The sequence below is a fragment of the Cryptomeria japonica genome, chromosome 8 (assembly GCF_030272615.1).
Source record: "Cryptomeria japonica chromosome 8, Sugi_1.0, whole genome shotgun sequence".
Classification (NCBI taxonomy): Eukaryota; Viridiplantae; Streptophyta; class Pinopsida; order Cupressales; family Cupressaceae; genus Cryptomeria; species Cryptomeria japonica.
This window is the reverse complement of record NC_081412.1, coordinates 408,860,113-409,148,470: the sequence shown is the minus strand read 5'-3', so window position 1 is coordinate 409,148,470 and position 288,358 is coordinate 408,860,113. Positions and strand designations below refer to the sequence as shown.

General features: G+C 35.1%; 1 protein-coding gene and 1 non-coding gene across 2 annotated transcripts; both read right to left on the bottom strand.

The window, feature by feature from the left end:
- Positions 1-123,404: 123,404 nt before the first annotated feature.
- On the bottom strand, positions 123,405-245,714 carry LOC131028581 (probable CoA ligase CCL7). Its single transcript, XM_057958893.2, has 6 exons — positions 244,363-245,714; positions 206,771-206,957; positions 170,423-170,568; positions 124,043-124,110; positions 123,802-123,904; positions 123,405-123,653 (listed from the first exon to the last, which is right to left on the bottom strand). Exons 1-6 carry the CDS (start codon positions 245,386-245,388, stop codon positions 123,540-123,542), a joined length of 1,644 nt encoding a protein of 547 aa, XP_057814876.2. The 5' UTR covers positions 245,389-245,714; the 3' UTR covers positions 123,405-123,539.
- On the bottom strand, positions 192,389-192,510 carry LOC131028608 (U6atac minor spliceosomal RNA). Its single transcript, XR_009102617.1, has one exon. It is a non-coding gene; the product is annotated as a U6atac minor spliceosomal RNA (small nuclear RNA).
- Positions 245,715-288,358: the final 42,644 nt, after the last annotated feature.

The following is a 288,358-nucleotide window of genomic DNA, read 5'->3' as shown; positions in this document are numbered from 1 at the left end:
TCCGATTTATTCTTGTTCACTTCCTGACCAGAAGCTAATGCATAAATGTCAAGAATCCTTTTGAAAGCCATGGCTTCCGTCCTATTCGCACAACCCATCAGCATTGTATCATCAGCAAACTGCTGGTGAGTAATGGCCTCCATTCCATTAGTGATTTTAATACCTTTAATGATCTGATTCATACAAGCACAAGAAATGATTCTCCCAAGGCCCTCTGCCATTATGATGAATAAGAAAGGGGATAAAGGATCTCCTTGTCTAATCCCTCTAGATATCTGGAAGAAGCCAGTAGGGGAACCATTAATAAGTAATGACACCCTGGGAGATGAGATGCATTCGAATATTAAATTGATCCATTGTTTAGAAAAACCAAAGGATTCTAAACATTTACACAAAAATCTCCAATCGACTTTATCATATGCCTTTTTGATGTCTAATTTGATCATCATAGTAGCTGAACGATTTTGTTGTAACGAGTGCATGACTTCTTGGGCAACAATAATGCCATCAAAGATAGATCTACCTGGAACGAATCCGGTCTGTTCCTCTGAAATTATGCAAGGGAGAATGCCCTTCAATCTATTCGCTAAAATTTTAGTAAAAAGCTTGTAGATTGTGTTACATAAGGAAATAGGTCGGAAGTCATCAAAGTTACTTGATTCCTCCTTCTTAGGAATCAAAGTAATGAAAGTATTGTTGATCTCCCTTAAAATACTTCCTGAGTTTCTAACAGCTTCCAATGCATCCACCACCTCCTTTCCAATAATGTGCCAGCATTTTTGAAAAAAGCAAGCTGGAAAGCCATCGGGGCCGGGAGCTTTATCAGGGTTAAGTTTCCCCAAGGCTAATTTTACTTCTGATTCTGAAAATTTGTTGCTAAGTGCCTTGTTTTGGTTTTCAGTTACGATCTTTGGAATATTTCTAAGCAAAGTTAAATTGGCGTCTTTAGGGGAAGATTCCGAACTGAATAGAGATTTGAAATGGTTCACCGCTTCTGTAGTTATGTCCTTTTGATCTTCCAGAAGTATACCATTATTACTCATGATCTTGTGAATACTATTGGTGTTCCTCCTGTTTTTTGTACTGTTGTGGAAGAACTTAGTATTCCTATCCCCATTTTGAAGCCAATTCTCTCTAGATTTCTGTTTCCAGAAAATTTCTTCTTTTGTTAACGTGTCCTCATATTTCCCGAGGAACTCCTTTTCTTTGAGGAAGCTATCCTGATCCATTCCTAGTCTAAACACTTTTTCATTTAGGTCAGCGATTTCTTTTTCTAATGAAATTTTGGTTTCAAAAATGTTACCGAAGACTTCATTATTCCATTTCAGTAACTTTCTTTTAAGATGTTTTAGTTTATTAACAAGGTAAAACATTTTTGATCCTTGAAAATTAACCTTAGACCACCACTTGGCTACGAGATCATAGAAATCCGGATTTTGCATCCACATTTTTTCAAACTTAAAGGGGCAACACCTTGGTGTAGCCTCTCCCTCAATATTGAGAATGACAGGATAGTGATCAGATCCTGAAGATGGGAGTAACGAAGCTGTGAGGTTAACCGCTAGATCGCTCAGATTCCCTCTAAAAAGGAATCTATCTAGTCTCTCAGTGATTTGTGTAAAGCCTGATCTTCTATTGTACCAGGTATACACTCCATTACTAGTTGCTATATCAATCAGATTGTTATGAGCTACCCACTCTCTAAAGTCTTTTAAGGACTGCGGTTCCCTATGAATACCACCCTTTTTTTCTGATAGATTTAGGATAGCATTGAAGTCCCCTCCTAGGATAACAGGGGAATAGGGATCTAGCCCCATCATAAACGAGATTTCCGACCAAACTTTGCATTTCCCAGCATCTGGAATCGGGCCATAGATGTTAACTAGGGTAAATGAAAGCTCGCTGAGTTTGCTTCTTACCTTTCCCAATAGCCAGTTTCTGTTTCCTGCTATGGGACAAAATAATATACGACGCGGATTCCAAATGATACCTAATCCACCAGAGGCACCCCTGGCTTCCACAAATTCACAGCTAAGAAGACCTAATTTCCTTTTAAAAGCCTCAGCTTCTACCAGGGCTAATTTAGTTTCTTGAAGGAGAACGATGTCATGTTTCCATTTTATGATGTTGCGTCTAATTAGATGCTGTTTGTTAGGGGCATTCATACCCCTAACATTCCACGAAGAGATTTTCATTGGACCGTGGGAAGGCCCTTCCCCTTCCCAGCATCAAAGAAGGCAGTTAATTTGCCTTGGTCTTTTGCATTTCCATCCTGCAACCTTAACTCGCTCAAAGATTTTCTGCCTCTACTTTTAGCTTCTCTAGCACAGTCAGGAAAGTTTTTCCCGTCATATATGTTTGATATTCCTAAGGATTGCTAGGGAACTATCACTCCTTCTCTGTCATCCTCTCCCAGCTGGGACTAGGCTGCTGTGTAGTCATTGATAGGGAGAGGGGAGATATCTCCTACCCTATTTTCATTATTTTCTTCCTCTTCCATAGAGGCCAGAAGCTCCTGAATTAGAAACCTCTTCTCATCTTCCTCTTCCGAGGAAAGATTTTCAACTACATTATTATTGAATACTTCTATAACAACAGCCATTCTAGAAGACATTTCTTCTTGATCAGCCTCATTATCTTGCCCCAAGTTTTTGACTGATTTTGTTTCAGAAGGAGATTTCAATGAATCCACCGAATCGGAGATTCTTTTTGACATCTCCACTAAGGCTTCTTCTTTAATGGAATTTGCCTCATCTATTATCTTATCAAGATCATTAATATTACTGCGATTATTGTGTTTATTTTCATCTGTGTTAGCCACAGGAGGGCAGTTAGCATTTTCATGGATAGAGTTTAATGTGATTTTTTCATTCTGATCTGAAAGAGGGTTTTCCTTTTGTTCGATACTTTTAACCAGTACCGGGCTAGACTTCAGCCAAATATCAGTTTCATTTATGACCCCATCATAGAAAGTGGGATGAATGTTCCATTCCCCCCTGTTTGTTACTAGCTTGGTGGGTTCCAAGACCCGAGCATTACTGTCAAATTCAACTAAGATTTTGGTGTTCTTGTTTAAATCCATTCTTTCTAATCCTTCACAGCCCAAAAAGGACCCAAACTGTTCCCCTAAGAATTCCAAAATTTTAAAATCCAAATATTCGATTGGTAATGAGCCCAGATTAATCCATCTTGGGTATTTGTTTAAATTCTGTGCATGTGGATCAAAATTCGGCATCCATTCACATCGAAAAAAACCATAGCCTCTATACAATTTGACCTTACCATACATAATGTCATTCCTTGTATTTTGATTATCACACAAAATTGCAAGAAAATTATTTTCCAGGATAGTGATACTTACCTGTCCCGGATATAGGGCCAACCACCAGTCGACAATCCTTTTTGTATCTTCACCAATTCCAGTCCATTTTACAAAAACCCCACATTTGCTGTATTTATTGAATTGGGGTTCCATCAGATAAGCCGGAATATTGCATATACGCCTCTGCCTAATATTAGGTTTTGGCTCAAGAGTTCTAACTTTCCCGAGCGGCACCAAATTAGCCCCAGTTGCCAGAGATTGCTTTGAGGCAGTGTGTTTGAGCCTTTCAACATTTAAAGATGTATCTCTATGATTGCCCATTTTTTTCATGGTTCTTTTCAAACGAAACACTTGCCAATTTCCGTCGGAGGGTAGCGGCAGGGCATCGACATTTTTTGCCCTAATTGCATCATTTAACCCTAAATCGTCCTCTCTGAAAATCGCATCCCTCCTTTCATTTGACAGTGTTATGTTTCTAGCAGGGATTTTCTTACACGGCGGACTGAAGACTGAGATGCTCCTCGGGCATGTTGCAAACACCTACCTACACCCCCCCGCCGAAAATCTTGACAAGTTCGTTGCACGCTGCATTCGCATTTTTGCCAGATAGCAGAGCTCATTTATACTTTCTATCTTCTATTCACTATTCTTCTATTCCCCTCATCTATTCTAATTAATTACTTGATTTGTTAATAGTGTTATTAATTATTAATTTGTCATATTTTATTAATCATGGATTAATAAATGCGTATATTAATTAATAATTAATTCTGGCATTTTTCTATATGCATAAGGAAACAATTGTTAAGTTAGGAATGGACTATCTTTAATTGGATTCCTTATATGTTTATGTTTCCTTGATCCGTATAGTGTAACTGGGCTTTGAAAAAATGAAATTGGAGAGATTGTTTTTGAGCCAGTATGTGAATGATGTTTTATTTGAAGAATAAATATCATATTTAGTTGGTTAAGGTTTATTTATTTTATTTATGTGAATTGGGTTTAAGACTCATAATGATGCATTTATGTATGTTCGATGCAATTGAACCTTAGAGAATTAGAAAACCAAGAACAACCTGTACCTTAGATGAAGTAGATAACTGCAATCTAACTTAGATCATTTAGAAAACTTGATCAACATTTAATGTTTAAATCAATTTGGAAAAGATTGTATCTGTTGGTTATTGCCTATGCGAGTTTAATTTCTGTATTCTCTTTTACTTAAGTAATGGCAAGCCTTGCTTTGTTTGATTGGACCTTGTCGTATGGTTGATTTGGGTACCTGTTTCTATCCTCAGTCTCGAGTTGACTGTTATCTTGTGGTGGTGTTGTATTGGTCATATCCTTTATGTGGGTGTCAAATGATGATTCGTGGTTGACCATAGTTGGTCAGGTCTCTAGTTAGAGTACCATCAATAAGTGTACCTCTTTTGAGTCGTGTTTGACCAGATGGATGTTCCCTCCTTTTTGAACTCTGTTTTCTTGACCATGTGTATTCCTTGGTTTCTGAGGTCACTTGAGTATAGTCTAGTGTCGTATGGGAAAGTGGCTGCTGGGTAACCCATCGAAAGTGAGTTTAATAAGTGATAACCTAATAGTAGATTAGAATGTTAATCTCTAAGTAAGATAATTATGCCTCACACATGGGACGAGTGCTAACACAGACTCGACATGCTGTGAGAAGGCCTGAAATGGAAAACCATCATCCTTGTCTTCACAAGAGGATGTGTGGGTCCACATGAGGCTTGGATGGGCTGAAGGTTTGGACTAGATTGCCAGGGTAACCCAGTTTATGGGGTCAGAACCTATGAAGACCTGCCATGGTAACCATACCAGGTTGTGTGATGATACTTGTCCCTACGTTCGCTAGTGTGTGGTTGTATGGTCTTGATAGGAGCACCTTTTTGTGGAGTCGTCCTATTGCTTATGCACTTGTGAGAACCTAATTTCATGCTAGACCTTGGGTTACGATGACTCAGTTTTGTGGATGCTCTAGTGGACCCTTGTTTTAGCTTCGATTATGTTTAGCTGGATCCTTTCCTTTTCAGGGATCATTTATGTATTTATTGACAGATGTGGTCGTTTGTATATTGGTTATGTTTCGCCTTGATGGCAGGTTTGTAAATAATGAGAACCTCATGTATTCTTAACTTTATTGATTATCAGAGGGGTCTTGCAGTTGAGCAGACCCAGAGATGTAGCCCTTTAGGGGTGAACTCTGAGATCATCTTGCTGTTATGTGATGCTTTTGTTCTTATGTTTCATGTTTAGTGTTAGCATGTATGAATGACATCTTTGATAGAATGTATAAGTGGATAAGATGAAATTAATTTTAAATGCATGTATGCAGCCCTCTCTTAGATGCAATAAATTGGATCTTGAATGAATGTAGCTTAGTATAATGGAATACATTCAGTTATTGTTAAGGAAATTAAGTATGCATGGCAAGAACTCATTAGCTTATGATGAAATTTAAAGTGTGTTAGAATATTAGATGCATTGCTTATATTTTAATGTAAAGCTTGAATGCAAGGTATGAATGAATCTTAATGGATGAATCTTATCTTGTGATTTATATTTTCATCTTCTGAAAGAAATTATCCTTATTTAAGAATTATCTCGTTATTAAGATAATCAGCTTGTTGGATTAATTAGTGTGACTTAAGTTAAATGTGTAATTAAGTAATCACGTTGGGAAACTCTTTAGGTGTTAGTTGATGTCTTCTGCTATGTAATTTGAATCTTTGATATCTTGTTGTATCTTAATGTTGTGCTTATCTTTAAAAAAAAAAATTATTGCACTCCATTTGTATGTTTTAGCTTTATCCCTTCGGGGTTTCCTGGCGGGGTATTACAAATTATGAGCCAGAGATGAAGGACAAAGAGCAGAGAAAGGATTCTAATGCGGACCAAAAATTTGAGGAGGAGATTATGGGGGATGGTTTCAACCAGAGTGTAGGTGGTGATGCCAAACATAATACCGGTGGTGAAGACCTCAAAACTGATCAGGCCAAGGTTGGTGAAAAAATCCACCCTTCTAACCCTTCTGTTGAGGGTTTGAAGGGGTTTGTGGACACCCTCGACTAGTTCATAAACAGTCACAAGAAAGTTGTGGAGGAAAAAAAGAACCCGAGTCATAGGATTCAAATTTTGGAGACTATTAGCATCGGTGAAGGTAAATCCATGAGTATGTTGATGATTTGGGAAAGACTATTACCAGAGCTGAAGAGATTAGGGACGCCTTCAATCCAAGGTTTAAGCAAGTGGAGAAGGCCCTGGAGGAAATTAAAAAAAATGACACTGTTATGGACCATAAAATGGTGGATGCTAAAAATAGACTCAACAAAATCGATACCTATCTCAGAAGCATTGTTGAACAAAGTTATAACATTCTGAAGGCCTCGGCTGACAACATCAAAATCTTGATCAGTAAGCTAGAGAATGAGAAGGGATCCCTGGAGAAGAAACCAGACATGGAGGGCGTGGAAGGTGTGCAAGGACCACGAATGAGGACCAGAGGAAAGAAGAGGGAGAAAAAACCAAACAAGGAAATCGAAGAGCTCAAAGTTGCTTCGGCAAATTATGACCTGTTGGTCATCAAGGCTGCTGAACTTCTTAAGTCTCTGTAGGTGTTGCTAGTTTTCTAGGTCTTTATTTTCAGTTTTTTTCTGCTTTGTTGTTCCTAGTTTTTTGCTTTCCGTTCGGGTTGTTGTCTATCTTGCTAGTCTTTTGTATGTTGTCTTTATGCTGGTCTAGTTGATCTTCGCTGAACTATCTTTTGATCTTTATGTAAAAGGTTTCGGGTCCTTAAAACTTGTTTTTCTAATTAATCAGAACACATTGCGATATTTTTTGACACTTTCAACTACCATTTCTTGTGTTTCCTCATCCATATCATATATATCATGTCCTGCATCTTCATGGTATACATCCTCAACCATTTTCTTGGCTACTTTATATGACACAAGTTTTGGAAGAATTATCATAACTTTCATTTGACCCGTTGGATCTTTCTATAAATTTGAGGATAAGTCTATAACAATGATATCAAGAGAGTGATCGAAGTGATTGGCTTCATTACAAAGTAAGGGAAGCCTTTGTCATGTTTGTCTTCCTCAAAGTATGGTTTGTGTCTATTAAGTTGTTGTCTTGTAAGAGTGTTTTGAAGATTGAGAAGAGACTTTTGATGGGTATTAATCCCATTGTTGTCAAGTATGCCTGATTGGAATTGAGTGTTTCCAAGGTTTATGTCACTTCAATTAAATAATTAATGAAAACTTTGAATTGCTTGCTTATAAATGAATGCTTTAAATAAAAGGTTACTTTATTATAAGTATGATTTATTACTTGAGATTACTCTGAAAACACCTGATTAAATTATCTTCAAATAATAGTAGACCAGTGCCTTTACCCATGACATAATGTTGCTGTTAGTCTTACTAAATTTAACTTTTCTCTGAAAGACCAATAAGATAGAATGAAGCTTGACATCCAATCCTTCAAACTAATAATCAAACTGAAACTTAACCCAAACTATAATAACATAGGATAGCACATTGAAACAATCTAAATGGATAGATTTATCACAGGGAACTAATCAAACAATTAAAAAGATAAATAACATCAGAGATGAAAAACACTTGATCTTTGTATTGAAATAAACATAAGATAATCAACTGATTACATATAGCACAATGTCTTTTCACCAGTTTGGCATTTCCAGAAAATAAACCAAGATCATCACGTCAAAGGCATCTATATGAGTTGTAATCAAAATATAATATGCAGTTAGTCTTATTGAATTTAACTTTACTCCAATAGACCAATAAGACAATTTGAAGCTTGCCAACCAATCCTTCAAACTGATATTCAAACTGAAAATTAATCTCAATCACAATAACATAAGATAGCACATTGAAGCAATCTAATTGAATAGATTTTTCATAGGGAACTAATCAATCAATTGAAAAAGTAGATACCACCAAAGATGAAGAACACTTGATCTTTATATTGAAAATAGATAATAAAACTAGTTGATTTCAATAAATATTGTCATCCACCAACTTGATACTATCTTTCTTTAAAAACAAACTGAATAAGCACTGCATAAAAGATTGTCTTGACAGAGTTAAAAATATAGTTGAGATTCGGTTCCACAATGAAAGGGAATACGCTTTCATTTGGAATTAAACTTAACTAAGTCTAACTAAAGACTAACTACCTAAAAACTAACATTTCCTTGAGATATTTTTGAAAATCAAGTCTGATCTCCCTGCATCTTGCCACATTTTTGAATGTGCTCTAGGTATTTTTCCGACTTGTATGTATCTGTATCATGATTTATGTTCTTGATGATGATCTCTAGTGTGACAAAATTCTCCATCTGTTCTATAGTATTTTTTAATTCAATTCCATTAGTCCTGGCAATATCAAGGGCGACATTGAGAAGACTCTGGTATTATGAGTTCCATTTATCCTTATCTTTAATCTCACCTTTCTGATCAACCAATTCTGGGAAACCGTCGTGAGTTATGTGCTTCCACTCATCATAATCAATTTATAATTGTTCATCAAATTTATTGCGTCTTGCCAACAACTTCTTTATCTTTTCAATCTCCTTGTTTTCTAGTTTGGCTACTGTTCTATCATGCAATCTAGTCCCCAATCTATTTTGAATCCTATTGTGTGAGACTGCATTATCCATGTTCTTATGAAAAACTATCCATAACTCTTCCAGAAAGCCTTGCAAAGTCTCAAATCTTTTGGTTAACAATATAGAGGCAATATTTGTCCTCACACTTTGCATTTGTTTAAGCATCTTCTTGTTTTCTTGTTGTAATTTCTCACACTTTTTCTTCCACTGTGAGTTATTAGGAGAAAGAACCATTGGCACTGGTTTCCCACTTTTTCTCAGTAGTTCTTCATACAATCCTTTATATTGGTTTCTTTCTCTTACTGTCCTGACCATTTGTGCCTTGTTAAACTTTGACATATCTACTCCAATATCTACAGAAATGATGGGATCAATCTCCCCAACTTTAATCTTCATTATATGGCCAAAGGCCTTATCAACATCAATAATATTAGGTTTTTTATGAGAAGGATATAAAGCCCATAACAATAAGGCTTCCTCATCTTGATCGAACCTTGACCCAATGAACACATCATTTACACCCTGCATATCTAATATAAACTCCTTATTATCTGTATGTAATAAACTATCAAAAATAAATGAAGCACTCATATCCCATCCAGGAAATAAGATCACTCCAGCCTCTGTAAGCAGTTGTTTCCCCTTTTGAGGAGTCATTGTGGCCAATTCAACATCTATTTGTTCTTTTAACTTCCTCAACAGTTCAACTTCATTTTTTGGTGTAATGTTGGGAATAGAACCCCTCAACTTCTTTCCTTTGAAATTGTACAAAAATAATTTAAATTCTTTTGATTGTATAAAGACATCATCTACAACAAAGGCATAATATTCCTCCAACTTGGAATCAGCATGAACCTCCAATTTTGTCACAATTTACTCTTGCACATTGGGCTCTTCTTCCCTTGCTGGTACTTGATACCTAGAGATGGCTGCATTTTCATTTGATTTGCTTTCCGCTTCCTCCTACTCAGTTTCCATTTCCTGCAATCTTTGTCTCTTTTCTGCCAATTCTATGTTCAATCTATCAATTACCTCTTGGGCTTCTACATCCTCCATATTCCTAAACATATATTTAGCCTCCACACTTGAGTGCAGATAATCTCCCAAGTTTTTCTTTTTCTTGGCAGAATGAATATAACCTTCAGGATCATAATTCTTCCTAGCATAGTGCTCAAATAAGTTGTATTCTTCCATCAATTTTCTATCAATTATATCATAAGATTTAGTAGACACTATTGTAAAATCTCCAAAACTTAGTATTCCAGGTACGAAGGCTTGTTTGCGCTGATCCTTAAATTGTTTAGCATTTGACACACTCAACTGCCTTACAATCTCTAACTAGGCTATTCTATCTGGAACTAATTTAGGCAACACATAAGAGCTTCCCCTCAAATCCATATATTTTGAAACATGTGAAATCTTTATTTACAAACCACTCTCCCCAGTTATAGTCAACAATTCACCTTTCATCACAATCCTTAGGCCTTAAAAATCTCTTAATTCTATCAGAGATATATCCTTCACATGGAACCCCATATATCCTATACAGTGGTTTCACTATAATTTCTTCAAACTTAATATAATTGGATCTCATATACCGAGAATCCCAAAGAGATGTCCATAATTGCATGGGTTGTTCTTCACCTTCCCTATTCATTATATTCAATTTTAAATCTTCTAGCCCCAAACCCTTCACACGTCCATAGAACAAAACCAAATGCATGAATAAAATTTGAAGTTAGGGTTCCTATTATCTTTAAGGTTTAGAAAACCTTCATGTAACTTCTCTACCAAATATACAATATAGTCAAAAGGCTCGGGCTCATATATTTGTATGTCAAAAGCTAAAACCAATGGCGCGAAACTCGCCAAATCAAGCACCTTGACTCCTCCTACTTGCCCGCATGACATGTATGTATACTTCAAGTAGTGTCTATATAAATCAATGCTAAATGGTGGTCCATCTTCCTCAGTCAATTTCCCTGGCCGTGTTTTATGAATAACAATTTTCCAACCACTGTATGTAGTGTCCATCCTAAGATATTTTTCCTCTAACTCCCCAAAGGATAGGGGTTTGTTGGGGTTGGGATCTAAATTAAAAACTTCATTCACAGTACCCACATAAAACCTAATGAATGCATCACCATTTTGGAATTGAATGTCTCTTCATGAAATTGTAATTTCTAACCAAAACCTCCAACAACCTTATGTTCACAAAGACATTTGGGATGGTTAACTTACCCAAATTTGTCATCCAAGAATTGCAAAGCGGCATTTCTTTATTTCTTCTCAGATAATGGAACATGAACAATTTGTGTCCTCTCACCTTAGTCCAAACATCCCCGACCTCTTTGTATCTATCTTCCAACTGGTCTGTTCCAGGCAGGTGTTGCTTTGACCTTATAGAATTCGAGCTGGGTGCTTGCATTTGTTGAATCATGTCTTCATTTAGTCTTCTAACAAGAGGTACATCCTCTATCTTAGTCTTCTTTCCCTTAGATTCTGAGCTCTTTTCTTCCCTTTTCTTTCCAATTGAACTTGAAGTGTCCATCTCTGTAATCACAATTATTCACTTTGGTTTTTGGAAACTCAATGTATTCTCTTTGTGAATTATCTTTCTCTTTTGTGACACTCAGATTAGGCAATTTTAGTTTATATACCCAATGCATCTACATACAGATTTGCATTAATGAGTTTCTCATAAAATTTCCTCGTGTGAACCATAGATGTACCTACTGCAAGCATTAAATAAGAAATCACTATTTCAATTTTGAATTCAGATATGGCAATGGCTCGACGATATGTGTCTCCGATGTATACTTCCTTTTGGCATCACCTGCAAAACCCTTCTTTTATTTTGGATTTTACTCTCTTTTATCGAGATATTCTTAGCCGATAACTTATCTTCTGTTGTATCGGTGTAAGTCAACCCAATACTCCCATCGGGCATCGAGTTAGATCATTAGATGTCATAGCGATTAGCATTTTTTCCCCAATGACTTTATCCTTTGGCACAACTCTTCCCATTGTAGTCGGTTCCATCGTCATAGGTCTTCCCAATGACATCCTCGTTCCACTTAATTGACCAACTCTTCCATCGGGTATAGGGATAGCTTGGAATGAATTACAACGATAGGCAAAGATTTCCCGATGAAGTATGCTCCATCAATAAATGCTTTCTCGATGTCTTTTTCGTGCATCGGGGTAACTCAAAATAACACATCCTGATCCCTTTGGTTATGCCGATGACCTTCTTTTCATTATAACCTTTGTCGATGGATTTTCTTCATTGCCTTTATCGGTATATGATACCCTCATCAAATGTTGGTCTTTTTTGTTCAAGTGTTCTTATTGGGATAAATTAGCCCAATAATGCAATTTTCAATTAGTTGCAACTTTTACTTCTTAGGAATATAGATATTAATAATCTGCTTAATGGATTCTATATAAACTGAACAAAATCTCTAACATACATAGGAGATCTACTTTTTCTCATTATGTTCCCTAAGATGCTTTTGAAATATATATTTTTCTAAGACTTGTCAAAGTGAAAGCTCATCCATGTCAGCCATCACATCAAACCCAACAGTAACTATTCTTATGATAGAAAGTGTTCAATGTATAAAATCAAAAGAAAAAATATAAGAGAATAGCATTTTTAAGAGCATAATTAGTTTGAAAAATTATGCACTATCAGATCTTATCAGAGTGCTTTGATATTGTTGTAATATAGTTGCTTCTCTTGAGATCTGTCAATGATTGTTGTTCATGATGTTACTGTGTTGAATGTTCAATGGTTTTGGTTTATTTTGTAATTTTTCCATGTTTAAGTATTTCAATTTGGTATGTTATACTAAAACATCATTTCATAACTAACATTTCAAATTCCTTATAATTAGTTTGTGAAGGTTATAGATTGAAGTTTTCATAGACCGAAGTTTTGTAATTTGAGTATGGAATGTGAGTCTACGAAAAGACTCAGTAAGGGCCCTTTCTATCCTTTGATACTTCTCTAAATTTCTAATCCTCCAAATGTACCAAAGAATTTCACATGAAAGAAAATTCCAGAACTGATTAGTGTCTTTTTTAAGTCCTTTAATAAAACCAGATACAACATCAAGTATGCTAATATGCCAAGGAATAATAAACCCAAACAACTTCCAAACCTCCTTAGAAATATATCTAACTGTCTCTTTAACCTTGCAAATGTTACACAAATCGTCATTAGAATGTTTAGATCTGATAGGTAACTTATCAAGTAGAAGCAACCATTTAAAAGATTTCTTTTTTAGGAGCAACGAGAGAGTTCTAAATATTCTTAAACAACTTGCCCCCATTGAGCAGGGGATGAATTAGAATACCAAACAATATTAACATGCTTAACAATACTCTCATTATACTTATGTTTCAATATAATGTTCGGATTACATGAGAAGATATTAGATATACTTATCTGATTGGTGACTAATCATAGTCACTAACTAAAGTCTAATGTGAAGCCCTACATTCAGTGCCTAGTCCAACAGATGCAAATCTGACTATTGAATGAGTTATCCTCAATGAATCTGCCCGATTCACTTAAGTTGATTGCACTCAGAATAATTCTGATGCATAGTTGATGGCGCTTATAATCATCTCACTCCAACTGTTTGCCTCCTTAAGTATTTTTTTAGATGCCATGATGAGGGCAATTCTATTGATGCCATTTAGCATCTGCACTCAACATCTTTTGTTGGGAGGGAGAGAAAGAGGGAGGGAGGAATAGTTGGTGGGAGAGGAAAAAGAATTTATGTTGAACATCTAATGATTGAACATCTATCTCAAAAGAATTCGTGACCACTAGCTACATTAAATATGTTCTCTATTAATTTCAATGTTTTAAGATGAAAAAGAAGAGTTAAATGGTTTTAGTTTGATTTGCAATTTTTCCATAGCCTAATTTTTTTGCCTATGAAGAAAGACCATGTCAGATAATATCAATGAAGAACAAAATAAGGAGACAATTTCTAGATTGTGGTCTAACTTGAAAAGAAAAGGTGATGGAAAATGTTATTGTCCCTAGAAAATTTGTAAGGGCTTAAAGACTAGAAGACTTCTAATCAAAACAACTAAGAAACATTGTAGGCAACATGGTCACATTGAAGGGGGACATGATTATCATCCATTGGTAAATTGTTTATTATATCATTGTAACAATTTATATCCATAAGAAATCAATTGATGATGAGATCATGATCATGATTTATTTATGTTGATCATTTTTATATAGGTTGAGCACCCCAGGGCACATGATATGGACAAACACAACCCGAAGAATATGGTTTTCGAAGTGGAGGAACATGGAGGTGTGAATATTGAAGCTGAAGATAATCATCACATGGAAGATGACGATCATGCACCAGAAAACACAATTGAAGATGATGGTACAAATACATTGATCCATGACACATTTAATACCGGAATAGGTGATCATGATGATCAAGATGACCTTGATGTTGTTCATGATTTACCTCTACTTGAGAATGCATATGAGGCTCTTTATGAAGGCTCCCAAACAACTCTTCTCTCTGCTGTATTGTTGTTGGTGAACTTGAAGGTTATGAATGGTTTATCCAACATAAAAATCTCACATATGTTAAGGTATGTCATATATGTCATTATAGTTAATAAATGGTGAATCGTGTACCATTAATATTCTTTATATTAACAAATTATATATTTTTCTTTAGATTGATAGGTGAGTTTTTGTTCCACTATCAAATATTCTACCTCGCTCATATCGAGGATTATCTACCATTATGAAAGATATTGGAATGGAGTATCAAGCAATAGATGTTTGTCCCAATGATCATATTATATATCATAAACAACATGAATTTGGAACATAATTCCCTGAATGTCATATCGGTAGATATCGAACAGATCAAATAACAAAAAAGGTGCCTCGCAAGGTTCTTCATTATATTCCATTATTCTTCGTATGCAACGATTATTCAGGTGCACTAGCCTGGCATAATTTATGGATTACCATGCACACAATAGAAGTTGAGATGACATTATTCGAATGCCTATGGATGGTTCAACATTTATGGACATAGAGGAAAAGTGGCCACACTTTAAAGAAGAACCTCATAATCTCAGGCTTTCATTGGCAGCGGACGATGTCAATCCATTTGGAGAGTTGAGATTTGTTTACTCGGTGTGGCCTGTTTTTGTTATTAACAATAACATTCCTCCATGGATATCAATAAAGAGGGAGCAAAATTTGTTGGAAATGATTGTTCCAGGTATTTTCTCATTTAATATTCATCTATATTTAATTATAAATATTGCAGTAAAATGGTCACAATAATTATGTAATGTTTTTGTTCATTCAACTAGGTAAGTACCAAGTTAAAGATATGAATGTATATATTGAGCCTCTTATCGACTAGTTGTTGGAGTTATGGAATGGTGTCACCATGTATGATGTCTCTAGACTAATAGGACAAAGACAATTTCAATTCCATGCAATGCTTGTATGGATAATACAAGATGCCCCAGGGCTAACACATTTTTGTGGTATGTTATAGCGTTCAAGTTGCACATGATAATTATAATTATAAAAATTTACATATTTAATTGAATTATACATTATCTTCTAGGTCTTCAAACAAAGGGAAAATTTTCATGTCCATTTTGTGGTCCAAAGATGAAATCTCGTCATTCAAAAAGTTTAGGAAAGCAAGTGTTTGATGAGTATAGGCACTTCCTCCACAAAAATATAAGTATCGAAATACTGAAAAACATCTTTTCAATGGGAAAGAAGAGACTACATCAAAGGCACGAAGAATGACACCTCACCTATGGAAGTTGGAATATAATAGAATTAGTCATCAAGGTAATGTCATTCCATCTAATGGTTTATGTTTGGAATTTGTATTTTTCTATCGTGTTTTGTTTATTGATGATGTAATTGATGATCGTGAAGGTTGTCAAGGCATGGATGACCACCTTCCAAAGGGACTAAAAACTTATCTCAGATAATTTAGTAGGTTTCCCTACTACAAGAAGCTACAAATTGTGCATTTGTTTGATACTATGCATATTGGAAAGAATATAATAGAGACATTATGGAAAATATTGGATGGAAGGCGTGACAAAGAGAAATTTGTCAAAATTTGTAGTGACATTCTAGAATCCAATCGTGCAATGAAAAATGTCATTCAATCAAATAGCAGTGGAGGCCAATATAATATAAGTGCCCTTCCTTGGTTATTAACGGAAAAACAAAGCAATGCTATAAAATAAGTCATATGAAAAAATCAATTTCCCACAGGATTTGCTTCGAACATGAACAATCTCATATCAAAGAAAAGTGAATTTGGGCCAGGGATGAAAATGCATGATTGGCATACCTTCATTAAGGTAATTCATGTTCTTGTGTATCTACTATATATTTGTACACTGCGCATGTACTTTTCATTGTATTATGTTAGAAAACAATGAAAATATCATTTTATAATTGTTGCAGTACGTTCTACCTCTATCTCTCCTAGACCACTTTGACAATAATGTCAAGCAAGTCATATATGATCTTGGAAAATACATGAGGTAAGTAGTGATGTTTGTTCAATTTGTTGTATAGATATTATATTTTTGATTTGTTTTTCTTGTTATGTAATATATTATATATTATTTTGTAAAGTTTCATTTATATATTTTTGCATCTTGAATCTCTTGTAGGTAGTTGTCATCTAAAGAAATCCATAAAGAAGATATAAAATATTGGAAGAGAAAAATTCCTCATCGAATGTGTGAAATGCAAAAGCATCTACCTTCAACTTTTTTCAATGCACAAGAACACTACCTCATACACCAAGTTGAGGATATTGAATTGTGTGGAACTATACACACTAGGTCAATGTGGATGGTTGAGAGGCACTTGAAATTTTTGAAGGCTTTGGTTCGACAAAGAGCACAACCTGAGGGTTGTATGGTGGAGGGATATATGGTATACTAGACTATGGTGTACATTACTGAATATCTTCCTAAGTTTGCAACAAAGATCCACATAGATCGCATTTTGGATCCCAACCCCATTAACAAATTCGAAGGGGAGTAATTGATGGGGAAAGGTAGATTGAGGAAAGTGAGAAGTAATTATAAGATGTTATTGTAGTTAACTAATTCTTAATCTACAAAATAAATTGGTTGTAAGTCATCTATTTATTTTTTGTACAGTTGGTCGAGAGTGGGATGCACTACATTTGTATATTGCAAACAATTTGATTGCATGACAATATGGATTGAACGATATCAACATTTTGGTCACACATTAACATGGGAAGGTGTGTCTTCATTGGTTAAAGAAGCTCATCGTAATGGAGATTCCAATGTTACGAAAAGGGAAATCAATTTAGCATATAGTTTAAGAGATAAACAGGTACGCATAAATTTATTAATCACCCATATGTTTATCAACTCACGATGCAATAATTTTTACATGTTTGACATATTGCAGGTCAAACACCACAACGCTATGTGCTTCAATGGTCATAAATTTCGCATCAAAAAGTTGGATGACATGAAGAAAACTTGTGGTTCTGGGATAACTGCAGTCTTTGAGGTGACCAATATTTCATCTAGAAATAACATACATCCTCAAGAGTCTCAAAATCGATACTATAGCATTTTGGATGATATACTTAAGTGCGACTTTAATTCCTTCAAATTAGATCTGTTCATCGTGAAATGGTACAAGCTACGACTGAATAAAATTGATCCTGATAGAACTGTTATTTAACATGATAATGGATTTACAATGGTTTATACAAGGTTGTTTGAGCCAATTGGGGATGAGCCCTATGTTCTTTCAAGACAATGTGAGCAGGCATTTTACTCAGAGGTTCCACATAAACCAGGTTGGTCATTTGTTGTTAGACATGATCCAAGAGGAAGGCTGATAAAGTATCATGTGATGGAAGAAGAAGATACCCAAGAAGTAGAAGATGATGTAGATGATGATCACGATCGACTGTTAGTTGATGATGTTCCTGATGGAAATGTTCACCAAGAAGAAAAAGCTGATGATGATGATGTTGTTGTTGTTGTTGTTGTTGCTGCTGCTAATGATGATGGTGATGGTGATGGTGATGGTGATGGTGATGGTGATGACAATGAAGGTGAGGGTGATGATGATGATGATGATGATGATGATGATGATGATGATGATGATGATGATGATGACGATGATGATGATGATGGCGATGATGATCATGATGATCATGATGATGAGTTGGATGAAGAAGAAGATCAATGACATGAATGAAATGTATGATGTATGCAATTAGTATATTATCTATTTAATATTGATTTCTTGATAGAAATTTATTTGACTTATATGGTTACATAATTAATTCATTATGTGGACTATTTATTAGCTATGTGATGGATGGTGATTTATGATATATATTTGATGGATTGCATGTTTATGATGATACATATGTGATGCTTATGATACATATGCATTTATTGTTTATCAAATTATAAATGTAATGCTTATGATGCTCAATTGTTGGTGCTGATTTCATGTATATATTTTGTGTGATGCTGCCACCCTTGGTGGAAACAGGTAATTGACTATAGACATCGCCAACCCTTTACTTGAGGATCCTGCACAGTCTACATAAAGTAAAGGTAAGGAATAAAAAAATATACAATGATTATGATGACTACATATTGTTCATGTTGTGTACTATGTAATTTTTAGTATACGTATCATATAATTTTTAGCTAACATAAGATAATTGAATTACATATACAAGAACCTGAACCCCTTTGATGAGGATCTTGCACAGTCTCATGGATCGACAGGTATAAGTCAATACAACCTATAGAAACAATTTATTTTTTTTAAAATGCTAGGAAAACAAACTTCCTCAATTTTTCAAACCTTGACATTAGTAGCAAATCTAATATAGTTATCAACACTTGAGGCCCCAATTGGACTTATTCAAATTTTAATGTCAACATCAACTTTAGGGCCGACTTCTTCATCAACATTACCCTCATTTTCAAAATATCTCTCTCATTACCAGCTAAATCTCTCATTTGATGGAGTGCAAGTATCACCAAATAGGTATTTGTCAGATGTGTCTTCCTTGAGTGAGGGAAATGCAGGAATAGAAGATGAAAGTGAGACATGTAGTTGATCTAAATAGGGAGATCAACTAGAGGTTAAAAGATTAGAAGAAAATTTAATAAACGCATGAAATTTTTCCTTGCTCAAGGGGGGTCATGTTCTTATGATGATGAGACCAAAGGTGACATCGAGGTGCCCTTGAGGTACAAACATCTACAAAAACAATGGGCACCCAAGCAACTTCCTCCAATAAACACTAATTTTTGTGTTAACGAGAGGATATATCACATAACACCTTCGTCGTTACATGGTTTGGGCCTATTTTCCATGGACGGCATAAAGGTCTGTTACAACAAAGTTGCTGAATTGATGGAGTTTGTTAGACCTTGTTACAATTACAAAAAATGGATGCAGATTGTTCGATATAAAAAAAGTATGCGTAGGTATACATTGGGAGTAAATTATATACAACAAAAAGATAATGATCAAAGTAAACAAGTGGCTATATACATTGATGGAAGGCCAAAAGCAACAGGGAATATTACAGGTTTTTTAAATAGTATGCGACCTGGGTCAAGTAATAAGATACCCAATTGCATATTTGAGATGTGTGAGGGAAATTGTGTATTCGTATTGTTGGTATTTTGATGATGATTAGTTGTGATTGTCATTGATTGACACGCACTTATTTGATGTATGAGTTATTCTCAATCGGTAGTTGTTCCAACCGGTATTGTATGTCATTAAATGTATAGTCTTTGTTTATTGAAGACTATCGGTATTTTGCAGAAGATGCTTACTAGTCACAACATGATCGAAGACCCCAAGTGGTATGAAGATCTCAAGTGGAACGAAGAGCCCGAGCGATAGTTAATCTTTTGATCGGAACACTATGTTCCAATTTTCTAGTCTTCATTTGTCAACCTGTAATCGACATATTATATTAAATCGATATAATTGTAATGTGTGATGAGTTATCATCCACCAACACTTTGGTGGTTTTTCTATGTCGTGTTACCAAATGTGTCTAGATGCACTCTACCTAGGAAATTGTAGTCTAATCTTATTGGACTGACATGAATTCAGGTTCCTATATGAGGACATCATGTATAGGGTTTTAAAGTAGTTGTTGTGTGTGAACGTTGGAGAAGAAGATTAGGTTTGTGCGAGAAAAGGTATCTCACAACAAAGATAGAGAGTGGAAAATATAGAAGACTGAAGTAATGCTGGAATGCATTAACAGGGAGATGTCAAGGATCTAATCAAGCATTCTGTGCTACTGTCTAGATCATTCACTTGTTGATTACTAATATCTTTGACAAGTCTGAAACCCTTAACCGGGTAGGCCCAACCAAGCCTATTGTAAATCCTCTAACAAGGTGGTTCATAGTTGTGGACCTAAAATCCTCTAACAGGGTAGTCTTTAGCAAGACTTATCTCCTAACATAGATCTGGATTCCTAACAGGATCTATTCTAGTGAAGAACGTTGTAAGGCCTTAACCGATCTGACCTTAACCAGTCTAGTTACTATTCTGCAGATAGTTGACTTGTGAGTTTTACTCACCATGGTTTTCCCATTTGGTTTTACATGTCAAAACATCTTGTGTTATGGTGATTGTGCTTCTGTGGGTGAATGTTTTATTTTCTATTTGGCTTGTTTATGTTTTAACCAGTTTATTGTTTAACCTACTACATCGGTCTGCAGTTAAACTGCTTAAGAGTTTGTTTAAGTTTTTGGGTATACTAATTCACCCCCCCTCTTAGTATTCATCAATTGGTATCAGAGCCTACCTTTCTATAAGTCTAACCACTTGGAAGGAGATATGGGGGAATACAACATGAGGGAACTCACTCACCCTCTTAATGAGTCTGAGAGAGCCTATGATGAACTCATAGTCAAGTATAAAGCCTCTTTAGCTAAGAGAAGAGAACTTGCTTAGCAATTGATGGAATTTACTGAAAACAACTCTTCTAATGAAGCAGACATGGCGGTCCTAGTCAGAGAAGTGGAAAAACTAAATGAATCCAAAAATAACCTAAGGAGGGAGTTGGAAGGACTGATTATCAGGATGAGTCAGGAGCTAGAAAATAGAAGAAAAGATGAAGATTTGGTAAAGGACAAGGAGCATGAGATCTCTAAGTTGAATCAAGAAATCGGTACCATTACCGCCTATCTGCGGGAGGGTAAAGAAGAGAAAGAAGAAATACAAGCTGAATTGAATGCAACTATTTCTCAGAATGAAACCTTGATGGAGACCAATGTTGCACTTTCCAAGGAACTTGCTGAGACAAAGGAGATACTTGCTAAATTCAACCGGAGTGTTGCTAAGTTGGAACAAAAGTTGGAATCGGTAAAGCCATCAAAGCATACCACTAGACTTGGTTTCTCTAGATACAAGGAAGGTGAGACATCTGGAACCAAGAGTGATGCACTAAAGAATCAATCAACAACTAAGAACAACAATAGGAGTAAAGGTAAGAAAAAGTTTAAACCTATTTGCTTTAACTGTCTTAAAGAAGGACATACTACCAATGTATGTAGGAGCAAGGCTTACAATAACCTTCCTTACTTTCAAAACAATGTGGCTAGATCTGGTAGATTTAGTGGTCACTGTTATGCATGCAACAATTTTGGACATAGAGCTTTTGAGTGCAGGTCGGTTATGAACAACTCAGGAAGTTATCCACCAAGATCTAAAGGAGTTGTCCTGGAACTTCCTATGAACTGGAACCCAAACCGGTACAGAAGCTATGACCATCGATCAAATGGTTATGAAGCAGCAACTAGTTGGAGAGCAACCTATTTTATCTATCGTGGTAGCGGTCACACTGCTGCAACATGCAGAAGGAATAATGGAAATGTGAACACTGGACCATGGAGAACACCTGGAATGGTATGCTATCATTGCAACAAACCGGGACACACTGCCAGAGCAGGCAAACTGAGAAAGAATCCATTGGTAGACATATCAATCAACCCAGAAGGGAAGATTGATGTTGAAACCGTTCAGGTGGATATGGATAAAACTTGGAAAAAGAAATCTGAAGAGAAGCCACAAGATGTACCAGTTCCCAATGTGGAATTCCTTAAACCTACAAACTAAGCTTCCAAAAGATTAGGGGGAACATATCGATAAAATGTTTCGAACCCCCAGAGTATATCGGTATTTGTTACCTATCAACCGACAAAAGAAATGAAGCAGTAAAAGGTAAAATTAGGGTTTGAGCTCTAATGGTGATTCATTTATTATGGTAGGTGGGAGCGTTTAAAAGTGACTTTTGTCATCATTTTTACTCACCTATTTTCAAAGAAGAATTTTTCTAAAGCTTGAGAAGTGCAACCAGAGTGACTCATCTTGCATTCAAAAGAATTCAAAAAGGAATCTTGCACAAGATTTAACAGCCACTTCAAGCTATCAGTGTGGAAGTCAAAGTGGTAAACAAGCTTCCAAAGAAGTGTGTTGTGATCGATATCGACAAACCCTAGTTCAGAGTGTGAAGGTATTTCTTGTTGAAAAATTCTTATTGTTTGGAATCTTTTAGATATGCCTCCTACATCTAAAATACCTTCTAGCTCTACTGAACCCGAGGATGCACCTGAGTTTCTTAAAAAGAAGATGAAATATACTGCCCTATCTCAAATTCCCATAGGAGTCATTGTCGAAGGCGATGTTTCAGGACATATTGATTGCAAACTAGAAGACATAGGGTCCCCTAGTGATTCACTCCCAATTGAGTCTGTTCTGTGGAGACGATAAGAAGATTAAACCTGAATACAACATAATAGAGAAGAAGAAATTACATAATGCAGTATACTTTCTCAAAGAATTTATAGAAGAACACATCAGGATTATCCTTAGTAGGGTGCATGGTGATAAGATGTACCTTGAGCGAACCCATGATATTCCACCGAAGACAACTCATGTCATGACCGATTTTTGCAATGTTGGGGAAGTCCCCGTTCTTCGAAAGATCACCAAAACCAAAGTGACAGAGCTCACCAATTCTGTGAGTGACCAACAGGAAATGACTGTTAATACCATTAAAGATGACTTGGTGAAATATGCATGCATGGTAATCGGGTATAGAATATTCTATGCTATCAAAATGAATTTTGTTCCTATAGCTACGGTGCATGCCACTTATAGGATGATCAAGGAGAATGCAGAATGTGACTGATGTACCTGCATGTAGCAACAAATCATAGATAACCTAAAGTCGATCAAATTGGACAAAACCCTGAGGTTTGAGTTTGGTCAACTGCTTGTCAGTTTGTTTTTCTACTTTCAAGGATATTTTCCTAGAGTTGGTGATGTTCAATGGTCAACTTGTTCGCAATATAGCATTATAACAGATAATGAAAGATTGTTGGCATTTCATTAAGGATATTGAGAAGGTTGTTGATGATTATGGATATAATTGATTAAAGATGTTTACTATCTTGATATTATTATTTTGTCATTGATGTCATGAAATTGATTTTCTAATTCAGTATGATGTTGCCATATCTTGAGAAGTATAATTTAAAGAGTATAAAGATGACGGTAAAAGACATAGGAAAGAATATGATGAATAAGGGGATAAATAAGGTATTCAATGGGCAACTAGTACCAAGTCAGACAATGATGAGATCATGATGTTTTAGATTGTTTTAACATCATACATGTGGTGTAAATTGTAAAGGTTAATACTACACTATGTTATCAAGCAAAGAACCTAGTCGGTAAACCCTAAGGTTATCGCTATCAGTTAATGAAGGTCGAATGTCTACCGAGTGAATTTTAGTATTCATCGAGTTGTTACTGAGTTGTAACCGAGCTATAATAGGATGCATTAAATGTTTACATGCGATATTTAATGAAGGAAGCTGATGAGCTGGAACTGATTAAATGATTGGTGAGCCATGAATGAAGTTTGTTAATGAATCTAAGGCAAAGGAAAGTCGGCATGAAGATATACAACTCAAATTGAACCGCAATACCTTGGCACAAGTTCCAAGAAATATATGCAAGTTCCTAGGTGGGGTAAGACATTTTTAGATTGAAAGATGCATTGAACCTGGACAAGATTGAAGATCTGATGGCTATGATTGATCATGGGAAATGTGATCAAGGAGATTAAGCAGTTACCTAATTGTTTATAAATAGGAAACTGTTGATAAACAATGTATGCAGGCAAGTGTATGCACAGGGATGCTACATAGTGATTACCAAGCACAGAAGCTTGAAGACCTGTTAGAATAACAGAGTATAGAAGCCCAACAGATAGATAAGATTAGTTCTATGTCTAGATTGTATTGAACAAATAGGAATCTGCTTTAGCATTTTAGATGTGAAGTTGTAGATAGATTTTTATTACTGTTATTTTGTGAAGGTGATAGAAAATCTCTTAACCGAGTGGACTTAACAATCTTATTTGTAAAACCCTCTAGCAAGGTGACATTCTGATTGAGTGTTTGAAATCCTTTAACAGGGTCACTTCTAACAAGGTGAAGATCCTAACAGATCTGAGGGAAATCCCTTAACCAGGTCACATCTAGCAATGTGTTTGTAATCTTTAATAGGATTTGCTTTTAACCAAGCATACTCTAGAAGAGTATATTTCTTAGTGGGTCCGAAATCCCATAGTGGTTTTTCTCTATTTGGGTTTCCACATTAAATCTGGTGTTATGAGGTTTATGATGTTTATATGCTTTTGAGTTTGCATGTTTAACAGTTTTGGTTATATTACTGAAGTATATGTTACCGAGGTTGAATCTGACGTTTTTATGGATGATTAAGTTTGTATGATTCACCCCCCCCCCCCCCTCATCTTGTTGGCTATTGGATCTATATTTATATTAAGTATCAGAACTATCAATTGGTATCAGAGCTTTGGACTCCAGAAGGAAAGTTTAAAGGCACTTGAGTTAAAGATCCAAGATGTACAAGAGGGATGCACCAAAGCTGAACAAGTCAAGTTTCTCTACATGGTAGAAAAGAATGAAGTTACCTCTATCAGGAGTTGGAGAATACGTTGTATACTATCTGGAGAATGATTTTGTTACACCTAACACCTATCCATTGACTATGGAAGAGATAAAGGCAAAGAAAGAACATATTCAAGCAATGATTGAAATAACATCTACATTGACCGATTCAGAGTTTAATGATCTAGAAGGCTGCAATGATGTAAAGGCAATGTGGGATAAGCTCATATCAATGTATGGAGGAGATGAACATGTTCAAAGAGGAAAAGTAGATAGTCTAAGAGGACAACTTGAATCTATGAGGATGAATGAAGGTGAGAACATAACTCAATATAGTACAAGACTAAAGGAGATTGTCAATCAAATCAAAGGAGCAGGTGGAACTATTGAAGAAAATGATATAAAAAGTAAGTTGTTAAGAACCCTTCTACCAGCTTACGCAATCTGAGTCTCTGCAATCAATGAATTGAGGTCTGTACCTAATATGCTAGTTTCTTTAGATGCTACTATTGGCAAGCTACATGCATTTGAGTTAAGTAATTTTGATAACAGTGGATCTTCAGTAAATAAAGTTGAATATGCATTTAGTTCTTTTCATCTTGATGAATCTAATGATTACAATGAAAGAAAGTATAAGTACTCTGAAGGAGATCATAGTGGAGCAAGTGAAATATTTCATAAGAACATGGAAGAAGTACACAAACTATATGAGGAAATTAGAAAGCAAGAAGAGTTTGAAGCACTAGTAGCCAAAAGGTTATCGAGAGGCAAAGGTAGGTATAAAGGAAAACTACCTTTGAAATGTTTCAATTGTGATAAGATAGGACATATGGCTTCTAACTGTCCCGACAAAGATTTTACTGAAAAGAGAGATTACTGAGATGACAGATAGAAAGATAATCATTACAGAGGACGCTGAGACTTCAGAAGAAGAGATAGAAAGACATGCTTAATAGCTGATGAGGAATCCAATGATGATAAATCAGATGAAACTGATACAGAGGAAGTAGTTTATGTGGCTATCAAAGATGGATCAAATGAAGAAAGGTATGAAGAAAAAGCCCTAATATCTCACATAAACACTAATGATTCTTGGATCATAGATAGTGGATGCTCACATCATATGACAGGAGATAAACACAAGTTTGTTATATTAGAAGATTATGATGGAGGTTATGTTATATTTGGTAATGATGCACCATGTTTGGTAAGAGGTAAAGGATCTATAAGACTTCTTGATAATGCAAGATGCAATGATGTTTATTGGGTTGAAGGTTTGAAATATAATTTGTTGAGTGTAGCACAGCTAAACAACACAGGTTACCAAATAGAATTTCAGAAGGGAATTGTCAAAGTTCATGACAAGAATGGAAAGTTAGCTGCTACCAAGACACAAACAAAAGGTAATACATTTCACCTTGACTCAACTCGGAATAAGTGTTTGTATACAAAGATAGATGATACCTGGTTATGGCATAAAAGGTTTTGTCATGTAAATTTTGATAATTTGATCAAAATAAGCAAGAAGCACCGAGTAAGAGGTCTATCGAGTCTTGAAAAACCTGAGAATGCTATGTTCCGAGGATGCCAGATGGGTAAGATGACAAGATCAAGCTTTACAAGTAAGTCTTACACTTCTAAGGGAATTTTAGATCTAGTGCACACTGATCTTTGTGGTCCTATGAAAGTTCAAAGTTATTATGGTGATAAATACTTCATATTATTTGTGGATGACTATTCAAGGATGATGTCAGTAATGTTTTTAAAAGAAAAATCAGAAGCTTTTCAAATGTTTAAATGGTACAAGGCAAGAGTTGAAAATGAAACAGGAAGACAACTAAAATGTCTTAGATCAGATAGAGGAGGAGAGTTCACATCTGATGAGTTCAACTTATTTTGCAATGATCATGGTATTAAAAGACAAGTCTCTGCACGAGAACTCCACAATAGAATGGAATAGCTAAGAGAAGAAACAAATCTATTGTGGATTGTGCTAGAACACTGATGATTGAAAAGAAGGTGCCACAAACATTTTGGAGAGAAGCAATAAGCACAACTGTTTACACCTTGAACCGAGTTCAATTGAAGAAAGGTACTTTGAAGACACCATATGAAATTTGGTATGATAAGAAACCTAATGTAATTTATTTTAAAATCTTTGGAAGTAGATGCTATGTTCACAAAGATGATAGAAATGGCAATTTTGATCATAAAAGTGAAGAAGGAACATTTCTAGGTTATTCTTCTAGAAGCAAAGCATTTAAATGTCTGATCAAATCATCTAACAAAATAGTACAAAGTGCAAATGTGAAAACTGATGAATTTGCAGAAGGAAATGATGAAGGAAATTCCAAGGAACCAGAGGACTATGATGAATTTGTCTATGTTCAACTAAGAAGTCTTACCGAGAAGACTGTTGAAGAAAATGAAGAGAATATCCAGTTACTGAGTGATGAAGAAGATCATACAGAGCCTACTGAGCCTATATTAGCCAAGTATGTCAGAAGACATCATGCATCAAGTCAGATTATAGGAGATAAGGATGATCTAGTGATGACAAGGAACAAACTGAGACATAACACATGTTTGATATCCGAATTTGAACCGAGAATAGTAAAAGAGGCATTTAACAGTGAAGATTGGATAAATGCTATGACAGAAGAGATTGATCAAATCAAGAAGAATGACACATGGACACTAATCCCAAGACCAAAGACAAGAATGTAATTGGTACAAAGTGGATTTTCAAAAACAAGCTAAATGAAAAAGAAGAGTTCATTCGAAACAAAGCAAGACTAGTTTGCAAAGGTTATGCTCAAGAAGAAGGAATTGATTATGGTGAAACTTTTTGATACAGGGGCATCTACATATCAAAAAGCAAGTGCTCTTGAGGAGACAAACATAGATGGAGGTGTTTAGTTGGATTCATGTCTTGTTTGCATATTTGATGTTTTTCTTTATTGTAATAAACATACCCTACCTTGTAAGCCAATACCTTAGGTAGGTGTGTTATAAACCACCTTGGGTATATGGTAATTGGGGTTATTCATGCCTTGAAGGAATTTTAAGATGAATTTGAATATTTTTAAGTATCTTAGGAGTCAAATAATGTTTAGGTGTGTTTAGGAGGAAAAAGTGTCAAAAGTTGTCAAGCAAATATGACAACTTTTAATCCAAAAATGCAACTTCCTCCAACAGCCATGTTAGTTCTTAAAAGTAGTTGATAACTAATGGAAGAGTAATAAAATTTTAAATTCCAACCTTGGGAAAGGTTGTTGAAGGTGAATGCAAGTTTTGTTAACCAAGAAATCAATAAAAATTGTGTCTTTTCCTGCAAATTGCTGCTATAATTGTTATTTCATATAGTATGGCCATTTACAGATCATAAAAATTGTGGAATGTGAAAGGTGTGTGAGTTACCTTTCCAATTATTCAAATCTGAGGTCTTAACTCCTTGATATCAGAGAGAAAAGTGCATTTTACTAGAAGTAACCCGGATTTGATAGTTTTGCCTAGGTTTTGAAGGAAAAATGAAGTTTTCTTGCTGATACCTCATTGGTTTTGAATGGCCTTTGGGGTGAAGCAAGGTAAGACCATGAAAATTAATATTTTCAAGGTCTTTTTCAGGGAAGGAGCAGGAAAAGGTGAGGGTTTGCTGTGTTAGGGTGGACATCTCTATGTGGCCATCTAGTCTCATTGTGCAACCGGTTCCATGATTGAAGTTAGGGGTGTAACCAGGGTCTAAAACTTGTTGATTCATGTTAATTTAATTCCCTCTACATGTTCCAAGTATTAATTTATTGGGGAAGCACTTTTATAGTACACTTCCTTTGTTAAAGTGGCCTAATTAGGGCTCTTAGGCCTACTAGGTGAGTAGGGGTTGTGACCTTTAGATCTCAGACCAGATCAAGCCCTTTGGATATGTTTTATTCCTAATCAAAAGGAGTCAAAATAAATCTTGAGTTGTAGAGGTCCTTTGAAGGATTAAGGAGAAAACTTGAAATCTCAGTCTGGCAGGGCTACTAGGCGTGACAGGCCTATTTATAGCAGCAGCACTATATCTTCTTAATAGACCTTATCTAATGGTTAGAAAAGGTCATTTAGGCCTAGAAAATATTAAATCAAAGTGTTAGAAGTCATTTTTGCCTTGGGAAGTGTGTGCCAACCTTGTTGGGTGTTGTGGCTCAAGTGAGTCTTGAGTGGCCCTTGGAAAGCATTATAGGATTGGGCATTGTCTAGGTTGTTTGATATGGGAAGTGATATGGAACTTGTCCAACTAAATCCAAACCACCCCTTGGAGTCTTTCTAGGATTGCGAGAGTCCTTGTTTGAGTTCTTGGTTGAAGGAACCTATCTTAGTATTGACAAGGGCTTTGCATCACTTTTGCACTTGTTGCTAGACTTGAAGGAGTAAGAACATTGTTGGCCTATGCTGCTTTCAAAAACTTCAAGGTATATCAAATGGATGTTAAATCTACAATTCTGAATGGAATATTAGAAGAAGAATTTTTTATTGAACAACCTGAAGGATTTGTTGAAGACAATAATAAAGATCAGGTATGTAAATTGAACAAAGCTTTATATGATTTAAAACAAGCACCAAGAGCATGGTATGAAAGATTGCACTCTTATTTGATTAAGATTGGTTTTATAAGGACAAGTGCGAACAACAACATGTACATGAAGAATGATGAAAATGGAATACTGATCTCAGCCATATTTGTTGATGATATTATATTTTGTGGCAATGACTCTCTATGCAAGAACTTTGGAAATGAAATGAGCAAAGAATTTGAGATGTCATTAATCGGTGAGATAAAGTATTTTATAGGTTTACAGATACTGCAAATGAAAAATGAGATTTTCATTACTCAATCCAAGTACATAAAGGAAATCTTGAAGAAATTTGGAATGGAGGATTCAAAACCAGTAAGTACTCCTATGACTACCAACTGTAAATTATCAAAGAATAATGAATCTACATCTATTGATGAGACACTTTACCGATCCATGATTGGAAAACTACAATATGTTGTTCACAACAGACCAGACATAGCACATGTAGTAGGTATAGTTGCAAGATTCTCTATAGATCCTAAGGAAACAAACATGACAACAATCAAAAGAATTTTTAGATACTTGAAAGGCACTAAGGATTATGGCTTAGTATATTAGAAATGAAATAATTTTGATTTAAAAGTTTATACTGATGCTGATTGGGCAGGCAACATTGATGATAGAAAAAGCACAAGTGGAGGAGCTTTCTTTTTAGGAGAAAGACTAGTGAGTTGGCTTAGCAAGAAACAAGGATGTGTTTCACAGTCAACAACAGAAGCTGAATACGTTGCTACAACATTGCATTGTACCAACATTGCATGCATCAAACAACTATTGGAAGGTATAAATGAGAAAGTTATTGAGCTAGTAACTATATTCTGTGACAATACTAGTGCAATTAATATTTCAAAGAATCCTGTTATGCACTCTAAGACAAAGCACATATCTATCAAATATAATTATCTTAGAGAAGAAGCTCAAGAGAAGAAAGTGGTGTTGGAGTATGTTAGCACAAAGGAACAAATAGCAGATATCTTCACCAAGCCACTACCAAAGGACACTTTTGAATATCTCAGAAGTAAGTTAGGGTTCCTACCCCTATCTTCTACTCACTTACTGAGTTCGGTGAAAGCATCAATCTGATGACTCTATCGCATATCTTTAGGAGTTGATGTTGATTTATACACTTTAGGATGCTTTCTAAAGGTGTACAGGAATTATTACAGGACATATTACAGGGAACAAGAATTGAAGATAAAATGCTCTAACCAAGACTCAGTTGATACACAATAGCAGGAAATAACTTCTGACGGAAAGAAATTATGTTTTACTTCTTTACTTTTTGGCATTGTTGTCAAAGGGGGAGAAGACTGAAGACTAATATAGGGGAAGAAGACCTATCAGGGGAGAAGACTAAAAGAAAACTGAGCAGACTACAGATTGGAAAGAAGACTGAAGAAAAGAGAAGTCTAATGTATGGGGGAGAGCATTTCAGCAATTCAGAATCACAACAATCTGAATCTTTTAAGGTCAAATCAATTGGTTTTTGCCATCAATGCCAAAGGGGGAGATTGTTGGCAATATAGAATTATAACAGACAATGAAAGATTGTTGGCATTTCATTAAGGATATTGAGAAGGTTGTTGATGATTATGGATATAACTGATTAAAGATGTTTACTGTCTTGATATTATTATTTTTTCATTGATGTCAAGAAATTGATTTTCTAATTCAGTATGATATTGCCATATCTTGAGAAGTATGATTTAAAGAGTATAAAGATGTCGGTAAAAGACATAGGAAAGAATATGATGAATAAGGGGATAAATAAGGTATTCAATGGGCAACTAGTACCGAGTCAGACAATGATGAGATCATGATGTTTTAGATTGTTTTAACATCATACATATGTTGTAAATTGTAAAGGTTAATACTACACTATGTTATCAAGCAAAGAACCTAGTCGGTAAACCATAAGGTTATCGCTATCGGTTAATGAAGGCGGAATGTCTACCGAGTGAAGTTTAGAATTCATCAAGTTGTTACCGAGTTGTAACCGAGCTATAATAGAATGCATTAAATATTTACATGCGATATTTAATGAAGGAAGCTAATGAGCTGGAATTGATTAAATGATTAGTGAGCTGTGCATGAAGTTTGTTAATGAATCTAAGGCAAAGGAAAGTTGACATGAAGATCTATAGCTCAGATTGAACCGCAATACCCTAGCACAAGTTCCAAGAAATATATGCAAGTTCCTAGGCGGGGTAAAACATTTTTAGATTGAAAGATGCATTGAACCTGGACAAGATTGAAGATCTGATGGCTATGATTGATCAGGGGAAATGTGATCAAGGAGATTAAGTGGTTACCTAATTGTTTATAAATAGGAAACTGTTGATAAACAATGTATGTGGGCAAGTGTATGCATAGTGATGCTACATAGTGATTACCAAGCACAGAAGCTTGAAGACCTGTTAGAATAATAGAGTATAGAAGCCCAATAGATAGATAAGATTAGTTCTATGTCTAGATTGTATTGAACAAATAGGAATCTGCTTTAGCATTTTAGATGTGAAGTTGTAGATAGATTTTTATTACTGTTATTTTGTGAAGGTGACAGAAAATCTCTTAACCGAGTGGACTTAACAGTCTTATTTGTAAAACCCTTTAGCAAGGTGACATTCTGATTGAGTGTTTGAAATCCTTTAAGAAGGTCACTTCAAACAAGGTGAAGATCCTAACAGATCTGAGGGAAATCCCTTAACCGGGTCACATCTAGCAATGTGTTTGTAATCTTTAACAGGATTTTCTTTTAACCAAGCATACTCTAGAAGAGTATATTTCTTAGTGGGTCCGAAATCCCACAATGGTTTTTACCTATTTGGGTTTCCATGTTAAATCTGGTGTTATGAGGTTTATGATGTTTATATGCTTTTGAGTTTGCATGTTTGACAGTTTTGGTTATATTACTAAAGTATATGTTACCGAGGTTGAATCTAATGTTTTTATGGATGATTAAGTTTGTATGATTCACCCCCCCTCTCATCTTGTTGGCTATTGGATCTGTACTTATATTAAGTATCGGAACTATCAATCTGACCTACCAATTTCTAGACAAATAAAGGAGAATTTGCAAGTAGTGGGAATTGCATATTCGAAGACTCTGAACAGGTATTTTGATGAGTTCAGACTAAAGATGAACGAGAGAATGAGAATATCTGGTGATCTAGTTAATAAATATGAAGATGACATATGTTTTACAATCAAAACGGATCACTGCATAATGGAAGCAGTCGAACCCAGAGAAGATGTAGTTGAGCCTATGGGGTATGAAGTGGTAAATGATATACTGACAGGGTATGCCTCTACCCTACTTTCTTCGCCACTAGATCCCAAGAAGAAGAGGAATGGTACTTACTTAGAGAGGATCAAACCTATTGAGGTACCAAAGTAGAAAAAGAATAAAGTAGTACCATCAGCATCAGCACCGGTTACATCTACTGCCAGTCCTATTATAACCAAGAGGTCACCAGCTAAAAAGAAACCAAAGGCTATTCTGTCTAAGGTATTCAAAATGAAGAGGAAAACCAGGAATAATTCACTGGATTTAGAAGGTACTTAACCAGAGGTAGAAATGAAAAAGACAAGGCAATCAAGCAAGAAAATGAAGTCAACTGGTAATATACCAGCAACCTCTGCACCGGTAACTTCAGATATTTCCTCTTACAAACCTATGACACATTATCAAAGGACCATAACGAATATTAGAAGAAAAGTTCTTGATGATTTAAAAGAATATTTTGATGATTTCAATGATAGTGAAAAGGAGGATGTTGAACAAGAACTTATTAAATATTTATGTATTAATGATCGGTCACCTTCCGATATTAAGTTAGTTATTTCTAAATCTTTGTATGATTCTTTGGACAACAAATGGCACATTTCCATTGAAAAGGAGCAAGACATCACGGAGAAAGTTTTTGCTCAATATTTTCCAGATGCCTCTAATTCAGAATTGTTTGAAATTATTGACAAGTACAAAGGCATTTTCTTCATGCGAAGAAGAAGACTTCAGCTACTCAGAGGCAAAACTTTTGAAGTGGAAAAAGACACCCATTTGTAGGTTAAGGCAACTGTCAACATGCAAAAAGTCTCTGAAGCTAATTGACTGGCTAAGCAAGAGCCTAACCTATCCACAACCAAACCGGATGAAGTCTTTGACAGTTTGGGTGAAAGAAAAGTAGAACAAAATGACCCCATTGATGTTGATGCACTGGATATTGAGGATATCACCCCAGATATAGAAAAATATGAAAAGGAGAGAATGGAGAAAGAAAAGGATGGGAAAGCAGAGAAAGAGAAACAGGAAAAAGAGAAAGAAGAGAAAGAAAAACAAGAGAAAGAGAAAGTGGAGAAAGCAAGACAAGTGGAGAAGAGGAAGGAAGAAGAGAAGAAGAAGGAAGAAGAGAAGAAAAAGGAAGAAGAGAAGAAGGAAGAAGAGAAGAAGAAGGAGGAAGCAGAGAAGAAAAAGGATGAGGAGAAAAGGAGGGAAGAAGAGTGGAAGAAAGAAGAGGAGAAAGTGAAGGCCGCTAAGGTAGCCCAAGAAAAAGAAGAAGAGGAGGAGAAAAGACAAGCGGAGATCAAGGCAAAGGAAGGAGGACAAACTCCTAAGGAAACCAGAGATCAAGCCAAACAGGTTGATTCTACTGGTCCCACCGATCTGACTCTTTCCTGTCTAACTCAATCGGTTGATGAGACTCAGCTACTGTGGAGCATTCAACTAGCGCATGAGAGATTGGAAGAACTAAGGAAAAAGAAAGAACAGGATGTCATTCAGTTTGCTATTGACACTCTTTCTAATCTAATCCTTGGTACTAACCTCCCCAGTACCGATTCCTCACTAGCCAAGATCAAACTTCTTTGCACAGTAGTGGATGATCAGGTACAATGTTTGGAAGATGTTGCCCAGGCCACTACAAAGAAAAACCATGAAAAGGCACTCAAAGTTGCCTTATTAAAGCAAATGGATGAAGACAGGGCACAACTGCTTAAGCAAAAAGATGATATAAGTTCAACTATGGGTGAAGGTAACCTACTCTTGAGTAAAATCTGCCAACCTCACCTATTTTGTGAAGATGCTTTGAAACAGAAGACTCAACTCCAATCAGAGTTATAGAAATATACCGACAACTTCAAACTGTCCTATGATTTGTTCGCAGTATATGAACAAACTATTCATACTCACCAACATCAGATTGCAAAGCTTGACTCAGAGATTTGCAATCAGACTCAAGATCTGCAGGAGCTCCAGTTGCTCCTATTGCCAAAGTTGTAGGTTCTTCAGAAGTGCTTCCTGAACTTGGAGGCTATTACTGTGACATAGGAGATGAGAACCATCAATGAAATGAAATAATTAGCCTTCGAGATGAATACTAAGAGTGAAATTGCTGCCTCACTTCTTAAGTCACGGTCTTCAGACATGAATAATTTTATGCAAAACTTTAAATCTCTTTTGAGAAGTTTTACTCTTTATTGTCATGAATATACACTCTATTTTTATTATGCAAAAAAAGGGAATATTTTGCATTACTTTTTCATTGTTGGCAAAGGGGGAGTAGTGTATATTAAAATTTTGGCGAGTATAAAATTTTCATGCACATACTTGTAATTTTTCCAAGGGGAGTAGTATATATGCTTAGGGGGAGTAATTTTGATTATGGCATCTTTTTTTGGTCTTGTAAGCACTTAGATGTCAAAACTTTCCTAAGTGTTGCCATCAATGCCAAAGGGGGAGATTGTTGGTATTTTGATGATGATTAGTTGTGATTGTCATTGATGGACACACACTTATTTGGTGTATGAGTTATTCTCAACTGGTAGTTGTTCCGACCAGTATTGTATGTCATTAAATGTATAGTCTTTGTTTGTTGAAGACTATCGGTGTTTTGCAAAAGATACTTATCGGTCACAACATGACCAAAGACCCCTAGCGGTATGAAGATCTCAAGCGGAATGAAGACCCCGAGTAGTAGTTAATCTTTTGATCAGAACACTATGTTCCAATTTTCCAATCTTCATTTGTCAACTGATAATTGATATATTGTATTAAACCGGTATAATTGTAATGTGTGATGAGTTATCATCCACCAACACTTTGGCGGTATTTCTGTGTCGTGTTACCAAATGTGTCTAGATGCACCATACCTAGGAAATTGTAGTCTAATCTTATTGGACTGACATGAAATCAGGTTCCTATATGAGGGCATCATGTCTAGGGTTTTAAAGTAGTTTTTGTGTGCGAACATTGGAGAAGAAGATTAGGTCTGTGCAAAAAAAGGTATCTCACAACAGAGATAGGGAGTGCAAAATATAGAAGACTGAAGTAATGTTGGAATGCATTAACAGGGAGCTGTCAAGGATCTAATCAAGCATTCTATGCTACTGTCTAGATCATTCACTTGTTGATTACTAATATCTTCGACAAGTTTGAAACCCTTAACCGAGTAGGCCTAGCCAAGCCTATTGTAAATCCTCTAACAAGGTGGTTCATAGTCGTGGATCTGAAATACTCTAACAGGATAGTCTTTAGCAAGACTTATCTCCTAACATAGATTTGGATTCCTAACAAGATTTGTTTTGGTGAAGAACATTGTAAGGCCTTAACTGGTCTGACCTTAACGGGTTTGGTTACTATTCTACAGATAGTTGACTTGTGAATTTTACTCACTGTGGTTTTCCCATTTGGGTTTCCACATCAAAACATCTTGTGTTATGGTGAATGTGCTTCTGTGGGTGAGTGCTTTATTTTCTATTTGGCTTGTTTATATTTTAACCGGTTTATTGTTTAATCTGCTACACCGATCTGCAGTTAAACTGCTTAAGATTTTGTTTAAGTTTTTGTGTATACTAATTCACCCCCCCCTCTTAGTATTCATCACGTATGTGCGATAAAATCAATAAGTGCAGGGGAAGAGCTGCTAATCGATTATAATTTGAATCGCATAGATACAAACAAAGTTACTATCATGGGGGTGGTATGTACTATATACCATTTAAACCAACCTCAAATTAATGATTCCAATATACCATTTTATTATTAAGGTTTTTTTCTAAGTCTATTGGTTTCATTTCGCTAACATTTTTAATATTTTTCTTTGTCACAGGGCAACATGGATCCGTCACATAGCACAGATAGGGATGTAGGTACTGACACTTCTACCGACCAGGTAAACCTCATTGTAATTGTAGAAATTAGATAGAAGCAAACTGTTACATTATTATGTTATTTTCTTGAGTGTTTTGGAGTAATTTTGATAGTGTTAATAATATTCTTGTCACAAATGGATGTTCGGGGAAAGGGAAAGGGACTTGCAGTACCTCAACACCTCTATAGGGATGTGGACTCAACAATATTATGTGATGATGACATCACATTTACCACAAACCCTATAGAAATGATGAAAAAGTCTATTAGAAAAATTAATAGAGATATTCTTGCTTTGGCATCCATGAGCCCTCAGATCGATGAAATAAAAGAGGGGGTGCAACAATTGATGCGGACAACACATAACTTGCAAGTAAGCAATAATGAAAGCTTTAATTATAACAAAAGTTCAATAATTGTTTATACTTTATTTTGTTTTATGTTATTAACTAAAATATGTACGTGTTGTTTTTGCAAGATTTTATGCATCCTCATCAACCTAGTGGCCATGATCGGGGTATTGCAGGTAGTTCAAGTGATGACCATGTTCCATACATTAAAACTACTCCTCCTTTGGACTTTCTTTTTCAATGCTAGTGTTATTGATCATATATTTATTATGTAGTTAATGCAGAGGGATCTAGTTGATGCTCTTCATGACTGATCATTCATACCTTAGGGAAACAAACCCCCTTACATATCCCTTCACTTGTTCTCAACAAACCCCAACACATCCTTTTTCTAGATCCTTGACTTGGATCAACCTCTCACTTCATCACTTATAATTTTTGAGAGCTTCATACTGTGATTTGTTCTTCACTATCAACTCACCTCTCACTATATGATACTCTCTCCTTTTAAAGCTTGTCACATTCTACTTGAGCAACATAGTCCTATTTCAACCCATTGGACATCACTCAGCAAAACAATATGGTTTGTTGTCCTAAAACAGGGAAAACTTGGTCTCAGTCTGCTAGGGCACTAGTTTTCTTGACATTTGTACAACCATTCAACATAAGAACAATTCAATATGAAATATACTTGAGTTGAAAATAGGAATCCAAAATTTGAGAAGGTTTCAATGACTACACCAATGAATATTAACAAACCCTTGTGACTGACCCAAAACTAAGGGTTTTGGACAGTTTAGAGAAAAACAATTCAAACTCTCCTCATTTGTCATGGTCATTGCTCTAACTTGGCACAAGACAAATTTAATTCATTACACTTCACCCTCCAATCCTTGATTAGACATTTTTAATCTATTTTCTTGATGAGAAGAAACTTAAAACAGTGCATGAAACGTGACCATCATGGAAATTTGGAATTAACAAGTTCCAAAATACAAAATTTTATTGATTTTATCAAACCATAATACATTACAGCATTCTTCAAGGTGTCTCCTTCCTTCTCTCTTTACACTTCCTTCTTTTCACAAATTTACCTACCTTTGTCCTCCTTCATATTGTTCTATCATTAAAACTAGCATCAAACACTTAATAAAGGTTCATCTTTCTTTACAATTCTTAATAAAGCTTCATCCTTGTTTACAATTCTTGTAGTTTTCATATATATAATGGTTTATATATTTAATCTATTATTATTTAGGTGTTGTCAATTTTCCTGTACAAACACCACCTCATCTGAGGTTAGCCCCACCTATATTGCCGACTGCAATGTCGACAAAACACATCATGCAGACATCGTCTACTGTACGTCATGTTGACTCACCAACTGTTGGTAGATCCCTCAATTTCTCTCTCTTTCGTTATGTGTTCATTTCCCTTGAAGCATTCTTTCTTGGGGGCATTTCATAGTGGATTCATTTTCTGTAGCAGGAGATGCACATGAGGATGCACCAGAGGCAACTACTGCTGATAGCATACCATCATTTCCCGGAACTTCCCATATTGCTAGTACGGGAATGTTGCAAGCCACATTGGTGGTGAGCGATGAAGAATTGATTCCCTTAAAGATACAAAAGGTTCCAGGTACTTTAAAATTATTATTATATATAATCTAATTGTAATTTACTTACTAATCACTCGTTTTGGACTAATGATCCCATAAATTTTTTGGATGAAATGATATTTTTTATAAAAATCTTAATGACATTGCATTGTAGATATTTGGGCCCACCATACGTAAAAGGTGGAACATCATATGTGACCTAACCCTAATCCATTATTTTGATTTCATATCAATGCTAGAATAGTTTTCCTTTGATCCTTTTCTTGAACTATATCAAAGGTAGCTTTAGTTTATTTTTAAATCTAATAGGTTTGTTTTTTCTTTAAAGGTGGAATGACCAAGGAAAAAAGTTAAAAGATGAACTAACAAACCGTATGGTTGGGTTCTTCGCAAATGACACATTCGACAAAACCAAGGTCCCTGAAAAAGATAGCACATATCTAAAGTATGTGAGGGACCAATACATGTCACATTTAGAGAATAATGTAAAGTACGAGTGTCCCCCCATGATTCAAGAGAGGGAGTGGAAGGACCTGATTTTGGATGCAAGGGAGAGAATTGAAAGGAAAAAAGGAAATACACCACCAGACGCCAGAAGAAGGCATGCGATACTATTAAGAATGTAATTATGTACTAATTACTCTTTATATTTATATAATATAACATATTTCAAACTTTTCATAGACTGAGTGACACGTCAAAGGCAACCAAGGAAAGACAAGAAAAGCACGACCAACACAAACTTGGCTTTGGTGGTTATATGAAACTTGTCGCACGAATTGTAAGAATTAGTAAATGAAATATCGCATCAAAATATTTATAAATTGCAAACAATTTTTTTTTATCAAACAATACAAGCAAAATTCACGATGCTAAACAAAAATGTAGGGCAATAGAGCACCCATAGAAGATGACAAGAGAATTGCCTACCAACAAGGCTATACAGTTGTGGCTCAATGGCTATGAGAATTGACTGGGCAAACATGAGATTTTGATGCATCCGTCACAAAGGTAAATAAGCTAAATGAAAATGATTTCAAATTGAATACTTTACCAATAATCTATTTGATGTTAAGCTCTAACATAAAGTCACTATATTCTTTTTAAATAAGCAAGCAATGATAACAATGCGCATGACATTGGAATGTAGCCTGTTAATCGTGGAACACAACTTGGACATGAAGGTCCGGATGTGCATTCCGATAGTGGAGGTATTCATTTTCTATTCAATTTTTTAATGTAATTATTAATACAATTAAACATCTTAATTAAATTGTAGTTAGTGTAGTAATTAATGTTACCTTTTTTGTTAATATTTTAGAGCATGTAGTCGGTGGTGACTAGGTGGAGCATGTTCCGAGTAGACAACATCAAGAACATGATGTTCCCCAATTAGGTAAACAAGACTATTGTTATTCCATTAAACAAATTTAATTGCAATTGTTGTATTGATTAATGTAACCTTTCGTATTTGAACTCCAAAGGATCTAGAGGGTGTTCAACATGTTGAGGTTGAGGCTAGACAAAATGATGTGGAAGATTATGTCACCCCATCAGGTAAAGAGAGCCACAGTTATTTTCTTTAAATTAATGAAATACTTGTAACAATTATTAAAAATGTTTTGAATTTAACCCATTTCTTTGTTATTGCAGACGACCCCCCTTTGGTTCAGTGTCCTTGTCCTCTGTATAGGACTAGGCATACATAGAGATCACAAGCAGAGGGAAAAACAACTGAAGATGGGGAAAATGATGAAGAAAACGATGCTCCACTTAGTTTTTACATAGCTTCAAAAAAAAAAAAATGATTGTAATCTACCTTATTTGATAATGACTGGTTTTTATGTGTTAATGAATGTAATTATGTGCTAATGAATGTTCATGAATGATATGTGTTAATGAATATTGATGAATGTTGTATGTTAATGAATGTTAATGAATGCTATGTGTTAATGAACGCCATGTGATAATGAATGAATGCTATATTTTAATAATGGATGAAAGAATGAATGAATGTTAGATATTAAAGGGGAATTTAGAGTGATGTTAGGAGGGGAGGGGCCAAATGATCTTCTACCTTCATATGGTTGGCCCTGTTAAGTAGTGAATATTAAATTATTCTTGAAACAAAGCGAAGCTCAAGAAGATAACACACTTTTTAATATTTCATTATGTTGCACAGTTTTGGATTAAAGCAAAAATAGGTTTTGAAGGGGCCCTGAAACCCTTTACAAAATGATTCTAAGAGGATTAGAATCGGATAGCAACTTCCAAAACAAAATGGGCTGCAAGGATAGGCATAGAAATTGCCAGCTGAAGAGACAGCAAAAGCGCATCCAGGCACAAAAAGACAACAAAAAGAATAAACCTAGACAACAAAAAGACTAAACCTAGACAACATAAAGACTAAACCTAGACAGTAGAAAGACTAAACCTAGACACAGAAATAACTACCAACAAAAAAAAACCCACTTACATTAGGCTTCTGAGGGTCTCAGCAACCTCAACCTCTAGGGCATTCATGGTGTTAGCAATAGCCTACATAGCGTTATGATCCAAGTTTTGAAAGGCCACCTTCTTCTTCATGTTCCGTTGAGTCCTTTTGCAGGGTCCATCACCACTTTGAGTCACCTCTGCTTCCTCACCAATTATAGCAACAACCTTATCTAGTTGGTCCAGGTCCAGACTTTTCACCATGGTGTTCATAACCATTGCAGACTGTTTAACAATTTTATGACTACTAACCATAATGGTCTTGAGGGTGTCTTGCATTTTTTTGTACCCATCCTCAACCCGATTGATATGTTCCTCCATATTTTTCTTGAGCTCATCAACCCCTTCCCCTGTTTTCTTGATACCGTCCATGGTTAAATTCTTCTCATCATTAGTCCATTTACCATCATTGTATTGACCAAGAGATGAACCAACAGGGAGGGAATTCATTTTTCTACCCAGAGCTCTTTGGTTAATCTAGATCTCTTTGAGTTCATGAAATAGCCACTTGAACAAACTGAAGGTGTCAATTGTATGATCACGAGCTAAACCCAGTACATTTTCATAATCCTCCCTCTTATCATTTAGCTCATCACTTTTAGGATTAAGGTCATCAATACCAGCCACACCTCTATTACCAATCTCCTTAAAGGAAAGAGAAGAAGTCAAGACATTAGGGTTACTAGGGTTCTTATTAGCCTTCTTAGAAGAAGAGGGGGGGCCAATCTTAGCCAAAGTAGAGGAGGAGGACATAACAATATTCTTGTGACCATATGATCCTTTCCTCGATTTGGGTTTAGAGCTCGAAGGAGTTTCCACTTTAGCTTTTTTTAGGGGAAGTGTAGTCTCCTCAGACCCAGACCTAAAATCGTCATTCTTAGAGTCTCTTGTACTAGTCTCATCATTATTGAAAGAAATATGGACAAAATCCTCAAGAGGAGGAAGAGCATGAAAATGTGCATCAATAAGAACCAGCAAACCTTCATGCACAATGGGAAACTTATCAGGGTTCTTACGGTGGTCACTAAAATTAGCCCTAAGGGCAAACATGAAGTAGAATGGGAAAGACATTTATAACTCATAATTAGCTTGAGAAGCTTTTTCCAAAAAGGTTTGATGACCTTAATATCATAGAAGCTAACTATCTTCTTGACAATTTTAGCCCACTCCTCCTCCTCCTTAGGGAAGCCCTACACAACTTGCTCCACATACATCCTATCTCTATAATAATTCATACCTTCCATAGATAACCCAATAACCTAAGCAATAAGGGCTTCATCTACCAGGACCCTCCGACCATGAAGAATAATCGAGCCATCCTTCCAGTTTTTGGCAAAATACCTGATAACATCTTGATTTCGCCCTTGAAGCCTCTCAATATAATTAGTAAACCCACCTTTCTTCAAAATGCACCAAAAATTCTTTTCATTCAGAAGTTGTACACAACTAGGCGGTTCAATTCTCTTTCTGGCACCACCCATTTTCTCAGGCTCTCTATAATTATCTCTGCAACGAATTTCCAAATTTAAGGCAATACTCTAGAAAATGTATGAAATCACCCACAAAGCATGCGAAATAAATTTGCATCGATTATTATGTCCTTTCTGGCCACCAGTATCAGAATGGAAGGTATTGGCAATTCTAAAAGCACACAAAGTCATAATAGCACTAATAATCATTAAATTTACTCCCCTGACTTCACTTGTGAAGTAGATACATCACAAGTTCAGAGTCCAAGGCATGTCACCATGGGTCTAGCAAAGCTAGGTCTTACAGGTCACTCCCTTGTTGGCAAGGAAGTCAGCAATCATGTTGGCTTGTCTACAAATATGAGCGAACATACATTTATCAAAGGTTTTAATAATATCTTTGGCTTTTTTCATCCAAATATCAACATTCCAAGCTAGAGTAGGATTTCCTTTAAGGTAGTTGATAATGTTCTTAGAATCACCCTCGACCCAAACAAGCTTACAGTTGTTCTATTTTAAAAGTTTAAGACTGTGATAAGCCCCTATAGCTTCAAAAACATTATTAGTCTGTTTACCAAGAGGGATAGCAATACTAGAAATGAAGTTGCCATTGTGATCCCGTATCACTCCACCACAACCAGCTTGACCTGTGATCCATCCCCTGGGTCCACCTAAAAACCCATTTTTGGGTCCCCGCCATCTTCAGAATCCACATCACCCTGGTTATCTTTAAAGCTAGCAGATCCTGGGGATCTCGAGTCATCTCCTTGTGAAACCAAAAGGGGTCCACCAGGGACCATAGAAGCATCATGAGTGTAGATAGTTAGCAAATCACAGTGATGAAGGTTTTTTAGTGGTGAGATAATCAAAACAACATGAGAAAACACTTAGATAAGAGATCATTTTTAAAATATGACAAGGATGTCATCATACTCATTGTATGTAACAATAAGGACATTCATTATTGCAAAGATAGTTGTGAGTAAGAATTTTTGTATGAAATCAATATAAATACTATCCTATGCTTATTGCAGAAGCCATACACCTGAGCCAATATTCATGATGATAAAGGAGCCTTTCAATGTTAGCAACATAGAGGATATAGACTATCAAAGTTTCAAACAGTGTTATGCATTCAAGGTACCTCAAATAGAGGAGATTTGATAGAGCACAAGCCATGATAGAAACCTAGAGACAAATCCCTATATCGGGCATAGTTAAGAAGGATAGCTAACAAGTTCTAATGATTTGCTTGAATTGATCAAAATATTGCTGCATTATTAGCCAATAGGCTACAATTTGTGTGGGGTTTTGAACTAAAACCTGTCTTACACCGTAAAACAATAACGGGTTGACATGAAACTATTGGCTTTCAGTAGTACCATTATATGCTTTTTTGTATTATTTTAAAAATAAAATTAAATAATCATCAGAATTCTGACGCCCCCTATATTTGCACTGACAACTATATCATCGAGCATACAACATCCTCGTTGGTACAAAGTTCAAGGTTGCCATCGGACAGTGTCAACATTTTGATGGAAATCAACAAAAACATCCGACGAGGATGTTGTATGTCCGACAACATTATCTCGGCAGATGAGCAGTTGGGGTAGCACATGTCAATGAAATCCATCGGCAAGACTTACACTAGCGACGAAGGGAACATTTGGTCTTGCCGATAGCTGATGAGGATATCGGTAAGACATACACCAGGTTTCCATCAGTGTCAGCTATCAGCATGTAACTACCCTAATGGCACCTGAGACATCAGGTCTCCATCTGTGTTGGCTATTGACAAGACATACACTGATGGAGACCCAATGACTCGGGTGCCGTCAGGGTAGTTACATGTTGATGAAATCCATCGATAGGACTTACACTAGGGATGAAGGGAACATTTGGTCTTGCCGATAGCAGATGAGGATATCAATAAGACATACACCGATGGAGACCTGATGGTTTCCATCAGAATTCTGACGTTGTCGAGCACCGTCAGAGTCTCCAACAACAAGTTTTCAACGGTTGCCTTTGTCGGTAGTCCACCGAAAAAGAATCGGAATTTCGACGAGCGGCCATTGGAAATGAGCCCCAAATGTACTAGTGAACCAATGTAGCAATTGACTGTTTTAATTGCCTCCCTACTGGGATATCGAATGCCCATTTTTTCTTCCCAAAATTAGGAGTCTCATTGATGAAAAATAGCATTAAACAAACAATTAGCTTACCATATCGAAATGTCCCTTTCTTTTGTCCTTTAATCTTTCCTAGGTTAATCAATAACTCATCCAACATCCAACCACATAGATCCAACTTCTCATTCTCCCTCATCATTTTATGAGTTGTATAAATGTAGGAGCTAGAAACATAATTAAGTCGGTTTGATTGTGTTACCTTGTAACCGATGACCATGCTACTGAATTTGATGTTTGTTTTAGTGATAGTATTGATTCTCATTGATCACCTATCTGATGTTGCACCGATAATCCTATTAACCTGATCATTTGAAACTTTCTTTTCTAGACATTGTCCAACCTGTGGTAAACCAGTGATTGCCCTGATGGCCTCCTTCATGATCTTAGATAGTCTATCTAACCAGGTAAACTCTCCATGTACTCTACTCAAAACATACCTAACAATTTCATCTTTAAATTCCAGAATATCCAGAATGGCGGTAAATCCTAGATCAACAATATGCTGGTATTCAGGCTTAATATTTCTAGAATCTCCCATTAGCTCATTCATGTACATGCTCTTGATATCAGTCATTCCCAAATCCTCAATATGACAGGGAATGTAGGCTCTTACATCTTCAACATATATGACTCCTTCCGGGACACGAGGAAAAGCTACAACCGAATCGTCTAGGGTAGAAACATACGGATATCGCTTGAAAATCAGCTTGGGATGGTCCTTGACCTCAACAACAGTCAGATTTGCAACAAAGATAGGTACAGATGATGATCCTACTTCTATGATTGAAGATAAATACCTGTGAATCACTGTCGGTGAGAAATCCAAAGGACCTCTTCCAATCGCTGGTGAAATCGCTCAAGATGATATCAATCACTTTGATTCGCCTTAAACTTCTTTTGAATCACTCTGAATTTCTCAAAATGTAAAGTGATCAGAAATGAAGTGAATTCAACCTTTTATCCTCTAAGAAACCCTAATCCGTCATTGATATAAATGACTTATGGTGGAAGATACCAGATATCGATAAAACATCTCTTTGCTGGATAAGCATCTCCAATGTCTGGAACATCTTCCAGAACCTCTTCCTGGGGCATATGCAATATCTTCATGAATTTTGCCTACCCCTAAGGCATCTACCTCAGTTACCAGATGAGCTTCCTGTCGGTGGAGGAGCAACCTCCTCTGCCAGATAAGTAACTAGTGCATTCCCATCTGTTGATTGTTCTTCTGACTTCTTGACCCATCTCTGGGTATGATCTTGCTGGATTTCATTAACCTTTTCTTTCCCTTTCTCATTTGATCCTCCATTACCAATCGGTGGATTTTTGCTTCTACAGAACTTAAAAATATGTACAACCTCATTACATGCATAACATGTAACATTGTTCTTTTGAGTTGCTTTGCTAAAACCGATATAATTGCTTGACCTGCACTGATTAGCCATATGTCCAAATTTTCCACATGCATAACACTTAACATTCATTTTGCAATCTTTTATCTTATGACCATACTTATTACATTTAGAACATTGACCGAGAGCATAATCAGGGTTCTGATTTTCTCTATTTCTACATTGCCTAGCCATGTGACCAAATTTATTACAAACAAAGCATCTACCATTAAATTTATAATCATTAAAATTCCTTACCGGTGCCTTATGGTTTTGATCTTCATTTGTAGTACCGGATTTCCATCCTTGTTCAAATCCAAGTCCACTGGAATCTCCATTCTGCCTTTGTCTCTTCAATAACTCATCTAGTTGTGTTGAACTAATCTTGAATTTTTATTTATACTCACTTACAATAGCTAGATCATCTCTCAGAATTATCATTTGTCTCTCAAGCTCTTGTTCATTACTCTGGGATTGTACTAAATTAGTTCTCAACATATCATTCTCATGAACCAACCTACCACATTCTTCAAATTTGTTCTTTAGAGATACAACAATATTTTCTTCCTTTTTCTTCCGGTCTTCAATCTCTTTAGACATTCTCATAGTTTTAGCTTGCATTTTATTTCTCATGACCATTTTCTCCTAACTCAGCTTCTGACATTGTTCCTTAAATGCATCTTTCTCTTCATCATCTTGATTTTGCAAAAGTTCCTTCCTCCTAGCCTGAACAGATGACAACCTCTCCTGTAGGACAAGATTGAATTCCTTAGCAAAATTCAATTTATCTTGTAACTTCAAATTCTTCATCCTTTCAGCATCATAATCTTCAAGTGCCACCTCAAGTTTCTTTTCCAAACTCATATCCATGGATTTCAGATTTAGGATCTTCCTCAAACTATTAAACTTCCTCTGAGGCACAAGGGTCTGATACCAATTGTTGGAATCCGGGGGGGTGGGGGGGTGAATCGGTGTTCTACCAAAATAAACAATTTTACCCTTATTAAAACATGCATACACCAACCGGTATACTGTTACATATATAATTGAAAGAAGTAAAGCAACCAATAAGCCAATCACATAAATGAATACCATAACACACAGAATTATGCGTGGAAAACCCAAAGAGGAAAAACCATAGTGGGATTTGTGACCCACAATATCAACCCACTGTCCATATGAAAAGATATTACAAAATATAGGGGCATGAACTTGCAGGAAGGCTTACAGCCTAGAGCACACTGCTCATTGACAAAAGGAGTCTCACTGACTATATACAAATCCAGACTACAATCCGGAGAAATGATTGAACTACAAAGATACCATCTTCTATGCCTAAATATAGTTCTGGTTAAGCTTTGTTTGTTCTTGTCTGAAACCCTAAACCCTTACTGAAATACCCCTTACATAAATATCCTCACATACATAATCTTTCTCATATATTTCACATTACATAACATTATCATATTCTCCTATCCATCCATATTTCAGAATAATCTAACCAACTGACCTATATACCCTTTAAAATTCATCATGCCTTATGTCATCTTACAAAGATATTTACAATATGAATATACATGTCGGCTAGATAACTGTTGTCACTGAGGATTGCACCCGTGATGCTATGTTCGAAAACAAGAAGTCCTGTGAAACATGGAAACACCTTAGAGCCTGTGGGTTGCTCAAAGTGAAGGTGAATCTTTGGATTTCAAGTCGGCTTCCTCTTTGGTGAATCTCTTGTAAATACTTGATAAGAAAAGGGATAGAAAGGGATAGAAGGCTTGTGTGTAATAAAAATCTATTCTAATGAGGGTGATGCACCAAATATCTTATCTAAGATCTACAACTTGCTTAACTCACAAAAATATCTCACAACTCAATTGAACATGTAGATGCATAAATATTTTCTAGAAAGGTATGAATTTAGTGCATGTGTGAAGGAAAACAACAGGTTTTCACAACTTCAAGCAATTAAAATCAACCAACACAAACTAGAACCTGCACCTAAGATGTATTTTCTTGCACCACAAATTGACTGAATGAGACAAATTAGAGGATAAAAATCACAGGAAATCATCAAATCATTCATTCAACACTAGACAAGAAATACCAAGAAGGTGATCTGTTGCTATATTACTGAAAATAAAGGATTCTGCTGTTACAAAACTCAAATACTGCTGAGCTACAATGCTTTTTGCAAAAATGTGTATGCAAAAAAAGAAAGAACTGTCGAGAAAAAAGGAGGAAGAGAATATATAGAAATTCTAATGAATCCCCTTCAAAAACCCTAAAAAAACTACATGAGAAAAGCCTTGGGTGAATCTACCCACAAAATGGTATAAAAAATCATGCATAATATTGAAAAATAACAATCTTTATTGCTCAAAAGGATTGCCACTAATTTGGCATGAAGAGAAAATCTCTTTACTGCATATGGAGTTGCTAGTCCTGCCTAACAAAGCTTCACTAAAAAAGAAGGATCCTTTGTTTGAAAATCTACATGTCTAAGTGCGAAAAATAGCTATCCACATGTGAAATATGCATGATGAAATGAAGTGAGACTGTATTAAAAGAAATCCCATTGAAAATACAAATATATTCCCTGGCAACTGCTCTTCATGCTGAAATTTCTGGTATAAATGGTTGAAAAATATGATCTCTCTGTCTCATGAGCTTTCCAATGGTATGCAACACTTTCATTTTGGACAATCGATCAGTATCTATATTCATTTTTTTTATGCAGGAATTTAACTCTTCGCTTGGCAGGCTTTTCACCATGCAGACGATCAATTCTCTTGACCATTGAAATCAAATCCATTGGGTCAATAGTAAGTTAGTCGAGTAGCTATCTTGATCGTCCGATCCTCTTTGATCTCTGTCTACACTCTATCACATGGCACTTTCTGATTGACTCCGGGGTCTTTGCTCCTTTTACCTCAACACTGTCTCACTAATTGCCGAAACTGCTAACTCATTGCTTGTCGCCAACTCCAGATAGATATCCATCGAGCAACTTCAAGCCGTGGTATAGTGACCACCATTGGATCCATCAGGAAGTACTTTATTTTTACCTTTTTTAGTCACTAACCATTTGCCCTAACCACCTGGATTAACTGTCATATTTTCTCTTTTACTGCCGGAACTACTAGCGGCTTGTCGCCATGTCACGATGATTAATGCTCAAGCACTTTTCTATTACAGTATAACACCAACCATTGGATCTTTTTAGACTTGTTGGACCTTTAAAATCCCACCTGAGTTGCTCTTTGAAAAAAATGGGCCCACTTAGTCACTTGACCCTTGCCACGTGCTGCATTCAAATTTGTCCGCGGATCCACCTGGGCTTTACTTAAAAATTTTTTACTCTGAAGTGGGCCCAACTCTTTCTATGTTCGCCTTGTTCATCCTGGGCCCACATAAATAATGATTTTGATACATTTGAACCACTTTCAAGTATTGAACCACTGAACCATTGAACCTTTTTGAAGCATTGAACCACTGAACTTTGAAGCATTTCCAACCATTGAACCACTTTCAAGTTCAAGGTTTGTAGACTTATGCCATGTGTCAGCCTCTGATTAGCTTACGGTTCCACCTAGGCATCACTTAAATATCTTAACACTCTAGAACGAGCCCACCTCTTTCTTATCTCTGTTCGGCAAGTCTTTCGGTGAAATCTTCTCTTCGGCAAACAGTTTACAAGACTCATCGAAAGCCAAGTTTCACCGAAACCGCATCTCATCGCGTCCCAACACTTAGTCACCAAGTGGCAACTGTAATCATCGTGCATCTCTGCATCGCGACATAGCAACAACGGTCATATTATCTTTGGTTGTCGTTGATCTTTCTGACTTTCTTGCTAGTTAATCTCTCTGAGTGGGTCTCTCTTATGCCATGGTGTCGCCACGCGTCAACCACTAGTTCGCTCATGGGTCCACCTTGTCCCGCCACTTGGACCTTCCACTGGACTTGGTCTACCTTGGTTCTTCATCTACTCTCTATGACATGGCACATCCTCATTCGTTGGATGACCACCTGAACAAGTCGCCAAGTCATGGGATATAACTATCGAGCACCTTCATCATGCGATATAGCAACATGCATTGATCTTTCTCCAAAGTGATCGTGCTTTAAGTCTAGCTGATCCTCTCTCTTGGGTTGCATGTCAACATATGTCACCTCCTGATTGGCTTAGGAGACCCGCTGGACACCACCTGTCTGCCACATATTAGCCACACGTCTTGCTCTATCAGATATCCTTCTTTCAGCCAAATTTTTCCCTCGGCAAGTTGCTTATCAGTCTTATCAAACCTGATGAATAATGATGAACACTAAGTTCCAAACTGGTACTAAGAGGGGGGGAGTGAATCATTATAGACAAAAACTTTCCCTCAACCAGTTTGACTGCAAAGACTGCACTTAACTAGTAAACTGTAACACCGATCTAAATCAGGGCACTACCGGTTACACACAGTGAGAGAATGAATAACATAAACTAGTAAACACTTAAACCTCTACACAATCTAATATCTCATATCCACTTCACCCTTATGCATAAATAGGTAATATATCATCAGAAATATAATGACTTCTGGTTCAACATGATTTACCACTTTACAAAAATATTAAAGCATCACATGAAAAGCATCACCCATGACACATAGATTTTTCACATGGAAACCCAATTGGGAAAAACCACGGTGGGGATGAATACCCACAAGCTATTCTTTGAACTATTTGAAGTCCGCTCTATTAGGAGCCTAGTCTGGTTAAAGACTTTTACAATCGGTTCTGCTAGGAACTGATCCTGCTAGAGATCACTCAGTTAAGGGATGGCTAAATACTTGGTTAAAGGTTAGAACCATGTTAAAGGTTACCTCACAAGAGGATTTGAAGAACTCATTGAATTGAGTCACCCTGTTAAAGGATTTACACAAAAGCTTGTTAAAGCTACCCGGTTAAGGGATTTTACAACTACTGAAATGGTTAGAAGTCAACAGGTAATACACTGATTTGATAACAACACTTAATGCCAAGGTAGATCCACTTTAGCTCCTTCTCCACTACAATCACACTCTGCAAGTATCAACACACTTCTCTGGTCTGGCAAGAATCAAGTATCTGTTCACTTGGATACGCACATAACATTTTCCAACAACTTCAAAATGAAAAACATCAATGACCTTATAGGAAATAGATAGGTTGGTAGCATAAACCCTAAACCCTAAAAATTTAGGTTTAACAATTCAATCGGTTCAATCCTGACCGTTAATCATACTGCATTGAATACAACAGTCTTGAACATATCTCAAGACGTTCTCCAATGTTCATTCTTTGTCGCTTCAGGAAGTTGATAACCCATCACGTGCTCTCCACTGTTTACAGAGACTTCACACATTCCCGAGGTAGATAGGATCAATCTCCATGCAAGATCCTCAAGGAAATCCTTCACGCACACAAGGTTGACATGGCAACATTATCTGGTCTTCCTTATAATGCTAACCCATCACAAGATGTCATCAGTTGAATCACACAAGCTTGGAATGCATCAACCGGAAACCTTGAAGCTGAGACTACCAACCGATAGTCATGCCAAATGAAACCCCAATACAAAACTTCCATATACTGGTTCTCATTCTAACATACCGCTTCACTTTTTCACATATACCAGTTTACATCATCATATTGGTTCTATTGCCAGTTACTTTTTCACATATACTGGTTTACTTGCCAGTTAGCTTACTACAATATACCAATTCATACTTCAACGTATTGACATCAATGACAACATACAATATCATCATGTCATCATGCTTTGCACATATGCCAACAGAACCTGCAGTTTCATCGATATTATTATGTCGATGAAACTGAGCCTTCGATGAAACTCTTTCGGGACTCATCACGACCAAGATCTTCTCGATGTCGCCCATCTATGCCATGTCACTAGCCACTAGATTGCCACCTATATGCCACCTACCTTTGGTCTTATACTCTTTTCTCTTCCATGTCATTAGCTACCAAGTCACAGCAATAATCGGTGAGCATCTAATCATAGCGCATTAGCGATAACCGTTAGATCTTTTGTCTGACTGTTGGATGTGATCGATCTACTTGATCTCTACCTTCTTCTTTACGGTTTGATACAAAATTTGGGTCGCCTTGAGATGTGCACGTGCACAGGGTCCACCAGTAAATGAGCCACCTCTTGTCAAAAGCTTTCAAGCTTTGACACTTTAGTTACATGTGATCTGAGCTTTAAATGCTATACACTTTGTCTACACTGCCAATGTGGGATAATTGTTCTTCATGCCCTATCTTTTCCATTGGGTCATCAGGATGATATGAAATGGTTCATTCTAATGGTTGATACAACCTTTAGCGTTGTGCTTTCTCATTGGGGTACATCTTGCTGATTGGGGTAGGTCTTGCCGATAGGGCAAAATTCAAAAGTATGAATTTTTTGGAGTCCCAACTAGGCTTGATAAGCCACGCCTTTCTTGAAAAGGAGCATAAAGTCTCTGTGATTTATAGAATGTTGAGCTCAACCCTCATGGGAGCCCATTTTAACCCACATGCTTCATTGTTTTTTCCTGTATCTGCACATGAAGCAAACAAGTTAGAAAAAGATGTACTTCTGATTTCTTGCTTGTGATCTGGGCCTTTTTTTTTCTAATATGAATGAATGCAAGGATTCATTAGGGCACCAAATTTGGCATGTGCAAAATTTTGGTAACATTTTTTGCAACCTCTCAGGGGTGTTTTCCTTTTAAACAATAGAGTCCAGTAGCCTAGTATATCCATTGGGCATCGAGTCAATTCTGGTTTTTCCAAAAATTTGGAACTGCATCTTAACACTCAAAACAAAACTAAAAAGGAAACTACAAAGGCTCTGCATACAGCTGATCCTTCACACTATGCAATCTTCACTTAAGGGGAAAAAAAAAAAGCCCTGAAAAATCAAATTGCGATGTGCTTGAAAGCACTTATTCAATTTAAACTACTACAGCTCTGCTTATAGCTAATCATGACAACTGCTGAAAAGAAAGAACTGCAACTATTCTACTATGTACATATGCAAACTATTAGTACTGAATAGCATAATTTGAGGTGAATCCCATTGAGAGGGATTAGAAACACCTCTCCATCTAATTTAGCAAGTTGGAAACCATTATGTTGTTTGCATTATGTGATAACATACAGACCATCCCACATAGCATCAAACGTGGTATGCCCACCAGGTTTGTTCTTTAACTCATCCCACTTGAAAACAAGATCACCTTGATTAAATATGTGTGGTACAACTTTTATATCAAAGGTTCTCTTCATCTAAGCTTGGTGAATTTCTAATTTTCTATATGCTTCCCTGCGAGTTTCTTCTAACTCCATAAGCTGAGCAAGCCTAATCTGCATTGGTTGTTCTTCAAGTAACTCAAACTCTTTTACATAATTTAAAGTTGGCAATTCAACTAAAATAGGTAACTTGGCTTCTTTTCCATAAGTTAAAACATTAGGAGAGTTACCTGTTGATCTTTTTGGTGTAATCCTACCAGCCAAAAGGGGGTAACTTGAGTTTTTCATGCCAAGTTCTCTGATTCTCAATAATGGTCTTCTTAATGATGTTGCTCAAGTTTTAATTAGTTGATTCAGCTTGTCTATTACCCTGAGGGTAATAATTGGATGAAGTATTCAAATATATATTATGCTTAACTAACCAATCTGAAACTCTAAGACCAATGAAAGCTAAATAATTATCAGAAATGATTGATTCTGGGGTACCAAACCTAGACACTAAATCTTGATAGAAATTCAGGAAATAAGTTTCATTAGCTTCTTTCAATGGAACTGCTTCTGTCCACTTGGTGAAATAATCAATTGCTGTAAGAATCCATTTGTGACCTGCACTAGAAGGTGGATTAATAGGTCCTATAAAACCAAGTCCCCACTTTGCAAAGGGTTGCTCTATTTCAATTGGTTGCAAAGGCAAGGCTACCAGCCTCTGTTTGCCTACAAATAATGAGCATTTCTCACATTTTCTTACCCATGAGTGAGCATCTTTAAACATTTCAGGCCAATAATAACTAGCTCTGATAATTTTCAGAGCCATTGTTCTTGCTGCAAAGTGACCTCCTGCAGGTCCTTCATGAAATTCTTTCAGAACATTTTCAATCTGATCTGTCTCAATGCATCTTAGAACAACATTATTATAATCTCTTTTGAACAAAATACCATCTATTAAAGAATAAGGAATGGCTTGTAGCCTGAAATACCTTCGTTTTGATCTGTTTAAGCCTTTTGGACAGTCATCAGTTTGTAAAAAATGGACAATTTGTTGATTCCAAGTGACTGGTAAAGCTGGGACAGCAGGTTGTTCCTCATTAGTAAGCACTATTTCAACTTGTTTCTCCTCTTCTTTACTATTTTCTGTACTTCTAGCAAGTTGTTCACATAAACCCTTGCCTCTAACTAGCTTAATTACCTTGATAGAAATGTCATATTCCATTGCCTTAGTGATCTAACTTGCCCTTTTGTTATTTATGTCTTTGCTGAGCAAAAACTCTTTCATTGTAGGATGAGCAACCATAAGTTGAATTTTATTGTTAGAGAGCATGTGCCTAAATTTCTTAAGGTTTCTTATTACTACTAACACATGCTTTTCTACAAATGAATATCCAGTCTCATAATCATGCATAATTTGACTAAAGAAAGCAATTGGTTATTCTAAACTTGCATCATTTTGCTGACACAACATTGCAGAAATAGTATCCTCACTCACAAAAGCATATAGAATAAAATCTTTCTTAAAATCAGGATTAATGAGAGTAGAGGTTGCTGCAATTGCTTCTTTAATTTCTTCAAAACTACTTTTACCTTCCTTAGTCCACTGAAAAGGAATATTTTTCTTAAGCATGGTTGTAAGTGGTTGCATCAATGCTGCAATATTAGGAATAAATCTTCTAATAAAGTTTATCCTACCTATGAAACTTTGGAGTCCCTTTTTATGTGCTAGTAATGGCAATGCAAGTATGACTGTGATCCTCTCAGGGTCTACTGAAATTCCATGTTTTGAAACAATATATCCCAGCAACTTGCCTTCATGAACAACAAATATGCTCTTCTTAGGATTTCATGAAACTTCAAATTCTCTACATCTTTCAAATACCTATCTGAGATGGTCAAGATGTTTATTAGCCTTTTTAGAAAAAATAGTTACATCATCTAGGTAAACCAAAAAAAACTTGTTGATGAGGCCTTGAAATATCATATCCATTGCACGCTGAAATGTTGCCCCTGCATTGGTCAGTCTAAATGGCATTTTATTATAAGCCATTGTACCCCACTTGGTGGTAAATGTTGTTTTGTACTGGTCTTCTTCTTTGACCAGAATTTGGTTATATCCGTAATAACCATCAAGTAATGAAAATCTCTCTGAACCTAAGACAACTTGCAAAATTTGCTCCATTGAGGGCAGCGGTTAATGATCTTTCAGGGATGCTCTATTTAAGTCTTTAAAATCAACACATAGTCTAAGTTCACCACTCTTTTTCCTAACAGGAACTAGATTGGACACCCAAGATGTGTGCTTGATTGGAAATATGGTATTTCCTTCAATCAGCTTATTTAACTCAGTCCTCATAAGATGTTCTAATTTTGGATTAAGAGGCCTTTGTTTCTACCTTACCGGTTTTGGATTATCTACCAACTCTATAGTATGCTGAGCTAAATGAGGATAAAATCCTTTCAAATCTTCATACCTCCATGCAAATGTGTCATTAAATTCTTGACAAAGTTTTACAAAAGCGTGTTTTTCTTCAAGGGTACATACCTTGCTAGTTTTAAGTAACTTGTCCTTGAATATTTCAACAGGTTTATAATATTCTTCCTTCACACACATTCTGCCTTAATCCTTTCTTACTTGATCATCTTTATTAAAAATAGATTCAAGTGTTACCAAACCCTTAGGCAGCTTGTTAGTTTTCAATTGGAGAAACTGATTTTCATATTGCTCATTGAACTTATGCTGATTTCCAATAGAAAACTCAGCTTCTTCAATTAGGAAATTAGTAATTTGCTCATCTGAGTCAAAAAATTGCCAATTAACAGTGTTATCTGGAACTGAGGGCCTTACTACAACTTTAACATACTGTTGTCTATCAATATTTCCTACCTCATCTAGTATGTTAAATTGATCACCTAAAGCAGCAAGCCTATCTGCTTCTTTATTTTGACTTCTAGGAATGGACAACAAATTAAATGCATCAAAATATTCAATTAAATCCCAAATTCTATGCTTGTACATTTTCAAAACATCATTCTTGGTGACATGGATATTCCTTACTTGGTTCACAACTAGTTCACTATCACCAAAAACTTATAAACATTTAACTTTTTTCTGCCTAGTCCATTCTAAGTGTCACGAACCCTATTTTTCCATAATTATTTAATTAGGAAAATAATGTTTATTTTTCAATTGAAATTGAAATGAAATGAAAATAGAACTATTAATGAAATAAGAAAGGATATCGAATGTACTGATATGATTTATATACAATTCAATGATTAGTAATAATTTTTATTGTAAATTGGGATCGTCATTGCTAATGAGCGATTGAGTGCAAAGTGAATGCAAGAACAGGTGAACAATGATGAAGACGAGAACATGGCTTAGGTAGAGTTGTCTTAGCTCTTGTATTTCATTAGGATAGATGGAATCTCTCACACACCACATTAGGATTTATATTTGCATCTTGAAAGATGGATGATTTAAATGACCTTATTTGAGTGTTTGTTCAAATTGAAATGATAAATTTAGTATGAGTAGTAGATTGATTTAAATACTTATACATGTGCATTTGATTACATGATGTGAGTGGCAATTGAATTGAATTTAAGTTGCATGAGTAATGGTGAAATATTATGCTTTATTGTTAAAAGAGATGAAATGTATAAATGATTCCAAAATGAATATTGACCCTAGGTTTTATGTTCTTTTTAGATATGTATAAATATATGAAAATTGTACTATTAAGTTTACTTTTGTAAATTGGTCAAAATGTATATATATATGAGAAATCGATTTAATCATATACATGTATATCTATATAGTTATAAATATCCAATTATCATGAAATTTGACTTCGTTAAGAATTTTGTTTAGACATATACGTAATCATTTAAGATTAAATATATATACGCATTATATATATATATGTGTGTGTGTGTGTGTGTGTGTGTGTGTGTGTGTGTGTGTGTGAATTCTAATAATATTTTGATTATGTACTTGTAAAAATGTATGTAATTATTATATATGTATTTATGAAATTAAATTATGTAATGAAAATCCGATATATATATTTAATTAAAGAAAGGGTTTATTAAAGAATTTATTAAACAAAGTTTAATGTTTAATATATATATTAATGAAAAGTCATTAAATATATATATAAAATATAAATAAATTATAAAAAAAACTAAAAATTACATAACACATGGTAGTGGCGGGTTAAGTTTAAGAAAGTTAAATAATAATGAGGGTGGTCGATAGTAATATTGACCACCCCCCTTAATTAAAGGGAGGGGTCAGTATTACCACCGACCATCCCTCCTCCCTTTTTGTATACAACTGCACCATGTTGCAAAGAAACCCTCCTCGCAAATACTAAAACATACTCCACATGCAAATAGAATACGGTAGGAGGCGTAGTTTAGGGGAAGTAGACATCACTGACTACCACTCCTCCTCCATTTTAATAATGCTACAAACCACGTGCAAATACATAAACCACCAAATAAGAAATGGTTAATAGGTAATGTGGTCTAACAGTCATAAAGCCACCGATATCCACCTTGATCGACACGTATAGAATAAGTGAAATTGATTTAAACTTTGCATATTTTAGGGAAGTCATTTTTAGTAAAGTGGACTTAGTCTTGGAGTTAAAAGCCACACGGATAATCAATAATTATGAATTTAACAACTAAGTGGTGTGGTGTCATGAAATGGATAATGGATAACATTGTATGGAGAACACATAAGTGTTCAAAGCCATTTGGGATTGTTATGTTGCAATTAGATCATGAGTGGTGTCACTTAGAATCAATCCACCTCTAGGAGAGATAGCCTGAAAGTAGGAAAGGAAGGTAGACAACAACACTATATATAGACCATTGAGTTGGAAGAGAGTTGGGAGAAGAGATGCAACCAAGGATTAGAGAATGGAATGAAGAAGAGAAAAGTAGTGAGATTTAGATTTGTTTACAATCGAGTTGTAAAAGATCGACCATGATCATCTCAGATTTAGAGTCTCAGAGTAAAGTTTAGAAATAAAAGAGATAGAAAAGAGTGATAGGAAGGATGGAGTTAGTAGAAGAATCGACAAATGGAGAGCAACAAAGAGTTTGTGAACCATCTTGAAAGAGAGTGGGCAAATGTGAAGAGGGAAGCAAGTTCATCACCTCAAGCCAGTAACAAGAGCATAAGGAGGTAGGATCTACCTTAATTCTTTGATCATTATGCAAGGATAGTGAGTGAGTCATGAAGTTATATACTGTTTATTAGAATGAAGTTTGATTGAGTCAAGCCATGATTAGAACAAATTTGTTTGAACTCGCTTTTGAATAGTCTTATAGAGAAATGTATTATGAGGTACATATGATAAAATAACTAAGAACATGCATGGAAGATGTTAAAGAGTGGTAGGAATTGCATTATAGGTTGCTTTACATATTCTCTAAAGGATGATCTAGTTTTAGACCTATGCAATATACTAATGGAAGAGTTAGAGTCGAAAAAGGAATCATTGTTAATTGTTCAAAAATTACGTTCATGTAAATAAAGATACAATAGTGAAATAATTTCTTAAAGTTTGTTGATAATCTTAGTAAAACTCTCATAAATGAGATTACCCAATCCTTTAGAAATTAAGTAAGAGGATAGAGAGAGAGACTTTGAGATTGAACCACGAAGAAGATGAAATAAGAGGATAATGACTCATTAAATAATGAAGTTATTTTGATATCACAAGGAAAGACTTACACTTGGAATTTTGCATGAAATGTAAAGATGGTTATCGAGTGTCTCATGTAAAAAGCCTTATAGATAGGCGTTTATGAACTTATATCATATTAGATTGTCGATATGGTAAATTAGTAAAGTCGGTGTGTTAAGTTTTAAATCATGAAAAGTCACATATTAGTATTAAACTAAATATGATGTTTTGAGAAAAGTGGTAAATAAACCACTACACTTGGAAAGATAGAGAGAGTTTAGATGAGATAAACTTAGAATTCTAAACCATAAGAAATGGAATGCATGTTAATGATTATACTATGTCTTGATAATTGAATAAAAGAATGTGTACTTGTTTTATTCAATTTATATGTAAGATACATACATGTGTTACACCTTCTTAATATTTTAATCTTGTCTTTAAATTGCTTGAAAGATAGAAGGGAAAAATTGTCTTCTTTTAGATGTATATTTGATTATCCATAAAAGATTGTTTCCTGTTAGATAGGATTGGTTGTAATAAAAGATTTATTTTATCAATTTCTATTCAAACAAAAGATTGTCTTCTTAGCATAATATTTTTATCTTACAAGAAATAGGAAGCTAGAATTAAAAGGCGAAAGATTGTCTTCTGTATGAATTTATGTGAACAAAGCTAGATAGGCTTGTGTTTGTGGAAAGTTACCTTCCAGGATGGGTGCCGAATGTGGATTATAGAGAGTATAGTTTCTTTTCCAACTATCTATTTTTGTTGTGCATGGCATTATACTTGGCCGAGTAATCAAATTGAATTAACCATTGAAATAATGGAATTCTTTTATTTTATCCTCTCTACCATATCCTAGATTGATAATGAATGTTTGTTTCTTAAAAGAGTTAGAAAAATGAAAATGCTTGTATCATCTAGGCACGCACCAGATTCCATCTTGCCTTTCAAATTTATTTTGCTAAGCAATTCGTGCAGGGTCGGGTATTCTTGATTGACCAAGAATTCCGGGGAAGCGTAAGCTTCAAGGTTGGGCGGAAAAAGCATTTGAATCTTGTTCTCGTCTTCATGCTAAAGATTGCATTGGCGATAGCTTGGGTTGCAGATCAACGGACGCATCTCACCCTTTACTTATATTATTTTGTTATCGAACTTACAGCAACTTGAAATGCGTAAGTATTGTATGATTGAAATACTACTTATATCGATTTATCGAATAAAGAATATTTATCTTTTATAGAAATTTCGTGTGTATTATGATCTAAATGGAATGATCAAATGAAGCTATGGATGGAAAAATGGAATGAAATAGATTTATTAACTGATTTATGAGTTTATTTAAGAATAAAGAGTATTTCGGCTATTATTTGAAGTTAGCTCGATTTACGTCTTTACACTAAGCCATTTGCTAATGATTCATTCTCAGCTGTATTGTTTGTATAGTTAAAAGAAAATCTGAGAATAGTGTAGTATCTCATCCCTTCGGGTGAAACTAGCATAACACCACCTCCAGAACCGTTCTTACCTCTTGAACCATCAAAATAAAGCTGCCAAACCTAATTTTTCTATTGTTCTAACTGTTGTTCAAGTGGAATTTCCTCTTTTTCAAGCTTAGGAATAACATAATCCTCCTCATGAATCATATAAACACCAAGACTGATTTCATCCATGCTGATGAAAGGATTTTCTACCGTATTTTGGGCTGCCCACTCATCCAAATTCACATCAGGTATGCATTGAATAGGTGTATCGGGATCCTGGATAAGTGGTAACTCCTCATGGTCTCTGATGACAAGATCTGCATTTATAGGATTGGGGGTATATGGTTCTAAGTTGTAAGTGGCTTGAGGTTCTAACTTAATGGTAACCTTAGTACCATACTGGGTTCTAAAAAATAAGTGTGACCAATCGGTAGAAAGGTATTCTCCTAATTTTGCTGTGAAATATCTAGATAGGCAAATAGAAAAATGTGGAGGAAAGTCAACTATGTACATGTCCTGGGGTATTACAAAATTAGGACAATCATGCAAGGTCAATTCAAGATCTTTGACCAATCCAACTGACTTAACTATTGTTCCATCTAACTATACAACTCCTCTAGAAACAGGCTCATAATTTAAACCAAGTTTATCTGCAAGGTCTTTGGGCATAATTGAACTACTGGCTCCTGAGTCTATCAAGCAATTATGGACTAGATGGTTGTCAATAATCAATGTTACAAAAAATGGAGGAGGCTTTGGTGTTTGATTTGGCTGAATGTTTTTAACTAGGATATCATTAGCTAATGCAACTTTGGGCTGATCTTTTTGAGGCTCATTAGTTAAGGAAAGACTATCCAATTTGTCTCTTAGCAATTATTTTTGTCCGGGAATTTGCAATGCATCTATCATTGTCATGGAAACAATGTTCTTTTCCATAGATTCAACAATATTAAATGGAACACCACTAACCTTTTGTTGCTCTTTAGGTGCTGCAGGTTGTCCTCTTGGTAAAATCTGCACATTTTGAATAGGTAGAGGTGTACTAACAGCTTGCTAACTTGTACAAGTTTGTTGTTTCCCTTTATCTAGTTGTTGTCCAAACTTATTTTGCTATTGTCCATTACTTACAACTTGTTGTTGATGATTTGCAGCTTGCTGTCCAATGTCAATAGCACGCTTTTTTGACCTTATATTAGCTGCAATAGGTGAAAAAGGTATAATTTGTGCCTGTGAGTGATTAACTCCACAAAATTCCTCACCTTGCCAATTCATCATAGCTACCTCAGGACCTTTTGGTTCTTCATTTGTACCTACATCCTGATAAGTCATGTTATTTTGTACCATCAAGGCTTGCGATTGAGCATTCATTGCATTTTGACATGATGCTTGACTATGAGGTTGTTGGCAAGGAAAACACCAACCTTGTGCCATATTGTTCTGAGCAGGAACAATTTCTTTAGAATTGCTAGTAGTATTCTGATTGTACTACTGGTTTTCCCTATTATTGTACTTCCTCCTTTGATTCTAAGCATCAACTGGGTAGTTAGGCCTATTGGATTGATAAGGAGCTTGATATGGGGCTTGATACCTTTGATTTTGGTTCTAATTTTTCTTGAAGTTCACCAATTCATTGCCAAAATTTTGCATAGTCTGCTGGATTTGTTGTGTTGCTTCAACATTCTTTATAAACATTTCTTGTAGCATTTGTAGTTTCTTTGATGGGTCTGCTACAACACTATTTTGAGCATAATTTTGGAAACCTAGTGTTGGTACAACAGGTATTGCAGCTAAAGGGGGTACTTGTAAAGGCATTGATGGTTGTATATCAGGAAAAATAGGCATAGGAGGCCTAGGGGCAATTTTACCAGCTTGTATAAGGTTTTTTTCCGCTCTAATAGATATATCATAAGCTACTGGTAATGTAACCCCACCATAGATTGAATCATAATAGCAATATCACTATTTAAAGCTCTCAAATAATGCAAAAAATGCATGCTCAGGAGAAGGTTTTACTGTTGTAGTAATTCTATTCCAAGTTCGCTCAAAATGGTAATTGAAATCAATCATCTACTCTTGTGGTGCCCTCTTGATAGTGGTCATTTGCTTAACCAATGATAGGTGATCTAATTTATCTACAAATTGTGTTGTTAGCTTATCACCCAAATCATCCCAATTAGAAACTGAATTAATTTGCAAACCTCTGAACCATTGAAGGGATTTTCCTTTGAATGATGCTGCCAATAGCCTAAGTGCCACATTCTCTTGGGTTATATGGTGAACCACACATAGAGATGCTATATCTCTTATATGCTCAATGGGTGTGAGATGGTCTTCACTTGTGAAGTTAGGAAGACTTTTCAGGGCTTCTCCTGGTATTGGATCATATTGGGTCAAATTTAAAGGGCTGCCTCCATTAAAGGGTACAAAAGCATGTGCTCTTGGTATGGCCATTGCAAATACTAGAGGATTTACTGCTGGATTCTGGGTAATAGATGATTGAATTGGAGTAGTTGCAAAAAGAGGATTTATGTGGGTGGCAAAATTAGGTTGAGGATTAGGTAGAGGAAAAGAATTAGGCAGAAGATTAGAATCTGGATTTTCTAGAAAAACTTCAACTGGTGAACTTTCTGGAAGCTCAACTGCTGAATTTGTTTCTTTCTCTGCCTCTTTCATTGTCCTTGACCTTCTCTGTGATGGTGGTAACTCAATATGCTCAACCGAATCCTCGCTCTATCTAGTTTGATACTTTCTCATATGTTGTTAAGACCTGTTCTGCACATAAAACCAGAAAAATAGAGTCGCTAGGTACTTAGAAAAATACTCTCAATAGGCTGAAATATTGCTGTCAATACCAAAAATTGTTGTCACTAAGGATTGCACCCGTGATGCTATGTTTGAAAATAAGCAATCCTATGAAACATGGAAACAACTTCGAGCCTATGGGTTGCTCAAAGTGAAGGTGAATCTCCAGATATCAGGCCGAATTCCTATTTGGTGAATCTCTTGTAAATACTTGATAAGAAAAGGGATAGAGAGGGATAGAAGGCTTGTGTGTAATAAAAATCTATTCTAATGAGAGTGATGCACCAAATATCTTATCTGAGATCTACAACCTGCTTAACTCCCAAAATTTTTCCAGCAAATAACTCTGAATCTCACAACTCAATTGAACATGTAGTTGCATAAATATTTTCTAGAAAGGTATGAATTTAGTGCGTGCGTGAAGGAAAACAACAGGTTTTCACAACTTCAAGCAATTAAAATCAACTAACACAAATTAGAACCTGCAACTAAGATGTATTTTCTTGCACCACAAATTGACTGAATGAGACAAATTAGAGGATAAAAATCATAGGAAATCATCAAATCATTCATTCAACACTAGACAAGAAATATGAAGAAGGTGATCTGCTACTATATTACTAAAAATAAAGGAGTCTGCTATTACAAAACTCAAATACTGTTGAGCTACAATGCCTTTTGCAAAAATGTGTATGCAAAAAAAGAAAGAACCAAAGCGAAAAAAGGAGGAAGAGAATATATAGAAATTCTGATGAATCCCCTTCAAAAACCCTAAAAAGACTACATGAGAAAAGCCTTGGGCGAATCTGCCCACAAAATGGCATAAAAACTCATGCATAATACTACAAAATAAAAATCTTTATTGCTCAAAAGGATTGCCACTAATTCTGCATGAAGAGAAAATCTCTTTATTGCATATGGAGTTGCTAGTCTTTCCTAACAAAGCTTCACCAAAAAAGAAGGACCCTTTGTTTGAAAATCTGCATGTCTAAGTGCGAAAAACAACTACCCCCATGTGAAATCTGCATGATGAAATGAACTGAGACTATATTAAAAGAAATCCCATTGAAAATATGAAATGTATTCCCTGGCAACTACTCTTCATTCTGAAACTTCTGGTATAAATGGTTGAAAAATATGATCTCTTTGTCTCATGAGCTTTCCAATGGTATGCAACACTTACATTTTGGACAATCGATCAGTATCTGTATTAATTTTTTTTATGCAGGAATTTAAATCTTCGCTTGGCGGGCTTTTCATCGTGTAGACGACCAGTTCTCCCAACCTCTGAAATCAAATCCATTAGGTCAATGGTAAGTTATTCAAGAAACTATCTTGATTGTCCAATCCTCTTTGATCTCTATCTGCACTCTGTCATGTGGAACTTTCTGATTGACTCTGGGGTCTTTGCTCCTTTTACCTCAACACGGTCTCACTAACCGCAGAAACTACTAACATATTGCTTGTCACCAACTCGAGATAGATATCCATCGAGCAACTTCAAGCTGTGGTATAGTGACTACCATCAGATCTGTCAAGAACTGCTTGCTTTTTACCTTTTTTAGTCACTAACCATCTGCCCTAACTGCCTAGATTAACTATCAGATTTTCTCTTTAACCATCGGAACTGCTAGCGGCTTTCCACCATGTCGTGGTGATTAATGCTCGGGCACTTTTCTATTGTGGTAGAGCGATATTCATTGGATCTTTTTAGACTTGGTGGACCTTTAAAATCCTACCTGAGTTGCTCTTTGAAAAAAATGGGCCTACTTAGTCACTTGACCCTTGCCACGTGCTACATTCAGATTTGTCCGTGGATCCCCCTGGGCTTCACTTAAAAAAATTTAACACTCTAAAGTAGGGCCACGTCTTTATGAGTTCGCCTTGTTCATCCTGGGCCCACGAAAAAGATAATTTTGAAACATTTGAACCACTTTCAAGTATTGAACCATTGAACCATTGAACCTTTTTGAAGCATTTTCAACCATTGAACCTATGAACCATTGAACCACTTTTAAGTTCAAGGTTTATAGACTTCTGCCACATGTCAGCCTTTGATTAGCTTACAGTTCCACCTGGGAATCACTTAAAAATATTAACACTCTGGAATGGGCCCACCTCTTTCTTATCTCTTTTTGGCAAGTCTTTCAGTGAAATCTTCTCTTCAGCAAACAGTCTGCAAGACTCATCGAAAGCTAAGTTTCACCAAAACCACATCTCACCGGGTCTCAACGCTTAGTCGCCAAGTCATGGTCATAATCATCGTCCATCTCTGCATCGCGACATAGCGACAACGATCGAATCATCTTTGGTTGTCGTTGATCTTTCTGACTTGCTTGCTAGTTAATCTCTCTGAGTGGGTCTCTCTTATGCCACAGTGTCACCACGCATCAACCATTGCTTCGCTCACTGGTCAACCTTATCCCACCACTAGACTTGGTCTACCTTGGTTCTTCATCTACTCTCTATGACATGGCGCATCCTCATTCATTGGACAGCCACTTGGATGACCATGTCATTAGTCGCCAAGTCGCAGGGAATAACTATTGAGCACCTTCATCATGTGGTATAGCAACATGCGTTGATCTTCCTCCAAAGTGCTCGAGCTTTAACTCTAGTTGATCCTCTCTCTTGTGCCGCGCCTCAACATATGTCACCTCCTGATTGGCTTAGGAGACCCGCCTGGACACCATTGTTTGCCACGTATCAACCATGTGTCTTGCTATGTCAGCTATCCTTCTTTTGGCCAAATTACTCCCTCGGCGAGTTGCTTATCAGTCTTATGGAACCTGCAGTTTCATCAATATTATTATGTCGATGAAACTCTTTTGGGACTCATCGCGGCCAAGATCTGCTCGATGTCACCCATCCATTCCATGTCACCAGCCACTGGACCGCCACCTGTATGCCACCTGTATTTGGTCTTATACTCTTTTCTCTACCACGTCATCAGTCACCAAGTCGTGATGATAATCGGTGAGTAGCTAATCATAGCGCCTTAGCAACAACCATTAGATCTTTTGCTTGATCGTTGGATGTGATCGATCTGCTCGATCTTTACCTTCTTCTTTACAGTCTGATGCAAAATTTGGGTCACCTTGAGATGTGTGCACATGTGGGGTCCACCAGGAGATGAGCCACCTCTTGTCAAAAGCTTTCAAGCTTTAACTTTTTAGTTACATGTGATCTAAGCTTTAAATGCTATACACTCTGTCTACACTGCCAATATGGGATAATTGTTCTTCATGCCCTGGCTTTTCCATTGGGTCATCAAGATGATATGAAATGGTTCATTTTGATGGCTGATACAACCTTTAGCGTTGTGCTTGCTCATCGGGGTACATCTTGTTGATTGGGGTAGGTCTTGCCGATAGGGCAAAATTCACAAGCATGACTTTTTTGGAGTCCCAACCAAGCTTGATAAGCCATGCCTTTCTTGAAAAGGAGCATAAAGTCTCTTTGATTTATAGCATGCTGATCTCAACCCTTGTGGGAGCCCATTTTAACCCACATGCTTCATTGTTTTTTCCTGTATCCGCACATGAAGAAAACAAGTTAGAAAAAGATGTACTTCTAATTTCTTGCTCATGATTTGGGGCTTTTTTTTTAATATGAATGAATGCAAGGATTCATTAGGGCACCAAATTTGGCATGTGCAAAATTTTGGTATCAATAACATAATTACATGAATATCAAAAACAATTGTTGATGAAGGATCCAAAAGATGTTGGTCTCCAATATCAATAACCTGATTCTAAACCATGTCGGCCTTTATTGCTGGTGACCAAAGTGTTGGCATTGACAAAATTGGTTAATCCAAAGAACCGATATATGCATTGAGATTTGTCATTGATGTCTAACACTGATCGGTGGAGTGGTATCGGTGGAGTGCAGTAGTACAAGTGATAACTTGTAAACACATGGAAACAACATAAGAGACTGATGACCAAGGTTCAATTAGCTCAAGGGAAGACAAACTAATATAACTGGTTTGTCACTCAAGAAGATCGGTGTTGAGGTCAGATCTTCAGGTTGGTCATTCTTATGATGATGAAGTCATAAAAGGTGACTTAGGCAAGAAGGCTTGAGGTTGTATGCAAACTGGAACCTCATTGGAAAATAGGAAAAGAGACTTGATGTAAGCACAACAAACTGGCAATCAAAGGTTGAACCGATAATGTAGAGCATAGTGGTATACTGGTGCACCGGTGAGGTAGAAGGAAGATAGGTGATCACCATAAATCTCAAAGTGGTGATCGGTTATTTAGTTGCAGTGGAAAAATGTGAGTTGGTGAGATCATGTCTATGACAAACTAAAGGTTGGTGAAGTTAACTTTAGTCATCATACAGTTAAGGCATGATTACTTGTAGATTTTCTAGTTCGCATTTATAAGACTGAACTCAATCCAGAAGTCACTATTTTTAGGGGATGCGGTGGCAGAATTGGTTGAGTAGTTGGTAAAATTGTTGCATGGCGTGCAGTTGGTAAAATTGTTGCATGGCATGCAGAGCTAGAGCAGGAAGATTTGAATTCTAAATCTACCAAAATCTATGATTGCATTGATTAAGGAAACACCTGAAGGTGACGACAAAGAATGTATAAATTATTTTGAGTTCATTCAAAATATTCTTGATCGTAAAATTTCCAAAGTATAAATCATGTGCAAGGCGATCCAAAAAGTGCAGAGTAGAGTGTGAGGAAGTGCTAAAATATTTAAGTAGAGTAGAGAGTGTATGAGGTAGACTGACAGAGTGTAGAGCCAAGGGTAAATAGGACCGACAAAGTGTAGAGACGAGGGTAAGGGGAGCGATAGAGTGCAGAGTTGAGGGTCAGAGAACCGGGAGAGTGTTGAGCCAAAGCTACAAGCAGAAAACTGGTGTTATGTAGAGAAGACACAACTGGTATGAATAGAGTATGATTTTCATTGTGATCTGATCAAGCTATCAGTAGCTACTCCAACAGATCATTTTTTTGTTGTTGTCTAACCATTGCAACTCAGAATCCCTTAACCGGGTGGACTTTAACAGGTCCCATTGTAAAATCCCTTAACTAGGTATCATCTTAATTAATGATCCTAAGACCTTTAACAAGGCTACTTTTAATAGGGGAAAGGCACTGACAGACCTTAATCAAAATCCCTTAACCAGGTGGCACCTAATAGTGTCTTTGTAATCTCCTAACAGGGATGGCTCTTTACTGTCCAGAAGAGTACAAATTTTGTGAGTTCCTACTCACACCGTGGTTTTCTCCCATTTGGGTTTCTACGAGATAAATCTTGGTGTTACTATGTATCTTCTTATGCATGCATATTCTTCTATAGTAATTTCTTATATTGATGAATGTTAAGTTATTGCAGACTTGAGTTAAAAGTTTTTATTTGTGCAAAACTAGTAAAGTGTTGATTCACCCCTCCCCTCTCAGCACTGGTTGGGACTAACACAAATAATTCCTTCCAACCTGCTGGTGTCGGTGCCGGTGTCGGTGAAGTGTTTGTGAAGTGCCTATCGGTACACAACTAACCCAAAATATGAAGCTGGAACAAGATTCCATGTTTTCATCAATGATAACATAGTGAAACCAACCAATTGAGTGTCAACTGCCAACATGATTACCCATATAAACCACTGATCGGACCAGGTGATGATCAGAGAGTGTGTATGGGATAACTTTCACAATGTTCCCTTTATTGTTTTTCTTAAACTGCATCACATCCCTATTAGCATAAAACCTATCTAGTTTTCTATAGATCCTCTTGGTTCCTTGTTGAAAATAACATCAAGAAAACAATATATCTTTGACATCACCTCTCTTACCAGCCAATGGATCATATAGTCTCAATTTATTCACTATCCTGATCCAAAAAAATATTTCCTCTCCCTTATATTCAACCTTGTTACACCCTAACTTATCAGAAGGGCACTCAATCATATTCAAATCACCCCTAATACCTAGGGAACCTCCTCTAGTTGAGAAATACACCTCCAAAGCTCAATTATTTCTTTATGATCATTAGAAGCATATATAGATCTTATCCCAATATCCTTCTCTTTGATTCTTAAGATCACCCAAACCAGCTTGTTGTAGGGTAGACATCCCCACCTCATAACATATTTACTCCACTTATAACCGATTAAGATAGAAACACCACCCTTGCCCTTAGTATGATTGGTAGTACAATATTTTGCATCCCTCTAGATACACTTCAAATTGATATCTAGGGAAAACTCGACAGCCTTAGTTTCTTTCAAAAACAACACATCCACATTATTGTACAATCAGAGAAACCTTTTAACAACATATTTCCTATCCGTGGAATCCAATCCCCTAATATTCCAAGAAACACAATTTAATTCCATATCAAATTTAGACAGCAATGTCCATTGGAGCCCTAACTTTTTTATAACATTTAGGCAATTGGCTATTGGGCCTCTTGCTCTCAGTCATGCCACCAAAGAGTGTACTTCCTCTTTCTTCTTCCTATTATTTTTTTGGTTCACAAAATTATCCTTAGCTTTCTTAATTCTAAATTCCTTCATGGCTTCATCCAAAATCTCCTTATTAAGATTCCTTGAGAAAGTGATGATGGCCCAATTGTTATCTCTACCTTCCTCAAAGTTACAAGTCTCAATACCCTCCATCTCCTATCCTCCATAATCAATACCATTCCCCTCTCCTACAAGACCAAGCTCATCACCCTAGCTAGCAATCTCTGCAACCTTCTTAACGTCTTGGTTGTGGATGCTAGAGGAGGGAACAATATTCATATCAGGCTTAATAGAAACTTGTAGAGTCTTAAAAGATTCATGAGTCACAATAGATACTGATTGGGGCTCAACAGATTCACTTTTATGCTCATCGGTTTCTCGATCCAATTCCTCAAGTATTGGACAAAACTTCCCCCCTGTACCATCCATATCTCGACTATTATCAAGGTAAGGGAATTTTCTATTTGGGGTGGTGCCCTTAGTTCTAACAGGTATCACTACCAACTCAAAGTTGTTCAGGCCTTTACTGCATGTATTATCCCCAGGGTTTAACTGAGATTCAATTCTTTTCTTGGTATCAATTATCCTTTTGAATTTTACAATGATAATCTACTGAGCATTCATTGTGTAGATAGGAATTTGGGAAAACATCAAAGCAATAGATATTAAACTAGCTCAATCACAAAAACTAGATTGCAATGATAAGAAATCCTAATACAATCAATAAAGGCATGAAGATGAAATACTAAAATAAAATGCAAACCAAAGCATGTATCTCCTTCATTGTTCCTCCATTGTTCTTCTTTCACCTTCAAATTTGATGTGGATCTCACCTACAAGTGCAAAATGCAAGTAGAAAGCAAGTTGTTGATGAAATTTGCAATATAAGGTTACACGAAAATGTGATTGATTCTGAAAATGTGATCGATCCCTTGATTGAAGAAAATCATCCAATTTATAGACAAATTGGAGAGATGACAAGATTAGCATGAAGATATTTGAAAGGAAATTTCAAATCAAGGGTGACAAATATGACAAATTATGACAAGATTGACATTTTCTATGCAAGATTGATTGATTGACACAATTATGAAAAATTATGACAAAATTAAAATGTCATTCCCATGACAAAAGGGAAGAGAGAAAATAGCCTCCATGATTGCAACAAATGGAAGCATAATCATAGGAGAGAATTAGGGGAAAAATTAGAAAAATTGAAGAAAATAGGAGAAATAGAAATTAGGAATTAGGAGAAATTAGTAAATTGGAAAATTGAGGAAAAATATGAAATAGAAATTAGGTGAATTAATTAATAGGTTTTCATCCATTAATTAATTCATGAAAAGACCTAGGAATAAATAAATAGATTTATTTAACCCACCAAGAAGAAGAAAAGGATTTAATGATCAAATCATAAAACCTTAGAAATAAGAGGACAAGGAATTAGGTCAAGACAACAAGAAATTAATGTCGATTCGATCATGATTTTGATTGACAAAGGACCAATGCTAATAAATGATTGAGATTGATTGACAAATTGACCAAGATTGATAAAGAGATCAAATTGATAGGCGCCAATTGATGAGGAACAATGACTAATCGATCCAAATTGACATGATTGAAAAGGACAAAGATCGATGACAAATCGATCGCAAAATGATGAGATTGACGAGAACAAGGATCGATGACAAATCGATCGCAAAATGACAAGATTGACAAGGATGAGGATCGATGACAAATCGATCACAAGATGACAAGATTGACAAGGATGAGGATCGATGACGAATCGATCGCAAGGTGACAAGATTGACAAGGATGAGGATCGATGACGAATCGATCGCAAGGTGACAAGATTGACAAGGACAAGGATCGATGACGAATCGATCACAAGATGACAAGATTGACAAGGACGAGGATCGATGATGAATCGATCACAAGATGACAAGATTGACAAGAGGACAAAACCCTAATTCCATCATCGATTAGGATTGACGATGTCCAAAATGATGATAAATGAGCACGCACATTAATGCGACAGAATAAGATCGACCAAAATCATGACTGAAGATTGCTATCAACAAGACCTAATTCAAAAGTGAGAAAAATGAAGAATGCAGAAGGATTCAATGCTCGCAAACGATAAAGACCAAATACGCAACATAGAAGAAATGTTAATGCGACACAAGAACCCTAAAATAAGGCAATGCGCCAATGTTAAAGTATGACTCCACAAGCGTTGACCATTTTTAGATGTCTACATTTTGCCCCTCTTTGAGACAATGCGATTTTAAGCATTGTTTCAAAGAACAATGATGAAAATGCCCCAGACAATAACAATGACATATGCATGCCCCCTCGAGAAATTGGCAGGAAAAATCTAGAAAAGAGGCCAATTGATCGATAAGAATGACAAAAGATGATAGGTTCGAACGGACTGCCAAGACTAACGGAAGAAATGTTAGTAAGTAGAAATTAGACAAAGGACAGTTAGAGATGAAGGAAAAACTTGCTTTCACCAATGCACAGAAGTAGGTGAGAACCTTTATTTAATGTAGCAAAGTGGATGCAGAGCATCATGGCATTGAAGGCCAGAGCTAAAACGCAACCCCTTTTGCAAAAGACAGACACATCGCACACAAGGAATGAGTGAAGCATCCTAGGGTGTATACATCAAGGGTTGAGGTATGTGCGGCGTTCACAAAGCGAACGTACTTATCACAGACACCCAATGATATAGTTGCCCCAATTTGTGACAAACATTCCACAAACAACAAACAAGGAAAGGGACCATGAACCATCTCGGTCACTCTAACTCACTCAGTGACATCATCGAGCAACATAGGAACATGATCAAAGCCAAAGATAAATCAGTAAAAAGATAAGACGCACAAATTCAACCAAGTCAAACAAACATTCTGATCATCATTGTCAAAAATGGAGAACAAGAAGGATCATGCCATCTGGTTTTAGGGAATGTGGTACCCCGTCTAAGACAGGACAGTCTGGTTTCGAGTATACCACACCCTGTATAAGACCCATGATAATGTGACAAGGACAAATGATATTGATGTTGAGTGATTGACATGACAATTTTGATCAGTTTGAATGTCTAGTTTGATTGAAAAGTTCATCTGTTAATGCGTGATTTCATTAAAGTACAATGTTTGATTGATTGTTGTTGGATGTATGATCAGCGATCTGTCTATGCACAAAGGGGACCATTTATTGACAAAATGCAAAATGCCAAAGAAATTGTTTTTTGGATTTTTATGTTTTTCACTTTGTAGGAATTTCGAGTTTTTTACAATTTTTTTATTCGTTTTTCAGGACTTTATTTGACTTTTTAGGGATTTTTTTCAAGACATTATTTGAATGTTTTGTATTTTTTCAGGACATTATTTGATTTTTAGGGATTTTTTCAGGACATTATATGATTTTTAGGGATTTTTTCAGGACATTATTTGATTTTTAGAGATTTTTTCAGGACATTATTTGATTTTTAGAGATTTTTTCAGGACATTATATGATTTTTTAGGGATTTTTTCAGGGCATTATATGATTTTTTAGGGATTTTTTTCAGGACATTTTAGCTGAAAATGAACACATGATCCTTTTTTTTTGTTGATGTTTTTGAATGTTTTCAATATTTTTTTCAATTTTTTTGATTATTTCAGGACATTTTCAATTTTTATGATTTTGCCCCCAGTGTCTAGCAAGGCAAGGAATATGACAGGTGAATAAATAGGCTTGCTGAAATGATGGTGGATAGAGGGAAGACAAAGGCCTTTTATTATGGAGACAATGGGACAAGCGACTGGATATGACAATGTAAAGCAGGAACATGGCATGAGGGACATGTCAAGAGGTTTTTGAAACTATGTTTAAATTTTGCGTCCTTATGTCAGATCAAGATCAAGGGACATGAAGAGAGTATGGATGATGACAGGATATGGACAAGATAAGCAAGATCAAAAATGGATAAAGGACATGGACTGAAGGTCGGGGTAGGCTAAGGGATAGTGGCAGAAAGTTGCAATAAGCCAGGGAATATGGATGAAAGGTTGTAATAAGCAAATGGATAAAGACCAAAAGCTATGATGGACTAAAAGCTACAAACAAGATGCATGATGCTCATGATGATCCTCAGCCTTGTCAAGATCAAAGGTGGAAAGGGAAACTGGACATGAGGGACAATAGGATATGAAGGGTAATGACAGGGGTTTGATAGGATAATGGAACAATGAAGGACAAAACGATATGATAGGATAAAACATGTCCCCAAGTACAGTATGCAAGAAGTTAATAGATTATGCATGATGCCCATTTGCCAAGTTTTCATCACAGTACTTGCCGAAGGCACCTGTTTGCCAGGTTTTCACCAGTGGACAAATTATTTTTGCTTTACTTTTTTTTTCTTTTGTCTTTTATTTTTCCACTTTTATTTTTTTGGATTTTGACATTTTCAATAGAAGACGGGCACATGATAGGAGATGGAAGAAGGACTCAAACATCTTTTTGTTTGGATAGTAGCCTTGAAAAAAAAATGGGCCATGACCTTTAAAAGTATGCTCAAAGACGTTGGTAAGATAAGGACATGGAAAAAGAGATGAAATTAAGGCAAGGATTTATGCAAAGGATTGGACCAGAGGGATGGAAGGATGGAAAATATGCATTGGATAATGGATAGGGTATTGGAAGAATTGGGCTTCACTGGATGGAAATGAAGGCAAGATCAACATTGGCACACACCTTGAGGGGTGATGGACTGATGGAGGAAAAATGGATCTCAGATTATGAGATTTGGATGGAGGAATAGCTTGGGATATTGGGACATAAGGGCCCAAAATGGATGAAGAAGGTGATGGAGGAACAAATTTGAGAGGGTTGGATGGAGGAATAGAAACTCTGGATGCCAAGTTGGATGTTTCTTTAGGCTTTTGTGATTCAAAGAGTGGCTTAGGGATCCACATGGTTTTTGATTTTTCATGCTTTTATTGTTCCTTGGAGTGCATTGCCAACACAAGGGATTTAAGAACCCATATAGATTTTAACTTTTGTTTTTGAGCAATGGCCCTTTGTGACCTTTTGAATTGTTCCTTTTCTTTTTGGATCATATTTGTCTTTGCTTTGACATGTTGATCCTTGAATACATGTGGATTTTTAGACTTATGACTTTTATACTTGGCATCCAAATTGCTTGGAGGGGGAAAGGAATGCATGGATGGATATGAATGAAATGGAGTTCTTTTGGATTGATGAAATTTACTCAAGGATTTGTGCCTTTGCTGACCTTGCATAGAGGAGGAAGGGATATAAGGACCTAAGATGGATGGAAAGTATGATGGGGAAGGGATATGTTTGGATTTTGAAGGGATGCTGGATTTAGTAGGGGTACCCACGTCTTGAGGAATTTCATTGAGGCCATGACCCTTAATATTTTCTTTAACATGAAGGGATTATTGCTTATGGAGATCTACTCCTTTGCCTTTATGAATATCTTGACTTGTAGGATACTCTTTTCTTTGGGAAGAAGACGCGAGTCCATTATGAGGTGGATATGATATTGTAGCGTCCTAAAATTGTGACACTTGTAATTTCGACTGCATTTCGGTCTTCACGATGGCGACGCAACACGTAACCTGAATGGAGACCCCGAAACTTGCTCACGACACTGAAAACTGCATTTTCTAGCACCCTGGCCTGAACCTCCTTTGCACCCTGTTGTCTCGGGAGGTGGGACCAGAGCGCCCAGCGCCCTGGTCCCTGGGTCCTATTTTGGGCCCGGTCTCCTAAGGGGTCTCGGGTCTTTTTGTTTGCAAATTGGAAATTAACTTTCCTGGTCGGCCTAAGGTCGAGAAAATCAGTCTATTAGCCCTAATTGACAAGTATATAAACTACATTTTTCTCTCTCATTTGGCATAAATGGATGAGAAGGACATATGTGTACAAGCGTGGAAACTATACTCAAACATTCAAGCATTCAAACATTCAAGCATTCAAGCATTCCTTCTAAGTCTCCATTCAAGGCTAAGTGTTGTATTCAAGACAAGGATTCAACCATTGAAGAGGAGATCACATACAACATACTACAACAACATACAACATCTATACCTTCGCACATAAGGATACAAACATCCTTAGAACAAGGTATTAGTACTTGTTTTACAGTCATTTACATTTACAGCACTTGCTCATTTCTTGGTTAATTCCAAAACCGGGGTTTGACCTAAAGGCAAACCCCTAATCCCTAACCCCCCAATTGTCTTCGCTTTTCTGTGTGTAGGTTGTAGGTACACGGCTGAAATTGAAGATCTGGAATCCTTGTGCAGAGACGAACAGATCCCCCTTCGTTTCGCGGATTTTTCGGAGGACCGTGGCGCTCGGGCGCCATCGTCCTGACAACTTTTGCTCAAATTTGCAGGACAACGCCGTATCGACATTTTACTGCTAATTCCAGGTCCGTAGCTTCATACTGTATCCCTATCTCAGTTTATAAGCGAATCTTTGTCATTTTCTATGCATTCCTAGCTTAATTCTTCTATGCACATTCTTTACAAAAGAGGGTAGCCTTGCTGTCTTAACCCTTGAAACTCATTTAGCATCCAATCTTGCATTGTGTGGGATTGGATCTTGTGGGTTTCAACCCCTCTTTTGAATGTAAAGTCTCTCCCCTAAGTGAAAACCATCAACCCTAGTGAATCTCCCTTCTCTCTCCTCGGAGTTGGAAGAGGGGAGAGCAACTAGGGTTCGATCGCGATTTTCTGCTTTACATTTTGGTGAACCCGACGTGAACATCCTTTCTGATTATTCATAGTTAGATCTGAAAATTGGATTCCTTGATTACATTTCCATGTTTGATCTTTGGCAAAATTTTAGAGGTTAATTGCATAAAAACCCTAAATTTTCTTTTTAAGTAATTAAACTTGTGAAATGTTTAATTGTTGATGCTTGTTTCAGATCTGCCCTTCTATTACAAATTATCAATTCATATTTGTGCTTTAATTTTGAAAATTAAGTGGTTAAGTGTCAAAACCCTAATTTTTGAAACCCTCTTGATTCAACCTTTGTTTGACAATTTCACTGATCAAAACATCTCCAAATCAGCTGTAACTTTGGATTCCGCAATAAAATCACAATATCTTTCATCCCTGAAAATTTGGAAAAAAGTTGCGAGGACCGTGTGCACTCCGAGCGCCATCGTCCCCGACATTTTTTCTGAAATTTCGGGAGCTAGATCTTACTGTATTTTCCTGCTAAAATCCAGAATTTTGGCTGATTTTATCAATTTTAACACCTTCAAAATTACAGTCAAAGTTGGTCTTGTGATTGCTTGGATTAAGGCTTTTAAACATTCAAAAATCATCGAAACTGAAATTTTGTGTCAAAATTGTGTTCTTACTGTCCTAAATCTGAAAAGTGTGTTATCATTCATTAAAAATTTCAGTGCTTTATTCAAATTCTTGCAATTTGTGACTTTTGAAATTAAGTGCTTAATTACAACAACTTTAATTTCCGCTTTCAAAATTGAATTTTGCGTGAAATTGAGTCAATTTTTAAATTTCAAAAATTGCATTGCTTTCGGCATTCCCTCTAAAATCATAAAATTCAAAATTTCAGTTTCCCTCTCTTTTCCAAAATTCAAATTTTGCATTTTTCGACAATCTTGGTAGGGTTCAATTTCGAGATTGCAACTTTAGTTTGGCCTATCTACAGATCGTAAAATCACTCAATTTTTTCAGATTAGCTCTAAAATCATCATACCTTTCATCCCTGCAAATTTTGAAAAAAGTTGCAAGGACCGTGTTGCACTCCGAGCGCCACGGTCCCGGACATTTTCTCCAAAATTTCGGGAGACTGTTGTGATTGCATTTAACAGCTTAAATCCAGAAGATTGGCTGATTTTACTGAAAATTGCTACCTCTAAATTGAAAATCTTCTCTCTCTCTCTAGTGCATGAGTTTTACAACAATAAGCCCTACTTACACTATTCCCGTTAGACGAAGCTGTAGAATTAAGTCTGTCCGAGGTTTAACTACCGAAGAGATGGAACCTAATTTGAATAGCCTTTTTAATGAGGACATGGGTAATTCCTCTAATCCTCTTAATGATGAAGAAGCTCTCCATGAGGTTTCTGTAGAACAACTTTCAAAATTGGATAACCAATTTGACGATTTTCGACAATGGATGTCTCAAGAATACCCTGAAAGTCAAGCTCTTCCTTTAATTGAGGGTCTAAAACGTATGCTTCAAAGTGATAAGAATGGAATTGATATTTTGCGTGGTATTGCACACATTGTGGGTTCGAATGTGATGCCTATGAAGAGTTGTGCTGAAAATTTGGGTTATACACAACCTCCTACTCAAGTCAATCATTCTATTCCTTTGACAACTTCTATTGCTAGCATACCTACCTTTACATCAAACATAATGGCTACTTCTATACAAGACATTCCTCCTGTGATTACTAGTCATGGGGGCAATCCCTCTTCTTCAATTAACCCTCTTCCTTCATTCAATCTGACTTCTTCATTCATTCCTTCAATGAGTGTGCCTATTACATCTTCACAAATGAACATGACGCAAGGGGGCAATTCATTTAACCATTCTATTCCTCCTTGTAGTGTTCCTCCTGTCCAATCATCTCCTATGACTAACTATCATAGAGTCCCACCGCCTTACTCTTTACCTTCTTTCAATAACATAACACCTCCATCTCAATCTAACACATCTAATATGAATTCTTCGACTGAAGCAACCATTAACAATCTTGCACAAACTGTCTCCTCTTTACAGCAACAAATTGCCTCTATGAATCAATCTAAGTTTAGTGTGCCCACATTTGATGTTGCGAGCCCACTTTCTCTTGACATTGTTCGAGCTATCCCTCCTACACATGTTGAAATCCCGCATTTGGAGCTTTATAATGGTAAAGGTGATCCTCTAGCACATGTTAAGACCTTTCAAACAATTTGTACTGATTTTGCTTATAACCAAAGGTTGCTTGCAAAACTGTTCACTAGAACATTAAGAGACAAAGCCCTACAATGGTATTGCTCGTTGCCTTCTTATTCTATTACTTCTTTCGAACAACTTGCAAATGCTTTCATTCAACAATTTCAAAATAATATAAGTCCTAAAGTTACTTTGATTGATTTAATGCATTGTAAACAAGGTGTTAAAGAAAAAGTGACTGATTTCATTGGTAGATATAAGCATTTGTATGCTCAAATTTCTTTTCCAGTGCCTGACAATGATATTCAAAGAATCTTTATTTCTAATTTACAAAAAGATATTCGAGACAAACTTCTATTTTCTGAGTTTACTTCTTTCCAACAGTTGTGTGCAACTCTTCACAATTATCAACTGACTGTGAGTCAAATGGAACAATCACATCCTATGGCTCCGAGTGATAAGGGTGATAGCAGTCAACAACCATTTGGGAAGTTTAAACCGAACAGAGATTCCATCAAATTCAATGAAAACATCATCAACAACAATGTGAATGCAGCATCAGGTGTGCCTCCTATTTCTGAATTTTTCAAGAAAGAAAGAAAGTATACTCCTTTGAATGAATCATTGCATAGTATTATGAATAAGTTATTGGAACAAAATGTGCTTACTCTTCCTCCTATAAGACAAATTGATCCTGTAAAGATTACTTCACCTTATTTTGATAACAAAGCTTTTTGTCAATTTCATCGTCAGCCTGGACATGATACTGAAAAATGTTTTTCTTTAAAGGGTAAAATTCAAGATTTGATTGATAATAATACTATTTCTGTTTCTGGAGTGAATGATAAAGGCAATACATCTGTAGCTCCTCCTAATCAAAATCTTCAGATTTTCACTGATCCATTACCTTCTCATACCTCTAATGCAATTGAGGCTAATGATTCTTCTCTCTCATCTGATGGTCTTGTGTCTATGACTCCGAATGTGATTAACTTTGTAGAGCAGCAAGAAATCCCTAAAGAACCTTCCATCACATTTGATTCCAGTGAAACCATTAGGGCACCTGATGGTCCTTTATACATATTTGCAAAAGTCAAGAATACACCTTGCCGTGGAGTGCTTATTGATCCTTCGTGCATGGTTAATGTTATTACTGAAGAATTTCTTTTTACTTTGCAATTGAATCAAGTGATATATGACAAAACAGATGTGATTGTGAAATTATTTGATGCATTTTCTTCTCCTGCAATTGGTTCTATTACATTGCCTATTGAGGTCCATAACAAATCCCTTGATGTGAACTTTGCTATTATTCCATCTTCCGAACAATTTCGTGTGAAGCTTGGCTATCCTTGGCTATCTTCCATGAAAGCTATTGCTTCTCCTATTCACAAGTGTTTGAAATTTCCCCATAATGGTGAAGTTCTTACTGTCAATCATAGTCTCTTTAAACCAGCTGAAAGAACTTCTAGCGTTCCTATTGATTACTTTTGGCCTAAACAATTCCAATCTCTTCCTCCGCGAAGTGATCATCTTTTCAAATCTTATCAAAAGTGGAAAACAGATATGATCCTATCTCTAAGTGAACCTAGAACACCTAAACTTGATATTCCTATCATTCTTGAGAAGGAAGTTCTTCCTTTGAAAGATAAAACTAATGTCTTTCCTCAAGAAGATTCCCAACCCATTCCTATGGATGTGACTATGCCTATATCTAATAAACTTCCTAAGAGTAGACCTATACCTCCTCGTCATGATGGACTTGGTCTCCTTCCTAAACCAAATATTCCTCCCTTATATGGAGCAGTTCCTCCTCCTTCCTCTTATGGAGAGAAGAGACCTTCCTCTTCTCCTATTATCCAGCCTAAAAGACCACAACCTAAAAACCCAAGTGATAAGGATGAGAACATTTCTCCTCCTCACTCTTCGTAACTTCCTACTAAGACTAGACGAAATCGTTCGGCACGTGAACGCCGACGAAAGCGTCGTCTTAGAGCTCAGGCAGCTGCTTTTCAAACTTTGCAATCTCCAAAAACACCTTCAACAAGCATTATTCCATTTTCTCCTCAGCCGATGATTGAGCCTAAATCTCCTAAACATAAGATGCATGATGGTCTTGATCCTATGCGAGTTAAAGATCCTATTTTTATAAATCTTGATGATGATATGGATGAAAATGTTATTCATGATGAAAATGTTACTCCTCTTGCTTCTGATAGTGAATATGAACTTGTTGATATTGATAACCATTTATGTAATGAATTTTCTAAAGCACTTATCCTAGCTCCTAGACAAGAACAACGTGGCTCGGAACATGAACATAGCCCTTGTTTGGATCTTGTGATAGCTCCATCTGCTGTGTTGGATGTTCCTCCTCTAGCGTGTTCCCTGCCTTCCCGAAACACTGATCAACAAGATCGGGGGGTAGATGACGTGCTAGACTAGTTTCATTAGCATAGTAGATTCTCTCCTCCTCTCTTGTGTTACTTCTTCTATATGTTACTCTCATTCTTCTATTTGTTGTCCTTAGTGTTGTCTACTTGAGGATGATGCAAAGCATTGAGATCTCTCGATTTCTCTCATGTTGACTCAAAAGACACGTGTTCCCTTCTTCTAGGTGACCTTCCTTGATTGGGGAATGAAGAACAATTATGCATACATACATATGATATATATACATGAATTATCATACAGCATACTGACCCCGAGGAAAGCGAAGTCACCTTGTGCTTTGTGTTTTGTGTCTATTATCCTTGGGTTTATCTCACACTTGGGGGCTAAATCCTTGCGATAACGTGCTCCTTTCCTTTCTCATTTCTTATGTGTATCACTACGTTAAAACAATCACCCCCGGTGAGGCATGTGCGATCGCTTTAACGTAGGGGGGCATACATCCCGTTCATATCTTTTCAAGATACTTGAAAATTTCTTGACAAATTTAGCCTTGCCTTGAAATTTTTTTGATATCTTTCTTGCATGACTCATAGTGAGGGAACCTTACTACTGACAGTCATGGTTCTTCCTCATGATCTTCCCTTTTACTTTGTCAATCGAAGTCGTAAGATCCTTAGTCCACTGGGGGCTTGGTGTGTCTTGCCTCCTTGACGTGGTGAAAGTCTTTCAATATTGTTTCCTTGTACTTTACCGGAAGTATGAGCATACATACTCCCACTAAAGTGGGGGCTAAATGTAGCGTCCTAAAATTGTGACACTTGCAATTTCGACTGCATTTCGGTCTTCACGATGGCGACGCAACACGTAACCTGAATGGAGACCCCGAAACTTGCTCACGACACTGAAAACTGCATTTTCTAGCACCCTGGCCTGAACCTCCTTTGCACCCTGCTGTCCTGGGAGGTGGGACCAGAGCGCCCAGTGCCCTGGTCCCCAGGTCCATGGCACCCAGCACCCTGGTCCCTGGGTCCTATTTTGGGCCCGGTCTCCTAAGGGGTCTCGGGTCTTTTTGTTTGCAAATTGGAAATTAACTTTCCTGGTCGGCCTAAGGTCGGGAAAATCAGTCTATTAGCCCTAATTGACAAGTATATAAACTACATTTTTCTCTCTCATTTGGCATAAATGGATGAGAAGGACATATGTGTACAAGCGTGGAAACTATACTCAAACATTCAAGCATTCAAACATTCAAGCATTCAAGCATTCCTTCTAAGTCTCCATTCAAGGCTAAGTGTTGCATTCAAGACAAGGATTCAACCATTGAAGAGGAGATCACATACAACATACTACAACAACATACAACATCTATACCTTCGCACATAAGGATACAAACATCCTTAGAACAAGGTATTAGTACTTGTTTTACAGTCATTTACATTTACAGCACTTGCTCATTTCTTGGTTAATTCCAAAACTAGGGTTTGACCTAAAGGCAAACCCCTAATCCCTAACCCCCCAATCGTCTTCGCTTTTCTGTGTGTAGGTTGTAGGTACGCGGCTGAAATTGAAGATCTGGAATCCTTGTGCAGAGACGAACAGATCCCCCTTCGTTTCGTAGATTTTTCGGAGGACCGTGGCGCTCGGGCGTCATCGTCTCGACAACTTTTGCTCAAATTTGCAAGACAACGCCGTATCGACATTTTACCTCTAATTCCAGGTCCGTAGCTTCATACTGTATCCCTATCTCAGTTTATAAGCGAATCTTTGTCATTTTCTATGCATTCCTAGCTTAATTCTTCTATGCACATTCTTTACAAAAGAGGGTAGCCTTGCTGTCTTAACCCTTGAAACTCATTTAGCATCCAATCTTGCATTGTGTGGGATTGGATCTTGTGGGTTTCAACCCCTCTTTTGAATGTAAAGTCTCTCCCCTAAGTGAAAACCATCAACCCTAGTGAATCTCCCTTCTCTCTCCTCGGAGTTGGAAGAGGGGAGAGCAACTAGGGTTCGATCGCGATTTTTCGCTTTACAGATATGAGAGAAATAATGAGATCTTGAAGTGGATCAGATTGCACCAAAGTGGAAGAACCCATTATGCATGTTGAGGGTTCATGAACATCTTGCACTGACATGTTACAATCATGAGGGGGATTAGGATCATGAGGAGAACTAGGATTGTGTAGTGGACATGGTTCAATGATAGGCTCTTCAAGAGATGGAATGGGAGAAATAATGGGATCATCAAAAGAAATGAGACCTTGGAGTGGATATGCTAGATTAGGACGTGGAGATGGAGGAACAAGTGGATCTTGTGGAGGATCTAAAGGAATGATAGGGTCTTGTGTCGGAAATGAATTTGGAAGGATACTTTGATCTTGACAAAGAGGAAGATCATTGGATTCCTCTTTAAAGGTGCTTTGCTCTTGACTTTTAATGGGATCATTGAAAAGGATGGAAGGGATATCTTGATCTTGCTCGGGGAATGAAATGTCAATGGGATTTGAAAGGATATCATGTTCTTGGATTGAATTGACAGGAATAAGTGAATCATTGTGAGTGTCTGGGAACATGGGGTCCTGGTCAACAATTGGATGGGATGATAAGGTTTCAGGATCTTGATCTTGATCTATTTTAAGACACGTTTCTTCATGCTCTAAATTATCCTCTTGACATGGGATTGGACTTTGGATATGCATGGAGGATTCTGACAAGGGTTCAACGTTTTGGCATGAAGGAAATGCACTTTGACCATTTGTGAGGGATTCTGGCAAGGAATCAATGCTTGAACATGAGGAAGAGGGACTTCGAATGGGGTACTCTAAAACAAGTAATGGCACTAAAGTGCATGGTTACATTGGGTCTAGTATTTCTGAAACATGACAAGGATGTGCATCATGAATTGGATTATCTTGGCAATCAATTATGGATAGCCCTTGGATAATTTCATCCTTGGGTGTATTATTTGATGAGGACAATATGACAGGTTCTTGTGAAACTTCTAAAGGTGTAGGGATAGATGCCACTAGAGAGTCAATTTGTTTATGGGGGGATGAGGCATTGCTAGACGTAAGTATATTATCTGGATCTTCCTCAAAGAACTCACTTGGTAATTTCCTTAAGATCCTTGCAATAAAGCCACCTTTCTTTCGAGGTTTTGACATAGTTGTATCTGGAATTTGAACTTGTTTGGAAAGGAGTTGGTTCTAGTCTGATGTCATGTTTTGATTTCGAACTAGATGTTGATCAATTTGGTTTGACATGTTCAAAATTTGGCTTAGTGTGTGCTGCAACCTTTGTTTTTGAATGTTTGGTTGTGGTTGTTGACATTGATATGTTGATTGAACTTGTTGATATTCCACCATTGGTTGAACTTTTTGTGGACATTGTATAGTTGGTTGGACATATTGTTGAAATTGGACCATTGGTTGTGTTGGTTGTATATGTTGTTGATTCAAGATTTGATTGAATGAAATTTGACCAAATGAATTTTGATTTGGGACTTGATTGAAATTTGTGCTTGTTTTTTGAAATTGTTTCATCATCTCTATTTGAGAGATGAGAGCTGGTATGTCTGATCATTCGATAAGAGCTTTTATATCAATTGGCTCAAACTTTGGGTTTGGATCTTGAAATTTTTAAAATGTTTTGGGCATTTGTGATCTATTCTTCTCAATGTTTTTCACTTTTTGTTCCAAAATCTCCTTTTCTTTGAGCTAGTTTCTCCTCTAGTTTTTGTATTTGGACATTTACATCATCATGATAAGTTTGATCCAAGTTCTGAGACATGTAGAGATTGGATTGACATGATTGATTTCTCAATTGTGATGACATGGCTTCATAAGAAGGTTGAGACCTCATTTCAACAAACATGTCACTATGCAATGCAACTAATGGGATTGACAAATGCAACCTAAAAGGATGACAATGCAACTTAATGTTTTTTGTTGTTTTTCAAGATTTGGACAAACTTTTTAGAATACAAACCTAAAGACTCAACCTTGGGAAGTTGAAATAAAGCCAAGACCTTAAAGGACAAAGGACCAAATGACAATAGGACAAATTGACAATGTCTCACCTATATGCTTGGATACTAAGCTAGGTTTGACAAAAATGATATTAATGAAAAGGACAAATTTTAGACAAGGTCAAGACTCCCTAACAACAACTTAGGGTATCATCCAAAGTTTTGATTTTTTAAGTTTGACAAATCAAATTTTTGAGACTAAATGCAAGAAGGCAATGATTATGACAATGACTTAGGATATGACATGAAAAAGATCTAAGGATATGATATGACAAGATGAAGCTAAGACAGAATGACAATATAATGACAAGGATACGCGAAGACCAATGACTTGGAATATGCAAAATGCAACCTAGGCAAGACCTAATTTTAGCATGACAACGATAATGTACAAATGTCACCTAAATGGACATCTAGCTTGGATATGACAATGAAATGCAAACTTAGGGAAATGATTTTGAACCTAAGTGCAAAATGAGGACGGTTGCAATGAAAAGGACTAAAATGAAAGGAGATGACAATATGCCCTAGGACCTAAGTGGGACTATGCAAAACCTAGCCTAAAGTGACATGAATTTTGAAACAAAGATATTCAATGTTTTGACAAGCCATGTTCAAATGTTGGATGAATAATTGGACAAATTTGGACTTTTGTTTGGATTTTTTTTTTAATTGAAGTTTGTTGATTTTGAAAACCCAAGTTGATTATGAGCACTTTTGAAAGTTTTTTTTTTTTATTTAACCTTTGACAATCATGAAAGACAAAATGTTTGTTTGACTTTGACTCAAGACAATCAAGAACACTCACAACAAATCCTATGGTTGGGAAGGACAATATCTGTTGAATCCTCTAACCATAAAATACAACACTCAACCGGATAGCTAGATGCTTGGTAGCACTGGCTCCCCCTTACAGTGCACTCACTTCTCGGGCATACCAAGCTTTGAGTTCAAGGGGCATCACTTCCCAAGAACTTGCTATCTCTAACTAAGGAGTACATGAGAGGTGTCTTCAGCATGCGCGTATCACAACGCCTGAGCCAACAGATAGAAGGATTAGGGCATCTAAAAACAAGAGATTTTAGTAAGGGCATCCGTTCAGGTGGGTATTGATCCGGTGAATAAATCATTGCAATACCATTCCGGCACCCGTTGTCTACAACTTTCGTTGCATCCACAGTTATTTAGAGTGGTTCAGAAGAGCTTGGCTTTAGCCTGTCACCACTTTGGGTCATTCCCTCTCACCAATGCCTGTGCGAAGTGCCAAGCAAATCGGGAGGCAAGCCCAATTCTAAGGGTTAAAACATGCAATCAAGCTAAAAACAAACAAAGCATGCATGGTGTTCATTAACCTTTAAGAAATTAAATATGCAACTACTTTAAAAATCGCAAGCAAGATGTTTTAGTGAAAGTCTTTGACCACGTCCTGCATAAGATTTGTTAGTAGTTGTATTTTAGTCTTCGTCACACGTAACGCCAAGATGCTGCACAGAGAATCAGTACCAAAGAAAATCCAGAATATAAGAAACAGGATGAAAACAAGGTAATTTGCAAGTAAAAACACTGGTTTTACCTTTGTTTTTGGCCTTACACAGGCACAGAATGTCTCAACATAGGAGCAGAATGCCTTGACACAGGCATAGAATGCCTTGACATAGGTGCAAATCCCATCAACACAGGCACATAATTCCTTGACACAGGCGCAAAATTCCTTAACATAGGCACAAAATGCCTTAACACAGGCGCAGGAGTGTTTAGAAAGCTCTGAGTCGCCCTGTTTCTTGAGTTTTTCTCCTGCAAATCAGCTCAAAAGCACTCAAAAACATGGTTAAAGGGGTTAGTTCACGTCAGGTTCACCAAAAAATGTAGATAGGAATTTGGGAAAACATCAAAGCAATAGATATTAAACTAGCTCAATCACAAAAACTAGATTGCAATGATAAGAAATCCTAATACAATCAATAAAGGCATGAAGATGAAATACTAAAATAAAATGCAAACCAAAGCATGTATCTCCTTCATTGTTCCTCCATTTTTCTTCTTTCAGCTTCAAATTTGATGTGGATCTCACCTACAAGTGCAAAATGCAAGTAGAAAGCAAGTTGTTGATAAAATTTGCAGTATAAGGTTACTCGAAAATGTGATTGATTCTAAAAATGTGATTGATCCCTTGATTGAAGAAAATCATCCAATTTATAGACAAATTGGAGAGATGACAAGATTAGCATGAAGAGATTTGAAAGGAAATTTCAAATCAAGGATGACAAATATGACAAATTATGACAAGATTGACATTTTCTATGCAAGATTGATTGATTGATACAATTATGACAAATTATGACAAAATTAAAATGTCATTCCCATGACAAAAGGGAAGAGAGAAAATAGCCTCCATGATTGCAACAAATGGAAGCATAATAATAGGAGAGAATTAGGGGAAAAATTAGAAAAATTGAAGAAAATAGGAGAAATAGAAATTAGGAATTAGGAGAAATTAGTAAATTGGAAAATTGAGGAAAAATATGAAATAGAAATTAGGTGAATTAATTAATAGGTTTTCATCCATTAATTAATTCATGAAAAGACCTAGGACTAAATAAATAGATTTATTTAACCCACCAAGAAGAAGAAAAGGATTTAATGATCAAATCATAAAACCTTAGAAATAAGAGGACAAAAAATTAGGTCAAGACAACAAGAAATTAATGTCAAATCGATCATGATTTTGATTGACAAAGGACCAATGTTGATAAATGATTGAGATTGATTGACAAATTGACCAAGATTGATAAAGAGATCAAATTGATAGGTGCCAATTGACGAGGAACAATGACTAATTGATCCAAATTGACATGATTGAAAAGGACAAAGATCGATGACAAATCGATCGCAAAATGACGAGATTGACGAGAACAAGGATTGATGACGAATCGATCACAAAATGACAAGATTGACAAGGATGAGGATCGATGATGAATCGATTGCAAGATGACAAGATTGACAAGGAAGAGGATCAATGACAAATCGATCTCAAGGTGACAAGATTGACAAGGATGAGGATCGATGATGAATCGATTGCAAGGTGACAAGATTGACAAGGACAAGGATCGATGACGAATTGATTGCAAGATGACAAGATTGACAAGGATGAGGATCGATGATGAATCAATCGCAAGATGACAAGATTGACAAGAGGAAAAAACCCTAATTCCATCATCAATTAGGATTGACGATGTCCAAAATGATGATAAATGAGCACGGACATTAATGCGATAGAATAAGATCAACCAAAATCATGACTAAAGATTGCTATCGACAAGACCTAATTCGAAAGCAAGAAAAATGAAGAATGCAGAAGAAGGACTCAATGCTCGTAAATGATAAAGACCAAATGCGCAACATAGAAGAAATGTTAATGCGATGCAAGAACCCTAAAATAAGGAAATGCACCAATGTTAAAGTATGACTCTGCAAGCGTTGACCATTTTTAGATGTCTACACATTGTTCTATGTTTGTGATAGCTATCCAATTGCTCTTTTTTGTGAGTCCTGATATTAATAACACTAGAGGGAGGTGGGGGTGTTTATGGTGAAGCTTCTTTAATGGAAACATGAAGGGAATATAGATTGACAATGATGGAGACATGATGGGGGGCTTTTGCCCATTTAGGGATGGATTTGTCAGGCAAACTCTCTTGGAGTGCAGAGTCTACCTTGGATAAAAATTTGGGAGGTGGGACAGAATAAGGAGTTTTGAGTGGGCTTGAAGGACCTTGACCATCTAAATTCTTCCCACTGGGGTTACGGTTAGCAATAGAATCCTTCTTCCTTTTTGTTTTACCATTCTATTTATTGTTTCTCAATAGTAGGCAACGTTTCATTATATGCCCCTCCTTTCTATGTAAGAAGCAAGCATTAATGTTGCCCAAGAATTCGAAAGGGTACCAAAATGTTTCATCCTCTAACTCAATTATCAGTTCCTATGACATATCAATCTAGGTTTTATATAAATCAACAATCTAGCATCCATATGCGGGAGTAAGGATGGAGTTTCATCCATCCTTATAACATTACTAATCGATTCCAAGTTTTTTGGGATCCACTTCCATAAAATAGGAGGGATATTTCTTATCATCACCCATCTAGGGCATGATAGGCCCATGATTTATTCATTATTGGCCTCTGAAGACCAGGTGATGGCCCTAAAACAACAATTACCTATCGACCAGTATTCTTTCTTGAGAACCTCCTTTTGGCTTTTAGCCTCAAAAAATACAATATATGCCTTTATGAATCATTCTGTAGAATGTAAAGTGAAACCCTAACTTATTTACCCATACATTTTATAACCAATTATTCATGTAATTCCTGGAGGGAAGTTTGCTAGGGTCAAGAACTGCTAAAAAATTGCAATATCCCTAAGTCTGCTCTTCTCTACATTCAAAGATACATTCATTTCAAAATTAGGCTTAATGATGAGAGTGGCACTAGAAGAAAGCTTACCTCTTCCTACATCTTCAGTGTACTCCTCCTTTACATTCTCTTGCACGACCACAAAATAGGAACCCTTTGGGAAACTTTTCTTGTCCACCACCACCTGCAAGAAGGATTTGCTATGCCCTTTAGCCGTCATAGAAGAAACATCTTGAGATACTCCAGGGGAGTCATGTCCCATAAAACACTCACTTCTCCTATCATGGGATGCAACAATTAATGATCCCATGCTCTAGACACAAAAGGCCACCAACCTTGAAACAATTAACTGTTACAAGCAAAGAATACACAAAGAATTTTCATAAAATCGTGATTAGAATAGGCCATTCAAAGACCAAGAAAGTGAAAGTGTCCTATTACATCAATGGATTGAAGCCAAGTATCCAAAATGATACAAATATAATTAATAAGATGTTGTGAATATGAGTTCTTGTTGTCATTGATGTCAAACTTGTTGATCCAGAATGCAACTTGTTGATATCCCTAGTCCAAATGTGATTTGGAGTAGTGCAGTAACAGTGGAATAGTTTAGCTGTCATGTAGATGGTTGGTGACTAATTGCAGTCACTTCATATAGTATATTAAGTTGCCATATAGCTTTCTTGAAGCTTTGGAGATGGTCTTAGTGACCCACAATTGGTATTAGTGAAATATGACTATTTCGGTGGACAATCTATCAGAGTTCATTTAGATTTTGGTATGTATTATGGCACATATGTTTCATTAGTTCATATAGTTTGGGTATGATGTTGGTGGATATAAATGCATGATATATTCTAGTTGTCAGACTCCCATTTGGTTTGCAATTGGAGTTGTGCTGATCTAAATTCAAGTTTGCATAGTGACAAGGTGACAATGTACAAGAATGTGTTGCATTCCTCTTCCTTCAAGTATTTGGTGATTACCTAGTTGATTTATATTTATAGACATTAGTTTATTATAATTTGATTATCTACAAGTGTTTTTGATGATCTGCATTGTATCTTGAGTAAGTTGTGTTGGTATGCCTTGATCACTTTATCATTTGGAGATGATCTATAATGTTTTGCTTTGCACAGTAGTGTGTAGATCTATATGTGATGATTTGGGATGGACAAGAAGGTGTTCTAACATGGTGTGATTCCCCACACATTTTATTATTGATTTAAAACTTGTTGGTCTAGAGCAGATACTTAGCCATTCTTTGGGCCCAAAGATGGTTCTGAAATGAGTAATTAATGTAAGTTGGTGCAGAAGACATGCAATTATATGGAGTATGTGTATAGATGGTTGTAGCAGCATATTGTGGTGTACTATAGTATTTTTGAATCTCTTTTGGTGTTTTATGCATACCAATATGATATTTCAATTATGTTTGACTGTTCCAGTGAATAATTTGCAATGTAGTTTGGTCAGGTATGTGGCAGATATGCATTAGATCGTTATGTGGTTTCAAAATTGTGTTTACGGATTTACATTCTCATTAAATATCATTTTTTAGAAGGATAAGTGATCTATGATCGTGTAGAGGAATGTGTTACATTCCTCATATTATAGTTGGTGAAGTGTTGCAGATGGTTGATTCAGGTTCCCTATTGTTTAATGTTGCTTCTTTGGTAATCTGAAAGTCTTGTTGGTGGTCTGGATTGAAAGGTGATTTTTTTGTACTAGCATGAATTAACTATTTTATTTTTTTAGACCAACTTATGTGTTTTTGGTCCATGTGGTGTAGTGTCCACCCTTGATTCGACTTATTTTGACTAGAGTTGACTTTTATATTTCACTTGATAGACTTATCTAGACTATATTTGATGATTTGGATGATGATTACTCATGTGCTTTAGTGACTTATGATTGATGTTAGATACTATTGGACATATGCTATTTTGATGATCTATATGGATGTTGGTATTATCATGATTCATCATGTGATTTGATGATACATGTACTTGATGGACTTTATATGCTCACTATGTGATGGATTATTGATAAATTAGATTTATCATGGTTTTTGATGATGATTATGATTATGCTAACCCTACTTTGTGATTACATATGATGAGATGTTTATGAGATGTGTTTGACTATTGTTTGACTGTCTTCGTGATAGAGACGATTCCACATCACTCATTGCGAGCGGGATGTGTCGTCGTGATTCTCTATCACTTGCTTGTTCTATATATGTATATGTATATGTTGTGTTGTTGTTTCGTGGTTGTAGGATTTTGCAGGTACCAGACATCGACTCCACCTAGCTTCATAGGTCTGAGCATATTTTTAGTTCCAATGGCTTATGTGGTTCGGAGATGGCATGAGATTCCCCTCACATACTCTAGGTCTAAGTTGTTCACCATGTTTAGTCAGCGTCTTGGCATAATTCGCCATGTCAGTTAGTAAACTTGGTCCTTTGGTATTGTGAGTCCAGTTTATGCCAGTTGATTTACTTGATGATGTTAGAGTAATTATGTGTAGTTTTCTATTTGGAAATGTTTATTTTAATGTATTTAATTTATAAGTTTTCAATATTTAATTATTTGATATTTATATTTATTTGATAATTAACATTAATTGATTTTATAATTATTTTAATATTTGATAAGCTTTATTGTTGTTTAAAATTTATTTAATATTTGCGACTAATCTTTAATGGTATTTGACTATTTAATTATTTATTTGACTTTTTATGATTTAACATTTATTTGACATCTTTTATCTATTTGGTTCTTTAATTTATTTTATTAGCTTTTGGTTTAATTGATTTTAATTCCCTTTTTGGATTAAATTTATTTTCATCTTATATTTATTTAATAGTTTGACTTTTTATTTCTAAGTGGGGTGTATGAGCACAATAAATTATATAAAGAAATAAAAACAATCCCACTTAGTTGAATAAGTATATTTTATTTACTTTACCTACCCTTCACTCTCATTGGTTAAATTCAAAATGGGTGAATAAATTATATTATATGGTGGGTTGGTAAAATATACTCCAAAATGGAATATTTTGATTGGCCGAAATTGAGGCTAGGGTTTTTGGATTATTGTTGCTTTTAATTTTCATTTCCGTGAAGTTTTTCGGGGGGATTTTTGCTATTCTCTCTCTAGCAAGTTTTCTTCCTTGGTTTTGGATTGTTGCACTCTTCGTTTTTGGCTGGAGCTTGATTGGATTTTGGTTTGGCTTGCGGGAGCTCTTCTTCAACTACAAACCATCACACAGGTTGCAGGTTGGAGGCTTCTCCATTGGTTTCTTATTTTGCTTTCAAATTTTGAAACTTGTATACTCCGTGTTTGATTTGATTAAAAATAATAATAATAATAATAATAATTTGGTTTATATTCCATGGGATTTTAGATTCTTTGCTTGGTTTATAGTTTTGGAAATAATGCTTCTGTGCATTACCTGTGAATGTTCAACATGAGGAATATATTGCAGATTTTGTATATGTGTTGTGTGAATTATTTTAATGAGATCTCTATTGTATATTAAGGATATTTTAACCTGGTAGATGAGTTCTTATGGAGATTGTAAATCTGGGAAAGAGGAGAGTCTTTGTGAGCTCCCAATCTAGCTCTGCCGTAGAGGAAACTCACATGACTTTTTCCCCTTTTTATTTTTTTACACATCCCCTTGTGTATGGATGTTATTGGTTATGCGGAATGTCTTTTTAAATGTATTTGAGTCATATATTATTCTTTCTATATTTTAGATTCAAGGTTGTAGAATTTCCTCAGTTTTTGACAGTGCTGGAGATGTTCTTCCTCCAAAAAGTCTGCATTATGTTTTCAATTGGAGTTCCTTGGGTGAATTTTATTATTTTATTTTGTTCACATATTCTTATAGTTTATTTCGTGCCAATTCCAACGAGTATAAATATGTCATATTTGGCTATTTATATTTCGAGCAATTTTGATTTTGCACTTAAGTAGTTTTCTGCCAAAATTTACCTTTTTTATTTATGCGCTAAAATATCAGTCATATGTGCCATTATGTGTATTTTTAAAGTTTTATCTAGTTTGAAGTCTATTTCAGGTCAGTTGGATTTGGAGTTATACCAGAGGCTTTTTGAGGGCATTTATGATGTTGTTTAAAATTATTTATGATTGGTGATGTCTTCATATTATTTATTTATCTTTGTTTTGTATTCATTTTACTCCATTTGAGTTGTTTGTGCTTCCTCTCTTGTTGATGCACCAAGAGAGAGATTGAGATTCTTGTGATTATGTGCCAGTAAGTGGATAGGCCTTGCTGAGATTATGTGATGATTCATTGCATATTTGATGGCATTTCTTATGGCCTTGATATGTTTATTTGGCCAAGAGGCTCATTGATTTTTGGTTCTCATGATGTTAACTTTCTCATGTTTCATGATTATGAGATGATATTATTGCTTGCATATGGATTATTTGTGATTTCAGATTTGTGTATATTCTCAAATCCAATCATGATTCTAGAGCCTCTTGTGTTTTCATGTTTGAGACCATGTTAGGGGGGAGTGGGCTTCCTTGTGATGACCGGGGTCATGAGAGATAGACTTGCATGAGGTTCCTTGTAAGGATGCATGAAGTATAGACCACCAGGGCACATTGGAGTTTTCCATGATTTGTAAATAAGTGATAACTTAATAATTAATGGGTTGGGTAGTTAGATTAATTAATAAGATGATAAATTGATTGTGCCTCATGACTTAGTCCTAGGGAGGATGTTTTAGGATAAGCATGAGAAGGCCGTGAAGACGATAAGCTAATCTCCCTTAGTCTCTCATAGGTTGAGATGGCTCCACATGTCCATCAGGCTAGTGCCTTGTGTTATTATATTATTGTGTTATGAGGATGGCATGTGATGACACTCCACTCCTACATGTGTTTCCCCTTATTGATTTATGGTTACTCTTATTGGATGCACTTATGTCATGATGAGTTATGCCTCTGGGAGTTCATTCTTGTTATATTGTGTAAGTTCTTGCTTGAGAGTCTTTGTGTGGTTAGTCTCCTTGGTTTTAGGTGCCAGCTTAGGTTTAGAGTGTGTGTTGGGACCTTGTGTCATCTCCTAGCACAGGGGGTGGTTCCTTTGGTTCCACATGGTCGGGAGGTTGGTACTTTTTAGCCATTGGGATGTTCTTTTGGATTCTACTTGCATGGACGTGGATTCTTCTTCATGATGTACTATGGATGTACCTTATAGCAGATTTATGTAAGGGATAACATAAAATTTATGTAATGTAACACTTTTTGTATATCATAGATAGAATCTTGTAGTAGAAAGAGCTATGCTCATGATGTATTTAATGTACTTATTTTTGTAGATGAATTGTAGTTGGAAATTGGAACTAAGGCCTAGTTGTATTGTACTATTGTAGAGAGGTGATCTTATGAGTCATGGAAATGAATGGATTATAGTTGGAATAGAATGGAATTGCATTATGGATCAGTTGTATTATCTCATGGGATGATTAGAGGCTAGCTAGAATGTTAAACAATCTTGAAAGAGGAATGTTCATGGAGTAATAAATGAATATGTTATAGGATATTAAATGGATTTAGTAAACATGTATGATTCATACAGATGCATTGGTAGAAAGAAAATTATGCATATCATGGGAAGTAAGTAATGTTGTAGGTTGCATATCTCATGAGTAGATAATTATATTATGATGCAATAATGAAGGTGAAATGTATCTTTCACGTGTGTAGTATGCTATTGTGGAAATGAATTTAAGTAATGATGCTAAAGTACACTAGGGAAAGATTAATGATGTTGTGATATTTCCGCTTGCGTTAATTCATGAAATGAGTAATGATATATGTTCATATTGGTTAATTGATGAATGAATGTAAATAGATGGAGATGTTATGTGTTGCATTAATTGTTATTAGATGTTAATTAAAAAAAAAAAATCTCCATTTGTATATTTTTGTTTATTTTCTTTAGGGTATTTTGGCGGGCATTACATGTGGTAGCATTTGAGTGCATGAGATCTATATTGTGTTGGATATTGTTGCTGCTAGGATATGTTTTTGATTAAGAAAAAACAGGTTTTAAGGGACCCAAAACCCGCTTACAATACGGAAGATGAGCAAGAAAGAAACAAGACAAAACAAATGCAAAAAACTAGCACAAAAACCAGCAGCTAGGCCCAAAAGACAGCAAGGAGCCTACAAGAAATTGGCATCCAAAACCCAACTTTACATATCAAATGAAAACTTTTATAGACTCCTCGGCGTTATGAACCAAAAGCATCATATCCTTCGCAGCTTCTCTCAGATCATCGCTCTTATGTTTCAGCTGGATGTCTTTCATTTTGGTCTCCATCTCAGTGGTGTTCTACCTAGTCCTTCACCTAGAGATTTGATGAGTGAAGCTAGAGGTCAGTACATCTTCAATGATTGCCAAGTTCTTATCTTGATTTTTCATCTCTAAGTTATCCACCAAAGCATTCATGTTATGGGACGAAACTCTTAAAACCTCAAGACTGTGGTTCATGAAGCTTTTCAAAGCCTTCTCAGTTTGAGCAACCCAAGTGATGATGTTATCTTTATCCTCTTTAGCATATTGTTTTACAATTTTGATAACATCCTCCAGATGTTTCAAATCCCCTTTTATCGGGTCTTTTTCCAGCCAGTCCTCCATTTCAATTTCCTCCTCAACTTCACTGGTATCCATCTCCTCATTCTTTTTCCCCGAATTTGTTTCCTTAATAAAATTGTGTATCTTATTTTCCAGGTCCCTCTATTTGCTCTGAATGCTAGTAATGTTGTCAATAACCCATTTCTGGAAGTTGAAGGATTCCAGAGTACAATTACGGATAGTATTCAGAATAGTATTCACTGATTCCCTACCCTGCTCAGTGCCTGCAGAATTAGGGTTGTCTTCCTCCATAGAGTTCAGGGTGACATTCCTACTATCCGAACCCATAGGGTTAGAATAAGGGTTTTCAGAATTAACATCTTTTTTCCCTTCTTCCTTTTCTCCAACATTCTCATCCTTCTCACTCTCCATTTTTGTCTCACTATCCTTCCCCTTTTCCTCCTCCAAATCACAATGCACCTTCATTTCCACATTATCTGTATCAACTCTCCATTTTTTATGGGTAGGGGCATTAGACTGATCCTCATTTGACTCAGAATCTTTACAGCACTCAGAAACATGTGCATTAGTAACCAGGTGATCATCCTTGCTAGCCCTAGTTTTTTCCTTCAAGTATTCATAAATAAGTAGGATAAGCCCCTGATGGGCTATGGGGTAAGAATTAGGCTTTTTAGCATCATCAGCCAGACTCTCATTCAGAGAAGACGCTAAGTAAAAGGGCAAGGAGATTTTAACCCCATGGTGGAAGTGATTAAGAATTGTAAAATGATAGTTATAGATTTTAGTAAATCTACCATCAACCGTGAGAAACTCCATCAAAACCCTTAAAACTTTCTGCCAAAAGGACTTTACCTGTTGGGGAAGGTAGTACGAGATGTTGTATTTCTTGACAAGCTTGGCCTTCTCATCCTCAGATTTTGGGAAGTTTTTAAACGCTTCGGCAGCATAATTCCGGTCTCTATAGAATTTAGTACCCTCCTTCTGAAGACCCGTGACCTCCGCAACTAGATCCTCATCAATTTTCCATGTCTCCCCAAACAATGTGACTATGTTGTTGTTCCAGCCCCTAGTGAAGCCATGTGACATGGAATTTCTGCTTCCATGCAGCTTTTCCATATAGTCGGTGAAACCTTATCTATGAAGCCTCCTCCATGCTTTTTGTTCACTCTTCCAGTTTTCATAGCCAGGGGGCTCATTCCTATTTAAGTTACCTCCCATTTTGAACAACAAGTAGAAGTACCCAAAGGTGTATCTCACAATCCATAGGTTTAACCACAATTTCTTGTGTAAAATTCTGGAATAACATAACAGAGTCGCTTCCATAGTTTTAAAGTTAATGTTAATGGCCACACAAAACCAACATTTATTATCATAATCCCCATCACACATTTGATCATATAACCGATGCCTAAAAGCAATCATTAACTGACAGTTCATCTGCCCCCAAACTCTGTCTTTGAAATCGAGACCACAAAATATAATCATGATTTTACCTTGACCCATTGACGCGATCAAATAATAATTGTTCTCTAACATCCCTTTTACAATGGGTCTCTCTGATATATTTAACCTCCACCTCTAAATTGACCCCTTCATTAGCTAAAAGGTCTGCAACCTTATTGCTGCTAGGATATGTTGTTGTCATTGATGTCAACATATTCCTATGTTTTGGTGTTGCAGATAATTATTTTGGTGATACGGTGATTGCAGAGAATTGATTGGATTTGTGGTTTAGTATGAAGTATCTCTAGTATCTCTACTTCATTATTTATTGATTTCATGATACCTTGTGATGATTTTGTTGAGTTGTGGATTCCAGTATGGAGACAGGTTTTGTGTGTTTAGTATTGCAGTGTTTTGGTGTGCTCTGGTATGATCATATCTCGTGTTGCAAATTTGGGAGAGTGTTTGGGATGACCATGTGTATCTTCATTTCAAATGGTTCGTGATTTGGTGCTCCAGAAGCTATCTTTCTTATCCAAGTTGTTGATGTTAAGTGTTCTTGAATGTTAACATGTTAATCGATGGAGATTTGTATAAGTGGTGTAGGTGAAACTATTGTGGATGGTTCTAATGTGCTTTTTGGTGTCTCCTAGTTATTTCCTTTTTTTCTTGGTGGTCTACATTGATTATTGTGCAAGTTCTTGATGATCTTCTTGGTCTGGTGATATTCTAAGTGTTATGCGGTATTTTGGTGGTGTAACGTGTTGCAGTTGATCTTCACGTGATTTCCAGTGGTGATGAGTGTTTGGGGATTTGATTTAGGTCCATTATATGTTGTTTATGGCATTGTATTGTTTGGTGGTTGATTTATGTATCGTATGATGTAATTTTGTAATTAGGTGCTATGGGTTTGGCCAACCTTGTAGTTAAGGTTGATGATTTGTATAAATGGGTGCAATTTTCATGTACTTTGGTGTTGATGGTGGATTATACATTATCAAAGAGTGGTGTATGTGCAATCAAGTGAATTCATCTTTCGATGTGGTGTGTTGAGAAGATATTGGTGAAAGGAAGACATTTGAGCTTCATCGGAACTATCATCAAGCATTAGCAGATGCTAATTTGTAGTTCATTCTTTTTGGATTGTAGTCCAAATATTTTTGTAAGGTAGTGAACCTTCCCTAAGGGTCGGAGCCTTTTGGGTTATTGTAATTTGAGCAGTGGGCTCTAGGAAGTGTGTTTGAATGCATGTGCATTCCCCATTGTAATAATTACACATACTACTAAAGAGTATAATATTATTGTGGGTAGGTTCCCACCATGGTTTTTCCCTTAAATGAGTTTTCCACATTAAAAATATTGGTGTTATGTGTGTTGTTATTGTTGTGATCTTTCTTTTTTGTTGTAGTTGATTAGGTCTGAGATTGTGCTTAATTGTGCTTAATCCAGTGAAAACTAATTCACCCCTCCCTCTCAATTTTCCTTCTTTGTTGTTGCCAACATATTGGGAGTATTTGGAAGGTGTGTTGACATGGTGTGACCCTTCACACATTTCCTTTGCATTATGTATTTGTGTTGGAGAATGTTTTTTGGTTGATGGTTATGTATGAACATGTTACATATTATTAGTTTGACCTAATGGATGTTATTGAGCTTGAAAATAGTATATAAAGGTCATATTTATTGTGTGGATGCATGGATAAGCAGAGTGTATTGTGCGAAGTCATTGTGAAGTGGTGAAAAGGTTTGGATGAGCATCATAATGTTAAGCTCATAGTAGGACTAAGAGGGAGGATGAATAAGTCCAAAACTTCAAAACAAAATAATTATAAATAACATCTAACCATTCAATAACAATACTTAAAACACATCAACCAATAATAGATGAACACCAGAATTACATGGAAAACCAAAACTAGGAAAAACTAATGTGAGAATCAAACTCACAATATGAATAGAAATGATTACAATGTTTTAGGCTTATTGCCAAGTAGAAACAACACCTAAAGGACTTGCAAAGCTAAGGCACACTACCTTAGGGAAAGATACATGGACTTGCACAATTGAGGCACACTACTTCAGGGCAAGATACAAAATGTTGCTAAAGGACCCACTACCATTCAATAGTAGAAGAAATAGCATAACTGATATGAGAAGGATCTCCTAAACATGAAATTTTTCTTGAACATTAGTATCAAGTGACCAATATCATGGTAAACATCTTTGACCATTAACACTGTCTCAATGTACTGTCTCACAATTAATATCACCTTCAAAGCTCTTTACATGCTTTCACTCATCTACTCTCTCAAATATTCTTGCATATCATTTGCATACGCTTCTCATCAATTCACACACATTTTATTTTTCAACACATACAATCACACTTCTTAAATATAAGATAGATCATAAAAAACCTAATTGAGTGTTGACCACAATTGAAATAAACAATACTCCATAAAGTAAGCCACCCGAACCAAAATACTCAAGGTAGTCCACTCCAAGAGAAAGAGGGGACCCAAATACATCATAACACATCCTTCCAAGATGAATCTAATGATATACACATGCTAACACATCCTCCTAAGTAACCATCAAATTTAACATGTAGATAGGCAATAGAACTCATTAATTAGTTAGCCAAAAGACATCTTTTGATTCAAACTATGCCACATGAATCTCCACACATAATGGTGAGACCCATAACAAAATTATAACTCATCCTTTAATGCATATCTAGACCAAATAGAATGATCCAAAAAAGATAATCTATTTGGACAAACCGAACAAAAAACACAACTGAATATTCCAAACAAAAATCATCATATCTCTCTTGTGGAGCAGAAACACAAATAGAGAAACAAACTGAGAATACTAGATGAACCACAAAAACATGTCTACTAATTTGCAACACAAACTTTAGCATATCTGGAGGCCACCAAAGTATTTCCTAACTATTATGACAAATACTCTTACTGCTAGAGAATAGAAACAACCAACTTCTACAAACTAAAACCAAATTGTCAGAACTAACACCAAAAATATCAAATTCAACTACAACACCAAACACAACTGCAATGACATAACATATCCGAACCAAAATCCATCTAGACAACCAAGTTTGACATCAATCAAAACCATACAAACTCACATTTCCAACACATAATAGTGATGAAGCCAACTTCTAATATATACTGAATTGGCATAAACAACCAACTTCTGCAAACCAAAACCAAATTGTCACAGCCAACACCAGAAATATCAAATTCAACTACAACACCAAACACAAATGCAACGATATAACATATCTGGAACATAATCCATCTAGACAACCAAGTTTGACATCAATCATAACCATACAAAATCATATTTCCAACACATAATAGTGATGAAGAAAAATTCTAGTACATACTGAATTATGAATTGTTATGAGCATTCTGGTATATGCTTTTTCTACAACTCAATATTGTTGATATCATTATATTAGGAGAAGTGTATCTTGCCCTGAAGAAGTTATCTTTAGTTTGTTCAATTATTACTATATCTTTACCTAAGGTTGCCTGCCTTAGCTTGCAAGTCATCTTCCGGAGAAGTGAGCTCCCAGACTTTTCTCAAATTGTGTTTTCCACATAAGAATCTCGGTGTTCATGTGTGTTTGGTTTAGTGGTTTCCTGGTTATTTACTTTCATGCATATAGTTGTTGAAATAAATGATAAAGTAAAAATTTAAATCTGATCATTTTTTTAGTATACATTGATTCACCTCCCCCCTCTTAGCATCCGATAGTGTTCAACAATTGGTATTAGAGATTGTTTCATGAAGAATTAATTTAACCACTAAGGTAAATCTGGGATTTGAACACTATGATATGGATCTAAATAAGTGGGATTCTGAAGTTGTTGTTGATATGGAATGAGAATTGAGATATGCTCTAGCAGATTTAGATTAAGGCATAAAGAAATACAATAAAGTAGAAATTTTTTTTGCCTATCTAAGAAAGCTACTTGATGAAGGAAGGGAGACTATGGATGATATAGAAACAAAGTTAAATGACAAGACTGAAGAATGTACCAGACTTGGAAAGGAAGTGACTATGTCAAAGAAGGAATTGGAGGATGTAAAAGAGAATATTGATAAAGGGTTGGAGCTTAAAGGTTGAAGTTAAGTTCTTGATGTGATGTTGAGTGCTTAGAAACATAACAAAGACAAAGGTGGACTTGGTTTTGATGAAGGTTAAAATTCTAAAGTTCCAAGCAAAGAAGATAAAGGAAAGGAAAATGTCAAGGATGAATTGATGAAGAATAATGATGATCAACAAGATTTTGTTGGAATCAATGAACACTGAGAGGGGGTGAATCAGTGTTTTGTAGTTCATAAATTAATTAATATAAATCTCCAACAACCAGATGCAAATAACTGAAAGCAAAGTGCAAAAACAAAACCCAAATAAGAATACAAACATAACACCAATATTTTTACGTGGAAACCCAAAAAGGGAAAAACCATGGTGGGATTTGAACCCACAATATTATTATAATATGGCCAGTAGTAAAATAATATTACAGAGGTGGAATTCACTTGCATTCAGACATGCTGCCTAGAGCTCATTGATCAATTACAAAATAGGGATGTAATCCTGGAGGACTCACTATCCTACAAATGAGATATAGAAGTTAATACAGTGTGTGAACTAGAGTATAGCATCTACAAATGCCAAAAATCAACTCCGGTTAGGCTCAAGAATGGTTTGTTGTCACTGTTTGGATAAACTGCTCTGTTATTCTCTGCTAATGATAATAGTATCATAAACACTCAAGATGTGCACGTGAAACTGCGCTCAATTGCACCAAAAACAACTTCACACACATACATACTCCCAAAAAGATCACCCAACACCATCTTATATATTCGCACCACCAAAATAAATCTCCCAATAGTCGGATTCTCAAAATATCAAAATATGAAACGTTTAGCTTCAAGTCGGCTCAAATCTTCACAAAACCATATTCCTTATCCAAAACATATGATCACACGCTTCCCATAAGTTGGTCCAATTACCTTGTACTTACCAACAACTACCAGAATCACCTCAAGGAATCTAGTCCACATGTTACACCACCAACAATGAAGATAACCCTTTTGAGATGTAATGGTAAAGTGCATTTATGGTAGTTGGTGGATATAGCAGATTAAATGGGATGTTGAGTTCATTTTGTTTACTTGCGAACTTTCTACTTTGTGTTTTCTTTCTTGCAAAGATTATTTTATGTGCGATTAATATGATTGAAGTAAGTGTGTGCACCTAGCTTTTGTGTAGACTATGAAGTAAATTAAGATGGCTAATATATTGTTGTTGACCTCGAGCTGAAGCTACAACCAAATTTTAAACCCTATCCATATGTGGCAATGATAAAAGATAAGAAAGGTGCATTCTCACAGGTGTTGGTCAATTGTGTTTACACTGAAGACGTAAGGACATTGTCAACATGGAAGAGGTGAGTCATTCTAAGTTCTATGATATTTGGGACAAGCTTACTGGGAGTAATTTGGTGACTTTCAAAGATGAGTATAAGAACATTTCGGCATTAGGGTTAAATATTTGGAAAGAGTTCCTTGATTGCACCTATGAGACAGTGTGGGTAAGAATCATTTTGAGCCAAATTCGTGGAGACATCATGTATCTGGATAAACCCCACAAGATTACAAAAGAGGCCATTAGGGAATTAACCATTTTGTGCATCAATGAGATGGTTATGCTTAAAAATTTGGTAAAGAATGACACTATTTCTTCCCTAAATGGGTCGAGGTCAGATGGATGAGTGATGATTATTGAAGATATAAAATATCCAAGAGTCAAGTATGTGACTAAGTGTTTAGCCTGCAAAGTTTAATTTTAGAACTGAGAGGGTTTGACCACTACGATAGCAATTTATACAAAGAATCAGATGGTGGTTGTTGGTGAAAGATTTGACATTTGTGAGCTTCTAAGACAACAACTAATGGAAAAATTGGAGAAAACAAAGAAAATTATGTATGTGGTAAATATGGGTCCTTGATCATCTCTTTGGCATTTATATTTTTGAATGAACTTCCAAGAAGGGATAATCATACTTGGGATAATTCTTCTTTTGTGATGAAAATCAAACAATACATTAGAATTTTTGGAATGGATAAAAAATCATACAATACTACATTCTTTGGATGGTTCAAGAACTTTTAGGACACTATGCAGGAAAGTGAGAGATTTCCTCCTAATGTGGTTTAGAAGTACAAAGACACTTTTATATTTTTGGTTAGCAGATATAATTGTTATATTTAGTTACTTGATCCTAGAATGACATGGATTTTGGAGTTTCCTTATGAGGTAATAGGAGAAGAAGTGGAAGAAAAAATGCTACTATCATTCAGTTGTCAATTGATCCAAATGAGTACTAGTTTGGTACAGTGGAGGAGATTGCAGACAATTTGAAAAAAGAAAAGGTTGATAAGGGACATGAAAAGAGGATGGAAAGGATATACAAGGACATTGGTATGAGGACAATATCAAATACCTTTGGTGTGGCTCCTCTTTATGGGTCATTAAGAAAGGGACAAAGGAGGGAAAGGTCTATGTTTGTGTCCCCTTCGATGAATTTGGGTTCCTTTTGAACCCCTGGTTGATCCAAGATGAGTGTCATGAAGGCATGAAAGAAGAAACAAAAGGCTACAAGAAAATTAGATGATCTGGAGCTGAAAGTAGAAGAAGTTGAGAGCATTAGTTGTAACAAAGAGGTCTAGAAAGAATAATTCTTTATTGAGACTAAGCCTAAAATTATAAGGTGAAGGAAGAAGAAGAGGAGGAAGAGGACATTGTGCCTCTTGCAAAGAAGAAGAAGACTCCGGTATCTCTGGTAGAGACCCCTATAGTAAAGAAGAATGAAACAAAACCTAAGATACAAAAGAAGAAGGAAATTGAAGATGATCTGAATTATGAGCCCTTGTAGTTGAACAATTTAGTAAATGTTGTTTGTGAGCATAATTTGTTGGAGTATACAACAAGTTTGTATAAGGATTCCCCTCTGGTTGATAGAGAGAATAGAGAAATAAATCATCAGGTGTTTAATAAATTTTGATAAAAATCTCAGTAATATAGAAGATAAGATACCAAAGGAGCTTTTAGAAGTTTAACCAAGAAAAGGAAGGACACGGTAGCAAAAGAGAATGAAATGAGATCTGGAGCATTAGCCAAAGTATGTATCCTATTATCTAAGGAGGATAGGGCTCTGACTCTAGAGGCAACCAATACAAGATTTAGAATTAAGGAAAGGGTAAATATGCTCATGGGTAATGATCTAGAAGACTACAGGAGATTGGTTAGATAGGCAGATGGGATGGCTTCCAAGATTACATAAGAGGTAGTAGATACTTTGTCTTCTCCTCTGGAGAAGACAAACATAGGAACTAGTAAAGGAGAGGCAAGAAACAACATGACTATTAGAGAGAAGGAGATTGAGCTGCAAATAAGTGAAGGTGTTGGTCCAGAAACTGATTCAGATAAGTAGAATGAAGAGAAAAAAAATGAAAAAATGTTTTAGATGACAAGAAGGAAGAACAGAGTGCTGGTCTAGAGACTATTCTAGGTGATCAAGTTGATGATGGATAAAATATAGATATTATAGTAATGGAGATTCTAGATGACAAGGAGAAGGAGATGAAAGAAGGAAAGAATGATGAAGAGAAGACAAAAGAAAGAGAAAAAGAAAAGGAGAAGACAAAACAAAAAGAAGTGAGCTAGTAGATGGAGATAGAAAATGAGAATATTGTCCAAACTATATCAGGGGGGAGAATCTTCTGGGATTCTGGAATAGAAATTGTATAGCTTCAAATGAAATTTGGACCCGTGGTGACATCATAGATATTAGAAGTATCAGTGACTCAAGGAAGGTTGGATTTGGACAAACTAACACACCTTCACATGCTACACTTGGATGGTGTCCTATATCATAGAGCTAGGAAGAAGTACATAGTATCTAAAGTTGAGTGCACTAAGATGATTGTGGAGACAATGATATTTCTTCAAGAGAAACTTCCAGATGTAAATTTGGATGAATCCTTGAGTGGTGAGGGGCAATTGTAGGTTTTGTTAAAAGATCCAAAGGGTTATGCTTCTAACCTAGAAGCAACAACTTTAGCAAAAATAGAAAATAAGAATGAGGAGAAGAGACTGAGGGATTTGGTGAATAAGTGTACAACCACACATTTCCAGTTGCAAGATGGTGTGTTAGCTTTTCAGAAAAGTGTAGATGTAATTAATATCTATAAGTTTTCCTTAAATCTAGAAAGGAGATATAGAGACAAATAGGAATGTTTGAAGCAAAGATTTTACAGATGACCGAGAATGTGAATTTAAATGAAGATAAAGATGGAAAAGGGAGAATGGAAATAGAGGACTACATAAAGTTGAATCAGCTAGTGAACCAAAAGGAGAAAATTAAGAAAAAACTTTATAGACTGAGAGATATAGTAGCAATGCACCTCACCAGTATGGTGAAATCATGCAAGACTCTTAGACAGTTCTAGCTCTGGTCAATTGTGAAGAGGCAAAATATTTTATTTTGTAGATGAAAAGTCAACTGAACATTTTGATCTTTGTGGGAGTTGATTGGCATAGTTCTTTGGCTCAGCTAAAAGAAATTCATAAGGAAATCATTTTCCTTTGCTAGAAACATGCTTAGGTGGATTCCGATAAGGCAATTTTGACAATGTATATATGTGGTTGATCTAGTTTTGGTTTCATTTTTTAGGAGATGTTATAGAAAGGGGGAGCTATGTAGAATATTCGGTTTGTCTTGTATAAGAACCCTTTGTCCTTGATGTCAAACAGGGAGAATTTTTGGAGAGACAAGTGGTTGAATTGACACAAGTGTTGCCATCAATGGCAATGGGGGAGTTTGTTGTAAATATGAGTTCTAGTTGTCATTAATGTCAAACTTGTTGGTCTAGAAAAGATACTTAGTTATTCCTTAGGTCTGGAGATGGTTCTAAAATGAGCATTTAATGTAAGTTGGTGAAGAAGACACATAGTTGTATGGAGTATGTGATGAGATATTTTTAGAGCTCTATTGGTGTTCTATGCATACTGGTATGATGTTTTAGTTATGTCTAATTGTTGCAGTGAATAATTTGTCATGCAGTTTGGCCTGGTATATGATAGATATGCATCAAATAGTTATGTTGTTTCAGAGTAGTTTTTATGGATGTACATTCTCACTACATCTCAATTTTTCAGAAGGATAGGTGATCTACAGTCAGAGTTCTAGTTGATACAATTAAAATGTTGTGGTGTGGAGGAATGTGTTGCATTTCTTATCTTACAGTTGGTGACGTGTTGTAGATGGTTAATGATTCAAGTTCCTTGATGTTTTATGTTGCTTCTTTGGTCGTTTGTATGTCTTGTTGGTGGTCCCGATTGAAAGTTGAGTTTTTTGTATTGGCATGAGTTAACAATTTTATCTTTCAAGGCTGGCTTATGTTTTTGGTTCATACAGTAGCATGCAGGCGCATGAAAGCTATTTCATTTGCCTTTGGTATTTGTGTTGGAGAGTTTTGTGGTTGATGGTTATGTTTGAACACATTACATCTTATTAGGCCAACCTAATGGATGCTTTCGAGGTTGCAGATAATATATAAAGGTTAGATTTATTGTCTGGATGTATGTATAAGCAGAGTGTGTTGTGTGAAGACATTATGAAGTAGTGAAAAGGTTTAGAGGAACAACAAAATAGATATGAAGATAGTTTTTGATGTGTACTGAATTTTGAACTGTTATCAACATTTCGGTAGATGTTTTTTCTAAAATTCAATCTTGTTGATATCATTGTATTATAAGCGTATCTTGCCCTAAATAAGTGATCTTTAGTGAGTGCAAGTTTGTGCGCCTTAGCTTGCAAGTCATATTCCAGAGAAATGTATACATATATGTATATATGTATACATATATGTATATATATATATATGTATGTATATGTATATGTATACATATATGTATATATGTATACATATATGTATATATGTATACATATATGTATATATATATATATATACATATATGTATACATATATACATATATGTATACATATACATATACATACATATATATATATATATATATATATATATATGTATGTATACATATATATATATATAGATATATATATATATATACATATACATATACATACATATGTATATAAACATATGTATGTATGTTTATATACATATGTATACATATGTATGTTTGTATCTGTATACACACACACACACACACACACACATTTGTGTGTGTGTGTGTGTGTGTGTGTATAGTGAGTTTGATTCTCATTGTGGTTTTTAGTAGTTTGGGTTTTCCACGTAAAAATATTGGTGTTCATGTGTGTTTGGTTTAGTGGCTTTTGCATATAGTTGATGAAATGAATGATAAAGTAAGAAGTTAATTTGTTCAAGTTTTAAGTTAATTCCAATTCACCCCCACTCTCAACATCCGGTAGTATTCAACACATTTTTCTTTCTGCAATGCATTAAAGATTGTTTTTGGGCTGATTGCTTTCATTCTACATGTTACATCTAATTAGGTAGATCTAAATGATTTTATTTTGATTGTGAATAATATAAAAATAATGAAATCATTTTGGCTTCGATCCTAAACATTGTAACCTGTTCTTCATTTAGTGGGATATTTTTCACCATGGTTTTTTCTCGATTGAGTTTTCCACGTAAAATCTTGGTGTTCATGTGTGATTAATTTTGTGTTTTTCAGTTCTTTATTCTTGCACGTGTGGTAAATGGAATGATTGATTATTAAGTGGTTAATTTAATTAATTTTTAATACATGGTGATTCACCCCCCCTCTCAACATTCATAAGTGTTCAACAAATGGTATCAGGATGAGGTTCATGAATAAATAGTCTAATAGTTGAGGTAGATCCAGGATTTGAATGAAATTTTTTAATTTAAGAAAGATTTGGATGCTATAAAACCACATTAATTGGACACTGATGTTGTAGTGGATCTGGAAGGAGAACTAAGAGATTATCTTGATGATCTAGATGAAAAAAAAGAAAAAGAAAAAATAAAGAACAAGAATGCTTAAGTATCTAAGAAGGCATGTTGAAGATGAAAAAAAGACCATTGATGATCTAGAAACAAATCTAGATGTCAAATCCAAAGAATGTATCAAACTCGAAGTAAAAGTGAACATGTGAAAGAAACAAAAGAACAAATTTATAAGGGCTTGAAGCTTAAATATGGCAATGAAATGTGTGATGTGATGTTGAGTGCTCAAAAGAAGACTAATGATAAAGGTAGACTTGATTTTGAAAAAGTTGAAAGCTCTAAGACTCCCAACAAAGAGGATAAAGAAAAGGAAAAGGTCAAGGATGAATTTATGAAACCTACTTGAGATAAAAAAGAATTTCATTTTGGTTCGAAACAAGAAGAATTTCAAGAAGCCTCCTCCTGCTAAAACTAGGTATCCATCATCCTTTAATGGTAACTATTTTTCATGCAATAAATTTTGACATAAGGCTAGTGAATGTGGAAGTCAAATAAGATCTTAGTCATTTAATGGTTGATGCTACTCTTCAATTAAGTTTGGACATAAGGCAAATGAATGGATAAGTAGTATAGTGTGGAATGGATATACAAGCTATGGAAGAAATGTTCAATCTTTCAATGGATATTGTATTCATGCAGCAAATATGGGCACAAGACTATCGAGTGCAGGTATAATGTTATGAGTGGAAATAGTATACAATAAGGCCCGACTTGTTATAATTACAACAAATTAGGACACATTTCTAGGTTCATTAGAGAAAAGAGTGAGCAAACTTCTAGTCTAGTAGAAAAGATTGATGTAAATGAAGAAAAGGAGAAGATGAAGATGACATGGATCCACAAATTTGATGATATTGTGTAAGTAAAGGCAGTGGATGGATTTGTACCTACTAAGGGTGCAAATGCTTCGTCTAGAAACTAGACAATATCATTATTTGAGGAGGATAACTGATTGTAGATCTTATCAACCCCCTTACGGTATGGATGCTAAATTGATTTTAGCATGGCAGAGGTTGTGAAGGCATTTTCAAAGCATTCCAAATATTTTTCACAGTCCGCAAAGATGATTTGTAATTATGGGCAAAATAGAGTATCAACTTTTTGATGTGTAATGGTAAAGTGCATTTATGATGATAAACCCTAAGAAGGTGGATGCAATAGATAAATTGGATTTTTGAATTCATTTTGATCATTTATGATCTTGTCAATGCCAAAGCTATTCAATGTGAAAGAGTTTTCTAGTGTGACAGTGCGATTCAAGGATTTTTTGCAAACCCTAGGTTTTCTATTTTAGTTTGTGTGGTGCATAATGGCTACTCAAATTGTTGTTAATCCATCTTTGAGGCCATGACTGGTATTCAAGATTTATCCATTTATGGCTATGTTGACAAAATTTTAAACCCTCTAAAGTCTAATGATTTATGGAAGTAATTAATGAAAGATAATTTGGTGACATACAAACCCTACTACAAGAGCATTTTGGAGCTAGGTTTGAACATTTGGAAAGATTTCCCTAATTTCAACCATGAACATGCATGGATATAGATTATCTTAAGTTGGATTTATGAGGATGTGATGTATCTTGACATGGCTCACAAAATTATGAAGAGTTCCATTGAAGCCTTGATTGGGTTGTGCTCCACTGACACTATCCATGTGATGGAGATGGTGAAGGATGATATAGTAACACAATTGACTGGTTTGGTATCATATAAGAGATTGATGACAGTAGAGGATATAGTTAATCTGGGTATTAGGTATGTTCCAAAGGGAGTGGCATACAAGGTTTACTTTCAAAATTGGGAGGGTTTCGCTACCACCACCATGATCTATGCTACATGTCAGATGGTGATGCAGGGTGAAAAGTTTGGTCTATGTGAAATATTGAAAACAATTGATTGATATCCTTGATAATCTTACCAATATTGCAAAGTATTCATTTAGGTATGGGACTTTGATCGTATGTTTGGCTTTCAAGTTTATGAATGAGCTTTTGGGCGTGGGGAATCAAGTGTGGAACAAGTTCTATCCTATTGGAGTGCAAATCAAATAGCATATTAGGAGATTTAACAATGATATTGATGAGTATAACGAGCAATATTAGGACTGGTTTAAAAGTTTTCAAAGGAAAATGCAAGCTAGATGGAGGATCCCCAGTGAGTTGGTTATGAAATACAAAAGTGAGATTACTTTTCTGGTGAGTAGAAATAATTGTTATATATAGATTGTTGAGTCGAGGACATGATGGTTGCTTGAGTTACCTTATGAGGTATCTTTGGAAGAGGTTGAGAATAATATTAACACTAAAATTAGTGGTTGATCCAAATGAAAAGAGGTTTGGAATTACTGTAAAGATGTTGAACACAACTATCAAGGAGAAAGTGGACAAAGGACATCCAAAGAGAATGGAGGAGCTCTCTCAAAAGATTTATTTTCCTATAGTTGAAGAGGCATTTGAGAGGACTAGGTCAATCTTTGCCTCTCCTCTGGTAAAAATTGGTTCCTTTGGAACCCCAGCTAGATTTGTAACAAATGGAAAGAAAGGACCAAGACCTAAAAAAAAGGCTACTAGAGGGAAGAAATGTTTGAAACTTGTGGCTGAGGAAGTTGAGAGAAACACCGATGAGGAAGTTGAAAAAGGAAAATTTGTAATCAAGAAGAGGCTTTTAAGGAAAAATATCAAGATTAATATGATGAAAGTGAAGAGGACATGGTGCATCTTAGTGAAAGAAAATGAACTTTGGTCTCTCCGACAAAAAGCCTGGCCAAGAAGACGAAGCAAGAAAAGAAGAAAGAACCTATGAAGAAGAAGAAGACATTACACATCTATTTGATCTTAATTATCAACTAATTGACTTGGATAGTTTATTAAATGCTATTTGTGTACATGATTCTTTAGAAAATATCATAGTCATATGGTGAGTCCCCTAAGGCTAATAGGGAGAAGATAGAAATGTCTATAATCAAGTATCTAATTACTTTTGACAAGAATCTTAGTGATATTATTGATGAAGGAGTCCAATATGAGGGCAAAATCATTTGACTTGGTATATATCCCTCTATCTAAGGAGGACATAACTAATATTGTGCAAGTGCTCAATACAAGATTCGGGACTAAGGAACGAGTAAATTTTATAATGGGAGCAAATCTAGATGGCATTCAAAGGATGATTAGACAAACTAAGGATGTTCCTATTGAGGTTGCAAAATATTTAAAGATGAATTTGTCTTCTCCTCTACATAAGACAAATATTGAAAATCATTTGGGAGAGTGTTCTTATGGCACAACTAGTAGTGGAGCTAATTCAAAGAAGAAAATAGAGGAGCAAATTGGTGAATATGTTGATCCAAAGAAGAAAGGTGATGATGCAAGTTTGGGAACTAGTCTAAATGACTAGATGAACATAGATGAGAATATGGTAGAAGCATTTTAGGAGAGGGAGAAGACATAGGAGAAGATATAGGATAAGGAGATGCAAAAAGAAAAGGAGAGTTTGGAGAAGGAGAAGGATAAGGGAATAGAAGAAGGGAAAAGAAGTGTGTCTAGTGGAGAATCTCTAGACCTTTTATAGATTCTATATTAGAATTTTTTCAATTGTAGATGAAGTTTGAATTGGTTGTTACTGTAGAGGTACTTCAGGTACCCATGTCCAAAGGCTAGATGAACCTGAGTCGGTTCACACCCCTCCATACATTACATCCGGGCGACATTCTCCATCATACAACATGAAAGATATCATATCTCAATTGGACTGTATAACATTGATCAATGATACATTGAAGTTTATTCATGAGAAAAGTTTGGAGATTATGCTAGATGAATCTTTGATTGATGTGGAGAAACTATAGGTACTTCTTAAGGCTCTAAAAGATCACACTTCTAACCTAGAAGCAATAATTCTAAAGGATGTAGAAAAGAGAGTAGAGGAGAAGAGGATAAAGGAGATAGTAGATAGGTATATAGATGCATATACTTGGTTGAAGGATAATATAGGTGTATTTGAGAAGATAGTAGATGATGTGGTGGTCATGTATAGATTTTGTCATCAGTGGCTGGCATCCACTAAAGAGATTAAAGTTAAAATGGATAATGTAGTGGCACAAATTGTAGAAATTTCCAGTGCAACAAATTTGAAGAAAGATGTTGATAGTAATGGTAGAGCTAAATTGGAGAATTCATACTTAAAGCTAAATCCACTTAATAATCAAAGGGAGATAAATAAATAGTTTGGTTTTCTAAGAGATGTAGTGGATTTGAAGCTCATTAGTTTGGTGAAGTTACTTGAAGACTCTCAAAAGTTTGATAGATTAATCATGTTTTCGGTGAGCTGCAAAGAGGATGAGGAAATTTGTTCAAGATTGAATATTAATGTGTATTGTTGGCCTTTGTGGGAGAAGAAAGGAAAAATACATGGTCATAGCTTAAGATTATGCATAAGAGTATTATGCCTCTTTCTTTGCAAGGTGCCTAAGTTCCTATTGGTAAGACAATTTTGCTTTTCTATACATGCAGATATGTAGATGGTGTTTTGAGTATAGTTTAGTTGCATTTCATTTTTGAGGCGTTGTTCTAGATAGGGAGAGTTAGGTTGTAGTTTTGTAGTTCGAGTTGTGTAGAGAAGACACCCTTTATCTTTGATGTCAAAGGGGGAGTGAGTTTTTAGTTGGCACAAGTGTAGCCATCAATGAAAAAGGGGGAGATTAGTGCAAATATTAGTTTTTGTTGTCAGTGATGTCAAAATTGTTGACCTAGATATGTAACTTGTTGATATCCCTAGTTCAGATGTGATTTGGGGTAGTTTAGTAACAATGGAATAGTTCAGTGGTCATGTAGATGGTTGGTGATTGATTGTAGTCACTTCAAATAGCATATGAATTTGTAATATAGCTTTCCTGGAGCTTTGGAGACCATCTTAGTGATCCGTAGTTGGTGTTGGTGAAGTATGATTGTTTCGATGCATAGTCTATCATAGTTCATTTAGATTTTGGTTTCCACTGTGACACATATGTTTCATCAATTTGTGTAGTTGGAGTATGATGTTGGTGGATGTAAACACACGACATATTCCATTTGTTATAATCCCATTTGGTATACAAATGGATTTGTGCTAATTTGATTTTAGGCCTACATAGTGACAGGGTAACAATGTACATGTATATGTTGCATTCCTCTGCCTTCAAGTATTTGCTGATGTGGTTCATTGATTTGTGTTTATAGATATTAGGTGATGCTATTTTGAGCATCCGCAAATATTTTTGATGTTCTGCATTGTATCTTAAGTAAGTTGTGTTGGCATCCCTTGACCACTTTATTATTTGGAGCTGACCTATAATGTTTTGGTTCGTGTGGTAGCGCACAAATCTATAGGCGATGATTTAGAATGGATAGAAAGGTGTGCTGACATGGTATGATGCCTCACACGTTTCATTTTTCTTTCCTCATTTGGATTGATTTCTTTGATTCTACATGTTATATCGTATTTGGTCGACCTAATTAAAGTCTTTTGGTTGTGATTGGTATAAAAGAATGAAATCATTTTGTAGACGTGTGTGTGAGTTTTATGTATTGTGTGAAGTATATGTGAAGTTGTGCAAAGCTTCATAAGTTCATTAAAGTAGTAATGAATGCAATTTCAAATTTATTTTAACAGTGGACTGTAATCAACATACCAATGGATGCAGTTGCCTACAGTTCAATCCTATTAATGTATCTCTTTTATATGTAATGTATCTTGCCCTGAAGAAGTGATATTCAGTGTCTGCAAGTCTATTATATATTTCCTTCAGGTTGTATGCTTTAGTCTTGTAAGTCCACATCAGGGGAAGTGATCTCCTTGGCCTAGAGCCTAAACATTCTAACTTTCTCTTCATATCTAATGGGATAGTTCTTACTATGGTTTTTCTTGATTGGGTTTTTCATGTAAAATCTTGGTGTTCATGTGTGTTCTTGCTTTTGTGTTTTTCAGTTCTTTATTCCTGCACATGTGGTAAATGGAATGAATGATAATTAAGTGGTTAATTTGGCTAAGTTTTAATATATGCTAATTCACCCCCCCTCTCAACATCCAAAAGTGTTCAACGTACCATTGAAGATGCCTATAAATTTGATTTAAAGGTTGAGGAAGAGATGAATAAAATATTTGAAAGCAAGCAAAAAGGAAGAGGTCATGGGTGAAAGATTGGTGCAAGACCTTATGGAGGCTAAAAATAGATCAAATGAGAAGCCAAAACTAATTAAAACCTGAAAGGAGAAGACACCTACTAACCTTATAACCAAAATAATTTAGTGAGGAAGAAATAAATGTAGACAAGGAGGCTTTCAAGGATTTTTTAGTGTGAAGAAGGATATTGAGCATACGAGTGTCCATAACACCAATGAAGGGAAAAAAAGGACTTGAAGGTAATGCACAAGTTGTACATATAGATGAAGAAGTTAATATAAGCATTTTAAAGATGCAGATACATGAGAGAGTCTTGTTATTTGGGGAGCCTTGGTTAAAGAAGAAAAATAACCAATTTAGAGGGAAGAGTATATTCCAAACAAGGTGTAATTCATGAGGTAAATGTTGTGATGTGATTATTGATAGTGAAAGTATATATAACCTAGATTTATAAGAGATAGTTTAGGAGTTGCATTTTAAAAGGATGAAAAAACTACATCCATATAGTATTGCATGGTGGCAAAAGTACACTAGAGATTTGATTGATAAGAAATGCTTTGTAAAGTTAAAGATAGGAAACTCCTTGATGATTTATTGTGTAACATCATTTTAATGGATGCATGTCATATATTACTATAGAGGCCATGGAAGTTGGATCATTTTGTTTTCCATGATGGCCATGCTAACACCTACTCCTTGCTAAAGGATGGAATTTGTCATAAGTTGAAGCCCTAAAAGGAGGAAGAAGACGAGGTTAGTAGTGCAATAGTTTGTTTGCTAGATGACAATAAATTTTTAGATGGAATGAAGCATGAACATGCACGATTTATTGATTCCTAAAATTAACAAGGAGGAAATAGATGATGTGCCAATAGAACTTCTTAGAATTCTTAGAAGTGTTTCATGAGATTATGCCAAATAATGTACCTAAGGGTTTGCCATAGGTGAGAAAGATAAGTCACCAAATGTATTTGATATGATGAGATAGTGTTCAAACAAGTTTGCCCATAAAATGATTGCTATGGAGAATAATAAATTGAATAGATAAGTTAAATTTTTATTGACTGAATACTTGATCAAAGAGAGCCTGAGTCCTTGTACAATAGCTACATTAGTAGCACCGATGAAGGATAGAGAATGGAGAATGTGTACTAACTCATGAGCTATCGACAAGATTATGATGAAATATAAACTTTCATTGTCAAGGATGAATGACATAATGGATTTCTTGAGTGGACCAAGTACTTCATGAAAATAGATTTAAACAGCGGATATCATCAAATCCAAAATAGAGAGGGTGACAAGTGGAAGACAAACTTCAAAACCAAGGAGGGATTATACTAGTGGTTAGTCATGCCATTTAGGCTAAGCAATGCACTAAGCACATTTATGTGGCTCATGAATGAGGTATTGAAATAATTTTAGGATAAATTTGTGAGTGATTATTTGGATGACATTTTGATTTCTAGGAAGAATTTGGAGGAGCACTTGATGCATATTAATAGAGTTTTGGAGAAGCTAAGGGAAGAGAGCCTATTAATTAACTTGAAGAAATATAGTTTTGTGAAGAAGGAATTGGCATGCCTTAGATTTTTTTGTCTCATATGAGGGTATTAGAATAGATCTAGAGAAAGTGAGGGCTATCATTGGATGACCTACACCAAGGAGTATTATAGAGGGAAGATCATTTCATGGTCTAGCAAGTTTTTACAAAAAGTTTATTAATAATTTTATAATTTTTTTTGTACACATAATTGAGACAACGAGTGGGAATAGGAAGGATTTCAAATGGACTCTAGGAGAAGTTAAGATTTTTTATCTATTGAAGAAGGTCACATAGCAAACTATTTTGGTACTTCCAAATTTTAATAAGGTATTTTTAGTATATTGTGATGTTAGTGATGATGAGAGCCAATTATGCTCTATTTTATGCCACATTTTAGCCTTTTTCATATGCCTTCAATCATATTCAAATATTCCATTTTCATTCCATATCATACCATTTTGTGTTGCATATGATTAAATATAAATAAATAATATTTAATTTAGTTTTAGATAAAATAAGTGAATAATATTTAATGGATTGTATTTACTTATATTTGCTTCAACAATGTTAAGAGACTATATAATGTAGCATGTTGATTGGAGAAAAAGAATGCAAACTTATTGCGATAGACTTATTGTCGCACCTTTGAGATAGACTTCTTGTCACACCTATGATATGGTTCTTGTGACTTGTGACGCGGGTGCATTTTTCAGCAAATTATTTTCATTCGATAAATGTTGTTCACTATATTTGATAAGATTTATTATAATATTCTATTGTAATGGCCATAAATTAAACATAATATGTGCTCACCATAAATAACTCTTATGATACCTATTATTATGACCATGGGATAAAAATAAATGTTGTTAAAACTAATTTGATATATTGGTTATTTATTACCAAACAAACTTACCATGTTAGAAATATCTTGCATGGTTCTCTCATTTGAGATCTAATTTTGTGGAAAGATCATAGGGAAGCATTATGTAAATTAGTAAATGTCTTTCTTATATAATACATAAGAAATGGCATGAGAAAGGAGAATGCATTTTTCAAAAAGGAAATAATACACAACAATTGGTTTGGAGTAAAAGAGTTAGTAGTAAACCATTCTATCACCTAGTAAACCAAGGAGGTGGGTCCCACTTCTTGGGTTACTCAGTGATTTAGTTTAGTTGATTTATTTAACAATGTGTGTTAATTTTTTTGTAATGCTTTTTTCATTTAATTAGTTGTGATCTGGTTATATTGGTTGCAGTTATTGATATTCTTCTAAATATTAGTCTGTTTGTTGAAATATTTAAAGTGTGAATCTTGTTTTAAGTATACACAAATTGCTAGTATTTAATAGACTATGGATAGTTCTTGTCACTTCCTGTCACAGTTTCTGGCAACGGTTCCTATTGTTGTAACATTTTTTGCTATTGTAACAGTTTCTACTACTATTCTTACCTGTTGGACTATTCCTGTCGTAGTTCCTGTCATTTTGTTCCTATCGTAGTTCCTATCACATAATTAGAATTGAGAAACTAGACCAGATTTTCACTTAAGTAGTTTTCGTGATTTTCTTTAGCTGTATTTTCATCCCCACTCATCTCACTACCTACAACCCTTGTGCAGATAGCCATGACATCTTTCACAATTTTATGCCCCAAATTGACACCTAGACCAAGCTGAATCTAGTTATTAATTCCTTTTATTCTTTACCCCATTTTTGGCCTATCAAGTGGTAGCTCCATAGGAGATTTTTTAAGTTAAGAGATGCCTTGAATAATTTTAGGAGATTTCATGTCTATGAGGTGTGTTAGGAAGCTAGCATAGGGTGTGAAATTTGGCTAAAACTAGCTATATTTTGTCAAATAAATGTAGGCAAAGAATGGGATTTGTGGTTGCACACTATTAATTACATTTGATTTAAATTCGAAAAAGTATTTGGAACATTCTTTGTTTATTTTCCTCCATAATAGAAGATGATTAAAATTAGAGCAACTTGTCAAAGTGTTAATAATTTGGCATTCATTGAGGCCATGAATGAAAGGTCTAAATAGATCATAGGAGAGAAACAACTGAGAAATAACAATATTTAACCCTATCTTGAAAGGGACTGCTTTAACCTATGCAATAGCTAGAAAATTAGTAAAACATGTACCAAATTGATCATAGTAATAGGTATAATAGTCAGTTGTATGCTTGCTTTTTATCTTTTATTATTTTCATATTAGTGGTATATATTGTTGGTGTAATTAGGACAATTATCTAATTATTTATTAATTAGGTCATTTAATTACTCTATTTACTTAAACTAGACTTAGGTGCTTTTTAGCTTTTATTTAATTAGGATAATATTGGCTTCACTTTAGTTTAGCTGTAGTTGAGATTTGTTTAGCTCCTCATGCTTTTTCTTTAGTTCTCCTAAATTTAGTTTAGGGCATCCTTGTGCTCTCTATATAAGCACATCATTAGGTATTGTAATTTCGTCTTGTAATCTTTATTTTTGAAGAATATGACATCTTTTTTCTGCTACTCTCATTTGCGAAAGGTGTTCTAGTTTGTTGTTTGATCTTGCAGTCTTGTGTTACAAAATTCAACATGGTATCAAAACTCTCAAAATTCAATATGGTATTTGAGCATGGATTTAGCAAACCCCTTCTCAGGATTTTAGGGTTCTTTCTCAGAAGCATTACAGGGTCTCCAAGTTTACCTTCTTTTGTGGATTTGGCAGTAGGCAGTTTATTATCAGCTTTTGGAGCAAAATGGGCATCCAATTTTTTGTGGAAATTTTTCATTTTTTGAAATTTTCTATTTTTGACAACTTTCTATTCTTAGAAATTTTTTATTTTCAAAACTTTCATATTTTTAAAAGGTTTCTATTTTCAAAAAGTGACTATTTTTTGAAAGTTTCTATTTTTGGAAACCCTTCAAGCCTTACAAGCCCTAATTGACATGCAATTGGTTTTTTGGTCATAATTTTGTCATATGAAGTCGAAACCGTGCACAAGATATCGTCAAAAAGTTGGTTCTAGTGCTGATCCAGATTTGCTAGTTATTTTGTCAGATTCTGCTCTAATTTTCCATACTAGGCCTCCAAATTTAGCCTCAATTTTTGCACTTCCAAGGCCATATCTTGCACATCTAGACTCTATTTTTTGAAAACCAAGCATTGTTGGAAATCTCATTTAGTTCTCTATTCAAATCTACTACTATTTTTTCCAGATTCTACCCTAGATATATTTTATTTTGATTTCTGTTGTTGTGCATGTCTATGTTCATCTAGAGATTCATAAATATGGAGATTTGGTAAAAGACTCAATTGTTCATTTTAATGCTTAAAAATCATGGTAAAATATGAAAAGTTAATTTTCTTGCTTGACATTAAATTAACTAACTTAAAAAACATTGCAACAATTTACCTTAGAATTATACAAACATGACAAGCATGGTCCTAAGAGGATTTAGCACTATTATGTTGATATTTAAAATTTATAACTCATGCTTGACATTAATCGTTATGTTGCATGATTGAATAAGCTTAATAATATAAAATTTGTGCCTAAGATCCAAAATACATTTCACCTTTTTATTGCATTTTAGTCAGGAAATTTCTCTTTGCTTTCTATGGTTGTAATTTTGCATTGGTACTACCTATACTTTCATGAATTATTTCTAGGATATTTGTTTTAAAAAAAATAGAGGCTTGAAGTATTTTAAATCCCATTTAAAAAATTCAATAAGCTAGTGGGAAAGCATAGATTTTCTATTGTAGAAAATGCTTTCTCTTAGGAAGTATGTAAATTGGATCCCTTCTAAAGAATTATCTCCAAGTCTACAGAGTAAACAAAGCTAGATACTACTACAAAGGAAAATTAGGGTGGAAATCCATGTATGAATTTAGATAGAAAATATTAGGAAAGGGTTTTGATAAGTGATGCAGGAGAAACAAACCCTAGACAATTGGACATGGTAGAGGAATTAGGAAGACAAACATCATTTTGAAGAAAAGAGAAACTATTGGACAAACCACAAGACTAAGAGAGGGGGGTGGGGGGGGGGGGTTGAATTAGTCTTGACCAAGTATTTAAACTTATTTAAACACAAGTACTTATCAATTATCATTAACCAGCTAAACATCAATCCAAGATGAAACAATAAACGTTAAACACATGAACACCATAGTTTTATGTGGACAAACCAATGTGGGAAAACCACAATGAGAATAACACTCACACTATGAATAACTAAATACAATTTTTTAGGTTCAAGGCCAATGAAGCTCACTTCTCCTAATTTTAACTTGCAAGCTAAGGCGAACAACTTTAGGTCAAGATGCAGTGGACCTATAGACTAAAGCTCACTACTCTAGGGAAAGATACAAAGGACTTGTGATACAAAGACACATGATCCCTATGGAAGATACAAGTTGCCAAAAGGAATCATTGTCTTCCGACTAGAGTAAAGATGAATTGAACTGAGTGGAATCTCTTGATAATAAATTCATCACAAACTAATATTCACCCTTCTACTTTCACACATATGCTTTTCCATCATTCTCAATCAATCCACACATCAATTTATATCAACTTGTTCACTGAAACCTTCAATTAGGTCAATCATAGATAAAATAAGCATAAATTACATAAAGTCGGTAACCATGATCAATTGCCCTACATGCGGTCCTCTCTAGGAGGTAAAGGGGACCCAAATACATCACACCATGTCTTCCTAAGTCGATTCCAATGAACCACAATCACCAACACATTTTCAAATTCAACATCAAACATAACATGTAAATAAACAATAAAACACATTAACTAGTCCACCCACAAGTATTATCCAATGCAAATAACTCAACGCGGATCTTCACATGTCATGGTAAGACTCATAAAAATACTTTAAATCAACCTCCAATGCACATCTAAACCAAAAGAGTATGATCCAAAAAGATAACCCAACTAAGTCAGCTAGAGCTCAACACAACAGATTTAAGATTCTTGTAAGGGTCGAAACCATTGGTTGACCTTGCCTAAAATGTCTTGAGCCTTCTCCTATATAGTTGGTTAGTGTTTAAGGACTTTATTCTTTGACTTGTGCATTGTTGAGTTGTGATTAGATGTTGTATGTTCACAGTTGAGCTATTGGACTTGTGAGTGTGGTGATAGAGTTTGGGCTTGAGTTGGTTGGCCTAGTCTAATGTGGAATGGAGGTTGATGAATCCCGCATCCCATCCTGGAGTCATTTTTGAGAGGGCATTCTTGTGGTATGTGCCAATCTCCTTCGAGGAGTCATCTTTCCCCTCTCTCTTCTATTATTTCATCATGGCGTTCCGTTTCTAGTCTTCTATAGTGGTCATCTCGCTTTTGTGATGGTGTTGTCTTGCTTAGGGTGATCTTGTGTGCCATAGTTTCTCTTGCAACACTTTGGTGCACATTGTTGTGCAATTGTGACATGTAGTGTTGTATCCTTCACATTGTAGCTATTAAGTTTATCGAGAATGTTTCAAAAAAAATTATGCCAATTTTTCTTGGCTTGTTTCCTTGGGGGTTCCTTGGTGGGGTATTACATCAAGGTATTTCATCTTGCTAGAGAGGACTCGTCTCTTTACAAATGTACACCTATTAACTACTTATTTTTCAAGTTATATTCATCTTTTGAGTCGAAGACGTTCAATATTGTGTACAAATTTATATCATATATCAATGTACACTTTGACCTTTACTATTTGTAAAATATTTACATTCAATATTTGGTTAATGTTATGTTCAATTGGATCAAAATTCTTTCTTAACCTTTTTTTAAAATTCATCCCACTTAGTTATACTTGGTGGCTTTTTATCAAAAAAAAGAAAGAAAGATTTCCCACAAATTTAGAGCACATAGACTTATTTTGATATGTGCAAAGGAAATATTGTACATCTCACAAACATTATACAAACTAAATTAAACATTATTTTTTCAATCATTTCTATAGAATGTGATAATATGATTATCCTTCAAAATCCTTAGTTTTAACTTTTGAAAGGGAGATGGTTGTAGGAATTTACCTTGGTTGGAAATGAATTCTTAATGCATATTTGTAAGAAAATCATATTATAAAGGGAAATATCTTCAACTAGGATCTCAATAATTATAACTAAGATTGCCTTTACAAGATTTAAAAATTTATGAATCCAAAAGAAAATGGACCTGATTAGCTCATTGCTTTGGCAAATATACAATATTACTAAAGAAATATGGATAAAAATAATATTTTATATAAGTACATATTCTAATTATGAAAGTAAAAAAAATCAAATAATCTTCTTCTAATCACTTGACACACTTATATCTAAACAAAACCAATATATGCAACGTAGCATTTAGACATGATTTTTACCAAACATAAAAATCAATATATATGTAGCCACCTATTTGAATATACTATAGTTTTTTAAAATAATTGAATAAAGAAAAATAAAAGCATAATATAAAAATAAGTTTTTTATGTTGAGTTTACATCACATTTAAGATACAAAACTAACTATTATTAAAAACATAAGAGAACGTAGATATACTTCTAAAAGGCCACCATGAATTATAATTTAGTTGAATGGTGGTATCAATAAGAGATAAAGATTCATGCAAAAACTATTTAATTAAACTTATAATTTTATAAAATGTTAAGTGAAAATAGATAATTGGATTGGATTGAATTGCAGTATCTTGAACAAGGACTTGTGTCTAAATTTTTTAATTTTCCATGATGCATCAGAGGATACTTATAACTTTGATTTGATATTTTTAACTAGCTCTCGTCGAAGGATCTTTCCAGAAGTAGATCTAGGTATCATTTTCAAAAATGTTACATTGTGTAACCTTTTAAATGGTGCCACCTAACCAAAAAAATGAAGACATTAGAAAGATACAATAATTAATTACACATAAATGTATTGAGTAAACTATAAGGTTATAAACCATAATAATGCATCTTAAATATCAAGTAAATAGATATTTTAGTTTTAGTCTAATTTTGCCTATTACCTGCTTGGAAACAAACTCCATCACATCTTGTTTTTTCAAAGAACTTCTTGAAGAAAGGACAATGTATGCTACAGGAACCTCTCCCGCTCTTGGATCAGGCCGACTATACAAATGAACTTATGATTGAGAAAACTTGTCAACTATTCTCAACATCATAATAACTTAATTTCCTCCTAATTCCTATATGAAAATTCATTTTTTTCAAGAATAAATGTATACTTAAATAAAAAATACCACATACGGAATAACTGCTGCATCCACAATTTCTGAATGTGTAAGCAATAGTGCTTCCAACTCAGCTGGAGCTACCTAAAGACAAAATAAACATGGAATTTTTTTAGATGCATATAAATAACCAATCATGCATTTTTTTATTAAAGATATTTAGATTGATTGAAATTATTAAATAAAACATGTAGCTTACTTAGAAAGGATAATTTATAGATTTTATAAAATTCATAATAAACACTTGCACATCTACATAAAAAAACTTATTTTAGTTGTTAAAATATCTATACAACTTATACTATTTACAAATAATAACTCGCAATTATTAAATTTAAAATAAATATTTGCACATCTTCTCATTTATTTACTTAATAAAGGAAAGACTTTGGGGTGTGAGCCAATATGCCTACACATTCAAACATTCATAATTAGACTATGAGAAAACAACCTCTATATTTTCAATTTAGAATTTAGGATTTAACTCAAAATATATTCAACATTCCTAGGATATTTAGTCTAAATTTTGACTCATTTTATATGAAATAATTTAAAATAAATTAAATTTATTTTTATATATTTTTTGAAATTCCGTTGATATCATTAAATTTTTCTAATTAATTATGAGTTGAGGAAGTGATGAATTCTTACCTATATCAAAAGTAAGAGAAAACAAACACCACAATCAACAGCAACAATCAAATTTTTGTCCTCAACTAAAAAAATAATCTTACAAGTAGTCTATATAAATATTTTCAAGAATTTTTGTAGTGGTTTCCATGCAAATATTTCTAACAGTATGTTCAAAAGAAGTTAATAGTACTCTTATTTTTGCCTAAAATCAAAGGATGTGTTGGCACCTTCAAATTTTGGCAAAATTTGAAGTGCTTATATGAATATTTTGGTTGGGCACTAAGAAACACCCCTATCAAAACAACTCAAGTAACCTTCTTTGGAAGATCATAATTTGCAACCAGTTGATCATGATGTCAAAATGGCTTAGTGGATGTACTCGCATATTATAAGTAAATGAATCTGTCAAATTACAACCCCCCAGGATCAGTTTTGACAAGTTTTTAATGCATCGAGTTAGAGGGTCCTACAAAAATCAGTTGTTTGCACAATGTCAAGTTTGCCTAAGTGACCTACTTTGCAAATTAATATTTCAAAGTTAATTAATCTTCAGATGAATTGGACTGGTATTCACATTATCCTTATATTCATGAGTACTCTTGCTCATTTACAAAACCTCAAAGTGAATTTCGATATTTTTCCCATGCCCAAAGCAAACATGGTTTTGATAGATTTAGTAGCCACGTTTTCTGAAAGTTCCTAAAGGTCATCTTTCACTACTTAAACCTTGAGCCCTGTTGATAGTCATGAAGTACCCCTTGGTAGCCTTATTGTTTTCATATAGATGAATGCTTTCACTTGGTCTCATAACTCCAGAGTTAAGTTTGATATTTTTTAAGAGCTTGAAGTTTTCAAGAATTAGGAGGTTTTGAAGAATGCATTTTGGCAAAATAGCTTACAAGCCCACCTTTGAACTTTGGTATCTTGTGACCCAGAATGGATCATAATGAACCATTTGGAAATAGCAATTGTCATGTACAGTGTCATTATGGGTATTCAATCGCGTGGTCTCACAATCAATTTTGATGAGTTTCCCAAGGCGATTCCAAACACAACTTAGTAAGTTTTGGTCATAGGAAAAGTGGTCAAAAGTCAAGATTTAATGGTGTCTCACTTTATGATTTGATGCCAAATGAATATAGACTGAACCCCAATCCATTTTGATGATGATTTAAGGTAGAGTTGTTCAGAAACAATTTTTTTGTTTTAGTTGGGTCTACATTTTGATGATGATTTAAGGTAGAGTTGTTCAGAAACAATTTTTTGGTTTTAGTTGGGTCTACAAAGGGACCTAATATGCATCATGATTCTAAGGTTAATCCACACGGTTTAAAAGGGTTTTATTAATTAAATTACTTCATGATTTAATTAATAATCAGATTCACAATTGATAAGGAAGGGTACATTAACATTTTATTGGTTTCATAATTGCTCATGAAATGCATTATTTGAAAGTTGGGGGTGAAACATTTAAATTTTTTAAATGGTTTAGATACATAATTGTAGTGATCTCTAATGTTAATCCAAAATTATATTTGTCAATAACTGGTGGGACTTTTCTCAAGAATAATGTGGCAAGTGGAAACATTTTATGTTCCAATAGTGATAAGTTGTTTTAATGAGATTGCAAAGGGAAGTAATCATCAAAGTGCTCCAGTGTTGTATTGGTGCTTCAACGATGAGAAGAGATTGTGCCCTAATCTGTCGCTTTAAAGAAAGTGCATTAGGCAGGGATCCCATGAGGGGGGCTTAAGCACTATTTTTAAGGAGGTGGTTCCATGAAGAAATTATTATTTTTTGCTACAAAATTATTTGGAATCTTTTCCTAAAAAATATAGGAGCTTCTACTTTTTAGGTCTGTAAATTTAAGTAGGTGAAAATGGGGTGGGGCTAGAAATTGCCCCACCAGCTTAAGAATATTTAATGCCACTGGTCAATCATTTGAATTTTAAAAAGAAAACTAAATGCTACAAAATTCAAAATTCATGAGATTGCTAGTATCCTTAAATCTAAGAAGCTTAAACTTTTTAGCTGGACTGTACTACAAAATTCATTAAATCGGCAACTTTAAAATATTCCTAAAAATCTCAATAACTCTTGCTTTTTTTTTTTAAAATAGTCCCCTTCATGAAACCCAACCTAAACATTGCCGGTTTTCTTTCCATTTCTCTGTTATCCTGGAGTAGCGGTTTAACATTCTTACCACTACGCTACGCAACTTCTTATGATTTTAGTGCATCTGGTTTGGAGTTAATGGAAATTGAGAGGAAGGGAAATGATGCGTGGTTATTGGTTAAGCTATTTCTTGCTTAGAGCGCCTCTATTTTGCGGTGTTTATGATCAATCTGTGCAAATCTTTCATCATTATTGCAGGGTCTTTGCAGACGGAGAAGTGTGCAACTTGTAATTTGAAGCCTGACATATATGTTAATGCGATTTGTATCTCATCTTTGTTCGAATGGGCCTGGACGGAGGATTGAAATGGAGGGTTTGCTTTCACTCATGCGCTTTGGAGCTGAAATAGATAATCTTTGTTAAATTAGCAGATTTCAAAACTATCAATGAAGCAATTGGTGAAGCGATTCAGATGCTTATGATGCTAATCCTTTCAAAGCTGCAGCTGATAAAGAGAGCAAAGGGCCTTCCAATCAAAGCTCATATACGAGGGTTACAGACTTCCTTCCTTGATTCTTTCTGTAATGTGCAAAGTAGTTTTGAGAAATTTGTGCTTTATGCCTTATCAATGGTGCCCCAAGATTGATGGTTTTTTATGTGATTCTTTGTTCTTGAATTCAGATTCAACCTTGAATACTTTCCATACTATATTGTCTGGTAAATTTTGTCTTCATTATTATGTAACTCCTAAGCAACCCGTGGTTAAAGAGGCAAGAGGTATGCTATGACTATGAAATTATGAACAACCTGGCAACTGAAACTATTTTTGCCACCTCCTTCAGTGGGTATTTAGAGTTTATAAAGGAAGTATCAGCACTCTTTTGAGCATGAAAATGAAAGGGAAAATTGGATTCGATTATAAGGGAAATTGCTAACAGAGGGGAAGAGTGTGGGTTGTTCACAGGAAAATGGAACATTTTAATAAATGGATGTACATTGTAGAATGTGCAACTCTAAATTTGGCCATGGAGATCTTTCCTGGGCCAAGCTCTGGTGAAGTGCAAAAAATAAAAATGATTTCAGTTGCAAGCAAAATGGAAAATGCATATTGAGAACAAAGGGGAGAGGGGGAAAGTAAATATTTTGTTATAAATCAGATTGAAAGGATGACATGTGTCAGCTTCAGATTCAATCTGAAGGCTTCTCTTCTCTTCTACTTATTCTTCTTCTTTATCCATTGTAAGAGGGTTCTGAAATTATGTAATTAGCAAGATAGAATAGGGAAGAGTTGAATCTAGGTTATGGAATGTTATATAAGATATATTTGAATTGGTCATTCCAGTTTTCCTAATCTTGTGTTGTATGGTCTTTGCTTTCTCTCAAGGAGAGAATTAAATTGCTTTGATTAGATGACAGTAACATTGAATATGTGATTTGGATCTATAAGTAGAGTTTTGTGACAACATAAGTGGACTTTTAATATTAGGTATTAAAGAATATAAGGTTTTCAGGTATGCATAAAATTGTTTGTAGAAATCTTGTACAATTCTATGTTTGATTCGATAGCTACAGATCTATTTCAGGAGCTAATGTATTTTCAGAAACAATTTAGATATTAAAATCATTCTACTTTTCCGTCTTAGGTATAGGTCTAGAGTTAGAATCTTTGCTTCCAATTGCTGAATGAAAATTGATAAATCAAAGAGTCTAGTCAACTTTGAGGTCAATCAACATTTCCTTGGTATATTTTCATTGGAAGACATCTGCTATAATTCACAATGTCTGTATAGATTTTTTTTTAGATCTTTATGCATTGTAACATATATCCACCTTGGTTTAACAAGCTAGAAGTGTAAGAGAAATTAATGACTTCAAGATTGATTCTCATTAGTTGGCCAGATCGAGCATTAAATCAAAGTATAAGAATTGACTAATCTTTAGGATTTAACGATCTATTGATTTGAGAACCAAATGGATGTTTGCTTATTAGAAGAGCATTTCAAAATGAGAAAAAGGACAATTCTAATGAGTAGAAAATGGTTAGGAATAATGATCTCTATAGGATTTAAGAAGAAATATTGTCCTCAAAAGAAGACACTTCATTAAGTTTCATGGATAACCACAAATCTTGATTTTACAAAGCAACTAGTTCTATATAGAGGCAGGTTTGGAACTATTGGGTGGTTTGCAAACTATTGAGGTAGTTTTATAATTTTCAAGGCAAATTTTTAATCATTATTGCTATAAATTCAGTGGAACCCTAACAAAGCCAACAAGATAATTAATATGAAAAACTATTGGAGGATCCTTCAAAGAAACTATAATGTTCCAATATAAAAGGTGAAAGCCTTATTTTTTATTATTGATGGAAGAGAATTGAATAATTATGTATCTTTGAAGTAGATAGTTGGCATTGTCATAAGCTCGACAAAGGTTGTAATGTACTCCAATACAAAGCAATTGCCTCTACCAATTGGATTTTTCATACTTAATAGAGTTTTCCCAAGATAAATAATTATGTTTGTGTTGCATTTAATTTTAATTCTTTTTTTTTTTGTAACTCTTTTTTTTCACCTAATTTTTATTGTCATTTGAAAATCCAAGTAGCATAATTGATTAAGTATTTGATTCGTTAGTTTCTAACTATGGTAAAAATTATGGATGAATTGGTATCAAAGAAACACATTCCCTGAGGCTTGAAAATCTTCGAGAAAGCCTAGAGCAAGTAAATTACAAGAGAAGAGAACTCTTTGAACAATTACAAAAAGAGTTGGTAGTGAAGAATGCATTGGTATCATAACTCAAGGAAGAGGGAATGAGGGTTTTACAACGAGAAGTGGACTAGCCCCTAGTAAAGAAGAACAAATGATGGAAAAGGTATCCAAAAGCATTCATGATCAAGTTTTCTTCAAATGTCTTAAGATCTAATGATTCTAATAAAAATTCTATTGTTTATTTTGTTGTTTGCATGTTGTTTGTTATGGAACTTTGACAAGGTTTGTCTCCATTTCAATGGTTCTTTTGTAGTCTTGTTTAACATGGGCTTGCTATGTAGTTTTCTTCAATCTTGGTATGTACTAGGATTGGGACCCATGTTTCCTCCTTTACCTAATAAAAAACATACAAAGAGAGAAGCTTTGGTTTACTTTAGCAATATACAATTGGAGCACAACTACCTATTTATCATGAACAAAATTATTGGGGTCTTGACAATGTGATATTTTTAAGAACCTTTCTTGCATGCTACTTCAAGGCCTCATTTGACAGATTCACTTGTCTAGGAATGGTGACAATGTTTCCTATAATGCGACATTTACAATTTCCTTCTCCATTAGATCAACCACACTTAAAAGGGTAAAATTTATGTCTTTTGAGATAAATGAGGGATCTATTGATTCTTTGGACTTTGACCAAAGGATAATATATTATAGGTAGCCACAATCTAGTAGCATTTTCTTGTTAATTTAGATTTATTGACACATTTTAGGTACTAGAATTTTCTTGATATAATTTTGCTTGCTCTTTCATGGCTCTCCTCATTAATATAGTCAAATAATATAAGTGAACTTCAATCCTCCCCAATGTTCATTCTAATTTAATCATTGTGTAGAAGTCATTTTCTTCCCAGAAAATCACTGCCTCCTTATTAGATTCTACAATTGCAGGTTTGATGTTGTGTTCATGAAATTTGCACCATCAAAGATTATTGAGGATACCCTTCTTGAGAAATCTTTGGGACCATGAGGTGCATCACAAGGATAACACCACATATTTTGATCCTAAGCCAAGCTGTTTTATACTATTTCTAGAGACCTCTTTGGATTTGCCTTGAATATTAGTTATTGTAATGTTGTAAATTGTACTCCTTTCACACTCTATTTGGCACCTAATTTAGTGTGCTTTCCCCTAGATCATTTTAAGCCAATTTGGGCCCTATTCTACTCTAAAACTTCATTGTTAATTCCACACTTTAATCACCATCAAATACTAAAATTAGGACTAGATCTAATGTCACAAACCTCAACATTCATGTATTCCTTTTTGCAGAGGTGATTTTGGAAGGACTAAGATGCCCATCTCTTTAGTCTTGCCCAAAATATCTCAAAAAGTTTGGATTGCAGATGTCAGCCTTCACATTTTGAAATCTAATCTTAATATTTGCACTTGACAATTGTATGTCAACTTTTTATAAAAATACCTTGTGACCCCTATATAGAACACATCTTCTTGTTGACATTATTGTCATTGATGTCAACAAGTGATGCAAAGAAACAACAGAGAAACAACAAGTGTTGCAGGTTGTAGAGTTATCATGCAAAGAATTAAGGAGTTGCATGCTTGTGTTGTTGAGTTGCTTGAGTGTGTTGTTGTATGTGTTGATATCAATGCCAAAGGGGGAGATTGTTGGCATTATTGTCATTGATGTCAACAAGTGATGTAGAGAAACAACAAGTGTTGCAGATTGCAGAGTTATCATACAAAGAATTAAGTGTTATGCAGTGAATTTATCACATCGGGTAGCAATACCAATCGAGTGTTGTGTTGTTGTGAATTGCAGAGTTATCATGCAACGAATTAAGTGTTATGCAGTGAAGTTATCACATTAGGATAGCAATACTGATCAAGTGTTGTATTGTTGTGCAAGTGAAATATCATATCAGGACAGTAATACCGATCACGTATTGTGCAAGTGAATGATCATATCGGAATAGCTATGCCGACCAGAAGACCGAGGATACCTATCGGAGTAGTTTTTAAAGGCAGAATGACTAAATTCCACTAAGCCGATAGTACAAGCTATTCCGATAGAGGAAAATCATTGGAATAACATATGTTGATGAAGTTTGTTTTGATGAGTTGCGAGTTCGAAATAGATATGTCAATGAAGTTGGTCACCGTGGAGATTGCGATCAGAGTAACCTATGCTAATAAAAAGAGGCTGATAGTATGTCATCGGTTTGACTTGTTATGTCGATCTAACAAATTTTCCCTATACCGATAGTTATGACTATGTCAATAAATGGTTGTTTCGGCATGAAGGTTTTTCAATTCGGAGTAGCCTATGTCAATGAAGTTTGTCACTGTGGAGTTTAAGTATCGGGATACCTATGCCGATAAAGGTGAGTTGATAGTAAGATTATCAAAATGACTTATACTGTCAATATAACATGATTTTCTTATGCCGATAGTAATGGCTATTCCGATATGTGGTCGCTTGGCTTGGAGGTTCTTCGCTCGAGATAGCCTATGGCGACAAGTGTAAATAGAGGTGAGTTTCTCGTCGGAATAAATCATGCCGACGAAAGGAACCAAAGGCTTCACAAAGTCATTGGGATAAGTTTTGAAGGCGAAATAGAGATAAAATGTTAACTTGATAGTTAATGCTATACCGATAAAGCTTTGAGAATCCGACTTCGAGATTGCTATAGCGATGAACATGTTTGCAAACTATATAACACAAAGGTTAGTCTCAACATGGAAACCGACTGATCTGTGCAGCTCGATAGTCCATATGGATCTTGACCGACCTTGACCATCTGAACTGGATGAAGAAGAAGAGGACATGTGGCTCCTTGATGGACTGACCAAATCAGATATGAAAGTCGGTGATGATAAAGTTTGTTGTTGATTCTTCTAGGGGTAGACTGACAGAAGATGATGATCCCATTAATGGTGATCCAGTTGCAGACAAGTTCGCGGCTCAAGATGACCAACTTGAAGGAGATCGAATCTAATGGACATAACAAGTTTGCTAAAAATAACAACTCAGTGCAGAAAGTGGGCAGAACAGAGCATGGTCATTCAATGCAGGTGGTTGATTCAAGGAGGAAAATCCAATCTACTTCAGATCGTATCCTTGAAGAACAGACTAAGATTACTAAGTTTAGTAATCTATATACAGAACAATCTGAAGACAATCATAACACATTTAATGTAAGCAGCTAGTTTGAGATCATACTGAAGACAAAGAATAAAATCTCTACAGTAGAGATCTTCAAGACAACCGACTTGAATAAAATATTCAAGTTTGCAATAGAAGTAATTTTTGATGTGTGCAGTGTTGAATCAATTGAACTATAGTTGCAAATATGATTCTACAGGAGTAGTTGAGACATGGAGATAGGTGAAAATAAAGATAACTCCATTAGTCGATGAGGATTATGATGAGTAAGGAGAGTGAAATTTTGAATATGTAAGTATTATTAAAGAGAGCTAAGAGTGTGTAATCTTCAGAAATGGAGAGAGGGGAAAGAAAGACATCAACAAAGTGAGGTGAAGTGTCGAAGAGATGAGATGGTAATTAAAGAGAGTTTGAGAAAGAGAAGTTGCAGAAACAGAGGAAAGAGGGCAGTTGTAGAAGCAAAAGATTGAGAACACAACAATCTACGAAAGGTGAAGCTGAGGCAGAGAGGAGGAGACAATCAAACAAAAGGAGAAGGAAGAAAAAAAGGAAGAATACCAGATTATAAGTGTTGCAAAATGTCATTTGCAACAAGGCATGTAGCTTGTATTTGAAATCTATACTCATTGTGATCTCTAAGTGGGTGCTCAAAGCAGGGGTAGGTGCTCCTTTGAGTAGGTGCTCATAAAACTAGGGATTGGTGCTCCTTGAGTCAGTGCTCCTTGGGTTGGGGCCCTAAAACATATTGTAAACTGTTATTTATCTGTGAGGCTGGATTGCAGTAGTAGACTCCACCAGCTATTCTCACTGAGGTTTTTTCCCACATTGGGTTTTCCTCTTACATCTAGTGTTATGTGATGTGCTCTTTTGTGTGTGTGTGTGTGTGTCTATGTTTGCATTACATCCTTAGAATCTGCACACTGAACTTAAAGTTTTAAAATACACCGATTCACCCCCCCTCTCAATGTCCATTTGTGTTCTTCAATTGGTATCAGAGCATAAGGTTCCCCTGTAGTAAAAGCTTTCTCCAGCTTGGGTAGATTCTGGTTAGTGAACACATGACTAGGAATGAATCCTCTGCTAATTCATCAAAATTTGAAGGCACCAACTATGTCTTCTGGAGTAGAAGAATGGAGACCTACTTGTGTTCCCTTGGATGTGATGTCTGGTTGTTTGTGGTAAATGGATACAATGTTCCAGCAATTCCTACCGATCCAAATGCCAAAATGGAATAATAATACAACGCCAAAGCAAAGAATGCTATTCTTGGTGGTCTATAAGAAACAAAATTTGTTAAAGTTATGCACTACAAATCTGCCAAAGAAACTTGGGACAAGCTGCAAAGAATATATGAAGGCAATGTCAAAGTGAAGGAAGCTAAGCTGCAAAATCTTAGAGCTCAGTTTGAAGGTTTGAAAATGAAGGAAGAAGAGAAGATTGTAGATTATTTTCAAAGAGTAGATGAGACTGTTAATACCATAAGGGTACTTGGAGAAGAAGTCAAAGATGAAGTTATTGTCAAAAAGGTACTCAGATCTCTCAATCCAAAGTATGACACTAAGGTCTCTGCTATTGAGGAAACTAAAGATTTAAAAACCTTCTCTATGGATAAATTATTTGGTTCCTTATCAGCATATGAAATGAGAACAGTAGGCATTGAATCTTCAAAGAGAGAGGCTACATTTACTTCCACAAAGAAAGGGAAAGAACAAACTTCCAATGAGGAAGACGATGAATCAGATGTTGTTGAAGCTAACTTTGTTAGAAAACTCAAAAAGGGATTAGGCAAGTATAGAGGAAAGCTACCTTTCAAATTCTTTGACTATGGTAAAATAAGACATTTTGCTGATAAGTGTCCCTATAAGAAAAAGGAAGATAATTATGTCGAATATGTCAAGGATAAGGGTAAAAGGTTTCAAGAAGAAGAAACTTTCAAAAGAAGAAAGTTCTTTACTCAGTTGATAGTGATGTCTCTGATGATGAAAGAGAATCAATTGAGGAATATAGTGAAGATGAAGAACAAACTAAAGTCTTCATGGCTCAAGAGATCCTTAATGAGAATCATAGTGGTGGTCAATCTGAAAATTTAGATGACAGTGAGGAAGAAGATGCTGAAAATTTAGATGACAGTGTAGAAGAAGATGTAGATGTTGTGGTTGACCTTGAAGGAGAATTGGTTTGTGCTCTTGAAGAGCTTGACAAAGTAAGAAAAGAGTTCAAGAAATACAAGAAGTCTGTCATAAAAGAGCATGACTTACCAAACAAGAATATTGAAGAATAAAATAGCAATCTTGCTGCCATAACTACTCAGTTGGAAGAAACCAAAAGAATGTGTGAAGTGACAAAATTAGATTTATAAAACAAAGAGAAAGAGTATCAAAAGATGGAAAAAGAAATTGTGAATCTCGGAAAGGAACTTGAAAAGTGCAAAGATGAACTCAAAGTGAGAATCAAGTATGAAGGCAACACTGATGCGTTGGACAAAATGTTGAACAAACAAAAGCACTCAAAGGATGCAGAAGGAGTTGGATTTGATGACAATCAGTGTTCTACCAACAAGGAATCAACAAATAAATAGATACATTTTGTCTCTTCAAGTAAGAATGGAAGTAAACAAACTTTCATTGTTAGCAAGCTCACTGAGAAGAAAACATATGTTGCTGTTACAAAGAGCAGTCATGCTAATCCAAAAGGAAAAGCCAAGATGGATGATGGAGGTTTCACAGGAGTCAAGGATATGAGGAAGAGCTCAAGAAGACCGAGCTATGCTGCTCCAAGGAGACAAATGAGAAATAATTTCAACAATGATTGGTATGTATCTTAGTTCCATGGCTACTATTATAAATGCAATACTATGGTCATAGAATTACAGAATGTAGACTTATGTGTTGGTCCCCTCCTAGTTATGAAAGTAGAAATCATTTTTATGCTCTTAGAGATGCAAATATTATTTGTTACCATTGTAATGGTATTGGTCATAGAAATTATGATTATAGAAGATATAGTTTTCAGTCCTATGACAGACCCTTAAGTTCATCATTCAATAGAAATGTCCAATGTTATCATTGTCAAAATCTTGGACATATAACAAAGCATTGAAAAATTAGAACAGCTAAGCAAAAGAAGAAAGTGTCACCTTTGGAATCAAAGACAAAATCAAATCAGAATATGAAAGCAAAGAAGAGGCAAGAATCAAAACAAGTATGGGTAGAAATGGAAAAGGACAAAGACGAGTCAAGTTTGATTGTTCAAACTACCCTACACACTAAAAGGAAAAACCTATGGGTAGTAGACAGTGGCTGCTCCAACCACATGACTGGTGATAAGAAGAAGTTTATCAAGCTTGAAGGTTGGAATGGTGGCTCAGTGACGTTTGGAGACAACTCTTCAATCAAGATAAAAGGAAGGGCTGATGGGATGGGGTTAGGGATAGACTAGCCCAATCTATGCTCTTGGATCACCTGGTGTCCTCTACACAGCCTAGGGTCTCTAGGTCTTCCCTTTGCTTGAGGAATACCCTGACCATGCCCAATCCACCCACCAATGAGTTGAAATGCTGCTCCTAAGGTCTCACCTACTCATGAGACTCAAACCCCTTACTATGGCTAATAAGGGCTAATCTTGTTCCACACCTTCCAAGGTCTTAGCAAGGTTGTTTTAGGTCTATTTCAAGGTTTTTCCACCCATTCATGAGCCCCCAAGAGGTTTCAAGATTCTAACCCTTTACCGATTTCACAAATTTGGGTTTTTGCCTTCAAAAAGGGCTACAAGGATTAGGACCAATTAGGCCTCCTAACCGGTCTTCTAGGGCTCCCTCTCACAAATGATGCACAAACAACCCAATCTCCCAAAAAGGAATGCCATTCATTTGGCAAGGACTTAAGGATTTCTAGGTTCTAGGCCTCCAAGTGTCCGTACACTGTCCTAGGTGGATTTTAAGGTTCTCAAGGGTTTTTGTGAGGGTTTTTAGAGTCTGCCTGGATCACAGTGAAGGTTTTGTATTCTAGCCACCTTGTTTGGATTGGTGGAGGATCCTCCTTCACACCAATGAAGCTTCACTCACTCCTCTGCACTTCCTCCAAAGGATGCACTCTCCACTAATCAACCTTTCTCTCCAAGACCTCTACACCAACAACCATTCCTAACCGGGCACTGTCCAGTCTCGCCTAGGAATGGGTCTTTGCTTCACCTCCTTGCATTTCCAAGGGCCCTTCTTGTTTGGGACTATAGTACAGGGTCTTCACATCCATTCCCCATGGTTTCATGGTGGTTCCACAATGGGGAATGGAGTTAAGACTTCATTTACTCAAACCGGTCCAAAACTGGACAATAAGACTGCAACTTACAAATTATTTACAAACACACTCAACCGGTAAACAAAAAGCTAATCTAATCACTTACAATGAAGATATATACACCAAAGTAAACATTTCACATAGGTTTGCTCATAAATCAATCCATTAGTTTGCTTGGTAACTTCATTCAAACTGACTGGTAACCCAAAAACAGTCACAGTCAATTCAGTTTGCTTGAGCCGTACAATCTCTGACAACCAACCCTTTAACTTAGGGTTTGTAACATCTTATAATACCCATACCTCAGTCGGTGTGCCACATTTAGGGTTGTCCATGCCAACCTAAGCATTTTGACATCATGGTGGAAAAGTTGCTTGACAACTTTTAAAAGTTGTCATGCAACTTTTGAGCAACTTTCCCAATGTTGCTCTTCATGACTCCTAGACCCACAATGGGCCAACCTAAGGACACCACCATGATATGAAGGACCCCTAAACTCCCCTAGGACACACATACCCTCCATTTTCAAGAAAATCACCATCTTGACTTGTGACCCCTAAGATCTCCTCTAGGACCCTACCTAGGACCTGTGAGCACATTGCTCATTATTTTATGTATAATGGCTTCTAAAGAAGCATAACACCAACAAGACAAAGAAAGAGAAAGAGTCTGGAAGGGTGCTCCTGCACCAAGGGCACACTAAACATTGATGGAAAATTAAAGGCTCATGATGTAAACTATGTGGAAGGTCTAAAACATAATTTGTTGAGTGTAAGTCAGATGTTTGATAAATGATAAATGTTCACCCTTGACTCAAGATGATGTGAAATCAGAAAGGAAAGCACTAACAAACTAGTTGTTGAAGGCAAAAGAGCAGATGGAAATGTGTACAACTTGAAAGAATGCTTCGAGTCCCAATGCATGATGGGACAAGTTGATGAAGGTTGGTTGTGGCATAGAAGACTAGGCCACATCAACTTTGATACTCTTGTTAGGGTAAGCAAGAAAGGGTATGTAAGACACATACCTCAAATTATCAAACTAGCAAGCACCTTCTGTGATGAGTTTCAAAGAGGAAAACAAACTAAGGAGAGTTTCAAGACAAAAGAGTACTCAATTACAAAGCCTTTAGAACTAGTGCATACAGATTTGTGTGGGCCTACAATAACAAGAGCCCTAAATGGAGAAAGATACTTCATGCTTCTCATAAATGATTTCTCTAGGATGACATGGGTCACCTTTCCGCAAGACAAATCACAAGCCTTTGAAAGATTCAAAATCTTCAGGAAGATGGTTGAGAAAGAAAGTGGATACAAACTGAAGTGTTTAAGATCAGAACGTGGAGGTGAATTCACATAAAATAAATTTGAAGACTACTATGAAAGGCATGGAATCAGAAGACAATATTCATCTCCCAGGACACCACAACAAAATGGTGTTGTGGAAAGGAAAAATGGGACAGCCAAAGAAATGGCAAGGACAATGTTGAATGAAGCTAATCTGCTTGATATATACAGGAAAGAAGCATCCCATATTGTTGTATACACATTAAATAGAGTTCAACTGAGAGTGAACAACAGAATGACACCTTATGAGTTATGGTATGATAGGAAACCATCAATCAAGTATTTCAAGGTGTTTGGTAGCAAGTGCTTTATCAAAAGAGATGAAGATGGATTAGGAAGTTTTGATTCAAGAAGTGATGAAGGTATCTTCTTGGGGTATTCTACTCACAACAAGACCTACAAGTGTTTCAACAAAAGATTAAAGAAGGTAATTGAGAGTGTACATGTAAGAGTGGATGAAGATCTACATAAAGGAAAACATAGTATAATAAATTAGATTGAAGAATCACATAGTGAAGATGAAGAGAAATCTGAAAATGAACAAGAAGAAGAAACACCTAGCAAGACTCCAAATAGATATGTGAAAAAGAATCACCTTGAAGAGTAGATCATAGGCAACAAAAATGTAGGTGTACAAACTAGAAGAAGAATTGCAAGAAATAATGAACAAGTAAACTTCTGCCTCATGACTGAGATGGAACCCAAGACATATGTTGAGGCCAGCAAGAGTGAGAAGTGGATAAAGGCTATGGAAGAAGAGTTGCAGCGGATAGAGAAGAGCAAAAAATGGGAATTGGTCCCTAGACCTATAGACAAAAATGTCATTGGGACTAAATGGGTCTATAGGAACAAGATGAATGAAGAAAGGAAGGTAATAAGGAACAAGGCAAGGCTAGTATGCAAGGGGTATGCTCAAGTAGAGGGCATAGATTTTGAAGAAACATTTGCACCAATTCCAAGGCTTGAAGCTATAAGGATGTTCTTGGCATTATCAGCCTATAAAGGATATAAAGTATATCAAATGGATGTCAAATCTGCATTCTTGAATGGCAATCTTGAAGAAGAAGTCTATATTGAGAAACCTAAAGAACTTCAGCTACATGAAGATGAGAACTTTGTATGCAGATTGAGAAAAGCTTTGTATAGTCTTAAGTAGGCACCTAGAGCATGGTATTATAGGTTGGATAAGTACCTCCATCAGCAAGGTTTCAGAAAGGAAAATGCTGACAGCAACCCGCACATTAAGGTGGATGGAGATCACATGATTATAGTTGTGGTATATGTGGATGATATCATCTTTGGAGGCAACAAAGATGTTCTATGCAAAGAATTTGCTGATCAAATACAGTCAGAGTTTGAAATGTCCATGGTTGGAGAGTTATCATATTTTCTTGGTTTGCAAATATTACAACAGAATAAGGGTATATTCATCTTTCAAACCAAGTATGCAAAGAACATGTTGAAAAAGTTTCAAATGAAGGACAACAAACCGGTTGGTACTCTCATGGTGACAGGATGTAAATGAAGTAAAGATAATGAATCACCTAATGTAGATCAGACCTTGTATAGATCCATGATTGGAAGCCTATTGTATCTTACAACATCAAGGCATAATATTGTGCAAGTAGTGTGCATGGTAGAAAGATTTCAAGTAGCTCCAAAGCAATCACATGTAAATATTGTTAGAAGAATCTTCAAGTATCTGCAAGGGACACTCACTTATGGCTTATGGTATTCAAAGAAAGGAGATTTCACTTTACAAGCCTTTACTGATGTTGGTTGGGCAGGTTGCATAGATGATAGGAAGAGAACCAGTGGTGGAGCTTTCTTCCTTGGAGACATATTAGTTTCATGGCATAGCAAGAAGCAAAAGTCAATTTCACTATCAACTGCTGAAGCAGAGTATATTGTTGCTGCTACATGTTGCTCACAGGTTTTACATGGATAAAATAGACCTTAAAGGATATTCAGGTATCATTTTCAGATCCTATTGCTATTATGTGTGAGAACTCAAGTGTCATTAACATTTCCAAGAACCCTGTGATGCACTCAAGGACAAAGCATATTGCAATCAAATATCATTTTCTTAGGGAGAATGTTGTAGAGGAGGTAAAGGTTGAATATGTTCCCACAAGTGAGCAGTTTGCTGATATTTTCACAAAGCCTCTTCCATAGGATACATTTGAGTATCTAAGATACAAGTTGGGTGTTGTTCTACCATCCTTCAACACTTAAACATATTATTGAGGTCTATGGTTCAAAGGGAGCATACTGTTTTACTACTTTTCATCCTTGAACCACATGTTTGTCTCAAGGGGAGTTCTAAAAATTTTGTGACCAATAACTGCTTTTTATATTGTAATAATGGTTCATCTAGTGGACTCTCTAGAAAACATCATTTGACAGGCATTGTTGAGGCTGAACATCTTTCAAAGGAGGAGAAGAAGTGTACAGGTCAACTCCCTTTGCTATTGTTGTCAAAGGGGGAGAAAGAGTCGTCTATCTGTGCTGCTGAGTTGCTTGTGTGTGTTGTTGTTTGTGTTGACATCAATGCCAAAGGGGGAGATTGTAGGCATTATTGCCATTGATGTCATCAAGTGATGCAGAGAAACAACAAAGAAACAACAAGTGTTGCAGGTTGTAGAGTTATCATGCAAAGAAATAAGGAGTTGCCTATCTGTGTTGCTGATGCTTGTGTGTGTTGTTGTGTGTGTTGACATCAATGTCAAAGGGGGAGATTGTTGGAATTATTGTCATTGATGTCAAAAAGTGATGCAGAGAAAAAACAAGTTTTGCAAGTTGCAGAGTTATCATGCAAAAAATTAAGGAGTTGTTTGTCTGTGTTGTTGAGTTGCCTCTGTGTGTGTTGATATCAATGCCAAAGGGGGAGAATGTTGGAATTATTGTCATTGATGTCAACAAGTAATGCAGAGAAACAAGTGTTTCAGGTTGCAGAGTTATCATGCAAAGAATTAAGTGTTATGCAATGAAGTTATCACATCGGGATAGCAATACTGATCAAGTGTTCTGTTGTTGTGCATTGCAGTGTTATCATGCAAAGAATTAAGTGTTATGCAGTGAAGTTATCACATCAAGATAGCAATACCGATCAAGTGTTGTGTTGTTGTGCAAGTGAAATATCACATCGGGATAGCAATACCGATCACGTATTGTGCAGGTGAATGATCATATCGGAATAGCTATGTCGACCAGAAGACCGAGGATACCTATTAGAGTAGTTTTTGAAGGCAAAATGACTAAATTCCACTATGTCGATAGTACAAGCTATTCCAACAGAGGAAAATCATTGGAATAACATATGCCGATGAAGTTTGTTCCAATGAGTTGCGAGTTCAGAATAGATATGTCGATGAAGTTGGTCACCATGGAGATTGCGATCGGAGTAACCTATGCCGATAAAAAGAGGCTGATAGTATGCCATCGGTTTAACTTGTTATGTCAATCTAACAAATTTCCCCTATGTCGATAGTTATGACTATGCTGATAAATGGTTGTTTCGGCATGAAGTTTTTTTAGTTCGGAGTAGCCTATGCCGATGAAGTTTGTCACTATGGAGTTTGAGTATCGGGATACCTATGCCAATAAAGGTGAGTTGACAGTATGATTATTGGAATGACTTATATTGTCGATCTAACATGATTTTCTTATGTCGATAGTAATGGATATTCTGATATGTGGTCGCTTGGCTTGGAGGTTCTTCGCTTGGGATAGCCCATGGGGACAAGTGTAATCAGAGGTGAGTTTCTCGTTGGAATAACTCATGCTAGCGAAAGGAACCAAAGGCTTCACAAGGTCATCGGGATAAGTTTTGAAGGCGGAATAGAGACAAAATGTTAACCCGATAGTTAATTCTATACCGATGAAGCTGTGAGAATCAGACTTCGAGATTGCTATAACGATGAACATGTTTGCAGACCGCATAACACGAAGGTTAGTCTCATCATGGAAACCGACCGATCTGTGTATCCCGATAGTCCATATGGATCTTGACCGACCTTGACCATCTGAATTGGATGAAGAAGAAGAGGACATGTGGCTCCTTGGTGGACAAAACAAATCAGATATGTGAAAGTCGGTGATGATAAAGTTTATTGTCGATTCTTCTAGGGGTAGGTCGACAAAAGATGATGATCCCATTAATGGTGATCCAATTGTAGACAGGTTCGCGGCTCAAGATGACCAACTTGAAGGAAACCAGTTCTACTGGATAGAACGAGTTTGTTAAAAATAGCAACTCAGTATACATAAAGTGAGCAGAACAAAGCAGGGTCATTCAATGCAGGTGGTCAATTCAAGGAGGAAAATCCAATCTATTTCAGACCGTATCCTTGAAGAGCAGACTGAGATTACTAAGTTTAGTAATCTATATACAAAACATTCTGAAGATAGTCAGAACACATTTAATGTAAGAAACTAGTCTGAGATCATACTGAAGATAGAGAATAAAATCTCTACACTAGAGATCTTCAAGACAACCGACTTGAATAAAAAAATCAAGTTTGCAATAGAAGTAATTTTTGATGTGTGCAGAGTTGAATCAATCGAACTGTAGCTGCAAATATGACTCGACGGGAGTAGTTGAGACATGGAGGTAGGTAAAAATAAAGATAACTCTATTAGTCGATGAGGATTATGATGAGTAAGGAGTATGAAGTGTTGAAGTTGTAAGTATTGTTGAAGAGAGCTGAGAGTGTGTAATCTTCAGAAACAGAGAGAGGAAAGAAAGACATCAACAGAGTGAGGTGAAGTGTTGAAGAGATTAGATGGTAATTAAAAAGAGTTTGAGAGAAAGCAGTTGCAGAAACAGAGTAGAGAGGGCAGTTGTAGAAGCAAAAGATTGAGGACAAAGCAGTCTGAGAAAGGTGAAGATGAGGCAGAGAGGAGACGACAATTAGACAGAAGGAGAAGGAAGAAATAGAGGAAGAATACCATATTGTAAGTGTCGAAAAACCTCATTTGCAACAAGGCATATAACTTGTATTTGAAATCTGTACTCATTGTAATCTCTGAGTGGGTGCTCAAAGAAGGGGTCGGTGCTCCTTTGAGTAGGTGCTCATAAAACTAGAGGTTGGTACTCCTTGAGTTGGTGCTCCTTGGGTTGGGGCCCTAAAACATATTGTAAACTGTTATTTACCTGTGAGACTAGATTGAAGCAGTAGACTCCAACAACTATTCTCACCGAGGTTTTTTCCCACATTGGGTTTTCCTCATACATTTGGTGTTATGTGATGTGCTCTTGTGTGCGTGTCTATGTTTGCATTACATCCTTAGAATCTGCACACTGAAAAAAGTTTTAAAATCCACTGATTCACCCCCCCTCTTAGTGTCCATTTGTGTTCTTCACTTCTATCATTCACAAAGGTAAATCTAAGAAGCAATCAATTTGTTTTCTACTCCAATTCAATCTAGAACAATTAGGAAGCAACAAACTTTAACATTCTACATTAAGTATGATTTCATGTTTGTTATTTATATATATCATGTTATTGCATTAACACTTTTAGAAATTCCATAGAGAGAATTGCATCACCACCTTTGTGTGAAACTCCTTGATAGGGTTTCATACCTAAGGCATAATCATTTCATTTTGCATTTCCATTATTGACTTGCCTCTATCCTCCCTAGGGAATGCACTCTTTTTCATCATTATAGTTGTCAAGTGGAGGTGGAAACATCAATACGGGGTTTGACTTAGGTAAGCCCCTATACAACACAACCATTCTTCCCTAGTTTTCATGTGTGTAGGTTCAAATCCAACAATGACTGTGGTTCAAGAGCATAAAAGAAGATTGCAATAGGTTGCAACAAATTTTGAACAAATAAAGACACCTAGACTAGGGTTCCCAACACCAATGTTTGATTGTTTTAGGCTGGATTTTTGGGAGACGCACCTACATGGCCTCCTGACTACATTCTTGCTCCTCTTTGTTAGTTCTAGGCATCTCTAGACTAGGGTGTGCAACATTCATGTCCAGAATATTTTGCTCTCATTCTTAAATCTAGGTTCCTCTTTGTGGCTCTACTTCAGATTTGGTTAACTATGTTTGATATCTTTTTTGTAAATTATTGTTATTGTTGAAAACACTCATTTTACTACCAATTATCATAGATCTCAAACACACACTTCACGATCTCAATTCCATCGCAACAAAGGAACAAAGTCCCAGTATTCAGCTCTCCTATTAGGACTGTAGTTGGACCAATTCATGTTCCAATTATTATGCTATGAATATTTGGGATCTTATCCATAATTTCCATACACTATCATTTTGGTGAACCCAATGTGTCTTGCACTTCATATTAACTAATTTTAATGCATGGATCTGATTACATATATTTATGATTTAGATGCAATCATCTTTGAAAGCAATTGCTTATGTACTTGCACTTGTTAATTACTATTTCATATTGCTTAATTAATTGGTTAATTAATCATAACATTTCTATCATGATTGCAATCATTTTTTAAATCTATTGTTTATGCACTTGAAATTTGACATTTCTTATGGTTGCATATCTTTTTATTTAACTAAAAGGAAGCTAAGGTACAAAAATCACTTCCTAACATTAATCTAGTGGGGGAGATAATGTAATTTTTCTTACAAATCTTAAATTGTTACAAAATAAGAAACAAATACATAAGGAGGTGTACAACATGCAAATAGATAAACACAATAAGCACAAGATATATCGTGGGGAAAATTCTTTTGAGAAAAAAACCCTACACTTCAAAAGCACAATACTTTGTATTACTAAAACAACAATTACAATACAATAGCACTACACTGCTTCTTCAACAATGAGTCTTCAACAATCAATCTAACAACAGTTTGAATAAATTTTGACAGCATAACTATTCACTTGCAAAACATAATATACATAACGCTCTCCAAGATCGCCTTATATAGAGAAATGCAACCCAAAAGGTAGCTTCTAGATGAAGATACAAGACGGGGTCATGCAAAACACTTGGCACTATTTTTTAGTCATCTAAAAGCATAAATGACACATGCACATATCCAAATGAATCCCCAACCCCTTAAGTTTAGTGCCCAAAGTTTACTATCTTGAGCTATGGCAAATTCTCTTACACATTTTACAGCTATCATAAGAATCAATCATAAATATTGTCATAACTTACAACACTTATAGTTGTAAGAGAATTTGTCACAACCAACCATAAATAGAACTTTCTCTTCCAACTTGTCATAATTCAATTTGGGTGCCTACCTTCTCCATGCAAAAGTATCTCTTACCACTTTTTCTATTTTTTCATATACTATCATAAATAAGTGTGTCATAATAACTATCATAGATTTTGTCATACATCTGTCATAACATGACAATTGTCACCTATATATACTAAATACAAGATCCTCAAAGTGGGATGCCTACTTCCACATGTGCAACATATGTGCCGGAATTTATTTCCAAGAAGGATGGCACCAAAACTATGGGCCCCACTAGATGACTAGACATTTGTATACAATTAATTAAATAAAATAACAAATAAATATATCAAATATAGTAATAATCAATGCTACAATTTGTAAAGGTTGAGACACCTTAATTCCAACATTAATTACATACTAGAATTCGTTCTTCATTATGAGAATATAAAAAAGTTGCTTCTGCCACACCTTGCTTTCCTAAAAGTTCTCAAAGATGACAATGAGATTGATGATTATCTCTCCCAAAATCTGTTCTACTCATGAGTATATTTTGGCGCAAGAGGATGACATCATTAACACTTTCCCTAATGACACTTTACCTTATATTTACTTAAATTACATCTCCTTGAGAGATGAAGTATTGATGAATCATGATAAACCCTCTCGCAAAAATTGTCCTACTCATGAGGATATGTTGGATCAAGATGATGATATCATTAGCACTTTTCTTAATGCTCTCCCTTCTAGAGATGAACCATTAGTGAATAAAGAGCCTAATCAAAGTCTATTTAATACAATTTATATTTCTGATCATATGCATGTGAAACCTCCAATTGTTGTCCATATTCATTCCTAAACTATGCAAAAGAACTCACTCAAAATAGTAGACTTAATCAACAAGTGTCACATCAACCTCATTATAACATGGTTTCTCACACATACAACACTCGTAGCAATAAAGTAGATCCCATTGTTCTTCCTCATTCTAAACCTTTTCTTCCGCAACCTCCTTGTCTTTTATAATATGTTGGTAAGGAGTATGATCTTGTTGAGCAACTTCGTGCTACTCTAGCTAAATTATCCCTTTGGGAATTGATTCAAACTTTACCTACATAATAGGGGATACTCCAAGAAGCCTTATATAAGATAGTTGTTCCACCTTCTATAAGATTGAATGAGGTAGAATCCTTGTTTTATTGTATGCATGAAAAAAAGTCAAGTATTTTATTCTCACAACATAAATCGCCTTCTTTAGAAGTTCAAAATCAACATGATCCTCTCATGATTAGAGCTCTCATTAATAAACATGAAATTAAGTCTACCTTAATGGGTAATGGATCACATATTAATGTTTGTAGCATAAACGTGTTACATCAAATCAATGTGGATACATCTCATTCACTTGATTCTCTCTCCATTCATGTCTGTTGCCTTAATTTCTTAAAAAATTATTTTCCTACCTTGAGCTTGAAAATTTCGGTTCATATGTCACTCTTTCTCCCAACATGTTACCTAATGTTGCCAAGCCTTGTTTGCAATTGGGTCTTCATAATATTTTGTACTAGTCGGCAAGTTAACCAGTTTCTGAACCTTTCCTTCGGGTTCACAAGTTTAGAGAATCCTCAACCATCCGACTCTCCTTAGAACATTGTCAGTCCTCATGATGTATGAGTTCTCATTGTCGGTTAGTCAAGAAATTTTGGAACCCGTGCACCCTTCGTTAACCCGGTTCAACAGTTTGACATTTTTCCAACACCATGACTCAAAGCGTTTTCAACTCTCGAGGTGTTGTCTTTTTCGTGACATTAGCTAGTTCAGTTCATTTATGGCCAACAAAGGATAAAAGACATAACAAGCGTGTTAGCACAATTTTCAAAAGAAGTTGCAATACCTTAGCTGCCAAAATTAAATGCATTTAATGCTTTAATATTTAAAATGGTCACCATCTTTCTAATTTCTTTTTCGTCCTGAACATGCAATGACAAGAGCTCTGAGTTTTCTGCATCGCAAAGGAGGTTGCAAAGAAGCAAAGAGACAAGTTAGAGTCAATTTATCCAATTTCTTTACCCTTGTCTTTTAAGACATTCTTCTCAAACGAGTTATCTTGAAGATCTTAAATGTTTCCCTCATGGTCTTGTGTAATGTATTTCCTTGAGCCTCTATGAACTTGCTTGCTTAGTTTCGATGTCACAAAATTCTCTCGGTTAATTGTTTTCTATATTCGAAATTTTGATCCTTCCTAATGCCACCAAGAGTAAAAGGATAGCCTCAAAACTGTCGTCTTCAAGAAGTCGTTACCTCTAATGATAGTTATTAGAATTTGGCTATAAAGTAGAATGTAGAGGATCTTTTAAAGGGGGGGGAGGATATAACACAATTTAAGGAGGAATTAATAAAAATTGTTTGAATTGATTCTTGAGAATCATAAAATTTGAGTTATGACAATCTAATGACTTATTCTTCTTATGTGGAATACATCACCGCTTAGATGATTTCTTATTGTGCTCTAAAGTGATTAAGATTTTATATTCAAGTATCTGTGTGAATGATTCATCTTTGAATGGATATTATAACAGTCTTTAAATTAAAAAATGTTGTGATTTGACTATCTCGTGTAGAATCTTTGTATTCCATCTCATTCTAAATTTAGCTATTGATCTTTTCCCTTTTAAAGCTTTCTGGTTAAAAGCTTTGTCTTTCCCCTACTTTTTGGTTAAAAGCATGCATGGCTTTCATTTATTATTTTCTATTTGAAGGTAGTTGTACCTTGTAAATAAGCCAAGAGCAGGTGTAAAATATCATTACACTTGACTCAACTGGTGGTTTCAATTGCCATTTGTTTGGGAGTGAGAAAACAGAGTAGGTGGCAAATTTGTTAACTGATAGAAATTTGGTGATTATGTTGGGGAGAACATATATATTAAATACTCTCGCACAGTGATTTCGATGAGTTGCTTCTTTGTGATGAATTAGAATGGTGTGTCCTCACGTGGATATCTTTCCAGTCCTTCAACCAAACTTGGGCTAGCAAGATGAGCAAGAAGACCTCATTACCCAACAGAGAACTTTGGCTTGGAGGTGTAGAAGAAACTCTGACAATTACAAAAGTGTTGGTCGAGTTTTGCAAGAAAAAGAACAATTAGCCCAACTCCCTAAAATGGTGAGGTGTAAGGCAAGGTGATTTCTTGTTGTGTCTATTTTAGGAAATCCAGTTATCAGGAGCCACCCCGAGACCAGCCCCATAATCAACCAAATCCTCCCCTAAATAATTAGAGGGGATTGGCGACTCTGTACTCTTCCATTGTACTCTTCCATTGATTTAAGGGTAGATTCTAGGATCCTAATTTTGATTTGCTCAAATCCATTAACCTATTTTTGGCATTTCCACCCACTAAGAAGACTAAGTTTTTGGGCAAGCCATCTTCTCTTTGTTGTCCAAAGGTTATACTTAACTTGTATTGATTCTAGTAGAGATTGCCCTATCCTTTCAAGACAATTTCTCTTTCTTTCGTTAATCTGATCGACATGGCCCTACCGGTCCCTTGGGGAGTTGCAATCGGACCTCTTAATCTGGGGGCACAGTTACATGATTTACCTAAAGGCTCAGGAAAAATAATACCCATATTCAGAGGAGATGAAAAGATTACCTCTGAAGAGCATATTGATGCCTTCTTTTCAGCATGCTCAGTTTTGGGAGTCCAACATGAAAACGTCGCCGTTAGATTATTTGTGGAATCTCTCACTGATGATGCAGCTGGATGGTTTTACCATCTACCAAATGCAACAATCAATACTTGGGTTACTATGAGAACTAAGTTTTTAAGATAGGTTTCAGTCTGTCGAAAATGAGCATACTCTAATCGCTCAATTATCTTCAATGAAGAAAGAAATGCATGAGCCCATACCGGATTTTGTAGCTAAATTCAATAGGGTAGCTAATCGTATCCCAAATAATTTAAGACCTGAGGATCCTCTTCAAAAGTGTTTTTATCAATGCACTCCCTTCAGATGACAAAGTTTATGCAAATGATCTCAATCCACGATCAACAAGATGAATATTAGATAGAAGAAAAGCTCTCACAAGATGTTGATACTACTGTAAAAAAATTTAACATGTCTGATTCCGAAAAGGAGAAGATATATATACCCAGGCAGACGATTCCAGTGGTGTAGTATTTACCTCTGCCTATCGTTATTAATATAAATACTATAAAAACAAGTAGATAAAATTAAGATTTCAGATAGTAAATTTGAGAAGACTACAAGTAGTAACAATTATAAAAAATACTTGGTAAAGTGGAAATGTAGACGTATTGAGAATTCAACATGGATAACTACAACCAAGGTGAACTATTATATGGTTTTCCTTTGCCTATAAAATCTCTAATGAAAGTGAGAGAGCCCACATTTTAATTACTAGTTTGTGTCTAATGTATAATCATCTAAGGCTTAAAAGTAATATCTCATCAAACAATGCATACAAGCCAAAAAAAAATTGTATCTTAATGTGTTTTATTACTGGTTCATCATAAAATCTTCATGATTTAACCAAAGCATCTAAAGGGTGTCATAATCATGTCTACATGTTTAATTTGTTAACACATTATTGTGTGTCATGGCTTCTCATACCAAATTAAGGAAGGATTATTTTACTGTGTGCCATGAATTTGAATCCTATGCGCAAACATGATGTAACTTATGGGATTATTGGTTCCAATTTGAATCCCATGCACAAACATAATGTCACTTATGAGATTATTGGTTCCAATTAGGTTTATGTTTAGGGTCAAAATAAGTTATCTTGCTCAATACATGTAGGGTCCAATATTAAATAGTAATGACTATCCTTCCTATCATTATTAAATGGAGACGATTTTAAATTATACAAAGTATGTTGTAAAACGTCGCATACACATAAGATAAGGATCATAGATCCAATATTAAATTATTTCAACTTTAATTTTATCTTAGAACTATACACTTTGCTACAAAAAAATGTTTAGAACATAAAAATTTAGATTTTTCTCCTAACATGTTGGAACAACTATAAATTAGAGTTTGTAACTTCAACTACAAGCAAAGAGGGAGGCTAACTTATTGAACCTATAACTACATATTTTGTCCTCCCTCATTTTAATTATTTCTCTTCAAGTTTACTTCTAAATTTTAATAATTAAAAAAAATCTTAATACTTAAAATAAGTAAGAAAAAATAAATCTTAGATTCAATAACTCCATAAAAATTCTTGGAAAAATTGAGCACTATATACTAAAGGATTTACCTACACAAATTGCACATGGGACTCTTTAGTGTTTAAAGCAAAGGATTTCCTAAATTTTCCCAACATATGCTATGAAGTTTAAGTGTCTCCTATAGCAAATTACTTCCAACATGTATGTGGAATTTTCAAATTTCTTCTAGCTTTATAGATGAGTTGTCAAGTTTGCTCATCCTAGCTTGCTTATTTGGCTCGAATAGGTCTAGGTCCAAGTTCCTCAAGGATCCACCTTGGGCACAATTTGTATGACTTAGGTGCATCCCTAGGCCATCCAAATAATGTTGTAATCTCTCCTACCATTACAAAAATGGTTTCGAAACTCAAGCTCAACAAAAATCAAATATATTCAAATTTGACTTAGATTTAGTAACTTGCAAAATTAAAAAAATTTAACTTAGAAAAACTCACCAACATTTGTCAAAAACTTAGTTAAATAAATAAACAAATTTTTTACTTGACTACAAAAATAACTCAAACAAGTAATCACAAGTTTTCATTAAACAAATATTGGAGAGATTTTTTTAATTTATGATTCAAAAATAATAGATGACAAAAAAGTGATTGTATAAGCTATTTTTTATTTGATACTACATCCTATAGCTATTACTTAATGTGTTGTCACGAACCTTATTTTTCCATAATTATTTAATTAGAAAAATAATGTTTATTTTTTGAAAATGAATTGGAAATGAAATGAAATTGGAATTGTCAATGAAATAAGATAGGATATCGAATGTACTGAAATGATTAATATACAATTGAATGTTCAGTAATAATTTTTATTGTAAATTGGGATTGTCATTGCTAATGAGTGATTGAGAGCAAGTGAATGCAGGAACAGATGAACGAAGTCGAAGGCGAGAACATGACTCAGGTAGAGTTGTTTTTAACTATTGACTTTGGTAGACTAAGGGAATCTCACACACCAAAATAGTGAAGTTATGCCTATACATCTATGTCTGCATTGGTGAATGATTTTGAATCATAAAAATGTTATGTTTTATTTGTCTGTGAAAGGTGGAAAAATTGTTAATGATTTGAATTAAATAGTGACTCTATGATTTAACGTCCTTTGTGTGGAAATATGTGAATTATTGAAACTATAATTAATGTTTGGCTTTTGAAATTATACTATAGTTGTACGTATTTTAAATGTATATTAGGAATCGATCATATGCATATATAGATATGTAGGTAAATATGGTTCATGTTTAATTATATTGATTATTTTAATATGATTAATTGGAAGTTGAATAAATTAGAGTTTACCACATAACGTACCATATATCGAATGATTATTGTTTTTTGTACAAAAATAAATGCATCTTTATTAATGATCGTTTTTATATTGATGCAAGTTAAATATATTTGGTAGTTAATAACTTTGATTTTATCAAACACACATATATACGTATATATATTTTGAGGTGAATTTGTAAATTAAATTTATACGATCATTGTTTTACGATACAAAAATAATTATTCATACAATGTATTTATGAATATTCGCATATATGTAAAGTAGGATTATATATTATTTATTAAAATTTTAAAGATTAATATTTATTTTGAAAACTATAATATAGTCGCATGTTATATATATTTTGTTAGAAAGGTAGCAGGTTTAGTTGCTATGAGATAGCGACTATGTCACATGGCAGTTAGGGTGGTCGAATAAACAAAAAAACTATCGGCTAACTTTTAAGGATAGCGACTACGTCCCAATCTAGCTGGGAGTCGATAGGTGGCGATAGACTAACACGTAGGCTTAGACCATGAGTTAAATGCAGAATTTAGTTAGGTATCGACATTGGTGGAGATCATAATGATAAACTAGGTAAGACCATCGGTTTAATGTAGAACTTAGAGGTTTCTACGTGGAGACAATGGCTTAGACCTAGCAACATAAACAAGGAACTCGCTCATGACAACTCAAAGTGTTTGAAGACAAGTCTAACTTGCCAACCTCTCCATTTGAGCGGGTAAATTGCTATAGTCACGGTGAATGAGAGAAGAAGCCCACGTTAAACTGCAGATAACACTTCATTCCAGGTAGAAATGGAATCGACTAGTGCTGTCCACATTGAATAAAGTTTAGTAGACCTCTATCAGTGGCAAATAAAGAGTGGCTTATAACTACAGTAAGTAATGAGATAATAGGCACGTGGTGCCATGAATCTAGGAATATCAATGATAGGAGACAAATGCGTAGTTAAATCATGCACTAGAACAGTAGAAATTGCATCAAGAAATGCTATCTCTATTAGACATGGAGATGTGAGAGAAGAATTAAACTAAGACTCAAGTAATATACTTCAAATCAACAACAATAACCGAGCCTCTAAATGGGGAGAGATCGTAGGAAAAATGAGGATAAATAGAGATGTAGGATAGGAAGATACACACTCACAAGAAGAGACACGATAGACACACGAGAGAGGAAGAACGACAAGAAAAGAGTAGAAAGAATAGAGATTAGGAAGGATTGGAGATTTTGGTGTGTTTATGACCGAGTCGTAAAAGATCAAGGACGATCATCTCCGATTTAGTGTCGAACTTAGAGGTTACGTTTGGGAATGAGTGCTAATTACTTTATTATCATTAGATAATTCTCAGAGTATAGAAGGATAAGGATTAGGAATAGAGAGCTCGTGAGAAAGAAGAGCGTCGAGGAGGAAAGCATTGAAATCCAGACATATTGCAGACAATTTGAAGTTATCAAGGATTGTAATAGCCATGGATCGCGCTTCTTGAGGTAGGATCAAATCTAATATGTTTTGTTGAAGAAATTTAAGAGATTAAGAATGATCTAGATTTAGATTTATGAAATATTCTAATGAAAGAGTTAGAGTCACATTATGAATCAATTTATAATTGTTTAAATTTTGATCATGCAAATAGAGATGCATTAATGATATATTTTATGAAAGTTGGTTGATAAACTTAGTGAAACTCTAGAAACATAGTTAGAGGATAGAAAGAAAAACTACGAAATTGAACTGCGAAGAAGATGAAATAATAGGATTATGACTTATTTAATAGTGAAGTTATTTGGATATCACAGAAGAAAAAAAAGACTTACACTTTCGAATTTGATCCTTGCATGAAAAGTGAAAAGATGGTTATCAGGTGTCTCATTTAAAAAGCCATATAGAGAGGCGTTTTATGAACTTGCATCATATTAGATTGTCGCTATGGTAGATTAGTGAAATCAGTGTGTTAAGTTTTAAATCATGAAAAGTCACACATTAGTATTAAACCAAATATGATGTTTTGAGTAAAGAGGTAAATAAACCACGAAATGAGGAAAGATAGAGAGAGTTTAGACGAGATAAACTTAGAACTCTAAACCGTAAGAAATGGAATGCATGTTAATGATTATGCTATTTAATTGTTTTGATAATTGAATAAAAGAATGTGTACTCATTTTATTCAATTTATATGTAAGATATATACATGTGTTACACCTTCTTAAATATTTAATTCCTGTCTTTAAACTGCTTGAAAGATATAAGGGAAAGATTGTATTCTTTCAGATGTATATTTGTTTATCCATGAAAGACTGCTTCCTATCAGATAGGATTAGTAGTACTAAAAGATTGATTCTTTCAAATTCCATTTAACGAAAGATTGTCTTCTTTAGCATTGTATTTTATCTTACAAGAAATAGGAAGCTAGAATTGAAAGGAAAAATATTGTCTTCTTATTTTGTAGTTATTCGAATGATGTTGATGAAAATATATTTTATTTTCAAATTATGAAAGATTGTATTAATTTATGAGAAAGTAAGGAAAGAGTGTTTAATTTACGAAACTGATAGGAAAGATGTTATATTAGTTAGTTAAAAGATTCTTGTTTGTGGGAACCAAGCTATGGATAGGCTTGTGTGTAGAAAGTTACCTTTCGGGATAGGTGCCGAATATGGATTCCTAGAGAGAATAGTTGCTTTTTCCAACTATTTATTTTTGTTGTGTGTGGCATTATACTCAGCCGAGTAATTATTTGAATTATCCATAGAAATAGATGGAATTCATTATTTTATGCTCTCTACCATATCCTTTTATGATAGTGAATGCTTGTTTCTTAAATGAATTAGAAAAATGAAAATGTTTGTTTCATCTAGGCACGCACCAGATTCCCTCTTGCCTTTCGAATTCTTTGGTTAAAACAATTCGTGCAAGGTCGAGTATTCTTGATTGACCAAGAATTCCAAAGAAGCATAAGCTTCAAGGTTGGGCAGAAAAAGCGTCTGAATCTTGTTCTCGTCTTCATGCTAAAGATTGCATTGGCAATAGCTTGGGTTGCAGATCAACAAACACATCTCACCCTTTACTTTGTATTATTTTATTATTGAACTTACGACAACTTGAAATGTGTAAGTATTGTAAGATTGAGATACTACTTTTATTGATTTATGGAATAAAGAAACTTTATCTTTTATAGAAAATTTGTGTTTATTACAATTTAAATGGAATGATCAAATGAAGCTATGGAAGTAAACTAAAGAATGAAATAGACTTATTAACTGATCTATGTGTTTATTTAAGAATAAAGAGTATTTTGGCTATTATTGAAGTCAGCTCAATTTACATCTTTACATTTTGGTATCAAAGCACGGTTTATAACTCTAGGGCCTATGAGTCCGCTTCATGAATGAAGTCATTTGCTTGACAAAATTGCTATTGGATATCTAACGCATGATACTTGCAAATAAAGGAGCACAAAGCCGTTTCAAGGTGAATTGATGACAATGACCTAGAAGAAGGAGGATGGGTGATTAAGGAAGAAATATTTCCCTCCTACTATGAAATGAATTCAGGATATTCAAGAAGGAGAATGATAAGATCGAGGTAAGAAGTTGTTTACTTCTAGGATGAAAGAAGAAAGGAATCAACTCCTAAACCAAAAGAGAAGAAATAAATAATCAAGCTAAGTAGGGTATCGGAAATCTAACCTACCATTCCCTTGGGTGACAATAATAGTTGGATTAGTCTATTAAGGTGATAGATGAAGAATATCCAAATGAGTATCTCCCTATTGAGTCAACTTTGTTTAGTTTAGATGAGTCAAAAGGATGTACCCCATTGACTCCATGAGAAGAAATATAAATTTGGGTGATATCATTTATGAACAATCGATAAGTAAAGTTGCTTTTTGCAAAATCAATATGGTGTCCAGATAGATGGAGAAAGAGTATCTCCTATAATGACATACTTAATGGACACATTCATCGGAAGATAGTTATTGAGTAAAAGTTGGGTGCTTATATAGTAAGTTGTGGTTGAGATCTAATTGATAAATGATGGTTGTTATTAGAACCTATATGCTTGATATGCTTGACTGATAATTATTCTAACTTATCTCTTGCAAAAGATATTTTTCTATGTCTATAGTGTACGAGGTAGGTACTATATGGATAGGAATTATGGATGATATGAAGAAATCTGGAAAGGAATCTGTATTCTAGTTTGTGTCCTTATCTTCAAACATGAAATTGTAGGTACTATGTTTTATACTCTCTCTCGCACACTCTGGAAAAGATACTCCAAGGTGTTGTAACACTCCTTCATATGTGATTAGTCCTAGTCACTCAATACATTTGATATGTATTTAGTTTGATACTTTATTTGGTTTATTGATAAATTATTTGATCATTGATTTTTGGATTAGTTTTGACTTCTTGACTTGATTATATTTTCTATTTCATTTTTCTAAATGGACAAAGCTACCAATTTCCTATTTTGTGACCCTTGGTCACACTTGACTTAATGTTTCATTATGTGCATTTTATAATTTACTGTTGAAATTGATCACTTAACATTTATGGTGGCTTATCTAATGTTTAAATTTTTTTATTGTCTTTTGGTTGCATATTGCATTTCTTCCTTATCATGATCATAGTGAGCCCATGATGGTATGTCCAAGAGAGCAGGAGCAAAGAGTGTACCAAACATAGGTGTTGTGTCAGTTAGGGCAATAATACTATGAGTATGTGTAATTTTTAGTTTGAGTAAATTCAATGTGTGGAATAAAAGGATAGGCCTTGCAAAGGTAAATATATTTATATATATTTAGTAAATAGATAAATTCAAATTAGTTCATCAATTATATGAGATCTTACTTCCTTACCTTAGAGATCATGTGAACATGCAAGATATCTTTTGTTAAAAGTAAGTTTTGGAGTCTTAAACATCTAAGAATATATAGTCTTTGGCATAAAAACATATTTGAGATAATTGAGTATAAGATTGTACTAGTAGTTGTATAACATATGTTATGATGTTAGGAAATTTTTTGTCATCATGGTTGCCTTGTTATTTGTCGATTGAGAGCATACATAGTAATTTGGAAATCTTATGAATTGATATAAGTTTAAGTATGAAGCATATTGAGTTGGTAGGAATAGTTGGAAATAAAAAGGAAGTCAAATGATGGGTTCTCATAGATCAAGGAAATTTTATCTACCATGTTTACTATAAAGTCAAACTTGAGATAGCAATAGATGCAGAATCACTTGGAAAAAAAAACATTATTGAGGTTTTGAAATTAGATACTTTGGATCATAGATTTGATAGATTTGAGATAAGAACTTGAGGGTAATTAAGAAGGTCAACGAAGGATGTACTCACTTAGAGGAAGAAACTTGAGGAAGTAAATATTGCACCATATTTAAAACATTTGGAAATATCTAGTTAATCTAGAGATTGTTGATAAAGATGTGATGAACCTAAGAACTTTGGAAAAGGTAGTTAAGTATGTGGCACAAAGTTTAACAATCGAAAGTTGAGCAAGATCGTATAATAGGACTTTTGTATCAAACCTAAGTATAGGTGGTTGAAAATCAATATGAAATTTATTCAAGAATTGCTTTTGAGTAAGAACAAGTATGATATTATAGTTGGATAGCGTCAACGGATTGACAAAGATTGCATATTTCGTACTTGGGTATATTTAAAGATGAATCATTGAATCTTATGAAGAAATTTATTTATTCAACTTAGCAATTGCATAGAGTTTCAAAAATAGAAATATCAAATAGGAATGTTTGGATGACATTTTGGAATTGGACAATATTGAATATATCTTTGGGAACTAAATTAAATTGGCATGACATCTTTACGTAGATGACCGAATGGAAAAATAGAAAGAGTTAATCAGGTTGTGGAAAATTCATTTTTTTTATGTATCGCATGAATTAGAAATACGAATGGAAGAAATATTTGCCTTTGGACTAAGTTGGCATACAACAAAATATTTTCATACGTTTTTAAGGAATAATACCCATTATGATGCTTATTACATAAATGACAAACATTTGTCAGTTGGGATAGAATAAAGATAGGATCATCATTGGTTCTAATATGCTTAAAAGAAACGAATGAGCAAATGAAATTGATCAAGAATATATTGGAAGAGATAGTCGACGGACAAGAAAAGCAATGATAATATAAACAAGACTCTCAGATAATTGTTACTGAAGAAGAAATTCTTTTGAGGGAGAAGCCTCATAAGAGCTTTATTTTATAGAGAAAATCATCAAAGCTGGTACCAAGATATGTGGGACCCTTCGATGTGCTAGAAGTATGAATCCAGTTGCTTATCGATATAGGATCCAAAAATGGTGCTAGTGGAGCACATCCAACTTCTTGATTGGAGTAGCGTTAAGACTATTTAGCAGAGATTTCACTTAGTATTGGATCCAGTGGGACCGATATTCTGATGATAGTGCTATTTGGGAGGATGACGTGATGATGTTGAGTAAGTATGTGCTTATTGATAGAATAATAAGACATCGAGACGATGTCTCCTTTAACAGGGGAAGGATGTCACGAACCTTATTTTTCCATAATTATTTAATTAGGAAAATAATGTTTATTTTTTGCAAATGAATTGGAAATGAAATGAAATTGGAATTCTCAATGAAATAAGATAGGATATCGAATGTACTGAAATGATTAATATACAATTGAATTATCAATAATAATTTTTATTGTAAATTGGGATCGTCATTGCTAATGAGCGATTGAGTGCAAGTGAATGCAGGAACAGGTGAACGAAATTGAAGGCGAGAACATGACTCAAGTAGAGTTGTTTTTAACTATTGACTTCGGTAGACTAAAGGAATCTCACACACCACAATAGTGAAGTTATGCCTATACATTTATGTCTGCATTGGTGAATGATTTTGAGTCATAAAAATGTTATGTTTTATTTGTCTATGAAAGGTGGAAAAATTCTTAATGATTTGAATTAAATAGTGACTCTATGATTTAATGTCCTTTGTGTGGAAATATGTGAATTACCGAAACTATAATTAATGTTTGGTTTTCGAAATTATACTATAGTTGTACGTATTTTAAATGTATATTAGGACTCGATCATATGCATATATATATATATATATATATATATATATATATATATATATATATATATATATATATATATATATATATATAGGTAAATATGGTTCATGTTTAATTATATTGATTATTTTAATATGATTAATTGGAAGTTGAATAAATTAGAGTTTACGACATAACGTATCATATATCGAATTATTATTGTCTTTTGTACAAAAAGAAATGCATCTTTATTAATGATTGTTTTTATATTGATGCAAGTTAAATATATTTGGTAGTTAATAAATTTGATTTTATCGAACACACACACACACACACACACACACACACACATATATATATATATCTTGAGGTGAATTTGTAAATTAAATTTATACGATCATTGTTTTATGATACAAACATAATTATTCATAAAATGTATTTATGAATATTCGCATATATGTAAAGTAGGATTATATATTATTTATTAAATGTTTAAAGATTAATATTTATTTTGAAAACTATAATATAGTCGCATGTTATATATATTTTCTTAGAAAGGTGGTGGGTTTAGTTGCTATGAGATAGCGACTATGTCAAATGGCAATTAGGGTGGCCAAATAAACCAAAAAACTATCGGCTAACTCCTAAGGATAGCGACTACGTCCCAATCTAGCCAGGAGTCGATAGGTGGCGATAGACTAACACATAGGCTTAGACCATGAGTTAAATGCAAAATTTAGTTAGGTACCGACATTGGTGGAGATCATAACGATAAACTAGGCAAGACCATCGGTTTAATGTAGAACTTGAAGGTTTCTACATGGAGACAATGGCTTAGACCTGGCAGCATAAACAAGGAACTCGCTCATGACAACTCAAAGTGTTTGAAGACAAGTCTAACTTGCCAACCTCTCCATTTGAACGGGTAAACTGCTATAGTCACGGTGACTGAGAGAAGAAGCCCACGTTAAACTGCAGATTACACTTCATTCCAGGTAGAAATGGAATCGACTAGTGCTATCCATGTTGAATAAAGTTTAGTAGACCTCTATCAGTGGAAAATAAAGAGTGGCTTATAACTGTAGTAAGTAATGAGATAACAGGCACGTGGTTCCATGAATCTAGGAATATCAACGATAGGAGACAAATGCATAGTTAAATCATGCACTAGAACAACAGAAATTGCATCAAGAAATGCCATCTCTATTAGACGTGGAGATGTGAGAGAAGAATTAAACTAAGACTCAAGTAATATACTTCAAATCAACAACAATAATCGAGCCTCTAAATGGGGAGAGATCGTAGGAAAAATGAGGATAAATAGAGATGTAGGATAGGAAGATACACACTCACAAGAAGAGACATGATAGACACATGAGAGAGGAAGAACGACAAGAAAAGAGTAGAAAGAACAAAGATTAGGAAGGATTGGTGATTTTGGTGTGTTTACGACCAAGTCGTAAAAAATCAAGGATGATCATCCGATTTAGTGTCAAACTTAGAGGTTACATTCGGGAATGAGTGTTAATTACTTTATTATCATTAGAGAATTCTCAAAGTGTAGAAGGATAAGGATTAGGAATAGAGAGCTCGTGAGAAAGAAGAGCGCCGAGGAGGAAAGCATTGGAATCTGGACATATTGCAAACAATTTGAAGTTATCAAGGATCGTAATAGCCATGGATCGCGCTTCTTGAGGTAGGATCAAATCTAATATGCTTTTTTGAAGAAATTTAAGAGATTAAGAATGATCGAGATTTAGATTTATGAAATATTCTAATGAAAGAGTTTAAGTCACATTATGAGTCAATTTATAACTGTTTAAATTCCGATCATGCAATAGAGATGCATTAATGATATATTTTATGAAAGTTGGTTGATAAACTTTATGAAAGTTGGTTGATAAACTTAGTGAAACTCTAGAAACAGAGTTTGAGGATAGAAAGAAAAACTATGAAATTGAACTGCGAAGAAGATGAAATAATAGGGTTATGACTTATTTAATAGTGAAGTTATTTGGATATCACAGAAAAAAAAAGACTTGCACTTTCAAATTTGATCCTTGCATGAAAAGTGAAAAGATGGTTATCAGGTGTCTCATTTAAAAAGCCATATAGATAGGTGTTTTACGAACTTGCATCATATTAGATTTTCGTGATGGTAAATTAGTGAAATCAGTGTGTTAAGTTTTAAATCATGAAAAGTCACGCATTAGTATTAAACCAAATATGATGTTTTGATTAAAGAGGTAAATGAACCACGAAACGAGGAAAGATAGAGAGAGTTTAGACGAGGTAAGCTTAGAACTTTAAACCATAAGAAATGGAATGCATGTTAATGATTATGCTATTTAATTGTTTTGATAATTGAATAAAAGAATGTGTACTCATTTTATTCAATTTATATGTAAGATGCATACATGTGTTACACCTTCTTAAATATTTAATTCTTGTCTTTAAACTGCTTGAAGGATATAAGGGAAAGATTGTATTCTTTTAGATGTATATTTGTTTATCCATGAAAGAATGCTTCCTGTCAGATAGGATTGGTAGTACTAAAAGATTGATTCTTTCAAATTCGATTTAACGAAATATTGTCTTCTTTAGCATTGTATTTTATCTTACAAGAAATAGGAAGCTAGAATTGAAAGGCGAAATATTGTCTTCTTATTTTGTAGTTATTCGAATGATGTTGCTGAAAATATATTTTATTTTCAAATTATGAAAGATTGTATTAATTTATGAGAAAGTAAGGAAAGAGTGTTTAATTTACGAAAGTGATAGGAAAGTGTTGGCATTTGGCATTATAACAAACAAGGAGAGATTGCTGGCATTTCATTAAGGATATTGAGAAGGTTGTTGATGATTATGGATATAACTGATTAAGGATATTTACTGTCTTAATATTATTATTTTGTCATTGATGTCAAGAAATTGATTTTCTAATTCAGTATGATGTTGCCATATCTTGAGAAGTATGATTTGATGAGTATAAAGATGTCAGTAAAAGACACAAAAAGAATATGATGAATAAGGGGAGAAATAAGTTATTCAATGGGCAACTATTACCGAGTTAGACAATGATGAGATCATGATGTTTAGATTGTTTTGATATCATACATATGTTATTGATTGTGAGGTTAATACTATACTATGTTACCAAGCAAAGAACCTAGTCGGTAAACCCTAAGGTTATCGCTATCGGTTAATGAAGGCGGTATGTCTATCGAGTGAAATTTAGTATTTACCGAGTTACAACCGAGTAATAACAAAATGCATTGAATGAATAAAAATATTATTTAATGAAGGAAGCTGATGAGCTGGCTATGATTAAATGATTGGTATACCGTGAATGAAGTTTGTTAAAGAATCTATGGCAAAGAAAAATTGGCAGGAAGATCTACAACTTAGATTGAACCGCAATACCCTAGCACAAGTTCCAAGAAATGTATGCAAGTTCCGAGGTGGGGTAAAACATTTTTAGATCAAAGGATACATTGAACCTAGTCAAAGTTTGAAGATCTGATGGCTATGATTGATCATGGGAAATGTGATCAAGGAGATTAAGCGGTTGGCGAATTGTTTATAAATAAGGAACTGTTGATAAACAATGTATGCGGGCAAGTGTATGCACAGGGATGCTACATAGTGATTACTGAAAATAGAAGCTTGAAGACCTGTTTGAATAACAATGTATAGAGTCCAGCAAATGGACAAGATTAGTTCTATGTCTATATTGTATTGAGCAAATAAGAATCTGCTTTAGAATTTTTAGATGTGAAGTTGCAGATAGATTTTTATTACTGTTATTTTGTAAAGTGACAGAAAATCTCTTAACCGAGTGGACTTAACAGTCTTATTTGTAAAATCCTCTAGCAAGGTGACATTCTGAGTGAGTGTTTGAAATCCTTTAACAAGGTCACTTCTAACAAGGTGAAGATCCTAACAGATCTGAGGGAAATCCCTTAACCGGGTCACATCTAGCAATGTGTTTGTCATCCCTATCAGGATTTTCTTTTAACCGAGCATACTCTAGAAGAGTATATTTTTTAGTGGGTCCGAAATCCCACGATGGTTTTTCCCTATTTGGGTTTCCACGTTAAATCTGGTGTTATGACTGTTATGATGTTTATATACTTTTAAGTTTGAATGTTTAACAGTTTTGGCTATATTATTGAAGTATAAGTTACCTAGGTTGAATTTGATGTTTTTATGGAAGATTAAGTTTGTATGATTCACGCCCCCCTCTCATCTTATTAGTTTGGCATCTATACTTAACATTAAGTATCAGAACTATCAATTGGTATCAAAGTTTTGGACTCTAAAAGAAAAATTTTATAGGTACTTGAGAAAAAGACCCAAAGATGTATAAGAGGGATGCACCGAAGCTGAACAAGTCAAGTTTCTCTACATGGCAGAAAAGGATGAAGCTGCATCTATCAGGAGTTGGAGAATATGCTATATATTATCTAGAGAATGATTTCATCACACCGAGCACCTATCTATTGGCAATGGAAGATATAAAGGTAAAGCAAGAACATATTCAAGCAATGATTGAAATAACATCTGCATTGACCAATTCAGAGTTTAATGATCTAGAAGGCTACAATGATGCAAAAGCAATGTGGGACAAGCTCATATATGTGTATGGTGGAGATGAACATGTTCAAAGAGAAAAAGTGGATAGTCTAAGAGGACAACTTGAATCAATGAGGATGAATGAAGGCAAGAACATAACCCAGTATAGTACAAGACTAAAGGAGACTGTCAATCAAATCGAAGGAGCAGGTGGAACTATTGAAGAAAATGATATAACAAGTAAGTTGTTAAGAACCCTTCTACCAGCTTATGCAATCCGAGTCTCTACAATCAATGAATTGAGGTCTGTACCCAATATGCCAGTTTCTTTAGATGCTACTATTGGTAAGCTACATGCATTCGAGTTGAGTAACTTTGATAACAGTGGGTCATCAGTAAATAAAGTTGAATCTACATTTAGTTCTTTTCATATTGGTGAATCTGATGATTACAATGATAGAATGAGTAAGTACACTAAAGGGGATCATAGTGTAGCAAGTGAAATATTTTGCAAGAACGCGGAGGAAGTACACAAACTGTATGAGGAAATCAGAAAGCAAGAAGAGTTTGAAGCACTTTTAGCCAGAAGGTTACCGAGAGGCAAAGGTAAGTATAAAGGAAAACAACCTTTGAAATGTTTCAATTGTGATAAGAGAGGACATATGGCTTCTAACTGTCCTGACAAATATTCTACTAAAAAGAGAGATTACCGAGATGATAGACAGAAAGATAATCATTACAGAGGACACCGAGACTTCAGAAGAAGACATAAAAAGTCATGCTTAATAGCTGATGAGGAATCCAATGATGATAAATCAGATGAAACTGATAAAGAGGACGTAGTTTATGTGGCTATCAAAGATGGATCAGATAAAGAAAGGTATGAAGAAAAAGCCCTAATATCTCACATAAATACTAATGATTCTTGGATCATAGATAGTGGATGCTCACATCACATGACAGGTGATAAACACAAGTTTGTTATGTTAGAAGACTATGATGGAGGCTATGTAAGATTTGGTAATGATGCACCATGTCCGGTAAAAGGTAAAGGATCCATAACACTTCTTGAAAATGCAAGATGCAATGATGTTTATTGAGTTGAAGGTTTGAAATATAATTTTTTGAGTGTAGCACAGCTAAACAATACAGGATACCGAATAGAATTTCAGAAAGGAATTGTCAAAGTTCATGACAAGCCTCGAAAGTTAGCTGCTACCGGGACACAAACAAAAGGTAACATATTTCACCTTGACTCAACTCGGAATAAATGTCTGTATGTAAAGATAGATGATACCTGGTTATGGCATAAAAGGTTTTGTCATGTAAATTTTGATAATCTGATCAAAATAAGTAAGAAGCACCGAGTAAGAGGTCTACCAGGTCTTGAAAAACTTGAGACTGCTATATGCCAAGGATGCCAAATGGGTAAAATGATAATATCAAGCTTTACAAGTAAGTCCTACAATTCCAAAGGAATTTTAGATCTTATGCACACTGATCTTTGTAGTCCTATGAAAGTTCAAAGTTATTATGGTGATATATTTCATATTATTTGTGGATGATTACTCAAGGATGATGTCAGTTATGTTTTTAAAAGAAAAATCAGAAGCTTTTCAAATGTTTAAATGGTACAAGGCAAGAGTTGAAAATGAAATAGGAAGACAACTGAAATATCTTAGATCAGATAGAGGAGGAGAATTCACATCTGATGAGTTCAACTTATTCTGCAATGATCATGGTATAAAAAGACAAGTCTCTGCACTGAGAACTCCACAACAAAATGGAATTGCTGAGAGAAGAAACAGATCTATTATGGATTTTGTTAGAACCCCGATGATTGAAAAGAAAGAGTCACAAACATTTTGGAGAAAAGCAATAAACACATCAGTTTACACCCTGAACCGAGTACAACTGAAGAAAGGAACTTTGAAGACACCATATGAAATCTGGTATGACAAGAAACCTAATGTAAGCTATTTTAAAATCTTTGGAAGTAGATGCTATGTACACAAAAATGATAGAAATGGCAAGTTTGATCAGAAAGTGAAGAAGGAACATTTCTTGGTTATTCTTCTAGAAGCAAAGCATTTAAATGTCTGATCAAATCATCTAACAAAATAGTAGAGAGTGCAAATGTGAAAATTGATGAATTTGCAGTAAGAAATGATAAAGGAAATTCCAAAGAACCAGAAGATTATGATGAATTTGTCTATGTTCAACCGACATGTCTTACAGAGAAAGCTGTAGAAGGAAATAAAGAGAATATCCAGTTACCGAGTGATGAAGAAGATCATATAGAGCCTACCGAGCCTGTATTAGCCAAGTATGTCAGAAGACATCATGCATTAAGTCAGATTATAGGAGATAAAAATGATCCAGTGATGACAAGGAACAAACTGAGACATTATACATGTCTGATATCTGAATTTGAACTGAGAATAGTGAAAGAGGCATTTAACAGTGAAGATTGGATAAATGCTATGACAGAAGAGATTGATCAAATCAAGAAGAATGACACATGGACACTAGTCCCAAGACCGAAGGACAAAAATGTAATCGGTACAAAGTGGATTTTCAGAAACAAGCTGAATGAAAAAGGTGAGGTCATTCGAAATAAAGCAAGACTAGTTTGCAAAGGTTATGCTCAAGAAGAAGGAATTGATTATGGTGAAACTTTTGCACCTATGGCTAGACTTGAAGGAGTAAGAACATTGTTGGCATATGCTGCTATCAAAAGTTTCAAGGTATATAAAATGGATGTCAAATCTGCATTTCTGAATGGTATATTAGAAGAAGAAGTTTTTATTGAACAACCTGAAGGATTTGTTGAAGACAAGAATAAAGATCAGGTATGTAAATTGAACAAAGTTTTATATGGTTTGAAACAAGCACCTAGAGCATGGTATGAAAGATTGCACTCTTATCTAATCAAGATTGCTTTTACAAGGACAAGTGAAAACAACAATATGTACATGAAGAATGATGAAAATGGAATACTAATCTCAGCCATATTTGTTGATGATATTATCTTTTGTGGAAATGACTCTTTATGCAAGAACTTTGGAAATGAAATGAGCAAAGAATTTGAGATGTCATTAATTAGTGAGATAAAGTATTTTATAGGTTTACAGATACTGCAAATAAAAAATAAGATTTTCATTACTCAATCCAAGTACATAAAAGAAATCTTGAAGAAATTTGGAATAGAGGATTCAAAATCAATAGGTACTCCTATGACTACCAACTGTAAACTATCAAAAAATAATGAATTTGCATCTATTGATGAGACACTTTACCGATCCATGATTGGAAAGTTATAATATGTTGTTCACAACAGTCCAGACATAGCACATGCAGTAGGTATAGTTGCAAGATTCTCTGCAGATCCTAAGGAAACACACATGACAGCAATCAAGAGAATTTTCAGATACTTGAAAGGCACTGAGGATTATGGTTTAGTATATTAGAAAGGAAATGACTTTGATTTAAAAGTTTATACTGATGCTGATTGGGCAGGCAACACTGATGATATGAAAAGTACAAGTGGAGGAGCTTTCTTTTTAGGAGAAAGACTAGTTAGTTGGCTTAGCAAGAAACAAGGATGTGTTTCACAGTCAACAATAGAAGTTGAATACATTGTTGCAGCATTGAATTGTACCAACATAGCATGGATCAAACAACTGTTAGATGGAATAAATGAGAAAGTTACCAAGCCAGTAACTATATTCTGTGACAATACTAGTGCCATTAACATTTCAAAGAATCCTGTTATGCACTCTAAGACAAAGCACATCTCTATCAAAAATCATTATCTTAGACAAGAAGCTCAAGAGAAGAAAGCGGTGTTGTAGTGTGTTAGCTCAAAGGAACAAATAGCATATATCTTCACCAAGCCACTGCCAAGGGACACTTTTGAGTATCTCAGAAGTAAGCTAGGGGTTCTACCCCTATCTTCCACTCACTGACCAAGTTTGGTGAAAGCATCAGTTCGATGATTCTACAGAATATCTTTTAGGAGTTGATGTTGATTTACACACTTTAGGATGTTTTCTAAAGGTGTGCAGGAAACAATACAAGGAACAAGAATTGAAGACATAAATGCTCTGACCGAGACTAAATTGACACACAATAGCAGAAAATCACTTCATACAGGAAGAAATTATGTTTTAGTTCTTTACTTTTTGGCATTGTTGTCAAAGGGGGAGAAGACTAATGTATGGGGGAGAATTGTTATGACAGGAGGAGAACATTTCAACATTTCAAAATCTGACAACAATCTGAATCAATAAGGTCAAATCAATTGGTTTTGCCATCAATGCCAAAGGGGGAGATTGTTGGCATTTGGCATTATAACAAACAAAGAGAGATTGTTGGCATTTCAATAAAGATATTGAGAAGGTTGTTGATGATTATAAATATAACTGATTAAGGATATTTACTGTCTTAACATTATTATTTTGTCATTAATGTCAAGAAATTGATTTTCTAATTCAGTATAATGTTGCCATATCTTGAGAAGTATGATTTGATGAGTATAAAGATGTCGGTAAAAGACACAGAAAGAATATGATGAATAAGGGGAGAAATAAGTTATTCAATGGGCAGCTATTACCGAGTTAGACAATGATGAGATCATGATGTTTAGATTGTTTTGATATCATACATATGGTATTGATTGTAAGGTTAATACTATACTATGTTACCGAGCAAAGAACCTAGTTGGTAAACCCTAAGGTTATCGCTATCGGTTAATGAAGGTGGTATGTCTACCGAGTGAAGTTTATTATTTACCGAGTTGCAACCGAGTAATAACATAATGCATTGAATGAATAAAAGCATTATTTAATGAAGGAAGTTGATGAGCTGGCTAAGATTAAATGATTGGTATGTTGTGAATGAAGTTTGTTAAAGAATCTATAGCAAAGCAAAATTGGTAGGAAGATCTACAACTCAGATTGAACCGCAATACCCTAGCACAAGTTCCAAGAAATGTATGCAAGTTCCGAGGTGGGGTAAAACATTTTCAGATCGAAGGATGCATTGAACCTAGTCAAAGTTTGAAGATCTGATGGCTACGATTGATCATGGGAAATGTGATCAAGGAGATTAAGCAGTTGGAGAATTGTTTATAAATAAGGAACTGTTGATAAACAATGTATGTGGGCAAGTGTATGCACAGGGATGCTACATAGTGATTACCGAGCACAGAAGCTTGAAGACATGTTTGAATAACAAAGTATAGAGCCTAGCAGATGGACAAGATTAGTTCTATGTCTATATTGTATTGAGCAAATAAGAATCTTCTTTAGCATTTTTAGATGTGAAGTTGCAAATAGATTTTTATTACTGTTATTTTATAAAGTGAGAGAAAATCTCTTAACCGAGTGGACTTAACAGTCTTATTTGTAAAATCCTCTAGTAAGGTGACATTCTAAGTGTGTTTGAAATCCTTTAACAAGGTCACTTCTAACAAGGTGAAGATCCTAACAAATCTGAGGGAAATCCCTTAACCGAGTCACATCTAGCAATGTGTTTGTAATCTTTAACAGGATTTGCTTTTAACCGAGCATACTCTAGAAGAGTATATTTCTTAGTGGGTTTGAAATCCCATAGTGGTTTTTCCCTATATGGGTTTCCACGTTAAATCTGGTGTTATGAGTGTTATGATGTTTATATGCTTTTGAGTTTGCATGTTTAACAGTTTTGGCTATATTACTGAAGTATAAGTTACTGAGGTTGAATCTGACGTTTTTATGGAATATTAAGTTTGTATGTTTCACCCCCCCCTCTCATCTTATTAGTTTGGCATCTGTAGTTAACATTAAGTATCAAAACTATCATAAAGATGTTACATCAATTAGTTAAAAGATTCTTGTTTGTGGGAACCAAGTTATGGATAGGCTTGTGTGTAGAAAGTTGCCTTCCAGAACGGGTGCCGAATATGGATTCTTAGAGAGAATAGTTACTTTTTCCAACTATTTATTTTTGTTGTGCATGGCATTATACTGGGTCGAGTAATTATTTGAATTATCCATAGAAATAGATGGAATTCATTATTTTATGCTCTCTACCATATCCTTGAATGATAGTGAATGCTTGTTTCTTAAATGAATTAGAAAAATGAAAATGCTTGTTTCATCTAGGCATGCACTAGATTCCCTCTTGTCTTTCGAATTCTTTGGTTTAAACAATTCATGCAGGGTCGGGTATTCTTGATTGACCAAGAATTCAGGGGAAGCGTAAGCTTCAAGGTTGGACGGAAAAAGCCCCCGAATCTTGTTCTCGTCTTCATGCTAAAGATTGCATTGACGATAGCTTGGGTTGCAGATCAACGGACACATCTCACCCTTTACTTTGTATTATTTTACTATTGAACTTATGACAACTTGAAATGCGTAAGTATTGTAAGATTGAGATACTACTTTTATCGATTTATGGAATAAAGAATCTTTATCTTTTATAGAAAATTCGTGTTTATTATGATTTATGTAGAATGATCAAATGAAGCTATGGAAGTAAATTAAGGAATGAAATAGACTTGTTAACTGATCTATGTGTTTATTTAAGAATAAAGAGTATTTTGGCTATTATTGAAGTTAGCTCGATTTACGTCTTTATATGTGTCTTCTAAAGTTTCAAGTTAAGTGTTAAATGTCTTCTAGTTTTTCAACTTGAAAATGATTAAGAATTAAATTTGTAGACAATATTTACCTGGAATCCTTTACACTTGATTAGTTCCTTAATACGATCAACAATAAATAAGTTATTGTTCTCATCAAAATAGCCCAGATCTCCCGTATGCAACCAGCCATCCTTGTCGAATGTATCTTTAGTTGCATTTGGATTATTGAAGTATCCTGCAAGTCGCAAAAAAATATTCTTAGCTACTTTTAGAGAATTCTAAACTTTAAATTAGACAAAAACATGATTTTCTAGTAGTCTAGTATACTCTAAAGAACTTGTGCATATGCATACATATTTTAACTAAATATTTTATAAAGCATTGCTGCTCAACTCAATTTATTCAAGTTATAGGAAACCCTATCTAAATGTAGTTTGAGTTATATAAGTATTAGATAACTATTCAATAGATTTTTTAATTGATGTTTTGAAAGGTTTGTCATTGAAATAAAATAATGAACATGCTATCAATTTGATTACTAGGAATATGAATCAACATTACAATATAGTGGTGCTCACATTTGTTGAAGAATGAAATTTAGCAATGTGTTTTTGAGCTTCTTGATGTAGGTGTCATGTATATTTTTCATTCTAGTTTTTTATTGACATAAGTAAAAAAAAAAAAAAATTCTTTCAAAAACAGTGTTGTGTTTTGTCATTTAATTGAGAAATTATCTTTGAATCACTTAAATGATCCACTTCTTCATTGACATTTAAAAGTGCACGTCTTGCCATGTGACACATGACCACCTAGGATTGTGCCTAGGCTTCTTGGAGACATTTTTTTAATGATTTGGATCTTTAATATGACTTTCTCTTTGGCACATCTAGTTGAACTCCCTGCATGAATTTTTGGGCTTGAAGTTGCCCTAAAGTAAATTTTATTTCTTCAAGAGAAGTCTTGAAAGACTTCCATTTTCCTACCTATACACTTCATTCTTCTCCCTACATCTCAACTAACATGTCCACCTTGCTTAACATGCTTGAAAAATCTTCTCTTAATCTTTGAAAAGATGTTGGATACAAATGTGATGACCATATTGGCCCATAACAAACAAGGACTTAAATTTAACTTACAAAGAAGAAACAAATAAATCATGACTTAAATGACTCAATATGGTTTTTCGTGTAGGTACAACATTACCTTTGTAAACATTTACAATAAGGATTAAATTGAATTTGGTCAAGTAGGTGATAAATGAATCATATGCTCTTCTTAAAAATTCAAGTGTCCAAGTAAGGATAAGGTAGTTGGAAATAGATATATGCTCTTCTTAAAAATTCAATTGTCCAAGTAAGGATAAGGTAGTTAGAAATAGTTATGAAACCACTATTGTAAACATGTACACCAATGAAGTTGGGAATTTTTTCAACCTTGTTTTCACTTGAAACTGTTTTGATCTTATAGATCATGTAGGTGATAAATGAATGGTGTGCCCCTCTTAAAATTTCAAGTGTTACATAAGGATAAGGTTGAGAATCATATTATTAAAAATTAATTATGAATCTATTTTTGTAAATATGTTGAATAAAATAAAATTAAAAAATCACCTTTAATTTGGCTTGACACTATTTTTGCAATAGGAAGTTCAATTCACATTGTTGAAAGTAAATCAGTCTTTCAAAGTAAATAATAAAAGAAGCATGATCATGTAGTATTTATTAAATCCATATAATGTATTTCATATCAAATATTAAGATAGAGTTAGTTTCATTTCCAATTCTACAAGGGCTTCCTGTGTTTTTTTTTTAGGTGAATTATGTGACCATATTGGGGTATGGACAATATAATATTTTTCTTGATTCTAGTCAATAATATATTTCATGTGGATTGAGAATTTATTAGAATTTTCTCATTGCATATGGTTTCATATTTTCTATTTGGGCTGTGTATGTGTTGGGAAATGAGCCACCACACCATAGATGAACTGATCATCAACTACGGCAACAGTTAAGTGGTTTTGAGTTCAACTTCTAATTGGTCCATGAAAACTTCTAACATGATATCAAAACTAGACCAAGCTAGGAGCCTTGAGCACCTATAGTATGGTTTAAGGGAGGGTATTGGAAAATGAATCACAACAAAACTATAAATCATATAGTTGTCAGGACTAATAATTTAGTAGCAAAACACTCCAACACTAAATAGGTGATCATAAATTTAAATTCTAACTAATTCATGAGTTTTCTTAACAAAATAATACTAAAAATTCTTGTTGAAGAAGAAAAACAATTTTCTTGGTTTAAGGCTTCTTGGTTTCTTAGGCATTTCTTAGTCATTCTATCTTCTTACAAACAAACCACTCTTTTATCTTGTGTATTTTTTATTTTCCTTGAATATTTCTAAGCTATTATTTTATGTTGCAAGGTCAACATTCTTTTAGCTTAGCTATATTTCTTGCTTAAATTTCAAAATTTAGAAAACATTTAAGAAAGTTATAAATTTCATTAAAATTTGTGGCTAATTTCTTAGGAGAAAAGGTAACTTGATTTTTATTAAAATATATTTTTATAAAGATTTTTTTAGTGTTTTTGATATATTTTTTTTAAGAAAAAAAATTAAAGCCTTAAGTATGATGAAATGCAATATCAGTTTCGACAAGATCATTGTTGAGAATAAATTTTTCTTTCACTTGTGGCTAGGGATCAACACATTTTTTCTAGAATTGAATTTCTTTAGTTGTGATAGAGGTCTCAAGGTGTGACAATAGATAAATAGAGGGTGAGAGGAATATTTTTCACAATGGGCCATCAACTTAAAGGTTGTTCAAAGTCACCATCACCATCCACTTCTACAAAACTTAGTGCAACTACCAGGTAGGTTGTCATGGTTTGATTTGTAGTTTAAGGGTTATTTTAGGTTTTTTATATTGTATAAAATTTTAAACATGTATTTTATATTTTTTTAATGATGCTAATATAAAATCAAAATGTAATATACAAGCATTTCATAATTTTATTTATATAAAATTATTTAATATTTAATATACTTAAATATAATATTACTTTACTTTACTTTACTTATTAATTATATAGTTTAAAATAGAATTTAATTCAAGACTTTTTATTTTATTTTTGGTAATAAAATTTTTAATGGTAAAACATTTTAAATAAAATCTAGTTATCTTTAATTTTACATTTTTTAAATAGAATTTACCTAGAATTTTCTTTTGAGTTAAAAATGAAAATGTTATATATTTTATTTCATTTTTTAAATAGATTTAGTTAATGTTTTGAATATTAAATATTATTTTCCATTTGAAACTTGTTGATTTTACAATTTAGTGGCTTCCAAAAAGTCAATGAATGAGGCATGGAAACATGTGACCTACAATGGTGCTAAGCTCAAATGTACCATGTACTAGAAACCTTTTATTGGAAGTTTAAAAAGGATAATGGACTAATTTATATTTTAGGCAGTCTAAGAGGAACTATTACTGCATGTTTGTGCGTGACTTCTGATATTAGAGTTGCTTTACAAAAGATCAATCGTTTTCAATTGTAGGAAAGATAACAAGCACATAAAAAGATATATAATTGTAGAGGATATCTCTATATTCATAACACCTATTATGTATTCCTCTTCCAATATACCTAATGTCACAAGAATATAAAAAAAGAGTGGAACATTGAACACAATTTAAAAACTGGTAGAAAAATAAGTAGTTTATGCACTGGTTGATTTATTTTATTCAAGTGTCATTCCATTCAATGTGGTTGAAGAAAAAGAAACTTTGAAATATATAATGTGTACCAATGAGAGGAAACATGTAGTGCTTTCTAAATTTCCTAATGACATAGATAAAATAAATTTAAATCTAGCCATTTTTTAAAAGTGGAGCAAAGGTTGTAAATGTATATGGACCAATTGTTGATAGTAACACCCCTTGTCTTGACATGCTTTATGAAATCTTGGACCATTTTAAAGAATATATTCGACAAGAACTAAATAATATAGAAGTAGAGTATGCGGAGATATGGGAGATAGTTGATTCGAGATGGAAAATAATGTACACAAAGTTTTACATGCAACATCTTTCTTTTTAAACCCTAAGCTATTTCAAATTGATAGACAAGGTGATTATGAAATTATGACAAGGCTTTTAAAATCCATCGATAGGTTTGAACAAATTTAGTACTTATAGCTCTAATCATAGGTCAACATTAGAAATACAAGAGAGAAGAAGGAATGTTTGGAATGTCAACAACCAAATACAACATGGCACAAATTGATGTGCTGGATATAAATAGGGGAGGACTTATGGAGCATAAACTCCTAAATTTCTATGCTTTTATATTCACATGTTGAGTCAAGGAGAAAATTCATTCTCTTGTGACAGGCACTAGAGTTGCATTGACTGCATCCATTCCAAAAAAAAGAACACTTTCTTGTTTGAAAAGTTGAGAGATCTTTTCTACATTCACAATAACTTAAAATTAATTATGAAAAAATCAAAAAATGCCTCTACACCTTCTTTACAATGACAAATTCTACAAGACATATCAGTGCCAGGTGAAGATTAGTTTGACTTTTTTCTGATGAACCGAGTAGTGATAATGTTTCTATATCATCTCAATCAAGTGATTTAGGTAACTTGGAGATTTTTTAACTTCTAAATCCTTGACTCTTGATTGCACATTTTTGACAAAAAATATCTTTGTTATTGTAATTTCACATGTTTTCTTATTCTTAACTTTGATAAATTTATCATGGTTTATACACATGCTAGATTTTTATAATGATTTCAAATCTATTTAGCAATGTTTTTTTTAATTGAATAGTAATTATAAATATCTTGCTCATGTATGACATCAACATTAGAATTCCATTTTAGATGTTTCTATGGGGAATTGAACGTGGGTTTTCACAAAGAAAACCCAATTCGTTAACCAGTTAATCTCAACTTCTTGAACTGTTTAACTATTTTTTTATTTTTATGGATATTTATTAGAGTTATAGGAGTTGAGGAAAAATCTAATAGTTCTGATACTAAATATGATTAGTACATATGCCAAGCTAACAATATGAAGGGGGAGGAGGGAGGAGGGGGTGAATCATTCAAACTTAATCTTCAATAAAAACAACAGATTCAACCTCGGTAACCTTATCAGAAAAACAGTAATGCATGCAGACCCATAAATAGATAAGATCACAAACATATAACACTAGATTTAATATGGAAACCCAAATAGGGAAAAACCACTGTGGGATTTTGGACCCACTAAGAAATATACTCTTCTAGAGTATGCTTGGTTAAAAGAAAATCCTGTAAAGATTACAAACACATTGCTAGATGTGACCCGGTTAAGGGATTTCCCTCAAATATGTTAGGATCTTCACCTTGTTAGAAGTGACCTTGTTAAAGGATTTCAAACACTCAATAAGAATGTCACCTTACTAGAGGATTTTATAAATAAAACTGTTAAGTCCACTCGATTAAGAGATTTTCTACTACTTCTCAAAATAACAGTAATAAAAATATGTCTGCAACTTCACATCTAAAAATGTTAAAGCAGATTCCTATTTGTTCAATACAATCTAGACATAGAACTAATCTTGTCTATCTGTTGGGCTTACAGACTCTATTATTCTAACAAGTCTTCAAGCTTTTGTGCTTGGTAATCACTATATAGCATCCCTGTGCATACACTAGCCCGCATACATTGTTTATCAACAGTTTCCTATTTATAAACAATCTTCCAACTGCTTAATCTCCTTGATCACATTTCTCATGATCAATCATAGCCATCAGATCTTCAATCTTGTCTAGGTTCAATGTATCCTTCGATCTGAAAATGTTTTACCCCAACTTGGAACTTGCATTTTCACCTTGGAACTTGTGTTAGGGTATTGCGGTTCAATCTGAGCTATATATCTTCTTGCTGATTTTTTTTTACCATAGATTCTTTAACAATCTTCATACACAGCTTACCAATCATTTAATCCGCTCCATCTCATCAGCTTCCTTCATTATATATCACATGTAAACATTTAATGCATTCTGTTATAGCTCGGTTGTAACTCAGTAACAACTCGGTGAATACTAAACTTCACTCAGTAGACATTCTGCCTTCATTAACCGATAGCGATAACATTAGGGTTTTACCGACTAGGTTCCTTAGGGTTTACCAACTAGGTTCTTTGCTCAGTAACATAGTATAGTATTAATCTTTCAAACAAAAACATATGTAGGATATCAAAACAATCTAAACATCATGATCTCATCATTGTCTAACTCATTGAATAACTTATCCCCTTATTCATCATATTCTTTCTGTGTCTTTTACCGACATCTTTATACTCATCAAATCATACTTCTTAAGCTATGGCAACATCATACTGAATTAGAAAATAAATTTCTTGACATCAATGACAAAATAATAATATCAAGATAGTAAAACATCTTTAATCAGTTATATCCATAATCATCAACAACCTTCTCAATATCCTTATTGAAATGCCAACAATCTCTCATTGTGATTGGAATGCCAATCTTCTTCTTGTCTGTTATAATGCCAACAAAATCAACTCTACAGCTCCCAAGGATCACCTGCATGCAAACATGTCACAAAAGGAGAGAAGAAAAAAAATTATGGAGGCCAGAATTCAAAGATCCAGAAAAGAGGAGTCATATTGATTGTGCAACAAGAATGCAATTCAATAATTACAATTGTTATGAAACTACAAAGAGAGAATCCTTATAAAAGGATACTCGAAACCCTAAAGGTGAAAACCCTAAAGAATTATAAGATTCCTAAGTTTAACTTTAGTATAGAGTATAATAGACTAATAATTAAATAAATAATTATTAGCTAATAAAAGATAACTCTAACACGCCCCCTTAAGATGAATATGGGAGTAGCTAGAAAACAACGAAGAACTAAAAAACATGTAAACAAAAAATGCATGAAAGCAACAATGGGTCCCAGCAACTAGGCCTGATGAGGTGCCCAAGTACAAAAGAGTCTCTATAAGGAGGAGAAATAGAGAAAACCACATGGGAAAAAACTCTACTCCAAAAACAGATGAAGACTAGTGAAGGTCTGAAGAAGCTTCCAAACAAGAGAATGTCCTAGAAAACAGGAACAAAGAAAGATCATGAAGAACACCACTAAAGCATGAAGAAGCTGCAAACACTATCGAAGAGTAACTATTGATCTAAAGAACCTCCACTAAAATAGAACATGAATAGGTAGAGAAGATTGTAATCTACATGAATACCCTCAAATGACACTACTCGAATTAGATGACAAACAAAGACAAACAACTGAACTCGAAGATACAAATGACATAAAACACCAAAGCCTGAAGAGTTGATCAATCAAACCAAGGAAGCATTATAACAATAGGAGAAACCCCCCATAATACTGACAAGGGAGAGATGACAAGTACATTGAAAATGATGGAACAAGAACTACATGATGAAGAACCATGAACATCGAAGGTGCAGAAAAAGTACATAGTGTCGTGGAAGGAATACTCACTTGACACACATCATGAGGCTAATGTCGTGGAAGGAACACTCATGTGACAAAGTTAGATGGCAAAAAAAAGCAAACATCAACCCCCCCATGGCACTTTATAATGTAGCGCATGTACAATAAGGCACAAGATATGCAAGATCCTAAGTATACAATGCATAATGACACTTTATTTCAGTGTGTTTGCATTAAGAAAATGCTTACAAAAAATGTCTACAATGATTAGAAGAGACATAAAGATGGAAATACAGAAAGAAAAACCAAAGACGAGACATCCTACTCAAAGAAAGAGATCTTAGGACCTGAAACATCCAAGATATTCACCAGAGTGCTGAAAAGCAAAAAACTGAATAAAATGGACTTGGAGCAGAATCTGGAAAGAAAAGTCATATGGCTAGAAAGTGCACAAAACAAGATTTTCAATGATATAAAGTTTTTGAAAAATGGAATTCGGATGCTCAAGTTATGTCTCCCGGAGTGCAAAAATGAACCTCTGGCTTTGATAGAAAAAACACCATCAAAAAAGAAAAATAAAAAATTCAAACCTCCAGATTTGGATAGAGCTCGGAAAGACCTTTCTGACAATATAAGGTTTGTCAAAAAATGCCTCCGTGTGCCCAAGATATGGCCAACAAACTGAAGGTGCTCCGGATGGGCCCATTTGGGGCCTGAAGGTTGCCTACACTGTGTTGATGTCATCTAGCTGCGAGCATAAATTTGATAGTTGTATGGCTATCACCGCCAAAAAACCAATCTGCTTGGAAAAACTCGCCGAAAAAATAAATGGTGGCTAAAAAACAAAATCGATTGCCGGAAAAGACAAGGGAGGGCCGAAAACAAACCGGCGGTGCGGGAGTGGTGCAAGGGCGGCGGAGGCGGAGGGCAGAGTAGCGGCGGGTGGAAACCTAGCGACGGGCAGTCAAGCGGTGTGTTGACCGCCTGCAGTGGGAGTCGACAATTTAAAAAACCATCGGGCAGTGACCGCTTGGGAGACTGAGGGTAACGGCCAAAGCGGCCTTGACGGTTAAGTGACCGTCGATGGTCTGCGTTAACCCCATCAGCCTGGGCAAGCCGTTAACTACCCTATATATATATATATATATATATATATATATATAATAAATAAAAAATCGCCCTATGTCTGTACAGAGGGTCATATAGCCCATAAACCAAATATATTTATTTATTATATATATATATATATATATATATATAATAAATAAAAAATCGCCCTACGTCTGTACAGAGGGTCGTATAGCCCATAAACCAAATTTTTTTTTGCCTCTGACTATACTTTCACCAAAATATATCGAATTCTATATCAAAATTCGTGGAATCGGCCTCCTAAATCCAACTGTGAGGTCCTTTTGGCACCAAAATGTACCAAAAAATCAGCTACCCCCAGAAATGGAAAAAAGCAACTGCACAAACCCCCGAATACACAGATCTGAAGAACAAGGCTCAAAATCCCTCATGAAGAGAACAGGGGCATGCAAATCTGGATCTTTGATACCATATAGGAGTTGAGGAAAAATCAACTCTACAGATCCCAAGGATCATCTGCATGCAAATCTGTCACAGAAAGAGAGAAGCAAAAAAGCTATAGAGGCAAGAATTCAAAGATCTAGAAAAGAGGAGTCATATTAGTTGTGCAACAAGAATGCAATTCAATAATTATAATTGTTATGAAATTACAAAGAGAGAATCTTTATAAAAGGATACTCGAAACCCTAAAGAATTATAAGATTCCTAAGTTTAGCTTAAGTATAGAGTATAATAGACTAATAATTAAATAAATAATTATTAGCTAATAAAAGATAACTCTAACATTTATTTATATTGTTTTAAAAAATAAGTTTATATAAAATGAATTTAATGAAAAAAGAAATTTCTTTTTTTTCTCTTGTCAAATTTCATTTAGATTTTATTTTTACCAAACACGACCCAAATTTGAAGGTTAGCCTTATCCAATTTTGTCATTCATTTATTCTTTGTTATCTATGAGAATAAAGAGAAATTTTTTAAAAAAATAAACATTCAATCATACTAGAGATCTGAACACTACATTGTTATTAAAATATTTCCAAAAAAAATCTTCTTGTTGTTTTGAGATTACAATATTATTTCTTTGAGATAAATAATTAAATTAAATTATTCTCTTACGTGAGGTAACACCTTACCAAATTAAGAACAATAATTACCCTTAATATGATTTAGCATTCAAATTCCAACAATCAATGTCAAGAAAATGAAATTCAATAATAAAATAGTAACAAGGAAACATTCCTTAAAATCAAGCAGTAAAATGTTCAACAACTTCCAACTGTGGTTTGGTCTTCAATGTACATAGCTAAAAGGGTTCAAAAAGCAACAAAAGAGTAGCACAACAAGAGATTTGTCTTCAAAACCTTGAATATAAAAATAGTGGACAAGGTCTAGACAATCAATGTTCAAATATAAATGTTGGTTGATTTGGAAATCAATAAAATAAAAATATCGAGGAGTGTATGATAATGAGCATTGTTTATAGTAATTAGTTATTTGTTTTGTCAATCGTGAATGGGCATGAATTAACAACACAAACACAAACACAAAGATTTATCAAATCGTCTTCAATGCTACAACACTTGATTCTTTATTAATCACTTTGATTACAAATCCATTACATTTGCACTTGATCAATTGAATGTCTGGTACTAAGATCTTATATTGATTCCTCTTTATATAAAGGCCTTTAGAAGCTATATAGATGATTTTAGAGATTACATAGGCCTTTCTAGATCTTAGGCCGACCTCTCAAATATTTAATATTTTTATTTTCTATAATATTTCTATCGCTATATAGAAACTTGCATTTAAAATTTTTTACTCATTAAATATTTTGTGGGAAAAATTACAACTTTCAACACTTCCCCTTAATTTCAACCACAAATTCTTCGACATCTTTGATACTCAAATTCCTTTGTTATTGACTATTAACTTCTTTTATCTCTTCTAGGTAACCATAACCAAGTCTTCGGACTTACTCAGATTGTTTTTCTTCCATGATAACATCAAACCATCTCCAAATCTTTTCTCAGTGATGATGCCTTGCTCTTGACTTCCTCCAACTACTATGGTAGCCTCTCAAATCGTTGATCAAAACTACAATCTAGAACTTCCTACAACTTCACTATTTGCAAACATCTTGCAAAAGAATAATTTATTTTTACCCAAAACATTTGTTGTCCAAATTCAACATTCAAATCTTTCACAATTACTATCAATGTATGATCATTTATACTTGCTCAAGTTTTTGACTATACCTGTAATCTTTTGCAAACTTGGTACATGACTCCATCGACAATCTATTTTCATGCAACCTGTCATACATTCCTTCTTCAATTCTTTGTTCTAACATGTCTTTTCTTTAATTATTCAATCCACATATTGTACAAAGATAAATATCTTAACACATATACTTTATATGATCTTTCCTATTACAATGAGACCACATCACACTCTTCATTCCTTAAATTGATTTGTTTGGACCTGTAACATCTATAACACCATTTCATTTACCTATGCAATACTCAAGACCTTCATACTTTGGCCTCGTTGTTGGTTCACATGTCTCTCTTAATATTTGTTCATGCTTTCCCAATCCTTAACCTTTATATCCCAATATTTTTCATTATTTTCAAACCAATATTGTTTTCACAAGATCCTTTGTTGTTCACATCACATCTAACAATATTTGTAGATTTGTTACCATTTTCATCACAAAAAACTTCAGAAAAATTACACTTACTAAATGAAGAACACAAATATTATGTGTCACATGAAACATCACAAACCAATGGCTTTGACCTTAGACATTCATTGCACAATACTAGTCAATCATTCTCTTCTTTCAATTTTGAGATTTCCTTCATCTGTAAACTATTTTCTTATTCTAGACTCTTAAGATTTTCTTCCAAATCTTTATTCATTTTCTTAACATCATCAAATAATTTTAACGTTTCCTCATCTCTTAATTTTAATCTTTAACTTTGTCCAATTCTTTCTCAAGATCATAATTTTCAACTAAAAGTTTTCTTTTTTCTTTTTTCCTCTCTTTTATAAGTGCTATCATTTCTGAATTATTTTTCCTAAATTCCATTAATTAATCTTTAAAATTGTTGTACTTGAATGTGATAGCAATTTATCTTCTTTTAATAGCTTTGTGTGCCTCTCCTACTTTTCTTCAATGTCTTCAAGCTTCAATCTTTGACTACATTTTATGACTCAATCTCTTCACCTATCTTCTTTTTCAATTACAATTGTTCACCTTCAACAATCTATGATTGACCAATTCAAACTTGGTTTGGTAGTGGTTTTGACAGCATGTTGGCATTATAACAAACAAGTGGAGATTGTTGGCACTTCAATAAGGATATTGAGAAGGTTGTTGATGATTATGGATACAACTGATTAAAGATGATTACTGTCTTAATATTATTATTTTCTCATTGATGTCAAGAAATTGATTTTCCAATTCAGTATGATGTTGTCATATCTTAAGAAGTATGATTTGATGAGTATAAAGATGTCGGTAAAAGACATAGAAAGAATATGATGAATAAGGGGAGAAATAAGTTATTCAATGGGCAACTATAACCGAGTTAGGCAATGATGAGATCGTGATGTTTAGATTGTTTTGATATCATACATATGTTATTGATTGTAAGGTTAATACTATACTATGTTACCGAGCAAAGAACCTAGTCGATAAATCCTAAGGAACCTAGTCAGTAAACCCTAAGGTTATTGCTATTGGTTAATGAAGGTGAAATGTCTACCGAGTGAAGTTTAGTACTTACCGAGTTGCAACCGAGTAATAACAGAATGCATTAAATGATTACATGCATTATTTAATGAAGGAAGCTGATGAGCTAGCTATGATTAAACGATTGGTATGTCGTGAATGAAGTTTGTTAAAGAATCTATGGCAAAGGAAAATCGGTAGGAAGATCTATAGCTCAGATTGAACCGCAATACCCTAGCACAAGTTCCAAGAAATGTATGCAAATTCCAAGACGAGGTAACACGTTTTCAGATCGGCGAATATATTGAACCTAGACAAAGTTTGAAGATTTGATGGCTATGATTGATCATGGGAAATGTGATCAAGGAGATTAAGGAGTTGGCAAATTGTTTATAAATAAGGAACTGTTGTTAAACAATGCATGCGGGCAAGTGTATGCACAAGGATGCTACATAGTGATTACCGAGCACTGAAGCTTGATGACCTGTTTTGTATAACAGAGTATAAAGCCCAACAGATGGACAAGATGAGTCCTATATTGTATTGAGCAAATAAGAATTTGATTTAGCATTTTTGATGTGAAGTTGCAGATAGATTTTTATTATTGTTATTTTGTGAAGTGACAGAAAATCTCTTAAGTGAGTGGACTTAACAGTCTTATTTGTAAAACCCTCTAGAAAGGTGACATTCTGATTGAGTGTTTGAAATCCTTTAACAAGGTCACTTCTAACAAGGTGAAGATCCTAACAGATCTGAGGGAAATCCCTTAACCGAGTCACATCTAGAAATGTGTTTGTAATCTTTAACAGGATTTGCTTTTAACCGAGCATACTCTAGAAGAGTATATTTATTAGTGGGTCCGAAATCCCACAATGGTTTTTCCCTATTTGGGTTTCCACGTTAAATCTGGTGTTATGAGTGCTATGATGTTTATATGCTTTTGAGTTAGCATGTTTAGCAGTTTTGGATATATTACTGAAATATATGTTACCGAGGTTGAATTTGATGTTTTTATCGAAGATTAAGTTTGTATGATTCACCCCCCCTGTCTCATCTTATTTGCTTGGCATCTGTACTTACATTAAGTATTAGAACCATCAATTGGTATCAGAGCTTTGGACTCTAGAAGAAAAAGTTTAAAGGTACTTGAGGCAAAGATTGAAAGATGTATAAGAGGGATGCACCGAAGCTGAACAAGTCAAGTTTCTCTACATGGCAGAAAAGGATGAAGTTGCACCTATCAGGAGTTGGAGAATATGTTGTATATAATCTGGAGAATGATTTCATCACACCGAGAACCTATCCATTGGCAATGGAAGAAATAAAAGCAAAGCAAGAACATATCCAAGCAATGATTGAAATAACATCTGCATTGACCGATTCAAAGTTTAACGATCTAGAAGGTTGCAATGATGCAAAGACTATGTGGGACAAACTCATATCAATGTATGGAGGAGATAAACATGTTCAAAGAGCAAAAGTGGATAGTCTAAGAGGGCAACTTGAATCTATGAGGATGAATGAAGGTGAGAACATAGCCCAGTATAGTACAAGACTAAAGGAGATTGTCAATCAAATCGAAAGAGCAGGTGGAACTATTGAAGAAAAAGATATAACAAGTAAGTTGTTAAGAACCCTTCTACCAGCTTATGCAATCCGAGTCTCTACAATCAATGAATTGAGGTTTGTACCCAATATGTCAGTTTCTTTAGATGCTACTATTGGTAAGCTACATGCATTCGAGTTGAGTAACTTTGATAATAGTGGGTCATCAGTAAATAAAGTTGAATCTACATTTAGTTCTTTTCATATTGGTGAATCTAATGATTACAATGAAAGAAAGTATAAGTACTCTGAAGGAGATCATAGTGGAGCAAGTGAAAGATTTCGCAAGAACATGGAGGAAGTACACAAACTATATGAGGAAATCAGAAAGCAAGAAGAGTTTGTAGCACCATTAGCCAGAAGATTACCGAGAGGCAAAGGTAAGTATAAATGAAAACTACCTTTGAAATATTTCAATTGTGATAAGATAGGACATATGGCTTCTAACTGTCCTGACAAAGATTCTACTGAAAAGAGAGATTACCGAGATGACAGACAGAAAGATAATCATTACAAAGGACACTGAGACTTCAGAAGAAGAGATAGAAAGACATGCTTAATAGCTGATGAGGAATCCAATGATGATAAATCAGATGAAACTAATACAGAGGAAGTAGTTTATGTGGCTATCAAAGATGGATCAGATGAACAAAGGTATGAATAAAAAGCCCTAATATCTCACATAAATACTAATGACTCTTGGATCATAGATACTAGATGCTCACATCACATGACAAGTGATAAACACAAGTTTGTTATGTTAGAAGAATATGATGGAGGCTATGTAAGAATTGTTAATGATGCACCATGTCTGGTAAAAGGTAAAGGATGCACAACACTTCTTGACAATGCAAAGTGCAATGATGTTTATTTGGTTGAAGGTTTGAAATACAATTTGTTGAGTGTATCACAGCTAAACAACATAGGTTACCGAATGGAATTTCAGAAAGGAATTGTCAAAGTTCATGACAAGAATGGAAAGTTAGCTGCCACCAAGACACAAACAAAAGGTAATACATTTTACCTTGACTCAACTTGGAATAAGTGTCTATATGCAAAGATAGATGATACCTGGCTATGGCATAAAAGGTTTTGTCATGTAAATTTTGATAATCTGATCAAAATAAGCAAGAAGCTCCGAGTAAGAGGTCTACCGAGTCTTGAAAAACCTGACAATGCTATGTGTCGAGGATGCCAGATGTGTAAAATGACAAGATCAAGCTTTACAAGTAAGTCTTACACTTCTAAGGGAATTTTAGATCTTGTGCACACTGATCTTTGTGGTCCTATGAAAGTTCAAAGTTATTATGGTGATAAATATTTCATATTATTTGTGGATGATTACTCAAGGATGATGTCAGTTATATTTTTAAAAGAAAAATCAGAAGCTTTTCAAATGTTTAAATGGTACAAGGCAAGAGTTGAAAATGAAACAGGAAAACAACTGAAATGTCTTAGATCAGATAGAGGAGGAGAGTTCACATCTGATGAGTTCAACTTATTCTGCAATGATCATGGTATTAAAAGACAAGTCTCTGCACCAAGAACTCCACAACAAAATGGAATTGCTGAGAGAAGAAACAGATCTATTGTGGATTGTGTCAGAACCCTAATGATTGAAAAGAAAGTGCCACAAACATTTTGGAGAGAAGCAATAAGCACAGCAGTTTATACCCTAAACCGAGTACAACTGAAGAAAGGTACATTGAAGACACCATATGAAATCTGTTATTACAAGAAACCTAATGTAAGTTATTTTAAAACATTTGGAAGTAGATGTTATGTATACAAAGATGATAGAAATGGTGAGTTTGATCAGAAAGTGAAGAAGGAACATTTCTTGGTTATTCTTCTACAAGTAAAGCATTTAAATGTCTGATCAAATCATCTAACAAAATAGTAGAAAGTGCAAATGTGAAAATTGATGAATTTGCAGAAAGAAATGATGAAGGAAACTCCAAAGAACTAGAAGATTATGATGAATTTGTCTATATTCAACCGACAAGTCTTACCAAGAGAACTGTTGAAGAAAATTAAGAGAATATCTAGTTACCGAATGATGAAGGAGATCATACAGAGCCTACCGAGCTTGTATTAGCCAAGTATGTCAGAAGACATCATGCATCAAGTCAGATTATAGGAGATAAGGATGATCCAATGATGACAAGGAACAAACTGAGACATAACACATGTCTGATATTTGAATTTGAACCGAGAATAGTGAAAGAAGCATTTAACAGTGAAAATTGGATAAATGCTATGACAGAAGAGATTGTTCAAATCAAGAATAATGACACATGGACACTAATCCCAAGACCGAAGGACAAAAATGTAATCGGTACAAAGTGGATTTTCAAAAACAAGTTGAATGAAAAAGGAGAGGTCATTTGAAATAAAGCTAGACTAGTTTGCAAAGGTTATGCTCAAGAAGAAGGAATTGATTATGGTGAAAATTTTGCACCTGTGGCTAGACTAGAAGGAGTAAGAATATTGTTGGCATATGCTGCTTACAAAAATTTCAAGGTATATCAAATGGATGTCAAATCTACATTTCTGAATGGTATATTAGAAGAAGAAGTTTTTATTGAACAACCTGAAGGATTTGTTGAAAACAAGAATGAAGATCAGGTATGTAAATTGAACAAAGCTTTATATGGTTTGAAACAAGCACCTAGAGCATGGTATGAAAGATTGCACTCTTATCTAATCAAGATTGCTTTTATAAGTACAAGTGAAAACAACAATATGTACATGAAGAATGATGAAAATGGAATACTGATGTCAGCCATATTTGTTGATGATATTATCTTTTGTGGAAATGACTCTTTATGCAAGAACTTTGGAAATGAAATGAGCAAAGAATTTGAGATGTCATTAATCGGTGAGATAAAGTATTTTATAGGTTTACAAAAACTGCAAATGGAAAATGAGATTTTCATTACTCAATCTAAGTACATAAAGTAAATCTTGAAGAAATTTGGAATGGAGGATTCAAAACGAGTAAGTACTCCTATGACTACCAACTGTAAATTATCAAAGAATGATGAATCTGCATCTGTTGATGGGACACTTTACTGATCCATGATTGGAAAGCTACAATATGTTGTTCACAGCAGACCAGAAATAACACATGCAGTAGGTATAGTTGCAAGATTCTCTACAGATCCTAAGGAAACACACATGACATCAATCAAGAGAATTTTCAGATACTTGAAAGGCACTGAGGATTGTGGCTTAGTATATCAGAAAGGAAATGACTTTGATTTAAAAGTTTATACTGATGCTGATTGGGCAAGCAACATTGATGACATGAAAAGCACAAGTGGAGGAGCTTTCTTTTTAGGAGAAAGACTAGTGAGTTGGCTTAGAAAGAAACAAGGATGTGTTTCACAGTCAATAGCAGAAGCTGAATACGTTGCAGCAAGATTGAATTGTACTAACATAGCATGGATCAAACAACTGTTGGAAGGTATAAATGAGAAAGTTACCGAGCCAGTAACTATATTCTATGACAATACTAGTGCCATTAACATTTCAAAGAATCTTGTTATGCACTCTAAGACAAAGCACATCTTTATCAAATATCATTATCTTAGACAAGAAGCCCAAGAGAAGAAAGTGGTGTTGGAGTCTGTTAGTACAAAGGAACAAATAGCAGATATCTTCACCAAGCCACTACCAAGGGACACTTTTGAGTATCTCAGAAGTAAGTTAGGGGTCCTACCCCTATCTTCTACTCACTGACCAAGTTCGGTGAAGGCATCAATTTGATGACTCTACAGAATATCTTTAGGAGTTGATGTTGATTTACACACTTTAGGATGTTTTCTAAAGGTGTGCAGGAAACAAATGTAGGAAAAAATACAGGGAACATGAATTGAAGACATAAATGCTCTGACCGAGACTAAGTTGACACATAATAGTAGGAAATCACTTCATACAGGAAGAAATTATGTTTTAGTTCTTTACTTTTTGGCATTATTGTCAAAGGGGGAGAAGACTGAAGAGAAAAGAAGAGAAGACTAATGTATGGGGGAGAATTCTAATGACAGAAGGAGAGCATTTCAGCATTTCAGAATCTCACAGCAATCTAAATCAATTAGGTCAAATCAATTGGTTTTGTCATCAATGCCAAAGGGGGAGATTGTTGGCATTATAACAAACAAGTGGAGATTGTTGGCACTTCAATAAGGATATTGAGAAGGTTGTTGATGATTATGGATACAACTGATCAAGGATGATTACTGTCTTAATATTATTATTTTGTCATTCATGTCAAGAAATTGATTTTCTAATTCAGTATGATGTTGCCATATCTTAAGAAGTATGATTTGATGAGTATAAAGATATCGGTAAAAGACACAAAAAGAATATGATGAATAAGGGGAGAAATAAGTTATTCAATGGGCAACTATTACCGAGTTAGACAATGATGAGATCATGATGTTTATATTGTTTTGATATCATACATATGTTATGGATTGTAAGTTTAATACTATACTATGTTACCGAGCAAAGAACCTAGTCGATAAACCCTAAAGAACCTAGTCGGTAAACCCTAAGGTTATCGCTATCGGTTAATGAAGGTGAAATGTCTACCGAGTGAAGTTTAGTATTTACCAAGCTACAATTGAGTAATAACAAAATGCATTAAATGATTACATGTATTATTTAATGAAGGAAGCTGATGAGTTGGCTATGATTAAATGATTGGTATGTTGTGAATGAAGTTTGTTAAAGAATCTATTGCAAAGGAAAATCAGCAAAAAGATCTACAGCTCAGATTGAACCGCAATACCCTAGCACAAGTTCCAAGAAATGTATGCAATTTCCAAGGCGGCGTAACATGTTTTCAGATCGGCGAATACATTGAACTTGGACAAAGTTTGAAGATTTGATGGCTATGATTGATCATGGGAAATGTGATCAAGGAGATTAAGCGGTTGGCAAATTGTTTATAAATAAGGAACTGTTGTTAAACAATGCATGTGGGCAAGTGTATGCACAGGGATGCTACATAGTGATTACCGAGCACTGAAGCTTGAAGACCTGTTTTGTATAACAGAGTATAAAGCCCAGCAGATGGACAAGATGAGTCCTATATTGTATTGAGCAAATAAGAATCTGCTTTAGCATTTTCGATGTGAAGTTGCAGATAGATTTTTATTACTGTTATTTTGTGAAGTGACAGAAAATCTCTTAACCGAGTGGACTTAACAGTCTTATTTGTAAAACCCTCTAGCAAGGTGACATTCTGATTGAGTGTTTGAAATCCTTTAACAAGGTCACTTCTAACAAGGTGAAGATCCTAACAAATCTGAGGGAAATCCCTTAACTGGGTCACATCTAGCAATGTGTTTGTAATCTTTAACAGGATTTTCTTTTAACCAAGCATACTCTAGAAGATTATATTTCTTAGTGGGTCTGAAATCCCACAGTGGTTTTTCCCTATTTGGGTTTCCACGTTAAATCTGGTGTTATGAGTGCTATGATGTTTATATGCTTTTGAGTTTGCATGTTTAGCAATTTTGGATATATTACTGAAATATATGTTACCGAGGTTGAATCTGATGTTTTTATGGAAGATTAAGTTTGTATGATTTACCCCCCTCTCATCTTATTTGTTTGGCATATGTACTTACATTAAGTATCAGAACCATCACAGCAATGGCTTTAGTTTTTGTTCAATTGGCAATTAATTCTCTAACAAAAACTTGTAGCCTTTTTAAGTAGCTACAATATAGACAACTCATACATTAAACGATTTCACATGCTTCAATCTAAGAGTTGTAGTTGTTCCTCCTTTGAACATAAACTTGGATCTCTTCACACAAGGTCAATCTACAATCAACATTATCTTCATTAATTAAAAATTTATTACATTTGCACATGATCAACTAAATGTTTGACGTTAAAATATTACATTGATGCCTCTTTATATATAGGTCTTTAGAAGTTACATAGGTGATTTTAGAGATTACATAGGCCTTTCTAAATCTTAGGTCAACCTCTCAAATATTTAATATTTTCTTTTGTAGAATATTTCTCACTATCTAGAAACTTGCATTTAATTTTTGTTTTACTCATTAAATGTTTTGTGTGATAAATTACATCTTCCAACATGTTTGTGGTAGGTGTAGTTCAATTTTTTTATTTCGTTAATGTTGATAAATTATATATGTACATTGTTCTATTTTTAAATAGATTAATGGAGTTTTTGTTTTTTATTTACATAATTATTAGATGCTATGTCAATCATTATTCATAGTTATAGTTTTTGCTTGATCTTTGAATACTAACACAAGTATCGCACTTCATGTCAGCGGAGTCAAATCAAGTTAGGATTTTTAAGTATCTACTGTGTGGTTTGAAAGGGGATGCTCAAAATGAGTCTCATTGAACCAAAAATGAATTGATTGTCAAGATGTTTGGTAACTTAGTGGTAGTACACTTTAATAAAACATGAGAGATCCTAAATTTGGTTCTAACTGATTTACAAAAAATTTAACAAAAATGAATATCTCAAAGAAAAAATCAAAGCTAATAAAATCAATTTCTAATTTTCTTGTTTAACCCACAACAAGCCTTATGTAGAGATGACATGTATTTCTCCTCTTTATTTCTTTTTCTCAAAACAATGAGTAAAGAAGCTTGCCAATTGCTCAACACTTTGATTTATCCCCTAATAAGTCTACTAGCTCTAACCAAAAAAGATATTGGTAAATAAAGAGAACACAATAATCATAAATGTAATATAAGAACACTAGCAAATTTTAGGATCAATTTCCTTTATTTGCCTAGACAAGGGATTCTAACTTGTTAAAAATATGGGTGTTGAGGTGGAGAAAGGAAAAGACCAAAACAAGATGGAGGAAAAACTCAAAATGGATGTGTAGATATAAATTAGGCTATTATAAGCTTCAAATCTATCAAGAAAGTGAAACAATTATCATAGTAGTAATCTATTTTATCCAATCCTTCTGCTAGTTTACTAAAGTTTTTTTTAATCAAATTAATTAAAATGAGCCAAAGCATCAATCTTAGTGTTTCTATCATATTTTCTTAAAAAATAATTTTTCTTAATACTTACAATATATTTGAGAAATTGTCATGGGTTCCCTACATGATGAATTGTACATTGGATGTGTTGACATTCTTAAGAGCAACACAAAATAATCCTTCAAATATATTCACGTCCTTTCTAAGAGATTGATCTCATTTTGAAAGTAAAAATTGTCATGGATTCCCAACATGATGAATTCTACATTGGATGTGTTGACATCCTTAATAGAAACACAAAGCAATCCTTCAAATATATTCATGTCCTTTCTAAGAGATTGATCTCATTTTGAAAGTAACTAAATGTAGGATCCATGCCTTTATCTATATGGAAACGTTTTTGTTGAATATTGTGAGGCAGCTCATCATTATATTTCAAGTGCATATGTAGGAAAAATACTTGCTAAGTATGTGTTATCAGACACCTAAAATAGAATAGACGTACACAAACTACACAACATCATCAAACATCCACTTTGTCAAGAACACTATTTAATCTAGTCATTCAAATTTTTGTGTAGTTTTTTGTACAACAGAATTACAAAAAAATGTTAGCTTTCCCACTAAAAATGTCTCATCAAACTTGAAAATTTTAAACACTTTTTTAAAACTACACACATGTATGAGGCTTTCTATTCCTACTTCCTATAAACACTTTTAGTGCATGAACAACTAAAATCTCAATAGCATCGTTGAAAAAATAACTAAAATAATTGTAGAGACTACATGATACCATGTGTTCGAAAAAAAAAGAAAACAAGAACACAAGATTATAGGAGACACGTCTTTAAACTCAAAAAATATATCTTATGAACATAATAAATTTAAATAAATGTTTATCAATTAATTAAAAAAATCTATAATGTGTTTTTTTCTTCTTTTTATGTATGCTCTCTTTAAATCTATTGTTATGTAAGTATTCATCTTTTCTAGAATCATTTATTTTCAACAAATTTTAATTAAACATACCCAAATCCAAGATTAAAGAAAATATAAAAAATTTAATTCTTTGAATCAAAATTATTTATTTTCAACAAACATCAATAAAAATTAAAAAATTAAAAATAAAAATTTAGGTAAGATTTGTCACTGACGAATAGCCTTAGTCATATGAGAAGGAATAGTCCAAGGAGTGTTCCTATCCTTATCAAGGGATATGCCAATTGTCTCTCCTTTTTTTATGAACATGTACACCTATATCATTGTCCATTAAACTTTCTCTACAACATTGTCATCATTCTCAACAGAATCACCATCATTAGTAGAAATGCATGAGCATATCCTTGGTCTATGAACAATCTTGCATCAACCAAAAATATTTCCTTAGTTTTGTTCTTGTTTAATTTCGGTAGCAATTTTCTATGTTTTTCCTTCAGTGTGTTCTGGTAGATGGTTCTTTTTCATTACGGATCAGATTTTTGGGTTCCAGGCTTGTTCTTGAGCATTATTCCATATTGTGAGTTCATTTGGATTCTTTTCTGGAGATTTATTCCTTCCAGAGTGACCGTTTCCTGGTTCCGAAACAGTTTTGAGCTTATTGTTTGTTTTGGTGATTCCTTCTCATGTGGAGCAATTTCTTGGCTTGCAGATCTATTTGGTTCCTTGCTTGATGTTCTTGAGTCCTTGGCCAACCTTCTTCTTGGTTGTTCTTTTCTGGAGGATTTTCCTTTCATCTTTGGGGTTGAATTCTTGTCTTGGTAAATGTAATCTTTTGTGGCCGACCCAGATGTGTTCCGAAGGGTACATATGTTGTTGTATGTGATCCTTAGGAGGTAGAGAGATCGGAAGTTATGGGATCTTGATTTCTGTGATTGGAATTTGAATGCCTCTTGGAGGTCCGAATGAATTGTAATCTAGCATGTTAGCCTACATGTAACCGGTTGCTTATCAGATGTTCTATAATGATGATATGATGAAGCAGATATCTTATTTTGCATTCTATTTATGTTTTGGTGTTGCTTTCGTTGTGTTAATCTTGTTGCATGATCTAGTTTGTTCTCTTTGAGGACCCACTAGAACATGCATGCATCAAGTGGTATCAGAGTTGGTTGTGAACCTTGAGGCATTCCTTTGGGTGAACAAATTGCCGAGTGGAGGCAGGTTGCGAGTTGTTTGATAGATCGTTGAGTGCGAGTCAATTGAAATGGGTAGTCAGATTGTCGAGTTGAGGTAGTTGCACCGGGGCAAAGGAGAAGATGCTGCCAAGAAGAATGAACCCCCGAAAGGTAGAGTAGATGATGGAGGATTTCAAGAAAAGAATGAGAAGAGGAACGAGATCCGAAATGCATTGGCTAGTTTGCAGAAGAATCTAGAGTCTGAGGATGAGTATGAAGAGGCAAGAGAAGAGCTTGAGGTTGAGGAAGCTAAAAGACCAGAGGATGAAAGAGAGGAAAGATTTATGAGAGCGGTGGCACAAGTGAGCAAAGTGAGGAAAGTGGAGGTTCCAAACTTTTTTCAGGACACTCAATCCAGAAGATCTAATCGATTGGATTCGAGAGTTGGAGGACTACTTTGATTTTGAGGATATTAAGGACCCGCAGAGAGCCTGGTTGGCACAAACTAAGTTGAAAGGGCATGCTACTTTATGGTGGAAGGAATTGTAAAGAGATAGAGTTGAGAATGGTGAGATGAAGATCACCCAGTGGAGGCAAATGGTAGAAAGATTGAAGGCTAAATTCATTCTGGAAGACTACGAGTTGGAGTTGTTCAAGAAGTTGCAAACCCTAAAGAAAAGAAACATGAGTGTGAAGGAGTATACCAAGGAATGCTACAAGTTGATGACCTGATTTGGACATAGATAGATGGATAGAGAGAAAGTGGCTAGGTACATAAATGGACTTGCATTTATCATTCAGATGAGATGAGTATGCTCAAGATTTCTACAATTGAAGAGGCTTACCAATATGTTTTAAAGGCTAAGGAGAAAGTGAAAAGAAGACAACAAAATAACCCTAGAGATAAGGAGAGATATAAAGGACAGATGAGTGGCAGTATAGAGAAGTAGAAAGTTGAAGAAGAATCAAAACCTAAGTGGAGCAAAGAACCAGATCAGAAGACACAAAGAAAAGGCAGTGGTAGTAGTAGTAGAGAATTCTTGGGCAGATGTTTCAAGTGTGGAGGAACCGGGCATAGCTCTTTTGAGTGCAAGCAAGGGATGGAAATAAATTGTGTGGCAAATGAGGATCAGGAAGCTAGAGTTACCAGTGAAAATGTGTTAGAACCGGAGCAAGGAGAATCCCTTATGTTTAGAAGAGTCTTGATAGAGAAAAACAGTGATACCAGATCTACTCAGAGGAAGAATCTTTTTCGAACTGTGTGTAAATATGGTGGTAAGTGTTGTAAAGTTATTGTGGATAGTGAAAGTACTGATAATTTGGTATCTAAGGAGATGGTAGAGAAGCTTGGATTGAAGAGGCTTAAGCACCCTTGTCCTTACAAGGTAAGTTAGTTGCAAGATGATCAATAGTTAGAAGTAAAAGAGCAGTGTTTGGTGAATTTCAATATTGGACCTTTTAGGGATGATATCTTGTGTGATGTTTTGTCTATGAGTGCTTGTCATGTTTTGTTGAGGAGACCTTGGCAGTTTGATAGAGGAGATATCTATGACTGTAGAAGGAACCTAATCACTATTGAGAAGGATGGGCAGAAGTTCACCTTGGCTTCTTTGAAGGAGAAAGAGAAGGAAGTGAGGAATTTGAGCCTTGAGAGGAGTTGCGGTGTTGAGAAATCGGTTGTAGCGGTGATACCAGAGGGAGGTATAGATTTGCCGAAGGATCTGATGGATAAGTCTGATAGCAAGAAGGAACTGGATGGCAGTAAGGTTATGGTAGCAACTTGGATGAAGTCTTGTGGCAGAAATAAGTCAGAGCTACAGAAGAAAGAAAGCATTAGTCATAGACAATGTGCAGGTCTGAAGCAAGGAAAGAGAAATAAAGGGAATCAAAAGTTAGAGAATCCGATTGAGATTCTGGAGGAGGTATGGAAGAGGTTTGCAGACAAAGAGGATGTTTGGATCAGAAATGAGCATGGGATTTATATCTCGAATCCTTTTCGATGTTCATGAGTTGCCTCTCATAGAACATCTCTTTCTACCTGGGGTGTCGGATGTGGGAGCATCCCTGTTCTATGAGCAATCTTGCATCAACCAAAAATATTTCCTTAGTTTTGTTCTTGTTCAATTCTGGTAGCAGTTTTATGTGTTTTTCCTTTAGTGTGTTCTGGTAGATGGTTCTTTTTCATTGCGGATCATGTTTTCGGTTTTCAGGTGTGTCCTTGAGCATTATTCCAGATTGTCAGTTCATTTGGATTCTTTTTCGAAGAGTTATTCCTTCCGGAGTGACTGTTTCCTGGTTCCGGAATAGTTTTGAGCTTATTATCTGTTTTGGTTATTCCTTATCGTGCGGAGCAATTTCTTGGCTTGCGGATCTATTTGGTGCCTTGCTCGATGTTTTTGAGTCCTTGGTCAACCTTCCTTTCGATCCACACTTCTTGGTTGTTCTTTTCCAGAGGATTGTCCTTTCATCTTTGGGGCCGACCTATTTGCACCTTTCATTTTCGTGTCTTGGTAAATGCAATCTTTTGTGGCCGGCTCAAATGTGTTTCAGAGGGTATATATGTTGTTGTATGCGACCCTTAGGAGGCAGAGAGATCGGAAGTTATGGGATCTTGATTTCTGTAATTGGAATTCAAATGCCTCTTGGAGGTTCAGATGAATTGTAATCTGGCATGTTAGCCTGCATGTAACCAGTTGCTTATCGAATGTTCTATGATAATGATATAATGAAGGATATATCTGATTTTGCATTCTATTTATGTTTTGTTGTTTCTTCTGTTGTGTTACTCTTGTTGCATGGTCTAGTTTGTTCTCTTTGAGGACCCACCAGACCATGCCTACATCAAGTAGTGTCCTCATCCTTTGATTACTTGTCATAATCCATCAATTTCTTTCCTTCCCCTTTGCCAACTGTGCACCCAACCAGCCTATTAGAGCATCTACAATTGGCACTCCCACTTTTGCTATCATCTTCACACACCTCCACCTCTGCATCACTGACAACCTCATGGATGGTTATATTGGGGTTTTTTTCTAGTGGGGAAGGTTTATTGAGTTTCATTTCTTTGTCTACAATGGAGGTGGTAGTAGACTTCTTTAGGACACAAATGCCTTCAATAGCCATGTCATGGGTTGGGGTGGCAGGGGAACCGAGGTAGGATGTGGTTTTAGCGGCAATTGAGATGTGCAGGCGCTTCTTACTAGATTAGGGGAATCAAGAATAGTAGAAGATGGGGGAGAATTAGAGCAAGGGTCTTCCATAACCATCACTTGCTTGGGAGGGCATAGGACTAGATGTAAATTGTAAAGGCAGAAGATAAGTCCTTGATTGAGAGGGATGGGCTTCTAACCTTAGGTTTTGGCCATCTCAACAAAATAATTATCGACTTTTCAAGATAATTTAATAGAAAAACGAAAAGAAAAGAAAACCATGATTACAAAAATTGTTAAGCAAGGGTAGGTGATAATAGTAATAAACTTTGAACTTGCCCTCTAAAGTGAGGAATTTCATGATCATGAAGCAAACTTGGTCCCATGGGTTTGGCAAGTTGGGTCTGGAAAGCTGGCTCTAGAAATTCCTCCATGAAGCTTCACAAGCTCCTCATTTTCTCAGAAGAACTAGGATAAACTTTCATTATATGCCACCTTGCTCTATTTTTTTTGTTTTCTCCCTTTGTTGGAGAGGCCTATTGCTTTTTCTATGAACTCTTTGTCAATTTTAAATAAGGCACCCCCTAACTTGGCTGCCCTATTATCCCATGACCTAGTGAACTGGACAGGAAGGTTCTCATCATGCCCATTGATGTATTCAATCAACTGTGCAACCCCTCCCTCAGTACAAATATGACACACCATGGCATTCCTTTTGAATTCAGCATGAGTGCTAGGTTCAATTCTTACCCTATCCCCACCCATGATATGAATAGTCACAGTTAACATAGCCGCAAAGAGCACACAAACTAGATACATAATCCTATCTTTCACTATCTAAAAATAGCTGATAAAAAATGCTTTAAGGCTTTGTCTTTAATCATTGGGGTTAATTGCTTGCTGATGGGGAGAGAATGATTATTTGGTGTCTATATTAAATGTCGAGTGTGCGAACCCTCACCTGTTGTACACAAGGAAACATTATGCAGGGTTTTCCATGCGTAAAATATAACGCAGTATAAAAACCTTATTAAAAAATTATTGTTCATGCTTTGTTGTGTCATATCACTGATAGGGCTACATGAAAAAATGATTATACTGTGTCATCATTAAATGGCCCCCAAAATTGGCCGCATGGGCCTCCCATTGTATTGGGGGCCCACCTTTTCATCCACTTAGTCTTGTTATTCCATGAGAGAATTGTCCACGTCAACTTAATGGCATTCGCCCCCTTATGGTGTAATAGGGATTCTTGTTGTCATGTCTATTCAACAAGAAATTCAAATACTTCTCATGCTTAAAATATTTGAAGTTGTGTCCATTACCTGCCAACCTTTGTTCCAAAACTATCAAGCAAAGAAGGGTCTAGAGAAGCCAAGCCCACTAGTTATTCAACATCCTATTTTTACATTGAATCTACTCTCCTCCAAGAGGAGTCTATGGACAATTATCGATAGGCAATCTCAATTTCTCCAACATCTGAGATTCCCAAGTTCTAGACCAGGAGCGGCCATGATGTTCACCACTATGTTTCCTTCCCTGTATGTGTGCCTTATTTCAAAAGTGTCGAGCCCTAGGAGGTGTCTATGAATACCAATAATTACTTTTATAGTCCAAACCATCATGTTAAGGCCCTTTATAGTGTCCACAATTAACTTGGAATCCCCTTCAACTTCAAGGATCTGAATCCGAATTGAGAGAGCAATATTTAACCGTCAAAGCAAGGCCATACCCTCCACCTGATTATTAGTGCCCCCATCAAAGCTACATGTGTAAGCCGCCACAAGAGCTCCATTGTTGGACTATATGACTTCTCCAACAACAATCATTCCCTAGTTACTCCTAGTTGCTTCATCAAAGTTGAGTTTGTGTCATCTAGACAATGGGGCTGTGACCTAGTATTTAGCCTTTTCATCCTTAAATGTATGTGGGTGAATTTGTCTTATGGTCGCTACGACAATTATGTGGAACAACAAACATTAATATGGTATGGAAGCTATTAAATCTTCACTTTGTGTAATATAAAGGTGTATTGATTCATATACAATATATTTGGTAACTCATCTATAACAAGATTGTTGATCATAAGTTTTTTTCATTGTAATATAATGTGTTCATATCTATTGTAATAATTTATAAATAATATATTAATTGTGTTTATTTATTCATATGTTATATGCATTAATAATAAAGTTATATATTAAGTAGATATGTTTTATTAGTTAAACTATTTTTAAGGAGTTATATTTTAGAATCAATTAGACTCATTCTTTAAGTTAACTACTCTCCAAATCTTATTCTTAGTCTCTATTTATATAAGAGTATAGAGAGCTAGTCATTGAGGGATCGGTCTAGAAGAGAATTATCACTTTTAATGAATTTCAATCCAAAGTCTTTTAAAAGAATGCATTATTCATGCTACTTGTGTTCTACATTGTGTCTTGTTATTTATTTAACTTTTTCAATTTATTGTATTATTAAATGTATGTGGGTGAATATCTTATGGTAGATACAAGGATTCGGTGGAACAACAAACATTAATATGGTATGAAAGCTCTAAAAGCTTCACTTCATACATAATATAGAGGTATATTGAAATTCATATACATTATATGCCTTGACACCTCTAGGATATCCAACGAAAATACAAGGCCTACTATGAGGTTCCAATGCCTTGTGTTTCTGTGGAGGAATGCGAGCCCACACTGGACACCCAAAGACTTTCAAATGTCTCACAATCGGTTACCAACCCAAACCTCAAAAGGAGTGATACCCTTCAAATCTTTGTGAGGAACCCGATTTTGGATGTGTGCGACACAACTGATAGCCTATGCCCAAAAGGCAGGATCAAGAGAACGTGCATGTATCATACAGCTAGCCATCTCCTTGAAAGTTCTATTCTTTCTTTCTGTGACTCCATTCTGTTGTGGAGTGTAGGCAACTGAATGTTGAAGATCAATCCCCTCAAGTGTAAAAAACTCCGCAAGTCTTGTTCACATATTCCCTTCCATTATCTGTGCAAAGGATCTTGACCACTTTCCATGATTGCTTCTCCACATGAACCTTGAAGGCTAGAAATCTGCCAAACACTTCACTCTTATGAACAAGAAAATAGACCCAAGTGAAGTGGGAGTTGTCATCAATGAAGGTGAGGACATAGCGAGCCCTACTAAATGAAGGTGATGGAAATGGACCTGCTACATCGTTGTGAACAAGTTGAAGAACTTCCAAAGCTCTCCAAGCCCTCCTCTTATCAAACTTCTCTTCGGAATGCTTGCCCATGGAACATCCTGAACATACACCCTCTGAAAAACTGATTCGAGGTAGACCTGTGACCATGTCTTTAGTGCTAAGCTGTTGAAGATAGTGGTAGTTGAGGTGACCAAACTGCTCATGCCATAGATTACTTTCTGAATTTGAATGAGTAAGAAAGGCCATAGAAGGAGATCTTGGCACAAAGTGGGAGAACGAATAAAGCCTTGAATTGTCATTGACTTGTCCTACTACTACCAAGGCATCAATATCAAGTTCTTTTACCACAACTAAATCAGGTGTAAACTCAACCTTTTTCCCATTCCCATAGTGAGTGATTTGGTAGATAGAGAAAAGATTGGTAGACAAGTTAGGAACATAAAGAACATTCTCAAATGTTCCATCATCCATGGCAACCGAACCTTTCCCTTCTACCTCAACTTGTGTATCATCACCTATGTAGGAACATAAAGAACATTCTCAAATGTTCCATCATCCATGGCAACCGAACCTTTCCCTTCTACCTCAACTTGTGTATCATCACCTATGTAAATGCTCGATACCTTAGATGGCTCCGATGAAGAAAACTGCTCCTTTGTAGAACCCATGTGATAAGAGGCACTCGAGTCAAGTATCCACTGTTGTGAAGAACCTTTTGTAGCCACAAATGCTTGCCCTTTTCCCTTAGACTGTGAGGAAATAGAAGGAGATGATTCCTTCTTGTTGTTGGTGGATGGCAAATTGATGTTATTCTTCTTAAGGAGATTTGTCAACTCATCAGCTTGCTTAGTGTGGCATCGATGCTCATCATGACCATACTTCTTGCAATAAGCACAAGTTGGTTTTTCATTCTTAGGTGTATTCCCCTTCTTGGAAGAGGATGAAGAATCGCCTTGTGATGGAGAGGATGATTGTCTTCTTTCTTGTTGTGGCTTTGACTTAGATTGCTTCTTCTTCTTATTGGAATATTTGCCTTGACTCCCTTGATTCCCTTGATTAGCCACCAAAACCTTAGACTTTGAGGACTTGAGAATCCCCATGTTCAACAACTCAGATTGTTCCAACATCAACATTTCTGTGAAAGCATCAAATGTAGGCATAGTGTAAGAACTCCCCACTGTCAAGCGATGGGTTCGAGAGATAGAAACAAATGTTGCATATTGAAATGGAAGCTTGTCCAACAAGTTGAATATCAATTGAGCATCCTTTTTATCAATACCACAATCCTTAAGCTTTGCTCATAGCTCATTTGCCTTAGTAACATAATCTTGGATTGTATCAAAACTCTTGGGATCCAAGTTGGTGAGTTCATTGTCAATCTTGTAGCCTCTAATTTCATCAACTTGACCATACAATTTCTGAAAGATATCTCAAGCCTCTTTGATTGTAGTACACTTCTCAATGTGAAAAATGAGGTCATTTGATACATACTTACGCAAAGTTCCAAGAGTCATACAATTTTTAGTGAGACATTCTATTTGAGCATTAGGATCAGCCTTAGGATCTACTGGTGCTGAGATTGTTCCATCTATGTAATGCGTGAGTCTTTTTTCCATTAGTTTGATCCATGCTTTTATTTTTCAAGATGCATAGTCATGTGGAGTTAAAGGTGGAAATTTATGAGGACCCATAGCAACAACTAAGAGAATCAAAAATTTATGATAAACCTGCCCCCCAAAATTATAAAATAACCACACCACTGCAGAGAGCACAAAAAATTAGCCAAAATCAAATAAAATTGCACCTAAAAAGGAGCAAAATTGAGCAAGATATGGGCCTTCAAAGTTGACCCAAAAAATCAGACTACTCAATGGTGAGGGGTCTAAAATTTTCAAAAGGTGTTGACGTAGGCTGACGTCAACATTTCCTCATTTAAAATTTGATGGTCGTATGACCGTCACAAAACCTTCACAACCCTCTTGCTGACTATACAAAAACCTGATGTGGCAGTGTATTGACAATGATGTGGTGCTAACTTGTCACTGTACGGTCGCTGACGTGGCCGACGACGGCGTGCTAACATGTCTGTCCGTACGGCTGACGTGGTTGATGATTGTGTGGTGTGGCACCCACGTGGCGTCTCTCGGCTGGCATTGAACTGGCAAATAGCAGAGCACAGAGGGCGTTGAACTGGCGCTGAGGGTCCGGGGGGTTGCGCAAGCAATGGGAAGAGCGACGGTCGTCGGAGCTGACAGGGCCGACGGAGTGGAAGGTCGCTGGGAGGTCACTAGAGCAGTCATCGAAGGATTGGCGGTAGCCGACAATAGGTACGGTCGGCGGGGCTACAGGTCCCTGCAGACTGTGCAAGGTACGAAGCACGGGGGTGGGGTCAAAGTACCCCCCCTCCCCCCTCCCAATATAATTTTGAAAAGAAACTTTTGAATACAATCAAAAAACATTTATGCATAATAAATGAATATTATTTTTTGCAGAAAATAAAATTTTATTTTTTTTTTTTGAAAAAATCATACGATATTTACCCAAATAGGCAAAATTTTCCTCCAAGCCCGAAAATCAATTTCCTCCAAAATAGGTCGAGTTTATACTCAAATTTTGTGGAAACGGCCTCCCAGACACAATGGCGAGGTCAAAAATGCTCTAGGATGCCTTCAAAGCACACAATACTTAGATCTGAATTAGAAGCCTTCCAAGATGTCTCCCAAAACCAATCAATGAAGCCCCAATGGCTCTGATACCATGTGAGATTTTGCCAAGATCAAGGGAACAATGAAAAGCACACAAATAAGAGACAATAGTTTGACAAGAACAAACTATATTCTCATCAATATGCAAAAGTTATCAACTGGATTAACTAATACAATGAATGTGAACTTGCTTATATAGGCAAGGCCAAATGGATATGTGAGCACACAATCAAGGTATGTGGCTCAATGAGAAACAAGGGTAGGTAAGAAAATGTAGGGATAGGTAGGAAAAATAATATAATATTCCACAAGAGGTGGATCACCCATCGAATGTGGAATGTAACAGCAAGATAAGACCACAAAAGGTGGAATTTCTCCTACAAACATCATCCCTATGTGCACACTTCCCTAAGTATCTCATATCCAAACTAGAATGAGATGCATTATCCTAAGTCAACTTAAGTAAAGTGTAATTATTTATTCTTATATAATTACACCAACAAGATTGTTGATCTTAAGTTTTGTTATAAAATGAACATACATTGTAGACATCTTCATGAAGCCCTTACTTGAGGTGAAATTTGTTCAACTCAAGCAACTTTTGAGAGTAAATGAATGTGACATCAATGGGGGATATTTCATTGATTGCTTCCTCCTTTCCTTCATCGAAGCAAACCTTAAGAGGGTATATTAGTGTATTTAATAATCATTCACTATTATATGAATTTAAGATGGACTCATGTATTCATTGTAATAATTCCTAGATAATGCATTAATTAATGCTCATTTAGAAGTATGTTATTTGTATTAACACTAAAGTTTTATCTTACATAGATGTGCATTGTGTTTTATTAATTAAACTACTTTTTAAAGAATTATGTTTTACTAATCGGTTATCTCTTAAATAGACTCATTCTTTTAGATAACTACTTTTTAAATCCCATGCCTAACATCTAACTTATCTAAATAAGAACATATAAATCTTGTGGTTAAGACATCATTGTAAAAATATGTTACAGTATCTATGGGCCAAGATACTTGATCCGACTCTAGTTCTAATCAAATTCAAGATCCAATTCAATGTAGTAGCCTGGATTCATTGAATTCTCGTTGCAAACAAAGAAATGTTGTTTACTAATTCCAATCTTGGGCATTGAATATGTTAACCCCTTATTGTATCAATTAGGTTGTGAGTGTTATGGGTTCAATAGGTGACCAAGGGAGAATGCCACATGAGATTCAAATGCAAATTCCCTTTTTTTTTTGTCTTATATGCTTGACCTCTCCATTTCTACAACTCCAACATTGAAAAGGCAAACAAAATGAACATGAATGAGGTGCTCCAAACAAAGAAGAGGGGAAAAGATGAAAATTCAATTCCTTGCCACACACACACACACATGGTTTTTATATGTTTTTATCACGGGGGCTTCACTAGCTAGGCAATATTATATCACATGCATTCATATTGGGGGGTTTAATATCCCCAAAATAATGGTACAATATATTGCCTATCAGTGAAAATAGGGGGCTTTTTAATTTGGGCTATGAAAAAATACAATATCTGATGAAAATAGTGGGGCTTTTAATTCGGGTTGTGTATTAGGAGGGGGTGACAAAAAAGGAGTTTAGGGCAATATTTTTTGAAAATAGGGGGATTTTTTATTATGCCACGAATGCATGTCTTATAACCCAGGTTCACTAAGTGAAGCCCCCATTGTTTTTGTATGGATTAATTTAAAATGAATTCTAACTCGAAAAAAAAATTGGATCTATGAATACAAACCAAGATCCATATCAAAATCGGCAACTTAGCTATGAAAGAGAGTTGTCATAATTCTAATGAAAGCTAGTCTTTTAATAAAAAGAAATAAGCATGCTACCTAGGTTCTAAAGCTATATTATACTATTAATTTAACTTCATTAATTTATTGTATTGTTATATTCATGTGAGCAAGTAGTGGGGATGCATCCTCTACCCTACCCCCTGCCCAAATAAAAAATAACAAAAATATCTATATTTTCAAAATGGGGTTGTCCTTGGAATGTGGGGACTTGGAGGGGAAGTGCCCCCTCTAACCCATCTGACACCTAAGTTTTAGGGACATTTATGAGATGTCCCTAAGATATCTAGGGGATTCCTAAGAGCCTCCCAAACATCCAGAGATACTTAGGAATCCCACATGGTGGTATGAAGATGTAAAACATGATTCAAAAAGAATCAAAAAGTCCATTTTAATGTGTTATAGGCCCTCACAACCAAACCCCAAACATTCACAAAAAACGTACACATAGGCATCTAAGCCCCGTTCTAACTCACGTCAATATTTTAAAAACAAACTTGAAAGTTGCATCAAGAATTTGTGAGAGTGAAAAAATTGCAAGTGAAAACATTAGGATTGATAAACAGTGAGAGGAAGAGCAGGAAGAACATTGATGCCAATCTGCCCTTGAATCAAAGGATTCAAACCATTATTCAAGCCTCAAAGTAGGCTTCCTTCATGACTATTTTTTATTTATTGTCCTTTCATTGTTTTCTTTAGTAACTAATTAGTTATTTCTAGTTTTAGTTGAGAAATTTAGTGATTAACTTAGAGGTTTACAATTTATATTGTTGCAAATTTTAATTTAAATTCATTATTTTGGTTGTACAAATGACTAATGATCAAATTTTAAATATTTTAATTTTATAATAGCAATATTTAATTTTTTTAGAAATGTACATATTGGCTTATATCTCATTGATTGCAATAAGCTTACATACAAAAAGAGTCCAACATCTTGATCGAATGTATAGCCAAAGGATCCAACACAAGTTGATGCTACACAAACAGGGATGGTTGGTATTGGTTTGTAGGAGCTTGAGTGCATGTGAAGTCTAGAAATTCTAGTGACAAGATGTATGGGGATAATTAAAGGCATTACTTCGAGCCAATTTGTAATTTTGAACAATATATTTATAATCATCATATAAAATTTTGAATTAGACATTTCAATGTTAATCATTATTTCAAAAGTTCAATGCAATCATTGTAGTATGTTTAACATCATTATTTAGCATTTAGTAGTTTACTTAGTATGTCAAAATGTCATTTGTAATTCTTATGCATGTTCCTTATACATATTTTTATAACTATTTTTTCAAGTACTATATACTTATTTGTGTTGCCCCCAACTATCCCCCACCATTGTCCCCCTACCATCTCCAAACTTAAGCCTATGGTACGCGAAACTCATCCCCCCATCAAGAAATTCCATGAACTAAGCAAATACACAACTACTAGATCTATATGCCCTTATAGAGATAAGGCAAAGTCTAAGGATGAGATTTGGAGTCTAGTAGTTATCTTAAAGAAAATTTATTTAAGAGATAGTTAACTAGTTGAATTCAACTAGTTAAGAGCAATTAACTAATAAAATATGTATACTTAAGATAGAACTATACTATTAAATAAGACAATATAGATTATTACAAATGGCTTATTCTTATGATTTGAGACAAAAAAAATATCCTAAGTGAACTTAAAGGATTCAAGAGGGGAAACTGGTTAGAGAATAACCCTATTTACACCACTATACCTTCTCATGTGAAACTTTGAAAAACAAACAAACAAATTTAAAGACACAAAGATGAGTTTCAACAACTAAGTTTGGTGAAGTATCATGTATACAAGATCTCTAAACAAAGGAGAAAAAGAGAGAACCCATAGAACAAAATTCTTTTCTAAAAGAGAGAGCATGGGAATGACTAAAAAGCTTCATCTAAAGATGCCACTAAAAGATTAGGAACGAGAAGAATTTCATAAAGCACAAAGAAGATACAAACAATTGTCAAAGAATAACTACAAAACCAAAAAACCTTTATATAAATCACAAAGAAGATAAAAAATCTTGAAGATCAAAGAAACCCAAATCTACACGAGTGACCTCTACAACACTACTCAAACAATGTCTCAATAACAAGATAACAATGCAATGGTCGAAAATGGATATACAGATATTAATAGTAAACCGGGTATTTAGAAAAAGAACCACAAAGAAATGGACAAAATATAAACCTCCTTTCCTACATACAGCTAGCAGACGTTGAAATAATTCAATTAAAGCTTATGTTTTTTTGGTAACAAAACAAACTTGAATAATAACGGTAATAGTGCAACTTTAATGGCATGTAGATATGCAACATAATCTCCACGTAAACACTCAGAAGTAGGAATTGGGTTTCTATCATTTAGTGAGATCAAAATTTGCAGTGACGATACAACCTATTTCATCATTCCATACATTCGCATTGATATGAAATAAAATATAACATGCAAGAGTCAAAAGGTTTGCAATGCATGTACCTGTCATGATATTAGGCCCACGGATGCAAATCTCTCCTTTCTGATTAGGAGAAAGAGGTTTCCCTGTTTTTAGACTGCCAATTTTTGCTTCAATGCTTGGCAATAATGTCCCTACAGACCCAAAATGACTATTCCTTTCCCTGACCACCATTGTTGCAGCGCCACAAGCTTCAGTTAGACCATATCCCTGTTTGAAAGAATACAATTTTCTTTTGGCTTTACCCATTTTACTAATTTCAGACTTATGCTTTTTTCAGTATTCTTCTAAAAACACCAACCTAGGTAATGGAAAACAAACTCGGTCATAAAAATTAGATTTTAGGGTTTGAAGAAAGACTTAAAATTAACTAAGTACGAGTTTGTCTGATATATTTTTGTATTTAAATACATTCAATGCATTCATTCTAATAATTGAGAAAAATCGAGTAAATAATTTGAATATCATTCACATATATACACTTCAATTGATATTCTAAAACTAATCTAGCTCTTCACAATCATCCGTTTGACTGAGATAAAGATTGTTGTTTTTTTATATCATTCAATTTCTAGGGACTAATTTAGGTAAAAATTCTTTGTGACGAAATGACAATCTTTTAAATAGTTTTTAAATACTTATACGTCTTTGAACATTTTACGAGAAATGTAGAGGAGTCAAATATAATTAAGAAAAATGAAGAATAGAGACCAACAAAATATGAAGGATGAGTTTGTAGATGGACAAATTCTGCATTCCAAATTAGTCTTCGATTGCCAAACTTTACAAATTCTGCATTCCAAATACTTACTACTACTTAATCCCAAAGCTTACCAAATCTAAATCTCCATTAGTCTTTTTGCATTTATCAATTATCAAGTACATACATTTGTTTTCTCTTTAGAATCCACACATTTTAAATACAAACTCAATATTTTTATCAACTCAATTTCATAATTTATTTATTTATTTTAATTAGACTTTTATAGATGTGTCTTATTAGATAAAACTAGGCTAAAGTTAACAAAAGGTTGTTTTATTTTAAATTCATTTATTAAGAATTAAAATTGTATGAAGTTCAATTATAAAAACTAGAAAAACAAAATGACAATAAGCTTTTAACAAAATGGTAAAATTGAATATTGAAAAACTTACACAAAGTATTATTAATTTGAATTTAAGACACCAAAACTATTTTTAAATTAATGAATTTGACAATTAAAAATTGAAATAACTATTGTAGCATTATAAATTATACACTCTTAATTGGGTGGTACAATTTCACGCTTAGGTTAGCACCCGCCTTAGTGTGTTTGCATGTTGAATTTTAAATTCCCTTCAAGCATTTAATTAATTAATTTAATTAAATCTAAAGTCTTCCTCGGTTCCCTCTTTTTCTTTAGGCCTAGTTGTTTAAGGCTTTGTTGACTCATTTATCTGTTTATTTGCGAGAATATTGTACGAGTGGATCAGCGAGAAATCATAGTGTCAAGGTGGATATGTGAGAATCTTCATCCTACCCCTTCTTATCACTATTTGATATTATCACCACAACTGAATATGGAACTACATGAAGGGAAGTTGGGAGTTATGGTTATCAACATGGCCACCTTTGTCAAAGCCTTCGCTTTTGGCTTCGATGGATCTATAATAACATTGTTGTTAGTCGGGCCTAATGTCAGGTGACCATGATACCTTTGGTGGTGCTTCAACTGCCTATATCTCCGTTGTTGGTGATTCAACATAAGTCAACTTACTTTTTCTCTTCTGCAAAACTTCTGATGATGGGTATTGATCTCCATCAACTCAAACCACCATCCGAGTGGGCCCCTACTATTCTAAGGGTAGTGGGCTAATTAATTAAGAATCATAGTTGCCAAAGCACAATGAATGATTCAACTATGTAGTTCGTCGTGGTTGGCATCTTTCGCTAGGGAGTCATAGGTAGACACGTTAATCGATTGTTATAGAGGTCCACTCGCTCTTTGGGGTTAAGGACTTTTTACTCGAAGGGTGGTGGGGAAAGTCTCTATCTACGGCTAAAGAGACTGGCTCATCAATGGGACCCGCAGGTGGATGATTTGCATCAAGATTAGATTAGAAAATTGGATATTGGACTAGAAGGAATGCATGCTATGGAATTGAATATGGAACTGGAAATGTGACAAAATGGGAACAGATTCAAGGCCAACAAAAGGAGCTCCAACTGGTTCATGGACTGGATCAAGATAAACCACCCTTGCCCTAGATCGAGAGCTTGTAGTTCCATTTTAAGATCAAGATCGAAACCTAGTAGCATAGAAAACAGACACAGATCCAGGTACAAAGGTAGCAAGAGAGTCAGTGGAATAAGCATCAAAGCCAGAAAAGGGTAAAGGCATCAAATTTGGGGGTACCCGCAGAAGCAAAGGCAAAGGCAGGCACTGGCTAGTGATCTGGTCCTAGAAGCAGAGACAAAGATAGTAAGAGTAAGGTAAGAACCACCAATGGCACCAGTAGTAGAGCCAATAGCCTTAGCCGACAGTTGATCCACCAGTAGTAGAGATAGGGACTAAAGGTGCACAAGCAGTAGGTCCAACAATAGTAGATCTAGCACTAGCAACACCTTGCCCAACATCCCTTCCAGTCCCAGTTTAAGTTGAACCTATTGATCTAGCACCTATAATAGAAGTCTAGGCAAAGGTAGCTAGGGCAAGGTTGAAAGCAACACATGTTAATTGAGTATACTAAGAAACATCAATAGCAAAGACTACAGATCCTCTCGTTGTTTAATCAGTAGTTGACCTTGAAATAGGTGATTATAGCCTCCAGGTGTAGAGACAGAGAGAGACCCAGAACTTGTTAATGTGCCAACTGTTCAGTTTCTTATTGAGTTGATAAAGTTTCAGAAGAAGATCAAAATCCATATATAGATATAGGTCTCATGCCAGTGGACATAGTTGACTCAGAAGCAACCATAGCACCAATATCAGTGGAAAGAGAACCATTACATCCCTCCATACATCATAAAATTGGGCCCTTTACCCTAAGTGTGCCCCTCTTTATTTTTTTCTTTCAATTAATTAATTCATCAAAGCCCTAATTAAGTCCTATTTTGATCTTCAAGGCTCGATTGTGCATATCTAAACATCTTGAATCGTCACACCAACCTTGGAATCACCTTATAATCACAATACCTTGCATCACTAAAAATTTGGAAAAAAGTCGAATGAACCATGGCGTTGCATCATGGTCCCAACTTTTTCTCCCCAATTTTTGGGATAATGTTTTGGCAGTATTATAATGTTTAAATCCAAGGGATTGCGAAATTATATCATTTCTAGGTTGGCCTATGATCAAAAACAAAGTTAGGGTTTCATACATATAGCTTTTCATTTCCTCATTTGAACGATCCATCTACAAGTAATTGAAGGAGCCTCTCATGAAGTGAAAGTACAGGTAATGTGGAGTCTTCAATCAACAAATCAAGCATCTATCAAGTCTACATCAACCATTTTCATCATCAATTGAAGCCTTGAAGATATTGAAGAATAATAGGAGACCATTGACTGTTGATTAGCTTGTACCTTTCCCTTAGGGTTTAGTATAGTTTCATATTATTTTAATATCTTTGTATAAGCTTTATAACACTTATTTTTAGACTTACATTTATGCTTTAGATCCATTATTGCATTTGTGATTTGAAGCATTCACATTTACATTTACACTCATTTGGGGTTTACTCTCCAAGCATAGGGTAGAACTCTAGATTTACTTTCTTGTTCATTTAGGATCTTGCATACACACAAGGTTCTTGCACACACATTTTCAATACATTATTGCCTATTTGTGGAAGTGGAAATCACCAAAACAAGGGGTTTGACTAAGTGAAAACCCTATATAGCCACCCAAACATCATTTTCAAGTTGTAGGTGCAGGTACATAAATCCAACAGACGCACGATCTTTAGAACCGACAGAACACGTAGGTGCAAACTCAAAGCCAAATGCAAATCTCAGTTTTTTGAGACCAGGGCATGGCGCCCTGATCCTCTATGTTTTTCCACTTTTTGTGGTAGTTCGATAGTGTAGAGTTTCAGGACTTGATTTCCAAATTTACAACTTTGTGCAATATCAGAGACCAGGGCATGGCGTGTAGTACCCCTGCCCTAATCTACTTCTAACCTTGGTTTAATCTTGATTAGTTTATCGTAATATTATGTTATAGTCAGATGTTGATTTAACGCATAGCTATTGATGTGGTTTCACACTAGTTGTATGCAAGTTATTCGGTGTTCCTATATCATGGTATTAACATCAAGCTAACGCTTTCATTAAATTTTATATATGCATGCATGTATGACTCTTGGTTGCAGGAGATTTCAGGTACAATGCCGTATGAGTGCGAGGTTCTTCTTCACCTGGATTGCAGGTTTGAGTGTACCTTTTTAATCCTTAGAGTTGGATTAGGTGGTCGTAAGACCCTAGTTGACCTTCGTCGTGCTCAAGTGAGCATCGCCAGTCGTCGTCGATAATCCCCTTCTTGTTTGGGTTTGCAAGTCGTCTGTTTGGTTGGCTTTCTCGATTTGCATGCTTGGTGTGTTTGGTTAAATTGATTAATTAGTCCTTAGTAATTTCTTGATTAAATATGTATTTGTGCTTTAGAGATTAATGGACTAGGTTAATCAGAATTCCGTTATGCGATTTTCGTTGATATTGGATTGCTCATTTTTTTTTAATTGGGAGTAAATTCGATTAAATGTCTGATTTTGAATATTAGATGCATTTTGAATATGCTGTTGAAAAAGAAAGTTTTGTATTTAATTACGATAGACGTAATTGTATTCTGTTGGCTCTTAGAATTTGAAAGATTAAATTTCAGTTAAATGAGAAATCGATTTTGGATTTGGAAAGCAAGTTAATTTGTTGTTTTAATTAGAAAAGTATTAAATTGAAGAATTATTTTTTAATAAAAATTTTAATTCCCAAAAATAGAATTTTTGGGTCAACTCTTCCATATAACCCAAAATTTGGGGAAAATTGGAGGATGGACAAATTTGGAGAAGATTCTGGTTGGGAAGAAATTTTGGAGGTTTTTGGGAAGGAATGATGCTGGATCTGGCAAGTGGGCTCTCCTTCAGCCATTCCAGGATTGCTTGTTAAGGTAGGATCCAACTCTCAATTCTAGTTTTTGTTTGAAATGGAAATGGGGGTTTTATCTGGTTTTAGATTCTCCATTGTCTGCCATGCTTATGAACTGATTTAGTAGATTAACCAGCTTGGCTGGAAGTGTTTTTGAGGTGTGTTATTCCTCTATCCTTTTTGGGCGTTTGAAACCCTTGGGTGGTTGTAAAAGATGAAAAAAACCAGGAAGAAAAATATGATGCCAAAACCCAATTCATTTAAACCAAACTTTTATTAAATCGAAATTTTTATCAAATTTCATGCTGGGCGTTGTGTTAATTTCGGACTGTGGGTATTTAAAAAAAAAAAACAAAGTAAATATATTATTTTTCGAACTGTGTTTTTATATTGTTTAGCGCTGTGTTTTAACGCATAGAAAAGCAAGCTGGGCGTGCGTTTTTCGCTGTGGGTTGGGGTTTGGAGGGCGGGGAGCGGAGCTCCACCCGCTCCTCCTCCCCTTCCCCCGCTCGCCCCCCTTTCTCCGCCCCGTTCCCTTTGCTTTATGCTCGCAGCCGCTTGTGGCCGCGGCACTGCGGTGGCCGCAGGGCGCCGCGGAGCCTGCGGGCACCGCAGTGGCGCCGCCCACACCTTGCCCTGCGGCTAGGGTTAGGGCACGGCCCGCCCTAGCCGCGTTTTCAAACACGTTTTGTGTTAACGAAGTTTTTAATATCATTTTTTTTTTATGTATTTTTTTTAGTATTTAAAAAAAAAAATGCATATGATCTTAATATCATGTTAATGAATATTATTTTAATGATTAAGTTTAATTAGTTCTTAATTTTTTATTAAGGTGGCATAATAGTGGCAAATGCTAGTTGATTTTGACTAATGTTATAATGGAGTTTATAGGCTAATTGTCATTCAACTTCATCTCGTGACTTTGCCCCCTTCTAATTAAGTTCTTCAACTGTAATTTCGCAATTGGATATTGTCGATTATATTTTGATTGATCTTGTTCTAGTAAAATTATATCTTACCTTCTAGCTGATTAGGGAAGATGGCTATTTGACGTAGTATTGTTTAAAAATTATAGAGAATAATATGTTATTGGAAAATCGTTGGAATACGATGTAAATTCTACTTGATGATGTTAAATATTATCGTAGAACATATCATTTGAATAATTGAAAAGTAGTAAAATATTTATCGTTGGGCATTAGAAATTTAACGATATGTTTTTGATAATGATTATCTTCATTTGGACTTCCTTTTTATATTTATATTTCCATGATCCGTATGGTACATCTGGGATTGAAAATTATGAAACTATAGAGGACGGTTTTGAACCAGTATGTTTATTACGTTTTGATTGGAGATTAAATATCTTATTTTAATTGATTAATGGTTGTCTGAATTTGATTAATATGAATTTGGTTTAAGAACTCATTATGGCTTCATATGTCTGTTCGATGCTTTGAATCTTAAGAGTTAGAAAACCAAGATCAACCTATTCCTAGTTGAGGTAGATAACTGTAATCTGATTTGGATCTTGTGGAAAACTTGATCGATTTTTAATGTTTAAATCAATTTAAGGAAATATTGTCTTTTCTGATTATTGCCTTGCGAGTTTAATTTCTGTATTCGCCTTTAATTATGAAATGGCATGTTTTGCTTTGTTTAGTAGGACCCTGTCGTATGGGTTGACTTGGGGTTCATGTTTCAGTCCTCGATTCTGAGTTGACTATTGTTTGTGGTAGTGTCGCTTTGATCATATCCTCCTTGTGTGTGAGTCGAATGATGATTCATGGTTGACCTTAGTTTGTCAGGTCTCTAGTTAGAGTACCGTCAGTAAGTGTCCATCTTTGAGTTGTGTTTGACCAAATGATTGTTTCTCCTTCTTGAACTCCGTTCGTCCGACCATGTGTATTCCTTGGTTTTGAGTTCGTCTGAGTTTAGTCTAGTGTCGTATGGGAAAGTGGCTTTCGATTGGGGGTCGCGCCCAAAGTGGCTGTTGGGTAACCCGTCGAAAGTGAGTCTAATAAGTGATAACCTTTAAGTAGATTAGAATGTAATCTCTAAGTAAGATAAATGTGCCTCACACATGGGACGAGTGCTATCATAGATTCGACATGCTGTGAGAAGGCCTGAAATGGCAAACCATCATCCTTGTCTTCACGAGAGGATGTGTGGGTCCACATGAGGCTTGGATGGGCCGGAAGCTCGGATTAGGTTGCCTAGGTAACCCAGTGTATGGGGCCGGGACCTATGAAGACTTGCCATGGTAACCATACCAGGTTGTGTGATGACACTTGTCCCTACGTTTGCTAGTGTGTTGTCGTTTTGTCCTGTTAGGAGTACCTTTGTGAGTCGTCCTTTTGTCTCTGCCCTTGTGAGTGTCGGTTTCATGTTAGACCTTGGGTGGTGATGGCTCAGTTTTATGGATGCTCTCATGGACCTCTTGTATTAGCTTGATTATGTTCAGCTGGATCCTATTCTTTTCAGGGATCGTTTATGTAATTATTGACCGGTGCGGTCGTTTGTATATTGTTTATGTATCGCCTTGATGGTTGGATTGTATAGTGTAACCTCTTGTATTCTTAACTTTTTTAATTATCAGAGGGGTCTTGCAGTTGAGCAGACCCGGAGATGTAGCCCTTTAGGGGTGAACTCCGAGATCAGTATGGTGTTATGTGATGTATTCTCTTATGTTTCCTTTTTTTCAGCTTTATCATGTATGATTAACTTATGTTAGAATTGTTAAGTGGATAATTGGAATTAACTAGAAATGCTTATATTCAGTTCTTTCTTGAATGCCATGTTGATCGAATGCATAAGTGGTTTAGATGAGATTATCGTAGATGCTAGTATGCAATCGTCTTTTGAAATGCAATAAGTTGGAATATGAAAGAATGTAACTTAGAGTAATGAATTATACTCAGTTGTTGTTAAGGAATTTAAATATGCTTGGAAAGATCTCTTATGTTATGATGAAATCCTATTGTATTAGAATATTAGATGTATGGTTTGTAATTTTAAATGAAAAGCTTGAATGAAGATTACGAATGGATCTTAATGATGAATCTTCGCTTGTGATTTATTTTTCCCTCTTTTGAAAGATTATCCTGATTATGAATTATCTCGTTATTAAGATATTCAACTTTTGGATTAATTGTGTGAGTTAAGTGAATTGTGAAAATTAAGTAATCTCGTTGGGAAACTCTTTAGGTGTTAGTTGAGGTCTTCCGCTATGTAACCTGAATCTCTGATATCTTGTTGCATCTTATGTGTTGTAACTTAAAAAAATAAATAAATAAATAAATTTTGCACTCTATTCTTGAGTTATGGCTTAATCCCTTCAGGGTTTCCTGGCGGGGCATTACACTTGGTATCAGAGCCCATGTTGCAAACATTGGGATCTCTGGTGTCGCGTGTGCCCTCTATTTGTGTGAGGTGTATCGACCTTATGTGTATGCTTGTCCTCCTTTGCATGTGAGTGATTGAGCAGACCTTAGTTGGTGTGTAACGTGTGTGTTCACACCTTGTTTTCGCCTTCTTGATGTTGGTGTTTGAGTGCTTATTTGTGCATTATGTGCTTATTGATGTCTTGGTCTACGATCACTCTTATTTTGAAAGAGAGTCGTATGTACCTTCCCTTATTGTATGCTTATTTGGTAGAAAATTAAATGATCATCGCCATTCCTCTCTCTCTTTCTGGAAATTAAAATGATTAGGATATGAGTAATTATCTTTGATTTGAGTTCTGGTTTGCAAAAGAAAAGGGTGTGACTTCTTGAACCCTTGTATGAGCCTTATGTCGCTTATGTTTTTAGATGATTAAAGGGCTATGGGTTTAAAAATTTATTTTGGTGATTGGGAGAAAACTGTATGTGTATGTTTAAAGAATTCTCCATGTGTATGTTGTAGGAGTAGCATGATTAAATTCTACCTTAGAAAGGTGCATTTCTATGCGAATAGTTGAAATATGTGAAACTGCTTGGTTTGTGGAAGAAGTATTAAAAAGAGCATTTTATTGTAGCTTTGAGAGAGTATTAATGTGTTTTCTGAAAGATTGTCTTATGTGTTTTATTAAACCAGTTTGACTGAAGTTGTATTTTAGCATATGCTCCATTGAACTCGCTTTTGGGTATGTGGAATTACCTTAATGTGTTTAGAAAGTGCGAATGAAAGGCTTGTTTGATGTGCATGCATTAATATGTTTTGATAGGCTGATTGTCATCCTTCTAAACGGTAGCGAAATGAAAACCGTGCAATTATATGATAGGCTTATAGTGAGAAAATGTATAATGTAGCATGATCTTGTTTGATCTTGCGTTGTTTGTAGGAAACAGTTTGATTATCAAACTCTCTTTCCCTTCTCTTTGCCTAATCATAAGATTTTTAGAAATGATATTAAAGAGTGCATTGATTTAAATAGAATGCTTATTTAACATGTGAAATTGTGTGTTTGCTTTTGGCTTCATAGGGATGGATGAAAGTCTTAAGCTTTAGAAATGAATTTGCTTAGCTAGTAATTTAATTATGAATGCTTAGTGAGATTCAAGAAAGATATAGGAATGATGTTATTTCCTTATATAATTGTGAATTGTTAATGAATTCAGTACTTGTATCTAGAGTAAATTTGATTCAGTTATTTATATAGAAAGCATAATTGAAATCTTCCTTGAATAGATGTTAGCGTACTGAAAAGTACACCCCGTAAATGTGACTAAACCAGTATTGGTGTAATTGTGTGTATTGTAAGAAACCAGTGCTTATTAATTGTGCCCATGGATTGGTGAAGTAATCAACCATGGAGGATATGCTGTTTATGAGTATGGGAAACCATACTGATTATGTGATGTTGCTTAATTGTCTCCCTATTGAGTACCAAACCTCGGGTTGTGGGTGACTCAATATGTTAAGGGGTAGTATTCGAAGCGACCGTTCCTTGAATAGTATGGATTGGCGTACGAGTAATGTCAGCGCGAAGCGACTCTAGCTTCTCTACTTCGAGGAATGATATAGTTGTACTATTAAACTGTATCGAGGTGTACTCAATACTTTCCCTTTGATGAACCTATTTATAGGTTTATGTGTGTCAGCCTATTCCTCTTCCTTATTTGAGTAGTTTGGATGGTGATTCTTGTGTATTGTGATGGTATGATTTGGAGGATCCTTTGCCTTGTCTTCATGAAAGGTAGGTTTATTCACATGTGCTGCCAGTTAGTATGTGTTGGTGGGCATGTGGGTGGACCATAGTCATGTATACCTCTGACTTACGGCGAGTATCCTTCTAGATACGTCGCTATGCGGGATGTGACCGGCGCGTGCTTTTTCCGCGAGGTGCACTACCATGCGGGATATGTCCATTGTGTGTGTTCTCCACTTGGGGTATTGCCATGCCGCGTGACGACGTGATGCGGGGTGATGTCGAGGTGCACACCGCCATGCCATGTGGATAGTGTGACTATGTCGCACCACATGATGAGCTACTGCAATAGCTAGTCAGTTGTTCCTTCCTTCCTCGTTGGTGGCTAGATGTTAGTCACATAGTGATGTTATGTGCAGTTGTGATATTCTTTATATTTCTTTGGGGATCAGCAATTTATTTTACTTTGATTGTGAAGGTTTAGCCACGATCTTGTGATCTTTTGCACTTTGATTTGGTGTTGAAATTCCAGATTATTTTCTTGCCTTACTGTTGGAATTGATGATTTATTATCTTTATTCATCTGTACTTTGGTGGCTAAACTGGTTTATCCTTGTTGTTTTCGTATGCTGGTCTTGTGTTGCGATGTGAAATTCCTCTCCAAGGACGTATGATACAGAATTGGTAGAGTGTGTGCGAGGAATTAGATGTAGGGAACCGTGAGGATGGGGGGTATGTGAGGCTGTGATGCAGCTAGTACCCACTACCTACCTATGTGTGGTGACTACCTCTTGGAGGCTAACCACCTTGCTCAACAAGGGATATTCACAAAGGTCTTGTATGGAAGGTAGCACCGTTATGGTGTGCCTAGCACCATCAAGCCTTTGAGTGAGATATTGGATATTTATGATCTTATTGTTGTTCTGAGATCAGGCATAGAGATGCTGATTGTGCATGTTATCTTTGACCGAGCATTAGACATGCTCACATGTGGCCTTTTCTGTTATGCATTCCAGTTATGTGGATGGTTATTATTTGTATCATGGAGTAAATTGTGTTAGCTTGTCGCTATGTTATGGGACATAGTCATTAGAAAGGTTTTCTTATGCTTGGCAAGTGTAAACAATTGAGTTATTTCGTTGCTCTTATTTCATGAAAGTTAATTTGGTTGTAGAAATTGATATTTTAAGCTGGTTCTATGTTATAAAATTTTATGATAAAGATGGATTGGTAAAGGAAATTGATCTTGATAGCATGTTTTCTGGTCATGTTTGATAGATGATTATGGTAACTGTGGTTTACCTCCTTGTAATGCTTTAATTTGGTGTAATGAAAGGAAGAAAATTCTTGTTTCTTTGCTATGATTATTGATAATTCCTAGAATATTTTAAGGAATGTATGGTTTTAGATGTATCTTGCAAATGGATAATGGCGTTTGTAAAGGATTTTGCAATAATATTTCATGTATTTATGGAAGTTTTCTATGTGCAATTTGATCTTTGTTGAATGAGTTTCAGGGCTGATGCGTACGACATGTTCTCCATCTAGCCTTACGACTTCCAGGAGTAAGTCGGAACCTAGGGGGGGAGAATGTAGTACCCCTGCCCTAATCTACTTCTAACCTTGGTTTAATCTTGATTAGTTTATCGTAATATTATGTTATAGTCAGATGTTGATTTAACGCATAGCTATTGATGTGGTTTCACACTAGTTGTATGCAAGTTATTCGGTGTTCCTATATCATGGTATTAACATCAAGCTAACGCTTTCATTAAATTTTATATATGCATGCATGTATGACTCTTGGTTGCAGGAGATTTCAGGTACAACGTCGTATGAGTGCGAGGTTCTTCTTCACCTGGATTGCAGGTTTGAGTGTACCTTTTTAATCCTTAGAGTTGGATTAGGTGGTCGTAAGACCCTAGTTGACCTTCGTCGTGCTCAAGTGAGCATCGCCAGTCGTCGTCGGTAATCCCCTTCTTGTTTGGGTTTGCGAGTCGTCTGTTTGGTTGGCTTTCTCGATTTGCGTGCTTGGTGTGTTTGGTTAAATTGATTAATTAGTCCTTAGTAATTTCTTGATTAAATATGTATTTGTGCTTTAGAGATTAATGGACTAGATTAATCAGAATTCCGTTATGCGATTTTCGTTGATATTGGATTGCTCGTTTTTTTTTACTTGGGAGTAAATTCGATTAAATGTCTGATTTTGAATATTAGATGCATTTTGAATATGCTGTTGAAAAAGAAAGTTTTGTATTTAATTACGATAGACGTAATTGTATTCTGTTGGCTCTTAGAATTTGAAAGATTAAATTTCAGTTAAATGAGAAATCAATTTTGGATTTGGAAAGCAAGTTAATTTGTTGTTTTAATTAGAAAAGTATTAAATTGGAGAATTATTTTTTAATAAAAATTTTAATTCCCAAAAATAGAATTTTTGGGTCAACTCTTCCATATAACCCAAAATTTGGGGAAAATTGGAGGATGGACAAATTTGGAGAAGATTCTGGTTGGGAAGAAATTTTGGAGGTTTTTGGGAAGGAATGATGCTAGATCTGGCAGGTGGGCTCTCCTTCAGCCATTCCAGGATTGCGTGTTAAGGTAGGATCCAACTCTCAATTCTAGTTTTTGTTTGAAATGGAAATGGGGGTTTTATCTGGTTTTAGATTCTCCATTGTCTGCCATGCTTATGAACTGATTTAGTAGATTAACCAGCTTGGCTGGAAGTGTTTTTGAGGTGTGTTATTCCTCTATCCTTTTTGGGCGTTTGAAACCCTTGGGTGGTTGTAAAAGATGAAAAAAACCAGGAAGAAAAATATGATGCCAAAACCCAATTCATTTAAACCGAACTTTTATTAAATCAAAATTTTTATCAAATTTCATGCTGGGCGTTGTGTTAATTTCGGACTGTGGGTATTTAAAAAAAAAAAAAAAAAGTAAATATTTTATTTTTCGAACTGTGTTTTTATATTGTTTAGCGTTGTGTTTTAACACATAGAAAAGCGAGCTGGGCGTGCGTTTTTTGCTATGGGTTGGGGTTTGGAGGGCGGGGAGTGGAGCTCCACCCGCTCCTCCTCCCCTTCCCCCGCTCGCCCCCCTTTCTCCGCCCCGTTCCCTTTGCTTTACGCTCGCAGCCGCTTGTGGCCGCGGCACTGCGGTGGCCGCAGGGCGCCGCGGAGCCTGCGGGCACCGCAGTGGCGCCGCCCACACCTTGCCCTGCGGCTAGGGTTAGGGCACGGCCCGCCCTAGCCGCGTTTTCAAACGCGTTTTGTGTTAACGAAGTTTTTAATATCGTTTTTTTTTTATGTATTTTTTTTAGTATTTAAAAAAAAAAATGCATATGATCATAATATCATGTTAATGAATATTATTTTAATGATTAAGTTTAATTAGTTCTTAATTTTTGATTAAGGTGGCATAATAGTGGCAAATGCTAGTTGATTTTGATTAATGTTATAATGGAGTTTATAGGCTAATTGTCATTCAACTTCATCTCGTGACTTTGCCCCCTTCTAATTAAGTTCTTCAACTGTAATTTCGCAATTGGATATTGTCGATTATATTTTGATTGATCTTGTTCTAGTAAAATTATATCTTACCTTCTAGCTGATTAGGGAAGATGGCTATTTGACGTAGTATTGTTTAAAAATTATAGAGAATAATATGTTATTGGAAAATCGTTGGAATACGATGTAAATTCTACTTGATGATGTTAAATATTATCGTAGAACATATCATTTGAATAATTGAAAAGTAGTGAAATATTTATCAGTGGGCATTAGAAATTTAACGATATGCTTTTGATAATGATTATCTTCATTTGGACTTCCTTTTTATATTTATATTTCCATGATCCGTATGGTACATCTGGGATTGAAAATTATGAAACTGTAGAGGACGGTTTTGAACCAGTATGTTTATTACGTTTTGATTGGAGATTAAATATCTTATTTTAATTGATTAATGGTTGTCTGAATTTGATTAATATGAATTTGGTTTAAGAACTCATTATAGCTTCATATGTCTGTTCGATGCTTTGAATCTTAAGAGTTAGAAAACCAAGATCAACCTATTCCTAGTTGAGGTAGATAACCGTAATCTGATTTGGATCTTGTGGAAAACTTGATCGATTTTTAATGTTTAAATCAATTTAAGGAAATATTGTCTTTTCTGATTATTGCCTTGCGAGTTTAATTTCTGTATTCGCCTTTAATTATGAAATGACATGTTTTGCTTTGTTTAGTAGGACCCTGTCGTATGGGTTGACTTGGGTTCCTGTTTCAGTCCTCGATTCCGAGTTGACTATTGTTTGTGGTAGTGTCGCTTTGATCATATCCTCCTTGTGTGTGAGTCGAATGATGATTCATGGTTGACCTTAGTTTGTCAGGTCTCTAGTTAGAGTACCGTCAGTAAGTGTCCATCTTTGAGTTGTGTTTGACCAGATGATTGTTTCTCCTTCTTGAACTCCATTCGTCCGACCATGTGTATTCCTTGGTTTTGAGTTCGTCTGAGTTTAGTCTAGTGTCGTATGGGAAAGTGGCTTTCGATTGGGGGCCACGCCCAAAGTGGCTGCTGGGTAACCCGTCGAAAGTGAGTCTAATAAGTGATAACCTTTAAGTAGATTAGAATGTAATCTCTAAGTAAGATAAATGTGCCTCACACATGGGAGGAGTGCTATCATAGATTCGACATGTTGTGAGAAGGCCTGAAATGGCAAACCATCATCCTTGTCTTCACGAGAGGATGTGTGGGTCCACATGAGGCTTGGATGGGCCGGAAGCTCGGATTAGGTTGCCTGGGTAACCCAGTGTATGGGGCCGGGACCTATGAAGACTTGCCATGGTAACCATACCAGGTTGTGTGATGACACTTGTCCCTACGTTCGCTAGTGTGTTGTCGTTTTGTCCTGTTAGGAGTACCTTTGTGAGTCGTCCTTTTGTCTCTGCCCTTGTGAGTGTCGGTTTCATGTTAGACCTTGGGTGGTGATGGCTCAGTTTTATGGATGCTCTCATGGACCTCTTGTATTAGCTTGATTATGTTCAGCTGGATCCTATTCTTTTCAGGGATCATTTATGTAATTATTGACCGGTGCGGTTGTTTGTATATTGTTTATGTATCGCCTTGATGGCTGGATTGTATAGTGTAACCTCTTGTATTCTTAACTTTTTTAATTATCAGAGGGGTCTTGCAGTTGAGCAGACCCGAAGATGTAGCCCTTTAGGGGTGAACTCCGAGATCAGTATGGTGTTATGTGATGTATTCTCTTATGTTTCCTTTTTTTCAGCTTTATCATGTATGATTAACTTATGTTAGAATGGTTAAGTGGATAATTGGAATTAACTAGAAATGCTTATATTCAGTTCTTTCTTGAATGCCATGTTGATCGAATGCATAAGTGGTTTAGATGAGATTATCGTAGATGCTAGTATGCAATCGTCTTTTGAAATGCAATAAGTTGGAATATGAAAGAATGTAACTTAGAGTAATGAATTATACTCAGTTGTTGTTAAGGAATTTAAATATGCTTGGAAAGATCTCTTATGTTATGATGAAATCCTAGTGTATTAGAATATTAGATGTATGGTTTGTAATTTTAAATGAAAAGCTTGAATGAAGATTACGAATGGATCTTAATGATGAATCTTCGCTTGTGATTTATTTTTCCCTCTTTTGAAAGATTATCCTGATTATGAATTATCTCGTTGTTAAGATATTCAACTTTTGGATTAATTGTGTGAGTTAACTGAATTGTGAAAATTAAGTAATCTCGTTGGGAAACTCTTTAGGTGTTAGTTGATGTCTTCCGCTATGTAACCTGAATCTTTGATATCTTGTTGCATCTTATGTGTTGTAACTTAAAAAAATAAAAAATAAAAAAATTTTGCACTCTATTCTTGAGTTATGGCTTAATCCCTTCGGGGTTTCCTGGCGGGGCATTACATGGCGCCCTGGTCTTGCCTAGTTAGCCCTAGATTTTGGTGACGGGTGCACATCTAAATTCCATTTCCTGTCTTGTACCCTATGTTTTAGTCTCAAATCTGCAATTTTTGGTATTTTAGTTTACATTTGCATTTTTGCTTATCTCCTTAGTCTAGTTGATCATTTCATTACATTTTTGCACATCTCTTCATAGCAGCAAATACAGAGAAACCCTAAAGATATTCCTTGACTCTCTCTCTCTTGCAAGAAGTAGTCAAAGTGAATCATCTCCTTAGGCTCTTTCTTATTCCAATGTGTGGATGAGAGTGGGATTAGGTCTTAGTTTACTTGATTCCATTTTCATCCTACACAACAATTAATTTCAATAATACAAATTCAATACTATTTTTTTTATCAAACGTAATTCTATGAAATTCAAAGGAAAAAATATAACGACAATGTAAAAGTTTTCTTAGAACTTTTTATTAATATTAAATTATGTGTTCAAAATTATTTTTAAAATTGTGAATCTTTAATGGTTGGCTCAAATTATATTTTAATATTATGAGTTAGTTAGTCAATTTTTTTTTTAAATATTTAATTTGATAACAAAAATAATATAATATATTATAAGTAAATTTGTAGAGGTAAATATACCAACATTTCCCTTTCTCGGCCTTCTTTAACCCTCTTACCAAGCCACTAAATGTGCATCTATTGTGGGTTAAACTTTTTGAGTCTCCCTCTATAGTCTTGGGAGGCTTCATGTTATGAGGCCATAGGGAACTCTATTGGTCGCTTCTTGAAAGTTGATGATTCCACTTCCTACATGGGGCACCCTACTTTATCTTGAAAGAGGGATTGGGAGAGGGAGAGGGAGAGGGAGGGAGATTGATATAGGGGGAAAGAGGGAGAAAGATAAGTAATAGAGAGAAATATAGAGAGGGGGATAGAGAAGTGGAAAGATGGGGAGGGAGAGATAGGGAGAGTGTGTGTATATGAGTGAGAGAGATATGGAGGGAGAGACAAAGAGGGGGGGGGGTGGGAGATATAGAATATCAAAGCCCGTGTTGCAAACACTGGGATCTTTGGTTAAGGTTGTTGCTCTTAGTCTTGTGTGGTGTGTTATAATGTTCTTTTTAACTTAATTTGTTTATGATATTTGTGATGGAAAAAGTATTTGGAACTCTGGAGATTTTAGATATCTATGCTTTGTGATCTCTCCATAAGCCCTTTTTAGGAATCATAATGGTGTACAATATATGTATTCATTTCTTATGCATGCCTCCTAGTTGCAAGCAATGTTTATATGATTCTATACGGTCTTGCTTGATTGTAATTTCTAGTGCTTACCTATATGATAAAGGTTGTTTTCATCTATGCTATAGAATGAGAAGAAAATTGTGTGTATTCATTTAACTGATGCTATGTTTATAGGATTATCTTGTTGCATTAGAATAATACATTGATTTCCCTATGAATAGTAAGATGAAGTGCTTGTATTATGTATAAAGGAATGATTCAGTGTAGACCATGACATGTAATTGAAAAATTTCTATGAGATGCATCTATATAAGTTGATAGTAAATAGTAGCTTAATCATGTTCTTCTCCATCCCTTACTCTTCTATGCAAAATGTAAGGAGAAAATTGGTGATGTATGGGTACCAAATAGAAATATTGGGTGTTGTATACGTGTAAGATTCTGCATGTAGGAAAATAATTGATTGAGTAAATCATATCTTTCACTAAGGATTTGAGATTTCTAGCTATATTTGTAATGTTAGGAGACCTCATGGAAGGTGGAATTTGCATATCTTAGGAAATGATGTATGTAGCTGCATGGTACGATAAATATGGAATATTTAGGAAATTAAAACTTTTCATGTATAATTCTTGTGTGCATCTATTGATTGTTGGCAATGCTCTTCCTCCCTCTTCTCTCTCTATTTGTGTCTATGATTTAAGTTCCTAAGGAGTTTATTGATATTAAATAGAATTTTTGAATAATCATTGAGGAACATGATTTTGCATACATTGAAAAGAGAAGTTTGTTCGTAATAAATTTGCATTTAAGTACAAAACTCATGGGTGATGTCCATAATTTTCATTTAAAAAGGATAAGCTAGACAAAATATCTTTTGCATGAATAATGTAGAAAGTCTTATGAATTAAAAGATTAAAAGATCATGTTATAACATATATGTTGAATGAAGTAAATTTGATGCATTGCAGGTATATTATAGGAAAAAATTGGAAAATAATATCATTGTGTCTTTACTTGGTTTGGTAAGATAAAAGTTTTAGATTTGCAAAGGAGTTGTGTGGTTTTGATGAAATGTTCTACTTGATTGAATGGATGGATTAAGGGAAGGTGTTATCACCTTACCCTTTTGACTTTTAAGAAAGTACTTGCTCAATGAATTCTAGTAGGATGGATTGATAATGAATTGAATGAAGTTGTAATGTGTCCCTAAATGACAAATTTCCTTGGATACTGAAAATATTTAGTTTTTCAAAAAATAATAGTTAAGGATGGATGGAAATGAGTTTGAATGATATAATGTAAGTGTGTATTTGAATTTGCGTGACATTAAATGAAAGTGGAAACAAAGTAGACGCATGTAAGGCTACGACATCTAGTTTTGTGCTTTAATAGACAAGTTGATCGGTTAATGGTGAGTTAAGGTAATGGTCATAGGTGATAGAAGTAGGTCTAATCAAAGCTTGATATTAAATTTATTTGGTGATAAAGTAATGAGATATATTTCTTATGAGTAAATTTACGTGTGTAAACATGTGATCGATTAAATTGTTTGATGGCATCGTGTAGAATATTGTAATCATTTGTATGTTATTTATTATGCACTGAGAGAAATGGTCAATATTACAATACATCATGAAGTGATTGATTGAGGTCCTGATATCTATTTTTATTATAACATATTAAATGTGGTTATCTTATAGATAGGATATCTTAGAATTAATAATGTTATGAGTGTAATCCTTGTGTATGTAGAAGACGCTTTATTTTCTCCTTGCATATGTCTTCTTTCATGAAGGATATTTGCCTAAATTATCGTAAAAGATTATATTGCATTAAAGTGATAAAATGAATATAGATAAATAAACTTATGGTTTTAAATGTTTGGGACGCACTCTCTAACACATTTAGGGTGTTGTACCCTCAGATGTTGTGTAGTGGTTACTCCCTTTGGTGTGACTGATATTGGCCACCTCGTGATGTAGATTTGGATGAGTTGGCTATTTTACCTTGAGTTATTTTATGATTTGTGCGAGCATCATTGGAGTTAATTTAGTTTTTGGACTTTTGTAATTCTTCTTTCATATATTTTGGTTCTATGTGGTGGCACTTGTCATGCTTTATTTCTTGACTGATTTCGTCGGCAATTTTTTTGTGATTTAATGTTGGACTTGATGATCTTTTCTTTTTGGACCTTCTTTTTTGTGGTTGTTGTTTGTAGTGGCCATTCCATACGTTGAGTATTGTGGGGACCTCGTTTTGTGTGAAGTGTAGTCTATCATGTTCAGTTCGAACCTTTAATTGTTTGTGCAAAGGAGGACACCGCAGAGAAGTGCACTAGACTTAGCGAACATTTAGTTAATGTTGATACTAGTTGGATAAATGAAATATGTTTATAGGATGAAATGTACTGGTAACTTATAGATTTTATGAAATGTTAGATAAAAGTGCATTTGAATTTGAGGAGTTTGTAATGTATGAAATAGTTAAATGCAAAAGTAACTATTGATTTCATATCTTCAATGAGTACTTATATATATATATATATATATATATATATATATATATATATATATATATATTAGGTTGCCTTCGAATGATTTGATGGGATGAATGATGCGTTGAATGTTTGTATCAGAGTAGCGCAATGGAAGTGTGGTAGAGACTTGGAAGTTTGAATGCTATAAATCTTGTTTTCCCTTGAGTTTGTAGGATATAGATTTCTGAAAATTGTGAAGATCATTTTGATTTTATTTGGTTTTGAAGGAAGCTTATTCAAAAAACTTCCTCATATAGGTGTAAAATATTGTGTAAAATGTATATTTGTCTTCTTAATTGCATGCAACTATATGTTAAAGGAGTGTTGTCATGCTTGAATGGTGTGAGTTATTGTGAATTTTGCCTATAGATGCTAACTCGGTGACATGAATTATAGTTTTGGTCTTGCAAAATGTGGTTAAATAAAGTTCTCTTGAAGACATTTTAATGATTTAGCATGTTAAGTGTAACTAGTAAGAGTTTTGTGACTTGTTTTATCTCTTGTGTAATGCATTCACCTTGAATAATTGAAGCATAGTAAGGAAACTTTTGTTGTCATTATCTTACCTTGAGCTAGGAAATGTTTGAATTAAGATGTTTTAATGATTGATGAATCCTTTAGTGAGGAGATTATGTGTATTGTTTGTAAATGTTCTATAGGAAAGACATAATTTAGTTGTGTTCAAAAGAAGTTTTAGATTAATGTGTGGGTGCATCCTCACTTAAGCTTGCAACTTCCAAGAGTAAGTCAAGTTTTTTTTTTTGGGGGGGGGGGGAGATGTAGTGTCCCTCCTTGAATCATCCTTTATGAGAGGATATGATAAATATTTTTAGATTTGTGCATGTCCTGATAGTCTCTTTGACATTAGTGGATTCATTATTATTTATGTGGATGAAGCTATGTCCTGGACTATTATGATGATCAGGATTCATTATTATTTATGTGGATGAAGTTATGTCTTGGACTATTATGATGATCAGACTTATGTGTAGTAATCAAGATGCACTCATTATTCATGTATGGATTATATTGCTTATGAGGATATGATGACATCTTATTAGTGCTAACCCCACTCCATGATTGTAATGAATGAGATGATGTTTTGTTGATTGTGACTGTCTTACTACTATATTTGTGATTGAGACGATGTCATACCACTCATTACGAGCATTAAATGGCGTTGCAATTCTCTCTCACTTGTCTGAGTATTTATGATATATGTTAATGTATATGTTGTCTCAAGGGTATTGGTGGTTGCGGGATTGCAAGTACTAGACATCGACTCCACTTGGTTTCACAGGTCTAAGCGTGTCTTTATCTCAATGGCAAGTTGTTGGAGATGGCATAAGTTCCTTGTATACACTCTAATATTAAGTTGTCATCCTTGTCAGTTGAAGTGTCAAGGTGTGAGTCGTTGTGTTGGTATTTAGTGATGTGATGTTTGACCCTATGTTGGTTGTCTTGTGGCATTGTGAGTATTTGATTATTTAATTAATAATTAACCGATTCGTATAGTTTATTAAGCATTAAATAAATTTATGGATGAAATTAATATTTAATATTAATGTGATAAATATTGTTGGGAGATTAGTATTCATTAATGTTTATTTAAATATTTATTATTTGAGCCTTTGATTATTTATTTATTGTTGGATTATTTAATATTTATCTAATTATTTATTGTTTTGATTATTTATTTATTTTCCTTGTTTATTTAATTATCTATTTATTTATTGATTATTTATTTGTTATTATTTATGTACCCACCCCTTGTTATGATTAACCCTCTTGGGAGTTGTAATTGTGAGGATATTATTATTTAATTGTTTGTTTGTTTATTTATATTATTTGTGGTTTTATATTTAATTGGAGCATTTATTTATATTTCTTTTTATTTATTTTATTGGCCTTAATTAATTATTTAATCGTTATTGATTATTATATTGTTATAATTCTTTTGTTACTAATTGGGTAAATAAATATTATGATTCTTATCTACCCTATATTCCTATTGGTTGAGATTTGGGGCGTAAATAAATAATATTATATTTTATATTATTTTTTCCTTGGCCGACATGTTTTATAGTTTTGTATGAAGTTTATTTATAAAGTTCTCTGAGTATTTTGTCAGGTTAGCTTTTGTTGGAATTATTTTCTACGCTTTGGAGATTTTCGTTGCTTGGATTTGGATTTGGTTGGAGCTTACATTGGATTTTGGATTTCTCTTCTTCAAAAGTGTTTTTCCATCACTTCTAGTTTCAGGTTGGTGGATTTAATCTCTTTGCAATTTTGTCTTCCAAAAAGAATTTTGTCTGCATTGTGTCTAAGAAAATTGCTTGTCGAGCTGGGAAATTGATAATGCAGTTAAAGGAAATTTTATTATGGTTATAAAGCCTACAAAGTATAGTTGGGGAATATATATATATATATATCTTTTATTGTTGAATTTTGCCGTGTTGGCTCTGTGAATTTCTATGTGAATGTTGTGGCTGCTATGACTCCTGATTTTGGGTCTGGGGAAATACTAATATTATTTTATTGTTACGATTAATGCATTCAGTCCATTGTGAGTCTTAGTTCTTTCTTTGGTACTATATGACTTGGAGTTGGCTCTTTGTGCATTGCCGAGAGTTACATTTGTATTCGAAAATATTTTACACTCTAGTTGATATATATTGATTTTATTGAGCTATTATTATTGTTGCATTTTTATTTGACTGGTTTTGTATCGTATTGAAGCCTTATTCATTTTCTGAGTCTTGTTGTAGCTATTTTGGTTGTCCCCAAGTCTTTGGTACGATGTACCACTTAGTACGTTTGCCATCATACCACCTGGTATGTCTATCATCATACTAGTCTACCATTGTACCACCTACTACGTCTACCATCGTACCACCTGGTACGTCTGCCACCATACCAATCTGCCATTGTATGACTTGGTACATCTACCATCTAGTACGTCTACCATCTAGCATGTCCGCCATCGGGCATGTTTTTGTCATTTTGTCTTTTTGAGCTGATTTTTCTTGACTGATTTTGTATCAGAGGTTGTACCTTAAGGGTTTGAGTTGTCTAGAGTTGTTGTTGTGATCAGTATTGAGTTAATGAGTATTTGATGGTAAATTATTCTTGCAAGAGGTGGTTGCCTTGTCTTTTTTATTTGATTCTTGTATGCAACTCGAACAAGATGGCACATACCTTGCTATAGAGGGATTATTTGTGTTGGCTCCAGCGAGATGGGGAAATGGCTCGTTGTAGAGGATTGTACTGAATTATGGTTTATGTCTAGCTTTGTATTATTTGTGGATGAGGCTCTTGGTTTACGTCATATTTGGCTTGGTTCATATTTGTACAATTTTTGTGGTTGTTAATGTGGTTGTAAGTATAAGCTTGTGAATCTTGAGCCTCATTGAGTTGTTATTGATTATGTTTTACCCTAGGGTCTTGGTCCATGGTTAGGGAGAGTGGGCTCTCATGTGTGGACCAGGGTCATAAGCAATAGGCTACTAAGAGGTTCCTTTTAAGGATGCTTAGAGTCTAGACTACCATGAACCACATTGAGGGTTTTCCTTTATTTACAAGTGATAACCATAATAAATTAATTAGTGGGTTGGGTAATTAGGATTCACCTAATCAAGATAATGAAATTGATTTTGGTGCCCCACCTCATAGCCCTTGAGTGGAGACTCGGGATGATCTTGGGAAGACTGTGGAGAGGGTAAACTGAACTCCCTTTATTTTCTCATAGGTTGAGAAGGTTCTGCATGTCTATCAAGGGAGTGGGTGGAGATCCCGATGTTATATTTGTATCCCTTACTTGTGAGAATAGCATGTGATGACACTCTTCCCTATATGTGTCCTAGATCCTTATGCCATGGTTGTTTTTATGCCTCTAAGAGTTTTTTGTTGAATTATCCTCGTGATGTGATTTTGTCTTATCAATTATTTGGTTATTTTTTAGTTGTAGATGTTATATTTTATCCCTTCGTCGTAGGTGTTAGCCTAGGTCTAGTGTGTGAGTTGGAACCTTGTGTCATCTCCTAGCACAAGGGGTGGTTCCTTATTGGTTCCACATGGTCGGCTGGTTTGATGCCTTCTTCCATTGGGATGTCCTTCATTGGATGATAGAGATCGTGGATGTGGATTTCATATCTCTTCATTATATGGATGAGTTCATGGAGTTGATTCCATTGTATCTTGTTACCTTGTATTCATATGCAGTGGGACTTGATGTAGTTGAGGTTGTGATCTTTGTAATAGATTAAGATGATGTAATCATTATATTATATATGTTGTAATAGGATGCCAATTATGTTAGAGATTGGGAATTATTATGGAACAAGAATTGTCATTGGATAGCTTACTGTGTATTTTATGATCTTATTAATGTGAATGCGAGATGATCTTGTATGCTATGCGATATATGTGATCATAATTGGAAATGAATTAGTTCCTTGTTGTATTTGTTTCTTGTATATGGATATCTTGTTGGAGTGTATGGTTATTCCTAAGATAGGAAATGAACTAGATTAGATGATGCTTATTAGGGAAAAGTTGATGTAATTATGGATTATGAAGAAATAGGAATTAGGAATATTTGGATTTGGTTTTTTAAAATGAACCTAGAGGTTAAGGATAATTGGGAAATATGAAATGTATGTTAAATGTTAGAATGTAGATGTTATTATGATGGTTTGAGTTAGAGCTAATTAAGTATTGATGTTGAAATACCCTAGAGAATGGTGTTAGTTGATGAGATGTTAATGGAATGATGCTAATTCCACTTGCGTAATATGATCTTATGTTTATGTTAAATGGCCCATGTTCATACAAGTATATGGTTAGTTAAATTGTATATATGTATATGGTTATATGTGTTGCATTAGTTATGTTTCTTCAAAAAAAATATCTCTATTTGTATGTTAGTTGAGTATATTTTGTTGGCAATATGGATGAATTGATTATGTGTTGCATTGATGTTTTGTCATTGATGTCAATACTAGCTGTTTTGGTTGGTTACCGACAGACAGGTTTTGGTTACCGGTAGAAGATCTTGTGTTGCCGGTAAGGGTTTAAGGTTTAACCAACATAACACTCACTAAGAATCTTTGACATGATGTGCAAGTGGTGTTGGTGTGGCTTTTAGATGGAATTCAGGATGCAAAAGGTGATCCTTGATCGTGCCTCAATTGATTGGAGACATCGCTTTGGCGTGGTGGACCCAAATTAGGTCTGGTACCTATCTAGGTTATGGACCGATATCGTGTTAACGTGTTTTCTACACGTTACTGGGATGTTCTATGGATTGGTTAATATTGTTTTGGTCTAAAGCCGACATGGAATATCATTGTAATATGGATGTATGTAATGATCTTATTGTAATATCTTTTAGGTGGCCGACCTAATTGGTTTACGTCTTAGGGTTTGTATAAATCGATGTAAGATCTCATTGTAGATCATATGTTGTGGTCGTGGAATGTAATATCATATGCGAAGGAGATTTGGTCGATCATAGGTGATCAAATTGGGTTTAAGTAAGAGGTCAAAGGCCTCCGGTATTGAGCTTAACTGGGACTGTAATCAGACATGGTATGTGTTATCTCTAGCAGTTCATTCTTCTGGATTGTTGTCCAATTATCTTGAGGTGGTTATAACCTCTATGTAGTCAGTGAGACTCTTTTGTAATGTGTAGTACACTCTAGGCAGTGTGCCTTCCTGCATGTGCGGGCCCCTTATTGTATCACATACTTTCTATAGAAGTATCATCTGACTGTGGGTAGGCTTCCCACTATGGTTTTTCCTTTTACCGGGTTTTCCACGTACAAATCATGGTGTTATGTGGTATGGATGCATTGTGTTAATTCTTTGTTTCATTCTTAAGTTTTATTGCTTACTGGTATCTATTTATGCTATTTTGGTATTCAATGTTTGTGTGCTCTGGTTAAAGGTTATAAAGTGGTTTGATTAATATAATATGTTGGCAACTGATTCAGCCCCCCCTCTCAGTTGTCCACTGGTTATCCTAACAATTGGTATCAGAGTTTTGGTCCTTTTTTACAGAAGCTTAACCGCTTGAAGTAGATCCTATGGTAGCTAATACTTCAAATCCACCGACAACTGTTTTCAGAAGAGAAATCCCTAAGCTTGATGGAAAAATTATGGGATATGGAAAATCCAAATGGAGACTCATCTTAAATGTCTTGGGAAGGATATTTGGGAGATCACTAAGAAAGGATATACACCTTATGATCTGACATCTAGCAATCCTGCTCCTGCAGACTTGGACAAGAATATTGAAAATGATTGCAGAGCTAGAGAAGCCCTCTTGTGTGCACTTACTAATCAACAAATCATAGGATTGACTGATAAATCATTGGCAAAGGTTATGCGGGATTAATTGCAAACTCTGAATGAAGGTGATCCTACTATCAAAATTGCTAAACTTGATGGTTACCGAGTAAGGTATGAGAACTTGAAGATGGAAGATAATGAAGGAATTGCTACATTTATGGAAAGAGTAAATGAGATTGTTATGGGAATTCAATGTTGTGGAGGATCTCTGAGTGAAGATAAAATAGTTTTCAAAGTCTTGAGAGCCCTTCCATCGACTTACAAGAAGAAGGCGACTACAATTAATGAATTGAGAACAATGACAAACACTTCAGTTAACATAGACATTCTGATTGAGAAATTATCTGCTTTTGAGCTTGAAAATTTTGGACCTTCTAGAGCTGCCAAGTCTAAACCTGTTTTTCATGCATCATCATTTACCGACAAAAGTGATTGGAAAGCCTTATATGCAAAGGAATTGGAAGATATGAGGAAAGATGATGAAGAATTTGAGCAACTTGAAGCCTTATTTGCTAGAAGAGTACCTAAAGCATCGACAGGAAGTAAGTATAAAGGAAAAACACATTTTAAATGTTTTGCATGTAATACGATTGGTCATTTTGCATCTAGATGTCCTGAAAGGAATGCAAGATTTGAAGAAAGAGTTAAGAAATCATTTATGCCTAATCAGAACAGATATAGATTCAAGAAAAGTAAACAATGCTACATAGTGGATGAGGAAGGAGTAAGTGATGACTCTGAGGATGAACCGACAACAGAGTTTGCTAGTGGATCCGACAATGGAAAGGAATGCGTATTTTATGCTTTAAAGGAAGATGAATGGGAATCGGCTATCATGAATGAAGAAAAGGCCCTGGCAGCAAAAGTTGAAGACAAGGATGGATGGGTAATTGATAGTGGATGCTCACATCATATGACTAGAGATAAAAGAAAATTTATGTCCCTACAAGAATACAATGTCGGTCAAGTCAGATTTGGAGATGATAAAGCATGTATGATCAAAGGTAGATGTATTATTTCTCTAGATGGCGAGCATAATACTTATAATGTCTATTATGTAGAAGGTTTAAAGCATAATCTTTTAAGTGTTGGTCAATTGGTGGACAAGGGTTTCCAACTTCAGTTCAAAAATAGAAAATGCAAAAATCATTAACAAAACTGGTTTGGAGATTGCAACCGGTATTCAAACTAGAGGTAATATCTTTCACTTGAACACTGGTAATAAGACATGTTTGATTGCTCATATTGATGAGAGTTGGTTATGGCATAAGAGGTTATGTCATGTCAATTTTAATTGTATTGTTAAGATCAGTTCAACAAAGACAGTTAGAGATATACCTAAGATCATAAAGCCTCATAATCCGGTATGTAAGGAATGTCAATTGGGAAAGCAAGTTAGAACTTCTTTTAAGAGCATACATGATAAATCTAATGATGTGCTTGATTTGATTCACACTAACTTATGTAATCCAACAAGGACTAGAAGCTTTCAAGATGATAGGTATTTCATGCTGATAATTGATGACTATTTTAGAATGATGTGGGTGACTTTTCTTAAGGAGAAGTCTGAAGCCTTTGAGAAATTCAAGATCTTTAAAGCAAAGGTAGAAACAAAAACTGGATTGAAAATCAAATGTCTGAGATCCGATCAAGGTGGTGAGTTCACTTCTCATGAATTTAACAATTATTGTGAGACAAATGGAATTAGGAGATAGCTATCTACACCCTGAACTCCTCAGCAGAATGGAGTAGTGGAAAGGAAGAATAGAACCATTTTGGATGCAACAAGAACTATGATGATGGAAGCCAAATTGCCTCACATTTACTGGAGAGAAGCAGTGAGTACAACAGTCTACACATTCAATAGAGTTCACATCAAAGGTGAAACCGGTAACACCCCTTATGAATTATGGTTTGGACATACACCTACTGTTAAATATTTCAAAAATTTTGGAAGTAAATGTTATATCAAAAGGGATGATTCAATTGGGAAGTTTGATCCTAGATGTAATGAAGTGATATTTCTTGGATATTCAATTCAAAGCAAAGCATATAGATGTTATAACAAATTATTGCAGAAAGTTGTGGAGAGCGTTAATATGAAAGTGGATGAGCAATATAGAAATCAATCTATATCATATGACAGGGAACCGGCAGTGGAAATGATCATAACTGAACCGGAAATGCCTTAACTGGTACAAGACACTAAGACAGTTACACCAGTGCAATCAAAAATTTCAACTGTGACTAATGATCAGAATAGTGAATATAAAGTTCAAAAGACACCAAGGTATGTAAGGTCAAATCATTCTGAAGATCAAATCATTGGAGATAGGAACAAGGGAGTTATGACAAGAAGACTGACAACTGAAGAGGTATGTCTTATTTCTCAAATTGAACCGACATAGATGTTATTGAAGATTGTAAAGATAAACATTGGTTAAAGGCTATGGAAGATGAATTAAATCAGATAGAGAAGAATGAGACTTGGACTTTAGTTCCCCAGCCTAAAAATAAAAATGTCATTGGAATTAAATGGGTTTTTAGAAATAAATTAAATGAGGATGGTCAAGTTGTAAGAAACAAGGCTAGATTGGTTTGTAAAGGATATTCTCAAATGGAAGGAATTGATTATAGTGAGACATTTGCACCTTGTTGGCAAGAGTTTGCCTATATCCTAGGTTTTGCCATCATTTTTCAATTTTTGTGTTCTAGTTCATGTCATGATCAAGGTTCATTTTGGGCAAGTTAGTTCTATGGTAATTTGTATCCTCGTCTTTAAATGTAAGGTCGACAATTTGTAAAATGTGTACCATATTGAACTTGTGTGAACCTATTTGAACCCGCATGAACTGCCTTGTATTTTTTGTTTTCGTTCAAGTCGGTTATTTCTCCTTTCTTTTCAATATAGTCGGGAGTCTTTCTTGATAAATACATAAACATGCTTGAACATGTGTGAACTAACTTGAACCTTTGTGTTCAATGGGTTCATGGGATTCAATAAGGGAATGCTATGATTCATTTTGAATGCCCAGGACTCTTCTTTCAAAGACAACAGTTGGCGCCAAATTTCTCAAGGCACATGCTCGGATGTTTGTAATCATGGAAAGTTAAGTTAATGATACGCGTCAAAACAGTTGCAATGAGTGGAATGAGTGAGGTGACGAAAGTTAAGAGATTGCATTTAATGCTTGTCATATCAAAATCTTCGGCATGTGTGAGGCAGATTTATTTCTCAATGAATTTAAATTTGATATATGGCACCGTTATAAGTGATGATTTTACCAACAGCTCAATCATTTTTGGATAAGGCACTGGAGGTGGCGAGAGGTAAACTTTTTTTGCAAGCATAGGGATTTCAGGAATTTGTTGACACAAGGAACATAAACAAAAACCAAGAAATCTTCTCACCATAAGAAACCCACCTCTACAGCTAAAGAGGCTATTAGATCACCTATTTCTGTTCATGTGACTAGATCAAGGGCCAAAACTGGTATGAGCAAACTGCAGGTTGCAGGACACTTTATTGATCTAGACCCGAGCGAAGAAGGTGAGAAGGATAAGTTGCCAAAAGAAAGTAACTTGTCAAAGATGGATCACTTCGAGGATAATATTGATCTGGATTTTGCTAAAAACCTTGACACTTCTCTTGGTTTTAAAGAACAGACTCAGGAGAAGTCTTTAATCCTAAAGGATTTTGTTGTTAATTCTCCCCAATGGCTAGTGTCTTTTGTAAACAAAAGGAAAAATATTGTCCCATTGCCTTGCCAATCGGCGATGTTGTGAGTAAGTATGTGACGAAAACACCTCAGCCAAAAAAGGCAAAAGCAATGATAAGGTTAGGGATTGATGATAAAACAGGTAAATGGATGGCAAATGTTGCAAAGCCAAAGGTTGATGGAGAAGCATCTGAGCTTTCTATCGATAGTTACCACGTGAAGAAAGTAGAGCTTGGAGTTGCTGATAGGGATACAAATAACCATTACTTTGAAGTTTCTACAAAACGCATGCTAACCTGATTGCAAAAGGATGGGAAGGATAAGGAGCTGAAACAGACGATTAGAGTGCTGGCGGATTACATTGATGCAATCAGCGGTGTATCTTCTTCTCCTAAGCCGTTAGCTCAAGCTTCCCAATCTTTTGATCTCACATCACCTGCAGTCAAAATTTATTGAGTCAGATCCAAAGGGGAAAGGCCATCGCAGTTGTTTTTGACAATTGGGTGAATGGAGTCATTAATGACGATTGCAAATTTATTTGAGAATCCAGAAAAGTGTTTGATGAAATCTCATTGTTAATAGAAGACATTTAGTCACAGGTTAAAATGTGGGAGAGTGAAGAAACCAAATGGACGCCTGCCTCTTTACAGATTTATGTAATTCAAAGGTATGGAGTGGCTAAGTTTCTGACCGAAAAAACACTTAAAACAGTTGATGAATCACTCATGTTCACTGGTAAGCGCAATATTGATTGGAGGAATGCAACACTCAAGACAGGATGTGTGGAATTCATCAATTGGGAGAAAGAATTAAAGGAATATGTCAGAATTTGGCAACTAAATTAAGACATATTCATACCACTTATGCCTGTGGCGATGGCCAAGTAGAAAAGAACATGAATGTGGTTGTAGAACTTTTATGTGATACTATGAACGAAGTTAAGAAGAATGCAACACTCACGATTTCACAAAGGTTGCCAGAGTTGAAGCTGTATTATACATTTACACAGATCAGTTAACCAACTACGTGGATAAAATCAAGAAGATCCGGCTAGAGAAAGAGGTGTGGAAACAGAGGATGACATTTGTTAAAATTCTCAGAATTCCATCTTTACAAGAGTTCGTCGCAGTGTAGAAGGAATGGAAGGCGACACTAAATGTGAATGCCGAGGATGGCACAACTCAAAGATCCCCAATGCCTAATTAGGATTTGTTTTCATTTATGAGGCGTGTCATCATTTATCTCGCTCAAAAGACCTTTTCTATTATTTACAGTTATATTTTCAAACTGCATCTGTTGGTAATTGTTTACCACAAAAAATTACTCATGAAGGGTAAAAAAAACAATTGATGTTATTTAAGGAATGTTTTGAAACTATAGAGGGGTTCAGATTTTTGGAAAAATCCAGAAGGTTTTGGGTTTATTACTGTTTGTTGTACGTTTCTTTCAGAAAGATAATCATGTTGAATCGTTATTTATCTTTGAATGAATGAAGAAAACAGATATTGGTTGAAAGACTTGAATCTGTGTGTTCAATCTTGAGAATTTGCCTCTTTGTGGGTTTAATTATCACTGGATCATATATGTTTATGTGAATGATTTATCTGAGAAAGAACATTATCTAGCAATATTGATTTGCCAATTCCTTGTTTATGTGAAGTCTAAAATCTGTGAAACTGTGTTTTCATGATCAAAGGAAATATTTACGTATGTTATGTTCATTGCATGTTTATGAATGAATGTATTGCCTTACTGCTTTCTGGTTAAAAGTGGGCACAAATTTATATTGAATAATTCATTGAATATTATATAAGGGAGTTGTACCTGTTTTAAAATTCAGAGGGAAAAGAAAAACTATGTTTTTTCCAATTTGTTAGTTTACAATTGTGACTTCGTGAGGGCATGAAGTTTAATTGAATAAAAATCAAAGAAGCATAATATATTAACTAACACACCTGTAGCTAGAATTGAAGTTGTTAGACTATTTCTTACCTATGCAACTTATAAGAACTATAAGGTCTACCAAATGGATGTTAAATGTGCATTCATGAATGGTGAATTTGAGGAAGAGGTATACATTGAGCAGCCTGATGGATTTTCACTGACAGGTGATAAAAATATGGTTTGCAAATTAAGGAAAGCATTATATGTATTGAAACAAGCTCCTAGAGCTTGGTATGCAAAGTTGGACAAATATCTTTTGAAGCTTGGTTTTACTAAAGGCAGTGCCGATAGTAATTTATATTATAAGATCATTTATAATGATATTCTGATTATTGAAGTATTTGTTGATGATATCATTTTTTAAGGTGAAGATAAACTGTACATGGAATTCTCTAATAATATGAAGAATGAATTTGAAATGTCCATGATTGGTGAGATGAAATTTTTCTTAGGTTTCTAGATTACTCAAACTAACATAGGCATCTTTATTTGTCAAACTAAGTATCTAAGGGAATTGTTGAAGAAGTTTGGTATGGATAATTCCAAACTGGTAAGTACTCCTATGGTGACAAGTGAGAAATTATCTATCAAAGACACATCTGCATTGGTAAATTCAACAAGATTCAGATTGGGAAGGAGATACTGATGACAGGAAGAACACTTCTGGTGGAGCTTTCTTTCTTGGAAATAAATTGGTTTCATGGATCAGCAAAAAATAGTCATGCATTTCTTTATCTACTGCAGAAGTTGAATATGTTGCAGAAGCAACTAATTGCACTCAAGTCTTATGGATGAAGCAAATGTTGAAGGATATCAAGGTAAATTGTAGTGAACTGGTAGTTATCTATTGTGATAACTCTGCAGCTATTGACATGTCTAAGAATCTGACATTTCACTCTAAGACTAAGCACATATCAATAAAATGCAACTTTTTGAAGGACAAGGTGGAAGAAAAGGAAGTCAAATTGGTTTATGTGAACACTAAAGAGAATATTGCAGATATATTCATTAAACTACTATCTAATGAATCATTTGAGTATTTGAGAGACAGGTTAGGGGTATCTACACCTCCGGCATAAACTTAATTGATGGAGTAGATCATCAGTTCGGTATGCATCATCAGCTTTATCCTTTGCTCTAGGTTGATGTAGTGATGCTACTGCTCAGGGGGAGTAGTCAGTCTTGAGATTCAGACGCTCATATTCTTGCTTTGATATTTTTGTCAGATTTTTGGCATTGATGTCAAAGGGGGAGAGGTAGTGATGTGAAAAATAAATTCAAAACTTTACAGAGATATTATTCACACGAGGAGAGTTATTGATATTCAGAGCTATATGCAGGAGATTGTTGGTTGTCTTCCACATGGGGAGACTTGTTTGGCATTTCTTGATACTTAGATGTTTTTCACATCTAATGTTGTAATCAATGTCAAAGGGGGAGTTTGTTGGCAATATGGATAAATTGATTATGTGTTGCATTGATGTTGTCATTGATGTCAACACTAGTTGTTTTGGTTGGTTATCGACAGACAGGTTTTGGTTACCGGTGGAAGATCTTGTGTTATCGGTAAGGGTTTAAGGTTTAACCGGTAGAACTCTCACTGAGAATCTTTGACAGGATGTGCAAGTGGTGTTGGTGCAACTTCTAGATGAAATTCAGGATGTAAAAGGTGATCCTTGATCATGCCTCAACTGATTGGAGACATCGCTTTGGCGTGGTGGACCCAAATTAGGTCTGGTACCTATCTAGGTTATGGACCGGTATCATGTTAACGTGTTCTCTACACGTTAACGAGATGTTCTATGGATTGGTTAATATTGTTTTGGGTCTAAAGCCGACATGACATATCATTGTAATATGGATGTATGTAATGATCTTATTGTAATATCTTTTAGGTGGTCGACCTAATTGGTTTAGGCCTTAGGGTTTGTATAAATTGATGTAAGATCTCATTGTAGATCATGTGTCGTGGTCGTGGAATGTAATATCATATGTGAAGGATATTTGGTCGATCATAGGTGATCGAATTGGGTTTAAGTAAGAGGTCAAAGGCCTCCGGTATTGAGCTTAACTGAGACTATAATCAAGCATGGTAGATGCTATCTCTGGCAGTTCATTCTTCTGGATTGTTGTCCAATTATCTTGAGGTGGTTATAACCTCTCTGTAGTTAGTGAGACTTTTTTTTAATGAGCAGTACACTCTAGGCAATGTGCCTTCCTGAAAGTGCAAGCCCCTTATTGTATCACATACTTTCTACAGAAGTATCATCTGATTGTGGGTAGGCTTCCCATCGTGGTTTTTCTCTTTACCGGGTTTTCCACGTACAAATCATGGTGTTATGTGGTATGGTTGCATTGTGTTAATTCTTTGTTTCATTCTTAAGTTTTATTTTTTATCGGCATCAGTTTCTTCTATTCCGGTATTCAATGTTTATGTGCTTCGGTTAAAGGTTATAAAGTGGTTTGATTAATATAATCTGTTGACAACTGATTCACCCCCCCCCCTCTTAGTTGTCCACCGATTACCCTAACATATTTCTCTAGGGTATTTTGGCGGGCATTACATAAAAGAGAGAGTGATAGGTAGAGAGGGAGACAATGAGAGACGGGAGATGGAGGGACATAAAGATAAAGATGTATGTGAGGATATATATAGGAGAGATGGAGGGAGAGATAGAGGGGGGTAGAGATATAAAGATAGAGGCGGAAAGATTGAAAGATGGAGGTGACAGAGATAGAGAGAGGATTGAGATATAGAGGGGGAAGAGATAGAGATAGTTAATAGAAACATGGAGTATCTATGTGTGTAAGTGAGAGAGATATAGAGATAGAGATAGGAAGGTAGACAAGGTGTGTGTGTGTGTGTGTGTGTGTGTGTGTGTGAGAGAGAGAGAGAGAGAGAGAGAGAGAGAGAGAGAGATTGTTATATAAATACATAGAGATAGAGAGAAATAGGGAGAGGGAGAGGGAGAGAGAGGAATAGAAAGAGTGAAAGATAGAAAGATAAGTATAGTGGGAAATATAGAGAGGGAAGAGAGAGATGCAAGGAGAGGTAAGGTATGAGGGAGATATAGAGATAGGTATAGTGGGAAACATAGAGAAGGAAGAGATAGATAGATATAGAGAGAGGTAATGAGATATAGATAGGGGAGAGAGATAGAGATGAAGATAAAGAGAGAATCTACCTTGGTTTGATTACTTTCTTAAAGTCTAAGGTATCGCAAAAAAAATGATAAAACAATTTTAAGCTATGTAAGGTCAATCTTACTACTTTTTTTTCTGGTTCCTTTCAGTTTCTTCAATGTTGCCACTATTAAATTACATTTCTCATCTTTGATTATACATCCCTCTCTTGATATTCTTGAATAATCTTTCAAAGTTCCATAAATTTTAGTTTGGACCATCTAGATTTTGAAATGTTCCCTACGGCTTCTTTCATTAATATAACATAATTAACTCTATCAATCCCATTTATAGGAGTTAGGAAATGAAATTTCATTATTTGTTATTTGTTTTTTCCTCATTTTTCTAATAAACATTAAGTTCTTATTGAGATAAATCAAATGTATTGACACTAAAGATAATAGTAAATATTGTCCAAAATTTCTTAGAAATGACCTTACATTTTATATTGATGTATTTATTTAATAAAAGAAAAAGTTAATTGTGTTCATATGCAATCTACAATAATATAGAGTATGGTATGGTAATGATATAAATATATAAAAAACTAAAACATAACCAGCATATATTCTTAAAAAGAACAAAAACTATAAAATAATTTTTACATAAATAAAATAATTCTTCAAATAAAAGAAAAAAGAAAAAAGAAAATAATAGCTTTTAAGCTAATAAATTTAAATTTTTAATACAAACTTTTTTCTTTCAAAAATGTATTTAAATAAAAATAACAAACTTTGTTATCAATAATCTAGCTAGGTTTTATATTAAAAATGGATTGTATTTTTTTTATGATTAAAAAATACAAGGGAACCATTATTCAGAAATCATCTATACACGTGTGGCCCCTATTGATAACCATTGAGTTGTGAGAGCCACTTGAATAATCAAAGGTAGTAGAAAGTGTGGACCCTCGTTGGCCACTCATATCTAACGCCACTAGATAAACAACTCACACAATTGCTAAAGACTTTTGACATGGAGTAAATTGGGCTTCCTTTTCAAAGAGAAAGGGGTGGTGCACCAAAAGCACCCACAAAAACAAAAATTAAAATTAAAATGTATGTATGTATTTTAAGTATAAGATTATATTAACATTGTATCTAAATTAAATATATTTATGTATATGTAAAATAATATTATATATTTAATATAAAAATAAATCTATAATATTAAAAACAAGGTTAATGACTATCGTTCTTAGAGGAAGCGTACCGGTACTTCTTATAGTGTATGTTGGATTTTGACAAATTTTGTTGTGGTCTCCACACGTAATTTAACTACTTATAACTCTTGTTTTGGCTTCTGGGTAGTAACGATGTACATACTTGCTTAAGATGCCCCCAATAAATGTGCACTTAAAATTGCCAATATTTATGCACAAATGCCCCTATAGTCATGTATTATGGGTATCAATAAAAGTACACAAATTGACCAATTATGGTCCAAAAAAGCTAAAAAATAAACTAAAAAATAAACGACTATTGGTACATGTGAAGGGTTGGGTGTGCAAGGAGTAAATGGTAATTAATGCTCTTCCCCTAATCATTGTGACCCTTAAAATAATATAAAAAATATACAAATCTAAGATTAAAGACCATAACAGTATAAAATTATTTTAATCTATAGAACCAAAAAATTACTAACTTTTCTTTCCACCGATAATTACTATTAAATTTTGTACGGAATAAAAATTGGTGTAATAAATTTTTTTATTGATCAAAACAAAAGATATTACAAAGGAAAAATAAATAAGATATTAATGCAGCGGAATTAAGGAGCAGCCGAGGAAAGACAGGCGGCATGTACAGTAAGACTGATGCGTCAGTGTACAGTAAGACTGATGCGTCAGATTCTGATAAACTGCCGTACGATAATAATACAGGCTGGCGAGAAAAAAAGCTTTTGTTTTTCTGACCTCTGATTATACTCAGAAATGTGTATACTGACTGACTAGACCCAATACGTACTTTGCATGCAAAGTTTCTTTCTCCTTATGCGCGATTTGTATGCACGCAGTTTTTCAACCAAAAAAAAATGACAAAAAATCTCTTAAAACACGTTATTAACTCAAATTCCCCAAACTTTTTACAGTTTTTGCAGAGAATACACCAGAAACAATTAACTTACTGCATTGTTTTCCTTATGACAATCCCTCACAGGCTTCACAGGTTTCAATACTTCTGTTAATGTGAGAGAATCTCTTGCACAGAGGCTACCAAATTTCACAATAATATAACAAACAGATTTCAACTTTCCACTGTGTAAAAGACTCTCAAAATTGCTCAAAATTGAAATTATAATTTTGTAATATAAGAATATGATCAAGATTCAAGATAAGGGTTTTGAGCAGGTTCCAGTTTTCTTCTTAAAGGCATTTTGCAGGCAGAAAAGAATACTAAACAACATAGGTGTAGAACTCTTGAAAGATGGGAATCATGTAACTCACCTGAAGAATTTCAGCTGTAGGGATATGTGCTGCAGTCTCCTCTATGATATCCCTTCCAATTGGTGCAGCTGCACTGATGATTTCCTTGAGAGAAGACAGATCATATTGGGCAAGAATCTCCTTACTCTTTGCAAGTGCCATCACAATGGGGGGCACTATGGGCAAGTGTGTTACCTTGTACTCTTGAATGACCTCAAGCATCCTCACAAAATCAAATTTACCCATGGAGACCACAGCATTTCCTCTCTGAATCTGGCCAAGTGTTACAACTGCCAGGCCATAGACATGGAACATTGGAACAAGACATAACCAAATCAAATCTCTTTCACCCCTGGCTTCTTGGTTGTAGGACACCATCAGGGCAGATGCCACAAAATTCCTGTGAGTCAGAACCACCCCTTTATTGATCCCAGTAGTCCCAGAGGAATACAACAGTGCAGCTGTGTCCCCTTGCCTGATTCTAACCACAGGTGGAATCTTTTGGGCTCCCCTGTTTAAGAGCTCAGAAAACAGAGTAATGGGTATACCTGACTTAGACCCCCCACTGAGATCACCATCATTAGGAGATCCTATTATGACTGTGGGTAAGCCCAAATCCTGGACTTTATGCCAGACCTCAGGGACTGTAAAAATGAGCTTGGTCTTGGAATCCTGCACCTGTTTGGTGAGTTCCATGGTGGTGTACAGAGGATTCACTGTAGTTGCCACTGCCCCAATTGAAATGATTCCCAGAAAACACAGAGGAAAATTGATTGAATTTGGGGCAAATATGAGAACCACATCTTCCTTCCTGATACCCAGTTGGTATAATCCACTGCCCACCCAGTTTACCTTCTCTTGGAAATCTTTGAAGGAGAGTTTTTCCCCTGAATCAGCATCAATCAATGCAGTTTTGTGAGCATAAGCTGCTGAATTTCTAAACAGGAAAGGGACCAGGCTTGCATAATCATCCTTTGGAAGTACCAATGGAGGGTAGAGGGATTTGAATATTCCATCCTTTCCATAGCCACACTTTTCCTCCGTCATTGCTTATATGAATGGATATTTTGAAGATGCAGTCACTGTTTGAGCTATGAAAGCTCGCAAAATCACAAGAAGGGTAGCAGAGGTACGTTAAGGCTACGCCGGCTTATGGACTGACTATGAATCTCTTCCTTTCTAATGTCAAACTTTTCATGAGTATGGGTATTTGTAGAGGAAGTTCCCTAGAGCTAACCATGCAGTGGATTCAGTGAATGTGCATCCTCAACCATTACCTAAGGTTGACAAAGGGAAAGCCCATTTGTTAGAAAGGAAAGCAAACAAGGAGAGGTCCATTCTGGTCAAACCCCGTAATAAGGGAAGATATCAAAAGTTTAACTCTGAAGGATAGACAAGCCAATATGATGTATAACTGATTTGATGCCTTGGAAGAATTGGATTAGTAGGAGGGGTTTCTAGAAGAGTCGTATTGACACTTATTTTATATTGACTCCACTCCTCATCACCCTAACACATTAAAATAAATAAATCATAATCAATATTTTTAGTTAATATTTTTTTCTAGCTTTTCTATATGAATACATAATATTAATTGGGGTTGTTCATCCATATTTTTAACACTATAATTGGTAAAACTTTCTCTGCTATATAAAGGTGCATATATTTTCATTAATAAATCAACACATATGTACATTGTGACAACTAGAATAGAATACACTATACAATGGGTATAGTTTATGAAAGGATAATTATTTAGTCCTAGTACTATCACATAACTCAAAACCTTAGGGATCTTACCCTTTGTCTTGTAGAACCAAAAGTGAAGCAGGTCCTACCCAAGTTTCAATAATTGGTTCTTACTTGCCTAACCTAAATATAGGTTTTGAGACTTTCTTCCCAAGTTTGACACCCCTGACACTTGGGAGACTATTGAATCTTAGGAATTTGGGACCTACAACCCACATCACCAACAACTCCAATACAAAGCCGCAAAATAGAACCCCCTAAATCTATTATGTCTATCACACTTTTAAATTCTTCAAATCATCAAAGAATGCAAGAGAAGAACATACAAAAAGTTTCAAGATAATAAATGAATTACAATCTAAGATTTCCAAAGCTATTAACAAAAGGCTCTTAAATACTTTAATGTCATGTAATATTTGTTATGGAGATAGCCACCCAAGATCAAAAAACCTAGAAATAAAAGCATAAAGGACCAAAATGACTAATACAATAGAATACAATATATTACAATCAATGGGTGTCATGCAACACGATTGGATCACATTAAAGAAAGAGGTGGGTATGCATAGGATACACCACCAAGAGAAAATTACAACCTTCCTAAGTAGATACCTAAGGGAACTCATTCTATCCTAATTGCATAACATGTAACGAAGCAAGTAAACTAAATGCAAGAAAATACAATAATGCACAAACATAAGAAAGATAATAATAAAGGAAAATTAATGAATATAAGATAAGTAGTGAAAACAATAGGAATCTAAAGGTGACTTGATAGTAGATTACAAAGACAAGGGGGGTTGGATAAATAGATAGGTATATACTAGGAATATTAAAAGAGGAGTAGGTGGTGGGATGACTAAATGGAGCTAGGATGTGTGAGCTGAAGGAGAAAATGGGAAAAAAATTGCACTAAGTTAAATAGTGTGTGGAAAGAAATAGACATCTAAAGGAGATTATTTGACTATAGTAGTATGAGGTATAGGAGGGATAAGGAAATGGGTGGAAATTTTTATATAGAATAAGTAAAAATAGTAGTTAGGGAACCGGGGATTAGCAAGGGTATGGGTGTATATTGTGATCCTAAATTTAAGAGAAAGGTTGTTGAAAGTGTAACTAAGTATGGGAAGACAGTATGGTAAGTAGGTATTAAGATGAGGTATATGAGATAATATCTAGTGGATCTAAAAATGTCATACACAAATAGACTTAGAAATATTAAAACTAGAAAAAAAATTGATGAGAAGGGACACCTATGGTTTGAAAAGAGGAATATGCAAATGAAGAAAAGGGTAGATGTGTAAATTCTTTTTTTCTAAAAAATAAAAAATAAATGAAAATAGCTATTTTTCTAGTATGTATAGGGAAAATTAAAAAATAAAAGATGAGAAAGCTAAATAACTAAGAGGGTTTACAAATATAAAATACTAAGTTTTTTCATATATGTATCCATTAACAAATGTAAGTAAATAAATATGATCTATGCAAACAAACATAATAGTTGGAAAAGGAATGGTGATGAGAACTAGGAAACATAATTATAAACTATATATTGATAAAGGGAATACAAGATGGACATGGTGAACCCAATTTCTATAGATTCAAATGTTAGAGATTATTGTGCATGTCAAGATGAGGTATTGTAGGTATTTGTAGCAATTTTTTATTCTTTGAAATATATCTTTTATTGATAAGGACATGATTATAGCCCACTTAGAGATCTATATTAGATTCTTTATTGTCATCTGTAGGATTTGTTCCTTCTCACAAAATCCTCTATTAAATCCAAATTTGTTTACTCTGTGTTGAAGCATTAGAGATAGAAAAATGAGTTAAACTAAATTTAAGAGACATGCAAACCAAATACAAATAAGAAATCATGTAACGCCTCGAAATGAGGCCTAGAGGACTTAAACAAATAAAACAACGGAAAAAGTGAATAATTTTTTTATTTTTTATTTATTAAAAGATACACCATACAATTGCATTGAGTTACTTGGAACATCGAGATAAGGAAAAGATATACAGAAACTATCTAGCAAAAGTCCTCAAGGCCCCACAATAATGTTACTCAAGGATAACACTTACCAAACATACAAGGACATAAGTAATCTCATAAAATTATGATAGCGTTGTCTTACAAGGATCATGATACATAAAACATAGCCATGAGAATATACATATGATCATTAGCTACATCACAGGGTATCCATAAGGATATAATCTCCATGAGTACAACAATGGAGTGGATACAAAAATCTGGTTCATAAAGAAAGTCTTCAATCTTTCCACGAGCCATCATGAACATGAAGCAGGACAAACCAAAACCCAATAGGTGTGAGTAGAACTCCACCCAACCATGTGGTACCATCAAGTCCACCCCCCATGCTAGGAGGTAATAGCCAGACCCAAGAGACGGAAGGAAGTTCAAGAAGATACGAATGACACACATGAGGCTCATAGGACTATTATCACAAGAGACTCACAAGGCCATAATCATAGGATCTCAACAGTAAAACAACTAACTTCTAGAGGCCCAAGCAATTCACAAAATGACAATCCAAGAGAAACCACTAGGTATGCAATAGGTAAGAGTGTCATCACTAGGTTGTCATGAGTTACCTTGGCGACTCTTCACTAGGTCCCGACCCCCTTCCTGGGTTACCCTGGTGACCTCTCCTGACCCCCGACCCCCATACAATCACTAGTGGACCACACCAACCTTTCGAAGGGACAAGATTGATGGATTCCATTCCAAGCCTTCTGTACTTACCTCAGTCCAAAACAAGCACCTGAGCGTAAGAGAGGCAACCATTTAATCTTTATTAATGTGAACTAACTACCCACCCAAGTTTATTATTTTAAATTATCACTTGTTTACAAAACTCTCACTGAGTTAACCGAACGATCACTTTGGGTCTCGACCCCAAATGAAAGCCACTCCCCCTTAACTAGCACCTAGGAATCCAAAATACAACTTCAAGGTCTAAGACACCCAAAAACACCAAGAGTTTAGACCACTCTACCATAGCAAGGTTGATTGACTTGCTAGAATCAGAATTACAAACAAGGTGGTTCCATGCAACAAGGAATGAATGACTAACATAGAAGTCATTCAGGCCACCAAACACATCACATTAAATGACGAAGAGAAACCATATACAAAGAAGGAACTCAACATTGTCCTAGCCTCTGGAACCTAAAAGAATTAATAACATAATCGAGTATCCCACAATAATGGACAAGAATCAAAGCAATTACAAGGTTTCATAATGCCAAACATAGTAGAACCCAATCTTAACATATCACCAAAAAGTCCAAAATTAACTTCAATACATTCATTTTAATACAAATTAACATTAATTTCCAATAACCCAATTTTAAACCATTATACTCATTTTAATTCTTATTAATTAGCACAATAAAACTAAAATTTTGTTATACAATTCATTTAAAGAAGACATAATACATTATTGCCAGTTGGCTATCATGATTTTGATCGACAACAAATCCAAAGAGAGAATCCAGTGTTCACAAGATGAAGTATTCATATAAATAATCCCAAACAGAACTTAACCACATGATTAATTAATTATATGACATAACTGTTGGCAATTGACACTCTATTGGTTAGGTTTCATTATGTTGTCATTGATAGCAACATCTTTTTGGGTTCCGACTACATATGGTGTACCCGCAGGCACTTCACAGACTCTACACCGACACTGACACCGACACTGATAGGATAGAAGATTTGTTTGATCACCGGCAATGCAGGCCGACATGGTATAGTAAAGGTCATCGGTATTGGAGGCCGACACATCTTGGATTTGGCATCGACAACTTGTTTTAATACTTATTCATTTATGTTATATGGCCGACATGTAATGTAATATTATATATATCCTTGTAAGCCGACATAAGGCATAAATTTGTATAGGGTATATAGGGGAGATTGATTAGAACATTTTGTAATAGGAAGATGAATGGGGAATTAGAGATATACATGTGGAATGGATATATGGATGTAATGTAATGCGAAATACATAAGAGAAACTATGTATGTGAGGAATTCATTGTAAGGGTTATTCTGGTACTAAGGTTTAGGGTTTTGACCGAAATAGGCATAGCTTAAACTGAAACTATATTTTGGCATAGGAGATGCTATACTAAGCAGTTCATACTTCTTTGGATTGTTGTCTGGATTTTTATGTAGTCAGTGAGACTCCTTTTGTGATGGGCAGTGTGCTCTAGGTTGCAAGTTTTCCTGCAAGTGCAGGCCCATCATATATTGTAATATCTCTCCATATGGTTAGTGAATTGATATTGTGGGTCACAAATCCCACTGTAGTTTTTCCTCATTGAGGTTTTCCACGTATAAATCTTTTTGTTATGGTTCTCATTTATGTGTTTGTCTTATTGGTTGCATTACTTCTTTCAATTTTGTTATACCGGTATACCAGTTGGTATATGAATGTTTTGTTAAGGCTAAAATCTTCTATTTCGGTATAACACTGATTCACCCCCTATTAGTGTTATTGGTTTCTAACAATTGGTATCATAGCCTTGTGCCTTAGAGGAAGTTTAACAGCTTGAGGAAGATCTTGAAACCAGAATCATTGTATATGGCTTTGGAGAAGCAACTTGAGATGGCACTTGAAGATTGTGATGCTGAAAGATTGAAGAATTTAAAACTACAAGATGAGTTGAATTCTACTAAAGAATTTATTCTTGTTCTACAAGAGATACTTTCATCTGTTCAAGCTAGGAGGAAGGAAATTTTGCAAAATCAGGATGATGAAGATGTACTTAAGGAACAATGTCAGAAATTGACTCAGGAGAACATGGTTATGAAAAATGAAATGCAAACTATGACTATGAGGTTGTCCAAGGATATTGAGGACAGAAAGAAAAAGGAAGAAAATCTTGTTGTATCCTTGAAGAACAAATTTGAAGAATGTGTTAGGTTGACTCATGAAAATGAGATATTAAGGTCTAATTTGGTGGGCAATGAGAAAGAGATCGAGAGACAAATGACAGTACTGAGAGATGACATAACTGCTGCAAGTGAGTACAAAGAAAAATTCAAGATCATCTCAACACAACTTGATGAGTTACTGAAGAGACAAAGGCAGATTGGAGATTCCAGTGGACTTGGATTTGAGCAAGGACAGAGTTCCGGTACTGCTAATAAAGATCAAAACCATAAGGCACCGGTAAGGCAATTCAATGCTTATAAATTTAATGGTTGATGTTTTGTTTACAATAGATTTGGTCACATGGCTAGGCAATGTAGAAACAGAGCAAATCAGAACCCTGATTCTGCTCCTGGTAAATGTTCTAAATACAATAAAATTGGTCATAAGACAGAAGATTGCAGAATGAATGTAAAATTCTATGCTTGTGGAAAATTTGGACATATGGCTAATCAGTGTAGGTCAAGCAATTTCACCGGTTTTAGCAAGGCAATTTAAAAGAACAATGTTACATGTTATGCATGCAATGAAGTTGGACATATTGCTAAGTTTTGCAAAAGTAGAAATCTACTGGTTGGCAATGGAGGATCAAATGATAAAGGAAAAGAGAAGGTTAGTGAAATCCAACAAGATTTTACTTAGAGATGGGTTAGAAGGACTGAAGAGCAACCATTAGATGGGAATGTCCCAGTTACCTATCCGGCTGAAGAGGCTGCTCCTGCACCAATAGTGAGCTCATCTAGTAACTAAGGCAGATGCCTTAGGGGTAGGCAAATTTCATGGAAGATGATGCATATGCCCCTAAAGGAGGTTCTAGAAGATGTTCCAGATATTGGAGAGGATTATCCGGCATTGATATATTCAGAGTGAGATCTGGTATCATTCATCGACAGTCATTTATGTCAATAGAAAACTAGGGTTTTCTTGATGGATAAAAGGTCGATTACACCTCATTATTAGTCACCCATCATTCAAAGCGATTTCAAAGCAATTCAGAGCAACTTAGTGCAATCAGAAGCTATTCAGAGGCAATCAAATTTCATCTTGAGCGATCACACTAGCATCTGGAAGGATTTGTTAGAGGTTTTCACTGACAATGTTCTAAAGGTATTCTTCTTGAATCATGGAATCAGGATCATCTTCTACTCCTATTTTCATTGCAAATCCAACTATAGTAGAAGTTAAGGACTGCCCCAGGCCAATTTTCAAATGGTATCCACATGTGGTTACCAAGGAAGATTTAGTTGGAGCATTTTCTCGCATCCCAGAGGGAGTGGTATATGTGGAAGATGTTAGGAATTATATTCATTGTCATATAGAGGACTTAGGCACTTCAGAGATCAAGGGAATGTATATGAATGAACTCATGGGAGAATCTGGTAAAATCAAACCGGCATATAAACACATCGAAGATCTAGGGTTCACTAATATTTTGGATATTCTGAAGTTTGAGGATGAGATTGTCAGATATATACTAAGCAGAGTACATGGGGAATTCATATGGCTGGACCGACCCTAAAAAATCACTAAGGAAGCCATTCGGGCAATTACTGGTTTGCCATCAACAGGGCAATATCTGGATATAAAAGTATCAAATGACTTTGTAAGGAAGATCACCGATGCTACATCAGACAAGAGATCAATGAAGGTGAGCACCATCACTGACACCGACATCAAATTTGGAAGCATGATCATAGGCTACAAGGTAACTTAGTCTAACCGACTGAATTTAGTTTCAAGTTCATGTATTTTGGCAGCTTATAGGATGATGAGAGAAAATATCAAGTTAGATCTTTGTGACTGGATGCTTGAGGAGTTATTGATTAATTTAGGGAAGATTAAAGGTGAGAAGAAGGGCACCTTCCAGTATGGAAATGTGTTCATATGCTTAATGTTATACTTTTTGAATGATACCCCCAGTTCTGGAAGGAAGCAATGGGCTTTTGACATCCCGGTAGGAAGACAACTTAAGCAATCAATTGCTACATTGGGAAGTCTTAGAGATGATAAGGTATTGGATTACTTCAAAACTTTTCAGAAATCTATGAGGTCTAGAATAAGGATACTTGAGAAAATAGAAGAGAAATACTCTACCGATATTTGTTTCATGGTTAAGAAGGGTGTGAGTCTCATGGAGGTAGTCAAGCCCCATAAGATTTGGATAGAGGAAATGGGATATGAGGTGGATGCATTAATTCTTGATGCATATGCTAAAATTTTACTTGATGCAAATATAGATGAGGTAGAAAAACCTTGTGGAACAACACAACAAAAGACTCTTGAGGTTGAAACTGAGTTTAACCAAAAGAAGAGGGAAAAACAAGAAGGTAAGGCAAGCAAGTTTGTACAGGAATTTTCAAAGGATATTAAGGCACTAATTGATGTTGTCCTAGAGAAAGGGAGAAAGAGGAAGGATCTAGTAGTTCACATTGAACCTGTGACTCTAGATTCTGAGCTTGAAGATGAGACACCATTAGCATTCAAAAGGGTTGTGAGGAATAAACTGGAAGAACCTAAAGTGGAACCAAAGAAACAACTGGTTAGGAAGGTCACCATCAAATTACTGTCACAGAATCAGGCACCCAAGGCTACACCATCAGCTCCAACCGGTACTACCAGAAAGAGGAAGAAGAGTGACATTGATTTGGCACTAGAGACTGGTAATGTAACAATCATTCCGCCTAAGACTTGTGCTGAAATTGTAGATGAAATAACTAAGTATGGGATGTTGAAAAATGTTAAATCTTATTATGATAGATTTGAAGTTGATGAATAGAGAGAGGTAGAGGAAGCAATTCTTCTATATTTAGATATCTATAAGAAAGCATTAATTGAAATAGAAAATCAAATACTGGCAGAGCTATACAACATGTTAGATGCTAGAAGGTTATCTGCAATGCAAGAAGATAAACACATTAAGATGCAAGAAATTTTAGCTATATGTGTTGCTATAACTCCAGATGAAATGGAGAAGACAATTGAGGTTGTAGATAGAAAGGTTTTTAACAACAACCATAGAATAACTAGCCCGATGTTAGGAAGGATGAATGAGATAATAAAGGAGACACAGAAGGGTTGGATAGAATTTTTGGGAGAGCATAGAGGATTATTCACTTCCCTGAAGACAAAGACTAATACTGTAGATACATCGGTTGAAGGGAAAGGAAAAGGAATTATGGGTACTCCACCCTCAGTTTTAAAGAATATCAAGATAGTGGAAATTGAGCCATCGGTTAACACAAATGTACAGACAAATAGAGGGACACTGGTTAATGTAGAGAAAATTGTACATGATACTAACATTGAGGACACTTGTCCTCCAGATACTAACATACAGGTTGAGGATATTGTTCCTAGAGAGGAATTGACAGTTGCACAGACTGCACCAAGTGGCTAAGCCCCTGGTGCAAGAGAGGAGGTAATACAAGTTAAATCACTAGAGAAAACAAGAGAATTTGGTAGGGAACTAGTTGCTCACACATCATTATTGAAAATTGACACTTCTTTAGTGGAAAAGAAAAACATCACAAAGATGAGTCCCACAGAACTAATGATGATGACTGCTCAAAAACTGATGAAGGAGGGAACCACAGGCAAAGGGATTATAGATCAATCCATAACAGTTTTGCATAGATTGGTCCTGGAATGTAAAATTGAGAATGAAGCAAGCCCTTCTGACAAGCTTAAGATAATAAGAGAACAAATCTCTAAAGATTTTCAATCATTACAACAGATCTCTAACCGGCTAGCACTTGAAAAATTCACTTTGGCTAAGAGATCCGCTTTTGATTAGATCATTGACAGAGAAAAGAAAAAGATTGAGGAGAAGTTAATTTCGATAGAAAATTCTTTGAAACAAGGTACTAATATATACAGGGTATGTTGCAATATAGAGATTCTTACAACAAAAGTAGATGAAAAGATAAAAGAGGTATAGGACAAAATTGCTAGTATTGCTAACTCTTTTGATGGACTAATTTCATTGACCACATCTATTGATGGACAAATTTTGACCTTAGATTCTGCCCTTGAAAAGGAAAGAGATAAGATCATTCAGAGAGCTAGAAGTCTCAGAGGTTTGGTGAGTCCAAGATTGGATTCACTTGGTGTACATAAGAGGGAATGCATGGATATGCTTGGTAAGACCACACCGATAGAAATTAATGAGAAAGAATCACTTGCATATTTACTGAGTGGACTTGTATCTATCTCCGACACATTCAAAACTGGCTAGGATACTTATGTGGAGTTATTAGAGAAAACTTACCCATAAATCTTGAAATTGGTCAAGCTCTGGTAAGACATTTTTGGAGATATTCAGTGTACAGTTATTATTCTTTGACATTCTTTTTACAATTTTTTGGGCATTGATGTCAAAGGGGGAGTAGTATACATGTGAAAAAGAATGAAGGGTTGCATACATTAGGGGGAGTTACAAAGTTTTTGGAGTATTGGAGAATTTTGCATATTCAGCTCAGGGGGAGCAGGGCAGGATGAAACTAGCAGTTGAAACCATGACCATTTTTCACATGAGTGTTGCCATCGATGCCAAAGGGGGAGATTGTTGGCAATTGATACTCTATTGGTTAGGTTTCATTATGTTGTCATTGATGGCAACATGTTTTTGGGTTCCGACTTCATATGGTGTACCGACATGCACTTAACATACTCTACATTGGCACCGACACAAACATGATAGAAGATTTCTTTGATCACCAACAATGTAGGCCGACATGGTATAGTAAAGGTCATCAGTATTGGAGGTCGACACATCTTGGATCTGGCATCGGCAACTTGTTTTAATACTTATTCATTTATGTTATATGGCCGACATGTAATGTAATATTGTATATATCCTTGTAAGCCGACATAGGGCATAAATTTGTATAGGGTATATAGGGGAGATTGATTAGAACATTTTGTAATAGGAAGATGAATAGGGAATTAGAGATATACATGTGGAATGGATATATGGATATAATGTAATGCGAAATACATCAGAGAAACCATGTATGTGAGGAATTCATTGTAAGGGTTATTCTGGTACTAAGGTTTAAGGTTTTGACCATAACATACAAAGCTTAAATTGGAACTGTATTCTGGCATAGGAGATGCCTTACTAAGCAATTCATACTTCTCTGGATTGTTGTTTGGATTTTTATGTAGTCAGTGAGACTCCTTTTGTGATGAGCAGTGTGCTCTAGGTTGTAAGCCTTCCTGCAAGTGCAAGCCCATCATATATTATAATATCTCTTCATATGGCCAATGAATTGATATTGTGGGTCACAAATCCCACCATGGTTTTTCCTCATTGAGGTTTTCCACGTATAAATATGTGTGTTATGGTTCTCATTTATGTGTTTGGCTTATTGGTTGCATTACTTCTTTCAATTTTGTTTATACCGATATAACAGCTGGTATATGAATGTTTTGTTAAGGCTAAAATCTTCTATTTCGGTATAACACTGATTCACCCCCCCTCTCAGTGTTATTGGTTTCCAACAACAACATATGTGTAAATCTCTATACATTTACTCAAAAAAATATGTCAAAATTTCCAAATGTATCTAAATAAAATACATGTATATATTTCGTAGACAAAACTCCATACTTAGAACTAACAACATTAATCTAAATATATCCAATTTAATCCTTTATAACTATATTTGTCAAACCTAACTATATTTAACCAAAATATAACTATTTTAATCCATTTTACTATCTACATTATCCAAATTTTAAAATATACTTATTTATCTAATTATTTGACCAACCACAATACACATGTAAAAATGTATTTACATCTCTCTCTCTCTATATATATATACTTTCTAACATTCTTCATTAAACATATTAATTGAAGGCAAAATGACTGAGAAAATGTCATGAGGGCGGGGGTATTGCCACCGTGGACCCCCACAATGGTGGTGGAGATCCCACCACCGTGGGTAAGCCCATGGTGGGTGGGCTCCCTGTGGGGGCAAAACAATGGTTATCACACAGCTAGGTACTCAAGCTAGAGACACAAGTTTCCATTGAGCAAGTATCTGAATTCTATTCTTCTAACTCATTTATCTATTAATCTGAGGACATGTGACTTGAAATGGGACTGCAAAGTATATGCACTTAGAATATCCAGGAACAAGTCTATCCTACTTTTAGGCAATTGAAAGTGATTAAACAACTGTTTACTGAAAAGGAAATTGTTTGACTTCAGAGCTTTAAAGATAATATTAATTTCTGCTAACAAAATACCGATTCTTCACCTTGTATAGAAATAACTATTATGCCCCGTTGTGGCTACATGAACAGTCACAGAGTTAAAGACTGTGGCTGGAGGAACGAACAATGAGCAAGCGAATGAAACCGAATTAAGTAACTTGAAGAGTAAAATGCGTAAAAGACAACCATACAAAATCCTCACCAAGTGGGCCCCCTTGGATGAGTCTTTTGAGATGAGAACTACAATAGAATTTAACTGATTAAGCCCACAACCATATCAGAATGCTATATTGACTTAGAAAATAGATACTTTTTGTGTATGCTTAAATTCATCATCAATTCAACTAGAAATCAAAGGGAAATTGCGAATCCCTATCTAATCAAAGAATTCAAAACAAACATCAATGAAATGATACAATCAAACAATACGAATGTAAAATATTCAACAAAATCTCCCTATTCCATGTCTGCATGTAGCTTCCATTGTTCTTCTCCTCTTTGTGGTATGATGACTCTCAGATATGGCGCTGGCAACGTGATTGTTGAGAATGGAGATTGAATGCTCAATTTATAGATTATTGGAGAGGATTGATTGATAGGTGGAATAGATTTATCAAGAGATGGAACTCAGGTGAGCTCACATGTTGATTGATAGTTGAACTGCTAATTTGGAGGTGGAACTAAATTGATTGAATAGTTAATTGAGTTAACTGATTGAGAAAAAAGTTGATTGAAAGATGAAAAAGAATGATTGGAGGATAATTGATTGATGAGAAAGAAAGCTTTATTTAGAAAAAGTTAACTATAAGATAGAAAAATAATGATTGGAGGAAATTAAATAAACTGAAATAGTTAACTGATTGAAAGTTGATTGGGAGCTTTTTCGAAAAAAGCAAAGTGGAAGATAGAAATAGAGATCGAAAAGATAATAATTTAATTAATTAATTGATTGAATAAATTAATTTAGCATGTGCTTGCAATTTGACTTTGATTTTCAATTTAATCTTTGCAAGATAATTAATTCAAATATTGAATTTATTTTAAATTCAATTTGCTATTTGAATATATTTAGAACTCGACTTTGGTATTCAATTTGGTTTTTGAAATCATGCACATGTATTTGAAATTGGAAGAATATGAATTTGAATTTGGAGAATTAATGAAATTAGGAGAAATTAGAATTTAGGGATTTGGAATTAGAATTAGAGGAAATAATTAGTTAATTAAATAATTTAAAGAAACTATTTATTATTTAGAAATTTAATTTAATTAAATAATAAAGATTATTCAATTAAAGGAATTAAATCACAATTAATTAAATAATAGATATTTAATTAATATTTTAGAAAAGGGTTGAATGATTAATCGAATAGAGATAGAAATTGAAAATTGAATTTATTTAAATAAAATAAATTATTTAAATTGAAGGATTAAAATCAAGATTAACTAAATAATAAATATTTAATTAACATTAGAAAATGGTTTGAATGATTAAATGATGATAGAATTGAAATTGGAATAATTAGTAAGATGATGAAGAAATATGAATTTATAAGAATAAGATTAATTAGTTTAATTAAATAATTAAAGAATTATTTAATCACTTAGAGGAATAATTAGTACATGATCAATGAGACATTTTAATCAATTAGAGGAATAATTAGTACATGATCAATGAGACATTTTTAGGTGTCTACATTTGCCCCTCTTTGAGACAATGTTGGAATGACTTTGTTTCAAAGAAAACGAAAAAAAATTCTGCCCCAGTATGCCCCGACAATGCTTAGGGTGTAAATATGCCCCCTCGGAAAAAGTGGTCTAAAAATTTGGTAACTAAGACCATATTTTCGATATCATTGTAGTGAGCAATCGTGTGAAGTTTCATGTGATTTAAAGATCGTTTAAGTAGCCTACAAGTTCGTTGAAGTTCATGGGGTCCACGACCATCAGACTGAGAAAAACCCTAATTTTGAGCTATAAATAGTGATTTTGCCATTTCATTTGCTCATTTGCATTATGTCGAGTTCTTGGAGATCATTGTGAGTGTTTTGTTTTCTTGCGAGTATTTGATTATCATGGTTGGCTATAGGGCACGATTGCACTTGTCCGAGCAAGTACATTCTTATCAAAGACCACCGAGGACGAGCGACATGGTATTTTTCCAAAATTTTTCTCTATGTTTTGCCTATTTTTGTCAATTTTTTAAATTTTCTCCAAAGCCCTATTGTTTTAGTCGTCACGCAATTGCATGTCGGTTTTTACGCATACGCCTTAATTGTTACGCATGAGTCATAAGTGTACCGCAAGAGTGTAAGTGTTACGCATAGTTTGCAGTTGTCACACATATGTTTATCTATTTACATATTAGCTCATATGTTCACGCATACATGTTAAATGCCACACATCAGCATTACATGTAACACATTATGTTAAGTGCAATGCATAAGTGTTAAACACTACGCATTCGTTGTAAAAATGAAGTTTTTCGTCATGCGTATGATCATTTTTTTAATCACGTTATCCGATATCTAACATTTGCAATATTTTCTCTGTGCAGGAGAATATTGGAGTGTTATATTGTCGACAAAGTAGATGCAATAGTCTTCATCTTCGAGCTGAGTTACTTGATGAGGAGATTGCTCATATCCGACATCTGGGATTGTATCATGTGTTACATTTGCTAGATATTACGGCCAACGAGGCCTTGATCACTGCGTTAGTGGAGCGGTGGCATTCCGAGACATGTACCTTCCATCTTCCTATTGGTGAGGCATCCATTACTTTAGAGGATGTTTGGCATATACTGCATATTCCCATACATGGTGTGAGAGTTGTATATGATCACGATGATGGGGTCGCTGGAATTTTTGCCCTTTTTGAGTGTGAGGAGCAAGACTTGCAGATCATTGGTCATTATGATATCCCATGGGCTCGATTAGACTATGATGATCTCACTATAGTATTGTGCAATATCGTAGGTGGTTTGCTTATCCTTGACAGACGAGGTCATGGATTTCCAGTTGGATGGGGTAGAGTGCTCCATGATATGATTATTCATCATCGAGTATATGCTTGGGGTCCTTGTCTCTTAGCCATGGTTTATTATCAGATGCACAACATTGTTTACTTATGATATCAATCGATCAATTGTGGTGTGACATTTCTCCAGACCTGGGCTTGGGAGCACATTTCTATCTCGAGGCCATTTATTCATGTTGACTTGCAGCCTGAGGAGCCATATGCGTACAAATATACACCTGGGATTAGACATAGGGGTTCGAGTAACACATTGTACTGGCAACATTTCATTTGGAGACCTTATTTGGATTGCCCCGATTGGGCAGATGATGCTCAACACTTGCCTTTTTGTAGACATCAGAGATATCTCATTGGGAGGATTGTGGAGACATAGAGGATTATTGAGATGTACCTTCTAGGACGAGTACTCAGACAGTTTGGGGAGATACAGGTGACACCTGTTGTTACAACTTACTTTGCTCGTGTTTCTCATGAGGTTTCCGATTGGGGTGCGTTCATACAACCACATGTGGTTGCTTTCGATTTTGATGCTCTTCATGAATTACAGTGGGGTTGGAGTGTAGGTGCGATAGATCCAGGGACTACTCTTGAGTATGATGCATGGTGGGCTAGACATAGGTCTATTCCTTTGATTGATCAGATTGTTCCTATCACCGCTCAACAGATACGCCATCCTAGATAGTGGTTGAGGATTGATATGAGGGAGAGGAGGGGAGATGACAGAGGAGAGGAGGGTGGAGGGGGAGAGGAGGGGGGAGGAGGAGATGAGGGAGGAGAGGATGAGGTAGACATCAATGGAGACACTGAGTCGATGAGCAGTGGAGATGACGATGAATCCTTAGAGTCATCGAGCAGCAAGGATGGGGATGACGATGATATGCCAAAATTGAAGGATACACCTATAGTAGAGGGGGGTGGAGATGAAAATGATCCGCAGATTCAGAGTCTAGAGGATGAGGTTGCCAGAATTAGGCAGTGAAAGGGTGCAGAGAAGAATTTATTCCACTGAGACTATGGTGCGCTAGAGAGTGAGAGGGATCACCTCCAGAGGGGGAGAGATGACGTAGTGAGGTAGATGCAGATGGCACAAGACACTTATGACTAGCAGTTTGCTTCGGGTACCGATGCACACAGACATTCAAATAGACTATACTATGGTATACATGAGGCCTTCTATTATTGCCAACTCTACCATGAGGTTGTACTTGAGGGACAAAGAGCTCTAAGCTTCAGTGAGGTTAGAGGTCATTCCGGTTCTAGTAGGACTTCTACCCGGAGGACCAGTAGTGATGGTGTTATGGGTCCACCTCGACATCCTGGGGTAGGATCTAGCAGGTAGGATCCACCTGGAGATAGAGGCAATGTGGGTTGATATCCCGAGATCATGTTATCTGAGCCTTTGGGCTTGTTTTATGATTATTGTATTCTGACACATTACCATTTTTGAGTTATATATATATGATATGCAGTTTTTTGGCAGCGATCTATTATGCTTGATGTTCCATGTATGTTGTATTACTCTATGCGTTATGTGATGCATGTCTATATGATTTATGAATGATCTCTAATGAGTGCAATGATTTCTATATTGTTTGTGATGTGATGATTAATGCAATCTTATATGATACTCATGCAACTATGCTATATGAATGCAAGTTAAAATATGAGTGCAATTTTAACTATATGGACGCAATTATGTTTTTGTATGATAATGTCAAAATATTGTTTTATCCCTTGTAACTCAGATGTACCTTGAAGAAATGTTAGTAAGATTTAAGAAAGAAGAGCTTGATGAAAGAATAATTTTAGATGATAGAAAATTATTTAGAAAGAGATGATGAGAAAAGAATCATCAAACTAGCAATAAGCAAATGAGATGAAATGAGAATGATTGATTCATGAATTTGTGTCATTATTTATTGCGCAATATATATTCATCACTGAGCCTTATTATGGAACAATGGAGCTTAGCACATCAGGGTATAAGGAACCAAAATGTAAATATATCTCATTGACGAAACAAACACATAGCAGACAAGGAGTGAAACCCTCCATTCTAATAAATACACTAGGGGTCAAGGTATGTGTGGCATTCACAAGATGAATGCTCCTATCACAGACACCCACTAGAGCAATTTCCCTAGAACTTCATTGGTTCACACCACAAACAACAAACAAAGAAAAAGATAATGCCCATCATGGCTCCTCTAGTCACTTGTGGACATCCTTGAGTAGCATAGAAACACAATCTGTTGCCAAATGATAAAAGATAAAGACTGACCTGGACAAAATTCACTAGCTATACTGACCCTGTGCCTTCGTTCTCAGTTGCTTGATGTGATAGTTGATAATGTCTGATCTTAGAAAGTTGCAGACCCTGTTTAAGACTAACCTCTCTGATTTTGAGTGTATCCTCTTCTATTTAAGACAAGATAATTATCACTTGATATGGATATGATACGATTAATAAGACAGGTTGATCAGTTGATTGCATATGTTTGATTGGATAGTCGTATCCTTTGTAATTTCGTGTCAAGCGTTTGCTGGATATCTACTAGGGTAATTGTTTCTTGTGAGACATTTTATTGCAAGTTTTTTGATTGATTGATTTTTTATTATTTTTTGATTTTGGAGATTGATATTTGGATGTTTTTGGTTGATTTTTTAGGACTTTATTTGATTTTTAGGATTTTTTTCAGGATCATATTTGAATGTTTTGGGTATTTTTTCAGGATCATATTTGAATGTTTTTGATTGATTTTTTCAGGATCGTATTTGATTTTTAGGGTTTTTTTATTTTTCAATGTTTTTACTATTTTTTGAATATTTTTTTTGGATTGATTTTTATGATTTTTTCAGGACTTTATTTGATTTTTAGGATTTTTTTCAACTATACCCCTAGTGTGCAGACCTATATGTCATGATGATATGCAAAATGCATGTGGAGGCAATGAATTTTTGACATGACCTATGTTAATGCAATATGCATGATGAAGATGCATTTCCTATTCGAACAAAGATGACTGTGTTTGTTGAGCATTTTGTAATACATTAATTGAATTGGAGGTACAAAACATTTAATAGATAAGTAGTCAATCGATCCTTAAGGTCCCTTGGAACATCCAAATTAACACACTTAGTGACTAGGATTTACAAATGGAAACGCGGAAAACTTCCCCATTAGTTCTTGAAACTTTAATCTTGTTTTGCGCATGTGTGTGAAAATGAGTTAATTCCTGCTCTTATGTTCACTAAATATCCTCAGTATCCTATATGACTAGCTACGTGGATTATTCTAACTTCAAAAGCATCCTGAATAGAGCCTCACAACCAGCAATATTTTAGAGCTCTGATGAGGTTATAGACTGTAATTTCTTAAATATTGCTCCATTGCCAGCAGGAATTCATAGCCTTGATGGAGTTACTCGCATGTTCCCATAGTCAAGATTTTGGTCACACTTTGTATGTGTGATATTTCAGTTATATATCATTGCTCTTTTGCCTTGAGATGAATATTTGGCATAACACTTTTTCTTTTTTACTTTCTTGCCTTGACTTGTAAGTAATGAAACCTACTTGGGTGTGACAATTACAACAACGTTGAAGTAGAATTTTAGATTTTTCACTAGTCATATGATCAACTAGATGTCTTGAATGAATTAGAGATTTTGTTAATGTGTTCGCGATATAGAAATTGATAGATTTTGGGTTACCAAGACTCAAATAGTGAAATTACTACCCAACCATAAGTAAAGCATCATCAAAGGGTGATGTTGAAAATGAATGACCTTAGGACCTCAAAGACTTCATGTCCGAATACCTAAGAAAGGAGACGACCCTTTTTTTCTCTTGAATGCAAACAAATGATAAACTTGGACAATTGCTTTGTTTGATTGATGTTGATATATGCCAATGCAGAAATTTTGTGAGTGCGATGCATTTGAAAAGAAAACTATATGTGATGCAGTGCTTTGAATAAAATGAGATGCAATGTGGACAGTAAAACCTAAACTAACCCATACCTTAGATATAATATCGTTTAAGGTGCAAGTTGTTCATAGGGTCAGGGAGTGGATCTCCCTCCATGGTAGCCAAATCATATGCTCCATTTCCTATAATCCTTGTTATGATAAAAGGACCTAGCCACTTAGGTTCAAACTTCCCTAGCTTTTCATGTTCTGCTAGGTTCCTTTGGTTCTCCTTGAGAACTATATCTCCCACTTCAAACTTCCTTGGGTGTACTCATTTATTGTAACTCCTTCTCAGTTTGTTCTGGTAACCTTGCGAATGATTCAAAGCAGTTTGTCTCTTTTCATCAAGAATTTTGAGCTCTTGTAATCTTGCAACCCAATAGTCTTCCTTTGACATGATATGTTTTAAGGAGACTTTTAAAGATGGTAGTTCTATTTCAATAGGTAGTATTGTTCACATAATTTTCTCATTTCTTGATTCTTTAATGAACATCCATTATTGGTTACTATGCACATTGGAATCCCATATCGGTAAATAATGTAATTAAGAATGAATTTCTCTATTTGCTTACCAGTGGTGTATGTAAGAGGGATTTCCTCTACCCATTTAGTAAAATATTTAGTAGCCATTAAGATGAATTTGTACCCATTGAAAGAAGTAGGATTAACTTTACCAACAAGATCCAACCCCCATTGTGAAAATGGCCACGGTGATGTGATAAGTTGTAGATCTTGTGTTGGCACACATGAATGAGGTCTCCATGCATTTGACATTGTCTACATTTTTGTACATATTTATTGGCATCCTTTTCCATAGTTAGCCAATAGTATCCAGTTCTTAATAATTTCTTTGATAGTGGCGGGCCACTTTGATGCGCCCCAAAAATTCCACCATGTACCTCTTTTAGGGCAAGATGTGCTTCTTTTACATCAAGACATCGGAGAAGTTTTCCATCAAGGCCCTTTCTATACAATGTGTCAGCAATAATAGTGTGTCTGGATGCCTAACGAATAAGAGTTTTCTTTTGATTTCAAGATAAATCATGAGACATATACTGGGTATGTAAGTATGTGTATATCTCATTATACCATGGGGATTCAAGACCCACAATTACACATAAGTATTCTGATGAGGGAATCTCATATGCCGGTAGCATCAATTGTTTTGCAATAAACTCGAACCGAGTTTATTATCAGGCATATTTAGTAGAGACCCTATTGTAGCCATGGCGTCAGCTGCCTTGTTCTGTACCCTTGGAACCTGTTCAAAAGTGATGTTACTAAAGTGTTCTTTGTAATCTTCTACTATTTGTTTATAAGGCATCAGTTTATCATCTTTTGTGTTATAGTCACCATTGACTTGATTTATAATCAGTTGTGAGTCACCGTAGACTTGTAATTCTTTTATCCTCCATTGTACAGCGGTACAAAGTCCTATAATGAGAGCTTCATATTTAGCTATATTTTTTGTATAGGGAAAAATGATTTTGAATGATTTAGGGATATAATCACCTTGAGGGGTGAAGAAAAGAATCCTGACTCTAGCTCCATGATTTGAATAGGATCCATCAAAGTATAATTTCCACATGGTGGATGCTCTCAATGTAAACACCGATTCATCAGGAAAGTCTATTAGTAGCAAGTGACTCTCTTGCAAGGGAGCCTCTGCTAACCAATTTTAGTGATAATTTTCCCTTTGATTACCTTTCTGTCCACATACTCTATATCAAACTCACTTAAAATCTTGACCCACTTGGCCAATCTTCTAGTTAATGTTGCTTTGCTTAACAAATATTTGAGTGGATGAAAGCGTGCTATGAGTTTGACTTTGTGACTTAACATATAATGTCTAAGTTTTTGAGATGCAAAGATCACTGCTAGACATGCTCATTCTATAGGAGTGTAATTAAGCTCATATCCAATTAGGGTTCTACTTATATAGTAGATTTCTCTTTCCTTTCCTTGATCATCATGTTGTGCCAATAGGGCTCCCAAAGATGAGTTTATTGTTGATATATATAGTAATAGGGGCTTTCCCTGAGTAGGTTGAACTAATACCGGATTATTCAGAAGATAATCCTTTAAAGCTTGAAAAGATTCTTGGCACTGTTCTGTCCATTTGAAGGTGTCTCCTTTTCTAAGTAAATACTGAAATGGATGACATTTATCTGCTAACTGTGCTATGAACCTTCTTATAGACTGTAATCTCCCTTGTAACCCTCTTAACTGCTTGAGTGTTGATGGAGGTTGCATATCCATGATTGCTTTGACCTTTGCTAGATCTACCTCAATTCCTCAGTTAGAAACAATAAAGCCTAAAAGTTTGCCTGTTGTTACACCAAACACATACTTTTTGGGGTTTAACCTGACATTGTATTGCTCTAATCAATCAAATATCTTTGCAAGGACTTAAAGGCGACCTCCTCTTGTCTGTGATTTAGCTAGTAGATCATCCACATAGTCTTCCACGATATTGTGGATCATGTCATGAAATAATATTGTCATAGCCCTTTGATATGTTGCTCCTGCATTCTTAAGACCAAATGGCATGACGTTCCAACAATATGGTCCCCATGGATAGGTAAATGTCATCTTGTGTTGATCTTCTAGTGCAATCCTGATCTGGTTATATCCTGAGAAACCATCCATTAATGAAAGCATTTCATTCCCATCAATTAAGATAACTATCATGTCTATGTTAGGTAATGAGAAATCATCCTTAGGACATTCTTTGTTTAGATCTCGAAAGTTTGTACAGATTCATATGCCCCCCAGTGGGCTTAGTCACAAGTACCAAATTGGATATCCATTATGCATAGTCAATAGGTCTAATGAAGCCTACATCCAGAAGCTTTGGGAGTTCCATTTTGACCAGTAATGCAATCTGTGGATGTATATTCTTAGCTTTTGTTTGCCCAGTTTAATTCCTAGTAGCAATGGTAAATGATGTAACACCAATTCTGGATCTAGGTCTGGCATATCTGCATAGGACCAAGTGAAATTGATCAGACGTTGTTTGAAAACTGTATGAGCTTGTCCTTTTCTTCCTGGTTTAATGATTTTTCCGAGTGGATTCTATGTAAAACTTCTCCTTATTCTATATTGAATTCTTCAGTCTCTTCCATAAGTAATGTTAAATTCTCTTTTTCAATAAGAAGGTTGTCTAACTCTCTCTTTCCATTGCGATCACTTTCATTTGTATCTTCTATCACAAAGGCACTTGCCTCTCCAAAGTATGATGCTCTATCCAAGTCTACAACAAATCCTGCCTTATACACCCTTCTGTGAGTGTATAAGGGGTAAGTCATTGCTTCCTTCTGTTGTAAAAGATTATGATAACATGCATACCTAGTTATTTGGGTGACTTGATATATTTTCATCATCGATAGGTGATTTGTGGTCCTTTGCCGTGTCTATTGCTTATGGGCCGACATCATGATCAGATAGGAATTCATAGTCGTGAGAATCTGTAACACTTTCTATGTATGTTTCACTTTCTGAGGCTGTATCACTTATCTCCTCTTGTTCTTGTAACTGAGTTTGTTCTAGATTTGTTGACCTCCCTTATGTGGTGGATACCCTTCTTAAACTTGGTATAAGTCGTTGTAGTCTTTCTTCATCTGACTCATTTGGAGGAGCTTGAGTTGTTTCCCTTAGAAAAATTATTGACAACAACCAAGGATTAGGCTCATTTGTTGGTGCTAAGCCTTTTTTTGTTACCATATTTGCTTGTGTGGATGTTTCAGATACTGTATTGTTGGGTGACTCTGTGCTAGGTTCTTGTAGAAGTTGTCTCTTATCTTCACCATCTTATTCCGTACTAGGAGATGTTGGTGCTTTCTTGCTTCTCTGAGATGAAGATGGAAATACTCATGTTGATAACTGACTTTGAGGTATGTACTCTGATGGTAGCCTTGGTTTGTTCAGTATATCTAGTGTACATTGTCTTTCTTCTGTTATATTTGGTACATGTTTATATCCTAACCCCTAATTCTTTGGGTTTTCATTCGGTAAAACAGGTTCTAATCTTCCTTTCTTTTGTAATCCCAAGCCTGTGGTACCATCATACCCATGTTTTTGTAGCATCTTGAATTCATTGCCATACTAATCTAAAGGTAACCTAAGTATTGTCATGTCATATTATTCTCTGTATATCCAGTGATTGACATCGTCATTCACAGATTCTTCTTGTAAGTCTCCCTACCTAATGAAAGAGCATGAATTTGAGTATCTTACTATTTCTTTTCCTTTATCTTGTTTCATTACTATGTTCTGAGGCTTCCCAAAAGACTTAGGAGAAAGAGATAACTATTTTCCACTCGAGGTACTTGAAATTGAGTATTCCCCACAACCAACATCCTTAATCTGCAAAGAAGATGTTGTAGGTGTATTCTTATGTATTTCTGTGATCATTAATGACTCCATTTGTGTAGTGAGGTGTGTTGCTTGATTAATAGGTACCTGGTTATCTACACTTTCCTTTAAGTGATTACAGTGTTGAAATGGATTTGGATCACCCTTTATGGTGATTTCAATGCCATTGTATGTAAATTTAACACATTGGTGGAATGTTGAAGGTATGGCTTGCATGGCATGAATCCATGAGTGACCCAATAACATGTTGTACCCTAGTTCTCTATCCAACACTTGAAAATCAACCTCTATTGTTATAGGTCCTATTTGCACTGATAGTGCATCTACACCTTTTGAAGGATGCTCTTTATCATCATATGCTTTGATGTTTATTCTCTTTGAAGGATCAATATGAATCTCAGAATAACCCAATGCCTTAACCAACTTTAATGTATATATGTTAAGACCAGCTCCTCCATCTATAAGCACTCTTCTGATTCTTTTCTTATGTATGTAGGGTTCTAGATGTAGCGGATCATTATGGAAAAGTCTATCACTGGGAACATCTCATTTTGTGAAAGCAATATGGGTACCATCAGCTAAATTCCTCACCATAGTTTGGAGAGTATTTTCATCTATATCTCTGTCAACTACCAAATCTTGAAGTGCTTTATCCAAGATCGCTTTGTCATTTGGTGATATACGTAATAGTTCAAAGAGTAATATATGGGCTGGGGTTTTCTTGAGTTTCTCAACTACATTATAGGTCCCTATTGCTGGTGGTGGGTTGGATGGCACTCCTAGTAAAATTACTTTTGACCTACGAGTAACTACTGCACAGTCTCTGTCTCTTGGATTTAATGTGATTGTAGCCACTGTATTATCTCTTATGAGGGATCTGTCTACAACATAGGTTGTGTTATCAAGGTTCATTTCATATCCCATCCTATAGTCATTATGTGCAATTTTGATATCCATGATTTGTGCTATAATTTCATCTTCAAACCATCCTGAATAAAATGGTTCTTCTTGCACCCAGTCCATAAGACAAAGATTCTTGTCTTCATCATATTTTGGTGCTTTTGACATCATGCAAACTTGGTTATCATAGTCATAAGTCACTTGACATTGCTCATCATCATCAAGTTCTTTGGTGAATCACCCTTTACTATATCTCCTGACCTAATAACATGAATAGTATAGTCATATGAGACTTTTGTGTAGTTAGTTGTGTTGTCTTGTGTTTCCGATGTGGATGCCTTCTCTTTATCATGTTTGACAAATGGATCCTTAAAGATGGTGTGATTCGTGTTTGCTAAAGTTTTGTTGGTATCAATTGTGATGTCACCTTGATCTATCATGTCTTGAATTAAATTTTTCAATTTATAGCAACTTGCAGTTTTGTGACCTTTTGTACGATGATAGTCACATAAAGCATTATCATTCCACCATGTAGGTTTGAAAGGACCTGGTTCATATCTTTTGGCAAAGTGATCATATTTGTCTGTATTAACTTCTTTAATGTTGACTGAATAGGTTCCCCTAGAGGTGTGTAATTCCTTTTTGGAGCATTTACCCTTGGGAATTTTGTGTTGGTAGTTTGTGCAGCGTTTGCATTGGCCAATACTGTGTTATTCTCTGTATGTGGACTAAATGATTGACTTGGGCCTTGTAAAGACAAAATCGGTTGATCTTTGTTCACTGTATGGGCATGTACAACACCATCATTGGTCACATTTTTGTTTCTTGACCAAAACTTGGATTTATCATTGTTGTTGTTATTCCCATATTTTATGAGACCTTGTTCTACTAGTCCTTTCTCATACTTTAAGGCTTTTTCAATGATTTGATTAAATGTGGTCAAACATTGCATTTGTATCAGGTACTTAATTTTAGGGATTAAGACTTCTGCAAACATGTCAACTTGCTTAGTTTCAGGAATAATAATCTTGCACCTTCTCTATAGAGCTCTCCATCTTTGTATTAAAGATGCAAATGTTTCATTCTCATATTGTTTTGCGGAACATAGGTCCATCAATATAACCGGGGTTTCAATGTTATGAGAGAACCTAACAATGAAATGTGTAGCTAATTCACCCCATGATGTAATCGTCGGTGGGAGATGTGAAAACCACTCCAAAGTCGAACCTCTGAGACTTTTTAGAAAAAATATCATTAGATAAGTGTCTTCAGTTGCAACCTCTATTCATGCAGTGAAAAATTCTCTGATGTGATCTCTAGGATCACCTTTCCCTCGGTATCTGTCAAATTTCAATGTTTCAAAATGTGGTGGGAAAGGCGACATGTATAATGCATGATCAAAAGGATAAGGACGTAAGTCCTGCATTGTATAACTCTTTTTATCATTACCGGTTTGCATAGTTGTCATTTGTTGTTGCAAATTCTATACTTGTTGGGTCAAAATATCTGTTTGAGTCAGTGGTACATTGCACATGTATATTTCCCACAAAAGGATTCATGGTAGTATAACTAGGAGGTTGTTGAAAGGTACCATAATTATAATTCTGCCTGTTATGGGTTCTACTAGGTATTGTGAAATAAGTGAAATGTGAACCCATGTTTGATTGGGTTGTACTCATTGTATTAGCGGAACCTGGGTTTGTATTTTGATGATTGTATGTAGATCCTATGGAATAGGAAACCGGAGGTTGAGTCGCACTTGTTGTATTAGAAATTTGTGTTTGAATTTGTGCCAAAACACTTGACATTACTGGTGTTGTTTGAGAGGCTATGATAGATTGCATTTGTGCGCTAACATTTATTGTTGAGGATGATGCACTTGCTTGAGAACTTGCGTTTGACATGACATTTGTTTGTATAGATGATGTTGGTGTATTCTGAGAGAAACTTGAGGTCATCGCTTCTGTTTGTGTTACATGTGGTATTTGACCGCTATTTGGACCTAAAGTAGTTCCTGGTGGTAAGATTGTTGTGACATCAAAATATTTAGGTAACTTGGTGTTGGCAATTGACACTCTATTGGTTGGTTTCACTATGTTGTCATTGATGGCAACATGATTTTGGGTTCTGGCTTCATATCGTGTATCGATAGGCACTTCATAGATTCTACACCGACACCAACACCGACAGGTAATAAAGACTTCTTTGGTCACCGACAATGCAGGCTGACATGGTATAGTAAAGATTATCGATATTGGAGGCCGACTTTTCTTGTATCTGACATCAACAACTTGTTTTAATGTTTATACATTTGTGATATTTGGCCGACATGTAATCTAATATTGTGTATATCCTTGTAAGCTGACATAAGGCATTAATTTGTATAGGGTATATAGGGAAGATTGATTAGATCATTTAGATATGATAGGGAGGTAATGTAATGGATATGTAAATGTAACATGATGTGAAATATATCAGAGAGATTATGTATGTGAGGTATTTATTGTGAGGGTTATTCCGGTAAAGGGGTTTAGGGTTTCAATCGGAACAAACAAAGCTTAAACTAGAACTGTATTCTGGCATAGAAGATGCTATCTTAGCAGTTTACACTTCTCCAGATTGTTGTCTGGAATTTTATGTAGTCAGTGAGGCTCCTATTGTGATTGAGCAATGTGGTCTAGGTTGCAAGCCTTCCTGCAAGTGCAGGCCCATCATATATTGTAATATCTCTTCATATGGCCAGTGAATTGATATTGTGGGTCACAAATCCCACCGTGATTTTTCCTCATTGAGGTTTTCCACGTATAAATCTGTGTGTTATGGTTCTCATTTATGTGTTTGGCTTATTGGTTTCTTTACTTCTTTCAATTCTATTTATACTGGTATACCGGTTGGTGCATGAATTTTTTGTTATTGTTAAGGAAAACATATACTATTCCGGTATAACACTGATTCACCCCCCCCCCCCCCTCTCAGTGTTATTGGTTTCCAACAATTGGTATCAGAGCCTTGTGCCTCGGAGGAAGTTTAATAGGTTGAGGAAGATCCTAAAACCAGAATCATTGAATATGGCTTTGGAGAAGCAACTTGAGATGGCACTTGAAGATTATTATGTTGAAAGATTGAAGAACTTAAAGCTACAAGATGAGTTGAATTTTGCTAAGGAATTCATTCTTGTCCTATAAGAGAGGTTATCATCTATTCAAGATAGGAGGAAGAAACTTTTGCAAAATCAAGATGATGAAGAGAAAAATGTACTTAAGGAACCATGTCAAAAATTAAATCAGGAGAACATGGTTATGAAAAATGAAATGCAAGCTATAACTATGAGTATGTCCAAGGAGATTGAGGACAGAAAGAAAAAGGAAGAAAATCTTGATGTATCCCTGAAGAACAAGTTTGAAGAATGTGGTAGGTTGGTTCATGAAAATGGTATGTTGAGAACTAATTTGGTACAATCCCAGAGTAATGAGCAAGAGTTTGAGAGACAAATAATAATACTAAGATAAGATTTAACTGTTGCAAGTGAGTATAAAGAAAAATTCAAGATCAGCTCAACACAACTTGATGAGTTATTGAAGAGATAGAGGCAGATTGGAGATTCCAGTGGACTTGGATTTGAGCAAGGATAGAGTTCCGATACTGCTTATGAAGATCGAAACCATAAGGCACTAGTAAGACAATTCAATGCTTATAAATTCAATGGTAGATGTTTTATTTGCAATAGATTTGGTCACATGGCTAGGCAATATAGAAACAAAGAAAATTAGAACCCTGATTCTGCTCCCGGTAAATGTTCTAAATGCAATAAAATTGGTCATAAGATAGAAGATTGCAGAATGAATGTAAAATACTATTCTTGTGGAAAATTTGGACATATGGCTAATCAGTGTAGGTCAAGCAATTTCACCGGTTTTAGCAAAGCAATTCAGAAGAACAATGTTACATGTTATGCATGCAATGAAATTGGACATATTGCTAAGTTCTATAGAAGCAGAAATCCACTGGTTAGTAATGGAGGATCAAATGAAAAAGAAAAGAGAAGGTTAGTGAAATCTGGCATGATCATACTCAGAGATGGGTTAGGAAAACTGAAGAACAATCATCAGATGGGAATGTCCCAGTTATCTATCTGACAGAAGAGGTTTCTCTTGCACTGTCAGTGAGCTCATCCGATAATTAAGGTAGATGCCTTAGGGGTAGGCAAAATTCATGAAGATGCTGCATATGTCCTGGGAAGAGGATATGGAAGATGTTCCAGATATTGGAGAAGATTATCCGGCATGGATATATTCGGTATCTTTCACCAGTAGTCATTTATGTCAATGGAAGATTAGGGTTTTTGTCAAAGGATAAAAGGTTAAATACACTTCATTGTTAATCACCCTGCGTTCAGAGCGACTAAGTACGATCAGAGGCTATCAGATTTCTTCTTGAGCAACTTCATCGGCATCTGGAAGAAATTATTGAAGGTTTTCACCAAGAGTGAGCAAAAGGTATTTTTATTGAAACATGGAAGTGGGATTATCTTCTATTCCTATTTTTGTTGCAAATCCAACTGTAGTGGAGGTTAAGGACTCCCCCAGGCCAATTTTCAAGTGGTATCCACATGTGGCTACCAAGGAAGATTTAGTTGGAGTGTTCTCTCACGTTCTGAAGAGAGTGGTGTATGTAGAAGATATTAGGGCATATATTTACTGTCATATAGAGGACTTAGGAACTTCAGAGATCAAGGGAATGTATATGAATGGACTAATGGAAGAAGTTGGAAAGATTAAACTGGCATATCAACACATTAAAGATCTAGGGTTTACAGATATTCTGGATATTCCAAAGTTTGAGGATGAAATAATCGGATATGTACTGATCAGAGTGCACGGGGAATTCATATGGTTGGACAAACCTTATTAAAACACTAAGGAAGCCATCCGGGCAATTACTAGTTTTCCATTGGTAGGGAAACATCCGGATAAGAAAGTGTCAAACAACTTCATGAGGCAGATTATCGATGTCACATCTGACAAGAGATCGATGAAAGTAGGCACTATCATTGACACTGACATCAAGTTTGGTAGCATGGTTATAGGATACAAGGTAACTCAGTCAAACCGACTGAATTTTGTTTCCAGTTCATGTATTTTGGCTACATATAAGATGATGAGAGAAAATGTAAAGTTAGATCTTTGTGGTTGGATGCTTGAAGAGTTATTGATCAACTTAAGAAAGATTATAGGTGAGAAGAAGGGCACCTTCTAGTATGGAAATTTGTTAGTCTGCTTGATGTTATACTTTCTGAATGATACACCTAGTTCTGGTAGGAAGCAATGGGATTTTGACATTCTGGTAGGAAGATAGTTAAAACAATCAATTGTTGCATTAGGAAGTCAAAGATGATAAGATATGGGGTTATTTAAAGGTTTTTCAAAAATCTATGAGGTCTAGGATAAGAATACATGAGCATATAGTAGAGAAATACTCTACCGACATATGTTTCATGGTTAAGAAGGATGTGACTCTCATGGAGGCAGTCAAGCCCTAAAATATTTGGATAGAGGAAATGGGATATGAGGTAGATGCATTAATCCTTGATGCCTATGCAAAGATTATGATTGATGCAGAAATTGATGAGGCAGAGAAGCCCTATAGAATAGCACATCAGAAGACTCTAGAGGTTGAAACAGAGTTCAATCGAAAGAGAAGGGAAAACAAGAAGAAAAAAAAAAGAAAATTTGTACAGGAGGTCTCAAAGGACATAAAGACACTTATTGATGTTGTCCCAGAGAAAGGGAGAAAGAGGAGGGATCTGGTAGTTCACATTGAACCTGTTACTGTAGATTCTGAATCAGAGGATGACACACCATTAGCCTTCAAGAGGGTTGTTAGGAAGAAACCAGAATAACCTAAGGTAGAAGCAAAGAAGCAACCGGTTAGAAAGGTCACAATCAAGTTACCAAATCAGAAGCAAGCACCTAAAGCTACACCCACAACTACATCTGGTACTGTCAAGAGGAAGAAGAAGGATGGTACTGATTCTGGTAAGGTTTCACCCAAAACTTGTGCGAAGATTGTTGATGAAATAACTAAAGATAGTATGCTAAAGAATGTTAATTTTTATTATGACAAATTAGAGGTTGATGAATAGAGAGAGGTAGAGGAAGCAGTCATGTTATACTTAGATATTTATAAGAAAGCCTTAATAGAGATAGAAAATCAAATACCGGCTGAGTTATATGACATGTTAGATGCTAGAAGATTATCTGCTCTGCAAGAGGATAAACACATTAAAATGCAAGAACTTTTAGCTATCTATGTTAGTATAACTCCAGATGAAATGGATAAGACAAATGAGGTTGCAGATAGAAAGGTATTCAATAGAAAACACAAGATAATTAGTATGATGCTAAGAAGAGTGAATGAAGTAATAAAGGAAACTCAGAAAGCTTGGATCAAATTTTTGGGAGAACACAAAGGATTCTTTACTTCACCGAATATAAAGACAGATACTGTAGATACCCCGGTTGAAGGGAAAGGAAAATGGATTATGGGTACTCCACCCTCAGGTTTGAAAAATATCAAGATAGTGAAAATTGAGCCACCAGTAAACACAAATGTACAAACAAATACTGAAACACCAATTAATACTGAGAATATTGTATAGGATATTAACATTGAGGACAATTGTCCTCCAGATACTAATTTATAGGTTGAGGATATTGTTCCTAGAGAGGAATCAACAGTTATACAGACTGCACCAAGTGGCAAAGCCACCAATGCAAGTGAGGAGGCAATAAAGGATAAATCATCAGAGAAAACAAGGGAATTTGGCAGGGAACCAGTTGTTGGCACATCATTATTGACAATTGACACTTCTCTAGTAGATAAGAAAACCGTCACTAAGATGAGTCCCATAGAACTGATGATGATGGCTGCTCAAAAACTGATGAAGGAGGGATCCGCAGGCAAGGGGATTATAGATCAATCAATCACTGTTCTACACAGATTGGTCCCAGAATGTAAGATTGAAAATGAAGCACGCCCTTCCGAAAAGATTAAGGTAATCACTAAGCACATATCAAAAGAATTTCAATCCTTACAATAGGTCTCTAACTAACAAGCACTTGAAAGATTCACTTAGGCTAAGAGAGCCACTTTTGATCAGATCATTGAGAGAGAGAAGAAAAAGATTGAGGAGAAGTTAATTCTAATTGAAAATTATTTGAAACAATGTACCAATATCTACAAGGTATGTTGCAATACAGAAATACTTACAAAAAATGTAGAGAAAAAGATAAAAGAGATATAGGAGAAAATTGCTAGTATCGCTAACTCTTTTGATGGATTAATTTCATTGACAACATCAATTGATGGTCAAATTTTGACTTTGGAGAGCCAAATATATTCTCTTGAAAAAGAAAGAGTTAAAATCATTTGGAGAGCCAGAAGTCTGAGAGGTTTGGTGAGTCCAAGATTGGATTCACTCTGTGTACATAAGAAGGAATGCATGTATGTGCTGGGAAAGCCTACACCGATAGAGGTCAATGAGAAAGAATATTTTGCATATTTATTGAGTGGACTTGTATCTATCTCTGACACATTCAAAACCAGATGGGATACTTATGTGGAAATACTGGAGAAAGCTTATCCGAAAATCTTGAAACTGGTCAAGCTCCGGTAAGACATTTTTGGAGGTATTCAGTGTACAATACTTATTCTTTGATATTTTTTTTTTGGCATTGATGTAAAAGAGGGAGTAGTATAGATGTTAAAAAGGATAAAAGGGTTGCATACATTAGGGGGAGTTATAGAGTTTTTGGAATTTTTGAGATATGGAGTAGTTGCATACATTAGGGGGAGTTACAAAGTTTTTGGAATTTTGGAGATATGGAGTATTTTGCATATTCAGCTCAGGCGGAGCATAGCAGGACGAAACTGACAGATGAAACCATGACCATTTTTCACATGAGTGTTGCCATCAATGCCAAAGGGGGAGATTGTTAGAAATTGACACTCTATTAGTTGGTTTCACTATCTTGTCATTGATGGCAACATGATTTTGGGTTCTGGCTTCATATGTTATACTAGCAGGCACTTCACAGATTCTAAACCAACACCAACACTGATAGGTCAGAAAGATTTCTTTGGTCACCGACAATGCAAACCGACATGGTATAGTAAAGTTTATCGGTAGTGGATGCCAACTTATTTTGTATCTAGCATCGACAACTTGTTTTAATATTTATACATTTGTGATAACTGGCCAACATGTAATATGATATTATGTATATCCTTGTAAGCTGACATAAGGCATAAATTTGTATAGGGTATATAGGGTAGATTGATTAGATCATTTAGATATGATAGGGAGGTAATTTAATGGATATGTAAATGTAACATGATGCAAAATATATCAGAGAGAGTATATATGTGAGGTATTTATTGTAAGAGTTATTCCGATAAAGGGGTTTAGGGTTTCAACTGGAATAGACAAAGCTTAAACCGAAACTGTATTCTAGCATAGAAGATGCTATCTTAGTAGTTCACAGTTCTCTGGATTGTTGTCTAGAATTTTATGTAGTCAGTGAGGCTCCTATTGTGATTGAGCAATGTGCTCTAGGTTGTAAGCCTTCCTGCAAGTGCATGCCCATCATATATTGTAATATCTCTTCATATGTCCAGTGAACTGATATTGTGGGTCACAAATATCACCGTGGTTTTTCCTCATTGAGGTTTTCCATGTATAAATCTGTGTTATGGTTCTCATTTATGTGTTTGTCTTATTGGTTGCTTTACTTCTTTCAATTCTATTTATACCGGTATACCAGTTGGTGCATGCATGTTTTGTTAAGGCTAAAATCTCTATTCACGTATAACACCAATTCACCCCCCTCTCAGTGTTATTGGTTTCCAACACTTGGCACCATTTTGCAATAACAACAAGAGATATTTGTCCATGTAATTGCGTATAAGAGTGTTTAGAATCATAAGGACATGTGGATCTTGTTGAGCTGACTCAATCTCTTCGCGTGTTAAATTTTGTTGTAGCTCATGTATTGTAGGCATTGCATGAGGATTTGACCGTTGACTACTTGATATGTCCATGTTCCAAGTTGGATTAACTGACGGGTCATTGTTTGGGTCCATTTTAATTTTTGCCTTTTGTGACCTTGTGACAAGAATTTAAGACTTCTATATGAGGATGCTTTAGAACCTAATGCAAGATGATGATAATGCAAGACTCTAGACCTAAATGCAGAATATGCAACACTAGACTAGACTCTCTATTGGGGATTAGGACACAGGATTTGTTGAGATTTTTGCAACACAAGTTTTTCAAGTTCTTCTCTCAGAAGTTCTGCAGTAATTTCTCTATCAATTCTATGGGCAATTTTATACTCTCTATCTAGCTCATACTCAACTCCTATGTATTGAGGCACACTTGTCTTTAATTGTCAAGCCAAGTTATCTAAGCCTTTAATGATTTCTTGTTGACCGTCATTTGGCACTAGATTAGGTTGCTCAAAGGGGAGCAAACCATCACCTGGGAGACCCATTAGGACACATGCTATGACTTTTTAGGATGTTTATGCAAATGATGATGGACTAAGATAGATGTATATGAGGTCTAATAAGGACTAATTATGAAGATAATGCAAGGACTTATGCAAAGATTATAAGGACGTAAATGATGATAATAATGAGGATGTAAATGAGGATTATACAAGGACTTATTCTAAGGACATATATGAGGACGATAATAAGGACATAAATGAGAACTATGTAATGACTTATTATAAGGACGTATAGGAGGATGATAATGAGGACGTAAATGAGGACTATGCAAGGACTTATTCTAAGGACGTATATGCAAGGACTTATTCTAAGGACGTATATGAGGATGATAATAAGGACATAAATGAGGACTATGTAAGGACTTATTCCAAGGATGTATATGAGGATGATAATAAAGACATAAATGAGGACTATGCAAGGACTGCCTATGGTCACAAGTATGCAAAATTTTGGAGTTTGTAGGACTGTCTGATGTTTCAAGGTAAACTTTCTTTCAAGTAATTCTGGTTTGTAGGACAAGTTTGTTGTTTTTCAAATCTGAGAACAATTATTTGAAGATAGGTATAGCTGACTGTACTGTGTTTTGACCAACTCTGAGAATTCAAAGATATGCAAGGTAGGGCCTGAAATAGCCCAAATACTGACTCAATACTGGTTTGGTACAACAATACACACAAAAGAACATAAGACAATCTTAGGCTGGAAAGTGGAAACCATTTAATGGGCCCCCGTAGTAAAATACCAAAACAAAACGAATAGATAGAGAGTCTAGCAGCACCGGCTCCACTCTATGACACACACTTCTTGGGCATGCTAGTCTCTCTTACCCTGAAGATCCGAAGATCTTATCATTGAGGATTTTCTATCTCATTATGCAAGGTACATGGAGGGTATCTATGGGGTATGATCCACACACCCACAACCAATAAACATGGGATTTAGGTTACTAAGTTGGTTCTTATTGTAAATTTCAAGGGATCTTGATCCAATGATGGATTCTCAGAGCAAGCCACTTAAGACTTTAGTTAAGCTTATTAGTGCAGGGAAGGCCCCCACATATGTCGAATTCACTCAACACTCTAGCCACCTGACCAATCTATTTATATAGCGGCTCAAAAAATCTGCTCTAGAGTACGTTGGGAGAGATGACATCCCCAACGCATCCCAATTTGAAGTACCTCTATGGGGTGATGAAATCCCTAGTCAAAGATACCCCTCACTACTAAAAAGAAAAGTGGATGTCGTTATCACCTTTCCCTTTCTCCCAAGACCCCGAAGGTGGGTGGAAAGGTAGTTAATGCAACAATAGGCCCACCCCAAACATAATAAAAAGTTCTTTCCCTTAAAAAAGAGAAGTGTGAGTTATTCTATTGATAAGCCTGATTCACGATCATTTTAAAATCCCAAACTTAGGTGTGAGATACGCACGTGCATGCCAATTTTTAACTAGATTTATTTTAAGCCCCAAAATGAAGTGTGAAAGCATGCATGCCAATTTTAACTAGATTTATTTTAAGCCCCAAATTGAAGTGTGAAAGTATGCATTCCCATTTTAACTAGATTTATTTTAAGCCCCAAATTGAAGTGTGAAAGTATGCATTCCCATTTTAACCAGATTTATTTTAAGCCCCAAATTGAAGTGTGAAAGAATGCATGTTAGTGATTTCTAAAAATAGTCAGTAATGATCCGACCTTCTCTGTGATTTTGCCACATGTTGCAAACAAAGAATTAGTAATCCCATAAAGCCCACAAAAAATAGCAAATCAGACTCTTCATTGAATGAATGCGTAATTATACCTCAACAAATGTGTGATTATGTGTTGGCAATTGTGTGATTCTGGAAAAGCGATTGTGTAATTCTGACAGAGTGAATGCAGTGTACTGATGGAACGATTGCGTGAAAATATCTAGGCAAATGCGTAAATGATAGACAAACCAATAAAAAAATAAAAAAAAGACTAAATTTGATCTAGAACCTGCAAAACAGACTGTGATTCCCTAGCAAGATCTTTCATCATCCATTTTATATTAAGAAAATCATATTTCACTCTATATGAGAGAACTAGGCTATTGTATCTATCAATGGCTGGTTGATCCTCTAGATCTTGTATCTTCTTTTATGGCTTTAGGATTTGCTGATAACGTCTAACTTGCCTCCTTTGATCCTTTGTCCTCCTAGCACCTGAAATCTTAAATTGTACCTTAGGTGCCATAAGATGTCATAATTAAAACATCAAATAAGGGTAAACAATACTCAGATTTAACAAATTTCATACATAATTAAGACAAAAAAGAGGATAAAAAATCAGAAAAATAAGACAAACAGGACACATAAATATTTTTGTCGAATGCATAACAAAGCTTGGTCGATTGCGTGATAAAGTAAAGACAATTGCATGATGGGTTGCACACGAATGCGTGACCCTATGTTATCAATTGCGTGAGGCTATCTATGTGATTGCGTGATTTTGTAGACTCGATTGCGGGATTGTTGAATCCGCTTTGCAATCCGTACAAAACCTGCAAAAAAAATGAAAAATCCATACGACCTGCAAAAATCACATAGAAAACAGAGAAGGTTAATTAATTGTTGCTTCACGTCGGGTTCACCAAAATGTGTATGCTTAAATTCATCATTAATTCAACTAGAAATCAAAGGGAAATCACGAATCCCTATCTAATAAAAAATTCAAAACAAACATCAATGAATTGGTGCAATCAAACAATAGGAATGCAAAATATTCAATAAAATCTCCCTATTCCATGATTGCATGTAGTTTCCATTGATCTTCTCCTCTTTGTGGTATGATGGCTCTCAAATATCGCGATGGCAACCTGCAAATGACACAAAGATTCAAAGTTCGTGATTGTTGAGAATGAAGATTGAATGCTCAATTTATAGATTATTGGAGAGGATTGATTGATAGGTGAACAAATTGATCAAGAGGTGGAACTCAGGTGAGCTCACATGCTGATTGATAGTTGAACTGCTAATTTGGAGGTGGAACTCAATTGATTGAATAGTTAATTGAGTTAACTGATTGAGAAAAAAGCTGATTGAAAGATGCAAAAGAATGATTGGAGGATAATTGATTGATGACAAAGAAAGCTTTATTTAGAAAAAGCTAACTATAAGATAGAAAAAGAATGATTGGAGGAAATTAAATAAATTGAAATAGTTAACTGATTGAAAGCTGATTGGGAGCTTTTTGGAAAAAAACAAAGTGGAAGATGGAAATAAAGATTGAAAAGATAATGATTTAATTAATTAATTGATTGAATTAATTAATTTAGCACGTGCTTGCACTTTGACTTTGATTTTCAATTTAATCTTTGCATGAGAATTAATTCAATTATTGAATTTATTTTAAATTCAATTTGTTATTTGAATATATTTAGAACTTGACTTTGGTATTCAATTTGATTTTTGAAATTATGCACATGTATTTGAAATTGGAAGAAATTTGAAGAATATGAATTTGAATTTGAAGAATTAATGAAATTAGGAGAAATTAGAATTTGGGGATTTGGAATTGGAATTAGAGGAAATAATTAGTTAATTAAATAATTTAAAGAAACTATTTAATTATTTAAAAATTGAATTTACTTAAATAATAAAGATTATTCAATTAAAGGAATTAAATCATAATTAATTAAATAATAAATATTTAATTAATTTTTTTAGAAAAGGGTTGAATGATTAATTGAACAGAGATAGAAATTGAAAATGAAATTTATTTAAATAATAAAGATTATTTAAATTGGAGGATTAAAATCTAGATTACTTAAATAATAAATACTTAATTAACATTAGAAAATGGTTTGAATGATTAAATGATGATAGAATTGAAATTGGAATAATTAGTAAGATGATGTAGAAATATGAATTTAGAAGAATAAGAGTAATTAGCTTAATTAGATATTAAAGAATTATTTAATCAATTAGAGGAATAATTAGTACATGATCAATGAGACATTTTTAGGTGTCTACACTTTCTTAATTCATAAATCAATTGGACAACATAACATTACTCAGTATAAGATTAAGAACTAACTAACATAGGAATACATAAAGGATATATAACATTCATCCTTAACAACAAATCCCATAATATTTGCTCCACTCCCTACTTCTAGGTGGAAGCTTTATTTAAAACTCATAAAATATTGGAAAGCAAAGATAATCATAACTCTTGTCCTTCTTTGAACATTTGTAGATTTTCCCTAAATCCTCTCTAACATCCTTCATGACAACTAATAGTCTTTATTAACAGATCAAGATTAGTCTACAGACTCCTTAACGAGCAGGGTTAGTAGTGAGCGAGTCCGCAACAGATCTTTGAACTCTTCTTGCCTTGCTGACCATCCTTTGTCCACATTCCTTGATGCTATAAATGAGACCATGTTCCTTCATAAGTATTATTCCATGCAACTGCCACACAAAGGTTAGAGCAAGCATTCTATCCACACATCATGATCATTCATTTTGAACACATTCACTAGTCACACATAAAAATAATAAATACTTATAATTACATTTATAAAGTTCATGGTTCTTGTCAGAATAAAGGTTTCAACTATAGGTAATAAGACTTATCAAAACAAGCATATAAGGTCGGTTAAATCATGTTCATGAAGTCCATCATCAAAATATATGAGTCTTAAAGATAGCAAAATGTCTATAAAAGAATAAGAAAACTATGGCTCATCACTCCCCACCATTGTGGGTAGCCCATGGTGGGTGGGGAGACTCCCCACCACCGAGGGTAAACCATGATACCCCAAAGCACAAAATAATAACAACACAAAAAAAAAAAATTCACAGAACAAAGTCTAATAGTAATTAATATTAATAATGAAATGTGTGTGTGTGTGTGTGTGTGTGTGTGTGTTTATTAACACAAACATATATGAATTCACATAAATATTTCTACATGAAGAAACTCAAAGACTTTCAAATCCATAAACCCATAATTTTCCAAAATCACAAGATTCATTGATAATTTTTCAATAAGTCAATAACCCCCATTTAATAGACAATCATTAAATTTTATTTTTCCAGATAAACAACAGACTAATTTTCATTCAAAACTAAAAGAAATTTCCACATGCAAGAGAAGTAATCTAGAACCCTGCCTCTTAATGAAATCTGAAAATCAAGCACAAAAGCAGAAGCAAAAATCCTCAAGAAGATCCACGGTTGCCGAACTCAATGCGCTAGGCATAGATCCATAAGCTTTGACAAAATAATTTAAACCCTTCACTAATTTCATAGAAAAATCCAAAGTAGAACTCCATTGAATTCCCAATTTCCCCTTCAAAAACCATTTCCCCCCCATATATCCATTTCAAACGGTATAGCCTGAAATTCATGCGTATAGTCAACTTCCCCTCGCCAAAAAGCATTTTTTTCCCTACAAATAATAACTCCCAAAAAGCATGCAAGATCCCCACAATAAGTTCATTAATTAATTAATTTATTTTCTTGTAACTCTCACACATGCATGTTTCAAATTTTGAGAATAATTAATTATTTACTACCCCTTGAAATGAATTTTCCATTAACACCATAAAATCCATAAATAATATTTAATTTCCCTTTTAATAAATTATTTGCTAAACCGCAGATTAGATTAATTCACTTACTAATGTAATTAATTGAATATAATAATGCACAATTTTCAACTATATTAATTAATTAATCATTAATATTTAATTACCTTTAAAAAGTTAATATTTTTACTTTCTTGCAAATAAAACATTACTATAACACAAGGGTAAGGGACTGAGACTAACAAACGCGAAAGAGAAATAAGACTAACACTCACATGACCAACAAACAATGAGAAAGGTTACCTGATCGGAAACTCATTCTCATAGGAATGATGGTACAACAAGGGTCTGACTGATAACTCCAATTTCCACTTTACCATTGGGTTGTAGAGCATGCTCGGACCTAAAGGTTCAGGTGGAGTCAATGCTCGATACTTGCAGTTGCATAAACAAATTATCACACATGTACATACAACTATATCATAACATACTGTGAAAAGGGAATAGAAGAGATGCAACTTGCCCATAAAGAGCAGTGTGATGCTTCTTTTCCCTTTCACCGAAGTCCATCAAGGGTAAAGAATAGTGTATAACAAAACAATTAAACATTAATAAATATAATGACCAAATACTAACATCACATATATAATCCTTCTCATTAAACATCTAACTATCAAAGCATACATAACAACGTATATTTACATTATAGGCATCATCATGAAAAACATCATCAATCCTCACAACATATATAAAAAATAACCACATGAGCTACAACAAGGGTCATCCAGAATCAAACTAGGTTAATTCTAGTCTAATCAAGGGAGGGGCATTACATCCTCCCCCCCAAAATTTGACTTACTCCTTGAAGTAGCAAGGATAAGATAGGAAAACAAGAACATGTTAGTCATAACACTTATATTGAGTAATTCTAAAATCCTCATTCCACAAGTATTCTTGCCAAAAACAGAGATTATCTTTAAGTTCCTTATCGGAAAGTGGACATATTATAAAGTACAAACATCAAAACTTACACTTTTCAAAGATGAGAATAACTCCTTAACATCTTTATGCACCATTAAAATGACAGATATACATCTAATTCAACTTCTACACATACACTTCATCCTACATACCAGGGTAGACATAACATACTTTTCGTTTAATCTCTCAAATTCAAACATAACAAATGTATCATTTATCATCAAAGGTCCATAATGCATACACATGAAAGAAGAAGAGAGTTCATGATACAAATTTCATATAACATCAACACCAACTCCAATCATAAAGCACAAAACAATCTTAGTCTAAGAGAGACAGTGAATATTATTACATGCATCAACCATCTAATGCCAACTTAATTCAAATAGAATCCATGTCTATAGGCATCCCAAAACACTCATCATACAAAAAATTTGCAGATCATTAAGTTTATCACATGCATATAATACAATCTACTTATTCCAATTCACACTTCTTCCTAATATATCTCATGATTCAAATGGTTACAAAGAGTTTTATTATAGAGATTACACTTTTATTTCCTTAAATTATTAATACTACTATTTGATTACCCAACATGCCTAAATCCAATCTCCGCGGTATTCTTCCATAACACACTATCAGAGGTTCAAGCGAACATGATAGAAGCCACACTAACACATAACTAGGGCCAGCTAATTCAAACATTTGGAATGACCATAGAAACTTCAAAAGAGAAAATAATCCAAGAAGCAACATCGACAAGCTCGAGATTAAATAATGAAAAGTGGTGGCGATTATGACAACCAACAACACCAAAAACATGACAAGTGTCATAAATGAAATGGAAAGAAAAGAGGATTTAGTGGTCATACCTTTCAAAAGAAATTTCAAAGGGAAAATGTTAGCCCCCAGAAATCACAAAACACAATTCATAAGCAAGTCAAAGAAATCACGGTCACAACAAAATCTCAACATGAGGTGACCGATTTCAGCCACACTGGAGGGAGTAAACGCTACACAACACCCAAGATCGCATGTCCTGGGTGTGTTAGATACTATATAATAGACACCTGAAGCTATTAAAATATCTTTTACTACAATGCAATCTTAGAGCACAAGAAGTTAATGAAATTATCCTAGACGAAAGAGAACATATGCAAAAAAAGGGAAAGATAAGCCATTTCACACATAAAGGGGATATTCTCAGTACATACTTGTCATTCCTCACGATATCACAATTACAAAGAAATCGTATTCCTAACAGTACCAACACCTAGCAACTCTTAAATATATATTTCAATCCACTTAATGATTTCAACAATCAACATTAGAATTACCAGCAGATGAATGCACTAGTTCCACTACTATCTATCCATTATTCTAGTGTTTTCATTAAATGTACATACTTTAAAATTCAAACAAGACATGAAGTAGCATCATTTCTAAATCATTCACTAATCAAATTCAGTATTCATATTCACATTCCTAACCATGCAAATTCCTTTACAAGACTTAAGACCTTTGTCTTCTAACATAAATCAAAACCACAAAAGAATAACTTCACATGATATCCTAGGTGCAATGCAACCTTTAAAGTCTTTAATGCAGATATTAATCAAACATTCCTTAGTGAAAGCCATATAATACTTGTGAGAGTTGAGAAATACAACACCACAAGAGCCCAAAAGATCTCTGCAAGCTGAAATAAACCTATTATAAGGAGAAGCAAGGAAGCAACAACAAAAAAACAAATACACTGAAAATATGCTAAAAAATATGAGAGCTCGATATTCACAAAATGTGTAATATGATAATGATACAAATAAAAGAAAATTAACCTCTAATAGGTCAAGAAACCCTAAAAGGGAAAACCTAGGCTTGTACATAATAATTAATAAAAGAATTAATTATTATGCACCTAATGTTAGCTTAAGTGTAAAAAGAGATAAAGGGAACTTAAATAATTAAACAAATGTTATTTAATTAATCAAGTAAAGACTCGATTACTCTAACACCCCCCCTTAAGCTAGACTTAGGGAGAAACTAAAACCTAGAACAACTACTGAAAGCAGGAAAGATGGGTCCTGACAACAAGGCTTGATCAGGTACCCAAATACAATGAAATCTCTATGAAATGGAGAAAAAGGAGAAAACCCAGTGGGAAAAAACTCCTCTCCAAAAAGAGATAAAAGAACATGCTGAAAGAAATAAGAAGGAAGGCTGCATAAAAACCCCCCAATGACAACTTCCTTCACCCCAAGCATAGAGCGTAACTGAAGATAGTGCGGCGATGCAAAAGGTCTTGTAAAGATGTCTGCAACCTACTCGGTAGTGGGAATGTACTCCAGAATGAGAGAAGCATCTTGAATCAACTGGCGGATAAAATGCATGTGAAGCTCAATGTTCTTCATCCGGTAATGCTACACCGGGTTGTGAGAAATATGAATAGCACTCGGATTGTCACACCAAAGAACAGTAGGACTATCAGGAGAGAAACCAAACTCAGTCATCAACTATCGAAGCCATAAGATCTCCTGACTGGCAAGCACAGCTGTTCGGTACTCAGCCTTTATAGATGATAATGCATGAGCAGTCTGCTTCTTGCAAGACCACATGATAGGAATAGAGCCAAGACAAAAAACAAAGCTAGAAGTAGACTTTTGATCAATGACATCACC

What these genes read in the sequence shown, in the direction of transcription:
- LOC131028581 (XM_057958893.2), bottom strand. Translation starts at nt 245,388, where the DNA reads ATGACGGAGGAAAAGTGTGGCTATGGAAAGGATGGAATATTCAAATCC. An exon ending in GTGGATGCAGCAGTTATTCC is followed by an intron (nt 123,905 to 124,042) that starts GTATGTGGTATT and finishes TCATTTGTATAG; the next exon opens with TCGGCCTGATCCAAGAGCGG. An exon ending in TGGAGTTTGTTTCCAAGCAG is followed by an intron (nt 123,654 to 123,801) that starts GTAATAGGCAAA and finishes TTTTTTGGTTAG; the next exon opens with GTGGCACCATTTAAAAGGTT.